The sequence below is a fragment of the Topomyia yanbarensis genome, chromosome 3, assembly GCF_030247195.1.
Source record: "Topomyia yanbarensis strain Yona2022 chromosome 3, ASM3024719v1, whole genome shotgun sequence".
Taxonomy (NCBI): domain Eukaryota; kingdom Metazoa; phylum Arthropoda; class Insecta; order Diptera; family Culicidae; genus Topomyia; species Topomyia yanbarensis.
The window spans coordinates 78,732,263-79,020,620 of NC_080672.1; the positions used below are offsets into that span (position 1 = coordinate 78,732,263).

Here is a 288,358-nt window from a genome sequence, read left to right on the forward strand (position 1 = left end):
ATTAAAACATAGTAACATCTTAAATTATAGGTTCTTAAGAATGTTCTCCCAAAGTTTTATAGATATCCGTACAGTAGAAGCAAAGTTATAGCGTTTTTCATCTTGCTCTTTTACGAGGGCGTGACTTATACTTGAAACTTTAAACGCGATTATCTCGAATCATGTTTTTCCGAAAACGTCTTTGCGCTGACTAAGATTGCCAAAAATCCTCGACTGATTTTTTTAAATTGTTCATAATTTATTTAAAGTGTCCATTTTTCTATCGAAATATTCATATCAATGTTATGAGTTTTTTAATATTTTTTTTCGGATAAAAAACAGCAATTTTGTAAAAATCGTCATGGATTGCAAAAAATTTGAATGACTCATTCAAGAACACCAAGTAACAAGTATTTGTAAAACGCGTTTTGTGAACAGAACATGAAAAAATACTAATAATTTGATAATTATTAGTATTTTTTCATGATCTCAGGCTAATTTTACGAATAAGACATTGTACTATGCAAAATGAATAACAAATATTCAATAAAAAATATGGCTACATATCTTAACAAAAATTCAAATTTTTCCCTGTTTTCCCGCACCTCATTATATATAACCCCTTAAATTCTGGACATCGTTAATAATTTTGGTATAAACAAAAAACAATTCGCTTCTAGCCACGAATTTGAAAGGTAATATTTAAAAAGTCTGGTTACATAGTTAAACGTTATTGAAATTATTTCAAAGGTCATCCTAGTGTGATTGGTTATGGAAACTGCAGAAGCTAAACATTCCTTTCATTTCACATTAGAATTCCGAATCCTTCATAACCTCTGTTGCAATCACTTAACGTCAGGGTCGTCTTGATCGTCAAAGTTCCATCCGCTTCACCCACGGCATATGAAGATCCTTTATGCAAACAGAGTAACTACCACGCATGGTAAAACACCGCTCTTCGCGATCTTTAACCAGGAACCTTCACCACCTTCTCAACACGATCGCACCACAACTTCTCTGCACGCTCTTTCTCTCTATCTCTCGTGCTCAGCTGTTCAACATCACGAGAGAAGATCATTCAGCATCAATCGTAGTAGACAGGCAAAAAACCAACCCGGTAATATTTGAACTATTTCACTATGTTCATTCGATTTATTTCCAACCTCAACCAGTCGCTGCTCTCGCGCGATGTTCACTCTCACTTTCAAAGCCACCGAAGGGATCCAAAGCAAACCAAACGCTTGAAATCTAACAGATCTTTATGCTCGAGCTTTGATCGGATTTCGACGCTGTGCCGGTACGTACAACCACCCACCGCCAACCACCCACTTCAACGATGAATGGCCTGGCCATGCTCTTGCGGCGGCAGCATCCAGCGCGCGTAGAGAGGATCCACTCCCGAGCACCCGACAACGTCTGGCGGCAGCAACCTCCAGCAGCAACAGCATCATGCTGCTGCTGCTGCTGCTGCTGGAGGACGATCTATGTGAGAGCTTTTTCGCGCAATGAGCTTCGCCTGCATGCACTGCCGAGCATGAAGAAGACGCCACCGATGCCGTTCTCCCGCAGCAGCAACAGCTTTATGCTACCTAACTTCTGCCGAGCCGGGCGCGCGGCAATGTGTATATAAATACGGCCGAGATGATTGTATCAAATCATAAACAAATTAACCATCATTCCGAGTACAAACAACCAGAGGCGCAAGCATAGAGCCGTTTTCTTCTCCAGTGAGTGTCAAAATATCCGGCAGGATAGAACACAAAGTGATGTTGCAGGATAACAAAAGTGGTGTTCTAAACGATTTGTTCTTAAGTTTTGTGCTATCGTTCCAGATCCTTGTGTGACAGCAGAGCAGAGCAGAGTTTTCCTCACCCACCAATCCAGTGTGTTCCAATTAGAGTGATAAAACCAAGTAGCAATCATGAAGGTACATATACAAAATAGTTTGGGACTTTTTAATGGACTAATAAAACTAATAGACTGTTGTAATGTTTTGTGTAACGTAACGGTCGTTGTTCAGTAAGACGCAGCAAATCTGTGATGAAACCGATTGTTTTTGGAGTACAACAACAAGAAGCAAGAAAATGGGAGTGCTAAAGTGCTACAAATAATTCGGTTTGAAAGATACAGAAAAACTCCGCAAAAACTTCCGGACTTCTTTACGTATGTTCAGTCATAAACTTTGTATGAGTAATACATATCGCTACTGAAGATGGATAAATTCATCAAAACAGGATAGTGATTTATTCTGGAATTGTATCTAAGAATATTATTGACACATTTCCAGGAGCGTTTTTTAGAACTTGTGATTCAACAAAGTACTGTATGTAAACTAAACTCTAGTACTGTATGTAAAGTAAACTCTAGATGAGGTTTCTATTTCACAGGATTACTGAGCGTAGATTTCTGACAGACCAGAAATCTACGCTCAGTAATCCATGGAATATGAAGTACTGAAAACGCTTGATAAACTCGCGAACTTTCCTTGGAATTCCCGCCATCGTCTATCGCACACTGGAATGGTCTAGCTAAGTGGCCATTTTTTCAATATGGAACGATCAGTGCAGCATGCTAAGTTGTCTTTTCAGTTTTTTCAACTACCGCTTGATATTGCTCAATACTGATATCCTTGTTGACGAAATTTACTTTAGTGTCGAGGTATTACTGTAGCTCTTCTCGTCTGTAGTGCCAGCTTATTAAATCTCGTCGAAATTACACTGAACCTTTGTAAGTCTTAATGTACACACCAAAACAAATTTTATCATTGACGTAATCCCAAACTTGACACAATTTAACAAACTGAAATTCACGCAATGACGAGATATAACCGTGCTCCAATTAAGTTTGCATTACATGATTTACGAAAGTCACCGAAATATGATTTTGAGTCCACAGCTGCCAATTTCTTGCCAGATCATTAGTTTCCGTGCAAATTCATCGGTGAAATTATTGATCTAAGAGCTGCTTGAAGTCCGTCTTCATACAGATTTTTCGTACACGAGAAAGCATTCTCTGTACTTCGTCAGAACCCGGTCGTACAACTTTCGGGAACGTGTTCTGTTCGGTTGCTTGCAGATATGAAATGGTCGGTGTTAAGTCAGACCGGACCAAGTAGCAAAACATCAAAAAATGAGTTAATGATAGCACTAGATAAAAAATTTCTTCATCTACATTCCACTTTTACCGGATTTGAAATATGAACCAATAAACAAGAATTATGGCAAAAAATATTTTCCAATTATAATGTAAAGGATGCTGCGATTCAAACTTTAAACGCGTTTTTCTCGAAATCAATGCACTGTCACTTAGTCCGGTCTGACCTAATACCGACCAAATAAACAGTAAATAGCTCACAGGCGGATAGCATGCTTCAAAGATACAACAAGTTTTTTTGTTGACACTTTTAGCAGCTGGAAGGTTACGTTTATGCACTCTTAGCAACTTTAAAGTCAAAAGGAAGGGTTTTTTGAGTATTTTTTAACAAATTTTGCTTACACACTCCAAGCGGCTTGAACGTTCAGAAGAAGTTCCGTTTTTGTGCTTTTGACAGCTATGAAATCCACAAATATCACAAATTAGTTAGTGGGAAATTCAGTAAAAGTCCTGTTTACATAATCAAAACAGCTCGAAAGTCCAGATAAAATTACGTCCATGTACTCATATTGACTTGAAAAATTACACAAGTTCTTAGCAGATTGAAAGTTTATACAAGATCCGTTTAGATACTCCAAAAAACTAGAAAATTCAGAAGAACTTTCACTCATGTACTCCTAGACACTTGAAGGTTTAGAACAACATCCATTCCGGTACTTATATTTTTTAAGAATCTACAAGCTTTATTTATGTACTTCAAGCAGCTTGAATAACAAATTCCATTTGAACACTCTTAGTAACTTGGACGTTCGCACAACTTCCGTTTATGTAATTCTAGCAACTTTTAAGTTCAAAATAAATTTCACGTGACATTTTCAGCAACTTTAAGGCATAAGTTCTGTTAACGTACTCTTTACTACTCTAAACATTTTATCATTCGTGTACTGATAGTGACTTCAAAAATCACGCAAATTCCACTTTTGTACTCTTAGAAACTTGAAATTTTAAAATTAATACTTTTTGGTGGTATCCAATATGGAAAACATAACGAAATGGTGAGATAATCGGAAGCAATTTCATGAAAATAATCACTCCAGAGGTAGGATTTGAACCTACAACCCTTGGGAGTCAACTCATTTCGAGCTGTTCTCACCGTTGGATACCAACAAAAAAGTCTAAAATAAGGTATTGGATATAACGCTAAAACGGTAAAAATGAATTAATTTCCAAAATGAATTCTGATTGTGTAATTATAGTTATTTTATTGCATATAAAAAGTTCCTTTCGTAAAAAAGTTAAGAGAAAGCTCCATTTGAGTACTCTTGCCGACTTGAAAATTTACTTTAGCCAATTCTAAAGCTACCACAAATTAGGTTCCCTTTATGTATTTCAAAACAAGTTCTGTTTGTTCACTCTTAGGAACTAGAAAGTTCACATAGATAATACACGACGGGGCTGAATGAACCTCATGAATAGCGCAAAGGTTGGAAAGAGAGAAATAATTTTGTGTACCTTTTCAAAAGCATTTTCTAAAGCCTCATAGAAAGTTAAGGTTCAACTGAAAAAGTCTCAAAAAGCGGACATTTTTGAAATCGATTTTTGTCATACCGTTGGCAAAATCTTCCTGATAATCTATCAGTAGTATTCTATCAAAGCCCCTAATATGTTAATTTATTTTCATGAAGATTCTGTAAAGGCGTTGAGCCTTAAGGGGGCGTCTGGTGTAGTGGGCAATAAAAATCGACTTCTTTTTTGTTCGTTTAATTCTTAGTATTGAACCTCTAGAAGAATCTCCAGCAATCTCGGTGTCCACGCTGAACATCTTTTGTTTGATTGCTAGTTTTACTGTTTTTGACTCCGCAAGTCTGTTTGTACTTTCTATCGCTTCCGTGAACAAACCGGGCAAATCCAGCAGTGACAGCTTGGTAAAAATTGAAAAGCTCATGATTTAAAGAAGGAAAAATACACAATTGATTTTTGCATACTTTCAGTAAACAGATGAATCGGCATTTGGCCTATTGACCAGTAACCATTTATTTGATTCATTCAGCAAAAAATGGAACGTATTAATGGCGGTATCCGAATGAGGAAAGCTTTTTAATGAACCCCATTCAAAAAAACATAGAAAATAAATGGCGACACAGCGTAGTCAGAGAAAGTGTGGCGAACCTTGCCAACTCGATCACTAAAATTGCCGTACCTCGAAAATCATCGGAATTGTTTTTTTATTACGCCTTAATAATTTTCACAAAAATATATAAAGGCAGGCAGTCAAGTTTAACTTTTTATTTCCGCCATGTCTTCCAGTTTTCAAAACTTGAAATCTGTTGACGATCAAAAGACGTGTCTAAAACGTAAAATTAAGCATGTATATTGTCAGTCCAATTTACTAAGTTCAAGTTTGAAAATACTTTAATTTGAGTTCCTCGGAATAGAATGTCGATAGGGACCGACAGGTGTCACTCCTGACTCACCGTAGCTAAACTTATTCGATCTTAACCTAAGCGATAATTAATGCAATTTATCCCAATTAGACAAATAGCGTTTATTAGATCGTCGGAATGGGTTTCAACTAGGAATACGATTTACCTCCGTTCAACGCCTACTCCATCTAATTGCCCTCAATCACAGCCTAGCTTTTGACAGCAGCTGCTATGTTGACCTACACACCTAACACATTCCGTTCAGTAGTGAAAATTGGCGGAGTTATTCAAAAATGTGGGCTAGTGACAATCACAACGTTGTTAGCCCTCCTGCCCAATGTTAATAACTATTAAATAGAATGGTGGTCGTATGTTTTTTATGAATTCCCCAATGGATGTTACCCACTTTTGAGTGGGTGCACTATTTAGTCGATTTGCTTCAAATCTCCTAAATTTAGCTAAAAGTGCACCTACTCAAAAAATTAAAGCATCCATTGAGAAAGATACACAGACGCACTTCCAATGTTTTATTAACTTGTATTCCATGTTGGGATGGTGTAGTGAATATATTTAGCCATTTTTGATTAGTTTGCGTTACTCAGAGGCTGAGTAGCGTTTGTCGAACGTGTACGCTTACAAATTTTACGGATAGCTCGACTAAATTGAATCCGTATTTGAATTGACAGCATTAATAAGTGTTGTTCATATAAATGTCCGGCAAAAGATGGAATGGCGGGAAATAATTGTAAACTTCATTTCCATAGGTGGCCGTGTCACCTGTGAGGATGAAAAAGGTTTAGACTGATCAGTCTGACCTCCTTCCTTTTCAAATAAGTGAACCGTTTTTTCGACCACTACCCGACCAGAATGAAATAACAAGATTGTAACAGAACACAATTTTTGTAACATATTGTGTTATAAATTAGGTCTCGTTAGTTGTTAAAATAACAGAAATTTATAACAAGTAACAATGCGAGATATAGTTTTGAAATATTTCTGTTATGTGTTTCTGATCGGGTACACTCGCGATGTTAGGTTGAGTGAGCACCCGCTGCATACAATGCATCATGCAATTCAGCGGTGGGAGTATAATACTACTTTGTTACACAATGTCGTCTATAATATTGAAAAGGCCCTTTCGCGCTTTTGGCAACATATCTTACAATTCATTATAGAAGCAGCACAAGGTCACCTATCAAGACCTGGGTGTACGCAATGCATAGCAACCGACACATGTACTCATCGAAAACTGAGTGTCTGCGGATGTCATCAAGATGGTGGAACATTGTTTCCGATGGTTTGTTAAGGAGCTCTATAATGTTTACCGGTATTTGCAACACGCTTTTGATTTTATGCAGCAAGCATTCTGTGTTGTTGAGCAGTGGTGTCTTCATGTTGTTCTATCAGTTAATCCAAATGAAATATCAGTGATGCTTTTCACGTAACGAAGGATTACATTGGGAGCTCGTACATTGCAGTTCTTTGAATCTAAAATTATTGTCATAGAAGAAGCTAAGTACGTTGGGGAATTCTTGGCTCACATCGATTTCAGAATCAAGAGAGACTGCAAGGAAGGCCAAGTACATTCAATGGATCCATACAACAATTGTTAGAGCAGTACAGCGAATCAAATTTGCGCCTCAGTATAGTAAGTCGTCGAGTACCGGATTGGCGGATGGTATTCTTCGGACCCGCGGGGAATCCTTCAAAAGTCATCGGACCTCGAGTCGCTCTCGCTTCAGTTTCCTTCTATGCAGGCGTAGTGGTAAGGACGATGGCGGTTACATAGTGGCACTCTGGAGCTTATCGGTTCCACAAGGCAGGAGGAAACTCTAAAAACGAGAAATAAAAGAGAGGGGCTAAATTGGGATATTTATCGTTTTTATGAAGGTATAAATAAGGGACATATAGGGGAAATCACGAGTTGCCAGCATATCTCGGACTGGTACATTGGGTGGTCTACCTCGGGCCCGAAGGGATTCCTTTAACTGAGACCTGGCGTCACAATACCCGGCGCACACCCAGACAACGTGCTCGATGTCATGATAGCCCTCGTCACAAGCGCACAGACTACTCTCCGCAAGCCCAATACGCCGCAAATGCGCATCCATGGTGTAGTGATTGGACATAAGTCGGGACATTACGCGAATAAAATCCCGACCCACATCCATCCCCCCGAACCAAGGCTTCGTTGATACCTTTGGGATAATCGAATGTAGCCATCGTCCAAGTTCCCCATTGCTCCACGAGGTTTGCCAACTGTTGAGCGTCCTCTGACGACAAATACTAAAAAATTCGTTGAAGCAGATTGGTCTTTCGTATATGTCACCATTTAATGCGCCCACCTTTGCTAATGAGTCGGCCTTTTCATTGCCCGGGATAGAACAATGAGAGGGGACCCAAACAAAGGTAATCTGATAAGATTTTTCAGATAACGTACACAAGGACTCCTGTATCTTCCCCAGAAAATACGGTAATTGCTTTTTAGGCTTCACCGCACGAAGAGCCTCGATAGAGCTGAGGCTGTCCGAAACGATGAAGTAGTGATCTGTGGGCAGAGTGTCGATGATCCCAAGGGTGTACTGAATTGCAGCTAACTCTGCGACGTAAACTGAAGCGGGATCATTGAGCTTGAATGAAGCGGTGATAGTATTGTTGAAGATACCGAAGCCAGTGGACCCATCGAGATTTGATCCGTCAGTGTAAAACATTTTGTCGCAGTCGACTTCTCGGAATTTATTATAAAATATATTGGGGATCACCTGCGGGCGTATATGGTCCGGAATTCCACGAATCTCTTCCTTCATGGATGTGTCGAAGAATACAGTAGAATCAGAAGTATCTAGGAAACGGACACGGTTGGGATTGTACGAAGAAGGATTGATGCTCTGTGCCATGTAGTCGAAGTACAAGGACATAAAACGGGTTTGAGAATTAAGCTCGACGAGCCTCTCGAAGTTTTCAATTACCAACGGGTTCAGAATGTCGCATCGGATGAGCAATCGATATGAGAGTTCCCAAAATCGATTTTTTAGCGGAAGAACGCCCGCCAGCACTTCGAGACTCATCGTATGGGTCGAGTGCATGCAACCCAAGGCAATGCGCAAGCAACGATACTGGATTCTCTCCAGTTTGATGAAGTGTATGTTCGCAGCGGAGCGGAAACAGAAACACCCGTACTCCATCACCGACAATATCGTTGTTTGGTACAACCTGATCAGGTCTCCTGGGTGAGCACCCCACCATGTTCCAGTTATTGTTCGGAGAAAATTGATCCTTTGTTGGCATTTCTGTTTCAGATACCTAATGTGACATCCCCAGGTACCTTTAGAGTCGAACCAGACCCCGAGATATTTAAATGTGAAAACCTGGTTGATCGTTGCACCCATTAATAAAAGCTGGAGTTGCGCCGGCTCACGCTTCCTAGAAAAAACAACCAACTCAGTTTTCTCCGTGGAGAACTCAATACCCAGCTGAAGAGCCCAAGCAGACAAATTGTCCAAGGTATTTTGTAATGGTCCTTGCAAGTCGGCAGCTTTGGGCCCTGTAACAGAGACCACCCCGTCGTCTGCAAGTTGCCTTAGCGTGCATGAATTGGCAAGACAATCGTCAATGTCATTCACGTAAAAATTGTAGAGCAGGGGACTTAGACATGAGCCCTGGGGAAGACCCATGTAGCTAAATCGCGATGTTGTTAAATCGCCATGCGAAAAGTGCATGTGCTTTTCAGACAACAGGTTTAGCAAAAAGTTATTTAAAATTGGCGAAAGACCATGCTGGTGCAGCTTCTCTGACAGAATGTTGATAGAAACTGAGTCAAAAGCCCCCTTAATATCCAAGAAGACTGATGCCATCTGCTCTTTGTTAGCATAGGCCATTTGGATTTCTGTAGAAAGCAACGCAAGGCAATCGTTCGTCCCTTTGCCTTTGCGGAAGCCAAATTGTGTATCTGACAGTAAACCATTTGCTTCAACCCAATTGTCGAGGCGAAACAAGATCATTTTCTCGAATAACTTCCGAATACAGGACAGCATTGCAATCGGCCGATACGAGTTGTGGTCGGAGGCTGGTTTTCCTGGTTTTTGGATGGCGATGACCTTCACTTGCCTCCATTCATAAGGGACAATGTTACCCTCAAGAAACTTGTTAAATAAATTCAACAAGCGCCTTTTTGCAGTGTCAGGCAGATTCTTCAGCAAGTTGAATTTGATTCTGTCTAACCCTGGGGCGTTATTGTTGCACGATAAGAGAGCAAGTGAGAACTCCACCATCGAAAATGGTGTTTCGTTCGCGGTATCGTGAGGAGACGCGGCGCGGCACGTTTTCTGTACCGGGACAGAGTCCGGACAGATCTTCTTGGCGAAAGCGAATATCCAACGGTTTGAATATTCCACGTTTTCGATGGTACTATTACGGTTACGCATACGTCGAGCCGTACCCCAAAGAGTGTTCATCGCTGTTTCTCTCGTTAACCCGTCGACGAACCGGCGCCAATAACTGCGTTTTTTGGCTTTCATTAGACTCTTCATTCGCCTTTCTAACGACGCGTACTGTTGATAGCTAGCGGGTAACCCGTCTTCCCGGAAGGCCTTATATGCAGTGGACTTTTCCGCGTACAGCTCTGAGCACTCTTTATCCCACCACAGGGTGGGAGACCGTCCCTGGGTATTCGCGCTGGGTACTGGTTTAGTCTGAGCTTGACTCGCACTGTCGAGAATCAAGCCAGCCAAAAACCTGTACTCTTCCTCCGGAGGGAGTTCTTGAGTGGATTCGATTTTAACGGATATCGCGGTCGCGTAACTCTTCCAATCAATGTTCCGTGTGAGGTCATACGAGACATTGACTGTTTCCGATGGTCTTGAACCGTTAGCAATTGAAATCACGATAGGCAAATGATCGCTACCGTGGGGATCAGGGATCACCTTCCACATGCAATCTAACTGTAGCGATGTCGAGCAAAGCGATAAATCCAACGCGCTTGCGCGTGCTGGTGGTGTAGGAATCCGCGTCATTTCTCCCGTGTTTAAAATGGTCATGTTGAAATTATCGCAAAGATCTTGGATTAATGTTGATCTATTATCATCATGAAGACAGCCCCATACCGTACCGTGCGAGTTAAAGTCTCCCAGAACTAGCCGCGGTGCCGGTAAGGATTCCGTGATATTACAAAGCGTTCGGTGCCCTACCGAGGCTCTAGGAGGAATGTAGATGGAAGCAATGCAAAGGTCTTTACCTTTGATTAAAACTTGACAAGCGACAATTTCAATGCCTGGTGTCGAAGGGAGGTTAATTCGGTTGAAAGAATAGCACTTTTTGATCCCCAAAAGTACTCCTCCATAGGGGTTTTCTCGATCCAGACGAATTATATTAAAGTCGTGGAAGTTGAGATTTATATCGGAAGTTAACCAAGTTTCACATAATGCGAAAGCATCACATTTTAAACTATTTAGTAAAAATTTAAAGGAATCGATTTTCGGGAGGATACTTCTGCTGTTCCACTGTAGAACAGTGATCGAATCGGTGACCTCGTTCGATGACTTAGCCATCGAAGGATACGATCGCTGCAAGGAGGGGCCATTTAGTAGTCAACTGCTTCAAAAATGTTTGCACTATAGGGAGAAAACGTATCAGAAGGCTTTTAAGAGGATCAGTAACATTGAAAGCTGTGAAAATTAAGTCCACTATGTCAGAAAATTTCATTAGTCCGCTACTGGACTGAGTATCTGTTTGAAAAAAGGGGACACTTGGGGTTTTGGATGTCCCTGGAAGTGGTGGGTACTCCTTGTTAGAATTAATATTTCCAAGTCCTGGAGCAAATTGCTTCGGCTTTTGTGCATCACTTCCGTTGGATTTATTGGTTGTAGATGGCGCACTCTGAGTGGACGACACCTTGGCACCCTTACGAGGCAATGTAGGGGAGGCTGGATTTCTCCTCTTCCTGGATTCCCCTGGGTTAACCAAAGATGTTCCCTCTCGTGGGTCGTCAGATTCTTGCTCAACGTTAGCCAAACCAGCATAGGGATTTTCGGACAGGACAGATGGCGAAGCATTCTTTAGCATTTCTGCATAAGAACGCCTTGAGCGTTCCTTAAGGGAGCGCTTAATTTTATCCCCGCGCTGCTTGTACGCAGGACATGATTTAAGAGCATGTGAAGGGCCCCCGCAGCAAATACACTTTTCAGTTTCTTTGTCGCAAGAGTCATCCTCATGCTCTCCTTCGCATTTGCCGCATCGTTTCTTATTTCCACAATATGTGGCTGTGTGGCCCAACTGCTTGCAATTGCTGCAGCTCATGACCCGCGGTACAAACAGGCGAACTGGTAGGCGAACCCTGTCAAGGAGGATGTAGTTGGGAAGAGAGGACCCGGCGAATGTCACCCGAAGCGAGCCTGATAGAGAGTAGGTAGTCTTACCTCCCTCGGTGTTTGCGGTATACAATTCTTTGCATTCTAAGATCTTAATCTGTTCAAGAGAGGGGTCCTTAAAGCAGCCAACCCCGTGCTCCAACAGTTCTTCGCATTTCAGGCCCGGTTCGGACACTACCCCATCGATTTCACAGGCCACACAAGGCACGTATGCTTTAAATTCCCGCGTAAAGCGCTCACAGCAAGCAATCGCGTTTGCCTGGCCGAGATCATTCACTAGAACACGTATCTTGTTTGCCCGAACACGTGTTATCTGAGCTACTGCCGGGTAATTAGCTGTCAGATCTCGAGAAAGTTTTAATATATTAACCGGTTTCTCTCCGGTCCGAAAATATACCACCCATGGCCCAGAGGAACCTTCTGGGTACTGCTTTATACGGGGAGCAATGCGAGTATTAGGGGGATCAGGGACTTCCATGATTACATCAGATGGTATTTCGCCCTCGGCCATTTAAGCACGAGGGCAGAGCGTTATATAAACGGGAATGTGTCTTATTATTTGATTACAAGGTAGAGTAAAAGTAGGGAAAAGGAAAGAAAGCAAACGAGGAAAAAAAATAAAGCAAAACTTATCTGCAAACGACGTCGATTGTTCCGCACCAGCGAAAACAATGTACTGGATTTACTGCCGGCACCAGCAGAATGTCAGCTAATGAACGAACAAAGGATGACCTTGAATCACTGAAATTTACACACCGAACACCACTGTGAAATATAACGATCCGTTCCGTTCAAAGGTTGGGAGACGTATCAAGAATATGTTATTGTCCCTAATCCAGTCTGCTAAATAGGCTTTATCAGTAGACTAAATTATTCCTCCATGGACGGAGAATCCAGGCTATTTACTGTGTTGTATTGTGATTCTATTGTGTTGTCATTTTTCATTCCTCTACCTTTTTGTTTCGGAATCAGGAAAATAATGATATGGCATGGCAAGGCACAAATCTCCTAATGACATGGGAAACGTGCCAATCGAACCAATATATTCTGATTCCTGTTTCCAGTGACAAATGTGTTGATCTTTTAAGCTAGGAATAGTCTGATCGCTCCAGCTCCTAACAGTTCTTTTCTTTATTTTGCCTAGCACCTCGCTATCAATTTTAAAGCCGTTAAATTCACGTCAATTTTAAAAAGCAATAAATTTCCAAAATTCAATTGGTAGATTGGTATTAGTCTTTTTAGCGAATTGATTTTCATGGATGTTTCGAATAGAACACCAAAACTCTAGTGTAGTTTTGATTGTGAATTTAACACGCCTTCGCCTCACGTCATCTATTAAAACTTGTAGCTGGTTTACGAGGCTTTTTGGAGACTTTCTTCACGATCGCCCGGGAACGTCCGATAGGTCGAAACTAAGGAGATTTGTAGATTGATGTCTCTCTTGATGAAATCTATACCCTTTTTCGTGAGTCATTTCTTTTTGTAAAAAATGGTAGACTTCAATCCACAGGAACATGTCGCTTGCCATACCAGCACTTTTCGACCTAGTATCACCACTTGAATCGACTTGTCCGCAAAGCTTACATACCCTCCTACGACGGCAATTTAATAGTTTTTAGTCCTCTTTCACATAGGTTTCGCAGTCCATCAAAATACATGTATCCGGTCGCTTTAAAAATCGCGAATACAATTTGCGGATCATATATGCATCACGTTGCTTTTGGTGTGAACTTTATACGTGTTCAGGTTGTTCCAAAATATGGTTCCATGCTGCATCATTCCGACGCACGTTTCTGTTTTATTGGCCAAATCACATATCGACACTGATTTGAGCTTCCTAATTACAGATACCACTTTCTGATCCAGTTTCTGGTTGAAGATCTTAGTAACAGCCAATTGAAAGTGTTGTAATTGTTTCATGTTCTCCATTTGTTATCGATCCCAGCAACGCTTTAGTATAGCAAACGTGCTATGAAAAATCAAATTTTACACGACTTTTAAACAACGAATCGGATATGGGCGATGCTTACACAATAGTTTTGTCGACAGACGTCCGTTCAGAGCATTTAATTTGTGTAAAACCTAACATTCTATTCAAAAATAATTGGGTTAATACCACCAGCTTCACTACTCACATTGACTGAATTGAGAGCTGATCACATAGAGATTTCAAAATGACCGATTTGATTAATCTCTCGTTGGGATATAGTACCCAGGTAACCACCAAGCATTAGTGTATGCAGTAAAATAGCGTATAATTTGCATTTCAGATGCTTCTTGCAGTATATAAGCATTCCTAATGCAGAACTGTTGTTAATCGGTATTCAAAAAAACTGTTTAAAAACTTCTTGCCAGTAAGCAGCATTCTAAATGCACGACAGCAGTAAAATAACATTTTTACGGCACAGCAGTAATGTAGCCGTATGTTTTGCCAAACGCGACTTTTAAATAGCATTAAAAATTACTTAAATGCTTATCAGGTACCTGTTAAGACTCATTTATTTGTTACCGGGGTAGTAGGACGACGCTAGTGTTTTAACGGATATTCAAGGTTGAAACCAGCATTTTAGTTTTTTATTATTTGTTTATTTGACAAGTCCCATTGCGGCAACTTAACAGAGCCGTGTCGTTTTAAATATATTTACAATATAAAAAAATAAAAAAAATATTATGGTTTGGGATTGATTAATTTTTATCCTGTCCTTCACGTCAATGTCATCATCGTTAATGCTGTCTTGGTGATTTCGATCAGATGTTCTTCCATGCATTTTGCACTTACGGGTCACCAGCGCAAAGCCGACGCTATTTGTATGAAATTCCTCGCCGTTGGTGCCGGCCGTTGATTTTGAGATACTGGACGCTGCTTTTGTGGTTGTTATCACGATCTGAACAGCTCTCACAATTTTGGCAAACATTTATGGTTTAGATGATGGTATTGAAACATCATGCAACCTTACCTCGAATGATACTGCACATTGGCGACTTCTGTAAGCCTAAGCTCCATGTTCGTCGTCAGAAAAGATTCCACCTCACGAAGATTTGGTTGAATGAGAGTTAACGACCACGCAGTTGAGTTGGAGGATTGCTTTTTCATCAACTTCATTCATGACTGCAAGAATAAATACAATATTTTCTTAGTCATTAATACAATACATACTAGATCCAGAGGCTGCTAATAGTCGTACAGTTTACTCGTTTGTAGCTCTAACTCAGGCAAAAGTATACGCTTATTCTCGGTTACTGATTACAGAAAAGACTTAAAAATGAGTAAAATTTGTTTATCAGATCAATTTGAGGTCATTGCTACTATATCATTCCTAATTACCAGACATCCTTTTATCCGTTTTTAAAAAGATACGATTTTTGTAAAAAATCAGAAAATCCATTTATTTAAGACCAAACCGTGCCTACACAAAAAGGAGAAAAAGTACGAGAAACAATTGGGAATGATGTAGAATCGGATGAAAATAGCTCGCTACGATCAAGCATCATATTGAGTTACATAACAAATTTTACTAATTTTTTGAGTAAAAATGCTCTTTGTGGCAATGAATAGCTGAGATTAAGCGTATAAAAATTAGATTGTAGTATTATACATGTATTTATTCGAATATCTATTCCCTGTGTCTACACCATCAGTTCTGCTAGGGAATACCAACAATTCATGACGTGGATCTAAAATCTCAGTCATTAAGAATGTAATAAAATGACGATGGAGTCATATCATCGTTTGGGCTTCAGAAATATTGATTTTGATTATTCCTTTGTTAGCATAATCAACAAAGAGCCTAAAGGCATCATTTGAGCTTTGGTAGTGATGTCAGGACGCAACTATTACAGACAGGAAAAACGCTCACTTATCGTCGAAAATAAGCAATATTACGTATGTAAATGATATAGAGCACAGGGCTCAGCTGACTTCCTTGCGACACTCCTGGTGGAACAGAAAAGAAACATGAAAGCGCAACCTGTTTACCGATTTTCGAAACAAACTTTTTGAAGGAGAACATCACCGCTGATTTTGACGGATATAAGGAGGAGTTGAAGTTACAAATCTAGTGAATAAGCCGACATTGTAGACCACTTTTTCAACGTCAAACAATACCATAGCGGTGAACTTGGGTACATCTTTACTGCCCATTATCGCATATTTGTATCATTTTCTATAGAATTTCCTATTTTTATGGGACTGGTTTGGCATCATAGGCAGTTTAGTCCTTCCTTCTAATGTTGATTATTATCCATATTAGTTTGTTTAACGACAAACCTGATCAACCAATTGAGAATAAATTTCTCAATCGATTTCCTCGGCACAGAAAAAATGGCAACCAATCAGTGTCGGTTGAAAGTAATGTCGGATACATTTTGGGTTTAGAGATGATATTTTTCAACTATCATATCTAAGAAAAAACCATAAATAATGGTTCTAAACTCTTGCCAATGTTTATGCTTCAATCCATCGTCATTATGAAATTGACTTTACATATGACGAACACTAAATATAACTTCCAGCAATGAAAATTGGATTCGAATCGCACTGCTCACCTAACATTCTTCTATTAAATTCTTCTCATATACTGGTTAGTTCGACTGGCCTGTCTCAGAGATTATGCTTATAGCGATGCGCGAAGGCTAAAATCAAAAGTTCCAATCGAACCCAAAACAACGGTTCCAAACGAGCAATGTAAACAAATATGGCGAATTTAGGAAGTAATGGACTATTGAGATTGAAGTAAAAAGATATTCATATTGTTATAATAACATACGAAAGGTGTAAACATTATATGTATACATACTAAATAAATTTTATGATGCAAATAAAATACGAGATTTTTTAAATACATTAAAATTACAAATCCATTGATCGACTGTCTATTCCCTCATTTTATATAGCTGGTAGATGCAAAGTCTGGCATCAGTAAAGTAGCCAATATTACTATTACTGCGGCAATATTACTATTACTCATCAACTGCATCATTGATATATTCTCTCTAGTACAACGAAGAACATGTAGACAGGCTTAGTAACGTAAATCAATGCGTTTACGAGTTGCATGATATTTAAAACATCGTCTTTGGCCTGTCTATAAGCATGCCATCTCTACACGGAAAAATAAAACAACCCAAAGAATAAGTTCTTTTATCTAACTTTTGAGTTGTGCGTCGCTTTCCCACTTATTAGCGTTGTCGAAAACAAAACGAGAGATTCGACTCAGTCGATGTTTCCGTGGATTAAGGTTGTTTGAATATACATAACATTGGGTAAATTCAACTTACATTTAAGTACATTTAACTCAAGGTTGACTATAAAAAACCTATCAATGAGTTGTGATTTTTGCCGTGGTTAAAGGTAAACAACCTTCAAAACGGTTTACCTAATTTTAACTTATTTCACGATACCCCGAGATTAAAGCAAAAGAACTCAATTTTGGGTAGTTTTTCGTATGCGTGTATCACTTGAAATGCATGAAATGTCCTCAGCTTTCAGTAGCGGTTTGATTACTCGAACTTTGAAAGCACGGAGCCCAGATTAGTGCAAGGAAAACCAGTAGGTAATATAAAATCTGTGCAACCTATTTTCTCCAACGAAAAACAAAAGGGAGAGAGAAGCCGTTTCTACCCAAAAATGAGGAAAGATTCCCCAAAGCCGAATAAATTTCGGTTAAAAAATCATTCCCTCTCCTTTATTTTCGGGCAGCGAAATAAGGACAATAGATTAAAATTACCTACTGATAGGTAATGGGATTTAAGTGTGTGGAAAGTGCGCAATAGCAGCAAAACTCGTCTTGTTGTTTCGCACGCACTTTGCCTGTCACCCGATTCTCGGAGCTGACGTATTGTGCATGAGTAAGCTGACCAACTCTGCCGAAAAAATTCGTGCATCATGCGGACTGTGTGGCTGACCGTGGTGAACGATCGCGCTTCGTTGCAGAATGGTGTACGGATTTTTTCGACAAAGTTGGTCAGCTTATGCATGAGTTACACGTGTGGACAGTTTTAATGAACGATTAGACAATTGTATTATGCTGTTGCAGTTTCAATATCACGTTCCGCATTTGAGACTGGCAGGAAAATCCACATCAATATTTCATCCAGTTAGAAAATCGAAGAAATCAGTCACCCTTTTCCGTCTGTTTACGTTCGATATTGACTTCATGAATAATAATCACTATAGGAACATTTGTTGAGTGTATACTTTTAATAATTTAAAATTAGTACCACTCACGTGTAAACAAATTACGTTTCGAGAGGCAACAGTGTTTGAAAGCTTGTACCGCCGATGCTGAAAAGAAGAAAAAAAAACAATGTATCTTCCCACCGAAAGAAAAGCTATTTCTCTTCCCTACCTGTTGTACTGCAAAAAAAACCATTCTACAGCTTTTAATTTAGTGCTATTATCACTACAGCCAGCACCGTAAAATGAGTTGCATTCTATAGGTGATGCAATGCGATTGCTCTCTCACTTCTTTTCTATTAATTTAAGTCGTAATAAATTGATATTTCCTTATATTTGCTACGACTTTTCCGTTTTAATTGCATTCAAATATGACCTTCTTCTTTGTTAAATATATCTCATTGAGCTCCGCAGCATAACAAAATTTATTTTTGTTCTAAATGTATTTTATTTTCCCAACAATTAAAAGTTCAAAACATTATTATCTTCACAAACTTATGATTATGGCGAATGAGCCCACTGTCAAAATGCTCTTCGAGGAGAAATTCCAGACAAACCATTATTGGCCGAACACCGTTCATAGTTCAAGCCAACAAAAGAGAATTTTTTTAGATTTTTACTATCAACAGTACTGTGATTAACGAGTGACGGTTTATCTGAGGTTTTCCCGCAAAGAAAATTGTGACAGTTTGTCGACTTTTATTTATTTTTTTATAGCCACACTAGTCAGTTTTCAGCCACAGGGGTAAGCAGTTTTGGCGGTTTAAGCACTATTTACACCTATCCGATCCGTTTCAGTGTCGGTTGAACCGTCACAGAATAGGGTCGGAAAGGTGTAAATTTGGCTTTACTCAGCAAAAGGGATTGTGGCCAAGATGATTGAAGGAAAGGTGTAACACTTTCAATTCAATTTATTTAAAAAAAAATATTTGTAATTTTACGTATAAACAGATACAATAAAATTTGACTTCGAATCTTAAGCTTCAGTAGATAAACCAGTTCTCATTTCGTCCTCAAAAGGAAAACGGGGATTTCCTCAGCTTGTGCAATTTACCTCTGCCAATCTAATCATTTTGGCACGAAAAGCCGTCCCATGCGAGAAATTGAGTGAACTTCGTTTTGATTGGACTACTAACCAACTGAATCTTTGCTGGGTAAATGTCAAATTCACTTGTTCACTCAAACAGAAAATAGTTGAAGATGTGACCAATTGCTTTCTACACTACTACCATTCCTTTCGGACACTTGGATTGGATTAGTTATATTATATTGGTTATAATTTTCATTCAATTTCGCTAGAATTTCTAGTAGCTTTTTCAAGAAATTTATATTTGTTCCTTACTCAAGGCGCACTTTCCACCGAAAGTCTGCAAAGTTGGTGAACCAACTCGAGTCAAACATTGTCCAAAAGTATCCAATTTATATTATTAAAGAAACTACTTTCTTCAGAGTTCTTAAATCGAATAAGCGAAATCCAGTGTTTGTACTGTACTACAACACAATTAACAGGTTCCAATCAACAATGAAGTGTACCACTGTTTTATAATTGAAATTCCAAAAAGACTGTTTCCAATTTCATGCGGACAAAATTTAATAAAATACCCATATTTTTGTTTGAGATTTTAACGAACAACATTCCGTGAACAATCGCTATTTTCGGCAATTCAAAATCTAGCGCGTCATTCTTCTCTACAACGCATCAGAACCGGTTTGTGATTGTTCACATCCACTTCCAAGCAGGGCTCAATTCTACAGTCTCGTTTTCCATTCCAATTCTACACTCCAAAACTCCACCCCCCACAACGCTTCAACCATGCTTGACTGGTAATCGTTCAGGTGGAAGTGTTTAGAAACAGAAACAAAAACAACACCATGATACGAACAGCCCAATGACGCATTCCATGACGACTACCTCACGGAAAGGTGACTTATTTGTCTTCAGTGTTGTTCTTCGTGTCCAAGCAATTGCACGTGCGGAAAGTTTTTAGCTGTTCTACTATATAAATCGTCCTTTGATTGTGATATACATCTGAACGCATTCCGAGTTCAAGTTCAAAATACAGATCGTAATTCACGCTTTTGTGTGTTATTTTTCCGCGTAACAGATCTTCGCCGCCGTTGCCGTGATCTCGCTGGCCGTTCTTGCGGCAGCCGAACCACCAGCCCCTCGCAGCAACTATCTTCCACCGAACCAGCAGCAGGCCGGCAATTTCAATGGGGCTAACGGTTACAACTATAACACAAACAATAACGGCTACAACTATCCCTCCACGGCCCCTTCCGCGCAGTATGGCGCACCATCCGGCTCAGGAACAAGCGGATCTGAAGGATACAACTATGCCGATGCCAATGCCGAGCCGGCCAAATATTCTTTCGAGTACAACGTCCAGGACTCGTACTCCGGTAATGACTTTGGGCACATGGAATCACGCGACGGAGACCGCACCGTTGGACGCTACTATGTCCTGCTTCCCGATGGTCGCAAGCAAGTAAGTCATCCGGCCCCATCATTCTATGTCAATCGTATCAATTCTCGCTATATCACACGTTTCATTTTTATACTAATACCACCTTCTTAGATTGTGAACTACGAAGCCGACCAGAACGGATACCGCCCAACCATCACCTACGAAGATACCGGCGCTGGAAGCAACGGATCCGGTGGATACCCAAACAGCCAGGGTGGATTCCAGGGATACCAGTAAGATGGGATCTGACCATCAACCATCAGCGCAACGACTCAAAACTTGTTAGGAACGAATTTTAGCTCTATAGGTTATTGTTCTAGTGAATTTAATTACAGCCCTTTGTTCTCATACTCATACTCATACTCATACCGAACACCAGTGGCTGGCGGGGAACCTGATTCCAACCGTCTTGATGGCCAGTATTGAAGCAGGAATCAGTTTTCGTGCGAGGCACCGCGAGTATCGGCTACCGTTCACCAATTTGACAACACACAAGCTACAAGGTCATCTGACCTCTTGAAGCAGAACCAATTGGCCTGCGTTAAGCCAAACCGAGCTAAGCGCCATAATTTTTTTCGTGTATTTTTCGTACCAAAATTCATTTCTCGATAACGTACCATTTACGTAGAAAGTCAAAGAACACTTGCTTGCTTTCGTTTGCTATTTGAGCTCCCAATACATAATAGATATTAGAGTTCCTGGTGTTACATTGGATGTTAAAGCGATTTTAGATAAAGTACCTCAAAATGGCGCTTGGTCCTCTTTGGCTTAACACAGGCCAATTTAAATTCGCCTAAAATTTATATCAAATCAGAAGAAAACAAAATCACTTACCAAAAAGACCAACGGCTTCGAACACTGGAAAATGATTTCAACTTTTTGAAGAAACGAAAAAAAAACTAATTAAAGTCAAGTCAAAAATTATGCTTTTATAAACCAATGCTTCAAAAAATTCTAGGAACATAGTTTCTGAAACAAGAATTTTCAAAAAATTTAGTTAATCAAGTTTGATTGATTGGCGACAAAAAAATACCATTATTATTATTATCATCATAAGTTACCATTCTGCAAGCAAATGAAAAAATGTGAGGAAAACGATGATAACTGCCATAAATGTTTAAGTGAACAACGAATCAAGTAGAAGACGAGACAAGCAAAACCGGTGCCGCCCGCAACACGATCGAACAGGACGGCACTGACACGCAAATGCATGATGCTCCCTGGGAAGAAAACCTCTGTAAATAGGTAAATGTTATTTGTACAAAATGTTCTTTCTTTCTTTTTTTATTTGCAATAATGTTACAGATATGTACAATTTTGTAATGTTAACGAAACAATGTTTAAAGAATAATAAAGCCCGAAGAGGACACGATCGGCACTCCCAGCTCGGGGGCGTAGCTTAAACGGAGCCAGTTCCGAGAGCTCGGGAGTGGTTGATTGTTTGCTTTGGAAAACGAATGCTTTTGCGGTCGGAATTAGTGCCAGTTGATAGTATCACAGTCCGTAGAATGTTGTGATTCAGCTTAGCTAGTATGATCTTCCCATATTCGATAAAAAAAAAGTAAATGAAATTTCAATTCGAAACAAACATTAATTGGTCAACTCCAATTATCAATAAAAAGTCATATTTCTATCAAATGACTTCCAAAATGTAGTCCTATCCGCAGCGCAAATATGCCTCTCTTTCTCGCTACTCAGTGATACACGAAGTAGTCGACAATCATATTTCCATTTTAGGCCTCCTCCACTGCTCTGTGATCGACACCATGAACTCTGAAATTAGTCCTAATTAAAATCTGTATGTAAGATTTCGCGATGGTGATGGTTCTTTTGCACAATAGTTCTATAATGCAAAGTTGGTGTGTCGTTTCAAATTAGTTTGCTGTTTCGGAAAACCATGTGCAAGCATTGTCTGTTACAATTCGTTGCGTTTCATTGAATCGTACGCTGCATTGAAATCCACAAACAATCATTCATTGATTGATTGCAATCATCGAAAGCCACTTGCAAAAAGATGCAAAATAGTCGTAAATAGTCGTAATAGTGGTTGGTTAAAAAATACCTTTCGAAATAAATTAACTAGGCATTAGTGTTCATATCAATAAAGCATGTCTGTCTTTAGATACTCACGTTTAGTATTCCCCTGTGCTAACTAGCTATCCGCTACGTTTCATGTGGAGGTACTGCAAAATTGTTTAGGTTAGGTTTATATCAATTTCAATCCTTGCTAATTATTACCTGTCACGGCTCAGCGTTAGATATAAATTATATAGATATAATTCAAACTATCCTCACACTTCTATTAATTGTACTTTTTTTCTTCATTTAGCATGTAAGTTCAAATTGTTCATCAAATTTTAGCTTAGATTTAAGATATAGTATTATTTTTAGTAAGTATATAGTACCACCTTTTTACCGGAAACTTTCTTCTGACATCTACTGATCGAGAGCTCAGGCCACATAGATCTAACATCTACTGACCAAGACATCGCGCTGCATGGGATCAACGACAAGGTTGCCAAATAAACGGAGGCACGTCACGCAGGGGTGTGACATTCCACCCCAGTACGCCCAGGGAACTACTCAGGCGTACTCCAGCTGCAGCCGACGTCCAATATAGCGATTTTGACCGCGAGTTTCTCCAACAGTCCTGTCGCCGTTTGTAAAGTTGCTCGACGGATTTGTCCATCTTTAGATGGTGCCACCACAATAACACGTCCCAATGGCCAGCAATTCCGTGGAAGGTTGTTGTCTACGATGAGTGCGACGTCACCGATCTCAATCGGTTTCACAGGTTGAAACCATTTCGTCCGACGTGTGAGTGTTGGCATGGATTCGGAGACCCATCTTTTCCAGCATTGATCAGCGTACGCCTGGGACATCTTCGACGAGTTTCGTACGATCACAGGTCTGTCATTGAACGCAATGGGGGGTTTACTACCGTTTGATGTCCCCAAAAGAAAGTGGTTAGGTGTTAAGGGGGGTGCCGTTTCTTCATTGACCGGTATGTGCGTTAGTGGTCTTGAGTTGATCATCATTTCGATACTCCTCAGAACTTCATCCGTTGGCAGCCGTTTAGGTTTCACTTGATCTAGGACTCTTCTGACCGACTGAATCAGTCGTTCCCAGCAACCTCCAAAGTGAGGCGAGGTGGGTGGATTAAATGTCCTAACACAAGGGCTGACGAACTCCTGCATCATTCTGTCCTGGTCGACTTCCGACAAGGCTTCACGTAACACGTGGCTTGCGCCGATGAAATTGGTGCCACGGTCGCTTACAATCTCTCTTGGTGATCCACGTCTAGCAATAAAGTTACATATGGCGATAATGTACGAATCAGTTGTAATAGAGTGAGAAATTTCTAAATGTATGGCGCGAACAGTCAAGCAGGTGAAAAGAACTCCCCAGTGTTTTTCTACCCGTCGACCCACGGTTACCTGCATTGGTCCGAAGTAGTCAATCCCTTTATAAGAAAATGGGCGACTGAACGCAGCGAGTCGGGCTACCAGAAGGTCCCCCATGATCGGCGGCTGAGGCCGTGCACGAAGGATTTTGCAACGTTGACAATTGCGGCGAACCTGGTTGTAGACAGTGCGAAGCCGTCGTATGTAAAATTTTTGACGAATCTCGTTTAAAACTGTTTCATGGTTGATGTGCCGGTACATCTCGTGGATGTCTGCAATCACTAGATTCGTTACGTGATGCCGTTTCGGGAGTAGGATCGGGCATTTGACAGCATCCTCTACAAACTGACAATTGCTCAGTCGCCCTTGCATACGTAGCATCCCATGCTCATCTGCTACTGGACATAACTTGTATAGAGAGCTGCGTTTCGGTAATAGGCATGGTCGTGTCTTAACTGTCACGTTATCTTCCCTAAGCAACTTAACTTCTTCCGGATAGCTCTGCTGCTGTGTTAGACAGTAAATCAATTCCTCAGCGGCCTGCAGCTCTTCAGCTGCGAGTGGTCCGGCTTCTATCGGTTCTCCGGCTATTTTCCTACTTATATTTAATGGAAAACGTCGTGTAAAGGCTGTTATACGCACTACGCGCTTCCACTTGGACTAGTCTTCGAAGCGAAATAGTGGATCTGGAATTGAATGATGTAGCACAGTGGCACGCAATTCTTCCGAGGTTGATCCAGGGTCTTTTCTATCCAATGGGCATTAGACTGCCCAGAAAAATAATGATTTTTTGAAAACTCAATCGGCCCACCCCTGATTCGATTCCTAGTCCCACCAGGAGCTCTTGCACCAAATTTTAAACAAATCGGACAAGTCTAGCTACCGGACCAACGTGCCTGAAGTTTGTATGAGATTTTTCGACAATTTACATGGAGAAAACCCACTAACTCGCATTTGTGCCGCTGGGTGGCACTGTATGCATCGTATTATCACTGTAAGTGAAAATAAGAAAGATAATTTAATTGTCTACAACTTTGTCGAAGACTGCTAGTCAATCCGGCTTTGTTAAAAGAAGTTATTAAATTTTTAACGAAGTGATGTCTGAGTCAGTTTTCCATGGGGCCTAGCCGTGCAAGGTTGTGTATCAGTACTCGATTCCCACGAACTAATCATTTTTGTGATATAACAGTTAGGTTTAGCTCAATAGTATGTTCAGAAGAATTATACCACATAATACGAGTTATGTTTTGGTTGGAAAATTTTAGTTCCAACTGTGACCGCATAGAGGGCGCCAACACTAACTTTTCATAGAAGTGAGATAGTATATCGAGATGTTCGGGAGAATTATTGCAAAATGCCTGTTCTACAACTTTGTGGAAGACACCTAATTTCTATCTCTCTCAGTTGAAAAATTAGTGTTGGCGCCCTCTATGCGGTACAATGTGGAACTAAAATTTTCTAACCAAAACATGACTCCTATTATTTACTACAATTCTTCTGAACATACTATTGAGCTAAATCTAACGCTTATTTCACAAAAATGATTAGTTCGTGCGAATCGAGTACTGATGCACAACCATGCACTGATAGGCCCTATGGAAAACTGACTCAGACATCACTTCGCTAAAAGTTTAATAACTTCTTTTAACAAAGCCGGATTCACTAGCAGTCTTCGACAAAGTTGTAGACAATTAAATTATCTTTCTTATTTTCACTTACAGTGATAATACGATGTGAACAGTGCCACCTAGCGGCGAAAATGTGAGCTAGTGGCTTTTCTCCATGTAAAATGTTGAAAAATCTCATACAAACTTCAGGCACGTTGGTCCGGTAGCTAGACTTCTCCGATTTGCTTCAAATTTGGTACAAGTACTCCTGGTGGGACTAGAAATCGACTCAGGGGTGAGCCGATAGGGGTCATTTTTTTCTGTCACTCTAAATGGTCATTCACGTATCATGTTCCACAAAAATTCCGGGCCACGGAACCATCGACATGATGGCAATAGATTGGGAAGTTTCTGCTATTTGGTGCCCTCATCAGCAACGTTTAATTTCGTCGAAAGCCAGTTCCACTCACTCAGGTCCGTCGTTTCGAGAATTTCTCCAACTCTGGATGCCACAAATTGACTGTAGCGTCGATGATCCGATCTAAGCCAACATACGACGTCTCGCGAATCAGTCCAGAAATGTCGTGCTGAAATGTTTAAGCGATGTGATTTCATGATGTTGTTTGCCAGGCGAGCCCCTACTACTGCTGCTTGCAACTCTAAACGTGGTATAGAGAGGTACCTCAAGGGAGCAACTCGCGTTTTTGATCCAACTAAGGCGCATTCGATGACACCGTTTTGCTCAAATCTAAAGTAAGCAACCGCGGCCACTCCGTTCTCGCTTGCATCAACGAATACATGTAACTGAATCACATTATTTCCTTCAACCGACGTAAGATGGCGATAGCAGCGTGGAACTCTCACCGTTTCTACTTGGGGAAGAAGTCTTAACCATAATTGCCATTTCTCAGCCAATGCTGGCGATATTTCGTCATCCCAGTGCAATACTGCGCGCCAAATTTCCTGAATTAATACTTTCAGAAACATTAGAAAGTTCGCAATTAAGCCCAGAGGATCGTATAGGGTCATAAGCATCTTTAGCACTTCACGCTTCGTTAGGCATTTACGACCGGAAAGAATATCTTGGTCGTGATTTGGAGAAAGCTTGAAAGTAAATGTATCAGTCTCAGTACACCACCACATCCCGAGGACCTTTTCCGTTGCCATTTCAGAAGAAAAATTCATATTTTTCTCCGCTAGCTGATGCCTATCCAGACCCTCGAAAACTCGCCATGAGTTAGAAAGCCAGTTGCGAATTTCGAAGCCGGCCGCTGAATGAATGTAGCGAACCTCGTTGGCTAGTCGCACTGCTTCCTGCTCGGACTCGACACTAGCCAGCATGTCATCGACATAGTGTTCCTTGATGATACATTCTACTGCTCGGGGCAACCTGTGCTGGAGTCGGACCGCATTGGCGTTCTTCACAAACTGTGCGCAGCTAGGAGAGCATGTTACTCCGAAGGTCATCACCCTTGTGACGTATACATCCGGTTCACGGCTGGAATCATCATCTCTCCACAAGAAACGTTGACTATTTTGATCATGTTCATTCATAAGCACCTGATGGAACATTTCGCGTATATCTCCGGTAATCGCAATTCGAAACTCCCGAAATCCATAGAGTACCGATGGCAGATATGTTAGCTGATCCGGACCACTTAACAGGAGTGAGTTGAGCGATATTCCACCAACTGTAGCTGCTGCATCCCAAACGATCCGTAATTTCCCTGGTTTATTTCGATTGAATACAGGGAAAATCGGCAGGTACCACGCCCGTGGATGTTTAGTTGAAGCTTCTCTCGGCGTTAACCTTCGTATGTATGCCTTCTGTTCATACTCGACTACCTTTGCGCGAAGAGTGTTAGCAAGTTCAGCATCACAACCCATTCTTCACTCTAGACATATCAACCTCTTCAGTGCCATCCCCTTACTATCTGGCAGACGTAGAGTATCATATCACCACAGGAATGCACTTTCATAGTGCCCATCCGTCAGCAGAGTCCTGGAGGTAAGTAGTTGAAGAGCTCGTTCATCATCCTTCGAAAGCAATGGCTTTGATAGCGTCGTTATCCCAAGACTCTCAATAGAAAAGAACTCTTTCATTGCGGCGTTAAGACTGGCATCAGCCTCCTTGCTACATGGACAAACGTGAACACTGTGGTATGCGGTATAGTTCGTATTTGATGTTCCGGATACACCAGCACATGGACCGTAAACCAACCATCCTAAACGAGTCCTGGCTGCTACAGGTTGATATTCGCCACCTTCTGTACACTGCAACGCGTGGCCTAGATAGCAGTTATCGATACCTATCAGAATCCTCGGAGATACCGAATTGTATGAATCTATCGGTAGATTCTTCAGGTGATTATAACGTGTTGCTAAATCCTCCGCTGAAACGGATTGGGGCGGAAGTGACAGATTCTCGACTGTGTGAACCTTCGGCAGCACATGAACCTTACTGCAATCATGCATGCCGGAAATTCTGACGGACAGCTTTACTGATTCCACTTCGTTTCTCTGTTGTCCAGCAGTCCAGTTCAGACAAAGCGGATGAGGTGTTCCTTGAAGTCCCAACTCGTCCAACAGGCTATGTTCCATGAGTGTATGGATGAGCCATCGTCAAGAAATGCATATGTGGTTATTGATTTTTCTCGACCGTGAACAGTTACGGGAATATATCTGAAGAGAATTTTCCCTGATACGTTTAAATGAGCGTTTCAGCTTTGAGTAACGGTTTCTTGCATTGAATCTGCTTGATGAACTGTAGCTGATCTGTACCGGACATCGTTATGTAATAGAGGGCTGTGCATATAAGTACAGCCGTTTCTTCCGCAAGGTGTTTTAGTTAAACAAGCCCCAAAGTGCTTTCGAAGACACTTCCGACACAATTTATGGACTCCTACTTAACACGTGATTAAAATCATGCTCATTCGAATCGCCCGGCAACAAGAAATCTTCAGCCAGAGGATGTAGGTTGTCTACAGCATCTGTGCTGACTCGACTGCGACTGCGCTCTAGAAGAGCAGTGCGCTCTTTCATATGTTTTATCTCTAGGGCTTGCATTTCAATCAACAGCTTCTGATCTTCATCGATTTGTTTATCGGGAGTGTGGTCAACACTGTTCACTCCTGCGCGGTTAATCACCGTCGAACTGGCTTTTGGATAAGCTCCAGTCGGATTACTATCGGGCCTTTTGTCCAACTGCTTCTGCGGTTGTTGATCCTTCATAAGCATGGCTAACTCAAGCTGCTATTTGAGTGCTTCTTGAAACTGTTTCTCTTTCTCTTTCAGCAGTTGATCAAATATCACTTGCTGTTCATCAAATCTCTTCTGGAGCGCTTCAAACTGCACACGAAGTTGATTCGCTAGTGGTTTTTGATTTAGCTGTGGACCTGGACCATTTCCTCCAGTGAGTGGTGTGGAAAATCCGACTGCACCTGAAGCCTTCAACGCGACACACTTCGCACAGCTCCAATCACGGTCCTGGATACTTTCATTAACACCAACGCATTCGAAATGAGACCATTGCCCACAGTCATCACAAGCCACCATTCGGCTATTATCCGGAGATTGACAAATCGCACAACTTATTTCAACCGGTGTTTCCACTGGGGGAACGGCTTTATTTATACCGCTTTGCTGTGACAATCTTGTACAAATTTACCTCCTGACCACGTAAACGTATTTTTTAACTTGTTGTATCGCAACAAGAAGGACGTTTCCGATTCCTTAACCACTTTATTTATTCCGTAAATTACAATAGTGGATGGTTAAAAAATACCTTTCGAAATAAATTAACTAGGCATTAGTGTTCATATTAATAAAGCATGTCTGTCTTTAGTTACTCACGTTCAGTATTCCCCTGTGCTAACTAGCTATCCGCTACGTTTCATGTGGAGGTACTGCAAAATTGTTTAGGTTAGGTTTATATCAATTTCAATCCTTGCTAATTATTACCTGTCACGGCTCAGCGTTAGATATAAATTATATAGATATAATTCAAACTATCCTCACACTTCTATTAATTGTACATTTTTTTTCTTCATTTAGCATGTAAGTTCAAATTGTTCATCAAATTTTAGCTTAGATTTATGATATAGTATTATTTTTAGTAAGTATATAGTGCCACCTTTTTTACCGGAAACTTTCTTCTGGCATCTACTGATCGAGAGCTCAGGCCGCATAGATCTGACATCTACTGACCAAGAAATCGCGCTGCATGGGATCAGCGACAAGGTTGCCAAATAAACATAGGCACGCCACGCAGGGGTGTGACAGCGGTTTTGATGTTTGTAGTCGTCCGAACAACCAATACTGCAATGTATATATGTAATAATACAATGCACTTCCACTTCACTAGCAAAAAGATACTAGTATTTCGATTACTACGTATAGCCTTCTTCAGTGTTCGTATCAGCCTATGAGCTGGTACGAACACTGAAGAGTAGTCGTAGTCGAATAAATAACATTGGCGTGCGCACGGGAGGGGCGGCAAGGGGGCGGCCTGGTTTTTTTTAAATATTTTATTAAGTATGATCATAATGTTGAAGACACCCAAGAAACATGTGTAATTCACTTGCTCTGTATATCTCATTTTGTTTAAGCAAACCAAAAACAGAAATTTATAATTTCTGTTGATCTGTTTTCATATCTCAGCCAGATAAAGAAACATGCGCTGGCTTTACAAATGTCATTGATATAGTGGACCGTATTTTGACAGCTTTAAATATTTCTTATCCTGTTAAAAGCATCTGGATGAGCTTTCTGTCCCCAGTAGAAACATTCATGATACAGTTGACTGAAAAAAGCGGTTGACAAATTTATTAAACATTATTGTATGCCATACGCTACCAAAATGAGTAAAGAACAATTGATGTCAACAATTATTTGTGTTATATTTCATTTTGAAAAAATGATAAAAATACCCTTTAGCTCTATTTGACCAACACTCTTGTATATCGAACTGTGTTCCCAGTTTTAGCTTTTTAAGGACAATCAATTAGCTAGAAATTACTGAGTAGGGAAAGTTATGAAAATTTAGAGCCATAGTACTCAAGTGAGAGCAAGGATGTAAACTATGCAGATCGGAAAACTAAAAGTGGCAGGGTCATTACAAACAGGCTGAAAATCTTACGGATTAATCGTTTGTCTTCTACGGGCAGGTATCGAGCTTAGGCAGCATAACTACGAATCGCTTAAGTCTACCAACATGTCGCACGGCAAATACAGACTTGTCATTCTTTACCATGAGAACCGAGTTTTAAGATTAATTAATTCTAATATAGATATTCTCAAAAACGCAAAACTGTATTACTACGCATAAAAATAGCTCTTATTTACCTCCCCTTCCTCTCCTCGTAGGCACGACTACGTACGGGGAACGTGTTATTTAAGCCAATATATTCTGATTCCTGATTCCTCGTAGGAACAAACTTTCGTTATTTTTGGCATTCTACCAGGATTTCCTGCTATATTGATCCATCTCAAATTATTCCCACGCTCTCAGTCAACAAAGAACTTCGATTTCAAGTTACTAGAACAATCCCGGCTGATTGCCGTGAGATCGATTGTCTTTGTTTTCTAATTAGCTCATGGTTCAAAACCTTCAAACTTGCCACTGCTTCTGAAATGCATACGCTCGGAAGTCGCTTTTTGTTTGTTTGTCCCAGAGTCGTGCCAAATTTAAAAGAGCCTTTCTTCGAAGCCGCCGCCGTATTTTCAACTAATGAGCATCACATGTTTTTCCGACTCAAAGTTGAACAGCTGCCCGGGGCTACCCCCAGTCAACCGAGGCTGGATCCGCGCCGATTCCGGGGAGCACGACCAACCAATCAATCAAGTCAACAGCCACCAATCAATCGATCATGGATCATACGAGCATCATAATACATCGCAATTATCACATTGTTACGTTATTACAGCGTGGAAACCGGACGAAAGCGAAATTGTGCCTCACTTGTTGAGATGTGCCGTGTCGCGAACCGAATTGTTACGGGTAACTCGTCACTCGGATCAATCTGATCCAATCGTAACCCATAATGACAACTGGTGGATTTTTACACAGTCCAATAATCAACATCTTTGGGATCTTCACCACTCGCCTGTCTGGATTCATTTCAAATTAGTACCTGCGGCAGCTAATAAAACAAATGACGCCAGCAGACGTGCCCCAGAAGAAAGATAGTTTCCCACCAATATCGTGCAGCAGCCAGCGTTGTGAAAAGTCGCGCGTTTGTTGAACAAAGAGCTCTGAATGATCGTTTAGCCTATCGCCAGACAAGATGACGATGATAGTGGAAAGAGATTGGCGAATGAATGGGATTGGGAAGAAACATAACTAAACTATGCTAGTGGGACGACGAAGCGGTAAGTAGTTGTAGCTATTAGTAAGAGTAATTGAGAATTAATAGTTTATTATGGACTGTGACATCAGATCTTAGTTCGATAAAAGTGTCATCATTTTGGCTGGCTTTGTTGTAACAAAGCAAAGGTATATTACAAAGTAAAAAGTTTCATGTTTCATCACCTAATATCATTACAGAGGATTAAAAATAACTAAGCTTTAAATAATTTATGTAAATATCGCAAATGCGATATTATGAACAATAACAAAATATAGGAGGACCCGGGACTATTAACATCATTAGAGTAATTCGGACCGCCTCGATTTCTCAGAAAATCATAAGACTTTCTGATTGTCCTACATATTCGTAGAACCGCTATTCCAAAAACATTAATTTTGACAGATGAATCTCATTCTGCAGAGGAGACAGGGTAAAGTGCCTATTTTCACCCTATTAGGGAGGGTGCCTCACTAATTCTTGAATTACTCGGCCTACAACCAATGGATTGCGTACAAATTGGCAACAACACCTTTGTTTCGTTGCTATGAACTAAGATAACAACACAAATACCCTGAAAATGATGAAATTCTCGTAATTGAGCGCAACGAAAACTCGAATTGATGCCATACCATTTGACTCAATGTGTTGAACAAAGATGGCAGACGCTGCTCTGACTAACGGCTTCAAATGAGTAGGGTGATAATAGAAGCATGGCGAAAATAGGCTCATTACCCAACAACGTGTTTCATTTTTTCGCAATCCTCAAAACAAAAATCTTCATAATGGTAAAACCGCGATTAAAGTCCCAAGTGAAAGTGAAAAAAATAACAGGGAAGTATTTTGGAAAGTTTGAGTCTCCTATTCTATGGAACGATTTTTGTTTGAGTGAAACACCTGATATTTTCAAGACGCTCACCACTTTGGTGCGAAATGAGCGTACGGAGCTATTCGGACCCCCTATTCCACCAATCACCGCTCAGCGGCTTTCGGCTACACACACGATTGCATACGCCACAGTAAAGAAAATACATGATGCGATAATCGCCAGCAGTGACTAACCAGATTAAATTTTTGTAACGCACTTTTTTTTTGCTTTTTTAAAGAGTTTCTCCAATAAATATTTCAAAAATTGGCGATCTGAATTGCTTCTATATCGTAAAAGGATGGGATAAGTAGTTTTGAAAATCGTCGCCTAGCGCTGCCATGGAGTAGTGCAAAGGAACATTTATGGTATAAAAATGTAGCTGTGGTTTCAAACTAACAATGAGGACCTTTAATCGATAATTTTATTCACGTCTACCCACCTGAAAGGGCGATTTGCTTAGGTAGGTCCGAATAGCCCAGGGCACCCCTATTTTATATTTGTCCACACAACAAAAAAATTGTCCAAAATCACGGATATTAGCGAATAATATGAAATGTAACTGTTCGTATGTTCATAATAGATTAAATGTTGATTATAATTATTCTAAGTTCGATAACCGCCATGCGTGGTTGGTATGTTTTGGTGTAAACGCCAACGCCATGTAAATCGATTTTCTAAAGATGTAATTTTCTTTCGAGTTAAGTTCTTTGTCTTTACTGTCTTCTAAAATGGAGAAAGAAATATTCGCTGACAATCCTAGCATAGAACGATTCAACAAAAACACAACATAGGGAACAATCGCTGGCGCGATAACATAGTTACACGATAAACTTCATGTATGTATGTAACCTATCCTAACACCCGAAAATTGTAGTGGATGTTTCACTCAAAATCATCGAAAAAATGCGAAAATAAAAGCGAGTAATTTTTTTTATATCTAGGATTGTAGTCAGCGGCACATATAATTATTTTTTACACATCAATTGCCGACAATGAATTTAGCGTATACGAAGCTTACTCAGCAAAAAATATACCGCCCGGCAGAGCATAAAGCTCTATACTGTCTGACTATACCGTCAGCATAAAAGCTTCAACGAACAAAGTTGAAGCTGATACATCATCCACAGAAAAAGCATCGTTTGTGGAACACGTGCGAGTAAAGCTTCGTAAAAGATTGCATGTGTGCATTTTTCCTTCGTCCGTTGTCATTGGGATCTATGAGAAAGCGAGCTAAGCTTTCACAAGTGTACTGATATTAGCATAGGCGACTCCCGCCCGCTAGGAAAGGGAGGACTCGTTTCGCCATCCTGACGAAAGATGCCTTATTCACGATTGTTTAGATTCGGAGCCACTCACTAAAAAGAAATGGTTGCACATCGGAAACTAATTTTCAGAAAATCTTTCCAAAGCGACGCGGAAACTCGAAATGTCCCAACCTGTTTGGGAAAAAAACTGTTATATTTATTTCCGATTGATCTTATTGCAATGCAGTCATCAGTCTTAAAATTTACGCAGAACAGGCTTAGATGGTTGTTAGAAACTTATGAAAAATGCGGAAAAACTCGCTTTCCAAAAGATTCGTCCGAAGCTCGCTCGCGTTTGCGGTTTGACAGTCGCTCATTTATTTAAAGGGCGAACACGAAATTATTGCGACACCGAAAATGTCATGCCAATTTTTTTTATAATGTTTAAAATCAAACCAAAATTTTAGGGTACTTTTATACATACATTTACTTCAAAAATCAAAAGAAAAGTTAATCGATGGGGTCTTGAGTGTAAAATTGAACGCATTTTCGCTTGATGCCCTCCATCAAAGTCTTTACTGTGTCATCCGGTACCAGTTTCTCAGTTTTTTTCCATTTGCTTGACATGTCCTTCTCGTCTTTGACTGTCTTCTTGCTCTTTCGAAGTTCCCGCTTCATCATTGCCCAGTACTGCTCCACCGGGCGCAGCTCCGGACAGTTTGGCGGATTCATGTCCTTTGGAACAAAATGGACAGAATTGGCTTCATACCACTCCAGGACACTTTTAGAATAGTGGCATGATGCCAAATCTGGCCAAAATAGCGGAGCTTCGTCGTGCTGCTGCAAGAACGGCAAAAGGCGCTTCTCGAGGCACTCAGATTTGTAGATCTCGCCATTTAGTGTGCCCTTTGTCACGAAAGGCTCACTCCTAAGTCCGCAAGAGCAGATGGCCTGCCAAATGAGATATTTAGAGGCGAACTTCGACATTTTCTTCTTCTTAAATTTGTCGTCCACATAGAACTTGCTCTTGCCGGTGAAAAACTCCAACCCCGGAATTTGCTTAAAATCGGCTTTTATATACGTTTCGTCGTCCATCACACAGCAGCCATATTTTGTCAGCATCTTCTCGTAGAGCTTCCGTGCCAGAGTTTTAGCCGTCTATTGTTGCCGCTCATCGCGGTTTGGGAAGTTCTGTACCTTGTATGTATGTATACCAGCTCTCTTCTTTGCATTCTGGACGTAGCTCTGCGACATGCCGATCTTTTTATAAAAATCACGGCTTGAGACGTTGGGATTTGCTAGAATCATCCGCTTCACCTTTCCCTCCGTCTTTTTGTTCTCCGGTCCCGGTTTTCTTCCAACTCCTTTGCCGTAGTCCAACGTTAACCGCTCCTGAAACCGCTTCAACACTCTGGAGACGGTTGAATGGTGAATGTTCAACATTTTTCCCAATTGCCGGTGCGACAGGTCAGGAAATTCCAAGTGTTTGGAAAGAATTTGTTCTCTCGACTCGCGTTGGTTCACCTCCATTTTCGTTGAATCGAAAAACACGACTTCGAGTTTGACAGCATGTAAACAATACACATCAATGAGAAAGTTTGCAAAATTTGGTTGATTTTTACCCAATGGTAAAAAATTTATGCCCTCGTGAATGTGTCGCAATAATTTCGTGTTCGCCCTTTAAATTCCAGTCCCAAATCCTGAACTCTAGAATCGTGAAATCGATTAACGCTAGGTGTCTAAAGACAATGGACGGAGCATTTATTCAGAAGACTGTATATTAAGACCAGTATACTGAGGAGACAATTTTAAGAGACTGTGAGCTAATTGATTACAGTGAAAATCATTAGGTTTACATTACCATTCCAAGTGCCGTTACGACAATAATTACACCATATTTTTTCAAACAAACGAGTGAAACAAAGATTTTTTATGGTATGTTGCTGCTAATGGTTTTTAAACATTCTTTTTGTCGAAAAAATCGGTAGCATTCAGTCATACTTTAGCTTTACAATCCGCTGCAATTTTTATGTCTGTATCTGTATCTCACGTAATTTCTGTCTCTTCTTGTATAGTCTTCAAATTTTCATTTTGCGTCCTGCTTGGTGAAATTGATGTCGAACAAGATTCGTAATCGGAAACTCCGTCTTTTCGTTTAAAATAAAAACAATGTACTCAATCGGGCCATATCTGCAGACTTTTTTTCATTAGGTCCTATCTGAATATGAGAGGCTCTCTTTGTTTACTTTCTTATTCGCTTATTAAGGCGTCACTAGAAATCTTCAAACTCGTCATTCAAGCATATCAAAAGATGATGGTTTCAACTTGCTTATTAAGCAAAGAATTGAAGCGCAAACGTAAAATCGACCGAGTAATTCTCAGAAGAGAAAGTAAACAAAGAGAGACCTAACAACAGATTGGACCTCTTGAAAAAAAAGCCTCATCTGATCTTTTTTCGGATCACACATAATCTGCTAAGTATTTTAAAGATTCCAACGGCACAAAAGCAGAAATATTCAGCCGTGACAGATATTTCGAAAGTTTGCCCAGATAAGCGCAGAATTAGGATCTCCTACCTAAATCAGTCAATGACGTTACTGGTGACATATACAGGGTGTTTGGTTCATGGTTAAGAACCTTTCGAGGGATGATTGATTGTCATATTTTGAGAAAAAAATCGTTCTACACATACCATCAAATCTCAACCGTTACAGAGTCATTGAACTTTTTGTTTTAAAAACTTAGTTTTCGTAAAATAGCTCTAACTCAAAAAACATACTTTGTATTTCAAATCTTTTAGTTCCATTGGATAGATGAGAAAATTTCCCATTGAATAATGTTCTCATAAGTTTCAGTTAATGAGGTTAAGTAACCTTTTCACAGTAATTTAATTAAAATTTAACAATTTTGATCGATTTTTCGTTTATTTCGCGAAAATCTTAATAGTTAACATCACCATTTTAATAATTCAGATTATTAGGCTTGAAGAGCTGCATAGTTTGCTCTTTGACATGATACACTGATCTTTTCTTGTTTTCATGTGTTTGGGTTATTGAACTTGAATATTTTTATCTCATTTTCACTTATACTAGCTCTTATTGAAAAAGTATGGCACTTATTGTACCTTTTCTTATTTTTATTCGAAAGCCAGGATAATTTTGCAGAGAAAATTGTATTAATTCCTTTCAGTCAAGTGAATTTAGTATTCTTTTAGAAGTTAATTAATTTAAAGTTAGTGTTATTATTAGCATTTTCGTTATTTTCCTAAAATAGTAAATAATAAACATCTCCATTATTATCATGGAATTAATGATTCTCGGCAAGCTCTACAACTTTTTCTTTGACTCCATTCAATTATCTCTTTTAGTTTGAAAGCAAAATCATTTTTATTGCCTAGTTTCATGCTAAAACAACGAATTCGAACCTGCTACCTTTGTGCTGCGTTGACTATTAAATTGCAGCGAAATGAGAAACGATAGGGATAAAATGTCAAATAAAAAGTTATAACAAATGTTAAGGGGCACTAAATGAACAATAGTAACGATAAATTTAGTTGATTATTAATTAGAATAATTGCAAAACTCTTAAAAACGCTAATTTTGAGTTATTTTACTACTAAAACTCTTTTAATGCACTTAACTAAAAGATATTTGTACATACATCGACAGGAAATTTTCTCAGCTTTCCAATGAAGCCTTGGAAATAACGATATAAAGCATATTTTTATATTAGCATCTTTTAAGCACTTGCAAGTCGATTACAGGGAAAGTTTAGTAATGAAATTACAGAGAAACGAGAAGAGATAGGAATATGATGCTGAAGAACAAATTATGAATCGTCCCAAAACCCAACTTTTGGATAATAGATATTGCTATAATCACAATTCATTATTTTGCGAAAATTAACAAAACCTCATATAAAACACCAACTTTTAACTACTTTACAAATAAAAGATAATTAAAACTAGTCAACTGAAGGATAAAGGAACACCATTCAATAGGAAATTTTCTCACATTTCCAATGAAACTAAAACATTTAAAATACAACGTATACTTTTTGAGTTAGAGGTATTTTAAGATAAATAAGTTTTTTACACTAAAAGTTCAATAACTCTGTAACGGTTGAGATTTCATGATATGTGTAGAACGATTTTTTTTCTCCAAATAAGACAGTCAATCACCCCTCGAGAGGTTCTTAATCATGAACCAAACACCCTGTATTTAATGAAGAACTACCGCGTCCACATGCCTACCCAAAAAGTAGAGATCGATTCGAGTTTGTTATGCGATGGATGTTGTGGATCTACTGAAGCACGGGATTGGCTGTTTCAAGGACACCTTGCATCAACGAGCAAAGATTTTGAATGGCAATCGCAGAGAACGGGACCAAAGTTCTTTCGAATTCGTATCGGCAATTTGTACCTTTCGTCATATATTTCAATAAATACAAGAAAGTGGCCTACTGTACCCTCGGTGCGACAAGTGCGCGGGAAACTATTAGAATCCTTCTGTCATGGGGGATGCTCCAGGAATCACGAATCAGAATATATCTCGACAAACATGTCAAATGGTCCTAGGTGCAAATGAGAGCCTCTTTGTTTACGTTCTGTTTCGATTATTATGGCGTCATCATAAAACTTTTCAATATTGTTTCAGAGTATATCGAAAAACTCTGATTTCGACTAGCATATTATGCCAAAAATTAAGGAACAAACGTATAAACGGCCGAGTTATTAGCGAAAGAGAAAGTAAACAAAGAGAAACTGTCATTTGCACTTAGGACCATTTGGCATGTTTGGCTAGATATTGGCTCAAATGGTACGTTCCCCTATGTAGTCTGGGATTTGTGCCGTGCCGTGTGTTTTCATTATTTACTGAGCGGAAGGAAGGGAGGAAGTAAAATTGGAAGGGTGTGGAAAATAACAGTACAAAACCAAACAGCAGGTAAGTTAAACTCACAAGTAGTTCAAATCGCCTGCTAGTAAGCCTAAAGCTCTTTTCCACATTGGATAAGAAACTTTCGCATGTCTCTGAGTTTCAGTCGTCCAAACACGCTGTCGTCTATGTAAGGACGGACAAAAACTTGAAATCGCAATTGCGCTACCGCTGGGCAGTTGCATATCAAATGATATGAAATTCCTTAGTCGGGTTTACAATGATCACATGAAAAAGACTCAGCGCGCTGAATAGTTGTGATAATTGAGTTTGCAGTGGCCTATTAAAGCCCTGGTCAGCATGCCGCAGTGGAGCTTCGAAAAATGTAGAAGATTTTTCGGAATCACTGGGCACGGTTGTTCTAGAAACGCCTTGGTTTGGCGACACGCTTGTAGATTTCTACAATAATTAGGAAGCTGGGACGAAGCCCAAGGCGTATTTTTTCTCTTACACAACTTATCAAAATTGACAGGGCGAACTCAGGACCAACCGCTGCACCTGCCCTGGTCAATTCGCAGCCCATTCATTTCCAGTAATACCGAAATGTCCGGGCACCAAGACAAGATGGATAGTTCTTCGATTTGGGTTCAGCAAGCGACCACCAACTTGGACCGTAATTTGTCTTTTGCTAAGAGACATGATTGCAGCTTGACTATCGGAGCAGAAGTTTAGAATTTTGCCAAACAACCTCTGTCGAAGGGCCGATTGTACCCCGCACATAATCGCGAAATTTTTGCTTAGAATATAGAATAATATCTCCCTAGCGAGTGGGACTGTTCCAATCTCATTTCACGACAGTAAACACTATCACCAGTACGTCCCTCCATCAGAGAACTGTCAGTGTAACAAACCCCCTGCGTTTGTTGTTATTTCTCCATAGAGCCAGACAACACCTTCTCTCGGGAAGGAATCTTGACATGGAATGTCCTGTAAGGAATACTACATGTGTGTAATACCGCTGGGAGCAAGAATATCTTCACCCCATGTAACCATTTGTGAACACAATTGCGTATGACTGGTAGAAAGATCAACATGGTTACTGCTCCAAAACCCAGTAACTTTCAGTTTGTATGCACATGATGGAGTTTCTTGTTCAAGATGTATGTGTAATGTGTGTGTGTTTGATATTTAGAAGGCCCTCAAGGGCCAGTCGAAGTTGTAAAAGCACCAGGCAATGCCATGAGCGCCATTCTTTGCAGATGGTTTAGCTTTGACTGGACCGTCGTCACCTCTCCCCTCTACCACCACACAAGGCATTCGTATGACAGTATTGGACGTACAATTGTCGTGTAAATCCAATATATGTATTTGGGTTTGAGACCTTAGGTCTTTCCAAAAGTTCGCCTGCCATGCTATACATGCTTGCTTAATTCTGAGCTCACAGGGACAAACAACGGTTGTTTTTCGCTTCTTCGTGAAAAGAACCATTGAAGTTTTGTTTGAATTAATTGATAATTTAAGTTGTCGATACCATCGTTCGACAGTTCCTCATACTTGTTGCATTTGTTCGAAGATTGCCCGATGCAAAGTTCAGTAATCAGTATTTGATAATCGGCAGCAAACCTGTAGTTTGGAAATCCATGGACATTAAGTTTCATCAATAAACCGTTGGCAACCAGGAAACGTGACCCCGAGAACAGCCGCAAATACTCAACTATCTTATCTCTGCTTGTGCCAGTGCAAAGAATGCGGTTACTAAGCATCGCGTTTATCCAACCCGGGACTGTGCGTTACTTGCAGAATAGATTGGAAGGACACATTGTCAAAACCACGCTCAATATCTAAGAATACAGCCAAGCTATAGTGCTTAAACGAGAATCTTTTCCGGGTGATTTGCTTGGAACAAAGCTGTCAACTGCCCACTTGACCGATTCAGTGGTAACCAATGTGCCACGAGTTCGTACCGCCAGGATGAGATCTATGAACATTGTTCAGCAGCGGATCGATACAATTTGGAAACTGTACGTCGAAGAGACAATTAAAGTTCAACTGAGAAAGTTTGGAAAAGCGGCTATCTTGGAAAACGGAAAAAGGAGGTTTTTTCTCACACCATTGGAAAAATCCTCATGAAAATGAATCAGTAATGCTCTAACAATGCCCCGAATACAATAATTCATTTTCATGAAGATTTTCCCAACGGTGTATCATAATCTCTAGTTTTTAAGTAGTTCATCTGAAAATATTTCGATTTTAAGAGTATTTTATGTTACTTGCTACATTAGTGTAGAGGTTTTGTCAGCCAGCCCGCTCTGCATATCTAAGGCATTTCTTATATGCACTACGAGCTAACCTGAAAGCCCTGGAATCACCAAACTGACGCCGGTCCCAACCCGATCAGAAAGAAATAACAAAATTATTACAGACTGAGTTACTTTGTTATGACAACAAGTTGTGTTATAAGTTTGGTCTCGTTAGTTGGTAAAATAACAGAAAACATAACAGAAATTCTTCTAGTATATATCAAAAATAGGACAACCTGTGATAGGCTTCTATCAGAATTATAACAAAATTTGTTAGGTTCTCCCATGGCCAATATAGCTTTTATTACCTATTGTATAGTATCAACGAGTTTAGCGTGCAGATCTAAAAATAGAATAAAATAGAAAAATATAGCATACATTAAGGCGCTTTTCGTTTGGAAGCAAAAAGCTTCATGTATCAAAAGCTTTCTATAGTTTTGTCAAATGATTGCATACATGCTGGCTGATTGTTATTATGAATATATGACATGCTGATTGTTATTTGTGGATATAGCGATTTGAACCTGGGTATTCTGAGTTTTATGAGGATGTTTCCTGCATGAACCAACGACGTTGCTTTCGACCGATGTTTAATGTTAGCATAATATTCTACGCATTCGTCAAGGGCAAAACGATTATAGATGCAGAAGATGTTTCCAGAACGCACACATTCAACTATGCCAAAGCCAAAGGACTGTTTGTTTTCCTTGTATAATACGCTTTGTTTTCATACAGTTTTACTCACTACTACAGCTGCCTATATTACGATAGACTGAATAGCTTTATAATATCTTTTCAGATTAGGAAAGTGGGGCTATTTTTAGATTCTGAATAGTGCGCTTCGGTGCTTCTCTTGTACGTTAACATGATTTACACGTTTTTAAGGAATAATGTCGATGCGATATGGTAACATTTAGCGGATAATTTGCATACATTATTTTACGGAGAATACGACAAATGTTACTTATGATTCCGAAGAGATTCAAAGAAACAAATACCAAAGTTTTCACGCTTGCATTTTGAGATTTCAAGTAAAGTCCAAAAGCGACTTTTGGTTTTGTTATTGGCATTTTTAAAATGGGGAAGATTAAGCAAACCAGTAGAATTATCTCACATCTAATAAATTTTCAGAAATACAATTTTTTACAATAGTTCAATCTATCAACTGCGAATATTATAACAGATAATCATAAAATTCGAGAAATTGTTGAGGATTCTTCGGTGTGACGAATTTTAGAATATTTCATGCTTTCTAAAATACATTTTCATTCCTAAATTTTATTTAGTTTTAAGGAGGAAATTATTCAATATTTTAAGTTTTTAGCTATTTCAAGCACTATCTAAAACACATATTTAAATTGTAACAGCAAACAATAATACCAGTTGGGATGTGTATTTATTCAGAGATTTCTAGGCCATTTTGAAATATTGATAGATTTATGCAGCATACTCACAAATATTAATCTTTCAACAATTTGAACGGGTCGCATTATTCCTTTTTTAACTTTCTACAAAATGAATGGAGTATCTTGATTATAACGAAAATTTTTTAGCTCGATGTTTTTTTTAAGACGAGCGAAGCACCATCGAATACAACGGAAACATCAGTACATATGCGCATTTAAAGTAATTGTCAGTTCATTGTAAATGTCAAACTGTCTTAGGTGGAATGAAAAGATACAACAATCTCAAACTAAAACATTTTTATGCGGGGGTTGAAATAAAAAAAAAATTACAATGCTTTGGTAATTCGGAGAACGCACAAAATCAGATACCCACAAACTGGACAAGTTTCGGTTGTTTATGAAAAACCCGCATAAATTGGAAAAATCGGATTGAAGATCCTCGAAGATCCTCAAAATTCATAACGGTATTGTGGAAATCAGTATATATCAAACAGTTTTTTATGTTCTGAAAATTCGTTTTCGCTATATGCACAATTAATTAAAAGAAAATTATTTATAAAATCATATGACTAAACCATAACAAATAGTTTAAAAATGCTTTTTTCTTTGAATCCGCGTTTCTTTATTTCATCTGGAGTGCCTGATACTTCCTGCATCTTCTTTAAAATAAGTTTTATATGAAAATTATATTCTTTAGAATAGCTTGTTGATAACTTTGCGATTCCAAAACTTTTTGAATAAAGGCTTCAACATTGAAATCATAAGCCACATATTCGAAATTGCGTGTCAGACGAGTGTCTCAGAAAACAGGTAATCTCTTAATCAAAATGCAACCAAGTAAGTTAAACACCTTATTTTCAAGTTTTCCGACCTCTTGCATCTAAAACTTATCTATTCTCAAAATCGTGGAACTTTGAATGTCCATGTACAAAACTCAAATACAAGGAAATCAATAAAAACTCATCAATCAATTTAAAAAGTTGAATAAATACGCTTAAAAAGAGGCTTGAACGTATTAGCAAATAGACGATCATTTGTGTAATATAACAATCATTCACAGTTGATCGATTGATTTGTTTATTGTTTATACCAACTGGTCATTTGCCCGCTTTACAGTTTACAGTTAGCGTTCAAAGATAATTGGGTCATTAAGCTATATATATATATATATATATATATATATATATATATATATATATATATATATATATATATATATATATATATATATATATATATATATATATATATATATATATATATATATATATATATATATATATATATATATATATATATATATATATATATATATATATATATATATATAGTTTTCCGTTCCATTCGATAAATGTTAGGTCCAATATACATAATATAACATTATTTCAAAAAAAAATTCGTTGTAATACGTAAAAACGATTTTTTTGTTTTTTAAAATAAAACTTATGTAAACTTGGCAACCATACATAGGAAAACTGCGGTTGTTTACATCTGGCCTATCAGGACAACACCCAAAATGAAAAAAAACTATATGCAATGGATGGTGTTTGTGTCAAATAAAAATAACCCTCCGGGAAAACCGAGAAAACACGCCCTAATTTTTTCTGACAGTCGTGAAATTTGTCGTGAAATTCGATATGTCAAATCCTTCCTATAGTGTCAAATCCAGACTGTCAACATATTTCCTTATTTTAAATGAGTTGGAAAAAACATTGATGCAATCACGAAAATTAGCTTTATCGATGTAAGTAATAAAAAACGACTTTTTTTCTCATTTAATGACCCAATTGTGAAACAATATGTAATATATTATAACATCATCGTTATATGCGTACATTAAAATCATATTAGAAGTTCAATGATACCACCAGAAGATATAATCTTGATATAAGTTTGCTTGCCTTGCTGATAGGGATATCACAAAAATAACACAGTGAGTAATAAATATCAACATGAGATATAAATTTGATAGCTTTCTGTTATGTCGTTCTGATCGGGAAGGTCTTCTCATATCCCTCTTCATTCTTTCCTAATGGATTTAACAGTATGAAGCGGAAAAGCTTCTTCGTAAGATGCTAAGAACAAGTTTGTCGTATCCTCGACGTCGTTCAAGTCGTCTAGCTGATAAATGTTTTCCAAAAAGACGTCTATTTAGGATTACCATATGTCACCACGTTTAGGGTGACATCAAGATGATCGAAAAAAATCCCTCCCATCAACCCGGGTCTTGACGTCTGGCTAGCCTGAGGCTCTACGTTATGTCGCTGATTTCCCGTTTGCCTGAAAGTGGTAAGTTTGGTCTTCTTTACCTGTCCCATGTCCGCCTACTCTCTTCTGTCCCTGATATAACCGCTGCAACACACTCCTGTTGGAAATAAACCAAATGTTTATTGTGTATTCCTAGTTTAAAGAGATCTGTATTTTTGTCATAAAAAATTCTTTCCCACATTGTACATCGAATTATATTCCTAGTGTTAAGATTGTTGTTAAACTTCTCATAAAACTTGTTTTCCTTCTCATATATTAAACTGAATTCTTAGTTTTAAGATAGCTGTAAAATTTTTTGTAAATGAACTTATGTTCAATCTTTTGTATAATTCCTAGTTTTAAGATAGTTGCAAAAATATTTCAAACAAACTATTGTATCCCACTGTTGTATATAGCATTGTATTTCTAGTTTTAAGATAGCTGTAAAAAAAATTTCCTCTTTAAAAAAATATTTCATCATTGTAACCCCCTAGTTTTAAGATATCCAAAATGTAAAAACAAAAGAATTTGGCACCGCCAAGTTTATTCGTGCATATCAAATAAATGAACTGAATAAAAAAGATGATCGGTGCATTTGGAACCTACCAATTTCTCAACTCATGCAAAACTCTTTCAAAGCAAAGCGTTATATCTAACACCTCCTCTCTCATTCGTTATCGAGCACTCAGTCGAGATAGAAGTCTTTTGTCATCGGTCCGTACACTCTATAGCAACAAATAGTGTTAATCCGCGTTCAAGGTTATTGGCACACTCTACGCCTAGTTGAGGTTTCATTATTTTTCCCTTCTTTTGTGTTTCTGTTTCTGAGTACCGTTAGCCGGTCAGTGAAGTGAAGCAGTGTTCTTTTTGTAAGCCGTCTGGATACCGTTACCTACACAAGCTAAGTATTAGTTTTCGTTTCCCCTTCTTGGCTGTCTTAATAACGTGCACTGGGCAATAGGCCCGTGCAAAAATGACTTCCCCTGACGGCGGTTCATCTCAAGGTGAGATGGACGTCGAAATAAAATCGGCTCCCCGGCTCAAGGTATATCCGAGCTCGGCCACCGGGCCATTTGTGATCTTCTTCCGGACCAAAGAAAAAAAGTGTTTGAATCTGTTGCAGATTTCTCGAGTTCTGACGGATCGGTATTCGGCCGTGACAGAAATATCGAAAATTCGCCCTGATAAGCTTCGGGTGGTGGTTAACAGTTCTGCTCAGGCAAACGATATTGCTGGCTACGAGCCCTTTACGAAGGAGTACAGGGTTTATATTCCAGCTAGCAGGGTTGAAGTCAGTGGGGTCGTTTCCGATTCGAGTCTGAATTGCGAGGACCTGCTAAAATATGGGACTGGCTGTTTCAAAGAGCCCATGCTTAAGCCAGTGAAGATACTGGAATGCAAACGTTTGCATTCAGCATCAGTCGCAGCTGACGGTAAGAAAATATACGTCAACTCAGACTTTTATCGGGTGACCTTCGCCGGCTCTGCCCTGCCCAATTACCTCCTCTTTGACAAGGTTCGTCTACCTGTTCGCCTCTTTGTGCCACGGGTCATGAACTGTACTAATTGCAAACAATTGGGACACACAGCCTCCCATTGTAGCAATAAAGCCCGCTGTGGGAAATGCGGTGGGAATCATGCGGATGATTCCTGTGGTAAAGATGTCGAAAAGTGTCTCTACTGTGGGGGAAACCCACATGATCTCCCTTCATGTCCCGCGTACAAACAGCGCGAGGAAAATCTTAAGCGTTCCCTTCAGGGACGCTCTAAGCGATCTTTTGCAGAAATGCTTAAGATAGCTACGCCACCTGTTTCTACGAACATCTTTACCAACTTGTCTACTGACGAAGGCGACTGTGATGAACCCCAGGAGGGAACATCTTCTGCTGTGCCTAGAAGTAGTAGAAAAAGGAAGAACATTTCCTCTTCCAAGCTTCGTCGTAAAGGCCAGAAGGTGTCTCTTCATGGTCCCCCTAAAATAACTACTCAAGGAAGTACTGTTGTAAAACCGAAGCAAGTCGCTCCCGGTCTCAGTAACCTGAGCTCAGAAAAGGAGTTCCCAGCACTTCCAGGAACATCAAAAACCCCAAGTGTTCCCATATCTCAGCCAGAGAAAGAAAACAGTGCTGGCTTAATAAATTTCTCTGACATCGTGGATCGTATTCTTACAGCGTTGAACATTTCTGACCCCCTTAAAAGTATCTTGATAAGCTTTCTCCCCGCAGTAAAAACATTCTTGATGCAGTTCACTGCGAAATGGCCCCTCCTTTCAGCGATTGTATCCTTCGATGGCTAATTCATCGAACGAGGTCAAGGATTTAATCACTGTTCTACAGTGGAATTGCAGAAGCATTATCCCGAAAATCGATTCGTTTAAAATCTTACTAAATAATTTGAAATGCGATGCATTTGCCCTATGCGAGACATGGCTCACTTCAGAAATAACCCTACACTTCCACGATTTTAATATTATTCGCTTGGATCGAGAAGACTCTTACGGAGGAGTACTTTTGGGGATCAAAAAGTGCTATTCTTTCAATCGGATCGACCTCCCCTCGACACCAGGCATTGAAGTTGTCGCTTGCCAAACCAGAATTAAAGGCAAAGACCTTTGTATTGCTTCCACCTACATCCCCCCTAGAGCCTCAGTTAGCCACCGACGGCTTTGCGATATTGCGGAACTCCTCCCCGCACCGAGGCTAGTTTTAGGTGACTTCAACTCCCACGGCACGGCATGGGGTTGCCTTCATGACGATAATCGATCTACCCTACTCCATGAGCTTTGCGACAACTTCAATATGACCATTTTGAATACGGGTGAAATGACACGGATTCCTGCCCCTCCAGCGCGACCGAGCGCCTTAGATCTGTCCCTCTGCTCGACATCGCTGCGGTTAGATTGCATGTGGAAGGTAGTCTCTGATCCCCACGGCAGCGACCATCTGCCAATCGTAATTACTATTGCTAACGGTTCAGGGCCACCGAATACAATCAATGTTTCGTATGACCTCACACGAAATATTGATTGGAAGAGCTACGCGTCCGCGATATCCGAAAAAGTAGAATCGACACAAGAGCTTCCTCCGGAGGAAGAGTACGGGTTCCTGGCTGGCTTGATTCTCGATACCGCGATTCAAGCTCAGACTAAACGCGTACCAGACGCGAACTCACGCGGGCGTCCTCCCAATCCATGGTGGGACAAAGAGTGCTCATACGTTTACGCGGAGAAGGCCGCTGCGTATAAGACCTTCCGGGACGACGGGCTGCCAGTTAGCTACCGACAGTACGCGATGGCGGAAACGCGCATGAAGAGTTTGATAAAAGTCAAAAAACGTAGCTACTGGCGCCGGTTCGTCGACGGACTAACGAGAGAAACATCGATGAGCACTCTGTGGAGTACGGCCCGGCGCTTACGAAACCGAAACAGTACCAATGAGAGCGTGGAATATTCAAACCGTTGGATATTCGATTTTGCCAAGAAGGTTTGTCCGGATTCCGCTCCGGCACAGAAGATCTACCGCGCCGCGTCCCCTCACAATAACGCGAACCAAACACCGTTTTCGATGGTGGAGTTCTCACTTGCTCTCTTATCATGTAACAATAAAGCCCCAGGGCCAGACAGAATCAAATTTAACTTGTTAAAGAATCTGCCAGACTCTGCCAAGAGACGCTTGTTGAATTTATTTAATAAGTTTCTTGAGGGTAATATTGTCCCTCATGACTGGAGGCAAGTTAAGGTCATCGCCATTCAAAAACCAGGAAAACCAGCCTCCGACCACAACTCGTATCGACCGATTGCGATGCTGTCCTGTATCCGAAAGTTGTTCGAGAAAATGATCTTGTTTCGCCTCGATAATTGGGTTGAAGCAAATGGCTTACTGTCAGATACACAATTTGGTTTCCGCAAAGGCAAAGGGACGAACGATTGTCTTGCGTTGCTCTCAACAGAAATTCAAATGGCTTATGCTAGCAAAGAGCAGATGGCATCAGTTTTCCTAGATATAAAGGGGGCTTTTGATTCAGTTTCTATCAAAATTCTTTCTGAGAAGCTGCACCAGCATGGTCTTTCACCGACTCTAAACAACTTTTTGCTAAACTTGCTGTCTGAAAAACATATGCATTTTTCGCATGGTGATTTATCGACATCACGAATTAGCTACATGGGTCTTCCCCAGGGCTCATGTCTAAGCCCCCTTCTCTATAACTTTTACGTGAATGACATTGACGAATGTCTTGTCAATTCCTGCACGCTAAGGCAGCTTGCAGATGACGGTGTGGTCTCTATTACAGGTCCCAAAGCCGTCGATCTGCAAGGACCATTGCAAGATACCTTGGACAATTTGTCTGCTTGGGCCCTTCAGCTAGGTATCGAGTTCTCCACGGAGAAAACTGAGCTAGTCGTATTTTCAAGGAAGCGTGAACCAGCGCAACTACAGCTTCAATTAATGGGTCAAACTATTGCTCAGGTTTCAACTTTCAAATATCTCGGGGTCTGGTTCGACTCTAAAGGAACCTGGGGATGTCACATTAGGTATCTGAAACAGAAGTGCCAGCAAAGGATCAACTTTCTCCGTACAATAACCGGAACATGGTGGGGTGCCCACCCAGGAGACCTGATCAGGCTGTACCAAACAACAATATTGTCGGTGATGGAGTACGGGAGTTTCTGTTTCCGCTCCGCTGCGAACATACATTTCATCAAACTAGAGCGAATCCAATATTGTTGTTTGCGTATTGCTTTGGGTTGTATGCACTCGACACATACGATGAGTTTAGAAGTGCTGGCGGGCGTCCTTCCGCTGAAAAATCGATTTTGGGAACTCTCCTATCGATTGCTCATCCGATGCGATATCTTGAACCCGTTAGTAATTGCAAATTTCGAAAGGCTTATCGAGCTCAATTCTCAAACCCGATTTATGTCCTTGTACTTCGATTACATGGCACAAAATATCAATCCTTCTTCATACTATCCCAACCGTGTCAATCTCTTTCATGCTTCTGATTCAACTGTTTTCTTTGACACATCCATGAAAGACGAGATTCGTGGAATCCCGGATCACATACGCCCGCAAGTGATCCCAAGCATCTTTCATAGTAAATTTCGAGAAGTCGACTGCAACAAGATGTTTTACACCGACGGGTCAAGCCTCGACGGCTCCACTGGCTTCGGTATATTCAATCAAAACCTCACCGCCTCATTCAAACTCAATGATCCTGCTTCAGTTTACGTCGCAGAACTTGCTGCTATTCAGTATACCCTTGGGATCATTGATACTTTGCCCACCGATCATTACTTTATTGTCTCGGATAGCCTCAGCTCAATCGAGGCTCTCCGTTCAATGAAACCTAGAAAGCACATTCCATATTTTCTGGGGAAAATCTGGGAGCGCCTGCGTGCTTTGTCTGTAAGATCGTACAAGATTACCTTAGTTTGGGTTCCCTCGCATTGCTCCATTCCAGGTAATGAAGAAGCGGACTCTTTAGCTAAGGCGGGCGCTTTACAAGGTGACATATATGAAAGACCAATTAGCTTCAGCGAATTTTTCAGTATTACTCATCAGAGAACCCTCGAAAGTTGGCAAACTTCATGGAGCAATGGTGAACTGGGAAGGTGGCTACATTCGATAATCCCTAAGGTATCGACGAAACCTTGGTTCAGGGGGATGGATGTGGGTCGGGATTTCATTCGCGTGATGTCTCGGCTCATGTCCAATCACTACACGCTGGACGCACATCTCCGGCGTATTGGGCTCGTGGATAGCGGTATCTGCGCTTGTGGCAACGGTTATCACGAAATCGAACATGTTGTCTGGGCATGCGCCGAGTACTGTTCTGCCAGATCTCAACTATTTGATTCCCTTCGGGCCCGAGGAAGATCACCCAATGTCCCGGTTCGAGATGTACTAGCAAGCCGCGATATTCTCTACATGTCCCTTATATACACGTTCCTCAAAACCATCAATATCCAAATTTAAATGCCCCTATCTTTTCTCTTATCATTCCCAGAAGTGCCCTCTTCCGCCTACCGTCCCCAACGATGGTTTGATACGACTCCAAGACGAGACAAAACATCTGGCGAATGAACCAACAACACGAGATCTACAGTACAACATCACACGCGCAGCGCGGTGTGTTCCCGATCCGTATCTGAGCCGTACTACGAAATCGTCTGGAGGAACCCCTACCGGCTCGAGGAAAACCGCCCGGCGTCCCAATACTTGATACATCCGTTCGAATCTGTAATCCTGGCCGTTGATTCCTGATGCCGGAAACTGAAAGTTTATATCCCCCCCCCGTTCAGCCTTGTCCACCCTCTCTCCCATGTCTCTGATACACAGATGTATGACTTCACCCCTTCTCCCCTTGAATATCTTCCCAAAACTTATGTGCCCCCTATCTTCTAGTTTTAGTTGATCAATCCGTTCGAATCTGTAATCCTGGCCGTTAATTCCTGATGCCGGAAACTGAGTTTACATCTCCCCCCCCCTTCAGCCTTGTCCACCCTCCCTCCCATGTCTCTGATACACAGATGTATGACTTCACCCCCTTCTCCCCTTGAATATCTTTCCACAACTTATGTGCCCCCCTATCTTCTATCTGAGTTTTAGTTGATCAATAGTTAATCTCGTTAAGAAATGCTCAACAGTACCACTACTTTAAAATAGCCCTAATTAATTCCCCCTAATCTTGAACCACTCTCTCTCTCTAGTTATTTCTAGTTAATAAGCTTGTAAAATGTTCCGCTTAGTTAATAATTAATTTCTCCTACAATCTCCCTTCTAAAAATCATAAAGTGAATTACTATAAAAAGAACACACAAAATGACCCGTCCCCCAAATTTTACGAATATTATATTATACCCTCTTTTATATGTATAAGTTAGCTGTAAATTTTTTTTTTTTAGTTTCATCATATAAAACAAAATAATATTGAAATGTGTAACCCCCTAGTTTTAAGAAATTCAAAATGTAAAACAATGAAAAAATGGCACCTTTAAGCTAACGCATACGTGCCTTATCAAATAAACAAACTGAAAAAAAAACACCTCCTCTCTCCAAGACCTCGCAAAAGTTGGTTGGTTTCCCAAATTCAGAAAATGTACATTTGTACTATTTATATACTCCATAACTTCAGAGCCTCTCATATTGCTATCTGAGCCGTCCCAAATGAGGTGACCAACATGTGCATCATTGCCCATAATAGGCAATGAACAACGCTTTTGAAATAATCTTGCTTTCGAGTGATTGTATCAAAAATCGCTTTTGAAAACATCAGAAAGTGATTACTCGTTATGCGGCGTATAAAATCACATCTACTCGGTTCAACTTTCGGACTACAAAACAATACCGTGACCGAAATATTCATGAATAGGCCAGATAACAGACACAAAACTATTGGCCAGATAAACGTAATGTATTTGGTGACATTCAACAAGCAATCAAAAATTCGCTCAGCAAACTTTTTACGGAGAAGAATCATATCTACGTGCCAGCTTGGGACGTTAAAATCGACGGTGTGGTCACCGACACATGGTTAATTTGCGAAGATCAGCCCAAGTATGAGGTTGGTTTCTTCAGGCATTGTTTGCTACATTCAGAGCAATTAGTGTTTAGCAAAAAATTGCATTCAGAAAAAATCATGGCACGTTGTGTAAATGCCAAGACAAATCGCCGAGCCTAACAATCCCAGAAAGAGAGAACTTTTTTTATTTCGTTTATAGAGGTTTTAACCTTAAGGTCATTCGCCTCTTCAGATTAGAAAAATCTCTTATGAAAAATTTCTAACCCTATGTGCGGGGTCGGGACTCGATCCCAAGTGCACTGCGTACAAGGCAATCGATTTACCAACTACGCTACGCCCATCTCCATAACATATTTTCTTACCTGAGTTTCCTGTAAGAGATCCGAGGTGTGCCTTGAGGGATTCCCAAAGATAACAACTTAAGGAAGTTCTGACGCAAAACGGAAACATGTTATTCATGATCTCAGGAAGCTTAGATCAAACAATCAGTTTCCAGCACTTCCTAGGATACCACAAATTAGAAGTGTTCCCATGTTTCAGGTAAAGAATCAACTCTCAAATCTTTGCTTGTCTATTAAAATTCTCTTACAGCGTGGACAGAATTTTCACGATGTTTAATATTTCTGATCATCTTAAAAGTTTTCTAACTTGTTCAGCTTGAAATATATTTTCGATGCTGAAAAAAATATATTAGAGCCAATATTCTGCTCATTTCAAGTAATAAACAATATCTGCTTGTTTGTTTGAATTGTGTTACATTTTTCTGCGAGTATCTTTCCAATTCACCTTGATGGTCTTGAAAAGTTTTTCACCGGTTTTTTTCTTTAGATTGATGCCACTGTACCCACTGTTACGTTACTGATAGGCATCCCAATTATTTTCTGTCCTAGTTTGTACTGTAATTACCTAGATATGACCTGTAAGTAATGCGTATTCAACTGGTATTGGAAGACCAGGCTATTGCTAGAAATGGCGATTCTGCTACAATAGACGGTAGTACCACCATGTACGTTGATTTTGAATTACTTGTAACCCATCCCAAAACTGTTGCCACCGACCAACCTGGAGACAAACAAATTATCATTATGGCTCCGATAACTATACAGTACATACATCAAAAACCACTAGGACACGCTCTAACCCCCGAAACGAACGCAATCGACAATGCTTCCCTCGTCGACAGTATCAACGATTCAATTGTGACATCAATTAGACACCTTATTTGTGAACGCCGTTTCGATCAATTCATTTTGGCAGTAGAGCCTGTTCTAACCAAAACCATCAGTGGTAGGAAAAATAGGGACAAATCAATCGTTCCAGCACGTAAACAAAACAGTATTACTCCCGTTCCCGTATGATTTCCATACACGCACTCATCCCGCCAAACACCATCAACACCGGTCGTGTGCTGTTGTGACACCTGTTCTCTCTCTGTCTCTTTGAGAAAATTGATTTGGAACGAGAGAAAATTGAAGTAACGAAATGTGAGAGAAAAAGAGTCCGAATACTATATGCCGCAGACTACCACTGCAGGTGCAGTATGGTTCGATTTTTCCCAGCAACTCAGTTTTCCACCAGAAACAGAGAAACGAACAAGTCGCGAGGATTCCTGCGTCGAACGGTGCAAGCAGGAGAAAAAGTAAAAGGAAAAGTGCCGGCCTACTTCCTGGCCACTGGTTTCTGTTCTAATGTCAATCTAACTAAATCCTCATCAGCGAATTGTTCACGAATAGGTGATAAAAAAAGTCAACTGTGATTGAACGGATCTACCGACTGCTGATCAGGTGATTGCTCTCAGAATGGATCCCTTCGGGACGTCAAAGGAAAACTGAAAAATTTACTAGTGCGGCAAAACATGGATAAAATTTCGATCCGGTGATGTGTTACGTATTGTTACTGACCGTGTTTGCTGGTGTTGGTGCTACCTTGTGCTGATTGTGCCCTGTAACGACGCATACATGCCTATTATAACAGAGTCCTTATTCTTGGCTCCCAGTACAAAACAACTGTGACGACGTCCTTGACGTAAAAAAGTTCCCACAGATTTTCCCATGGAAAATGCTGAAGCGGCTTTAAAACTGACAGGATTCGCTCTCTAATATTCTTTCTTTCTCTTCGTGTGTAGCGCGCTCTCTGTTTTGCATTGAACTTTTGAATATGTATCTATTTTAATAGTCCCATATCGTGACGTACGGTGCTATTGTTGTTTGGATAAATATAGTATCATAAAGCGGTAAAAATGTGCGAAACATGAGCACAAAAACAGAATTCATATAATGATGAATGTTGTGGCGTGGTTAAATGCCAGCATGAATAGAAGGGGGAAAGGATGTGTTTTTCTCGGCAAAAGTGAATCAAAGTGAAGTTGGCGTTTGTCATGCTAAAGATTGCGATAATGGCGCGGCAGAATGTTGGTGTTTTGATTTTGACTTGTAAATCGGGTTTTGCTTTCCTCAAATTGTTCTCGAATTTGTTCAACTGACTCGAACTAAGATAGAAAAAAATTATTTTTGTTCCTCCTCATTTTTCGTAAAAACGTACTAATTTTTAGGTTACCGAAATCGGAAATTTTAAGCCACCAAACCCGGGGTACTGGTACTTCTGAATGTGATACAGTAAAGACCCGTTTTTTATCAGCCCCATGGCGAAATCTAAGCTGATAAAATAGGGACATTGATAAAATCGGGACATGTTTTCTGTCTTTTTAATAAACCGAAGCTCTTAAAATATTCTTCTTTGTTCCTTAGATAAAGCCTTGTAAACTTTTCTGATTATTTACTTCAAGTTCCCCTTAAGGGGGCCTGACAGTGCAAAATTTAAAAAAAATAATATTTTTATTTTTGCATTTTTCGGATCTCTAAGATAAGAAATATATGCTAAAGAGAGGATTTAGTCGAATTCAACTTGGTTCGTCTGCTAGAGCCAATCAAACTACCAACTATCAATTTTCATATGAAGCTGATAAAATCGGATCAAAAAGCTGAAAAAATCGTGGGTAGATAAAATCGAGTGCTGATAGAATCGGGTCTCCACTGTATTGAGTAGGGTTCAGATGTGGGGACGTGGAGAATTTAAAATTGCGTGAGAACAACGGTTTACATATCGTTGCTGTTGTGCTATCTTATGACAAACGCCATTTTGGGGTAAACTGAGTTAGATATGCCACATTACTTGTTTGAAAAATCTCTACAAAGTGGCGTTTTCAGAATTTTGAAATTCTACTTGGTTAGTTAGATATAGCAAGAAACATGATGAGAAATTGTGAGTTTTTTGCTTCAAATCACTGCATCTAGGCATTTGCTCAAGTTATATTGAAGGTTTAGATGTTTTTATGTGTGAAAATGTCTGAGGAACACAATGGCACAATGGAAAATTACACGAGTTGTGAGAAAAACACAGTTTTAGTTTTAAACTGGAAATAAAGCATATTTGGCAAAACTGTAATCAAAAATAACATTTTTTTTCTAGGTTCCCTGACCCATTTCCTTCAAAATGCAATTCACCGATTGTTCATAGACCATATGAACGCAAAGATATGAATAAAAGTTAAAAATTGATGATTTTTTCTATGGAAAATTTTCCATACACGATTATGACACGTCCTACAAATTTTGTCATCAATACACGTCTATGACACGTGTGAGTGCGACTTTTATTTACATTCTTAGTAAAAACTCGCAACATAGTCAACCGATCTTCGTAATATTTGAGAGATTAATGCAGAATAGATAGAAGCATCAATTGTCTTCTTTAGATTGTTTATACCATTTATAAGTTTCAAAATATTTAATCTCAAACTTTAAAAATCGTTTTTCTCGAAATGTGCTACATGGCGCTTGTCATAAGATAGCACAACAGCGACGATATATGTTCGCGTTCGCGGCCACGTTTATAAATTTATCAGTGCTAAAGCGTTTCCATGTTTGCGAGACGCGGGCGTAGGTGTACGTGAATGATCGCGAACGTTTCGAGCGTTTATATGTTAACGTACTTGATCGGGTGAACGTTTGTATGTCGCGTATGGTAATGCATATGTAACTTCGCGTGTATAAATTCGCTTTTATAACCGTTTTCATATTCGAGTGGGTTCTTGAACATTTGCGATAACCGCGAGTTTGATGTTTAATTTTGAGTGCGCGGTTCAGAGTTAGTAGAGAACCACTAGGGTTCCCGGTAACTGTCACCCTGAACTTGTTGTGAAGAAATATGAGCGGATTTTTTTTTGAGAATATTCAAACTGAAAGTATCGACCTAGGCATCTCGTCGCTGTTGTGCTATCTTATGACAAGCGTCATTTAGCACATTTCGAGAAAAACGGTTTTTAATGTTTGAGATTGAATATCTTGAAACTTATAAATGGTATAAACAATTCAAAGAAGACATTTGGTGCTTCTATCTATTCTGTATCAATCTCACTAGTATTACGCAGATCAGTTCAATATGTGGCGAGTTGTTACTATAAATGTAACCAAAAGTCGCACCCACACGTGTCATAGGTGTGTATTGAGGACAAATATGTATGGCGTGTCATAATCGTGCATGGAAAATTTAAAAAAATCATCAATTCTTATCTTTTATTCATATCTTTGGTTTGATTTGACCTATAAAAAATCGGTGAAATGCATTTTGAAGGAAACGAATCAGGGAATCTAGAAAAAATAGTTATTTTTGGTTACAGTGTTGCCAAATATGCTATATTTCCAGCTTAAAACTTAAATTCATTTTTGTCACAATTCGTTTATTTTTGTTTATAAAATGATTGTTCTATTGTGTTTCTCAGATAATTTCACGCATAAAAAGACAATATGCATTAAGATAACTTGAGCCAATCCCCAGACACAGTCATTTGAAGCAAAAAATTCAAAAAATTTCAACACATTTCTCGATATATCTCAGTAATCAAGCAAAATATCAAAATTCTGAAAACGCCACTTTGTAGAGATTTTTTAGACAAGTAATGTGGCATATCTAACTCATTTTACCCCAAAATGGCGTTTGTCATAAGATAGCACAACAGCGACAATCTAGGACCGAGAGTAGGGGCTTTCAGCTTCGCGTGCTAGTGGGCATTTAAAAAATCGACTTCGAGACCACGTTTTTTTATAATTAATAAGTTTATTTAGGCCCAAATGCGGTAGCTCGACGAGGCCGATTGTTTGTTTTTTTACAATAAATAAAAAACAGCTATGTAAAATTTTTGGTCTCGTTCAGGCGCAGCTTTCTGCTGCGTGTTGAGATCCTTTTTCTAGGGGGCGAAATATTGCCAGTGTTGTCCACTGCCATTTGAGGTTCGATCCATTTGTCTTCTTTCGCGTTGTCGTTCATATCCATGTCCTCATCCGTACTACTTTCCTGCTGCTCGCGGTCAGATGTTCCAGTTTGTGTCTTACTCTTATCGGTCGTTATTGTATGTTCTTATTTTTCGGCATTCGTTTCGTTGTTGTTGTTACTGGTTGTTGGTGCTTGATCCGGAGATGTTGGTTTTGCAGCTGTTAGTGGTTTAGCGTAAGATGGTTGTGTGCTGATTTCAGTTGGATTTGAGTTTTCCTTAACAGTTTCTACGCAAGGTTTTCCGAGGTGCAGCTTCTTCGTGCAGAACTGGCACGTAGGAATTTGCCCTGGGTACGTGACTAGTGATGTCTGTTGAATGAGAGCATCGTCCCTTCCTAACACTGTAAAGCTTAAGTAAGAGGGAATTGGCTTGGTCACACGCATTCTCACCACACGAACACCGTTAGGGATGCCCGGGAAAAAATTCCCCCAAGTCTCATGTGTAACGGAGTCTACTTCTCCGTATTTTTGCAAGCATTTTTTAATCGCGCCGTCAGGGGTACGCGTAGCCAAATCATGGACACTTCTACAGCGCCGTTCTCGATGTATACGGGAATGCTATATTTAACATTGCCGCCTTCGGCGGTGTGCTGCTAGTTATTTCGCGAGGCGAATGACTCAGCTTGGTTAATGTTGTTGAACGAAATCAGCACGCAATGTTTGATATGATGCATTTGTAGGGTTTTCACTTCAGCCAGATTGAGTTTCATCTGCACTTTTAATAACTGTTCCACTTCCCGAATGGCTGGTCTTACGGGGCATTTCGAAAAATCAACAGCAACACAGTTCGGCCGTATCTGGGTTGCTTTTTGCTGGGCACCGTCACTCATCACTAAATCGCACAGTAGGTATAGGCTATTGTTATATGGACTGCTTGTGTGATAGGCACCGATTGATTTTTAGGTAGAATTGACTGTTTCACTTGCGCGGGACGATTTTTTGCTTCTGCTCAGGGTGAGATGTGAAGACAAACTGGAGACCGCGTTAATAAATTCGTAAGTGATAACAGGGTCACTTTACCGTCGACACGTTTTTTTGATTGCGAAATCCTCGGCGCATGTGTGCGCGAATGATTGCGTTTGCGACCGCGTTTTGTAATATCGCGAAAAGCGCGAGCGTTTGTATGGCATTATGCGCTTGGGAGTTTGTATGTCGCATATGTTAGCACGTTTTTAATTTCGCGTGTACTAATGCGTTTCTATAGCCGTTTGGTCGTTTTCATAAACCAATGTGCTTTTGAGTGTGCTCGAGAACGAAACAGCAAAAGAAGAAACTACATATTAATTTGACATTCTTTCAGTAAATGCTCAATGGACATACAATATGTTAGAGAAAGATCATTCGCAGAACAGCAAAAAAAAATTGAAATGGAAGCTGAGCAATGCAAAAACAGCACATGACGAATATATATTATTTTTCCGAACATCACACAAATATTACAAATACAAACTACTGCTTGAAATTTGGTTTAGGCTGGTGAGAGCTTGCAAAATCAACAACATGAACAATGAATCTTGCCGGCCTCCCTTATACCATCAAGGGGTATTACAATAAAATTCTGATTTTTCTTGATATTTACAATTAAAATTTAAAAACAAGGAATTACTGAAGATCACTTTCAGCGATTCCTTGTTTTCAAATTTTTAATTGAAAGATCATATAAATTTACACAACATATCAAAAAATAGCATGAGTGTACGAGCCGTTTCGAAAAGACTTTTGAATTGGAATAATTCTAACGTTTCAATATAGGAGCACGTTTTTATAAATTTCGGCCTGAACTATACCCGATTTTTTACCCTGTATATGTGCCATTGTACTAAATGGAAAAAATTATCTGCTAACTGATTGGATATCTTTACAACAATTTTGTATCTAATTCCGTAGTATGTACAACGAATAACGAAAATAATGGATTTTGCGAAATTAGTTATTATGTGCGCCAATTCGTTCAAGCGAGCGAGCGTTGACGACTACGACTACTCCTTTGTCAACTACTTAACGGCGTATAAACATGGATCATAAGAAAAATTCTTCAGTTTGTGTTACAGTGTCGTAACAGCCATTTAGTGTCCCAGAGAAGGAACAAACAGTTGGCCAGACACGGAAGAAAGAACCTGTGTGAATAAATAATTCATAAGATATATTCTGTATATTGCCTTTCTTATATAGAAAGGTTATGCACCATGAACATCGTTAAGCTGTGTGTCATATACCATTCGACTCAGTTCGTCGAGATCTAAAAATGTATTTGTGTGTATGTGGAAAAAAATGTCACCTCTGCTTCTCAGAGATGCCTGAACCGATTTGCACAAACTTAGTCTCAAACAGGGGCGGCGAAACACTTTACGCCCGAGTGGGTAGAAAGCATGGGGTGAGGGGTCCATTAGTAAGGATTGTTTCCCTTTTCGCAATGCACACGCTTACATTACATTCACATTAAATCACGTTCGTTTATGCAAATGGAATTGTGGTACATCGATGTTTTCAAATGTGTGTAGTGCGAGATACATGCGTTGCGCATCTAAATTTTTTGAAATGGTTCAAAATTTCGAGTGGGTAATTACCCACTCGGTTATTTTTGAGTGGGTAGTGCTATCCATACTACCCACGCTTTCCGCCGGCCCTGATCTCAAATAAAACGTACAACCTTCCCATCGGTTATTATTGATTTTTTTATCGATTGGACATCCGGTTCCGGAGTTACGGATTGAAGAGTGCGGCTACACAGCAAATTCCCATATAAACTGTTACCACTAAGATATCAAAATGATGAAAACTTATTAAAATGGGTGCAAAATTACTGTGATTTCCCAGTCTAGATCAATAATGACTAACCAAAGTCGCTTTAACCGCATTGGACAACCACGACGGTTTTTGATTCCATATAAGCAGGAACTGAAAAATGCTCAAATGCTCCTAGAAAAATCGAATTTGTATCTTTGATGCCAAATGTCTTTAAAATACATGAAACGTCGAGATTTGATGTTTTCTCGAAAAAAATATTTTTTGGCGAAAATTGACTTTTTGGAATTTGGCACATTTCTGCATTTCTCATATAAAAAGGTTGGTTGGTTGGTTGTTTATTTCGGACTTTAACCTATTTGGTCATTCGCCCGAGAACATAATAAAGTGTGTACATTTTTATTTTACATTGCATAGTAGATTTCATTGACAATATTTTAAAAGCTGCGGGATAGGTTGTTGCGTTGTGTGTCGCTGGAGTGCTTTGGATTTTATAGTCCGTGAGAATCCCTACAATTTCTCGAGCAGCTCGGCATCTCTCAAGAACGAGATAATTGTCGAGTTGTTGGCCAGAATGTCTTGGATTGAATACGGTAGTTGGGCGAGGTTTCGGAGGTTTTGAAACTCTAGACAATCGACTAAAGAAGATGTTCCACGGTGAGTCTGATTTGGCATACCTGGCAGACGGGGGGGGGGGGGTCAAGTGTATTTGTAATTTTGGCCGGTGTGTTAGTAGCTAGGTGATGAGAATTGCTACAGTGTGATACTGAGCATTTGGCGGCGACTTGGACCGGCTAGCCGCACTCGAGCGGTCGATCCTCAACTACGATGATTATGATGTCGGCGTAGACAAAGCTAAGGGCTAATATACAAAGAGGGAGTTCATGCTGACGAAGAATAAAGTGACAACGAGGACGGATCCCTGTGGGATACCGTTTTCTTCCACAGATGTTCTGAACTGTAGGCTACTGATTTCCACTCGAAAGACACGATTGTTGAAGTAGTCCTTGATGTAGTTCCCAAAGATTCCGGTGAGTCCCCAGCTAACTAGTTGTCGGAAAACCCCCTCGCTGTAGACTGTGTTGTAGACCTTGGTGATGTCCAATATTGCTATTTCGGCATGCAAATCATCCACCAAGGCCTGCCGGAGCATTTCTCCAAATCCGTTCCTTACGCAGGGAAGCAGGGTAATCGGCCGGAAGTCTTTGGCCGTACGGGGAGGGTCACCCTTCTTTGGTATGGGGATAACAAAGGCCGTTTTCCAAAAGAATTGGATAGATTGGCCAACCTCTGGGTAGCCAAGTCCCGCAGAGTTTCCGTGGACGGTAGCGAGTGTCGCCGTTAATTCTATCCCGGAAAACGCTCTGCTGAGGTCTTGTTCGGAGTCTTGTGGGAAGGGTGCCCGATCAGAATGAAATAACAATATTATAACAGAACACCATTTTTATAACACATTGAGTTATAAATTAGGTCTCGTTAGTAGTTAAAATAACAGAAATTTATAAGAAGTAACAATGCGAAATATAGTTTTGAAATATTTCTGTTATGTGCTTCTGATCGGGTATGGGCGCTCTTCCAAGTCTTCTGCATCGTGCCAAAAAGGTTGTAGGGAGAGCAGCGTCTGAGGCTAACGAGCTGAAGTGTTTGTCGAGTTCTTCAGCAAATTTCTTGGGGTTCGACTTTGTGGTTCCGTTAACTTCGAGGGAGTAGCCGGCTTGCCTTCTTTTCCCGCTGATGGCGTTCACTCTCCTCCAAAGCTCGGCGGTAGAAGCATCCGGGAGATATCCCTTGGAGAAACGCGTTCCAGCTCTTGATCTTCAAAGCCTCGATGGCCTTCCTGGCCCGGTTTCATGATCATGTGCTTAGTGGGGGTCAGGCTTGTTATTTGCTCACACAATGTGTCACAAAAAGTAAAATACGCCGATTAGAAGTAGAGCAGCACAAAAACACAGCGATGTGCAGAAGGACCGCACAAAGAGAAACTGGACAACGAAAAAGAGTAAGATCTGTGCACCAAGATCTGCACAATTTCGTTCAAAGAGTCACCTTGAAGAGCCTCTTTTTTGTGCCTCCCCTCACTGGAAAGCAAGTAGGAAGGCGAATCAAACTACAATTCAGATAAAGTTTGATCGGAAGAACGTTTTTAAAATGTTTTTTGTTGCCTTCTCTGCTTCCGTGTGCGTGGGAGCAAGATGCACACTAAAGTGCCTTTTTATTGCTACTCTTTATTGTGTGCAGCCATGGAGGAGAATGCACGTATGGGAGCAACACATATCGGAGTGAAGAGGTTTATTGTGAAAGAGAAGAGCGGTGGTTCGCATGAAAAGGGCAAAGAGCTCTTCTCTTTATTTGCTCTGAGGTGCATTACATCCCTGGTGGGGGTCTTTTTCAGCATCCGGAGTGCGTTGCATTCTTTGATGACCTCCACCAGTGCACAGTGGTTGACTCTGGGTAGAGGTTTGCCGCTGGTAAGAGGAATACTACGCCCGGCGGCTTGAAAGAGTTTAGTCATTAGTTGGTCGTGTGTGTATTCACGGCCTGGTGTGAGAAAGCCCGAGACTGCCTCCGCGTAGGCGACCCAGTCCGGCTGGTCGGACAGCCAGCGCCGACGGCGAGTATTGGCAGGCGGTATTCGGTCATACGTTATTTGAATTGGATGTTGGTCACTATTTCCGGTGTCTACGAGAACGGACTAATCCCAGGTCCCAGCGAGCTCTGTGATATGTTCATTCTTCTATAACTTCTGCAATTTCGTTGTCCCGTTGCTCGCTTCTACCAGAACGGATGATGAGCATTAAAGTCTCCCATCACCAGGAAGCGAATGTCTAGTTGCTCCAGCATGTTCTTCAGTTTTGAACGGATATTGCGCCCTCCGGCGGGAATGTAGACAGAGGACACTGTACATTCGGCTGGATTTGATATGATTCGTGCCACGACTAAAAACTTCGTGTTGAGTAGTACCGGTATTGATGAGATGTCGTTCCGGATTCCGAGGCCAATGGTCTGAAAGATGTTATCCCCGCTTCTAGCCTCCCACGAGTATTGGTTTGCCAGCCACGATCCGGTATTGGTCCCGTCCCATCAACTTCTCTTAATTTATTGAAAAAATTTCAAGTGTCTGGAAATCTATCAAGCAGTAGCGTAGCCAGAGGGAGAAGGTTACAACCCTGGGTAAGAAAGTGACCCCGTTGGCTTCGTACTACTCCGAATGAAATTTAAATAATGGCACGAAACTAGATCAGACCAGAAGATCGTAGCGCCCTCGTGTTACTTCGCAGGAGGTAGACGCTTCTGTAGGCACTCGTTAACAATTTCGGTAGTCACGAACGGCGCACTCCGTTTGCCACATGAGCATATCGCTTGCCAAATAATGCATTTATTGGCAAACTTTGAAAGTTTCTGCTTCCTTACTTCCTCCGCACTTATAGTTTCCGGGCCCGTGACTTGCGCATCGTATTTTGCCTTTCGTCATGATTTGTACGTATGCAGTCCTTCCCGATCATTGGCTCTCTGAACGAAAGACTGGGATAGATTCAACCTTTTAGCCCTGACAGAAGCATTGGCATTACACTTAAATGTTCTTGCCACACGCTTGCGACCCTGATCGCTATTCATTCTGACCACATTTCTGCTTCCGTTCGATGCTCAGAGTTTGATAGTATCGTTAGTCACACGATTCACCGTTGCCTCCACGATACAGAGTTGTTTTCCGATGTCTCGTTGAGAGAGTTGAGGATTGTCCAGGTGCTTACACAAAATCAATTTTCGAAAAACTGACAGCGATAACAATACAATGTTAACAATAAACTCTAAGCTACTTCTACTCAAATTTTCAAAAGAAAATACCTAATGAGTTTTTTTCTTGATGCAATTTTATGTGGGACACCCTTTACTGTAATCGATAAATCTTTTCTGCTGTGTATACACAATAAAATTCACATTCTATTCAAGATAGTCTCTAAACTCAAGTTTTATTTAAAAGAACTGACTTTAAGAAAATTTCTTAAATGTGATGTTGTATCTCGATATAGTGAATTTATGTAGCCTTCAGATTTTCTACAAAGTTTTTCAAAATTACATTATCAACAACTTTGCTGAAGATACCAAGCTTCTTACTATTTTTGAAGAGTTACATCTCCATAATTACTTCTATGAGATTTGGTCACCAAAATTATCAAAATATGCACTTTTTATATTGGAAAGCTTCTTCGAGATGTTTAACAATCTTCAAAGTTGATGGTTTCGAAATTATGTGATCTTGACCATTAAAAATGTTTTCGAATATTATTCCACTTTAAAAATGCACTTTGTAGTTGGATTCTTTTACTTTATTGACATATTATAAAAGAATTTGTAAAACGCATCTGTTAGACTAATTTTGTTTTATCACTAATTTATCAAACTTACATCAAATTTTGGCGCTTTCGAAAAATCAACGATTTTCATCAAAACCCAATAACCAAAATTTATGGCTACGCCACTGATATCGAATAAATTTAGCATAAATGTATAAGCTACACTGTTCGCTCATTTTCAACGCTCTCCAACGCACCGCAAGGAGGCAATCTGGGACCCTCACTATTTGTACTGTTCTTAAACAACGTCAAAATACTCGCTGGCGAATGGCAAGTTCCTTATTCAAAAAGATGACCTAAACAATTCTCGTACGATGTGAAGCTGATCATAGACAACTTCAAGAGCTTTTGGATCGTCATTTTTGTAGGTACGGCTGTAACTTCATAAAATTTAGCGCCTTCAACAGGTCCTTATTCTATAAAAAACAACCCGTTTCGTTAACACTTGACAGTCTTTGCATCTATTCAACTCTGATCAGAGCAGAATCACTATTCAGTCTTCGTATGTTACTTGTATAGTAATAAACCTGTAGTTAGAAATAGAAACGATCGAGTATTTTTGGGCTTCCAATTTTCTCACTATTACAACGAAAAAAGGCTTTTAATTGGACAGGGACTTAATAGCGCTGCTTCTTGATTTTTTGCCTTTTTGAGGGTTAACGCCTTAGAACCTAAATCAGTTTCGTTTCAACCAAAAACCACTTTAGTATCGTTGTTCCAACTCCCAAATTGTCCTGCTAAATCTGTAACAATTGAAGGTCAAGTCCCCCAACGAAACGTAGTATCATGGCTTTATCTTGTCCTATTTCAGTATTCGATAGATAGAGATACAGTCTAGAAGCAGGTTATGGAACGAATACGTTCCAACTCATCTTTTCTCTGACACCAAAAATTCGCAATATACCTCTAACCTACCCCTCTGAAACACACATAGGGTAATCAGCCTATTTTCGCCATGTTTCTATTATCACCCATTTGAAGCAACTGGTTAGAGCAGCATTGAGTCAAATGGTAGAGCAACAATAGGGATACTCGATTCGAGTTTTCGTTACTCTCAAGCACGATCATTTCACCGGAAATTTGTGTTGTTATTTTCTTGGTTCTTAACAACGAAGCAAAGCTGTTGATGCCAATTTGTACCCATTCCATCGATTGACCCCCAAGAGAATCGGTCGTTGTTACTTACGTCTTATTTTAAATTTTCTCCAGAATTACCTTCCTAATAGATTGCTGTGTTTTCGACTGTTTATGTAACGTAAAGAGGTTAGGAATCGGCGTTTCAGTCTGTTGTTTAATAAAGAACTCCTATATGTTCTCTTCTTCCGACGTTTCGGTCCTTATTGGACCTTTCTCAAGGAAAGAATCCAATAAGGACCGAAACGTCGGAAGAAGAGAACATACAGGAGTTCTTTATTGAACAACAGACTGAAACGCCGATTCCTAACCTAAAGAAACTTGCTAACAGAGTGAAAATAAGCGCTATACCGTATATCGAAATCCTATTACACACCAGCACATGCCACGATGAAATTCATTTCAATCTCAATGCACAACCGATTAGCCATTCCTTAAATCGAAAGTATCGGAAAATTTGCCTTCTTACAGCATGTTCCAAATTTTACTACAGTTCGCGCCGATACAGCGAGAGTGTTATAAAAAAGGAAAGAGAGAGCCAACGAGAGCAATGCATCGGGAGTAGATTGAAACGGTAGAGAATCCTTACTATACTACATACATACGTTCAAAGCTACTATACGTCGCGTACTAGCCGAACCGTCGACAGCAGCAAACGATGGGAAAATCCGTCGCGGTACCTCTCAGTTGTTAATTTTCCCCCATAGTGACCCACCGTGCCGTATATGTACAGTTAGATGTCAACCGAGTGTAATCAAGCGTAAAAGCCGTCACCAAGGCAGTCGGCTGATAAGTGAATATAGGGAAAATAGGGTTTTTGCACGAAAACTATCACCGATACGTGGGTTACGAGGGTTAGCTGAATGTGTTGGGTGTATGTAGTTAATTAGTTTTTTTCCCGCAGAATGCTAGCGATTAGATGAATAGTGAGTGAAGGAAGAAGTGGGTTAATAAGCTAAACAGCTGCAGTAATAATAATAATAATAATAATAATAGTATTAGATAGTCAGAGAAAAGTGCCTGGAACAAAGTGATGGATTTCCAAAGGATTAAGTCGAGAAGCCAAACGAAATATTGATCACAAACGGGCAAGTTGGAGCTGAAGCCGAAGAAGGGGGTGTAGACGAGAAAAATTGCAGTCGGTGGTGGCTTTCCGGCGAATCCGAAAAAAAGGTAATACTGCAAACATAAATGTTTCTAGCGTAGAAAAGATGTGTATATGAAATAAAACGTGAGGAAAATGGATTTTTCTTGGCAGATGAAAAACAGTGGTCTGCGAACAGTGCTTGCTAGTTCTGCAGTTAGATAATGGTACAATGCCAGAATGGTGGAGATATATGATTAAAGTTTCAAGGGGTGGTGTTGCCGCAGTCGTAATTAAATTCAAAGCGTTATTAAAACAGAAACGATGGGTCCAATTCAGTTCTGGCTTACTAAAAATAAAACATACTTCGCGAATAAAATTACTTCCCTATCGAAAAATTTCTTCATTTCAAATGTTTTAGAACTCGGAACTGTACGAGATTGTTTTGAGAGCTATAATGTTTAATTATATGCACACATAGCTTCGACAGTCATTAGCAAAGCCAAGCCAAGACTTGGTGCTACATTCCGTGGTGAAACTTGACCTTCTGTTCTGGCTTCGCTTTCGATTCTTAGTGTACCATAGAATTGCAGGGTTAGTGCTACGATCCTACTGACCCGTATGGATCCTTCCTGGCCCAGGCACGAACGTACGTCGAGTGGCTTATGAGATCAGAGCAACATCGACGTCTAAACCAACGACAACATTGATTACCGGCAGATAGCAGATATCTTGTTTTGACATGCAATGAACCTAAAAGATTATTATTTTATTCTTTAAAAAAAAATTATTAACTGTTGAAAATTATTCTTAAGAGAACAATACTGTTGATTTAAGGACTTCAGATAGAAAAAAAGTATAATAATACCTGAAAATACTGTTCATTTTATTTCTTTACCTTAAATTTTCTAATCATTACCAGTTATTTTTTAAGTAGGCCGCTGAATGTAATTGCTATGAACGACTTGCATCGAATATGGCGATCGTCATGATTGTGGAGGCTTCTGGCTTTTTCCACCGCGAGAACAACAGAACACTTATCAAATAATTACCCACTACCGTATAGCTTTTCGTCATGCTATACACATTATAGCACACCTTTTACCCATTGTAAACTATAATGGCGGTAGATCTCCAGACAGGTATTATACTTTTGCTATTAGTCATAAGGTGAAGAGTACAACCTGCGACGCATTCATAGGGCTTGCTGGAACTTACTTGTTTGAGCGATGATAAATTTATCGGCCCCACAACAACGTAACGTATCGCAAATCATTACTACCATATCAACGGGAACTTAATCTTGGATGTGACGAATTTCGCGCTAAATCGTATTCAGAGTTGGCAGCACCCCCTCAGATTTTAATGTAACTTTCTGTACATGAAGACATTGTCACAAAAAAACCACCTTGCACACTTCGTTTTTTTCCAAAAAAAGATCTAGGCTGTCTTTTCAAAAGGTCCAAACTTTTTTTACCATTTTTTTTTTCAAATGGCTATAGTCTAAAAATGACAAATCCCACCAAAAAATATTGTAGGAGTGATTTTTACAAAATTAGTAAAATTTTTGAAAAAAAATATTGAAAAAATTCTTCATCGAACCCTACACTGAAAAAAATTGATTTTAAAAATTTGAAGCCGATTTACTAAAAAACCCATCTTTGATTTGAATGAAATTATGTTCCAAGATTGGGAATTATGTTCCCCATCTACCGTCAAAAATTCAAGTTGGACACTTTCAAGGAAAAAAAGCTATTTAAAAAAACTTTTCCTTGTTCAAAGTGAGTTTTTTAGTGAATGTTTATCGAAAACTAAACCAATGAAAGTCATACTCTTCTAACAATCCAATAAAACTCAGTTTGTGATAAGATATTGTCTAATTTAGCAACTAAGTATATTTTTATTAGTCAAGAATCCCATTGAAAAGAGTTCATGTCATTAAACAAATATTCCATTATTACTTCTTTATTTTCTTATTTTGTTCTGAGAATTGATCACGTGACAAATCCGTTAACGTACAAATGCTTGAGCCCTTCGCGACCATCCACGGCACCTACACGCGCGATCTCTCCAACATGATAATATCTCGGTGATCAGGTGAACGTCTCTTACTTACCTTACCGTTCAGGCTAGAGCCTTGTTGTCTCTTGCTGTACGCAGCGCATCTGCTTGTTCCTGCAGGGTCGCACTCAAGAACCATCGACGTGTCCATTTTTGCGGTAGCGCGATGGATAGTTCTTCCAGCAGCTGATGCAACTCATGGTTCATTCGCCTGCGCCACGTTGCGTCTGCCATGGCCGTAGAGGACCACCGGTCTAATCAGCGTCTTGTAGATAATCAACTTCGTGCGGTGGCGAATTTTGTTCGACCGGAGCGTCCTCCGGAGTCCAAAGTGGGCACGATTTCCCGCCAAGATCCGTCACTGAATTTCTCTGCTGGTATCATTGTCGGCGGTTACCAGTGAGCTCAAATACACGAATTCGTCCACCATCTCGCTTTCGTCACCGTCAATCCGAACTCGGGATGGGAGGATCACATTGCCATCTCTAGAACCTCTTCCTTTCATGTATCGATGCCGCCAATGCTCTTTACACATTTTTCTCTTTAGGGATATAATAAATAGTAAGTAGCAAACTGAATGTCGTCATCACTGTCTTCAGATTTCGGAAGCAGGAGCTAATTGGAACACGACAGCCACGCTTAATGATTGGCACCAATAACGATTCGTTTACGCTTTGTGCAACTCCAAAATCGACCGCTACATTAGTCGATGTCGAACTGGAACGATTCTAACTTTCTCCACCGCGCGCGCTATAAACTCAATCTCCTGCCCATTAAATTCAAACCATGCTGTAAATCTCGGTGGTAACTTCTGAATGGAAGCCCACATCACCACTCCGAGTAATATTTCCATTCACGACCCCGTTACACTGACAGTATCCGAATTCGGTGGTGATAAAGTTTTGTTTCGCGAACAACGCGAGCATGCTGATTGCATTGCCATCAGCAGAACAGTCGGTTATGATGTTTTTGCCCACTCCTGGTTCGTGGAAGAATTATGGTGTGCTTAAACGCGAGAACCATTAAGCTTTTTCCGACTGTTGGCGGGGTAGCTTGACCAGTAAATATTTGAATGGACACATATACAGCCGTGTAGCTAGCAGTTTTTTTCTCGGTTTAGTGCAGTGATTTGTGAGTTTTATACGCAGTAATTAAAACAAATTGGTTCTATAATGGCGCTGGTGACTGAGTGGTAAGCGCGACCACTTCTCATGCCGGTGGGTCTGAGTTCAATCCCAGCCGAGATGGTTATAATTTTTGAGATGAAAAATCTGTGGGTCACGTCTTCCTTCAGAAGGAAAGTAAAGTCGTCGATCCTGGTCCACGTGTTGATGCGCCGATATCTAGGGTCGAGATAGTTGAGTCACCACTCTGGAGACAGTGACAGAAACAGACGGAAAATATAAAAAATCAATGCTCTTATGATATCCTCCTTAGTGTGCAGTGCCAAATTGTGTAATTTTATGTCAACCATACCATGTATACGAGGATCTTGGTTCTTACGTTGTTCTATATGACATCGTGTTGTATATTGTTCTTCGCAATCAAGCATTCGGTTTCAGTTGTAAACCTAAACTTTATCCATGTCACAATATACACGTGATGTAGCTGTATTTGGACCACTTCTGTAAGCTTAAGCTCCACCTCGTGCACTGTTGGTCTAATACGAGTTTTATTAAATAAACTGACAATGAAAAGTTGTTTTTGGACTAGTCCTAAAAAATCAAAATTGTGCAAATTGTTTCAAAATCTTCTGAGATTGAATGCTACTTTCTTCGGCAAAGATCCAGAGTAGACAATTTTTAACAACTTTGTTTAAAGTACCAAGTTTGTATCTCAAACCTTTCTCAGTTTAGAGTGGTTTCCATAACATAACTTAAAAGGGCTCTTTAAAAAAACAATGTTTACACTGCCTATGATCGCAAGGCAGTCCCAAAAAGATAGGAAATCCCATAGAAAACGGGACAAATATGCGATCATGGGTAGTACAGCGCAGTTTTGAAATGTGATTTTCCAGTGTTATTCTGAATATACTAAAACCTCCATTTACGTACGCTTTTTTACGCAATACTCGATTCAGGTAACTTTTCCTCCCCAAGGTTGAGGGGTTTAACCGTATTGCAATCATCGTCAAGCACATTGCGTGCATCAGTACTTCAGAACATCTGACAGACAATTGCTTTAAGATGGTTATTGCATTACGCCTCAAAAGTGGTGCATCGAGGAGACCGAGATGGCTTATGCGCCTTTTTGATATTTTAGTTTTTTATACTCTGCACCTGCACATACTAACGATCAACCACTAGTTTGTGCGCGGTGACATGGCCGACTGGCGGGTCGACGTGGATTGACTTTTGCTGTGTGCCGTGTTTGCAAATATTGTTCTACAGTTTGATGGCGGTATTCGCGGACGGGGCTCACAGTGGGGGCCATTGTGTGTCCATTTATCGGTCGACTTTGTCATCGTGCATAGGCCAATTAAATTAATTCAATAATTAAATCAATTTAATAAATAGAAGAAGAAACCTATTAGCTCTCGTTTTGTAATAATTGTAGTTTATATTACTTGAGTAATATTGTTTTGTGCTAATCGTATGGCTATTAGGTGGGACAAAAAATAGATTCCAGCTCCGAGTAGCTTTTTAGGTACCATTTGGGTCTTAGAACACTTGTGCAAATTCTTAGCTCGATCGGTGAAACTATATTTTTGCGCCCACTGTTTAAAGTTTACATGGGATTTTGTATGGGAAAGTTAACTTTTGCAAAATAATTCCTCGAGGAGTCGCCCATTACTTCCTAAAAATAAATCGTTATGTGGATTCTATAGGAAATTTAACAAAGAAAAAAAGTCTCGAAAACCACGAAACGATCTGATACTTGAGAAAAAAGTTAAGTAGAAACCGATTGATGATCTGACGATTGATAAAATATTCATTTTTTCTAGCACCACTGCTGTAGGTGATCCAATTATACGCAATTTTGTTTTAATCCTCTCTTAATGTATCTAAATTGTTTATCTATACTATTTGGCCACTTCGCAAGGTTTTGGGGGATAAATTGAGGCTTCTTTTGTACATAATAAGAGAAAATTAAATTTTTTGTATATAATAAAACCATCAGAAGCAGTGATGCTATGAAAAGTGAAATTTTCATCAATCTTCAGGGCATCAATCGGTTTTTGACTTTTAACTTTTTCCACAAGCATCAGATCGTTTCGTGGTCTTCTAGACTTTGTTTCCTTGAAATTTCCTATAAAAATCAGATATCTGCTAATTTTTAGGAGATAACGGGCGACTCTTGGAAAAATTAATTTGCAAAAGACAATTTTCCCATACGAAATCCCATGTAAACTTTAAACCGTGGGCGCAAAAATATAGTTTCACCGATCGAGCTAAAAATTTGCAGAGTTGTTCTGGAAGCTAAATGGGACCCAAAAAGTTAATCGGAGCCAAATTTTATTTTTTTCAAATAACCATGTCCCACTCTAATGCCTATCTGGGAATGTTTTTTTTTCTGAGTATTTGTGGCAGTTGGATCAGGGAATGGATGCAAAGCTGGCGTATATGATAGAATAGCAACTAATACTTCCGGCGTTCATTTTGTGCATTCGATTCTATTTATTCGGGAAGATCGGATTGGATAAATTAAGGTACAATGGATCCATTCCCGGCCAGCATACCATGATGAAAGTCTAACAAAATGCAATTGTCGTTAATGGTAAATAAACAACATTTGCTGTATTTAGACGAGTTAAAGTAGTTTGATTGCATGTTACATGTGTTTTTCTATTCTACTTCATTAGTCTGTTTCTTTTGTTTATCTATTAGTTTGCTTTTCCATTACTCATGTATACCCAAATAGTATCGGTCAATTTATACACTTCTAATCAAGCTCTTTGTATCTTTTTTCTTTATTCGGCATGTTATGATTCCTTTTATTAGTATATCTCTATTATACTCTATCTATACTCATACAGGTACAAACGTACAAACACTCGTGGCCATCGCGATAACACAAACCTGGTCACAAACGCGACCATGCAATTGCAATAATCTACACATACTTACGCCCGCGATTTCGCCAACATGAAAACACCCCGGTAGTTAAGTAAACGTATCACCTATAAACTTCCATACGCGGTCTCAAGCATTAACCTACCACTCGCGCGATCATGAGACGTTTACGTCCGGAAGTATAACCTCGGTCCTAGCAGTCTAGACTAATGCCTTCAGTTGAATTAATCAAAAAAGTGACGTTCATATTCACTAGACAACACGTTCCATGGTGACATGACCTGGAACTCTAGTGATATGGAAAAACTGACTCTCTTCTACCATCTGTACCATACACTAAAAATTAAGCATCAAATTCACGGTGTGCGCGCGATCATTTAAGAATACACGCTACATGATTATAAAATCGAAATTATACACGCAAAGTCACATACACGTGACAAACACATTAACATACAAATGCTTGAATCCTTCGCGACCATCCACGGCACCTACATACGCGATCTCGCAAACATAACATCCCGGTGATAAGATGAACGTCTCAGCGCTTATAAATTTTCAAACGCGGTCTCAAGCGTGAACCAAAAAACTTTCACGATCATGGATCGGTCACTTCCGGAAGTTTCTATCCTTGGTATCAGCAGGCTAGGTCCATACCTTCAAATGGACCAATTAAAAAAAGAAAGCTGTCATATCCACAGGACAACACGTTCCATGGCGACATGACCGGGAACTCTAGTGATATAGTGTAACTCACTCACTGTCCGAATGTGAATTGTACACCGAAAACTAAATATAAGAATGAAGGTCCGCATGACCATCCAAGAACGCACGCGAATATATGAAAGGCTGCACGGTTACAAAATCCATTTTTGTACACGCGAAGTCACATGCACGCGATTACACGTGACAAATACGTTAACATACGAACGCTTAAGCCCTTCGCGATCAACAACGCACACCTACACCCGCGATCGCCCAAACTTTGATAACACCCCGGTAATAAGGTGAACGTTTTAGCACTTACGAAGTTTCAAACGCTGTCTCAAACGCGAACCTACAAACGTCCGTGTTCGCGAGATCATGAATCGGTCATGTCAGGAAACCATTACCCTCCGTCCTAGCAACTTAGGTCCATACATTCAGTAGAACCAATTAAAAAATAAAGCTCATATCCACTAGACAACACCTTCCATGGTGACATGACCGGAAACTGTAGTGATATGGAAGATCTCACTTTCTTCTAGCATCTAAGCCGTACACCAAAAATTAAGTATAAGATTTGCGGTCCGCGCGCGATCATCCAAGAACTCACGCGAATATGCGAAAGGCACACGGTTATCAAATAAAATTTCTACACGCGAAGTTACATACACGTTAGCACACGCGACATACAAACGCACACGCGATTGAATACTTTAACGTACAAATTCTCGAGCCCTTCGCGATAATACACCCACCTATCTGAACCGTACAATGAATATCACATTCAGAATCACAGCCCGCTGCAATTGGCCTAAAGCAGTGTTTTAGTGGGCGCCATTGCCTGTTTCGTCTCCAATTGTAGTGTGTGATTGTGACGGGGAGCCCTTCCGAGAACCTAGCTCTACAGATGAATGACAGAAATTTTAATCTTAGGATCATTCGACTCTTTTTTTCGGATTAGATAAATTTTCAACCCTATGTCCGGGGTTGGGAATCGCAATCAGGTGACCTGCGTACAAGGTAATCGATTTACCAACTACTACTACAATTCATTAAGCAAAATTTTTGATTATTTCATAAACTCATTTAGGCTCAATTATGCAAATTGTTGTTCTTTTTACAATAAATAAAAAAAAAACTAAATCTTATTAGTGGACACTTGTAGGCGCAGTTTTTTACTGCGTATTAAGGTTCTTTTTGCACTTGATTTGAAGAGGTTCGATTAGTCTTGTCTTGTGTAATCGTTCACGTTCATGTCCTTAGCTGTACTATTGTGTATCCTCTTTCTTCAGCCTTCGCTTCAGTGTTGTTGCTGATTGTTGGTTTAGAGACGATCATTGTTGAGTGGATATTTGTTACTGCCTGATCCGCTGACACTAATTTTGCTACTGTGTATGGTTTAGTGTACCATGACTGTATGCTGGTTTTAATTGTATTAATCGGATTTTCCTTAACAGTTTCTGTGCGACGTTATCCGAGATTTAGCACCTTTGTGCAGGACTGGCACATAGGAATCTGCCCTGGGCGCCTAACCAGTGTTATCTGTTCATATGGGACATCTTTGTTTCTATGAACGAGAAGATTACTTATGAAGGAATTGGGTTGATCTCACACATTCTCACGACATGCACACCTTTAAGAATATCCGGGAAGAAGTTCCTCCAGGTAACGGAGTCAACTTCTTTGAATCATTGCATGTATCTTTTAATCACGCCGTCAGGACCATGCGGAGCCAAATCATGGCAGCTAACTTCCATAGAATCGTTTTCTATGTATTCGGCGAAGCTATATTTAACGTTGCCGCATTCGTCCACTACACAAATGACACTGATTGGATGATGCTCTTGAAGTCAGAATATCACTTTTATGAGAAAAAAAATCACATAAAAACTGTACTGAAAAAAATGTTTCTTAAGAAGCTCTCTAACTTATGTTATGGAAATTATTTCAAAATGAGAACGGTTTATGATACAAACTTAACATGTTCAACAAAGTTGTTCACAACTAATTTCTCTATAATATTGCATAATAAGTATAATGCTATCTCAACCAGAAATTGACATAATGCTTGGTACTTGAATTTCTCAGGACGACCCTAAAACCGCTTCAGTGAAAAGAAACAGTTTTTCATGTGGAAACCTACGACAAAAAATATCGCTAAATCCAAGGATAAAAGCCTGAACAATTATTACCTGCTAATTTCGCTTCCAGAATTATTGTACAATAGCTGGGGCGGATCCAGAATAAAATTTCGTATGGGGTCTGAAATTGCAATTTTCAAATGAAAATTGAACAATGCGTAATACGTAATATCAGCATTTAATAAAAACCAGTGGAAAAGTTGATTTGAAATGATTTTGAGTTTAGAACTAACTTAAAATTGGAACTAATTTAAAATTTACCTGGTCGAAAATTTTCTACGTGGAATCAGAATCCTTCACCTGGATCCGCCTCTGAGAAATGGTGTTTTTTGTCATAGAAGCGACATCACAGCCAACCCCACTATAAAATTATACTGCTTGTGTAGAGGATAAGCAACAAAGTGGTAGATGGAATAAATTACTTGTGTTGCTGAATGTTGTGTCTGGTCGGTTCGGTTCGCAGCTACTGCTCTGGTCAAGTACTAAAATTTTTAATTTTGAAAATTAATACATTTTAAAATAGCGATGCATAAATCTAAATTTGTTAAATTTAAGTACCAATTAGTGCTTTAAAAATTAGAAAGACATTTTAATCTAGAAGAAATATATTTTATTCTATAAATTTCAAAAGTATTTTTTTTGCTGTCAAAAATTAGAAAATTTTAAAAAGTTTAGCCTTCCTGATTTAAAAATTACAACAATTGAAATTAATGACATTAAATATCCTACTGTCGTTACATTGATTACTTATCGGTCTGACGTATTTTATGTTTTTTCATCATTAAATTGTAAAACATAGGGGAATATGGACCAATTCGGATCATTGGCGAATTCGGACCCCAGCTATTTCCTAGGCATGGAAAGAGTTAGTTTGGATACACGCGTAGAAAATGGTTGGAATTTGAACAGGAAGTTGCCCACAAAATCGTTCCGCATTATAATGGGTATCTCGTCTAAGGTGGCCATTCCTGAGAGTGTACGAAACAAGATGCTGCGGATATTCGCTAAATAATTACTTATCTGGCAAGCGATCTGCGGATGTGTCAGTTTGGCTATATCCTGGACCCGTTAATAGACTCTATCGAGACACTATTTACTAACACAATACAATTGGTATTGCTGTTCCAAATGATGATTTAAAGCCGACAAATCTAACATAGTTTGATTTAATCAACTAAATACATACAATTTCTCTAATCAACATGTCCTGTCAGTAATGTAAGTCTAGGGCCAGACGCGGCTTTCAACGGCCCTGATCTCATCTGATATCTTGCTTTGGCTGAGACTGTTTAGTTTCCTTTACAAGAGTGTATGTAAGGCGACTGACAACTGTCAAGATTAACTGTCAGAGACATTCCAAATGAACAATCGACCTTTCAAAATATGTGGATTGGTTCGTTTGAAGTGACAATGACAAATATTCAGCGCCCCATTTTTTACAGTTCTCGTCACTCTCCTTTCATACACTTTAACTTTTGATTGAGGCAAGATGTGCTCACAAAAACAAGTAAGGCTAATAAATGTGTCTATTGCCTTTCATTTGAGTACTAATAGTTACAAGGAACAGCTCTAGAACTTAAGCTATTGCAATTAGTCTGATTGGATTCCGATGGAGCAGTGCTGCCAGGGACTGTTTACGTTGACGACGGAAAATGAATTTTTCATATATCTTCGTTATGTTGCAATATTATAAAAAACTGATAAAAATTTTCAATTTAGGCTGTCTTTGGCTACGTTTTCCACACAAGTGGATTATTGTAAATATTCTAGGAGAATTGTATTGAGCATTGGAAAGTAAAAATTGAGTAGCACTGAGAGGGAATCACCTATCTTTTTTTTATTTCGATTATAGATGTTTTAACCATAAAGTCATTCGCCTCTTCGGGTTAGAAAAATCTCTGGTGAAAAATTTCTAACCCTATGTGCGGGGTCGGGACTCTAACCCAGGTGCGCTGCGTACAAGGCAATCGATTTACCAACTACGCTACACCCACCCCCAATCACCTATCTTTATGAAAAAGGTTTTTCGTGTTTCTTTACCCCACGGTTTTCAAGGAAACTAGTTTTGAAACCCTACATGCACTAGAAAAAAGTTGGGAATGAAAGGGTTAATACGTCACCTTTGTGCAATTCATTGCATCAGGTCTACTGGGTAAGCGAATGCTCGGAATCAATCCGGCAAAAAACATGTCAACACCGAACGAAATGGAAATACGACACCCAATCTAGTGCAAATCGTAAATATTTAATTATAAATAGAACTTGGAAATACAATCAAATATAACTATAACTATAATTGTCCATATAAACCACAGCAATCAACACAAACCTTGAAACAGACTGTAGTTATTTGAACACGGAAACCGGGAATGATTTAATCTGTCAGATTCAGCAAATCGCCGAGGCAACCGCATTAGTTGCGAGAAGTTATGACTGAAAAACTGTCGTGACTAACGCAGAAAATCGATCAACTACTAGAATTACGACCACAACAGAACAACAGCACCATAACCCCACCAGACTCGCCCAAACATAACGCTATTATTTCCTCGTTCCGGTTGTTTCAGTTCCATCTGATTGTGAGGGGGGTTGAGATTATACCCCGACCAGCACCAAGTCTAACGCACACGTACTACAATTTACTCGCTTTATCCGCATCCTCCTTGGGTATAAGCTTCCCACTCCCCCTTCTGGCACGCTAGGGTTTCTTGTTTGATAATTTGAAACATTTATGCCACCCACGTTTCGAGTCCACCACCCTGATTAGAGATTCAGCAAATATGTGCCGAACGCGGTGATTACTGATTGCGGAAGCAGCACAACACGATATTTTTTGGTTTTATTTTTTGGCTTTGCCAAGAAAATTTCAGGGCTTTCCAGCAAGGACCGGAACTGCGGATAATGGCAAAGGAAGTTTTGTTTTAAGTATAGTTAAAAGAGAGCGGTCCAGCAATTGACGTAAAAACGGAAACAGTCGACGTCCATTGCTATAAAAGTCCAAAATTCTCGTTCGGTCAGTAATAAAATAGGGTGTCGAGACTGCTAGGCTAGAGACTAAAGCTAGATATTCTGCCCACACAAAATGATTAAAACCAATTTTCTCCTTAAAAAGGACTATGGCATAGTTTTAAAATATTACCTGTCCCACCATGATAACAGTTGATAATGGTTCCCCTGGGATATGCTTGACAGATTGTAACTATAAGGAACGAGCGGCATCATGAAATATTATATCCTGACGTGGCAAACCCACTTAGTGCTTTCGTCCTCCGCTTGGATGCTTTTGTCGCAAAATGAAATCACTTATTTATTTAGTCCTTCATTGTGATGACCACAGCAGAAGCTTCGTTACTGTGCAAAACTGTGGAATGGGTAAAATCTAAAATTTAATTGAATATTACCAAGAATGAGTGGGATTCGCCCTCGTACTTCTCCCTTTTGTGACGTAGCTACTGCACACAAAGCGGAGCTACATCCACGTTAAAACCAACCAAGCGCCGCCCGGTCTAGGAATGTCGGTCACAGCTAACGCACACGCACAATGGGATCGATAGGGCACTCATTTTGGCCAAAATACAATATTAATGGATACGAAAGAGACTAGGAATTTTTTGTCGGATAGCATATTGAACGTTATCAGCCAGAGCTTGAAAAAATTGACATCGCTGCTTGAACTTGAAAGAAAACAAAATTCAATTCATGTCCGCCTCGATGAATGAAATTTTTGATTCGTTTCCCTCGTCATTCGTTCTCCCGACACAGCGCATTCAGGTTCGGACATGTTCGGTTTCAGAAGCAAACTGAATTTTGTTTCTATTCTACCTATGAGAAGGATTATTGAGCGAAAGTGCACCAGATAGAGATTACGCAGTTCAATTATGCTCGAAAATGTAGAATATTCCAACTTCTGCCTTCAAACTCTCCACATAATAGCAAATGAATGATTTGGTTGGTGAAGGAATTTATATTTCCTCTGCACTCAAGCATTCGATCCTGCATGAAATTTCAGTGAGTTGGAAAGTAAATGAGTGAGGGAGGCGGTGAATCTGAATGTCGGTTTCGGTAAATACAAGCAGAAATAAGTAAATGATTTTGAAATTTCGCAACACTGTTATCAGCACCATATTTCTTGTATGATGTAGTTGGAGGTGTGTTACTAACGTAAGATCAAGGAACATTTCCATCTTCAACAAATGTTTCACCTCGCCTACTGTAGGTCTTCTAGGTCTGTTTTCATCGAGTTTGCGTAAAATCGATCACGCCAGTATTTTGCCTTAGTGTGTGTGCTTTGTTTTTTGGTTCACTCATGTCTCTCGCCGTGAGGCGTTACTGCTACTGTTACTGGCGTGCAGAAGTAACGAAGTGACGCGGGTAAAATTTACTCATTTGGTTTGCGGTGAACGAGTGGTGCGTTTTAACTTCTGGCTGGTGCGAGGTCAGGAGCTAAACTGTGACGTTTTTAATGCGCTTTTAGGCGTATTAAATACTTTCTTTTCAACGGTTCAGAGGTTTTCGAGGGTTTTGGACGTTTCAGGTGTTTTTGTCGTTCTTGGATATGTCATACGTTTTCGACGTTTCTAACTGTTTTATGAAGCTTTGTCAACGTTTGACGCTTTTAGACGTTTTAGTAACCTTTTTATGTGTTTTTTGTCGTTTTCATACTTTTTAAGACGTTCATCGTTTTTAGACGATTTTGGTAACTTTGAGCGTTTTTATGTCTTTGACCATTTTAGAAATACAATAATTCATGTAAAATTATGCTAACTATACTACACATAAAGGGAACGCGACCAATAGTATAAAATTGTGCGTGTGATTAATGTTACATTGGCCACTATAAATAACTTGCGTATGTGTACGTGACCATACCGACATCGAACAAAAATCCCCGTAAAACAATACCAAGACTTGAACCGGCAATCATGTAAATTTCCAGAGGAACATACAGTTTTACATGATCATCAGGATTCATTTTATGTGCATGATAAATAGCGTAAATTTATTCATAAAACATGATTACACAAATAGTTTTTCTACTATCTTTTGCAATACGCTTAAGTTAATTTTGTTTTTTTTGCTGTGTATATACACTTTAGGGTCTACTGAAATTGTCAAGTGATAAACGTGTATTGTAGTCAAAAAGTTTTTTTTTCAGTTTAAGTATGGACGGAAACTGTGGTACGAGAGAAATTTATCTCGTTGAAAAAATATATTTTCTCGATATCAGAAGACCTTGACGTTTAATGCATTATTTAGACATTTAACATTGAAAAATTATATTCGATTTCCTAAATTCCATGTATGCACCTTTGAAAATAATTCAGTTTCGATATACGTACACGAGATTTTCATAGGTGACCACATACAGATGGAGTGCACTATTCATTTGAGTTTGTGAAACTGAGTTCAAAAAATGCTATTTACTATATCTATTGCTTTGTTGCCTATCCACTGCACAATCAGTATAGTATCGTTAACCGCGGCTGTGAAGTGAAGTGAAAACTAGAAGCTTTTACCACTGGAAAATTCTATTACGATTGACTTTAAGCACACTCATACTACAGTGCGCAATGTAGAACAATTACTAAAAAAGAAAATGAAGCTAAATGTCACACTGGGTGGAAATATACCCTTTCGTGCGTACTCTTTCCGTAGAGTGTATTGTTTACGAAAATTTATGCTCACCGCTGTTTCGATACCGTTCACTTTTTCTTGTAAATTTTTATATAGTTTCGTGTTTATGAACGGTTTTGTGCGTACAGATAGGTGTAGAAAATTTTGTTTTATGTTTGTGAATTAGTAACATAGGGTTTAGCTAGGCTACCGCTCTCCTCTTGCGAAAATACGAGTGCGCTAGTTATGTTGCTCATGGGTGACAGCTATGCGATGAGGCGGATTGTGTTTGTGATAGTCGAGTGCGGAAGGCGGCCATCGAGTTTTGACGAGGAGAAAGTGACGAACCACGGCGTATTACAGACGTCCGTAAACAGTGCTATTTTTTCGGGACAGTTTTCCGCCACTACTGCCAGTAAAGTGAAGTGCGCGCGTGTGACGGCAAGTTCAATCCGTCGAAGAGTGCCGGCCCGTGGTTCGGGCGCACAGAAAAGTGGTGTTGGTTCGCCGAAGGGGGACAGCTAACCGTAAAGGAGCATTCTCGCGTCCCCGGCTAAAACCCAAGGAACCTAACACCGACCGTTCTCGCTATAGAGGATAAGTCGAACGAGCCTAGCTCTCCTCTATAGCTAATAGCCAAGGAGAACGAATCAGGGTGGACAAAAGTTCCCCCTGGGAAGTGCACTGCGGTGACTTCCGGGATCACTTGCGGCGAGCAAGTCGATCCGGCGATAGTTCGCCATCGTCGCTAGGGAGGTTCCAACAAAGGAGCAAAGCTCACCTCTCTAGCTAAAAGTCAAGGACCGCTGCGAAGCAGCCATCGTAATCAAGAACTCGGCCGTTGCTGTCCCGGCCGGTCGGACGAGACCGCCCAGCAGTAGCAGCTCAACGGCAGCAGCAGCAGTGGAGAGTATTAGGAGGAAATAAAAGTCGGTAAATCTGTTAATTTATTTTGTTTGTTTACCTTTTTTGTGGTTACGAAAATCCGAAATTCTGTAGAGGCACCTAGGCCGCCCTAAAAAGAAGGGTTCGCCGGGCAAACAAGAACCCGAGTAGTGGGCAAACCCCTACTTACAAGCTACATAATGCTCGTAATATGTTACAGATAACGTTCAGAAATTTAGCTGTGATAGAAAGCACCATTGTTAAAAACAACATGCAACTAGGTGAAGAATACGAAAACGCTGGAGCCAAGATTAATTTCCGTATAGGTGGATGATGATAAAATAGAGATATGTCTACACGATTTGGCTCCGTGGATGAACTTGGATTTCAATAAAAAACATCATGTCGAAATACAGTGAAGCCAATTTTCATAAAAATTAGAACTTATCACTAAATCAAACCTGATAGCACTCCATGGTTTCGATGCACGAACTAATGTACAGATGAAAACCTTCCATAGTAACCAATTTACAAGTTGCAAACAAATCAAATAGATTTAGTTGTTTGTCATTGAGTTTTGTGTACACTGTTCAAACCTAAAATACCCACGAGGCAAGTCCCGAGCAACACCGTTTGTTGACTAGTAGTTTCTGCAACAAAATTCGTTGAAAAGAAGCGTACATCGACTATTATTCAACTGATTTAGCAACCAAAAAAGCGCCCCAGCAAAAGTTTATGGTTATGCAACAAATCGCGGCCATTATATGTTGCAAGTTTTGCTTAGGGTTAACGCATTAACCCGTATCCAATGAACTAAAATATGTAATAGCAGATTTTATGAGGTACCGCTGGTTTTCCTCATACAACCCAAGGAATAGGATGCACACATTACCGAATAACTGAAACCAACCTGCAGCCTGTTTATGCGATGTGTTTCATTTTGCACTATATATCAAAATTCAAAAAGATACACTCCCTGATCATACTACTACACTTAAGCTGAAAAAGTACTTTTCCGCCAAGCTATATACATTCATTACTTGACGACTATAATTAAAACAAACAAAATTTTATTGAAATCAACCAAACAAATAGTTTAATAGCTATTTGGAAGGCGACATATGACGCTAATTACTTATTCAAAAAATTGTATTTTTGTCATAAATTGGAAAAAGTACACATTTTCATCAAGAAATGTTAAAGCATCAAAGAAGAGCTTTCTTTGAATAAGTTCGAAGATAGGTTATTGTTTAATTACGATGTAGTGTGTATTTTATTCGATTTGACGTTGATGTAGAACTACACTTCTAAATATGTAGAATGTAATTCTACTTACAATTCTAAATACTTAACGCCGAAGCAACCCACACTGATTTTATATACTTTCATATATACCTAAAGGGCTTAGGAACGTGTGCGTACAGAAAGTTTACTCCAACTTAAAAGACACCATATAATTTAACCTCAACCATCCAATGAAATAGATAAAATATATTATTAAAATATGAAATAGATAAAATATATTTCGCAAATACTTCAAACAGTATTATATCGTTTGTCAATATTTGTAAATTACTGTTTTTGTTAGACATATATGAGAGATAGAAAGAATTAATTACCCATATAGTGCGCAACCGTGTATAAGAATCGCGTATCCCCCGTATTTAAGCGATTACTTTAGGGCCCAACAGAAGTAGTCGATGAAATCAGTAACCATTTGACTGAATGCGATGATCACAAGCACCATTTTAAATAACAGCTCAAATGCATAGAGCAACGACTAGCATTTTGATACGTAAAAAGCAAACAGTCTTGATTTATTTTTACTTCTTTTCAGCTGACCAAGCGAATAAATCAAATTTTCCTCACACCCAGCAAGCTAGAGTAAAGTTAGTCGCTAGAATACGTGTTGAAGTTTCAAGCTATTGCCCAAAGCTGAAAATACTCGGTTGAGATACTTTTAACATATGAGAAAAGTTGGATCCACCGATTGCCGGTGCATACTTTCCAACTAACAGACCGGCATGGAGTGCCGTTTTCAATATGTACGTACATTCGGTTGCGATATTTGGCTACATCGCGCAGCGCAATATTTATAGAGGCCATGCATAAATGGCGTAGCATTTGTGACGAAGTGTGACGAGGGGGAGGGTAGGGTCAGAAGTTGTGCGACGTAGCATTAAGTTTTAAACCCATTGTTTAGAGAAAACAATTTAATGATCCTCCATTCCCAAGAGAAATGAATTTAAATTCAAACAAGTTACTTTTGATGCGGTTTTTCATGAGGTAAATTTTACGATTCGCGGAATTAAAAGTTCGCAAAAATACGAAAAGATTTTGTATGCGGATTTAATTTGCTACATTAGTTAGCTAATGCTGCTAACTAGTAGACTTATTTTGGAAGCTGAATTAAATTTTCACTTCGGATTCAACCAAACAAAATTTAGTAGTTTAGATGAACGTATGGTTCTTAGAATCATTGGCAGCTACACGATTGTGAACTGAGAGAACGTGTCTTCATGCTTCCCTTGACATATAAAATTCAAAACAAAACTATCAACACAATATTTGTCATGAAATGGGCTTATTTTGCACGCAATTTGCTGTTATAATGAAAATGTTGATAAAAGTCGTCAAACATTTTGAAAGGACATGTATTTAAAATAATTGAAAAACATATGTAATTTTTCTCATCACCCGGGCGCTTTGCATTGAACAGGTAGGTGAATACTACGTTATTTACGAGGGGGAGATTAGAATTTTGTGACCAAATGCTACGAGGGGGTCAAAAATCACCGAAAAAAGCTACGTCATTTGTATACGTCCCCATACCTGTCTGCTGCTGCTATTGTTTCCGAACTGACGTCCGATGGGATAGTAAGCTCCCTCGAGTAATACTGTTGTTTAAATAGTCGAGGATAACGTCATTCGTAGAAGCGCAGTGTACCGGGTGCTCAAATCTGTCATTCCAGACTATTCAGGGTTTAATTTATTCAATGCCCCACTATCAAAAATCTACACACGGAATTTTTTTCCCAAAATTTTGAACAAGTGCCATGAGCTCTGGTACAATCACGTGGTTACGTTATGAAAGCAGGACCATGAATTAAAATCGCATAATTATGTTCAATTTCCCTTCAGTAACGCCCGCAACGCTTTTCTTATTAGAATCTTTGTTTTTGTTTTGTGGACTTTAGTCATGGTTACCGCCTTGTCATAACCATTTTTTTTGTACGTGAACTAGTTCACCATTTAATGAACATTATTCATAAAACCCAAGGTTGATTCATAATGTTATTCATAGATTTAGGAATATTAGTTCACAAAATCAAAACAGTCTGGATATTTCTCGTAAACTAAATAATGAAACCAAGAATTCTATTCAGAAATCCATTCCTCGTGAACTAATTCATGATTCCTACTATAGTAGTCACGATTCAATATCCGTGCTCGTGAAACAGTTCACGAAATCATAGTATACTATTCAAGTATTCGTGAACTGGTGCATGATTTCTAGTACAATAGTTATGACTCAAATAGTTCAAAAAAATCATGAAATATTCATGGACTCGTTAACGGATTCGTGATTCCTAGTACATGATTTACAATCTATCTTGTGTTTGTGATATTTACAAGATATGGGTCAGTCCACGCGAAGTGATCAAAGCACGTATAATCGACCTTCACGGATTTGAACCAAATTTGGAGGAATTGTTCATCTAGGACCAATATATAAAAACCCAAATTTTTGTAATGTTTAAAAGGTTTTCTTCCATTTAATTCCACTATGTGAAATAGTGGAATTAAATGAAAGAAAACCTTTGAAACATTACGTACATTCCACTAAGACCTCCGTTCGCGTATATATTGTGGCCAAATTTTTGTGTCAATTAAATAACCCGTCGGGCCATGGAAGCACCCCCCGTTTTAAAAAAATGTAATTAAGTTGTATAGCAAAAATATTAATTTTTGGCAACAGTGCTGCCAACTATGCGATTTTTTTTAGTTAAATGTTAAAAGTTATTTTTCTCTCAATTCTTATATTTTAATTTTGAAAATTCTAATGCCATCGTGTTTCTCAGACATTTTTGCATAAAAGCACTTATAATCTCAATACAATTTGAGCTGAGAACTGATCCTTGTAACTCTTAATACTCAAATGAAAGGCAATAGTCACATTTATTAGCCTTACTTGTTTTTGTGCGTAAATCTTGCCTCAATCAAAAAGAGGGAGTAAAGGCGCTATAACCTAGGCTTATTAGCCAGGGCAAGGTGTAAATACCTCTGTCCCATCCCAAAGGACCAAAGGAGTGACATTAACCTTCTTAGCAAAGTCACTCCCAACGATTTATTATACATATCCCCTTCAAACTGAAACAGTCGGTACGGTTGTCCTCGTTTCTTCCTCTTTTAAGATTCAAAACAATTCGTTAATTAAATTATTCATTGAATGAATAATTTTATTGCCGTCTATTTTTGAAACATCTTCAAACCCAACTCTGCACAGTAGGCCTGGCCGTTTTAATATTTGCGACATATAAAAATATGCTTCAAATATTAATATTGACAAGAAAAACACTACAGAATAACTGCAGTGTTTTCCAGGATGCTTTTCAATACTGGCTGTGTAAGGGTTAGAATAGAATAGAATAGAATAGTAAATCTTGCCTCAATCAAAAGTTATAGCTGTTTAAAAACGTTGTTGTCCACAAACAACATGGGCATGAATGGGTTAACTAAAAACATCGCATAGTTGGCAGCACTCTCGCCTAAAATTAATATTTTTTAGACTCCTTGAACAGTTTTCTTCAAAAACCATCTTGCGGTTTGATTTTAGAGTAAATAGAACCGGAGATATGATCAAAAGAAAATCAAGGGTTTTGACAATTTGTCAAAACAGGGAGTGATCCCATGGCCCGAGGTGTGGTTTGATTGGCACAAAAAATGGGTTTTTATGTATTGGTCCTAGATGAACCATTCCTCCAAATTTGGCTCAAATCCGTGAAGGTCGATTTCAAGTTTATATCTTTGTTTATCACTTCGGGTGGCATGACCCATATCCCCAATCTTTTTTCAATTTCATGCAACATGGTAATGAAATTTTCACGTGAACTATTTCTCAAAATTTGATAATTATTCGTGGAGTCATTTTTGTTCCATGCAGCGTTGCTAATTTCCAGAGTTATCTGGAATCTTCCAGATTTTTCTCGACACACTTTGACATCGGCACAAGACATTTTGCAAGAATTTTAGAACTTTGGCAGACATTCAGAATTCTTAAATTGAATCAATTCGTCTCTCTGAACATTAAAATAGTATAGGTCGATTCTGGGCTGTTGCCCCCGAATGCCGCGCGTTCTCTAAGTTAGGTTTGTCTGGAGCAAGAAAACAGTGATATCAACCTCCTAATGGACACAAGCCCTTAAGATTTCATACACACCTTTGGCATCACAGTCTAATGAGTTCTTAAATTCGTAAAAATGCACTTTAAAATGAATTTTAAAAGGCTTTGGGATTCCGGTCCGTTTTAAAGTTACAAATTTGTGAGTATTTAGAGGTGCAAATGAGTAACTCCCTAACTCTGAACCACCAGATACCGGAAAAGTTGTATCTTGCAGTATCAAAGGTATAAAAATAAAAAGTGGGTTTCGCAAATAAGGATTTAAATGGCTGTTTCTATTTTGATATCACAGGTGAGACTACTGTCTCTCGGTTCCGCCAAGTATCTCAATGATACTCCATAAACACAAAGAAATTGGAAGCATAATAGAAATTTGAAACTATTTTTTTTTTGCTTCGTCTGCCTTTTTTCCCAGACATTAATGCCAGATTTTGATTCAAAATACTTGGTTCCATAGTGCATGGAATAGTTCATGAAATTTCATATATGATCAACTGCTAGGTACCAGCAGTAGATATAAGAAAATAAAAGCTGCGCTGTGTACCAAAAATGCGTCATAGAGCCATGTTATAGATCATGGAACAAGATGCCGCTAATCAGGCATACTTTTATGATCCAGCTCATATTGTCACTCTACTCCGTGTATAAAATCCGATAATAACCAAAAAATAACAGATCACGATTAGGCGAAGAAAAATTACATACTAATATCATGATAAAACTGCTGATATCATGAACATGTACAACATCACACCACTCCACGTGTTAAATTCGAAAATAAGCTCAAGAATAAAATTTCACGATAACGTGCAAATAAATTATGAAAATGGTGACTAAGATCATGAATCCACGAACATAAATCACACAACTCGCTACACAAATATCACGATAACGTATATAGGAATTACGAAAATCGTGACTATGATCCTGAAATCATGAACATAAATCACATTACTTGTGAATAAACTATCAAAAATCGTGACTAAGATCCTGAAATCATGAAGATGAATCATGTCTTGAATATTACGATAACGTGAATGAAAATTACAAAAATAGCGAATTAGAAATAATAAACACAAATAACGCTATTCTACTAAACTCATAAATAAAATAGCACGGTAACGTGATAAGAAATTACAAAAATTCACGAATAGGCTCCTGAAATCATGAACATCGTTTAACTGGCGGCTATGTATTCCCAAATTATGTACAAGAATCAAAACTAAACATGTTCAGGGAACAACCACAGTGACCCAAACAAACATTCAAATGTAACGCCATGTATACGTTCGAGACTAACTAACACAAATAGTTTCATGAATACGAGGTTTATTATTCATAATTCAAAGAACCTGGTCACGGTTTTCGTGAATCGTTCAGTTTACGAAATCGTGATCTTTTTCCAATGAATTTGCAAACGATTTTTTTCCGTGTAGTTTTATCTTTTGGGTTCTATCATTAGGGGCATTTCTGAACGATATGTGCGTTCAACACCTAACCACTTTACGATACATTATTTTAGTTGCAAAGTGTACCTCCATATCGGTAACAAAAACGTTGTTCTACGTCAAAAGATTGCTATGCATTCATTAATTTGGAGTTATCTGCATCCAAACAGGAATGCTGCTTAGCTATGCTGATAGATTTACTAGTTGTAGAGTAAATCCCAAGACATGGAATTTTTGATGTCAAAATAATACTTTTCTTATCTCGGCAGCTGCAATTCAATGGAAACAACATTTGGCCAGTCAGCGGAACTAACATTTTTTTCCAAATTACGTTAGAACAATCACTACCGACAGGGATGAAATTATTCTAAATTTATTACACCTATTATTATATCAAAACTTGCTCCCCTATACAAGAACGAATTCCGCAACATGAAAACTGTTAAGGATCGTTAATCAACAAAAAAAATCAATCTCGCCCGCGCACTGTAAAAGTAGAAAAGTGCCAGCAAATAGGATTCTTCCGGAAGGCAAGCTTTCGCCAGTTGAGCCAACGGAAAAAATGATAAATGGCTCCATAAAAACTCAACTCGTCGTAAAAAAAAACTATACCACATATACGGTGCCCAATAGGTTTATACTAGCTGATGGCTGAAGAATGTGATTTCATGGTTCAGCTTGGGTCCGTCATAATGGGATTAGCCTTTTAGCTAGACCTTCCGGCAGACAGAATCGGTATATGTATTTAGAGAAGGGCACTGGGCGAAATGAAAGTATAAGGATCAATAATTGTAGTTCCATCGCAGTCAGCTTGATCAATCGGGCGAATTGCTTCGCAGCTAAATTCTGTCTGCACTCATAAATTTCTAGCTTTTCCGTGCTCACCTGACGTGACACGCAACTGAAGGTCTGACGGGCTGTCGATTCAATTCTTTCCATTTGTGCCACACAGTTTCAGCAATTGACGTTGATTTGACTCGGTTTAAAAAAAATGAGAAAAACATTACTTGATTGTTGTCACGTGACACGCGTAGTAGCAGCAGGTAGCTAGCTATATGTTTCACAATTGAAGTGTCTATTTTTCGAGCTTTCGTGTCATGTTAGCCTCGGCTGAGGGCAATGTGCATGAAAAGTTCATCAGTTACATTTTTTACATTCATGGTACAAACTATGCTATTGAGTAGTTACACTGCCTACTCGTACTACTACCGGCCATGATGCAGTAGGTGAATGAAAAAGCGCTACATTTTGAAAGCTCAGGACCGACAACAAAAAGAGCTCAGCCCATTGAAGAGTTACACTTTCTGTGGATCATTTCCAGCCCGCTTCACGGGTTTACCGGAGTGACACATCATTCATTGTTACTGTATGACGGATTCACTGATGGTGGGTGGTGAGGTAAAAGTTGAGCGGGTTTGACGGATGAAAAATAGAGCTTCTAGGGTTTTACTAAAACAAGGACAACACGTGGGAATGTACAGTGTAACAGACAGCCAGGACGTGTAGCATACGGATAGGAGATGTGTAGTTGTAATTTCAACCATACATCTATCCAACAGCTGCGTGATGGATGACTTTTTCTTTCGTTCATTGTTATAATGCTTTTGTAGATTTATAGAGTGTTGGTAATAAAGTGCGACACGATACATGAGGGATCATTTCCCGATCAGAAAGAAATAACAAAATTATTACAGGCTGAGTTACTTTGTTATGATAACAAGTTGTGTTATAACTTTGGTCTCGTTAGTTGGTAAAATAACAGAAAACATAACAGAAATTCTTGTAGTATATATCAAAAATGTGACAACCTGTGATAGGCTTCTATCAGAATTATAACAAATTTTGTTAGGTTCCCCCACTGCCAATATAGCTTTTATTACCTATTGTATAGTATCAACGAATTTAGCGTGCAAGTCTAAAAATAGAATAGAATAGCAAAATATAGCATACATTAAGGCGTTTTCGTTTGGCAACATATAGCAAAAGCTTTTTATAGTTTGGTCAAATGATTGCGTACATGCTGGCTGATTGTTATTACGAATATATGACACGCTGATTGTTATTAGTGGATATAGCGATTTGAACCTGGGTATTCTGAGTTTTATGTGGATGTTTCCTGCATGAACCAACGACGTTGCTTTCGACTGATGTTTAATGTTAGCATAATATTCCTCGAATCCGTCAAGGGCAAAACGATTATAGATACATCTTGTTTCCAGAACGCACACATTGAACTTTGCCAAAGCCTAAGGACTGTTTGTTTTCCTTGTGTCATACGCTTTGTTTTCATGCAGTTTTACTCACTACTACAGCTGCCTATATTACGATGGACTGGATAGCTTTATAATGTCTTTTCAGATTAGGAAAGTGGGGCTATTTTTAGATTCTGAATAGTGCGCTTCGGTGCTTCTCTTGTACGTTAACATGATTTACACGATTTTTAGAAATAATGTCGATGCGATATGGTAACATTGAGCGGATAATTTACCTACATTATTTTACGGAGAATACGACATAGATTCAAAGAAACAACTACCAAAGTTTTGATGCTTGCATTTTGAGATTTCAAGTAAAGTTGTTTTCGGGGTTTTCTTATTGGCATTTTTATATGGGGAAGATTAAGCAAACCATTACAATAATCTCATATCTAATAAATTCGCAAAAATACAATTTTTTACAATAGTTCAATCTATCAACTGCGAATATTATAACAGATAATCATAAAAGTCGAGAAATTGTTGAGGATTCTTCGGTGTGACGAATTTTGGAATATTTCATGTTTTAAAAAATGCATTTTCTTTTCTAAATTTTATTTAGTTTTAAGGAGGAAATTATTTTCAATATTTTTCATTAAAGTTTTTAGCTATTTCAAGCACTATCTAAAACACATATTTAAATTGTAACAGCAAACAATAATACCAGCTGGGATATGTATATATTCAGAGATTTCTAGGCCATTTTGGAATATTGATAGCTTTATGCAGCATACTCACAAATATTAATTTTTCAACAATTTGAACAGGTCGCATTATTCCTTTTTTCAACTTTCTACAAAATGAATCAAGTATCTTTATTATTACGAAAATTTGTTAGTTCGATGTTTTTTTTTAAACGAACGAAGCACCATAGAATACAACGGAAACATTAGTACATATGCGCATTCAAAGTAATTGTCAGTTCATTGTAAATGTCAAACTGTCTTAGGTGGAATGAAAAGATACAACAATCTCAAACTCAACTATTTTTATGCGGGAGTTTAAATAAAAAAAATACAATGCTTTGGTAACTCGAACGCACAAAATAAGATACCCACAAATTGGACAAGTTTCGGTTGTTTATGAAAAACCCGCATAAATTGGAGAAATCGGACTGAAGATCCTCGAAGATCCTCAAAATTCATAACGGTTTTGTGGAAATCTGTATATATCAAACAGTTTTTTAAGTTCTGAAAATTCGTTTTCGCAATATGCACAATTAATTAAAAGAAAATTATTTATATGATTATTTGACTAAACCATAACAAATAGTTTAAAAATGCTTTTTTATTTGAATCCGCGTTTCTTTATTTCATCTGGAGTGCTTGATGCTTCCTACATCTTCTTTAAAATAAGTTTTATATGAAAATTATAATCTTTGGAATAGCTTGTTGATAACTTTACGATTTCAAAACTTTTTGAATAAAGGCTTCAACATTGAAATCATATGCCACATATTCGAAGTTGCGCGTCAGACGAGTGTCTCAGAAAATAGGCAATCTCTTAATAAAAATGCAACCAAGTAAGTTAAACACCTTACTTTCAAGTTTTCAGATCACTTGCATCTAAAACTTATCTATTCTCAAAATAGTGGAACTTTGAATATCCATGTGGAAAACGCAAATATAAGGAAATCAATAAAAACTTCGAAAATTTGCTTTAAAAAGTTGAATATATACGCATAAAAAGAGGCTTCAGCGTATTAGCTAATAGACAGTTATTTGTATAATATAACAATCATTCACAATTGATTGATTGATTTGTTTATTGGGGCTTTAACCAACTGGTCATTTTCCTGCTTTACAGTTTACAGTTAGCATTCAAAGATAATTGTGAAAGAATATGTAATATATTATAACATCATCGTTGTATGCGTATATTAACATCATATTAGCAGTTCAATGATATCACCAGAAGATATAATATTGATATAAGTTTGCTTGCCTTGCTGATTGGGATAACACAGTGAGTAATAAATATCAACATGAGATATAAATTTGATAGTTTTCTGTTATGTCGTTCTGATCGGGTTACGGTTAAGACCCACGAATTTGGGAAGCTGCAGCGTGTCCAATCCACTTGCTGAGTTCGTGAAGTTTCTGTTCATGACTTACTTTTTTGATAAACGTTGTTAAACAAAAGCAATTTAAGCAATTTAAAACCTTGTAAAAATGAAAGAGGATATATTTTCGAACAGTATAAAGATGGATTAGGAGCAAAAACCCAGTTTTAAGTCCACCACTATATGAAGGTATCTTACGGACCTTACGTCACTGATTTTCTGAATTTGTAAAGCTTATTCAAAAAAGCTGAACTTAGTAGTTGAAAAATCTGAACTAAGTAAATATGTATCTTGTGAATCTTAGTCACATAAGTATCCATCAATATTTGCCTACATTTTCCGCTCTTAAACAACATTGTCGGGAGGAACCCAACCCAAAATTGCAACCAGTAGCAACATTTTAGGTGCTTTACATGATTGGTTGTGTACATTCAGGCGCAGTGTGCGACGAAACAGCAGAGAGACAACAGAAGGTAATCAGTCTGATTCCAACAACCAGCCAGCGATGAACAACACATATCTAGTACACATTAATACATGCCTATTCTGTGATCGTCCTACACACGAATCTTTAAGAATATCTTATGTACGACCCTTCAATATGACACACACAGTCAGGAATCAAAAACGGCCCTCTCACAGGTTGATGGTATTGATGGTATTGTAAACATCATCAAGCCACAATAGATTCAATAGAGTTATCTAAATATAAGGACCTTCGCTCTTTCTGTTTCTATTTGCACCAAGTTCTACTACTAGAGGTTAATTAGTTCACATGTTAACAATCCACCAATTATTATGACTACTCAGGTTTTGATTTATATAAAAAGGCCCGCTTCAAGATGTTGATTAAAATACGCCTTGATAGTGGTGTATCGAGGAGGCCGGGAGGCCATTCCATGGCGGCATGACTGGGAATTCTAATGATATGGAAGAACCCACTTCGGTCCACGCGCGATCATTCTAATATACATGCGAATATGGGAAAGGCACACGGCTTTAATGTAGAATGTATACACGCGAAGTTACATACACGTAAGCACACGCGCAAACAAACGCACACGCAATCCAACACGTTAACATACAAATGCTCGAGCCGTTCGCGATGATACGCGCGATCGCGAAGTCCCTACGCCTGCACACACACCTGAACCGTACAATAAGTATCACATTCAGAATCACAGCCTGCTGCAATTGGCCCAAAGCGGTGTTTTAGTGGGCGCCATTGCCTGTCTAGTCTACAATTGTAGTGTGTGATTCTGACGGGGAGCCCTTCCGAGAATCTAGCTCTACGGCTCTAGTAAAACAACAATCGAAAAAAAAAATTGAATCAAAAACGGTTGACAAATTTGTGGCTGCGGCTGAGCAAATATTGTCATCAGCAAAAACTACGCCCAGTAGCAGCTAATCAACAGCCAGCACCATTGGCGAGGAAGCTAATACCAAATACGGCAGGTTCACACTTGTAACCCGTATTTTGAACAAACAAGCACTAGTATTAACAATGCACAGTGGTCCAGATTGCAAATTTAATAGGAAGTTTAGGTTTTTACTAAAACTAAACAACTTGGCCTTATTCTGTCTTTAAAAAAATTTTCGTAGTGTTGAGCCTCTTCTTTTTGTTAAAAAACAGAGTGGTTCTAATTTTATTGACCATCCGGAAGTCGCGCTAGTGCACTGAGTGCACGCTGCTCTGAAAATCTAGCGAAATCGTCTTAGGGCACCAGCGGCTGCTCGTTCAGTGGGCCATAAGCGCGACTTCCGGAGGGTTAAGATCAGAAAACAACTTTTTAATCATACTTCCTTCGGTGAAGATATAGAACAATTTTAGAAATGTGTGTATAAGTCATTCCATTATCAAATGACAAACAATACCATGTCAGTTTTCTGTTAGCACCAGTTAACCAACAGAACATGCCCTGTTAGAAACCTCATGTTGAATCACCCTGTAGAAGCTAGATTTTCGATGTGTTAGGAGAAAATGTTCGCTTTAAAAACTCTAGAAATCAGCTAAAGGATATGTTAGTAAAAAATAAAACCTGCTAAAGTTAAGTAAAAAAAAGGATTTCCATGATCATATCCTTGAAAATATGTTTGATTTACTTTCACGGTGGACAAAATAAAAGATATCGTTACGTCCTGCGTGTGTGTTTTTTAGAGCTTGAGCTTGTGCGACCACCTCTGGCTGCTACTCCGTTATCGATCTGGTCTAGCTGAAGTTTGACAGGGAATCAGTAGATAATTATGCTTGGGAGTAGCGGAAACATCTTTTAATATGCAACTCCTGGTAATCCTAAAGTGTTTATTGATCAATACCGGTGCCGGCCAGGCCCGAACGTAGATCGCGGAAGGAAAGGGAAGGAATTGTTTGTCCGATACTTGCTTTTGCTAGAGGCCGTATATACTACTGCGCACTCCTCAAGTATCACGGGAGGAGGATATTTATTAGTAAGTATAGAAGTTGGGTTCTACTTCTTCTTTACCGACGCCAGAGAGGTGACTCCACTATCTGAACGAGATATCGATCCATCAACTCATGGACCGGGGACCAACGGCTTTACTTCCCTTCCGAAGGAAGACGTGACCACAGATTTTTTCACCTCAGAAAAATCTCAACAACCTCGGCTGGAATTGAACCCAGGCCAACTGGAATGAGTGGCGTGTGTTTTTTAGAGAGAAGAAAATCAAAAAAGCTCTGAGAAGGCAGGAAAAAAAATGTAGCAAACCCAACATCTCTGGGAACGTGTTTGGGCAGCTAAAATCACTGCTCTAGCCCAGAACCGGATTCGTCCCTGGAACTACCTTACGGCATTACTTCCGAGAGGGGTTTTTGGTTCATAGCACACACTCCAATTTAACTCCTTAGTAGTTACTTCCTTCAGTAGGCTGACAGCACCACTAGCTGTGCGTCGAGACTTAGTGCTCTTCCCCTACGAAGACGATCTGGGCGGCAAACTTCAGATTGTCTAATTTACCGAGCCCTTTGTGGTCCATTCAGCACCACTTACTCGTTGAGCTCCCGACTTGTTCGCGCACTACTCGGTCTAGTCCTCGACGATTGACCTAGCATACTCCGACGGAGAATTCCCTGGCGAAAGGTTTTCCCGAAATCGAACGGTTTCTTTCTCCCTATACCGATGCTCGTTTTCGTGAGCCATTCAACTCCACGCTTCGTCCCGATCTACTCGATCTAGTCCCCGGCGGTGGATCTACCCTACTCACGAGCTACCCGGTAGAGTGTCGAGGTCGGTCCGACAATTCCGGTAAAACCTGACGTCCGATTCACTGGCGCTCCGACGACCCGAACCCGGTGCTACGTCGCGTACTACTCAACTGGTCCCCCGGTGGACCTAGTCTACACCGTTGAAGAATTCCCCGGCGGTGAATTTCTATCGAAACCTAATTTGTGGCTTCACAGCGACTTTCTAGCCAATTGCGCTTCTTTGTTGATCCCTACTTCCTCTGGCTCGGAGAGTATACTCGTAATTACTCCGTTTACAGCGTCCCAGGTATACTCGTCGTGGCACATCTCTTCGACGATATTGTCAACTGTCACACCAGGCATACCCCCTCGAAGCTAGGGCATTCGAAGACCACTTGTTCCAGTGTCTCTTGCGCGTTCACACACTCCAGGCAAAGGGGCGATGAAGCGTGTTCAAACCAACTCAAGTGCTTCCGGAAGCATTCCTGCCCGGAAAAAAAATTACGTCAAATGGAAGTTCACCTCTCCATGCTTCCTATATACCCAAGCAGACACAGTTGGGATGAGTCAGTGGGTCCATCTTCCTTTCTCCGCGTTGTCCCACTCTTGCTGCCACTTTGTCAACAAGTCCGCTGGGACCAGTCCGCTTGCATTTCTTGCATTTCTCGGCAGGTAGCATTCCACGTCCTCAGCCAGAGTGACGCTGATAGGGATCATCCCGGGAATTATGTATACTGCCTCTGATGATATCGTTCTGTACGCACTAGCGGCCTCCGCTTTGAGTTCAGCTCAGCAGCCCAGGCCGGTACGCCATACCTCAGTATTGGAGATAAGACACCCGCAAGGAGACGTTTCGTGCTGCCTCTTGCTCCTCCGTGATTCGGCATGATCCTTGCCAATGCGTCAGTTGTCCTCGCAGCCTTCTTACATGCATAGTCGACATGGTTGTTGAAATTTTACCGATCGTCGACCATCACATCCAAGTGCTTCGGGGCACGCATTGATGGGATGGATTGTCCACCAACACGGATCTTAACACGCTGGATTTTTTAAGGTCGCTGACCAGCAGTACCTCCGGCTTGTGGTGAGCCAGCTGCAACTTTCTGTCAGCCATCCAGGTTTCCACAATGGCTATTGATTCTGCCGCCAACATATCCACCTCCTCAACGGTTTCGCCGGTTATTGTCAGGACAATGTCATCTGCAAAGCCGCATTCTGTGCAGCGCTACGGCGATCGCCCGCCGGGTTGCCACTGTTCAACCCGTTCTTCACGTCTATCGTTACCACACCTCAGTAGTGATTATCCCTTTCTTTTGCTTCGATGCTTTCTCCGCGCTCGCGATGACTGTGCGGATGGCGTCCACCGTCGATATCCCTTTCCGGAACCAGAACTACCTCTGCGATAGTTCGTTCTCACTTTCAGTGTAGCTCGTCAGCCTTTTGAGGATGACCCCTTCCAGAAGTTTACCAAGAGTATCCTGCAGGCATATAGGCCGATACGATGCTGGACCTCCTAGTGGTTTCCCTGGTTTTGGCAGCAACCCCAACTTCTGGCTTATCCATCCGGGAATTAGCCATCGTCCAGGCATTTCTGTAGGACTATCCTGAACATGTCTGGACATGCCAGAATTGGGGATACCATCCGGTCCAGGAACTTTCCTCGCTTTCAGCCATTTTTCCATTATAAGGAGCTCGTCGTCTACCGTCTGCATCGACGTACGGTGTAGGTGGCCATGCCGTTCGGTCGTCCTTCGGGAAAGGACCCTCCACGATAATCTTCAGTTCGTCCGCGCACATTTCGACTGGCATCGATAGACCTTAACCCTTGCCAACACGATACGCCAGGGGTTAGCGTCTACTTCTCTGCTCAGCTCCTTGTAGCAGGTGGAGTTACTTAGCACTATCTCGAGTTTACAAGAAGCTCTAGCCGCCTGGAATGTTACATTTTTCTCTGCTGCCTCAAATCTTGCTCTCCGAAAGCGTCTTCTGGCCTTCAAGCAGGCAGCCCGGAGGATGCTGAGCATTTCGTTCAACCGGTACGCCGGTAGTTCCTCGGCATTGTTACATCATATGCCCTAGCTACTGTTTCCGACGACTTATCGGCATTCGGAATTGGAGTGAGGCTATCAGCACGAAGTGCTTCCACGAAAGGGTCCTGGTTCGCTGTTGGTCACTATGTGTGCACTGCTCACTCACTCGCCAATTCATGTTATCCATCAGCGAAGAACTGCAGAATGTTATGTCGATGATGGATTCCCGACCATCTTTACGGAATATACTAGCAGAACCTTCGTTGCAGTCTCATATCCAGCTTCACCAGGGCTTCCAACAAGCGGAAACCTCTTGCTTTGATCAGCCCGTTACCCCACTCCACGGCTCAAGCGTTAAAGTCTCCTCCTATAACAACCGGCGTTCGTCCGACTAACGAACCGATTAGCGCGTCCGATGTTACTGCTATGGTGTCCATCTCGGGAGACCATAGCAGCTACAGATGAATACGCCGTTGATCCTGGCGATCACGAAGCCTTCGTGGGTGTTATCCACCACCTCTTGGACAGGAAAACCGCCCATTACTTGGATTGTCGCCATACCTGCACTATCCACCACCCAGTTCCGTTATCGGGAGGAACACGATAGAGCTCTGCAATAATTGCAACGTCGCACTTCGTTTATATTGTAAATTGCCACAACAGTTGCTGTGCAATGTCACAATGATTTAGATTAAGCTGGGTTATCTCCATCATCATTGGCATGCCACATAAAGGTACGCATTTGAGGCCACCCGTCATGCACTTTGGTTGCTTCGTGCAATATCTAACAACGTACCCCTTTTCTCCGCATTTTTTACACAGTGCAGACCTGTCCGGGCCCTTGCAGTTCCCAGCCAGGTGTCCGAGGTCAAAGCATCTGAAGCATCCCTTCAACTGCTTGGAAACTCGCGGAGTGACTCTCAGCGAGCACACCGACCATCCGACTTTTATCTTACCGGTCCCCGGCAGCTTGTTGGCAGCGGCCAACGGTAGTCGAATCGTCGCCGTTTGAGTTCCTCCATAAGATTTCCAAATCCGGATAGTCGCCGGTACATTCAGTTTGCATTGCCCGATAAGTGCACTCTTCAGTTCTTTAACGGTCGTTATCTCGTCTAGACCCTTGCACTCGACTGCGGCTTCCTGCGTTCGCTTTGCTGCCCAAGAATTTAGCAACGAGGTCGCGGTAGGTCAAGCTCTTGACGGAAGGATCCTTCTTCAGCTCGAAGATCATCTCGCCTTTCTGGGAGTGCCTCGTTTTAGCAACGTTCTCTCCCAACTCCTTCAGCTCTGGGTCCTCTCTCACTTTCTTGAGAAGAGCAGCGTCGAACGTCTTACTGCTCGCTTCGTTACTCAGTGCATCTCCCTTTGGTGTCTTCTGACGAGGCGAAGGTTCTCTTTTCTTCTTCTGCTTCCTTTTTCGCTCTTCCTTCTACTTGTACTGTTTCCCGCTTTTCTCCTTCCGACCTACAACGGTACTCCAGCTTTCTCCCTGTTGAGTGACGTTCCTTTAATCGGTAATGACAGCGTCCTCGAGCGTCTGCCTCTGGGGCCTACCAGATCTACTGTCTCTTGGCGAGGTCATCTTTGTAGTCACGGAAACTGGCGTGTTCTCCACTCCCATCAGCTTCTCCTTACCCAGCTTCGAAGGGACTGGGAAGATATTAGCTTTAGCCGACGCCAATTCTCGCTCAGCTACATCAGCCCTGCGCGTTGTCGTGTCATACTCCTTCAAGACAGTGGCGCCTTTCGGATTCTGAGAACCATCTCCTTAATGTCCTTATGGACAATGTTTCTCGCGTCCTCAAACTTGTGGAGCTCCTCCACCAAGTGCTTCGCTGTCACTACTTTTAGCTTCTATGTGGTGTAACCCGCTTTGCTCTGGCTGTTGTTGCTGCTGCTGTTGCTTTCCCTCCTCCTGCTCTTGTTGAATGACTGCTGGTGATTGTGGTGACCTCACCAAACCACCTCTGGCGAATGGATTCGGCACGCCTGCTCCGTATATGTAATTTCTTGTTTTCCTCCATTTTATTGGGTCCTAACTCCGAGCCGCTATCTCCACTCGTAGTACACAGTCGCCTCTCGAAATCCCATGATTATCTATGCGAGCAGTGAGGTCATGCTAGGGTTGACACTATCCTTCATGGGGAGTAATGTTCAGAGCCAGATCGGCGTAAAATCGGGAATGCTCTAACCGAACCTAGTACCACCAACTAAATAGTGACGAGTTTTGATTCGTTCCCGGAGACCTTCCACGGTTTTTTTCGAGACGGAGGCAGCAGTGCTGTTAGCCCACGCGACATTTCAAATCGGTGTCATCCTTCCTTACTCAGGGAGTAGAACATCACGCCTGTCTGCCCAAAGTCGCCGTCCAATTCGTGATCCGTGTCCTGTCCGTTGACGATCGTCACGGCCAGTATGCCATAATCAGGATGTCACTGGCGTCGATTCTGATGTGCCGGTTGGCACTCCGGTTAGACTAGAGGGCTTTTATTGCTAAGATCTTAGATTATTGGAATCTTAGGACCTTGGCAGAAGCGGCACAGACTCGCTTCGTCGGAGCTGCTTTCGAAGTTATGGCTTTTTTTAGAGGTATAGCAAAGCCCAATCCAACCTCCACAATATCCTAGCAAGACTCCACAACTCTCAGTCGGGACGTGGGGGGGGGGGTGTGGAATACAGACCGGTAATTGGAAGGTTCAGCGCCCACCAGCAGGCGAACGAGAACGGCCTAGGACTAATCGATTTCGCCACCTCCAAGAACATGGCCATAAGGAGCACCTTCTTCCAGCAACGCCTCGTGCACCGATACACCTGAAGATCACCGCAACAAACAGAGACGCAAAATGATCATGTTCTGATTGATGGACGGCACTTCTCGGACATTATCGACGTAAGAACATATTGGGGCGCTAACATCAACTCGGACCACTATCTGGTGATGGTTAAACTGCGTCCAAAACTATCCGTAGTGAGCAGTGTAAGATAAGATACCGGCGCCCGCCGCGGTATAACCTGGACCGACTGAGGGAAACCAACGTCGCGACAACGTACGCGCAGCATCTTGAAGCAGCGCTGCCACCGGAGGAGGAGCTCACCGATGCTCCCTTTGAGGACTGCTGGACCAGGACTAGGAATCAGAATATATTGGCTTAAATGGCACGTTTCCCGTATGTAGTCGGGGATTTGTGCCTTGCCGTGTCTTTTCATCATTTCCTGAGCGGAAGGACTAGGACTAACGCAGCCATAAGCAGCACTGCGGAGAGCGTCCTGGGATACGTACAGAGGAGTCGACGGAACGATTGGTTCGATGGCGAGTGTCAAGAGATATTGGACGAGAAGCATGCGTAGCGATGTTGCTTCAAGCCACTAGTCAGAACGTGGAGTAATATCGACGGAAGCGAAAACAGCAGACTCGTCTATTTCAGGACAAAAAGCGCCGCCTGGAAGAGTCTGAGAGAGAGGAGATGGAGCTGCTGTATCGCTCTCAGGAATCGCGGGCGTTCTTCAAGAAGCTGAACGACTCTCGCAACTGTTTTGTGCCGCGGGCCGAAATGTGTAGAGATCAGGAAGGTGGTATCTTGACGGACGAACGTGAGGTGGTCGAAGGGTGGAGGCAGCACTACAATGAACATCTGAATGGTGCGCAGGCGGACAATCGGGCGTTCGAGGAGGACGATTATGTCAGTGTCGCAGCCGACGGGGATGTACCGGCGCCCACTATGAATGAGGTTAACGAGGCTATTCAACAGCTCAAGAACAGCAAGGCAGCTGGTAATGATGGTCTAGGAGCGGAACTCTTCAAGGTGGGTCCGGAATAATCGAAAGAATCTGGGACAGGGAACAGCTATCGGAGGAGTGGAAGGAAGGGGTCATCACCCCGATATACAAGGAAGGCGACAAATTGGACTGTGAAAACTAAGAGCGATCACAGTGACAAATGCCGCTTACAAAGTGCTATCCCAGATTCTGTTCCGGCGCCTATCACCGCTGGTAAATGGATTTGTCGTGAGTTGTCAGGCCGGTTTCATTAACGGAAGATCAACAAACGACCAAATCTTTACTATACGGCAAATCCTCCAAAAAATGCCGTGAATACCAGGTCCCGACACATCACCTGTTCATCGATATTAAAGCCGCATATGACACGGTGGACCGTTTGGAGTTATGGAAAATGATAGACGAGAACGGCTTCCCTGGGAAGCTGACAAGACTGATTAAGGCTACGATGGATGGTATAAGGTGTTGTGTCAAAATTTCGGGCGGCCTCTCGGGTCCGTTTGAAACACGCAGGGAACTAAGACAAGGCGATGGGTTATCCTACCTGTTGTTCAATATAGCACTGGAAGGTGTAATGCGAAGAGCGGATTTCAACATGCTGGGCACGATTTTCACGAGGTCCGGACAGTTCGTGTGCTTCGCTGATGACGTGGATATCGGTAGAAACAAGGAGACGGTAGCAGATCTGTATACCCGACTGAAGCGCGAAGCAGCACGAGTAGGACTGAAGATAAATGTGTCTATGACGAAGTACATGCTGGCTGGCGGAACCGATCGCGATAGGGAAAGCTTGGGCAGTAGTATTAAAATCGACGGCGACGAGTTCGAGGTGGTTGACGAGTTCATCTATCTAGGCTCATTGGTGACTGCGGACAATAACACCAGCCGGGATATCAGAAGGCGTATTATCTCTGGAAGGCGTGCTTACTATGGGCTCCACAAAACTTTGAGATCCAGGAAGCTTCACCACCGCACGAAATGCGCCATGTACAACACACTGATTAAACCGGTTGTCCTCTACGGGCACGAAACGTGGATAATTCTCGAGGAGGATCTGCAAGCACTCGACGTCTTCGAAAGAAGGGTGCTGAGAACGATTTTCGGTGGTGTGCAGGAGGATGGCGTGTGGAGGAGAAGGATGGACCACAAACTTGCGCGACTCTATGGTGAGCCAAGTATCCGAAAAGTAGCTCAAGCAGGAAGGGTACGGTGGGCGGGGCATGTTGTGAGGATGCCGGACAACAAACCCACCAAGTTCACCTCCAAACCGGCAGGTACAAGACGGAGGGGAGCGCAGTGTTCCCGGTGGCTGGACCAAAAGGAGCAGAACCTAGCGAGTATCGGGCACCTGAGAGGTTGGAGACAAGCAGCAACTGACCGAGTCACGAATATTGTGGAACAGATTAAATCATGATAATATGGTGTAGAATCAGGAAATAATAATAATACAGTGCCACCTACCGGCGCAAATGTGAGCTAGTGTGTTTTCTCCATGTAAATTGTCATAAAAACCCCATACAAACATCAGGCACGTTGGTCCGGTAGCTAGACTTGTCCGACTTGCTTCAAATTTGGAGTAAGTACTTCTAGTGGGACTAGGAATCGACTCAGGGGTGGGCCGATAGGGGTCATTTTTCTTGTCACTCTAATGGTCAATCACAGAACGCATAATCAGGAATACAATAGTAGCACAACTGAGCTGGAAATAATTATAGTTATGTTCCGTATCATCTCTAAGCCTACGCAAAAACGGTCAGCCCTATACTATACCATAAACGAGAATAGACTTACCTAACTACTAAGCTGATTGACACAAACGCCACAGAAAAGTTTACCAATTAGATCAATCGTTCACTTATATACAAACCGGCCGCAACCAGGGACCAGAGATTTCTTTTGCCGGCCGCCCACCTGTTCGCCGATTAGACCATCATCGCCAATTTGCCAAAAGCAGCCCAAATAAACAACTTCTACGAGACGTCTCCATGGTGTATTTATAGACACTACATATGTGACCGTCCAGCCAGAAAACGATTGAGTGAACCGAAACCTATCGGGTTTGGATCGAACGGTCGAATTAGCCAGGCTTTGTTTAATTCAATGAAGAAGATCAAAAGTAACTTGAGAGAGAGTAACACGGTAAAATGTATCTACTTGGATTGAAATAAGCGGTTGTAAGCAATCAGGGGCATGAGCTGGAAATACACGGTGCACTATTTGTCTATAGAATGCGTTGCTAATTTGCTTGACCATATCTCGATAAGTAAATCAATAGTGCCAACCATTATTTTCAAGAAAAACTCAACTCGCCCAAATTTACATTTTACCTACTTTTACGATTGGTGTTTTTAAGAGGCATCTTTCCGTGTATCATCCTGGTCCGCAGCGACCTTCCTAAGCGGTTGAATAAATAATGACCAAATCTCGCTTCGAAATGCCTCGGCATATAGGGCGACCCGTTGTGCCGGTGTTACGAATGAGTGTACTGTATAAACCCGCCCTCTTAGCACTTGTATATTTTCCCATTATTATCAATGGATTACAATTGCCGGACCAACATAGCACCCCCTTCTGCTTGACACCTTGTCTGTGTGCCACAAAATTTTGAAAGGATTCAACTTGAACCGAGCTATGGAACGAGGAGCTGACGTGTTGCATTCAATAGGAATCTTCATGAATATGTTATGCCTTCGATGGTAGGCTATCAACAACAATTGAATGTTCCATGAATATGGTCGTTCGAATATTAGTTAGTGTCAACCGGTTAAACATGACTGGCTTCTCTGAACATATTACCAAGGAAGCTTAAAATTCTGTCCAGTATGATAGTCAATAAAATCAATATTCACGAATCTACTATATTAGGAAATTACATTGACCAATTAGGCAATGTGCGTTCACAACCGAGTCAGAATTATTTCGCTACTAACAATCTAAAGTTAGTTAATATACCAGAACTTTTCAAACGCTGTCATATTATTCGTAATAAATTATGCGAAAATATCAAAGCACTGAATACAACTTACTCATCATTTTCATTTGTTTACACTCTATTTGCGATTTCTAAAATATCAAAACGAACGAAAAATAAATGCCTGTGCCTGAAAAATATTTTCTCACATCAACTTTGAATAATCAACTTATCTAATAGCGACGACACGCTCGCGTCTGCTACGTATGTGTGTGGGTACTAATCGGTGGAACTGTTTTTGCTTCGGTTTCAATTAGACGACAATGCTTTCCGCAAGGATTAACCCACCATGGCATCGCCGCGTAATCGTACTCTCGGGATGAGGTTCGCCATAAGTTGCTCTTGTGCTCTGTTCGGCTGTTCCAGTTTAGATTTGTTCGTCGGTGTGGTTGTGGTACTAGCGATATAAATAGAATCAGCGATGAATTGTACGTGAATATGTGCACACAGTGTTGTCTCGATTCCGTCAACTGCATAGTACATTTCGGAAAAAACGGTTTCCCAGGGTTTTTGTTAAAAAAAAACAGAAATTTTATTCACTTGAACTTATTATTGGAAAACAAAGCAAAACCAACGATTCCGAATTTTGAAATTCCTAACTTTTAGCGTACGTTCTTGAGTAACACATGATTAGGAACTAAAAACCAACTATGAAAATATACTTTCCCTTCAAAGAGAGTTTTGACAGCTAGCTTAACGCTCTATTCATATGGAACTCCAGGATGATCCATAATATTCGCTTCCCAAAGCACTCAAAGTATCCAGTTCATTATCGTGTCTGCTATTGCGAAATTAGACTTCTAGTTGCAGCTGCAAATTCCTTGCCATATCAATACAAGAATAATTTCTTATGACTAATTGATGTTTTGGACCGGAATTACTCCTTCGCTTGAGTCATCGAACCATCAGTCTCTTAGTACCTTTTCAACTCTTTCAAACACACAATGCGCCTAATCGAATCACGAAGGATTTTCCATTTAATAATGCCAAGTAATAGGAAATGTCAGAATTAGGACATTACTGTCCGAATAAATAACAGGAAATGTCTACACTTCGCTTACGATAAACAACACTGCCGTTAGCATTCGCTAGGTGGATTCAGCCATGACAAATTAAAGGGATTGCTTTCCCGCATGCTATTTTTTCGGTTTCATTGCTTCATAATAATATATCCGATTATAGTTTATAATCCGGCCTGTTTTTGCCTCTTGTTTCCAGACTTATTGGCGTACCCAGACTTATAGGTTAAACTTTCTCTTCAACCGACTGAAAGCAAAAAATAAAATGAAACAACTTCAGAGAATATTAAACTTATTATCTTCATTGTATTCCTGTAAATTAAAAACCTATTTTAATTCACCTAGCGGTGCAATTGTGCCTTTCTCAATCATGAATCACGAGAATGTGTGCGTTGTTTATATTCATTAAAAGCTTTTAAATGCATATATTACATTTTATTATTATACATCAACTGACAACTATATACAGGAAAATAAATCATTATTCGAGTTCTAAAATTTTGAAAAAGAAAAAACAGCTACGGTAATATTGAACTGAAAAAAGGTGCGAAATCGGCAAAGTCCCAAAAAGTCGATCTTCATAAAAAAAATTCATTTCGGGATAACATAAAATCTCGACGTTTCATGCATTTTAAAGATGTTTGGCATCAAAAATACGAATTCGATTTCTGAAATTTCATGGAGTCCCCCCTTTGAAAAAAAATTTTGAGTTCCGGCTTACATGGGAATTTCATATGTGACCGGACGGTTTAGTCTATATTTCCGGACCCATATAAGCGATCCGTATGAAATTTTATAAACATCTGTGGGGATATTATAGCTATCATTTGGGACTCAGTTCGTAAAAATCGGCCCAAACCATTTCCGGGAAACTGATGTGAGTTCGTCAATTTTGAAAGATGGCCGCTTTTCCCGGGCACTTTTGGAACCGTTTATGGTGGTCAATGTAGTCAACGAAAGTTTAGTTGGCCGTCGGTGACCTAGAACAGCAAATTGAAGTTGTTTGAGAGACATTTTAGCGAATTTTTTACCTATTTTGCTTTCATCGGAGTATCGGTTTGAATCGCAATTTGCTATGTGATCGCACGCCACAACCTGTAACTCCGGAACCGGAAGTCGGATCGGGATAAAATTTAATAGCCATTTACGGGACTAAGTTTGGTTGATTCGGTCTAGCCATCTCCGAGAAACCGATGTGACTATTATTCTGAACTTGGATATTTCTGCCGGGGCTTGCGGAACCGATGATGGTGGTCAATTTGACCAAAAAGACTTTGAATGGCTGTTAGTGACCTAGTACTACAAATCGAAGCAGTTGTGGTCACATTTTGGAAAAATTTTCACCATTATACATTCATTGCAGAATTTATTAAAATCGACATTTTCTGCGTAATCGTGCTCACCACCCTGTAATTCCGGAACCGGAAGTCAGTTCCATCAGAAATTCAATAGCAGCTTATGGGAACGTTGTATCTTTCATTTGAGACTAAGTTTGTCAAAATCGGTTCAGCCATCTCTGAGAAAAATGAGTGGCATTTTTGATCACATACATACACACGCACAGACATTTGCCGAATTCGACTAACTGAATCGAATGATATATGTCACTCGGCCCTCCGGGCCTCCGTTAAAAAGTCGGTTTTCAGAGCAATTGCAATACCTTTCTATTAAGAAAGGCAAAACGTGATTGTTACAGAATGCATGGCACATTATTAACGAATTGGGGAACAATTTTTTCCGTGTGCCGCCAAATTAAATAGGAATCTTATCAAAATAATCAGCATTTAGTAGTGTAGTCCTACGTCAACAGTTCGTATGACCTACAAAGCTATTCAATATCAAAGATGGGCGCTTTTGAGGCTGTGTGAATTAAACTTTATGCTGATGCAACGATTAGATCTCAGCATCAAACATCATCATGCTTTAAAATGTATACTCATGACAATACTACGATTTGAAGTGAACCACCACGAAATCTAAACATGTTAATCATTTGATGCATAGGGTAAAATGCCTATTTTCACCATACTAAGCAGGGTACCTCACTAATTCATCAATTTCTCGGCCTACAATCAATGGAATGCGTAAAACTTGACATCAACAGCTCTGCTTCGTTGTTAAGAACCAATATAAAAACATAAATGCGCTGAAGACAGTGAAATTCTCGTGTTTGAGTGCAACGAAAACTCGAATCGAGTGCCCCTCTGTTGCGCTACCATTTGACTCAATGCGTTGAACAAAGATGGCAGACACTGCTCTAACCAACGGCTTCAAATGGGTAGGGTGATAATAGAAACATGGCGAAAATGGGCTCAACACCCTATATAAAACAAAATGTTTCGAAGGGGTTAAACCAACCAAAACAAATTAGTTATATTTATTGCAAGATTGTTTATAGCGTAAGGCTAACCTAAGAAAAGTAAAGTTTGCTTCCCTTTCACTATACAGTGCGGCTACTGATACGCGATTAATAAACAACACTACAACTGCCATCGCATATCGCTATAGCCACAGTGTCGCTTTAATTAGCAGTCACTCAACAGCAGCTGAAGCAGAGCAACTCATCTCAGTCCAGGTGGGATAATTATTGGCAGGAATTGTTGACATTTTAGCGAACTTCTGGCGCGGAAATATATGCGGGGGAGGACTTTGACAACATGTCGCTCGCTTCCGTTTCTGTGTTCGAAAAAAACATTTTTATTACCGGAAATTGTGCCGCTTTGACGACACCGAAAGGTCGTCCAGAATAAAAAAATCCACCAACGACAAACTTGCTAATGGGAACAGTGGATGTAAGCATAAGTGTACTAATCAGGTCACGTGAGAAAATATAAAATTTTAAGTAGTCAAGTGGAGCCCCGTGTTGATGTGAGTATGTCAAGAACAAGATGAAACACACGTGAGCGGGATGCCGTTTTTCATTTAGTACTGCTTATATGACCGAAAAAAGGACCCGTTCCGTTACAATGTGGTTGAACTGCATCCTGTCAGACAGAAGCGCAAATTAGTGTGGCGACCTTTGACCGTTCATACCGGGGGCAACGGAGCAAAGGGGCCATTTATTATCGATTAGTGCTTTAATAATTGAGCACAGGAATGAGTTATTGAATCTACATCTTTGTGTGTGCTTTGTAGAACACTCCCCACGGGCTGGGTTATCGATGGGGTCATCTTTCGGAAGTGAAAGCTGTAAATTATCTTAATAGTATAGTGTCACGCTGGACATTTAATTGGGTCACTCTTGTTGGTTTCAGCAGTGAGTTTTGTTGCATTTGTAGTGCAGTAGCATGACCAGGTCAGAGATAATATTTTTATCTGTGATTAGCTACGTAGTTTTCATTTAATACATATACATGCCCAATCTCAAGTCATGCAGATCGAGAGTTTAACATTTTACATCCACTTATTGTGTCATTTTAATATCTTGACATTTCCATTAGTTTTTTATGCGAATAAATAATTAAATCGGAACATTTCTTCGTCAGTTTTACAAGACTATTCAATTTCATAATTAAACATTTGTTTACCAATTGTTGTTAATCTACTTCCAGCAGAATTTTCTTCTTATCAAACAGAAAAATTACTTCGAACTATTCGTATGATGATTTCGGGTGTTTCAATAAACAGTTCATTGGATATAGAAAACAGTTTTAGAAACCAGATTAAAAAGCAGCTCTCTTGTTATTCATTTTTAATGTAGATATTGTTTCTTTTCCATCTGCTCAGTGCGATGACGGTTTCGCTGTGCAAATAGCGGTTTCGCTGTGCAAATGGGGGTTTCGCTATGCAAACGGCACTCAAACCGACATTCAGCACTTCTACTATATTTCAACCAAAAGACAAAACCAAACTTTGAACGTGTTAAAGATTTCAATGGGAATAATGGAACGCTTCTCGGCTATGATCAAAACAGCAGAGTTTCACTCGGATAGATTCAAGGTAGTGCTGACAAGCTGAAATCAAATAATTTTGCTAGCTACAAACACTTCAAGAAGGACTGCCGTGTCTACATCCCGGCTCGAGAAGTCGAGATTGACGGAGTGCTCGTCGATAAAGTTTAAAGATATACTACTGTATAGAATCAGGAATTAGAATATATTAGCTAGATTGGCACGAAACAAAAAGTTTTTGTTCAAATGCAAGTTTGCAAGCTACACCAATGGTTGACAAATTCGAATGCAACCCAAGAGCGAATCTTGTGCTTTATCCAACTTATAGATAGTGGTAGAACTGGTTCTGGACCAACGAATTCAGTCGCAGCGCCCGCTCTAGCCATTCATTTCCAGTGATACCGGAATAACCAGGAACCCATAGAAGATAGTAAAGCGTAAAGTTCTTCGATTTGAGTTCGACATGCTATTACTAATTTCGATCCCAAATCTGTCGAACTAAGTACTTTCAGGGCAGCCTGACTGTGAGTGCAAAAATAGATTCTTTCACCGAAAATTCCCTGTTGAAGTACCGAAATGTACACCACACAGAATTGCAAAGATTTTTGCTTGGCATGCGGTACAGTATCTACCAAGCAAGTAAGATTAGTTTAATCTCATTTGACGACGATAGGCAACAGGATCGGCTCGGCCCTCCAACAAAGAACCGTCAGTGTAACAAACTACGTATTCTTCAAGTTGTCACTCCATCAAGCCAGACAGCCTTTCCATGCGAGGAGTAATCCTCATATTGTAAGTGTTAAAAGGAAAACTACATATGAGTGTAAGGTGAATGGGAGCAAGTGTATATTAGTCCCAAATATTTGGGCCACCGTCTTATGTGGCTAGTTGCATGATCCATTGGGATACTGTACCAGAGCCCAGTAACGTTAAGAAACACATATATTGGTTTTATACATGACACCCGTGTGCCAGTACTGGTCTAACAATTGTTGAATAGATCCACTGAATGTACGTGGTTTTGATTCCACAAGATTTTCCAAAGGCCCGTCTACATTGGCTGAAGACCATGCAAGCTTTCTTGATTCTGAAATCTATTAACTGATAGCGCAACATCAAGGCAGCATTGCTCAACAACACATAAAGCTTGCTGCATCAAATCAAAAAGTTTGTTAATACAAATACCAGTGATCATTATACGATAATCATCGACGAAGCAATATATTGGAATCCCAAGCTCATTAAATTTCGCCAACAAGCCTTCGGCGACAAGGTCCCATAGAAATGGTGACAGCACACCACCTTGAGGGCATCCGCAGACAGTCAGTTTCCTTATATCTACTTGTTTTAATGGTGAACAAAGATGTCAGTTGCTAAGCGTGTCCCCAGTTCGTGATACATAAAGGTTCATGACCTCGTGCTGCTTCCAAAATGGATTTGAGAGACACATTGTTGTAGACAACATTGTGTAACAGGGTGGTAGTAGACGTGTTTTATTGCATGCAGCGAGTGCTTGCCCAATCTATAATCCCGAGTGTAGTGGCCGATCAAACATTCCACTGATTTGAGTAGGAAAGAGGTCAGACTGATCGATCTAAAGCTCTTTGTCTTCTCATAAGTAACACGCTCACCTTTAGGATGAATTTTACAATTATTTTATGCCACAGCAATGGAATGTATCCTGTTGCAAGGATACAAGTAAGAACTTTTTTCAAAATATGCTTGAAGTGTTCACATCCTCTTTGAAGTAGAACTGCAATGATTCCGTCTTTTCCTGGAGGGTGATACGGACCAAACTTTAAATCGTCCATTTGATCGATTTGATTGTCAAAATTCTACAAGAACTCCCTGAAAAGAACTCTGGGACAATCGTCAGGCTCCGTACAGTCTGGAAAGTATGTGTCAAAAACACAGTTGAGTACTACACCTTCGTTAGACGAGTATTCACTATCTAATCGAACTGACATGAGCCTCCCGATTTCGAAAGTAACCGATTTAATCTGCTAGTCTCGTTGAGACTTGGGATATTTGTGCAGAGGCTTTTCCAACCACTTCGCTCAGAGGATCGAAGAGCATCTCTGTATGCTTTGCGAGCCAACTTAAATGCTTCCGATCCGTCCCTGTGTCTGCGATTCGAAACTCTTCTATATAACTTTTTGAATCGACCTAGTTCGGTATTTCACCAAAAGGTTACTCTAGAAGCCCGCTTAACTCGAAGCGGATAAGCCTCTTGGTATACTGCTACAATGATAGAGTTTGTTTTATCCACTACCTCATCCAAGTCACTAGGAGATTCAATCGTCGGTAGATACCCATAAAACCTAGTCCCCAAGCCCGTAGATGTCCCAGATCGTATGTTTGGGATTACAATATGTGATGATATCTGGCGAGGCGTTTAAATTATCAAACGCTCTCAAGGCTCCTTATATACTAGCCTATTTGCCAACTAACGCGTATTACCGTCAGAGCAGCGAGGTACATCTAACAGCTCTTCTCTGCCAGCACATGCAAATGTTGGGCAATTTCCTACTTTAAGTATGTGCAGATTTGTATTTCTTAAGTATTTCATCAATTCGGTGCCGGTGTGTTGATATCTGAGCTATCCTAAATTATGTGGTGAGCATTTACATCACTGCCGATTATGAAAGGAAACCCATTTCTACCACAGTATGATGCAACCCTTTTGAAATCATCAGAAAGCGATGATTCATTATTCGGCGAATATGACAAACAGTCGACGCATTTCCTGATTATGTTATCAACACTAATATTCACTATGACAGCACAAGTATCGCGAGTTGTGAGGTCGGATATAAGACATGCGTCACTATTCGCAAGTCTACATGCACGAGGCATTTCACGTAAATTTATCAAGCCATTTTTGTTGAAAGCCACGAATACGGGGCTAAATAGCTTTCCAACTTAGAACTTTACTTTACAGAAATACAGTTCTTGAACGAAAGCTATGGAAGCTTTTCCATCCTGTCCAAGACGGGATAGATTCATAGTTGATGTACGTTTATTCTGAAGATTAATTTGAGCTACTCTAACCAATCACAGCACTACAAATATCATCATCAACACCAAACACATTGGCTTATAATCACCTATAGTGAACCCCAACGTGGGACATGGCCATCATTTGAATCCCATGATATGCGAAGAAACAAACGTCCACTGGGTCAGAGAATCACTTAACACAGCAAGACCAAGACCCACGACAATCCGTGCGCGACTGGCATATTCTAGTCCTGTCAACCATTTAGTCTTCGGCACGGAGAAACACTTTGACTTGAAGACTCCTGTTTTCAGTCGCCTCTTACGACATGGGAGCAATTCTTGATACTTCAACCCGCCGGATGCCAGACGGCCTCTAGTCTGCTTTTGTCCGGAGAAAGAGAATACTGTTATCAACCTTCTAGTGGACCACAGCCCCGAATCAAACGATATTCTGAGCTTTCAACTAGTACCTTTGCGGTCTTTTTCCAATCCAACTACTTGATTAAGATTTCAATAAAATAACGGATCGCTTCTCGGGTATGATCGAAATCGGAGAGATTCACTCGGATAGATTCAAGGTGGTCATCATAAACTGAAATCAAATGATTTTACTTGGTAAAACACTTCAAGAAGGACTCTCATGTCTACATCCCGGCTCACGAAGTCGAGATTGACGGGGTGCTCGCCGATAAGAGTTTGATGTGTGAGAATCTACTAAAGTACGGGGTAGGCTGTTTCGGGGACACTTACTCCAGTCGGTGAAAATACTGGATTACAACTGTTTGCATTCAGTTTAAATCAATCGTAGGGAATCGAATGAAGCCATATCCACAATTGTTTTCAGGTGACCTTCATTGGGTCAACTATGACTTATGCACCAGCTTTGTCTGCTTGTCCGTCTGTTTGAATCACTAAACATTAACTGCCACTACACTACTGTAGCACACGAAAAAATAGGCATTTTTAGGAAATTTTTCTAGACGCAATAATGAGGTGAATCGAGATCTTGTCAAATGGGATTTATAATACTAGTTATGAAGCACAAAAAAATATGCTTTCAAGTAATTTTATTACATGATGGCGGCCGTGCAATCTTTCCCGTGGGTGCCTTTTTTTTGGGGAAAAGTCTTGTTTTTGAAAGAACGCTAAAAATGTCATAAAAATCGATGCAAAATCTTAGATTAAAAACATTAACAAAAAAAATAAAATCCTACGTTCGTCGCTGGAAAAATCAATTTTGAATATACTGTAAAAATTTCAAAACGATCAAAAATCGTTTGTTCGAGTTATATTTCCGGCCAGCTTAAAAAATGTGGTTTCGAGAAAAACATGCTTTATATTAGGTCTTGTGTCCTTAGTCACAAAAAAATTGTCTTGTCTAAAATCTTTCCCATTTGGGAATTTTTCATAGTACCAGGCTTTTGGTTCTTATGCCAAAAGACGGTGTCGGTTCACATTCCTCGTCGGCAAACAGAACTTCTGTGTTTACTATCGAGACATCACTCGGTATAAGCCAGTTGTTTAGCGTTCACGCAAGACGTGTGAATTTTTTTGATTTTAGTGTCTAAGTAGCGCCAATTTGGTGCTGGTTTGAACTAATCTAACTAGCATTATGTTGGTTGGTGTTAGTTACTGACGAGGAGAATCTGAAACACTAAAAACTATACTCTGTGTTAGGTGCTTATGCACCAAAAAATATGTTATTGTTTTGTTCAAAATCTTTGCATGGTGGAAGCGTAAAACAGTACAAGTGTGGAATTTTCTCTCGGATACAGGAAAAGCTGTTTCTGAAGTTCTTAATCAAGTACATTTTAACAAACAAAACATGTTTCTCTTGATTTTTTTTTATTTTGTGATTTTTTGATAACAAAACGGCCGTTTCAGGATATGAAGTGAGTTTTTTTGAGATTCGCATCGAGTGGACACATGGGGGCGATTGCTTTCAAATTACTTTCATATTTGTGAAAAATGAAAAGAATTTGATCGAAAATTTCGTTTGTTATTTGTAAAATTTTTATTCTGATTGTCTATATAAAAACGCTTTTAATCCACCTAACAGTGTGATGAGACATTTCTTATAACTCTTATCACTCTCTTCGGATATTATATCGTTTGAGAACATTTAGAACTTGATGCTTCGCGATGTTTTTGATAACACATACTACATGGGATAGTGGCAGGACTCAGAGAATCGCTCAAATCAGCATAGGACAACATCAGTGCTAGAAATCTCAAACCAAATCAATGGGAAAGCGAAAAAATGGCCCATAAAATAGACATACCAACGAATTATTGTTAACGCTCTGTTAATAAAATATCTAAATTGTGGTGGGAAAACTGAATTTTCCTAAATGGGTTATATATTGTACTGAGCCAAAAAAATCGATTTTTTTTTTTAATCGATTTGAAGTTTATACTTTACTCAAATTTCCAACGCGACTGAGAACTAAGAAATCAACGCTTTTTCTTGAAAAGGGCGATACTAGCAGTGATATCATTCAAAGAAAATCAACAGTGAATATTTCCAGACTTGGTTTTATTTCATATTTAAGAACTATTGTGTTTTTACATCCTAGATTACATGATTCAGTGATCGAAACCCAAAACTTCATAAAGTATTTGAAATTATTAAATTAAAATTTGTTTTTGCTATTGAAATTGACCAAATGATAGTATCGCCCCTTTGGCGATTGTTTACTTTTTCGGTCCCACCTATCAGCATTGAAGTATCGCCCTTACGGTTTTTTACAATAACTACCGTACTACACCACCGATTTCGTCCGTGTTTTTTCAATAGCGATCATTGTTACTATTTACAGGTGGTAGCAGCTTGATAATCCTAAAAAATAACGAAAATAACAGTTTCGCCTCTAAACTGCTAGCAAAAAAAGTATCGCCCTGTTTGTTTGCATGGAGCGTGGAGGGCGAAACTTTAAATAAACAAAGAAAAATACAGTTTCGCCCGTTGTATTTTTTTGCTGTAGTTTAAGAAAGCAATATCGTAGAATCAAAATTTTTAGGTTAATTTGTTGCGTTTCAAAGCTCTCATTCGCATGTATGAAAAAAGCCATATGTTTACATTTGTAAGTACCCTTTTCACAAAAATGCGTTGAAATGAAATCGCAGCTTTTGATATCACGCTATCTCTGAAGTGCATGCGTGCATAGTTCCAAATTTTACTTTGACATCGACTTTTTCTAAAGGTGACTTCCCAGTAGTATCCTTGATTTGAATTATTATCGCTAATCCTAATGTCAACGAACAAATAAAAACCTCTCGAAAACGAACCGTTTGGGAAAATCATCATCATTACTGGAATTTTCATTTTTATGAAACTTTTCGATAACCTTCCGTCACTTGCGTTAATGCACTGGGTGCACAGTGCTCTGAAAATCTAGCGAAATCGTCTTAGGGCACCAGCGGGTCTAATTCAGAGCTGTTCTGCGCGGCGAGTTTAATCTGTAAAGAATACTAAAAATTAATTTCTATTCCATAATTTTCAGTTCAGCAATTCGAGAGATCGTGCTCACCGCAAGCCATGAAAAATAGACTACGTTGTGAAGCGATGGTCACTATTTATTAAAAAATCGCGGTTAAATAAAAAATAAAACTATTAAAAAAATTCAAATAGTTTATAATTTTCACAAACTTATTAGGAAAAATTGCTTTCGTAATATTGTGTAGGAAAAAAGCTGAAAATTTCAGTATTTTCTCTATCTGCAACATATAAACCCTCAAGTATACCAATTAATTGGTATACAAATTGGAATAGGCTCGCCAAATTTTGGAAGAAGTCGATAAAATAACCCTTTGAAAACTACCAAAAAATTGTTGTAGTTCGATGCAATAAAAAAATCCCCAAAAATGAAATGTATCTATTAATGTGAAACACAGTGAATAATACATACAATAAAGACCCATTTTTATCAATCTCATGGTGTATTTTAGGCTGACATTTAGGACATTGACTAAATCGGGCAATTTTTTTCTTTATAATAAACTGAAGCTGTTAAAATAATCTTCCCGTCCCTTGATGTAATCTGATAACTATTTCTGATTATGATGAAATTTTTATTTTTGAATATTTCCATCTTCATGATAAGGAAAACATGCTCAAGAAAGCATTTACTCGAATTCAGTCTTGTTCGTCTGCTAGAGCCCATCAAACATATGTTCATATTTGGCTGATAAAATCTGGGTTTCAATGTATTATAATAGATATTCAGCATTCGAAGAAGTTTCTTGTGAACGAGTGTAGAACGACTTTGTTTCTACTTACTTGAAGTCAGCGGCGTAGCCAGAAATTCGGTTTGGTGGGGGTTTGGTGAAAATCGATCTTACTGTCCAAACGGCATAATTCCGAAACCGTAATTTTTGAAGTTTTAAAATTATGCAGAATTATTTTTTCAGAAAATAGTGAGAGAGTTCGTGTCTTTAGGGAAATTTTTGAGACTTTATTGTAGTCATAACCTGAGAAAATTCACCATAAATACTTCTTGGACGATGTACCGTCAAAATTATTTTATCAAATGATGCGCTGTTTAACGTTTGTAAAACTAATCGAAGATACTAAACCTCCGAAATTGGCGGTTTCAAAATGATGCTATCTTGACCTTAAATTACTGTTTTTGAACATTTGACCTATACATATAATTGGTCATATAACAAAAATTAAATGCTCATCAAAATCGATCAGGAACTGCTAGAGTCGAATGGACATCGTCATTTTTCATAAATTTGTCTCTACATTCGGAAAGTGTTATCCTCGTTATTAATCATATTACGTTTTGGTTTCAACTCGACGCATTCCCAAAATAAAAACCGGTTTTAATTCACCTAGTGGTGCAATTCTGCTTGTCTCATTTGTCCAGACTACGATTCCATGGCTGGTTATGTTCAATACAATGGTGGAAATGAATATTACGGCTCTATCCCATTTGGCATAATGTCATTTGGCATAATGCCCTTTGGCATAATGCTATTTGGCATAATGACCATTTGGCATAATGACCATTTGGCATAATGACCATTTGGCATAATGTCAATTTGGCATAATAGTCATTTGGCATAAAGGTTATTTAGCATAATGGTCATTTGGCATAATGCCATTTGGCATAATAGTCATTTGGCATAATGCCATTTGGCATAAGGGTGATTTGGCATAACCAATTAGCACCCAGCATTTATAGAATGTGCGTTATGAGTGCAGGGAGAATGGTGATTGACGGTCCAGGAAAGATCAACCTGGTCTACAATACATTCGACTAGTTTATTTCGTCTGCGATTTACTATCGAGGGGAGTACTGCACCTTCCCTTTGGTGTTTGCTCCGATGACAAGCAAATCAGAATCTCTCGATAGAGCAGTATTGTCTAAGCTTATCGAAATTGCTGATGAGATCGACGTTGAATTGCATCCAGAAGTGATTTTAACAGATTTGGAAAGGCTCTTATCAATGCGTTTGCCGAAGAGTTCCCTGGTTCAAGGCATGATGGATGTTTTTTTTCATTTAAGCATGAACTGGTGGAAATATATCCAACAAAGTCGTTTGTTGCAGATTTTCTACTAAAATGAAAACTATTTTAATACATACAAAAAACCTGTTTTAACCAACCTAGCGGTTCAATTGTGCCTTTCTCATTTCTATAAACTACGGCTTGGTGGCAGGTTATTTTCAACATAATTGTGGAAATATCCATTACATTCTTAGTACACTTTGCACTTATACGCAATGGCTTGCCAGCCACGAACTTGATGAGATACGTGTCGACGGTGAAACACTTGAAACAAAAAAAATATCATACTTAATTAGCCTAATCAGCATTAATTCAATGTTATCTGCTTGCTAACTCATTTTGTCATGCGAGGGTGGGTGTGTGAGGAGGACAAAAATCCCACGAACGAACGACTCCCCAGCTTAATTTGGTATGCTTTGTGATATGGTGGTGGTTTAAAGAGGGTTGAGAGCTGGGTGGGGTGTTGGTCTGAGGGGTGATTTATGGGGATTTTAAAGGGAGGGGAGTGAACAGTAGAGGGGAGGGGGGTAACCCCTTTCCGTATACCCTCAACTACGCCCCTGTTAAAATCCAGAAACCTTATGCCAGCCAAAAAAAATTATTAGGATTAGGTTGACGGTTTTCAGAGTGATTTCATAACCTTTCTATATGAGAAAGACAAAAATGTGCCAAAATCGAAAAAAGGAAATTTCGGTCATTTTTTTTTTTGAGTTTGCATCAAATCTCGACGGCAAGTCATGCACCTTAAAGACATCTGTCATCAAAAATAAAAATTCTATTTTTAATGATATTGGACATTGGAGTCGTCTGGTGGGTCGCAGTGCTGGTCTGATGCATATCATCAAAGAACTGAAACTAGAGGAAAAATTTATCGCTTCACAAATCTTGACGCATATGTCACTAATCTCCGAGAAGAAGCGTCGTACCAAAGATCAGATAATTGATGCAAAACTGTGCAAAAATGTTACGAACTTACAAAATTTTGATACTATTGATTATCTTCAAGCAATAGCAGCAAATCTGGGCTCGCAATAAAGATGATTTTTTTAATTAAGTTTTCTAATCCCTATGACGGTTAATACGAATAAAATCATTGAATATAATTTATTTTGTTTTAATTTGCACATAAACTATTGAAAGAAACAAAACCAGAACAAATGCTTAGTTTACTGAATTTATTTTTTTTTTAGGATTTTAAAAGTAAAATTTGCTTTGAGTAAGATGTCATAAATTGTGGAAATATGAAATTAGGAATTTGCAAACTTTCGCATTAAAGAACAGCTCATAATTAAAAGAAGGATGAATTTTCAGTAAAGTATGTCATTTATCTTTCAATAATTAGTATAAGTACAGACTAGATAGTTCGGTATAAATCATTGATGATTTTCCCTTCTTTTAAACATGAGCTGTTCTTAAATAGAAAGATTGTCAAAATTTCTATTTAAAATTTACATAAGTAGAATGAAATCCTTAGATGCTAGCTTGTCGTTAATCTAATGTTCACTTTGCCAAATACAAAAATATACCAAATAGAATATGCCAAATGGCGTTATGCCAAATGGTGTTATGCCAAATGGCGTTATGCCAAATGGTCTTTATGCCAAATGGTCATTATGCCAAATTGCTATTATGCCAAGTCACCTTTATGTCAACTGACTATTATGCCAAATAACCATTATGCCAAATAACCATTATGCCATATGACATTATGCCAAATGGCATTATGCCATATCACATTATGCCAAATGGGGTAGAGCCGAATATTACATGTTCAGTACGATTTGCACATACATTCAATGGATCGACAGCCACGATCTTGAGATACTATGTGAAACTGAAACATCGCTTGAAACCAGCGGCAGATCATGGAGAAAGATCCGGGAGGTCCAGGTCCTGCCGAAATTTTTCAACTTGTTAAGACCTAAGTCTAAAAAAGTCAATTTTTGTCAAACATCTCAATGTTTCATGCATTTTAAAGTCATTTGGCATCAAAAATAAAAATTTGATTTTGAAAATTTTTCATTTCAGTTTATATGGGAATTTGCTGCGTGATTGCACTCTTCAACTCGTAACCCCGGAACCGGAAGTCCAATCAATAAAAAAATCAATTGCAGCCGATGGGAAGGTTGTACCTTTCATTTGAGACTAACTTTGTGCAAATCGGTCCAGCCATCTCTAAGAAACAGAGGTCACATTTTTTCCACATACGCACATACATACACACACAGACATTTTCCGATCTCGACGAACTCAGTCGATTGGCATACGACACTCGGCCCTCCGGGTCGGGATTAGATTGTCGAATTTTAGAGTGAATGAGAAAGGCAAAAACATTTTTAGCAAATGTTGAAAGTTATGCATTTTTCTTGGTGAGCTGTTCTATGTTTCATAGACATTAAATCAATTTTAACTTCGCTTCCTATTAAATAAAGACCCTTATTACAGTACATCTCTACAAAAACTAGCTCAATTTGAAAATAAATCTGAGGATTATGATTGATTACAGAGCTTTGGAATTTTCTATTGGAATGTTTTCAGGCAGGAATTTGATATTGATGCTATTAGACAACTGTGAAATCAAGACCAATAGATCAGTTACATATCAGGAGGACCCCATTCCGACAATTTATCAAAAGTCCTCATGATGTTTAAAACAACAGGTTATCAAACTACGGATCAGATAATTGTTATTGTAATATTGAATTAAATCAGTCTGCATCAATAAATTTTCAACTTCAATTCAATATTTTTTTGGGTGTGGGGGGGGGGCGGTGGTTGTATGGTGGTCAACCCCAAAGCCTTCTCTTGGCTACGCCGTTGCTTGGAGTTATTTATTTCGCTTCTCATTTTCCGATATGTTTCAGATCGATCCGATGGTTATAAGTTAGAAAAATTGCGGTCAGAAGGTTCGCACAAATGAACATTTTTGCACTGATAGGTTATCAAGTTCCTTCCAGACAACTTGGAAGAGTTCGGTGATTATTTCTAGTTGTAGATACAAAAATGAAATACAAAATTCGTTTTATCGAAATACTGTTTGGCTTATTTCAATGGATTATTACTATATTGAACAATAAATAGGCGACAAAGTGTAATCCACAAACAACAAGCCATAACTTTTAAAGTATTCAAAATAGATATTTGAAGTCTTCAGTAAAGTTATTCGCAAAAGTAAGAGCTACAAATTTGCTGAAGACATCATTTCGATATAATCACTTCCAAGAAAATTTGTGAAAATATCTCACTCATAGGGTGATTAATCAGCAAAAGCACAATACCAAAAGAAAGGGCATATTGCCTCCATTATATTCTCCGAAGGTACTATTGACCTAAAATAAGCCGTTTTGGCGTTAATAATAGATTACATGTTTTTGGTCATATTTCTGTCAATGGGAAATGATAAAAATCTTTCGTCCGCATTTAATGTTTAATATCTCTTTTGATAATAGTCCGATTTCAACAATCTATAGCTTGTTCGAAAGGTATTCGTAAAGCTATCTAAAAACATATAAATTGTTAATCTATATTGTCAATATTTCGGCAGATAATTTAAAAAAACTGCAAAAAACGCCATTTTTACGCATTCAAACATTCATATCTTGGAAACTAAACATCGGAATCAAAAACAAAAATAATAGCGTTCATACTGTTTTTTAGTTCTTTCATTTAAAATTGGTTTGGATAAGATCGGTTCAGCCATTGCTGAGAAACACGAATGAGAATTTGTCCGTTACATACACACACACACAGACATTGTCCCAAATCGTCGAGCTGAGTCGATTGGTATATAGGACTCGGCCCTCCGGGCCTCGGAAAAAATCTTGAAAGTTTGAGCGAATTCTATACATTTCTTTTATAAGAAATGTAAAAATGACAATATATCGAAAATGCTCTACGTGTTCCATTAGATTATACATGTATAAAGATACCGTCAAATTTTAAAACAATCGATAAAGGTTTGTAACCGCAATCGGTCCACCCAATTTGCGATATGGTGTGAAAAATGCGTATACAGCTTTCAACGGTAGGTGGTTCCGTGATTACTGGCCCCAGTTCGTCGACGGGATAACGAGAGAAATATCGAGCACTATACGGAGCTCAGCTCGATGCATGCGAAACCGAAATTTTACTAACATGGAATATTCATACCGTCGAATTGTCGATTTAGCCAACTAGCTGTGTACGGCTTCCGCTTCGACACAAAAAACCTATCAAACCTATTTTACCGCGAACGAAACACCGATGGTGGCGATCTCATTTGCTCTATTATCATGCAACGATTAAATCACAAGGTCAGACCGAATCAAATTCAACTTGTTTAAGAAGCTACCTGGCTCTGCCATGATCCACTTCATTCATGAATTTATTTAACAAGTTTTTTTTAAGTATTGTTATCCTCACCACCGAGGAAACCGGCTAACTACCTCCGATCACAACTCGTATTGACCGATTACAATACTGTTTTGTTGCCGGAAATTGTTATAGAAAATTATCCTATTACTCTTCGGTAATTAAATGGAAGCAAATGGTTTCTTAACATCTTCAGATACACAATTTGGCCTTCGCAATGATTGATTATGTTCTATCAACGACCATGCGGTAGACTTGGGTGGAAAGCCCAAGTTCTACCAGCAGAAGGCAAAAGATTCTTCCCATTTCCTTTCGATCATGTCCATATGAGCCTGCCTAGTTCTAGTTTTCCGTTCTAAGTTTATAACTGATTCGCTCTAGAATACCTATCCGTCTTTCAATTTCATTGCTTTTGTTTCTCTTAGTCTCAAAATTGCCGAAAATAGCCAATAAAATCGATACAGTAAAGAAAAGAACGTTCGATTAGGTCGAAATTTAACTTTGTTGATTGTTCTCAGGAGACCATTTTCCGTATTTTAATGAATGCACCGCATTTAACGTGGGAAAGCATAGCACTAGCATTACAGTGACAATTTAGCCGTCTATTTCAATAGCCTTTGATGTACAGTTTAATTGCTAATCTAAAGCTCCGATTATGACTATGAGAATCTTTCCTAGTTAGGGCTTCCGTTTCTCAAAATTTCTAATGAATACCCACATCAAGTTCGAACTTTTCAGATATTTTATCATTTTTTTTTATCATATAACACATCGACCATATAACCAAGCAAACAACCGATAATAATCCAATTTACTCGCTATGCTGTTCAATACCAACAGTACCGGGAATAAAACCGATAAACACTCACGCAACACAAACTCGTTCTCCCCTAATTTAATTTATTTACCTTCAAATATTTTCCCGCCGTCACAGCTCACTGCTGCCATGTTGTAATCTATTTGTTTCTTCAAACCCATTACAGGGCTTCGTGTGGTCTACTTAACCCGAACAGCTGGCCAGAACGTTCGAAAATTGATCCATCGAAAGGGACACCGCCTGCGACCGCAGTAGGACTGCATCCACCCGACCACCAGTCATGCAATTTGGCTGGGCGTACGATGGGGTCAACGCTTCCGTGCCACGGAATACCGGACCAGAGTGTGCCGAATTCCTGACACCGAGCCGAAAGCTGCTGGAAACCGCAATTCTCCTTCCACTCTGTTTTCTTGCAATAAAACTATCCATCGCTCGGTTGAAGCCGATCACGTTTCGGCGGAATACAGCCTCGGTTGGAACCCCGCAGCATCAGGGTAGTCCGCTAGGGTTTCGAAGTAGTAGCATTAGTCATCTAGCCGGTAGCAGCAATCACAATCTTCAGCATCACTATCAACGAATCGGAGGTGGTGGCGGAGTGGGGCATCACCTGGAACCGGATCATCGGGAGTTGCTGATTCAGCAGCACCATCACCGGCGGTCTTCTTCGGTGGAGTACTGTAGCTGCCACCGATGCAGCAGCACGGTTCACAATGCCGCCCTGGAGGGGGAAGCACCCAACTGGGTCAAGCAGATGCTATTGATCACAATGACACTGACGCTAGGCGTCGAACTAGGCTTTAAATTCGCAACTAGGACTGTTATCTACATTTTAAATCCTTGCCATGTAACCACGTTGATGCAGGTAGGCCAATCTTGATTGTCTTGTGCTCTATTTACACTGAAATATGCTCGTTTTTCAGATTTATCTACTAGCTTGTAACAAACCGAGGAAGAGTACAACGGGGTTGTTCCGACTGCAGATGAACTACCTGAACGGTCCGCTGTTGGCGTTCATGTTTCCGGAAACGGACAGCCGACAGTTGCCACTTGAGGCGGCTATTTACTGGATTCAGCATGCGCTGATGTGTATCATACCGATTTATCTGATGAGAACTGGAGGTAAGCGTGTGATGTGGAAATATCGTTAAAGTTGAACCTATAACTTCATTCAATATTTTTTAGGAGTTTACAACATGGAAGCCATGAGCGACTTCACCTGGAATATCATAGGTTATGCAATATGCATCATTTACCATTTTGCCTTTCTGCAAATAGTTGCCATTGTAAGTATTTTGTATTTTTCTTTTGTGAATTGTAAGCATAGCAATGTTCTTCTATGTACATGAATATTTATTGGATTGTTTGTTGCTCGAACCCACGGAACCATATATTCTGGAATGTATGCAATAGACTGCCCAGAAAAAAAAACTAATTTTCAAAAACTCAATCGGCCCACCCCTAACTCGATTCCTAATCCCACCCGAAGTGTCTACTCCAAATTAGAACCTAATTGGGTGAATCTAGCTACCGAACCATCGTGCTCAAAATGTGTATGAGAATTTTCGACAATTTGCACGGAGAAGACCCACCTGCTTGCATTTTCACCGCTAGGTGGCACTGTATACATCAGATTATGAAAATTATGAATTATGATTATGAAATTTTCATTTTACATTGCATTACATAACAATCCCCAACAACCCTTCTCTTCTGCCAACTTGAATTATTTTCATTCTTGATACTGCGCGACGTACATGTATAAAAACACATTGAAAATGTAAAAGTGTGCACCTTTTCTCCAAAAGTTACTTAGATGTGTGTGTGTTGTTTTCAAGAAACTTGTAGTTTAATTAAAATAATATCATGCGCCAACATAGGAGAGAAGAAATAACCAATCAAAGCTCTTCATGCAAAAAAGACTGAAAAAGACTGGTTCGGTTTTTTTTCTCGGCATCGTTTCATCTGCCAGCAAAGAAAAATTCTTTTTGGTCTACTTTGGCAGCCAAATGGTATGAATGTTAGCCAACACCATCCTGAGCAATGTTCACGCCGAAGAGCAATTTGTTCAGCTCTACGTCACTTCGAATGGCCAGCTGCAGCAAACGGGACAAAACTTGTTTCCAGTTAATCTTGTTTGGCTGCCTTTCCTGCCAACTCCAATATTTCGACGGCGAGATTTTCCATTACGGCTGCCAACTAGACGGATGCTCTGGCACCGACACGCTCAGCGTAGTAGCCCTTTCTCAGCCGACGGTGGATTCGGCCAACAGGAAATCGGAGACCGGTATGAAACGAACGAAATTTTGGTTTTCCCTTCAACTTTCCTCTTTTACTGCATCCAGACATAGCGAGTGTATGTGTGGTGTAGCCAGCAAGAATATAACACACGAACGATACCGAACTCGCATACGACCCCCGGTTTTGTACTCGGTTCAGTTTACGTTCGAAGCCAAATAGGATGTCCATCGATTGAAATCAGATTACTTCCATCGTCAAAAAGGTGATGCTTCGAACAAAAACTGTTCAAGATTTGCGGTTTGGTGCATGTAATTAGCTGGAACCAATCAGAAATGAGCTTCAAGAAGATGATTTAAAATCGGTGTTTCCCACGCGTGCGTGTGTGTATGTGTGTATGATAATTTCAACTCGTCGGATATATAAATAATGGTTGGCGCAGAGATTTTTTTTAAATTTAATTCTTAGTTGATGGTTTGATAAAGACTAATTTGTTTTCCAAAGACAATGTTCTCCTGGAGGAAAATTGTTGTTCCAATTGGCCCTAGTTACTAGCACGGAACACTACAAACTAATTATTACAGTCAATCTGCGAGCCAGCTGAATCCTAATAATCATCTTCTCTTCCGATGTCGTAATGTAGTCTCGGGCCATTCAATAAAATTGAGTAATAGCGATTAAAATTGAGCACTGAAAATAAAAGTCGCAAGATCAGAACCTGCTTCGTAAAACCTGTTTAAAATATATGAGAATATAAAAATTGGAAATAAACTTCAAGCGTAAAAATCGAACAAAAATCTTTCAGCATAAGAATTGCTTTAAAAATTCTCACCCGTAAAACTCGGCAAGGTTCAGTATTAAATTCGATTAAAAATAAATAAATCGCACGCAGGAGCATCCGTATATCGTGATGTTCAAGTTTAAAGGCGACTAAAAAAATACTGCGTAAGAATTGGAAATGTGTTTTTTTCGGTTTTTATACTGAAGGTTTTTTACCCGACTCTTACAAAGGAGAATCCCTGTCCGATTTTTATACTTAAAGTTTTCGGTTTTTAAATTCTAATATATTTGAAGCATATTCTGTCCTTGCGACATTTATTTTCGGTCGCTCAATTCTTTCTGTTCAACATTTGTGGCTTGGTGCACGAAATTAGCGGTAACCAATCACGAACTGGCTTCGATCGGGTGTGTTAAAATCTGGCTTTTCGTTGTGTATACTACCTTCTAACCATCAAAAATGAAAATGCTTGCCTCTGCTAATAGTAGGTAACGACACTAACTGATTCATCCACTGTACAGCTCACAAATATTTCCTTCTCGGTAATGTACTGCCCTTTGAGAAGATGCTCCGTTCGCTCTAAACAACTCAACATGAATGATGATGAAACAAAGCTATAGGAGACCTATGTTTGAAACTTTTCATCATTGAAGTGTTCGGTTGGTGCACCATATTGACGGCTCTTGCTAATATGAGCTGAAAATTTTCAGAATTTCCGATTAGTTTTCGAAAGATTCTTCAAAACAGATTTTCGTTATTAATGCATCTCATACATACTCCAAAATGTAATTCAAAATTATTGACCATATTTTCGACAAAATGACAAAGAAATTGATTTAATCCATACAGTACAGCAAAAGATATAAGCGTTCCAAACTTGACACGACTTTTCTTCTGAAATTTAGAAAATGGTCCCCTTCATTATATTCATTGGTGTCGGTCAAAAATCGATACGAAGCAATTTTTTTTGGCAGAACAGAGAGTGTTAGGTAGTCAATTTTTATGTATTTTTCCTAAAATTTCGTTGCAAAATGTTGAAAATTGGGTGAGTGACAGTGAATATTCAAAAGACACCTCGATAAAATTATAACTTAAAATCTCTTAGACCAATCGTTCTGAAATTTTATATAGTCCTTCACATCATGCCCCAGGTTACTATGGAACTTTTTCAAAATTATTACTATTAGTATTAGTACTATTTTTACAGTAACAAGTGAGATGAATTTTTTTTGCAAAAATTGGATTCAAAATGCTACTGCTGCAATAAAAATTGTGGGTATCGTTCAATTGTAGCATTAGTATATAGAACTTGATGAAAATCGATGATTTTTCAAAAATAATATGTGAATGAAGTCAATGAATGTAAATACTAAAAGCACTTTTAAAGTGGAATAAATATCCAAAAACTTTTCTAACGGTCAAGATCATATTATTTCGAAACCATCAACTTGGAAGGTTTAACAACATCGAAGAAGCTTTTCAACATAAACAACGCTTCTTTGGATATAATAATGCTGGTGATTAAAACTCCTAGAAGCAATTGTGAAGAAATAATTTTTCAAGAAAAGTAAGGGCTTAGTGTCTAGCAACGTTTTTGATGTTATTTTAAACAACTTTGTTGGATAAATGATGGCTACACAAATGCAATATATCGATATAATAACGACATTCAAGAAATAGCTACAAAGACAGCCTTGAATGGAATAGAATGTAAATTTTATTGTACACAGCAGAAGAGATTGATCAGTTACAGCAATATCAAAATAACACGTTTTAAAGGTTTTCTCTCACATATAGTGTAATATATTCTATTATTATGAATACACAGAGTATTCATGTCTTCAATAAAATTAGTTATGGGTTGTTTTCAACAAAGTTTTGTTTTCATTTTGATTACATAGGGTCTTTCGGTTCTTTTTTCACGTTAGAAAAATGTATAACCTTAAGTGCGGGTTTTGGGAATCGAACCCAGGTGAGCTGCGTACACCCTGTCGGCTTACCAATACGCTTTTCCCGCCCCATTCAACAAAGTTTTTTGAAATGGCATTTTCAAAACTTTGCTGAAACCACTAAATCTCGAGTTAAATTTATTTGAAGAATAAATACAATATATATTACTTGCAGGAGGATTAACCGCCAAAATTATTTTATTAGAAGAGATACTGCTTCACGTTGTAATATTCTTCAAAGGTAATAAACATCCAAAGTTGCCAGTTTCGAAATAATGTGATCGTGACCGAAAAAAAATGTTTTCACGAATTAATTTTACTAATCTTGGCTATGAAAGCTCACAACTCCAGAGCGAGTCCTCTTATACAAAATGTTATTACACCATTCAATTCATAACTCAAATATACATCTTTTGTAACCACTAACTTGAAATATTTTGAAATCTTTTTTATTTTCAATATCCTGCCTATCCTGGCTATTTATATAATTGATAATACAACAAAATTCAAATGCTAATAAAAATCGATCCCGGCCTGCTAGAGACAATCGGTAAACGTCATTTTTCATAATTTTTTGTTGTTAATAACAAGTTTTTGTCTCCACTTTACTCGTTGACAAAAAAAACATTTTTGTTCATCAATCTTCGCTTCCCATTCGTAACATTGTCCCTAATCCATATTTCAGAACATCTCTTAAAAAAGAGCTCATGACAATTATGGGACCTTGGCTTAGAGATCAGTTATAAGATCCAATTCCCACAATTTTCCAAAAGTCCTCATGAGGAGGGGCAACGCCATTGCAAACAAGCAAACTTGCTTACCCTTTCCATCGATTCAGATTTGTTTGTAACTTGAAAGTGGATTTCTATGGTTTTTGTCGTACACCTGTTCGTGCGTCGAAACCATGGCTAACTATCAGTTTTGATCCGGTGATGAGTGTTAGTTTTGATCAAATATCTGCTACACTGCCATGTTTTTCAAGCCAAGATCTAAAACGTCTGGTTAAGGTCGATCTGCAATCGAAGGAATCGATTTCATACGACACAGGTATTTGATGTTCGAATTCGTTTTATTATCGATATATCCCTGGGGTGGAGATAGCGTAGTTGGTAAATCGATTGCCTTGTACGCAGCTCACCTGGGTTCAATTCCCAACCCCGTACATAGGGTTAGAGATTTTTCTAAAGAGATTTCTCTAACCCGACAAAGAGGCGAATGACCCTAAGGTTAAAATCTCTCTATAATCAAAATAAAAAAATTATCGATATATCATGGAACAAAACGTTTCTCATCCATCAACATGACAAAAACCTCACTTTTCTTTCATTTCTTGTCCAACATTTTAGCTCGATGACAAACATCTAAAGATCGAGACATACCCGTATCGTTTCTATTTAGTGTGGATCGAGTTTGCGGCAAAACGAGCAGAACAATCAGAACAGTCAGTGGGGTAGATAATTTGTGTGCCCGCAGAGATGTTGGCTCATGTCAGTTCAACACAATCGGGATAAGAATGCCGTATACGTGGTTTTCATGAAAATTGGCTTCTCTGATCTCACTTTACAATTTAACAATATACATGGGGGTAGGAGTAGCGTAGTTGGTAAATCGATTGCCTTGTACGCAGCGCACCTGGGTTCGAGCCCCGACCCCACACATAGGGTTAGAAATTTTCATAAGAGATTTTTCTAACCCGAAGAGGCGAATGACCTTAAGGTTAAAACCTCTATAATCGAAATAAAAAAAGATATACAACATTACAAAAATATTTTAACTGAATCTTATAAACTAAGACAAAGTCCATTTTTCAAAATAGTTATACACACTATTGAAAACATTGCACATCGTCCTTATGGGTTCTTGCTGACCGTACTGGGTGTGCTAAAAATTTAATCATAAAAAGTTATGCGATCTAAGGTTTCTGGGGGTACATTGATATTGATTTGGGAGATAGTATCTGGGGCAACAATTTGGCCAGTCAATATTTCCCAACAAATACCCCTCTGGATGTATTTCGTGTTTTGCCAGAGTTTCCAGACTACAGCGATCGATGTAAGGTGGTAGCTCTGCTGGGTCACGCCGCGGCAAAGTAGGGGAACATGGGGAGACTTGACCAAGCGCAAAATTTTATTTTCGGCTATGGCGTCTTCTATTCGATTCTTAATTTTTTTTTCAAAAATATTTTTATACTTGTTTCGATCCCTTAAGGTAATTTTGAAAGTTTGGAGTAAAAAATCTTTTCCTTGCAGATAATATTACGTGATTAATAAATTTGCACTAAATGATGTATTTTTTTATCATACTTTGTATGGACATATCTACTCGACTACTAATTACTATTAAAGGACTAATATACCATCTTAATCCTTGTGAAGCAGTGAAATGATTTTACATAAACTGGAACATTGGAATAGTTATTACTAGAATTCGCATGAAATTGAACGCAATAACTAATGTTGGGGAGACTTGACTAAGATTTTATGGGGAGACTTGACCAAGTGGCGATCAGCTGAAGAAAGATACAAAATTCCTAATATTTATTAAGCTTTGGTATCTACTGTTAATGTTAATCACGCCATAAAAAAAAATCCCACCCCAAACATAAGTCTTTATATTTTAAAATTTGTAAGCAAAGTTAGCAATAGTAGGACTGATTTCGTGACGTGTGAACATGCAATGCAAGCAGTACAGTTAATCCTTAAAAAGATATGCATTTAAAAAAATCAAAATTTATCAAATGCAACCCTTTCATATTTTTTACTGCTACCTAAGGATCTCGACAGTAGGGAAAAAATAATTACAGTATGTTTTATGTCATTATTTTTTGTTATGATTTTTCAAAATTCACTTGGTCAAGTCTCCCCACGCCTTGGTCAAGTCTCCCCACAATGGGGAGACTTGACCAGAAAAAACGATCACAGACAAACTTTTCTAACTTTTCAAAAATTAAATTAAAAATTCTGCAAAAAATCATGAAGACGCGCAATAACTTTGTGCATTATATCTGAATGATTTTTGGAGGATTGAAGGCTTTTTTAAAGATTTATGCAGTTTTAGCTGAAAACCTGGTCAAGTCTCCCCATGTTCCCCTACTAAGAGCAAAGCGAAGGAATCTTGCTTGCGCTGCTTCAATTCTGTTAGTCCAAAGGATACCAAATAGCTGCTGAAACTTCCAGGACAGACCGAACAAGTGAACACGTTGGCGATTCTTATTATGAATACAAGATTTCTATTATAGAGAGTAATGGTTTCTGAATGTCAGTGGCGAGTAATGGAGTACACCAATGTCTCTGATAACTGACACTCTCTCTAGCAATTGCCCGGCGATGTTGTAGAATAGAATATTATCTGCGTTTAAAGGATATTATAGAGCATTTGGATACGCTGAGAGCCAACTAATTGCGATTAGGCCAGTTACAGAAAGCATATAGATGTCGCTGAAGTTCGATAGTCTTCTATGGACAGCCCAATGAGAAATAGTTTGAAATCATCATGGTATATAAGTTTGCTCCCAGGGGGTAAAATATAGCAAACGTCATTGAACAATAAAGAAAAAAGCAACAGTCCGAGATTGTTCCTTTGAGGTACGCTCGACAAGTTGATGAAGCTATATGACTCTTTATCTCCCTATTTCACATACGTGATTAAAATCAAGCCACCTTGTAAAATTTGATGATGCACCAAGTCACTCGATCTTTGGCAGAAGAAGAGAGTGGTCTACACGACCGAAAGCAACGTAAGATCTGTGCATACAGTGTCTACCTGCGATCCATCTTCGATGCTTTTAATGCAGTACGAAGTAAATTGGGCTAGATTGGTAGTTATTGATCTGCCTACAAAAAGCCATGTTGTTCCTTCGCTACGTACGCTTTGGTCTCACGAGCATGTTTTCTAAAAGGATCTCAAACATTTGTGACCCAGCGCACCAGCGAGGCAGATTATGCCTCGATAGTTGAAAATCAGTCGTAAAGGTTGAGTAGCCGATTCATTTTGAAACACACTCGAGAAGTGCTTCGCGAACAAGTTACAGATACCGCTGGACGTGTTAGACGTTTCATTTGCGAGAAACAAACTGGAAGGAAAGCCATTTTCTTTACGTTTCCCGTTCATCAAAGCCCAAAACTATTTTGGGTTTCGTTTCACGTTGGGTTGGGTTTGTGCTCTGTGTGTTGAGTAGAGAAAGCAATGTTTTCTACCTGTTACTGGCTAGAGTGAACTCCCTTTTTGTAATGTTTCGTCGCCTGGTGAAATGTCGAAGCGCAGCTGTTCGCAACCTTTTCAGTTTACTTAGCTGGCGGTTGGAACCAGATATGAACAAATCTGCGTTACAAGAAGTGGAGGATGATGTGCTTCTGAAGCAACCAACGGCTTCAGTGCTTCTGAAACGGTATAGTTCATTGAAACCTCTTTATTTATAAACAGGAGGTCCAGGATTCGTGTTAAATTTCCCTCTTATGGATCATCAACAATGTCGTCGTTAGGAGAAAAGATCTTTGGTACATGGCGTAGTTTTCTTCAGTATTCCTGCGATGGCTTTAAACACTCTTTAAGAGAACTTTTTTTTTATCCTCGCGTATTTTTTACGCGGGACATGTCGAGATATCAAGACACTTTCCAGCATTCGTACAACAAGAACCATCCTTACGATTCTCACAACACTTTCTACAGCGGGCCTTATTATTACATTGGGAGTCTATGTGGCCTAATTATTTGAAAATAGGGCAGCTCATAATCCGCGGTACAAACAGAAGGCCACGTAGCCGAACTTTATGTAAGAGGATGAAGCTCGGTAAAACGGATCCGGCTAAGAATTTGAGCAGGGATTATTTCCTTTTCATCAAATGCAAACGCTTACATTCCCGTATTTCACCAGGTGATGCAAGAGGACCTTAAAATAGCCAACCCCGTACTTCAAAAGATACTCGCAAGTCAAACTCACATCGTTAATAACGCCATCGATCTCGACCTCCCGAGCGGGTAGATAGAGACACTAGTCTTTCGTGAAGAGCTCTATCAAGCGATAAAGTTTGCCCGTTAAAAACATGCCTTCACGAGCCTGACCTTATACCTTTAATATTTCGGTTAACTACCGAGAATCGTTTTGTCAGGCCTTTAGAACTCTGCAAATAATTTAAAGATTTAGTTTTTGACTGGAAGAAAACCATAAATTGACCATGTGATGGTTTTGGGTATCGTTTCAATCGAGGACCAGCTTTGGGAGCTAATTCCGATTAACACCCCACTTAGCCTGCCTGTAGAGCTAGCTATTATTTAAAATTACACTACGCATACTACAAAATTGAAGCACAAAGCGAGATCGAAACATATGACCACACACCTAGAAAAACTAGTGTAAATTTACGTCTTCTGACCCTGACCGAGCATCAAAAATGACTGACTTTTAAGTTTGATTTTAATTTTACATGTCGTTGAATTTCGTAAATCACGTAATTTTACTCCACATATAGCGTTTGTTCTGAATGGCAGTAAGTGTAATTGTATGTCACTGCGCATGTAATGTATAGGTTTCATTTAAAATTAAACAGAGCGCGGTTATATTTCGTCATTTCGTGAATTACGGTTTGTTAAATTCTGTCATACTTGCAATTACGTCAACGATAAAATTCATATTTTTTGGTGTGCATGATGAGAGATTATCATTACTTCTTTACTATTTGAGAGCTAGTGTCTATTGTCGCACAGAGCACTGAAAGGAAAAAGAAAAACACAGAAGATGTGAGCGCTGCGGGACGAGTCAATTATAAATCAATGACATTATAATATATGTTAGTTGTTTTAGGTCTATACTGTTTACAATTACTCTCAAATATTTTTAGTAAAGAATCAAAAATTTTAATTTTCTACACTTTGTTTCTTATTTCCAGCCAACGCAAGTCAACCTCAACCACATGATCTGCCCGGCGCTCAAGGATCCCTTCGACGGTCCCAACTACCGTTCGGCAGCAGTCATCCACGAGGCAGTACTGTGCACCATACTCTGCAAGCTAGTCACCTTTCTGTTCAGTCCGCTGCCCCCGCCCATCGTCACAAATCCACCGTTCATCAAAAATGGCGGCTCGGTTTCGGAACAATCCGTCAGCACCACCTCACCACTGGTCACAGGTTCCGGCACCGTTACGCATCACTATATTTCCCGACCTTCCTCGCGACCCTCATCCCGTTCGTCGTCACCGGCTAAGTCTGTTACGATGCTGCAGGAAAACAATATTATTATCAAAACCAGCAAAATTGACTAGTGGACCGTGAACATCAGCGCCCCGGGCCGTTATCATCATCATCATCCTCATCATCACACAAACACACGAGCGGATTGTCGTGCACTATAGGGCAAACCGTCATTTTTTCCACCCTGGGGAAAGTATGCCTGAGATAGGTTCTGAGGTTGTTTTAAGTATTTCAGACCGTTTGGCGGATACTTTATCGGTTCTAATTTAAATTTCCAAAAAATGAAAATTCTCATTCGGATTAGACTGGCCTGTTGGCGATGTAGGATATCATATAGGAAACTAACATACACATTTACATCAAAAAGCTTAGAATTGACACATACAAACAGTAATATTTAACAACATAAACCATAGATTAAGTATGAATGAAGCTAAGTGGTGATTCGTTGATTACCTTTTTAACACTGAAGCAAACAAGAATTCACGTAGTACATTTCGACATTTCATACTCGTACGGCATCCTAAAATTAAAATTAAAATTAGGTTTGTGAAATCTATCGTCAACACCTCCCAGCTCTCGGTATTGGTAGAACAGGCATTTTAACTTATATTCTGTATATGTTAGTTACATTTGTCTTATTGTTTTTCAATAGCTTTCTAAAACTGCAGCTCTAACGAATACAAATTAAATACGCTTTCGAACGGTTGTAGATGCCAGTGCTGCCAGTGTTTACAATTGGTTTAACCCCCGCATTGGAACACTGTAACAATGCTATCGGTTCGGAAAAAAACAACAATCATTGCCTGTAATGCAATTTTATCATCCCTAAGAGCAGCAAGTTACTATGTGCTTAGCAATTGAAGTGTGGAAAAGTTTCCAACCAATGACAATACCTTTTCAATCCGTCACTTTCACGTTATTCTGATGGTTACTGTAGTAGAGAATCAATCGAAAATAATTAACAGAACTTTCAAGGCCAACCGGCTTGCGGAAAGTTTTCACGAAAGAGAGTGAGAGTAGGTCAGTACAGATTTTTTTAGGATAATAGTTAAAAGTACCAATGTGCTATATACTGGAAGCATTTTTATCTTTCTTGATAGAGTTGAACTCAACTGAATAAGTTAGATTAGTTAACATTTTAATGGTAATAAAGCGTGGCACGTAAAACAGTGCAATAATCAAACTAATAGGAACATATTTTTGCCGTAGGCACAGTAACCTTTTAAAAAACATTCCAAGCAAAACTTAAAGACACTGTCATTTTCATTCTTTGTACTGGTATAATTTTATTTTACACGGCATCAACTATTCCACAAACAACGACTACACTATGAGCGTAATACACTTAATTGAAATCAGTCGAATAAAAAGAACGGCAATGAAATTACGATCAATTCAGTGTGCCTTCGAATGAACCGGAGAAGCGATCTGTCGAATGCGCTAGCGATAAAAGAATTGAAAAAAAATAACCTTGAAATGGTTTAAAAATAGGCTAACTCTGCTTTTTGGTAACAAACTTTAAAGTTTGGTCAATTTCTATACACCCTTGAGTTGTGTTAAAAGCATATCTGGAAAATAATTTAGTAGGCACTCGTCAAATGTTGAACCTGAAAAATCGGCAACATAATTATGGTACTTAATTGAAAACGCTAAGAGTAAGAAGCATGATGAAACGTACTGATCAAACACAAAAGTAACATATTTGTTAAATACAAGCGAAACTAAGTCAATATGCAATAATTTAACGCCTAGAAACTTATGATAAAGCAAAAATGATACTGCTTGTGATTCACACCTTTCGAGATTTCTTCTATTAGGAAAAAAATAGTAGAACTAATCACATTCTAATTCGTTTGGAAATTGGCTGAGAACATATCTGTTACGTGAGTGAAAAATAGACTTATCATCTCGGAAAAAAATTCATTTTCACTGTTTAAAGCTAAGATTGAATTAACAGTTAAGAACTAAAACGGATAAGAATAGCAACCAGTTGAACTAGTGATAATAAAACAAACGTTACTGAGACACACAACTGTCTTTTTTATACAAAATAAGCACAAATTTATTAGAAACAATTAGAGATACGATTGAATTGTCCGGTTCCTAAAAGGTGTAAACCCAGGCATTAACGCCAAAGCGTATAGTTCATCTAATCGAATTCTCCCAGCAGCTGCAACGCACTTCATTTCGATAACGACGTCATGGAGAAAGTAAGGCACCCATTCAGGAGTTCCGTGAATTTCTAGCCGGACATCGCTAGTACCGACAGCGCCCTCCACCAAATCCACCCGAAGTCCTCCAAGCCCATTTTGTTTGCTTTCCACAATAATGTAGTTGATTGCTGCTCCCGTTGGCTGTAACGAAAATTCCGATTAACAACATTCGATGTAAGTTGTGAACAGTTCAATACATTGTGAAACATTATTATCTGTGGACTGCTTGACCAGCGAAAGATCTTCCGATGGTAACATACGGCGTCATTAGCGCGCCAGGTTCCAAACTGCACCACAGGAGCATCCACCCGTTCGAGTTGATCATATCTCGACACGCGAGACGCGAAAACGGAGCCAAATATCAGGGCGACAATAAATACCGATAATGCCATCACAATCGACTCATGTCCCATACCGCACGGTAACTGCGATGCAACCAATCCCGGGGAGCTCTTTTATAAGTGTCTCCAAAAAATGGGTCATTGACCTTATTTTGGTGGTGGTGATGAATTGCGGATTGCGTCCTGCGATATGAGCGTTAATTGGTTCTACGATGGCTTACTGCAGGAGAACCACGAGAGTTTGGGTGACATCAACATTGTTGAGCATCTCCTCAATAGTTTGAACATTGTTTTCATTCAGAGTGTATACATTGAGTTAATCTGAATCTTTCCCTATTCGAACAAAAACCTACATACTAACCGTTATACCACAGATAACAGACGTTTGGGCTCGTTCTGAATCGTGTGTAAATACTCGCTACTGAGATTCCGAATAAATCAGACGTCTGAAACACGTTTGGCAAACGTTTATAGATGGCGCAGTGTTCAATACAATGTAGTTAGAATGCAGCTGTCAAACACGTATAGCAAACAGTTGCGCAGATAGCAATAGTGAAACACGGATTTCCAACGTTTATCACTTTGAAAGTTTACATAGGTTTTTGAAGAAATTTTGTTCTAGCCTAAACGTCTGTTATCTGTGGTTATACCTATCATGACCTATTCAAAAATAATGTACTTTAAGTCGTTGAGCATTTTTTTTAAATTTATTGCGAAGTGGTGCGTGGGTGCAACAAATACGCCAGAGACAGGCAGAGCCGTAGCGTGCGGTTGGCCGGGTTGACCCACCAATGGTGCCAGCCTTAGGGGGGCGCAAAAATCTTGAGCTGTTTAATAAAATTAATGGGAATGATTTCTAAAACAAGCCAGGATAAGTGCAACATTTCAAGGTATGCACTAGACTTTCACGTAGTATCCGGACACTCTATTAATTCTATAGTATGCGTTCTAGTAGTCGGATTTGTATTTATTTGATAACGAATTATTTAGGAGAAATGGATAGAACAAAGATAAACTCAAGATAGAGTGGTACGATGTTTCCCATGTACCACCCAAATGCGACCCCTCGATAAACCCGGTTCACCGTCAGAGTGACAGCTCAATAATAAACTGTAGCGAATCTTTGCGAAAAAAGGAACAATGTCGATCTTTGCGTCATATCTATGACAATGAGTTTAAAGGGTGAACACGAAATTATTGCGACACATTCAACAGGGCATAACTTTTTTACCATTGGGTAAAAATCAACCAAATTTTGCACACTTTCTCATTGATGTGTATTGTTTACATGCTGTCAAAATCGAAGTCATGTTTTTCGATTCAACGAAAATGGAGGTGAACCAACGCGAGTCGAGAGAACAAATTCTTTCCAAACACCTGGAATTTCCTGACCTGTCGCACCGGCAGTTGGGAAAAATGTTGAACATTCACCATTCAACCGTCTCCAGAGTGTTGAAGCGGTTCCAGGAGCGGTTGACGTTGGACCACGACAAAGGAGCTGGAAGAAAACCGGGACCGGAGAACAAAAAGACGGAGGGAAAGGTGAAGCGGATGATCCCAACGTCTCAAGCCGTGATTTGGCTAAAAAGATCGGCATGTCGCAGAGCTACGTCCAGAATGCAAAGAAGAGTGCTGGACTACATACATACAAGGTACAGAACTTCCAAAACGGCGATGAGCGGCAACAATCGACGGCTAAAACTCGGGCACGGAAGCTCTACGAGAAGATGCTGACAAAATATGGCTGCAGTGTGATGGACGACGAAACGTATATAAAAGTCGATTTTAAGCAAAATCGACTTTTATATAAATCCGCCAAACTGTCCGGAGCTGCGCCCGGTGGAGCAGTACTGGGCAATGATGAAGCGGGAACTTCGGAAGAGCAAGAAGACAGTCAAAAACAAGAACGACATGTTAAGAAAATGGAAAAAAAACTGAGAAACTGGTACCTGATGACACTGTAAAGACTTTGATGGAGGACATCAAGCGAAAATGCGTTCAATTTTACACTCAAGGCTCCATCGATTAACTTTTCTTTTGATTTTTGAAGTAAACATATGTATAAAACTACCCTAAAATTTTGGTTTGATTTTAAACATTATAAGAAAATTGGCATGACATTTTCGGTGTCGCAATAATTTTGTGTTCGCCCTTTATATGAAAATAACAGCAAAATTTTCGGCAGAACAAACTACCATCTGTCAGCTACTCTGACATAGTTTTTCTCCTGCTTCTCTAGTGTTTTTAGCGTAATTTGATCATAGGAATTATATCTGGTTATTTTTGTTTTTCAAAGAAACGGTTGATTTTGTGCATTGCATTACTTAACCAAAATTATCCATATGATGAAATTACATCGTAAAATCACCAAAAATAATTCACTAGTTAGTTTAATTATTGTTTAGATAACTGTTTGTCAAGATTTTTTATTAAATTCGAACTTCTAATGCGATAACAACAATGACGCCTGCGAATTCCCATCACACTCAGAGCTGCAAATTTTCAACAGATTGTTTTGAACTTGAAGGTGGAACAAATCTCAAATCATGTCCTACTATGTTCAATTCGTAGTTTTTCTCAATCATTTTTCATTCATTTTCAATTTCATTGACTCTGTGAATATCCTGCTACTAAGGTATTGATTAGGTTTTTCAAGCAAAACTACTCTGTACATACTTCTTACTGTTCATGTAAGCTTAAAAACGCAAGACATGTCAACATTTAAGCTAAACTAGTATCTACAGAGCAGATGACATTTTTGGTTGGTGAATGAAAAAGCATCAATTTGAAATGAAGGCGTACGGTTTAGTGATGAAAATCCCGCCAACTTGAAAGTGAATGATTAAGGGAGGCTTTGAATTTGAATCATGGTTGGGGTGAATTGAACTGCAAGTTTGCATTTGAAAATGAAAATTTGCATCACTGATCACACTATACTCATAGTGCGGAGAACTCGTTGATTTCCTGAATTATTGTGATGACTGGATAACATATTTGGTCTCATGTCAGAAAGAAGCGCACCCTAGGGCGTGACACTTCCAATAAATTATAAAATATTATACAATTATAATGTTTTTGTAGAATTATAGGGCAGATTATAATTTTATAAACTTTATAAGCAAATATGCATTGCAGAATTTTCGAACTTTCTTTCGAAATTATTCTCAGTGTGCGGTGAATTTATGAGTTGTCATTTTTTATTATTTACATTGGCAAATCTGACTACGTGATAACTGAGGCTGGTTTTGGATCTGACGAGGAATGGAAAAGTTGCCGTGCGTCGGGTAAGATCCCAAATTCCCGCGACGACGGTTCGTGTATTGGTGGTGGTCCGCCGGTTATTGGCACAGCCCCATTGTGCATATCATGGAAAATGTGGAACTGGTCGAGAATGGATTACCGAATTAACTTAAGCGAACTGATTGAAGTACAGAGCTCCGGTTGTTGTAACCATCAATATCATTCTACCGACAGTAGAGCGGAGCACGATCTTATCAAGAAATTTGTAAACTAGCTGGAACTTTTGCGGCCGTTGTTTCGGATCACAGCCGTGGGAGGAGCTACTGAATTACCGCAGGTAATGATAGATGCTTGTTAGCAGCAATCTAATTTCAAACTGTTGTACAAGCTGGATCTGACAGTCGAAGAGAAAATGTTCAAGATTGCCAAGGAAATGGTACATTGCTAGAACGATTGAGCTTTTCCGCAGGGTAAAGATAGCCGTCCGATTGCATACTGATAAGGTAACATTAGCAGGTTTGATGGAATTTCTTCGTTTACGCAATTTTCTGCTCTATGGCTTATGTATATCACCAAAATTGCCATGTCATTAACCAGGAATGCTAGCGCTAAGAACGCGACGAAGGAGTTTAAGTTAGTCATCAACGATATCTACCTGTCGACCGGGGCTAAATTTATTCTACCGATATGCGGAGAGATCACCACGAGACATAGACAGCCTACCAGACCTCCGTCCGGAAATCCAAAAAATCGGGGCATCACCGAAAAACTGAAAACTTCCGCATCCAACGTGGCACTGGAGATGAGCCGTTTCAAGTCCACCCGAAATCTAACGATATCTTTGACAAGCCCAAAATTACTCAAGCACTCCGTGTGTAACGCCCGCTCGTGAGCTTGCTTCGTCGATTATCATAATCAACGAACGTGACGAGTTTTCGCAACGGTTGCAGAAAAAGGACCAACCGCGACCTTCAACGCTAGGAAAGTTGTGGAATCAACTAGCAGAAATGCTTGTCAAGAGGCAGCCGTATGACTCGAAACGGATGATCGAGACAAGTTACTAGCCGAGTTGAAAGTTTAATCACACCGCCAATATTTGTAGAAACGTAATAATGCAAGGTTGCAGAACACGAAGAAGACAATATGGATGATAAGTATCTATTTGAGGCAACGGAGAGCACTGAGCGGGAACTGCAGGATCGGGAGTATACAATAAACTTGCTACAGATTTCTAAGGAACATGGGAACGCAAGATAGTTGGAGCGAGTTTAACGATATCATATGCCGCAAGATATCAAAAAAGGTGAAAAAGAGGAAATTGTAATGGATGAGCGGGAGAAGATGTCCAACTCGGAAGTGGGAAGCGGAGCAGAACACTTGGCATCGGCTTTGTATAAATTCGGTTTAAAAAATGCGAAACAACACGAAGAGTAAGAATTACTATTGTGTGATCAGATTGATTTTGTACAAGCCTTACGTCTTGATGGCACCAAGCCCGAAGAGGGAAAATCATACACGCAAAAAAATTAAGTATATTTAAACCAAAAATATATGGTATTGAATCCAATAATTTATTTATTACTTCAACCAATTGGTCTGAAAACATTTTTTTCTTAGAACAATGAACTTTTGCTTTCAATAAAAACAGTTTTAATTTCAATAATTTCGTTCTAATTTTAATAAAATAAATATTGGAAAAGGGATCAAAAAATCCTTCTATTGAAATAATAAATAAATTTTATTGAATTCAATAAATAAATTTATTGTCTCCCGACCAATAATTTTATTTATTAAATTTAATCCATAAATTTATTGAACATACTAATCTTTTTTCTGTGTGAAAGATTGAGGGACTTTTCTAGGCTAAACACTACTTTGTTGGTTACGTAATGCTGCAAACGTCATCAGTTACAGCAAATTACGACAACGGTAAGGACTATTGATTGTTATCTCATTTTCTTGATGTTTTTTTACTGAACCCTTAAATGCATACTGTTGTCATTTGGCAACATACCGAATTCTGTGATATTAAGCCTCAACAAGAGGTAAATATCGCATCCATACCGAAAAATGAATACCAATGAAAATGAGTTTCATGCGTTTAAAGGTTAATGTTATGTGCATCGAAAATTCCATAGCACATGGAACAGTTATGCGTATAGCGATAGTACAGAACATGGGACTGACTTGCTATTATGTGCCATCTATCTTCTAACTACTAGGCTTTTTATGCTATGCTAAATATTAACGGGCTGTCGTTGTTTTCAGGGGCTTTGCGTACCACCTTTCGTGTCGGGGTTGCGTGCTGCTGAGGGGGATATACTTTGCGATATTTTCAGAGCGTGATCTGCAACTCCACCAACATTAACCATTACGCGTCGTCTCCCCGAAGGACTCATTCCTATTCCTATACGAAAGAAGAAAATGCCAAATCAGTACAGGTTGATTGATATTGAACTAGTTTGCAACATTACCTGGTTCTCGTTCAACTTAATGGTAATGGATTTCCCCGGTAGCGTGCCAGAGAATCGAAGGAAAGCGCTTTTTTCAAAAACGAGTCATACACACGCACAAATACAGAAATCCCTTCCGCCGAGTACCTTGCTGTTGTGTTTACGGTTGACCGGGTATGTTCCGTTACTGCTGTTGATCGATTTGTGGCCAATTCAATCTGAAAGTGATATGAAATTTTTGAGCACGAGATTTTTTCTCTTAAATAGTAGGATTATTACAATACAATGATCTTTTTGAAATAAAAAATAATAGTCAAAAATAACTCACCTTGTTGCGGCTGCTGCAGTGGTTCCTCCTGATTGTGATGTTTTTGCTGCTTGGGACTGTATTGTATACTGCTGTTGTACCTGAAGGTGCCGTTGCTGTATCTACTACGGAATCTGGGTGATGATAATTCTAGTTTGTGGTTGTTCCTGCGACGAATGGTCATCTGCACTTGATCCTGATTGGCTTGCATCGTTTGCACCTGTGAATTTGCACTAGTTGCGGCTGTTGAATTGGAGTCAAACCCTTTGGCAGAAGCATCGCTTCATCGTTATTGCTACCGACCAGTCGGATGATGGAAAATCCTAATTTGTGGTGCTGCTGTGAAATGTTGGTGAAAAACGCTGGAATTGTGGCTGTTTGTTTCCGTTGGGATGGCTTAATCACTATCGGTGTTAAGACAGAGCTGTTTTGAGGTAAAGAGGTAAACGTAAAACAAGACTGGGAATGGACCAAACTGCATTTTCGTGTCTGGCTACTATTTCACTTAACCAGGAGAACCACCGCAGGTGAGTCCCAGTACGTCCAGTCAGAAAATGAGCCAATAATTTTCGCTGGTTCTCGTTAGTACCCAGGTTCTAGTTAGGATCGGTTAAGTGTCTGGGGCCGGATACTAACTCAAATCAGCAAGAATTATGCAAAATATTTGGATACTTACCACTTCTTGTTGATGCAACACCATTTTTTTCATTGTTTATAATCACTCGCGGTAACTAAGGCTACTATGGTGTTCGAATTTTATTTTCGAACTTTCAACGATTCGAATACAGTTATAACTTTTATAGACAATTATAAATAAATATAGAGAGATATAAAAAATATAAAACCACGTGAAATATTTTTATAAAAGAGTGTCACGCCCTTGAGCGCACCTCATAACCGTCTCTGAACCTGCTTAGATCATATTGATCCAAGCAACATTGCAAGGATTCCAAATGACATTGCCGAATTCGATCATCGAACGCACCAACGAACAGTAAACAGTGTAAAACTTAAAGGATCATGAAATTCGCTGGAGATCATGTTGCATCTCAGTTGTCGATTGTAGCAGAAACGTGACGTGGGTAAGTAAGCTGATTATCCAAAATTTACACCAAGTAGTCATATTCGATGGCGTTTTCAGTGCAAAAAAGGTGGTCACAATGCAATTTAGAATATACAAATCCATCATATTCTGCACACACTTAAGTATCCAGGATGGTTTGTAGTGCGAAGAAGTCAGGCTTATCACGAATAACGAAATATATGTTAAGAGTGTGCTACCAGGACTAAAAATATCGGCAAAACATCGTTAACAAACAGCGAAAATAGCAGTGGTGCGAGTGTACTGCCTTGAGGAACTGCAGTGTTATTTTCGGAGAGTAATTGAATTGAGCAGTACCAATACAAGCAGAATCTTGACGATTAATGAGATACGACCGAAGTCAGTAACAGAACCTAGTCGTGCAGCCATATGGACCTTTATGAGCCCTGATGAAAGAATGTATATATTTCTCAAGACACTCCTGTTTATACAACTTCGACTCCATCGTGTTGATGGTTCTGAAAAGTTCGGTTTTGAGTCCACAGCTACTAATTTTTTGTCAGATCATTAGTTTCCTGGCGAATTTATTGGCGAAAATAAACTTGGATTTACCGGGGACATCACCTCGTGCTGCGGCCAGAAAAACGCCTGTCCGGGAATCTACAGAAAGGGCGATGTTCAACTTATCAACCAGGTCGGATTCTCGGCGTGTTATTTGTAGGATAAAATTACCTTTCTCGTCTTCTATCTACCACGACTTTTTCAATAGTGTGCCTGTCAAAACGACACTTTCTTCACTGAAATACGTTATATTCCATATCCGACCACTAGAGGCGCTGCTACAGAATAAATAAAGTGTCCAAATTCTAGTGTCGTTTTTGATTTAGGTGAAACTTAGGTTCGAACCCAAACTGCTGTCAAAATATTCGAACTTACAGTGCACAGTGGTTCAAGGCAGTGTTTTGAGGTACATAATTCATTCGAGTCAAAACTGTCCATATTAGCAATTTTAAATTTTCTACAATGTTTGTGTGCGTAAAAAGCGCCGGCAATATTATTTTTGTTTTAAATTGATCGTAGTAGTCTATATTAAATTTATCTTTTGAACCAGAAGGGATAGCGCTTTGCTGTCCTCGACGAAGTTGTAGAGGAGAGTATTTTTATAAATTTTGCAGAAGACATGTTGCCATTCCATCCAAAATCTTCATTTGGTTTATGATTTTTGAGAAAAGATGTGTGAAAGGTAAATATGCTTTAAGACCCTTTTTCAATTTTCATTTGCGATGATCATACGAGCCCCAATTATTGAAACTGCATTTCATGTTTCATGCTGAACACCTATCCATTTAAACAAAATTTGATTTTTTTTAGTTCGGGATTTCTACTTCAGATTAACCAATAAGGTTAGTTCTACAAATTCATAAAAGTAGAACAATATCTTTTTGAGGCCTTAGATATTATAGAATCTATGTGTCTTTGTAACAATATTCTCAATATAATTCAATCTTTTCTATTGTTTTAGATGGTTGAGGACTTCAGCAAAGTTGTATAATATTCATTTTCGGCCGTCGGTTGTCACGGTAAAGATAGACACGTCTACCTTTATTAGGACACATGTTAGTGAACTCGGGTGATTCGTAGTTATACTGCCTAAGCTCGACCCTCATTAACAGAAGACAAAGATTAAGCCCGTACGATGTTAAGCCTGTTCTAATGACCTTGCCACTTCTAGTTTTCCGATCTGTTTACTTCACATCCTTGCTCTCACTTGAGTACTATGGCTCTAATTTTCATAACTTTCCCTACCCAGTAAGCTCTAGCTAATTGAATGTCGTTAAAATGTAAAAAAAAAATAATTTATTCTAGGAATAGTAGAGTATCGGAATAGCCAAAGTTTGGCTGCACAAAAGTGCCCAAAAGAACAGAAATTTTTGATGAAAATAGATCAAATTTATATGAAAAATAGTTTTAGAAGCTAAAATATTGATTTTACGTTATTAGTTCCTTAAACTAAAAGTTGTATTTTAGGTATACCTGAAAGTTTGTAGAACATTATATATTAAACAGTTATGGTTTTTAGCATGGAAATTCGAAAAACTGATTTTTAGGTCATATTTACAATAAACAACAATTTTGCCCCAAAAATGAGGTCTGATGTCTGTGATATCTTAGAAGAAGTTATTCAAAACATAACATTCTACAACTTTGTTGAAGACGTCGACCCTCCAAAAAAAAATTTGAAACATTCTTTTTGCTCGGGTACTCTACTTTAGTCCAACAAAAAAATATTATATTTAAAAAGTTGCAGAATAATATTGTGAACATATCCTACGAAGAAAGGCTGGCTCTAAAATGACATCTAAGGCCTCAAGTAGGTTTTGTCCCACCTTTTTGCCTTTCTCATATAGAAAGGTTATGCAATCACTCTGAAAAACGTCAACCTAATCCCGGCCCGGAGGGCCGAGTGTCATATCCCATTCGACTCAGTTCGTCGAGATCGGAAAAAGTCTGTATGTGTGTGTGTATGTGTGTATGTATGTGTGTATGTGTGTGTGTATGTGTGTGTGTATGTGTGTGTGTGTATGTATGTGCGTATGTGTCAAATAATGTCACTCATTTTTCTCAGAGATGGCTGGACCGATTTGCCCAAACTTAGTCTCAAATGAAAGGTGCAACCTTCCCATCGGCTGCTATTAAATTTTGGATCGATCGGAATTCTGGTTCCGGAATTACGGGTTTCAGAGTGCGGCCACACAGAAATTTCGCATAAAAACTATAGGAAAAATTAAAAATAGAATTTTTATTTTTGATGCTAAATGTATTCAAGGTGCATAAAACGTCGAGATTTGATGCAAACACGAAAAAAATTTGACGAAGATTCACGTTTTTGGATTTTGCACATTTTTGCCTTTCTCATATAGAAAGGTTATGCAATCACTCTGAAAAACGTCAACCTAATCCCGGCCCGGAGGGCCGAGTGTCATATCCCATTCGACTCAGTTCGTCGAGATCGGAAAAAGTCTGTATGTGTGTGTGTATGTGTGTATGTATGTGTGTGTGTATGTGTGTGTGTGTATGTATGTGCGTATGTGTCAAATAATGTCACTCATTTTTCTCAGAGATGGCTGGACCGATTTGCCCAAACTTAGTCTCAAATGAAAGGTGCAACCTTCCCATCGGCTGCTATTGAATTTTGGATCGATCGGAATTCTGGTTCCGGAATTACGGGTTTCAGAGTGCGGCCACACAGAAATTTCGCATAAAAACTATAGGAAAAATAAAAAATAGAATTTTTATTTTTGATGCTAAATGTATTCAAGGTGCATAAAACGTCGAGATTTGATGCAAACACGAAAAAAAATTGACGAAGATTCACGTTTTTGGATTTTGCACATTTTTGCCTTTCTCATATAGAAAGGTTATGCAATCACTCTGAAAAACGTCAACCTAATCCCGGGCCGGAGGGCCAAATTTTTTTTTCAACTCGCATAAGGTTTCTGGATTTTAACAGGGGCGTAGTTGATGGTTTACGGAGAGGGGTTACCCCCCCCCCCTCTACTGTTCACTCCCCTCCTTTAAAAATCTCCTTAAATCACCGCTCAGACCACCACCTCATACCCCTCCCTTTCAACCCCATCATCTTTAAACCACCACTATATTACAAAGCATACCAATTTAAGCTGGGGAGTCGTTCATTCATGGGACTTTCGCCCTCCTCACATACCCATCCCCGCATGACAAAATGAGTTAGCAAGCAGATAACATTGATCTAATGCTGATTAGACTAATGGAGTATGATATTTTTTTGTTTCAAGTGTTTCACCGTCGACACGTAGCTCATCAAGTTCGTGACTGGCATGCCATTGTGTATAAGTGCAAAGTATACTAAGAATGTAATGGACATTTCCACGATTATGTTGAACATAAAAAGCCTCCGTGCCATAGTTTAGAGAAATGAGAAAGGCACAATTGCACCGCTAGGTGGATTAAAACAGGTTTTGGACTGGTCCCACTGTGCGCCACTGGCTAAAGGACTAGCTTCGCTCTTGGGCTGCATCCAAACATGCCAAGCATTGGCGTAGCTTGCTGTTGCCTTCAAACAAAATCTTCTCTATCTGATGTGAATCGAAAAAAGTCAAGGAATTTGTGGCTTTTTTCAAACACAATGGCTGATACTTGCAAACTCAATTATCACATACTACTACTACGGGTTTTCTTGAGTTCTATTACGGAGCTTCATATAGTTTGATATGTCACTGTCCGGCAGTAAAGCAATTGCGTATCCAGATATTTCTTCTCCATACATAGACGAACCTATGTAAAGGGAGCTAATACTCAAGCATATGTAACTGATCCTTAATTATTGTGGTATAGAGCTATAGGCTTTATCAGTAAGGTTCATTATTCCTTCCGCATCTTGCCGAATTATATTATTGAATGTGACTATATACGGATTGTCCTGCGAACGAATTATTTATTTTTAACTGATGTCCATACTGGAAATTCATCCTTGCCAACTTTTTGTGAGAGGAACTTAAAACTTAAAACATTCTTATAAGGAAAGAACGCGATCCGAAATTGCGCTTGAATTTCATATCCGATTTTTACATTCTAATAGTTTGAAATGCGTTTCACGAATCATGTTCTGTCCTCATGTTCATTACGACTGAGAGCAGTTGCTCGCATTATAAAATTTGTGTAAGCTGTAGACTGAATTAAGGCTAGGTAGAGCGGATCGTTCCATACGTTGCACAATGGTCAAGAATGCAAATTTAGCACGAATTTTGTAATTTTACTAAATCTAAACAACTTAGCCCAATTAAGTATTAGGAGAATTTTTCGTAGTTTGTGAGCTCCTTCTTTTTGTTAAAACAACAGTCAGGGTGGTTCTAATTTTACCAAGATCAAAAAGCTACTTTTCAATCATTCCAGCTAGAGCCAAACGACCTTCAGCGAAGTTGTAGAACGACAAGTTTTGGAAAAGTTTTGCTGAAGACATGTAAGCTGTCATACTTTTACAACAAATTCAAAAGCGAAGGTTAGGGTGTTTCTTAGAAAAACTGTTATATTCAAATAACTTTGATTTAAAATAGAAGTAGTCTTCAGACAACTTTAAGATTGTTTAAGGCGAAAGATTTGTTTCAAGGCACCGCATATCTAACTATTTTCGTTGAAAAGTTATGAGCACTTTTTCGCCAAAAATGGGGTTTTTTGGAATAACAATATAACTTATTGGGGCGAATAAAAGATAATTCTTTTTCAACTATAAATAAGGTAATGATTAGAGTTAAAATTAAGCAAAAAATTGCGAAAACGATATTTTTTTAAATTTCATAAAATTGAGTTAAAATAATCTATTTTAGATATATTAAGTGCTTGTATCTTTTGAACGATATAAGCTAGAGTTTTGATGTGTTAGAAGAAAATGTTGGACTTCAAAAGCTTCGAAAAACATCAGAAGGATAGGTTGAATAAAAACGAAAACTGAAAAAGTTATATTAAGAAAATGGTTTTTCATGAACTGACCCTTTATAATATTATTAAATTACTTTCACGCTGAACATTTTTAAATTTATTTTAAATAGTGGGTAAGGTTCGAGATAGTGTTTCGCTGTCTTCCAGAAAATTGAAAAAAATAAAATTTTAAAAAACTTTATCGAAGACTCTGAAACTCTATTATAAGAAATTTACAAAAAAATGTGTTTCTTAGAAAAATGGTTTTCTTTGTATAACTTTTGCAGTTTTGAATTTTCATTAAGATCACTTTATAAATACTTTCAGATATTTTAAGGGAGAACAATTTGTCTTAATATGCCGAACCTCTAGCTTCTCTTGTTAGAAAGTTTTTACTAAAATATACTATTTATTGAGTAAATATTGCAAGAAATAAAAAATATGGCATAAAATAAAGATATAAAAAAATATGGCATTTTGAGGATCTATACTATAAAGCATGCTGTTTTTTACGCGGATTTTTAATCAATGCGGTTTTTAAGCGGATTTTCTAATTAACTCGGTTTTATTTACGTGGCTTTTCCAAATAACGCGGTTTTTGCAAAAATATTCTAAGTCCTTTTGAATGCAAATGACTTGACTTTTTCCGGAAAATTTTCTAAGTCCTTTTAAATGCAAAGAACTTAGAAGAATTTTGGCAGTTTTTATTTTGCGCGGATTTCGCAATTAACGCGGTATTTGCAAAAAATCCTTTTGAATGCAAAAGACTAAGAAAATTTTCGGAAATGTGGAAGAGACGGGTCTGGAAGACTCCTTATGGCTCGCACCTCAACGATATGGGTATTTCCGGAATGGACTGGACGAGTAAGTGCCAAAAATAGATTTTTGACACCATTTTGAAATCCAAGATGGCGACTTTCGGTTTAGCTAAATTCGCTATAACCCGATCAATATGGGTATTTTCGGAATGGCCTTGACGAGTAGGAGTCAGAAATTGATTTTTGACGCCATTTTCAAATCAAAGATGGCGACTTCCGGTTAAATGAAATCGCTATAGCCCAATCAATATGGGTAATTTCGGAATGGTCTTGCCAGAAATTTCTTTTTGACGCCATTTTGAAATCCAACATGGCGACTTCCGGTTTAGCGAAATTCGCTATATCCCAATCAATATGGGTATTTTCGGAATGGTCTTGTCGAGTAGGTGCCAGAAATTGGTGATATGGGTATTTTCGGAATGGTCTTGAAGAGTAGGCGCAAGAAATTGATTTTTGACACCATTTTGAAATCCAAGATGGCGACTTCCGGTTTAGCAAAATTCGCTATAACCCAATTAATATGGGTATTTTCGGAATGGTCTTGAAGAGAAGATGCCAGAAATTGATTTGAAATCCAAGATGGCGACTTCCGGTTTAGCAAAATTTGCTATAATCCAATTAATATGGGTATTTACGGAATGGTCTTGAAGAATAGGTGCCAGAAATTGAAAGCACTATAATCAAGATGCACATAACATAAAGCATACACATATATTTATTTTGTTGTTTTCGTTTTCTACACTGTCGATAAAACGAATTTCTCTTGGTACTAATTTACCGGTAAGACGTGATTCGAGTGTACAGGGTAAGGTGGGGCAAATCCGATCCATGAGTAAACCTGACTCCCTCTGTTATCGAAAATCAGAAGCACTACGCGAACTAACATCAATGTTGTCGTGTAGAGCATCGAAACTAATCCTAATGGTGGCATGACAGCATTTTATTAGTCTACATTGAGATGCTCAAACGACAATAAGTGTGTTTTTACAATTTTTGATTTGATTTTTGTGCATCATTGACTACAGGATATTTCTGATTGTTAAAGTGATTGCATAAAAATGTAAGTGGATTTAAATTCTTTGGTTAAAGTCCTACAAAGTACATAGATGAATTCAGTCCAACTTTTTTCATATTTTTTTAATTGAATCGTAATGAAAAATGACGCGGTGGGGCTAATCCGACCTCTAAATAGTGCGGTAAATCCGACCGCTTTTTTGCTAAGAAAATGTTTATTTATCAAATGGAAATATATTATTATTATAATTATTATTTATTATTTTTTGCACAATGGTTCATAATTACAAACGAAAAACACAAAAACGTGATGAATATAGTATGCGTCGAGCAATTGCACCGATGCAAATGGTAATATCTTTACGTACTAGGGGAACTGTGGGTAAGACGGACAGGTTGGGTAAGACGGACACATGGTTATTTTTGGGATATAACATTAAAACTTCAATTGTATTGTATGTGTACCCTATCATTATGAGTAAACTTGAATTATGAAACACTTAGTAGGCCTTGAATACTGCTAAACGTGTACAATTTAAGCAAATATTGAGAATCAGTAGTGCAGTTTCGTGCTGATATAATTTTCAAGTTTCCGATTTTAAGGTTTATCGACGTAAAAATCAATTCTTTCGCGGATTTTTTCCTTTATTTCGATAAAGTAACTCTTAAGTGACATCTTCGTGGAAAATAACAGGTAAGTTGATTTATGCGTGAATAAGTACAAACGTTTAAAAAATGTGTGTACTGGTGGGGCAAGAAGGACAGTCTTGATTAATTCTATTGATTCGTCCTTATATGAATGTTTCGCGTGTCAAAACGAAATTCTAACAATCAAACGTGGAGAACCATCCAGTTAACTGAAGTCTCACATGCTGTAGACTGCAGGATATACGTTAATGTGACCGAAGCTAAGTACCGAATTCCTAGAACCTGGAAATGGTACACGATTTTGTGCAGGTCCCATACTATGGCTGCGTGTAATCGAGGAACTGATGTTTCCAATTATGCATTTAATATATAACCTTTCAGTTTCGTATAAGTGAATGTAACTGATCAGCTCTCTTATGGCAACGGCATAAACGATATTAGAAAAAGCATCATTTGCTTCAACTCTAAATCGATCCCCCAAACGTTATTTTTCACCTCGAGTTGAACGTATATATTAAAAAGAACCACAATCTATTCAAAACCTTCGCTAGAAACAGTAAATTTTAATATTTTGTATTGTGATCATCCTTTCTGCAACATGTCCGTCTTACCCCCACCATATGTCCGTTTCACCCGCAGTCTGGAAAAAGTGCAGATATTTATTCGTTTTTCAGTTCTTCAAAAAATGATAATTATTGATTTTTGTAACACAATCCCTTTGGGCATTCGAAAGCCAACATATGGATCTACAACATAGAGTATTACATGTTGACAAAAACATTCTCTTACTATGTTATATTTTAGTCTATCCTTAATATGTCCGTCTTACCCCCAGTTTCCCTACTGCTCGTGATTTTGATATTTCAAGATTGATTGAATTCCATTTTCTTCACGTTACAATTCAATATAATAACATTATTTGATTTATCATTGAAAAAACCCTAAAAGTTGGGTTATATCTGTACTAAATCAACCAGAAACATAGGCGGTCGGGTTTACCCCATCATTTTTGAAAACGATAAAACTGAACTTTTCCGTAAAACGCTTGTATCCCAAAATTTTCACAAGATTCAAATAAAATTCTATACATAGAAAGTTGCACAGAAGTATTACCTTTAATTTGGTATATAAAACGATTTGATCCGCTGTAAAATGAGAATTTTACAGCCAAAACCATTTACTAGGTCTGATTTGCCCCACCTTACCCTATGCAATATTTCTTTGACCAAACTTTATTAATTAATAGTATCGTCAAATATCACAGAAAAGGATTTACGTCCTTGGGAATCACTTTCGCTGGAATGCGTTTTTCCAACGCCGTGTGTATTCCTTGCCGCTGATGCGGTATATCTTGCTTTCCACCACGCGATTAAACACGATTTCCTTCAGAAATATAGAACCTAAAACATTGTTCCATGAACCAAAATGTTTGTAAATTAATGGTAATATATAATCAAATGCACGATTTGGTGATTTTCAACATTCAATTACTTTTTTATGCATCAAAACAAGAATACTTACTATGACAGGAATGCGGCAAACATGTGGTTGGCACTGGGTCAAAAAGATTTAAATTACATACCCACACACACTAGACTGAAGTTAGAGCTTAATAAAACTACAACCCCAAATGAGACCTGTTTTTACAACTACGCCAACTATTCCGACCTCTCGATCGGGGATATATACATGATATTCCAGCGGGAAGCGCAGATCAAAAACAATCGCGTTTACTTTTTTTCAAGTTACCGACTGCGACGAGCAATCAGCCATTTTGCGGGACTTTGATTACTGATTGTGCTTTAGGTCGGAAGCACACAAAAAATGTTCAACCGAATTGGGATAGTAAACTTGTAGACGGAAAAGTTTAAACTTAACAGTAGGAGATATCGCACTACATACCAGCTCTCTGTCGTCTATGACGTGTTCATGCGACGAAAACAAATTTCTGATGAAAGTGAAATAATATGAGACAATGGAGGTACAGCGGATGGCTGCGTGAATAAAGATAACCAAATGTCCTATACCATATATCTTTATTTGTTAATCAGAAATAGAACATTATTCTAGAATACATCGTGGTCCGTCATCTAAAAGCTAATTTCATTCCAAAACTAACCCTACAGCTAGGATTGCATAGAACTTCGCAAAACCGGAAGTCGCCATGGTGATATTTAAAAAGTTAGTTTTAACATGTTTATTATTTCTAATTATTCTAATGACTTTCTATTAAGTCTTAAATAACGAAAACTTTTATCACAAACGAATTAAATTCACGATCACTCCTATTTCGACAGATTTCGCTTATGACTCTTATCGTACAGAAAAATTCCAAAATACGGGCCTAGTGCTGACACTAAGAATTTTTTTAGGATGGAGTTGAAATATATTAAACATCTGGTTTTAACGATGAGCGCCTTACTTTCTGTACCAGGACGAAACATTCCAAATTGTACCGAAACTCGCGTGATAGACAATATTGTGTAGTACAAATCATAGATGACTAATATAATCAAACAACTCATTAAATGCTATCTCAGCTTGGCATTATCCAGGGTATGACGATCGCATCTATTTATCGTTCTACCAGGTGCGAAAATGTTAATAACTGCATCATTCATGACTGCACTCACGCATGCACCAATAAACTATTATTTTCCATCAAACTCTCGAGCATTCTGACTTAATTATCAAGCTAATTCGCGCGCACATGAGCAACGTGACTGCGTGCGGATCATTTTCGTTCGACAAAGTAGCGCGGTGATCATACCCGCACTTGTGCTCTTTTGTCGATACCACCGAAGGGCATGTCATTTACATTCCCAGCTGTAAATGATTCGTCAATTATTACATTAGACCTTAAATGGGAGGGCTAATAAAGATCTATGTGCAATTGTGTGCAATTTGTGGCATTGCTTATTATAGCGCCAGGGGATCTCCAGATCGTTCCCGAGGTCGAGTTCTGTTAGGCTTGCCATCTCTCGCTACGAGACCCCCCACCACGGCGCGGATCATAATTGATCACAGATGATCTGTATCGCCCGTTGCGTGCTAGAGACGGTTTACATAACAAAATACTTCAAATTGATGCGTACCAGTCACTTCGGATCCGCGGCTCGACAAACCGATCTCACTCGATCAGTCGTCTAACGGATCAGAACTGTCTAGACATTCCAGCATAATGGTAGCACTAAAGTTGTAAGTTCCCTCGTGAAAACGAGATCATATCCTAGAATCTAATCGTGTGTTTTCTGTCTATTTCCCAAGTTTTGTGTTGTTTCTGCTAAGTCTAGCAATGCTGGCTAAAGCGCGCAACGAGCGCTACATCTGCCAGGTGATCGAAGATGGCTGGTGTACGCTGCAGAAGATTTACATTACTTCACGCACGGATGTGCGAGGATTACGTTTCCCGGACGACCAGTACGAGAAAATTCGCATCGGTCAGCACTATGACTTTGCCAACACAGACAGCGTGGTCAGTGTATTTTCAGCCGGTTTGTTCCGACGGATGAGCCGAGTGCGATATCTGAAAATGAACGAAGTTCGAATGCAAGGACTGGACATGCCAAATACGGTTCTGGAACTGGATGTATCCAACAATTGGATTACGCGCGTCTTTATCGATGCCGATAGAAGTTACAGTTTGCGAAAGTTAAACATGAAAAACAATTTGGTTAGTAGTGTTGCCAGTTTCAAGTATCTGAATCAGCTGGAAGAACTGGACATGAGTGAAAATTTGGTGCATTTGTTAAACTTTGAACTGTTCACGTTCATGCCGTACATCCAAACGATCGATTTCGCGCATAACCGTCTGCTCGAGGCTAGACCGGGCAGTATTCAGTTGACGCTGTACTACCTGGAACGATTGGACATGGCGGACAATCAGTTGCTCGAGATAGAACTGAAGTACTGGACCTTCCCAGCACTGCGAATGTTGAATCTCACGGGAAACCCGATCCGCCGGCTAGATTACTTCGAGGTTCGACGGGCTTTCCCCATGCTACTGAGAGTAACTTTCTAACAGACCCCCACTGACGCTGACAGGATCGTTAATTTATAGTATAGCAAATAGTGAATGTGAAAATACTCGAAGTGAAATTTTTGGGGAGATGTTCGCTCAAATATAGACGAATATTTTGTAACTCTGAGATAAATATGTTGGGATTTCGTACAGTAATCCTCATTGACGACAGTTCCTTTATCCTGGCAGTTACACGTTTGATTGTTTTCATTTAGAGTGCTTCAGGAGATGGTCAACTGAATTTCCTCAAATTTGGTTTCAAATGAAAGGTATAGTATGCCTAATTTTATTCGGATCTAAGTTATGGTTCCGGAGTTACGGAGTTAAGCTGTTGGCCTTAACCTTGAATATTCAAAAAAAATCAATATCGCTATAATATCTAAATGAGTCCATTATGGTTGATTATCTCTTTGACCACTCTGGCCACCTTCGTCTGCTCCAGAACAAGCGTTACCAAATTCAATAAATAATATTACATGAGTTCAGTTTCTTACTCCGTTACCGTTAATTGATATTCAATTTCCTTTGAACCTGACTACCGATTTAAAGTGGTCTTATGTGATATTGATATATACACTCAGAATATAATTTCTTCGATACTTGAAATGTGTAAAATTGTCTTTATTTGCCTTTCCCATATAGAAATATTATGCAAACGCTTCAAACTGCGACGTTTCAACCGCGTATTATATACCACTCGACGGGTCCGACTAGACCGGAAAATACCATCTCTATAATGTCATCGCATGCTCTGTCAAACAAATCATTTTACTTATTTCACCCAATCAATACAAACACAAACATTACACACCTGAATGAATCTGAGCTGTATAGAATAGATCGCAGAATTGCGCTCGCAGAAATTATCAGAAGGCTAGCAAGTGTTAATGACTAGTTTTATATCAATCATTACATTTTCTAGAGCCGAAATTTATGTGCAGATGAAAATAAAATGAGCAATGACGCAATGAGCAATCGATTGAATAACTTGAAATAATGGATTAATACTTATTCCTGGAATTTCATTACAATATATGTTCAAGTATCTGTTTTAGTTTGGCCGCACTGGTGATTCTTTCCTGTGCGCTGGATGCAAAAATATTATGTTTATTGTGGCAGCCTATCTGAAAAATATGGCGATAATGTGTTCCACCGTATATATGAATAACATATGATAACACTAGGTCCATCCTAGCGTTTAACCAGTGCTTTTATATGAAGTGAACTAATCATAAACGTATTCTCCAGCTAAAATGAAGATACGCTTCAGTGCAATGTTTATTATATTTGTGGAGGAATAACTAAAAATGAGTAATTGTCCAATGTAGTATATTCAGATGTGGCTAAGATAGCACTATGGTATTCGTAAGATGAATCTTACGTGAGTAGTGTTAGTGATATCAGTATGAATCGACTTGCTTCCGTCATACCGTTCATTCCGCTCCCATTGAATCGTGTGAGCGCTATGACTTCGACCCGTTGCACAGTGGCTGGAGGCTGGCCAAAACCTCAAAAATTTATTTTTGAAATATTGATATTTTATATTTTTCCTCAATTTCTCATGTATTGAATTATGTATATTCAAAAAATATTATGATCATTGGATAAGAATACGATTTTTAACATGAGTTTAAACGTGGCAAAGTCCGGACTTTTTAATGATTTTTATTTCCGAAACCAACATTGCTCTGTTCACTTCAAATGCATGTTGCTCTTTTGATTTTGGTCGGATTTTTGCACAACTAGTTTCATTGTGTAGAAGAAGCTTGGTTAGCGCTAGAAGAAAGAGCTTGGTTAGCGAATAAAATGCATTCGGTAAATTTGTTTGGGACTATGACTTTTTCGTTTAAATATGTTTGAGGTGGTCAGATCAAAAATACTTTTTTCACTAATGTATTCTGTACAAATTTCGGAACCATTTCGGAACGGTCACATAGTATACATTCTATGGGATATAACATCTACTTTTCGAATATCATAGTCTCGTTCTGCGCCTAGGTGCGCAAATAGGTTTAAGGAGATTTTGAAGCTTTGTTGCTGATATGGAGGCGCATGGCGTTTTGTATAAAATAGTTAGACAATTTACAGTAAACCAACACGTTAGACAATGGATTTAAAGTAGTGTTCTTCATTTTTTATGATATTTCTGACATTGGTGAACAGTAACGGAAAATCTATCATAAAAACGGTATTATAGTTATAAGAAAGGTGCAACGACACTGTATGGAAAAATGCATTTGATATTTTACGACTTTGACATAAAAAATTGAGCTCAGCGCCTCAAAATTAGCATAAATTGTGATTTTCAGCCAAATTAGGTAACATTTGAGGATTTGTCCGACTTTTGTTTGAAGATCCGCCACTGTGCGTTGTGCTTCTGGATTGTTTACATCTTTTTGGTTTCCAACGATAGCAAAGTGTGCGATCTGGTACGACATTGGTAATTGTCCAGCGACTGGACTGTCCACTCATATCGAATAGTTTTGTCGTTGCGTCCTGTTTTGGTTCTATAGGGGAATGATAAGAATTAGCAGATATTTCAAGATGCTAAGTAAAAGTTAGATTTAGCTGATAATTCTGATTAAATATGTGCTTAACGCTCTCCCGCCCAATCCCGGCTTTTGGCGGATTACTGGAAACTCGCTATAGAATATTGAAAACACGATTGTATCACAGAGAACAGACATCCATGATCGAACAAAAATATTTAAAAAACGTGTGTAAACATTTGAATTAATATACTAAAAACACTAGCGCCGCCACACCAACCTATCCCAACTATCCGTCAAATCGATTCCGGAACCGGTTCGAAATCCTGGATGGATTCTGCATGGAACCTAGCTCAAAGAAAACAACCGATTCCGACTCTATCGGTTGACGCATTTGAGCCCGGAATTCATGCTGGAAGTCCGAATCGGTTCCGGACTAGTTTGACTGGGTAGAGGAATATCCGCTGTCAATTCTGTCGCACTCAGCCACAAAAAAACATGACGACAGTAGCGCACCTGGTTTAGATATCCAAACTACCTTCGAAACCGTTAGAGATTTTACACAAGTTGAATGCTGAAGATGGACGTCTGTTCTCTGTGATTGTATGTTGTCACCACTATGAAAACCTCTTCACAACAGTCCTATTAGTCATACAAATTCATTTTTTGCATTTTAAAATTTTTATGATGAATACAGTCAACGCTGAAAGATGAAAATTTAAGGAAAACGAGATTTGTGTATTGCAGTGTAATTCAGTTAAAAAATATTCATGGTTTTTAAATTTTTTGGAGAGAATAAAAAAATATTTTTTAAGTTTCTAGGTTGTAGTATTCCTCTAAAGCTGTGAAATTATATTGTAAACGATGCGGAAATAAAAGTTATTAGCAATAAAATCTTGACTCGTCAATTGGCCATGTTGGACATTGTTGAGGGTTAAATGAAAAATTCGAAGTTTTAGTGAGTTGGCAATATATTCTTCAGCTTTCTCATTACAAAAACAATCTACAATAGTTTTTTGAAACAAAACAAAAATTTGGGCAGCAGAGGATTAATTAATCAGAGGGTTAGAGTAAAGCTTGAACTCATTTTTGCACTTTTTTTGACCAAACAAATATTGTCATTTAGGGTTTATTTGTCACCGCAAAATTGTTATGTATTATGTATAAATTAAATTTCACCGAGAAAAATCAACAAACAGAATACATAAAATATTGTCATTATCTCATCTGCTTTGTTCGAAACTAAGAGGTGCGAAATAGATCGGAATAGGCTCTACTGCCATAATAGGCATGTTATCCTAGCAACAGATCAACATGTTTTAATAATTTTTTAGAACATGTTTTTATGAATTTGCCAATACGAGGTGTGCTTCCATGGAACGAGACACAATAGACACAACAATTTGGATTATTTTATAGATTAACAATTCCCGCAAAATTGTTCCAGGTCCGTTAAGGTCGGTATATATTTCAGTCACTTCACGCTTCATGACACGTGTTGATGATCTTACCCATACAAAAATGCAACCCACTTTAGAAGTAGGTAATGCACAGGATTCTTAACTTTTTCTATACCCTGGACACCCTAAGGTGAAGGCTATTTTTATAACTTTTTTTCAATTGCGGTTTTTTTATGACTGAGTTGCAAGAACGTAGGCTTGTACGCAGCTCACATGGGTTGGTTTGGAAAATTCGTTGGTCGAATAAAAAGTTCATGTCCCAAGGATGATTTTTATTTTTAAGATTTTCCTCGAGACAATTTTATTTATCAGGATTTTTGTTTATTTTGCCGTGACATCAGACCTCGACGTTTCATGCATTTTGAAATCATTTGGCATCAAAATGAAATGTTTGATCTCTGGAAAAGTTTATGGAACAACATTTTGTTTTTAGTGTTTTCTGTTGAAATGTAATTTTCGATTTTCAGCATTTATTGTTTTGAATACCATGCTGATAAAAGTGATTCAAATAAAATGTGGATAAAACGATAATATTGAATCTAATAGTGTTATGAGAAAAGAATATTTACAATATTTGTACAATACATTTACTTTGCGTTTTTCATTGGTATAGATTCGAAATACGATTAAACATATTGCAAACAAATTCTTACACCACTTGACTTACGCTAATTTCGTTTTTAGATCAGAGATTCTCTAGGTTCGCTCGGAGCTGTCAGTTTTGTATGGATATTAAAAACATTAGAGCGAACCTAGGACGACTCGTTTCTAAAACCGAAACAGCATTCCGTATGTGTGTATGTTTGTATGTGTGTATCAAACACTCTCACTGATTTTTCTCAAAGATGACTGAACCGATTTGCACAAACTTAGTTTCAAATGAAAAGTACAACCTTTCCATCGGGCACTATTGTTTTTTTTTTAATCCAACTTCCGGCTCCGGACTTATGGGTTGAAGAGTACGATCACATAGCAAATTTCCATAAAAACCGGTACCACTATTGCAATACATATTAAAATGTGTGCAACAGTGCTTGGATTTGTGTGTGCTTTGAGTTTGACCACATTGGCCACCTAAGATGGTTCTTGATACCCCCGGGGAACTTGGCAAGACCCTAAATTAATGTCATACCTATTTCTCAGGGAATTCTTCACAGATTTTTACAAACTTGATCTCAAACGAAAAGTACAGCATTCCCATTGGCTGCTACTGAGGGGAGAGGTGACGATCTGCTTATAGGAGACATTGGGGGTCGATAGGTCAATTAGGAAGAATTGGAGGCTGCGGCGGTCACCACGATACTGTTGGGAATATGTGATGACATCATCACAGTTCCTCGATGACGGAGTGGTTAACGCACCCAAATAGAAACTGGAAGATCGCAGGTTCGATTCCTGCTTGAGGACATATCTTTTCTCAGTGTTTCCAATAAAAAAGTGAATTTTCACCGTTTCTTAATACTCACCGTTTCAGTCATTCTTTCTTCTCTGTCTTTTTTCCAGTGGACACGTTCATAAAAATCCTTGAAAAAAAAACAAAACAAGGAGTGCTAATGATTTCCTTATTGATCCGACTTCCGGTTCTGGAATTACAGGGTGATGAGTACGAACACGCAGCAAATCCCGATTTCAACGTATTTGGCGAAGAATGTAAAAAGGTGAAAATTTTTCCAAAATGTGCTTGTATTTGTGGATTTATATCACTAACAGTCATTCAAAGTCTCTTTAGCCACATTGGCCACCATCGACGGCTCTGGAAGTCCCGCGGAAATATTCAAATTCAGAATAACAGTTACATCGATTTCTCAGTGATGACTGGACCGATTTAACCAAACTAAATCTCAAATGAAAGTATTGCGTCCCCAAAAACTGTTAGTAAATTTTATTTTGATCCGACTTCCGGTTGCGGAGTTACGGGTTGTGGAGTGTGGTCACCGAGAAAATTTCTTTTCAAACCGATACCGCGACGAATGCAAAAAGGATTTTTTGTTAAAGTAGGAAATTGGCACAAATCTCCGATCAACATGGGGAACGTGTCATTTGACGTTCGGTTCCGGAGTTACGCGTTGAAGAGTACGGTCACACAGCAAATTCTTTTATAAACTGGTATCACCATGGCGTCCGAATGATGTAATACATATTTGAATAGGTGCAAGATTATTTGGATTTGCGGGTGTAGATCACTAATGATCAATCAAAGTAGCTTTGGCTACCTTTAGAGATGGTCGGGTTCGGGTTTTTTGGACCCGAAACCCGGACCCGACCCGAACCCGACGGGTTTCGGGTTCTATAAATTTAAGCTTCTCGGGTTCGGGTCGGGTTGCGGGTTTTCAAATTTGGAAATCTCGGGTTCGGGTCGGGCCCGGGTTTTTGCAATTTTGAACTTTCGGGCTCGGGTCGGGTTCGGTTTTTTCAAATTAGAAATGATCGGGGTCGGGTCGGGTTCGGGTTTTTGAACAAAACAACCCAACCATTTCTTGATGCAGTTGGCGTCTGTACACAAAACCCAGTCTCTTTTTGTAGTAGTGTATTATACTTCGTGATACGAATGGATGACACATATAACCGTACTAAATGTTAGCACATTTGAATCGCTAGAATTCGTCGTTGTTTTCTGGTGCTCAAATATTGTATTTTTTTCATTCTTGTATAAAATTCCCTCTCTTCAGATTCGCAAGCTACTCGAATTATTTTATTTTTTAAACGAACATTCATTTTAGAGTATTCAACAATACGTTTCAAATCTAAAATCTTTTTGCAATTTATTTTTCATGATAATTAGTAACAAACCAAGTCCACAGAAATTTTGGTTCAACTTTCTATTATAAATTTCGATAGGTACTTTAAAACTGATACTTAGGCCGCGGTTAGAGTAAACGCGTGAAACTCGTATCTACAGCAAAGCGAGTGAAAATCTACGGGAAGTAGAGACAATAAAAAACTATCTATTGATCCGCTCCTGATTGGTCGTTTTGACAGTTGCGAGAAATCGAAAAGTGGGTGTCGCGAGTATACTGAATAGTAGTACTTTTTACTACATATTGAATTATAATTGTTTTAACTATGCATATTATAAATAGAAACACAAATTAAAATGATAATTAAATTTCAAGGCAGCACGATTTGTATATTCTTGGCATAGTTGCGATCCACGAGATGCTTTTCAACCATTTACTACAAAGACAAATTCCCATATATTGAACTCACAGATTGTCAGATTGTCCCCGGGCTGGGCCGTTGCATGAGCCGGATTTCTTCATGAAAATATATGAATTTCCACGCTCTTGAGGAATTAATCGCAAATCGTGTGTTCTGTTGAAGCCATTGACGGATTTTTTAAAGTTTGGAGTCGTTACGAAAGCTCCGTTAGAGATGTCGAAGCATCTCTACTGGCGCGCTTACCGTATAATCTGAAGCATAATATAATTTAGATACCCATTATAGATAGTCCTAACGCTTATGATGTGACATAAAAAACGCGTCAGAGAATCTTGATTGACACCCTTTGACACAAGTTTGACCGTACCAACCAGTAATAAATTATACAAATCTGCCTTTTCAAGAATGGTTTTTGATAAAGAATTAAAAATTTTGGTTAAGTGCGACGGGCAAGGTTGTTTGAAACTGTCACCATTAAGCTTTTTGTTTCCCCTTGAGTTAGCCACCGATTTATCCTGATTTCCGATTTAGATATCGACGATTTATAAGTTTCTCAGAACATTACAAATTCGATGTTCAATAATAGTCAGTATAAATGCGAATTCTACTCGCCAGTGATTCGTTTTGCCATAGACAGATATAACTCAATGCGTATGGTGATTCGAATGATTCAATTACTCTTAGATGAGCCTTGGGTCCAGCTCGGGTGCCTAAAATTAGAAATCTTCGAGATCTTTGGTTGATTCTCCGTACTAGCAAGTTTGGTTCGGATCGGGTTTCTCAAATTTTAAATTTTCGGGTCGGGTTCGGGTTTTCAAATTTTAAAATTCGCCGGGTCGGGTCGGGTTCGGGTTTTACAAAATTTTCATTCTCGGGTACGGGTCGGGTCCGGGTTTTTCAATTTTAAAATTTTCGGGCTCGGGACGGGTTCGGGTTTTTTAAATTTTATAATTTCGTGCTCGGGTCGGGTTCGGTTTCGGGTTTGAAAAAATTGAAACCCGACCATCTCTACGGTTTCGATGCCTCTGGGAAACTCGGGAAATTAATTGATGGTGAATCGAAGATTCTTGGAATAAATTATCCTCCATCGATAATTTCGGTAGTCCCGGATCCCGGACATATTCCAGAACTAATGCCACTTCATTGATAACTGAATCAATTTTCACTAATCTATTCTCAAATGGAAGGTATAATATGCAGTTTGGTATTGGACCCCACATCTACCCCTCCCTCTTGTTCCTCTTACCTCTTAGGGATGATCCATAAATGACGTAGCATTTTTTGAGTGATTTTTAACACCCCCCTCCCCCATCGTAGCATTTCGTCACAAAATTCTATATACCCCCCTGATAATTACGTAGCTTGACGGTAACCCTAACTCCCCTCGTTGTCCCCGCAAAATTTAAAAAAAAATTAAAATCGATATTAATTAGATGAAACGGGTAAGATTGTCGTGACATCAGCTCAACCCCTATTTCCTTTTAAAAAAGCTACGTAGCATCACATGACCCCCTACCCCCTGTCGTCACACATCATCACAAAATACAAAACTCCCCCCTCCCCCATATAATGCTACGTCATTTATGGATGGTCCCTTACATATCCCCTGCCAAAAGTCTTGAAAAATTAGAGCTCCAAGATTTTGCTCCAGGATGAGCATTCGACATCGACATTTCAACCAAGGTCCACAGAGCCGAGTCTCATATACCGTTTGACTCAGTTCGACGAGATCGAAAAATATCTGTGTGTATGTGTGTATGTGGCAAAGAATGTCACCTCTGGTTCTCAGAGATAGTTTGGCCGACTTGCAAAAAATCTAGTCTCAAAGGAAAGGTACGGCTGCTCTAAAATATTTTATTAATCGGACTTCCGGTTCCGGAGCTACAGGTTGATAAGTGCGGTCCGATAGCAAATTCCCATATAAACAGGTACCAGCGAGGTTAACAGTTTTAGCTAATCATTCCAAGTTAGGGGAGACTATCAACACTAACTTTAACGATCGCTACGAAGAAATCCGCAAACACTTGGGAGACGATCTATTTCATCCGAAGAGTGCTTATACCTAGCATCGTCAAACTGGAGAACGCCCAGGCGAATGAATTGACCTAGAGGGCGCTGCAAGCTTCATTGCAAACGAATGTATCTTTTCAATGTTCAATCTATGCTTAGCTGCATAATCTCGTGTAGAGCTGCTTTCTTTGGGTAACGAACAAACTAGCTGCGACTGAGAATAAAATATGAAACAGATGAGCGAGACAGTTCCAAATTATCAACCTATCACTTCCACATATTTCGGTATGTCTGGCCATCCATAACACTGCGCCTGTGATGAGATAGGTACTATGTGACACGCTAAATTCTTTTGTGCGAATAGGATGCGCGATAAATGAGGAGTATGGCTGGTTGTCAACACTAGCAATCCAAAATGTTTTAAACTACAAACACTTGATACACAGACTTGCGGAGACAAAACTTACTTACTAGCAACCATGAATATTACCGGGCATCACGGAAGATCCCATAAACTTTGCATGGGCTTCCCCTTTTTACTTCCCCTCTCAACACCCTCATGCTCATTTGGCTACACTTTTTGACACTTCGCTCTTATGTGTATAAAGTGTCTTTGTTTAAACTGTCTGACCACTTACTAACAAGTTCTGCAGTGCAGCCAGTTTTAGCACTATTTCATCAAAGTACACTGTAACTTTGAGAGTGTACCTTTCGGTGTACCTGGGTTATCGAGAACGTGTCCTCAGATAATTGCCAGAACATTCCGTAATAACATATTTGTATTTGATTCAGCGAAGGTAAGCCAAATCTTCTCGTTCGAATTGGAACCGGGTTTAACTTTTCCAAAGCATTGGCTTCGAGTTGAATTAGGGCCCCATCTATACTTTGATGTAGGTATTTTGCTATGCTACTGCTTCGCACACATGCTGTCGTAGTGTGGTGAGTCTACAGTTGGAAGCTACAGTAGTAGCTGCTTGAAAAAAAATGTAGGCGAACGGAGTGCCAAATTACACAGGTGTTATCAAAGTTTCCCACTTTGTTAACTTATCTGAAGATGCACTGCTTTGCAGTATGTACCATAACAAATGGGAAATTTCTATGAGTTTCTATTTGGGTAGATTAATAAATATGACTTCTATAATTTTATACTTCTTGTACTACAGCGAGAATTATTTAAGTGAAGGTTCGTTAGTTGGGGTGTTCTTTAGTTGAGTGTTCGCTAGTTGGGTCATGGATGTCATGATTTAATGTCAAATTTTTTTGTAACAGTCTATCATACAATAGATAAATATGAGAACAGTTGTACTTTACACTGCCCTTTTGGCCAGTTTTTGATATCTGTCAGCCGACCGAACTCGTTTGTTGGGTCGAGGTTGTGGTGTGGTTATGGACGACTAAGAGGTTGATAACAGTTTGTTATCTTTCTCAGGACCGAACCAGTCTAGAGGCCGAATGGCATCCGGTTAAGGTTGAACAGAGAATGCGCAAAATTCGCAAACGAAAAAAGCAGTTTTTTTCCACACCGTATGTCAGATCTTCATAAAAACAGTACTGTAACAACATTCTACATACGCTGATTGATTTTTATGAAGATCTGACATACGGTGTGGAAAAAACTGCTTTTTTCGTTTGCGAATTTTGCGCATTCTCTGTTCAACCTTAAGATATGTAAGCCAAAAATCGATCCACTGAGATTCTGCTCCCATGTAAGAGACGGTTGAAACAAGAATCCTCAAGCCCAAAGAGTGAATGGCTGGCGGGACTAAAATATGCCAGTAGCGTTTAAGGTAATCTAGCAGTATAGTGTAACCAACTGGCTTACTTACCCTACCCTGAAACAGATTAAAAAATTTAATGTAATGCGTTAGCTTTATTTTTCCGTTTGTTAATAGATGTGGAAAGACCTTCCGGTGGTCTCAACTCAAGTTAGGGAATGTCAACTAACTAAGTTCTCCGTCAATCTTGTGACTATATCACTGCTATTACGCAACTTCAGTTTTTTTGTTTTAAAGGTTTTTGAGCTTAGGATTAAAATAAAATATTTTCGGGGTTGTCTTCAATTCTAATCGACAAGTTTTTCCAATTTCCTCAATTAGAATTAAGAAAGCTCTTTTGTATTACCTTGGTTCTCTAAAATAAAAATAAACATGTTGAGAAAAGGCAATGTAATCAAAGTACACAAAGAAACACTGTCCACAATCGTATTAAAATATTCTTTTTTTCTGGGACGTACTGTAACAGGACGATAGATAAACTCAACTGTGAAAGACACAGTAAAAACAACACGCCCCTCCTAAGAAATTAGCATTTTTATTGAAGGCCACTGAACTAAACTTGTCTGCGGTAAAAGTGATTACGTTTCCTTTTCTATACATCTTTTATCACCTTATTCTCGTCCTTGAAAAGCCAAGTATGTCCGATCAAAGATTCCACGCAAACATAGATCAAACAGTTTCCAAGTTATTCTCGCATGTTCATACCGCATAGACATCGAACTCAAACGCGATTGCTTATCGTGAGGGAAATATTAATTATTCCAACAAACAAACCAATTGGATTCGGCGGGCTTCACATAACTGATATTCGTTCCTAATTTTGGCACTCTCAGCTCAGATCAAAGAAAGTGTGAAACAATAAATAATTTACAGTACCCTCACATACGGATGCTGCTAGATGTGTGGGCGAATCGGAGTCGATTTGTGGCTTCGGTGGAGACTTCCAGTCGCATTGGAGTTGATAATTGAATTTGGCCTTTGCTTACTTGTGTCGAATTAAAAGTGCTATACAACCGTACAGCAATTATTTCGACAGTTTTATCAAATGGTGTGTGTATGTGCTTATCCCTGAGTTGATTTGACGGTTACAATATCCAAACAAACGTGGATTAGGGTGACCGAAAAAATGTTTGCTTAGACGAACATAATCCATAAATGAAGGGCTCAGTGCAGGAACGGCCTAAGTCAAAAAATATAAAAAGTAGATTATTAAAATTAATATATTTTATTGAATTTTCGAAGGTTTTTTTGAATGGTAAACTAGATTTTTATTCAAATAAATAACTAGTTTTTTGATTAGAAGTCGGTATCATTGTATTCATTACATAACTACATACAATAATTTGTGATGTTTTCACTAAATTGCTCAGTTTGAAGAATTCAGAAAGACGACACAATTGTTGAAGATTTTCCATTTAGAAGAAGTGTTATCTGTATTTCCGAAGATTCGTTGACAGTCAACTGTTGTGAATCCTTGATTTGAAATGTTTTCTGACGAATAATTCGATGATTCCAGGAAAGCAGCTCCGAATATGTTTTGTTTCCCAAAACACGATTTGCCTCAATAAATCGAACTAAACCGAATCGAAGCATTTTAAGTTGAAAAGTATAAAACCGTTATTAAAATAATGAACATGTTCTGACCGCAGCCATCCTAATGCACAGATTCGAAACCAGGCGCGCGAATAATAAAATGACGACATCGTTCCCAACACGAAGAACGGAGAGCTTCGATTGATCCGCGCAGGAAACAGCGCATCGACGGCGATTAACATGGGAAAACCACATCGTTTTGACATTTCAGATATAAATGCAGCAAGTAACGCCCGGAACGGAAGTAGTCATCTGATAACCGCCAGCGGAAGTGCAACCCTTTGCCGCCGTTGGTAATAAAACAGTGATTTTTTTTTAAATTTGTTCTAAATTTGCCCTAACCGTGCAGTGAAATATGAAGCCGTTAAAAGTGTGCAGTTTATCTTTCGAGTAAACCAGTGCTCCGGAAGATTTCTCACAGAAAAACTTGGCTGGTACTGTACATAAAGTGGATTCCGGTTTCGGAAAAATGACAATAGCGGTCAACATGATAAACCGAACGATGGCAACCATTTCGATACTGTTAATTTGTAAGTCAGAAAGTGTTTGTGTTAACGTGTTTCATGCGTGCGAAGTTTCAAACAATAGTTTCACACTGTCGATTTTCAATATGCGGGTCTCAGAGTTCAGGAAAAGACAGTCTATATTCGTGTATCAATATTTTCAAATTGAGTCATTGCTAAGCTCAAAAGCGTGTTCATATTTGAGGGAAGGTCGTTGGAAACAATTTAATATTCAGAAAACTAGTAGATGTTAAATTCGGATATTTTGAATAATTTGGAGCATAAACATAGATTTCTGTAATATCCATTATTTTAGCAAGTGTTGGCTAACTTTGTAAAAGTATAAGGAGGAAGGGGGAGCGGTTTATTTTTGTTAAAAAAATTTCGTTCCCGAAAAACTTTTTTGGTGCTACCGAAAGCGTTAGTCCATTCACTCAATTTCTATACTGCAAAATATAGAAAATTGTAACTGTGAATCTTCAAGAGAAACCTCGAAAAAATGCGGATTACACAATAACTAAAAATCTCCTTGACAGGCACGTAGCCAGAGGGGGGGGGGGCTAGGCAAAAATAAATTTAAGAAGCAACATGTTTTTCGGTAACTAGTATAAAAATTGTATCTTGTTTGGTTTCAACAAATTAATGGAAGAATGGTGAGGAAGATTGCTTTTTCGAACCACCGAAGACATCGGTCACGATATCTACTCAGTATGCAGAGTCTGATAACACACTTCCTTTCATATTGTTTGACTCGTCGGAAGAACAAAAGAAACTGTTACTTTAATTCTTGCTGGGGTGATCCGTCGGATGATTGAATCGCAAAAGCAAGAAGTGGTGCTCCAGCTAAACGTGGAGGCTATTGACTTCCGGAATTTTTGCATAACCGAATTTCATGATGGGAAATATTTGCTGAAGGTGAAAATAGAGGTTATGCTTACGAACTTCGCCTTTAACGAGTTCTACCTTGTCAGGCATTCAGTACTTATGTTATTCAACAAATTATCCCAAGTTAAACCAGTCATTTTGCAACTTGTAACACGTGGTTGATTCTCATATAAATGGATGATGAGAAAATCAATGTTCGGCTACAAGATCTGATAACACTTACTTGAACCGCGGGCGAACGACCAGGAGGTTAAAGCCCCAATAAACAAACTTAACTTATTTGAACCGTGGCCATTAAAAGATTCCTCTCACATTTGGAAAAAATGGAATTTATTATAAAGGACACATCTAGGAATTAGACGGGCAGGGTCAGCTAGGATTTCGTCCTAGCTGACCCTGCACGTACAAAACGCAATGCGATAGTATCATTATACACGTTACATCTTTGCACATCCATAGTCTCCAATACGATTACCTGAAAAACAAACAATTGCCAAATTTGTGGCTGCTGTTCATATAATATTGACGGCAAAAACTGCGTCTAGTATCTCAAAATTAACAGTCAGCATCATCATTGAGGAAGTCGACACTGGTAGCCCGTAAGGGGACAAAACAAAAATGAAATAAGATATTCGCGAACATGGACATGGCAGTTACCACGATAATAATACGGAAGTGTACAAAATAGATATGAACGGCCACCAAGACGCGGTTGGTTATGAAAAATATTTCTCAGTCAGTAAACAGGTCAATCGCACGAGATCTGTTGGACAACCATTAGCGTTTTATCATTTTCATTGTTTTCATCGTGGAAATATATTAAAGACTCAAGGCTTCATTTAGCTAATGCATTGAACCGACTCAAATAAACGAATTATATAATAAAAATTTAGAAGTTTCATAGAAAACTGAGTACAAAAACTGTCCCAAAATTAACATTTATCGATAGTGATGGCATCTAACAAAACTCATTTTATGCTAGATATTGGCCTGAATAAAGAAAGTTAGTTAAATCATACGCAAATTGGATTTCTGTAGTAGATTAGCATAGATAGCACTGTACGCTCAATATAAACGTCAGGCATCTCACTCAAGCGTGCTAAACAAAAACATTTCAATTAGCTGATGACATAGTTGTAGCCGAGACGACAGTTTTTTTTTTATTTTCGCATCATTTTATTGCAATAGTATTTCTATTGACACTCAATTTCATTTTATGTGGGGAATGCGGGCCGTATTAGTCTGGAAAATCGAACAATAAGCAAGAAAAACGTGAAAAAGTAAACAAGCCAAAAAGTGGTAAACCAGCGGTTTTCCTGAGGTGTTCATCAACCCGCGTATCGTATATTACTAATTTTGTTGATATACAGAAACGTACACAGTAGCGGTAGGACTAACTGACGTGATTTTATACTTACTTTCCTTCGGATGTCAATTGATCAATTGATGCTAAACCACATATTAGTCAATCAACCATAATAAACTAAATGTTGCAACCACCAGCAGCATTTTAGTCGCTTTCGATGGTTTCTAATTAATGCCTATGTAAGTTTGAAAACGACGAGTCGATAGATTGATCAGAAATCAGTAGGTTATCACGGAGAGCGACTAAAATGTTGTAACTAGTTGAGTCTATAAGTCAATAAGGTGGAATTATTGTTTCGATTTCATGTTTTCATTATATTACAGTCTTTCGTTTTATTTTTGGTCTTTATGGAATAAGATTATAAGACATCACGGAGAAAAAAAGCAAAAAGGAATCAATAAATTGAAATCGAGGGGAAGTAAGTGCGATGTATTCCCTTCTATGTGTTGAAATTAAGAGATGCTGAAATTATTGAGCTTGTTCACATTTATAGTTTCTAGTTATGTTGTCAGCAATGAAGCATATAGTGAAATTTTACGTAAATTATATGATAGTAGTAACAGTGTTAAGTGGTTTTCATTCGATTTGTGGACAATTTTCTTGAATAGATTAAATTTCGGGCAGTTACCTTTAGTTGATTAAATCATTGAAATACATGTCATTCCACGTCAGTTTTACAACCAAAATTTCAATTCCTTCCAAAATGTTTTCTTACATTCTTTAGCTAAAAATAATTCACACGTAATTTTTGGTTTGGCTAAATATTATATTTTTTTCAAGTTATTAGCTTTTGAACTTTTGAAGTCTATAAAATTGAACATTTTTCAATCACTGATAACTCGGAAACGACTCAATATATGGAAAAAAAAATTAAATAAAAAAGTTGCGTTTTCAAATAAGCTTTCAAAAAAAATCACAATTTTTTTTGTTATATAACTTATGAAATTTGCTATTACTTTAAACAAATTGAATTTTTTAAGGTTGGACCACATTTTTTATTTATTATTTTCTTTAAGTATTAAAAATCATGTTAAAAAGATTGTGTAAAAATTTGGCAGTGGAATTCTTTGCGAGATATTACAATTATAAACATAAAACAAGGCAATTTTACACTAAACGCCCAGTGAAAGGCCTGTTATAGCTGAAATATCTCGTAAATCACATTGAGTTCCATTCTGAAATTTTCACATAATCTTCTTAATATAGTTATGTAATCAAAATAAATTTGATTTCGGGGGACTTTAAAAAAATATTTGCTTTCAACATTAGAATACCGCCAAAAAAGTCTTAAATTTGCAGAATGCGAGTCATTCCACGATTTACAACTATAATTGTAGTTCCCTCCAATTTTTTTGCATTCTTTAGCTGAAAATTGTAGACACGATTTTTTTTTTTGCTTTGGCTGAATTTGATTTTTTTTTTCAAGTTATGAGTTTTTGAACTTTATAAAATACTAGCTAATACCCATCGCGCGTTGATGCGACTTTCAACGAAATAGGAGGAAAACACAATTTGTTCCGAAGCGCCATCTTGTAGGCAGATAATCCCCACCAATAGCACACAAACACGCTCCATAACAAATTCCTACTATGCATAAATTTTTACGGCAATTGGTTAAGCCGTTTGGGAGTCCATAAATCATATACATACAAATATCGATAATATAGTGATTTTTTAAAGTTTTATAAATTTAATAGAATTGGACATTTTTCATTCCCTGATAACTGATAAACTATTAGATTTCTGGAAAAAAGCATTAAATAATAAAAGCTGCGTTTTCGGGTGATCTCGGCGGATTTTTTTGTAATATTTGTTTTTGTTAAATAATTTATGTATTATGCAAATATTAGAAACAAATATTTTTTTTCAGGGTAGAGCCAAAAACATCTTTTTAGATTTTTCAAATAATTTATAATTATATCGAGAAAATTGTGTATAAATTTCAGGAAGAAATTCGAAGTATTTTACGAGATATTTCAATTACAATAGGCCTATCACAAGACGTTTGGTGTAAAATTGCCTTGTTTTAAGTTTATAATTGTAATATCTCGCAAAGTATTCTGATATCCACTCCCAAATTTTTGCATAATCATTTTAACATGATTCTTATAATAAGTAAAAAAATTGGTTCAACTTCAAAAAATTCAATTTGTTTCAAACAATTGCAAATTTCATAAGTTATATAACAAAAAGAAATTGCAATTTTTTTCAATAAGCTCATTGAGTACACAACTTTTTTATTTTATATTTTTTTCCATATATCGAATCGTTTCCGAGTTATAAGTGATTGAAAAATGATCAATGTTATAAACTTTAAAAGTTCAAAAACTAATAACTTGAAAAAAATCATATTCAGCCAAAATAAAAAATACGTGTCAATTATTTTTAGCTAATGAATGCAAGAAAAAAAAATTGAAGGAATTCAAATTTTGGTTGTAAATCAGACGTGGAATGACCCATATATTTTGATCCTATTGATCACCAAAGATCCTCTTTCCTAACTGGGGTATGCCAAAAAATTATGTTAGCATGATGCATTTAGAACTGGTAATAGTTACAGGACGCCAGATCAAGAAAATAGAAGTTGAACCATCTACAATTCGTTTGCTAAATCAGACGATTTTGTGCAAATTTCGACATTCTCTTCGATCGAACATTTTATGGATATTTTTCTACTCATTTCGATTTAGCGTCTTCTACACCTTTTAAACGTGTAGCTTAGAACACCTTGCGTTTTCCAGCACCGTCAAGGTTTGTCATATTCGGTTAGCGCATAAATACTGAGAACTCTAGAATATCCATTGTTGCAACGAGAGTAAATTGTAACTTGTACAAAAAAAAATAAATAATAAAAATCAAATTAAACATCAATAATTCGTTGATGTACTATAGCCTTTCTTGTGACAAAGAACATAGATTGTCTTAGATTTGGCTTTGTTTTAATTAAGAACTTTTCAAAATTTCGTTTAGTTTCTAGTGACAATATGAAGTAATTAGAACTAAAAGCTTTATGCAGGGGCGGGTAAATTTTTCTAAAGAAATTTTCTAACCCAAAAAGAGGCGAATAACCATAAGGTTAAAACATCTATAATCGAAATAAAAAAAGTTTTATGCAATAATTTAAGCCCCTCCCGAAATAAACTCCTGGCTACGGGCCTGCTCCTTGAGCAATCGTTTTGAAATTTCGCACAGTTATTCTTCACATCATTGCCTAAGTAAATACAAAATTATTACTATTACCATTTTTACAACTATATGTTAACCAATTTTTATTAGTGAAAATCTGGTTTTTGTTTTGAAAGTGCCACGAAATATTAAAAATGCGAGAAAAAAATAAAAGCTCTCATCAACATTTGGGGAATGATGTGCCGAAGACCTCTTGTTCCAGTATATTTGTTTGAAAACGATTGGTTCAGTATATTTAGAGTTATGATGTATACCGCAAAACAAATTTTCGACGAGGCGCTTCCGGAGATTCACTATCACTCGCCTAATTTTCAACATTTTGCAATGAAAAATAGAGAAAATACTGCTCAATTGTGACATTATTAAATGGAAGTTGAATGAATACCCAATTAACCTAAGACCCCTCCTAATAATTGAAATCTTTACTACTACTACTGAAAGCATAACAGTGACATTGACATTTTTGTCAAAATAAGTTATCCTGTTGATTATATTGTGAATTACCATCAGATGATACAATACTAGTTCTGTACAGCAAATATCTATTATGAAACAGACCAAAACAAGGATGTCCCATAAATAGCAATTAGCAATCTAGGCTTATGATTTGTTTAATTCGAGACCGGTTGGCCCTCGTATACTAGGGTAGGGTATACTAGGGGGTTCACTGTAGAATTTAAAAAAAAAATCGAAATTGTTTTTATTAGTCTAAAATGTGCGTAAAGGTCTTGAAAATGATATACCAAAAAATCGCAGGCGGCGATAATTGCTAAATTTTCAAATTTTCAGTTCTGCCGCAGCGCCTCTAAGATGCTAAATGTTCAAATTTTCAGTTCTGCCGCAGCGCCTCATATGTATACCTAAGCTGACCAACTCTGACGAAAAAATCCGTACACCGTGCGGACTGTTTGCCTGAGCATGGTGAACGATTTCGCTTCGTTGCGGTATGGTGTACGGATTTTTTCGTCAGAGTTGGTCAGCTTATGTATACCGAAGCTTACCAACTCTGCCCAAAAAATTCGTATGAAATCTTCTACCTGACAGTGGTGAACGATTACGCTTCGTTGCTGGAAGGCTGTCCGGATTTTTTCGTCAGAGTTGGTCAGCGCATTGAAAACTTTAGCCGCATTTTCCTCGGAACCAAATTTTTTGAGCTGGCCGGAAACGTAACTCTAACAAATGATATTTTATCGTTTTGAAATTTGTACAGTAAATTCAAAATTAATTTCTTCTGTGACGTACGTAGGATTTTATATTTTCATTGGCTAATTCTTTTTAATCAATGATTTTGTGTCGATTTTTGTGACATTTACAGTGCTTCTTTTACCAAAAAGAGCGCGATTTCGCGAAAAATAAAAACATAAAAAAATCCTGCGTGTGTCGCTTGCTATTGTTATAACGAATCTAAAAAATTTTAGTTTTAAACTCTGGGTTAAAAATTACGAGGGATAGGTCTCCGGTCGTGAACCATTTCCAAAAAGACGCGTCTACGTGAAAAAGCTGCACTGACGCCATCTTGTGACAGAGTTACTCAAAATATTTTTAATGAACAAATCCCAAAACCGCATAGTACTTCTAACGAAAGAACATAACATAGCATACCGTTGGAAAGGTCATTTCTTCTTCTTCTTTTCATAACACTCAACCATAATTGAAAATTGGTTAAAAAATGACCGCATAGAATGTTGTTTTGGTGCAGAATCTTCCAAAAAAACGTTTTTTGCTATAAATCAAGATTTTAAGGATATATAAAAGTGTTCAAACATTGTTTTGTGTTGTATTTGACCAGACCAGACTCTTAGAAAAAATTAAAATTATATTTGACGTAAACAGCGCAGCGACGTATTTTTCTGTCCGACAAAAGGATTTTACATGCTATGATATTTAAAATTTAATATTGTGACTCTTTTGATGTAAAACTCAGACTGAATGACCTAGAAAAATTATTTCAAAATTTTACGATAATCGGATAAAAAATGAGTTTTTAACATGTCGTTGAAGCAAGTGATGCCGAGGATTGCAGTTCAATTCGATTCATGAGAATTGTTCGTACCTTCGAACTTCAAATGGCAATATCTCAAGAACTACATGGCTGATTGGAGTAGTATTTAGCTCTTTCGAAAGAAGAATGAATGAGGTATGGGCTTTTCGTGTAGAAATCATTTACGTTTGATATGATGTTCCGCGCAAACACAACAACCATTTTTGAAATGCTTAACGAGCATATCATCAAATAACGAAGTGAAAGATATTAATATATAGCAAAGCAGATTAAGAAAAAGTAGAATCTTGAAGATGATGATGAAGGAAAAAAGTAAGAAAAGCTGTTGTAAGAAAGTGCTCAAAAATTCAACGGAAGGGATCGCTCTTACGAAACATTTCTTCCAAGAATAAGTACTGCCTTATGACTGAACTACAATTTGGAAAACTGCGGAAAGGAGTTATTTGAATATTATATATCCGAAGTATTAGATTTGAATTCAAGACAAGAAAATATTTACATATTTCTTTAGATTACTCAAAAATTCTCAAGTGAACTAGCACCTATTTCACGAGAATTATGTATTATTTTCCTTTTTTTATATGTCTGCAGAAAAAAACTCCACCTTTCCCCACTTTTTTCTCTTCTTAGTTATAAAGTTAAAGGTCTCTACTTGTCACAAACAAAGCTTCAGCTGCCGCCATCTATCGCTTCGTGGGGTATTAAAATTTTGTGGAACCTATTTTTTTCAATATTTATGATGGAATCACCCTTCAAATGTCATGATAACATTTATCACTCTTTGAAACTATTTTTATTATTGTATATTTTCGAAGATTTAGAATCAAAAAATTTTCTTCCAGAGATTTTTTAGCCAAAAAAATGTTAAAATACAGTTTTCGCGTATTTTTTTAATGTTATCTACATACCATCTACATAGGTTATACAATATAAGTGTCTTTGATACATATGCTAAAACTATCAAAACAAACAACTTTTCCAAAGAAATTTTTTTGAGAGAACGTCACTTTCAAAAGATCGGTGTTGTCAAACATCGATCCTAAAAGATCGAATGAAAAAAAAATAATATCATAATAAACACGAATACTTTTCTAAGATAAACGAAAATGAATTCGTGCGACCAACGAAATCTTTCGTAATAAACACAAACATGTATTATAACAAATAAAATATTTTATTTCATTCACGAAAAATAATTTCGTTATCAACGATAACATTCGTGCAATGTACACCAAATATGTAAAATTTACGAACACTTTCGTTCATCTAGCGGCCATTTTTCCCGTTAATGAAATGTACAAAACCTACTATTTACAATGTATGAAAATGCTTCGTTGCAGAAAACGACGAATGAACTCGCACATTGCACGATCAATTTCATTATATTTACGAATTTATATTTTCAGTGTTCCTATAAATACACGCCCTGATTTTGCAATTTAAAAAATAAATAACTGACATTTTCAACCGATTTGGATCATAGATAGATCGTTAGATACGGATTTAAATGTTCTCTCTAAACTTCTAATAAAGCAAAGATGCTTCCTAAAAAAAATGTTGAGCAATTTTAATATTTTTAATGAACAAATCCCAAAACCGCATAGTACTTTTAACGAAATAACATAACATAGCATACCGTTGGAAAGGTCATTTCTTCTTCTTTTCATAACACTCAACCATAATTGAAAATTGGTTAAAAAATGACCGCGTAGAATTTTGTTTTGGTGCAAAGTCTTCCAAAAAATCGTTTTTTGCTATGAATCAAGATTTAAAGGATATATTAAATTGGTTTTGTGTTGTATTTGACCAGACCAGATTCATAGAAAAAATGAAAATTATATTTGACGTAAACAACGCAGCGACGTATTTTTCTGTCCGACAAAAGGATTTTACATGTTATGATATGTAAAATTGAATATTGTGACTCTTTTGATGTAAAGCTCAGACTAGAAAAATCATTTCAAAATTTTACGATAATCGGATAAAAAATGAGTTTTTTACATGTCGTTGAAGCAAGTGATGCCGAGGATTGCAGTTCAATTCGAATCATAAGAATTGTTCGTACCTTCGAACTTCAAATGGCGATATTTCAAGAACTACATGGCTAATTGGAGTATTTAGCTCTTTCGAAAGAAGAATGAATGGGCTTTTCGTGTAGAAATCATTTACGTTTGATATGATGAATATCATATCAGTAATTTATCTTTATACTTATCATTAATCTAACACAAAATTTATCGTAGTTTCAAGGTATACCGCCATTATCTTGCGCATTTCTGCGCCGCTGTTTTTATATCTATGTCTCTGAAAATACCTATATGGAGACGCCCTGTAGCTCATAAATCTTTTTACAAATTGGTTACTAAAACATCACATTACTGAAAAAATAGTGATTCTTATTAGTTTTGTCAACCATGTCTGCTATCGACCAAATTAAATATAATCCAATAAATTGGGTATGCGAGACTATACTGACAATAAGTTCAAATCAGCACACAGAAACTGGCGGGAACGCACTGTAACAATGTGAAAAACAATCATTTAGGGATATCATTGATAAAAGTGTTCGCGTATGTAAGAATGTTTTAGGGCCACACAATAAAAAATTCAAATAACTCGAAGCGTGAGGACTTTTCTACAAATAGTACCTCTATATTATTTTACACAGAACAAAAACACAGTAGTTTTTAAGATGATATTTATTACAAACGATTTATATACTGTACAATTGAAAATGATATGTTCAATTAATCTTTAAGCTTCGTGAAAACGATTCCGTTATATAATCCAAACTGTTACCACTCAACTGTGGCTTCTTTTCCGCCTGGTTCCCGAATTCCTTCAGTCGCCGTCGTTCCTCGCGGTAGAACTCCTTCTTCTCGGATGGTTTCATGAGTGTGGCTTTACGCATCACCTTGGCATTCCTGCAGTACTCCTGGGGATTGTATGCTGCCACCTTGCAATCATCCCAACATTCATCGTCATCAAGGAGCGTTTTACCGGGAACCTTGGAAGGGGCGCCACTGTGATAAATTAACTCCGGAACAGAATCCCTCGGCAGCTTCTTCTGAGCTGATTTGCCCTGATCGTGGTAGATCAGTCGAGGATTCTGTTCGCGGTACTTCGTTGTTTGGTTCGATGGCACGGTAGATACGCAGTACTTGTAGAGTTCGAACGATGCCCGATCCGGACAGGCTTTGGTGTGGAGCTTAAGCTCAGGAGATGGAATACGATGCGCAGTATTAAATGGACATTTTTCTAACTGAACTGTTGGGTGATTTTTCCGACACTTGAAGAGATGCTTCGGCAAGGCGTGTGGCCTAATTCGATGCGCACGATTGTATGGACACTCCACGAGCTCAACGATTTCCGGCATTATTACTGTTCACTTTTCTGGATGATCTAACTCACTGTTTTTCACTTGATCTTGTTAACTGATAGGAATATCGCTTCCTCATATATAGGTGTAATAGGTAGATTGTGTACTAAACCAGTTGTTTACCGAATTCATTGCATACCTCTGCGAGCAGGTATTTTCTTGCATATTTTCGGAACAGGTAAGGTAGTTCCTATACCTTTTACCTATGTTGGGATGATGTGTTTTCAATGCTATGTTTTAATTCTTTTAACCTTTCCATATTGTAACCCTATGCTGCCCAGCCCCACCTTTTGGCGGGTTACGGGAAAATCACTATATAATATTCAAAACACGATTGTATGTTGTCACCACTAAGAAAACCTCTTCACAACATTCCCATTAACCATACAAATACTTTGTTTGCATTTTTAAATGACTATGTTGAATACATTCAACGTTGAAAGTTGAAAATTTGAGGAAAACGAGAAAAAACTATTTCATGTATGGCAGTGTTAAACAATATTTATGGTTTTTGAAATTTTTGAAGAAAATAACAAAATATTTTAAAGTTGCTAGCTATATACTCCTATATAGCTTTAGCTCCTCTGTAGCTGTGAAATTATGTTGTGAACGATGCTGAAATGAAAGTTATTAGCAATAAAATCCCGACTCATAAAACGGCCATGTTGGACATTTTCGAGGGTTAAATGAAAAATCCGTAGTATTTGTGATCTGACAACATATTTTTAGGCCCCACAACCTCGTTACTATGTTGCTACGAATTGCAGTGAAGTATCAAAAAATGAGCATACTAAATAAAAAGTACACAAAAATCGAATTGACATCGAATAGTATTAGAGTAGGATAACAGCTAATTGTTGTTTAAATATTGTATTGCTGGAAATACGATTAGGGGATGTTTAGGTTCGAATTATCACGAAACAGTATTAGACTTTACTATATTATCATTCTAGTTTCCCAGCTGGTGCTAATAGGGGAGACCGGTTTGGTGATTTGGTAGTGTTTTCAGTTTTCATTTTTTACCGCTTTGATTTAGGCAGATCTTGCAAAATAGAACAAGTTGCATGACAGGGCAGACTGTTGACAACATCTCCGATATTTATGAAGATGTTTGATGCTTTGTCTTTATTTTTTGAGACAAAAATATGTACCGTAAAACGGGGTAACATAGATCAATTTCTCTACAATTTTTCGAATAACTTTCTTCAAATCAGGTAGACACAACGGTTTGCATTTTTAAAACAAGAACTGGTACCCGTAGATTGAAAACGTCCAAATTGTTTGGTAATTTATTGCGTTTTACTATAAAAATAAAATAAATTTGTTGTAAATTTTCATTCGTTGCTTTCGGAGAAACTTTGATCAGCAAAATATGCGCATCAAAATAAGAAATAACGCTCCAAATGTTATGTAAATTGCATATCTGCAGGCAATTTTATGCCCCGATATTGTGTCGTCTTGTAAGAAAACAAGATTGCCTGGAAGGATACGGCCGACTTTTATCGAACTTTTTCGAGAAAATAGTCGAAATTAAATAGTTAGCAGTAAAAATCTCGGTTTTTTTAGATAAATTATTAGACAAAAATATTTTCGGTTTCTAAAAAAGTGATTAGTTCAGTTGAAGTTGATTGATTTCATTAATATACAAGGAATTGTTTGAACAGATTGAAACGATGCGTGAAAGTTGTATCATTTTCAATTTGAATTTATGTTCATAAAAGGTACATTAAATGACAAAATAATCGTTGCCGTAGATGCTGAACATGTTTAGAATATGGTTTGTATTTTGTTTTGATGATTTTGTTAGAGGGAATCATCTTATCGCACGTTGATGAAAAAAGTCTCATTTGATCACACTTACCCCGGTGATCAAAGATACCCCGTTTTACGGTAACGCGGAAAAGCCGCCAACTTACCCCCGTCCCGGGGTAAGGTGGCGGTATGTATGGGGTAAGACGGCGGATTGCCAGAAAATCAGCAATAAAATGAAAATGGGTCAATCCGCACGAAGTGATCAAAAAATGATGAACCAAGTTTGGAGCAATTATTCATCTAGGGCCATTATAAATCTAAATTTTTGTGTCAATTGAATCACCCCTCGGTCTATTGGAGCACCCCTCTTGTTGATAAACTGCTAAAACCCTTGATTTTCTTTTGATTTATTTTGATTTGGTTTTATTTACTCTAAGCTCAAACCACAAGATGTTTTTAGAAGGAAATTGTTCAAGGAACCTAGAAAAATATTAGTTTTTAGCTATTTGCTATTTTTCCAAGGAAAAATTAAAAGTTCAATATATTATAATGACGTGAGTCTTAAAAGGTGGATGCTTATAATATATTTGTAAAAAAAGATAATGAAATAAAAATCACGCAATTCACCAGTGCGGAGTCAGATTCTTTCCCTTGCTGGCGGGGCGTATTCATCATCCCCTGATAATACCTGAGGTTTGTTTGGTCCGCCCCTTCGAATACCTTTGTCGACTAAAATATACCATCATTCCATCATTGAATGTGAAATGATCCCGAGAATGATTGGCTGAAATATTTTATAAAAGAGCTACCGAAGTTTTCAACGGGAACAATCATAGTCGGACAGATCATCCCTCATATAGTGTGAATCAAGGCCGAAGAAAAAATTGGAATCGAGACGGTTTAATAAGTTGACCCAGGGACACTCAAAAAATCCCATTCTACAAAAAATTAAATAACTTTGACAATTTGCATCCGATTTATACTAATAATAGCTTATTTTCATTGGTTATTAGCGGGCTTTAATTTCCCATAAAAATAGAATTTTTAGGATTGAATAATCTTGCTTAATCAAAATTCAAGTTATGGTAGTTGAAAATAAATTTTGGTGGGCTATGGTTTCTACAGGATTGTGTGCTTTTAAAATATCATCATATAATATTCCGGTTCGGATAACACATCGCATTGGCAATAGAGCAATGGCTAGAGGTAGATGGCCAAGTTCCCGCGGCTAGTGCCACAGCACAAAGTATACTAATTTTGCTTGTTCAGTTCGATAATCTAGAAACTGATAGCGGGGATTTTAATATGCAGAGAAAATACGTATTGTTTGGTCTGAGTAGATAACGACTTTTTCTTTTTATCAACCAATTAGTGATCTCTGATTAAATGGGGCTTTCAAAGAGTTAGGGACAGGCACAAGTGTATTTTTTTACTGCAATGGGACGAGTTGGTGCTGGACCTGTGGCCTTCGTCTGACATGATCCATTCTCGTTGGTACGGATGTGTTAATGACTGGTTGGATGGGTGGTCCTACTTACAAGTGAATTGATCACTTCGCTTGGGTAGAGATATATGTGACTCCTGCTAGCTATCGAGCTTGGGAATGTTAGCTGGTTCCAGGAAGGAGTGCAGGACTGGCACCTGCGAGAATGTTGATTGTTTCCCTCGACCAATTACTTTGGTTCTTTGAAATAACAAATCTCTTCCTCAGATCGGTGTGATATGTTCGAGTTGACTGCTCAGTAGATGAAATGCGCATTCGGTTCGGGCAGAATGAGTCGTTTGGATGATTGGTGGTCTCCGAGAGCAGATTCAAATAAGTCTCAAGTATCTAATAAAGGGAGCTTGTTTCTGTGGAACTTAAAAATATTGACACTACTTCAAACCTAGGAGACGAAAGAGAAGAATAGGAACAAGACAAAGTCGCTTTCAATTCTAAATTCGTTTAGAATAGAAACAGACGACTCAAACGCGCTGACAGGAGAACATTTTTTTAGAAGTAGACAGACAAATTAGGGGACATCACACTTTTTAAGACACATATGCACAAAATTTTGTCTTCCTCCTGATTGGTCGGCGTTTAATTGGCAAACAGTCGCTACTTCGTTCGATTTTGCAAAGTTTGTATCACGGGACAAACCGATATCCACCAAGGCATAGGCTGCAGTCTCTAAAAAAACTGGGCTGGCTAAATATAAAATAGCAAATTCCTCAACTTTTCAGGAAAGAATTTTTAATCAAAATGCAATTTTAGAAATTTTAAATGCAAAGAAGGCTTCTGTCACAATTGAAAATGGGAAATGCTGTTACTTTTCAGGAAAGAGTATTAAATTAAGTAAAAGACAATCGATAGGCCGTTAAAAATTGACAATTTCTGTTATTTCAATTGCGAAAGAGAGTCTTCGTATCAAAATGATTTTTTTTACTTTTCATGAAAGTACTTTTAATGATAATATAACCATTTACATGAGAAAATCTAAAAAAATGACAATTTTGATAGTGTTGTCCCAGAATCTAACAATATTTCTTACTAAACTGTACATGACAGAACACCATTCGAAAGGTTTAGTTGTTTTTCTTTCAAAAAAATTACAAAACCGAAAATCGACCTTTCTCTTGACCGATCGCCCCTTATTGCTTAAATGGTTATGTATTCGATGTGGTTCACGAATCTACATGCTGTTGAATCATTCAGATTCATTGCATAATACTAAATCTGAATATGAAATACCTTCCTCTGGACAAATTGGCAGTTTTCAACGTATTTCGCTACGTCAGTTAAAACTAAGAGCTTGTGGGGCAGACTTTAGGTATCATGTATGACCGATTTCATCCTGTAGCGGTTCGTTCTGCTCCCAAGCTCAGTGCGTTACAAGAATTCGGTCAAAAGTTTTTCCAACTCCAAAGACAGACTTTTTTGCAACTAGAATGTCACTAAAACAAACTAAAACACGACATCAGTCTCGACAGTTCATGCATTTTGAAATCACATGGCATTATAATAAATAATTTGATTTCCGACTTTTTTAAATAAAGCTCTTGGAACCATTTTTTTTAATTTGTTTGTAGCGGTTTTCGTTTGTTTTGACACTAGATGCTGATGTTTCATGCTATTTTTAGACATATTTCGACAAAAAAAATCAAATTTCAACGTTTCATGTATTTTGGATTTTTTCGAATATTTTGAAATCAATATTCAAACGCCGCACCCCCTTAATGATGTCCAATTGAGCCAAAAATAGTAATAGATTCCTTTTTCGATGTAATAACCCAAGTAGCACGCTTTGTTACTGTATAGCATTTGTAACTCTCTTGGTAACAACTATGTTATGGAAAAAGCGCACTTTGTTTATATGTTGTACAACATGTTCCTAATTGCAACAAAATAATGAAAACAATAACTGTGCCATTTGACGAGCACTCGGTAGTTGGACAGTTCTGTTTTAGGGTGGAATGGCAAACAAAGAGACATTAGCATTTTGTTAAACTGTTTGTGCAAGTTAGCAAAGTTTCTGATTAGTTTCACAACTGTTATTGTTGTTTGCATACTTAACACTATTGGCCAGTTCTATAGTTACATAGTTGCACAATCAAAAACCCGTGGAAATTATTTTCAAATATATCCAACAATAAAAAATATTGTGTAGCAGTTGTGCAACATTCAAAACTTTCAACAAGTTGCAATTGCTACTTTATGCGAAAATTAAAGATGACCATTTTCATCGATATCTTCTCTCTTGAACACCCAAAATTCTCCATACAAACTTTGCTTTTAACCTGCGAAGCCCCGTGCCACTTCTTTTTCGAAAACTTCTTCACCAGGGGTTTCCAGGGACCCCAAACTTTAATTATTGTTTCCGTTGTGCGCCCAAATTTTTTTTTAATTTTGTTTCGCAGTGTAACTTTGCTTATAACGTCAAGTCTCTAATTATTTTTTGAAGAGTTAATTCTCCATAATTACTTCTATAGGAGACTTATTCATCAAAATTACTGTATCAGAGAATGTGCCGTACTCTGTTGTAATTTTTTTTCGAAAATGCAAATGCAATACAACCATCATGTGCAACTAACTAAACATATTTATTAAATTTTCGTGACTTTAAACCCCGCTAATATACTAAATAATTTCAAAAAATCGTCAAATGCTCATAAAAAACCTATTTCGATGTACTAGAGACAATCGAAAAACTCAATTTTTCATCATTTTCCTTCTATTTTTCGAAAAACAAAATACGGACTAAATACACCTAAATTGCATTATTTTGTAGAACAGTGTTATTTTGACGAATGCATAAAATGTATAAAGGTTGTCTAACTACAACTTAAATAACTCATACCCAATTAGCCGTAACTATGCACTTTCTTCAGCAAAATTACGGCCCTATATTCGACTCAACTATTTGAAGAGTTTCCTATTCTTTCAAAATTTTGTAGATACCCAGTTTTGAAGAAAAACTAAAATTACACTTTTTACAAGTTTTAATGGCTCTGCCGATCTTATAATCCAAAATTCGCACCTCAATAGACATAAATTTGAAATTTTACCCAAAATCGGCCCATTTTTCAAAAAAATTAAATTCGCCACCAGTAGAGAGCCTTTTAGTAAATTCATTTCATTTAAGAAGAGAGTCCGATGACTTTTTAACATGATGTCGTTTTGGGACACCCTAGTCAACAGGTGTTGGATCGACGAAACTATTCAATGCAGTAGACATGGCGATGGGTACGCCCCCTCCACGTGATTTACGGCTGTTCACAAAACTGCGATCGTTTCTCTAAACAACATAAGTATCGCCAAAAAGCTGACGAGAATGAATCCTATCATCTAACTAAGTCTCGGTGAGAACAATTATGCCGTAATGAAAAGAAGAGATTTCTAGGCAAACTTCATCCGATTTTGTAATAAGGCCTCGGAGGTTTTGGTAATAGTTTACCATTAAAGTCTGCGTTGAGAGTCAATCCCTCAAATTCCTCCTTATCATTTAGCAGGACATATAGTGTTGCTAATGTTACCTGGCGGAGTAACGCTGGATTCTTGAAGACCAACTAGATTTGATGAAGCGACGAAGTTTTGATGTTCGAGATCGAAAAAATCGTAATAAAACAAAATAATTGTTTTGCTAAAACAAAATTTTAAATATTTCAAAAACCACTTCGATCATCAAATTTTGTCTTGGGGCCGTGTGAATTGAAATAGTAGAAGGCAACTGGAAACAGGAGCCCTCAAGTCAAGGTGTAATTCCGTGTCGAAAACTTAAAGGCTGGAGTGGCAAAAAGATGTCAGTTGCATACAGAGAATGTTATAGGTTATGCGAATCGCAGTTGTTCTGCAATATATGGTGGAGATTAAATGTACAGTTTTCTAATTAACAATTGTTAGAGTGGCATCTCGTTTTATGCAGGATGGTATAGCTTGTTACAACAACCATATTTCCACAGAAAAAACTTCTACATTAGACTGTTGCATTAACGTTCACAATAAGACAGACATGACGAATCCGCGTAAAATGCCTCTTGCGTGCATTTTTCCAAATACGGCTAACACGTGGATCGTATCGGTGTTCACAACTAGTATAACACGGAAAACTGATCATGGCATGAAAGCATTCTTGGTTATAAACTAAAATGCTACTGTTATTGATTTTCATTAGAATTCGTTTTAATAAACCATGCCATATAAAGTAGAGATTTTTCCGTAACCTTCCGGCAGTCGCGCTAGTGCACTGAGTGCACGCTGCTCTGAAAATATAGCGAAATCTTCTTAGGGCACCAGCGGCTGCTCGTTCAGTGGGCTAAAGTGCGACTTCCGGAGAGTTACACAAATTATTTTCCTACAATCGAGCTCTCTATCTAACCAAACTGATTTAAAATGCGCTAGAATTGTTCTTGGTGGGGAAAATCACAAAAAACTATCAAAACTTGTTTTACTCTTATCCTAGTTTTAAGCAGATTTTAACCTTTAAAAGAATGCATCGATAAAACTTTAAAGTTTTAAGAACTTGAAAAACACTGTTGAGAACCATCTTACATATACGCCACTTTAGGGTACTTAGCTAGGTAATCCCAAATAATTATGCTCTAACGTTATCAAAACATAAGTTCCTGTACCAATCACCGAAAACACAATACCAACGAACACGTTAGCTCCACAAAAAGTGATATTGTAACAGGAACTTTTTTCGGCCCAACGATGAATCACATCTATTAGTGCTTAATACCCGAGACATGGATTATACCGTTCTCTAGCACTGATTATAATATTCGGAAAAACCAGCACGCAGTAATCAAAGTACCTATTCTCGGTCGATAATAAATGTTTGATTGCAATCCTTTGATGTCGCCTTGCTCATTGATTCACGCTCTCGTTGACATAGGTCCACAATCGATTTCCCCTGCCAACGGCACAATTACCGCTTTATCCAGCTATCAGCCAACAACCCTTATCACAACCATCAGCATAAATCTTCCAATTATCAAACCATAAATCAGCCAAACACCCATTTTATTTGCAGATTGTGTACTCCTCTCAACGGCTCTCTCGTGTGATTCCTGCGGAAAAGAATGCACATCGGCCTGCGGCACACGTCACTTTCGCACTTGCTGTTTCAATTATCTACGAAAACGAAGCTCGTCGCCTCCACTGGCGACCGCACCGTCGCCACCACCACCACCGCCGTCACAACAGCTTTCCCCACATAAACTGAATCTGGAGATGTGGCTGGAGAAAAACCGTATCGATCAAGCCGACCGCCGAAGTCATCACCATCGACCGTTGGACGATCTGCAAGGACTCTTACTCCAGCGAATGCTTCTAACGGACACCTCTGACGGCGAGAACGATTACGAAACTACGAAAGATGACACGCTGGCAAGCCGCGATGTAGTGAAAGGCAAACGGAATCCCCTTGTCACTAGCAATCGCAGTAACCGAAACGGTGACTACCGGCATCCGCTGCTCGAAGGCGATCCTGAGGGCCGGGAATCCGATCAGCGAACAAGCGAAGAGTCTGAGCCATCTGCGGCAAGATTGCAACTACTGTACGACGCCTAAGTTCACTTTAATCAAAGAAAAACCATACGAAAAATAGTAAGACTCTGCAGCTTGCACCCTCCCGGATCGTCGCGATTCGCTCCATGGGCTGGATTGAGCCAAACGCGACGATCGGGGTTGTCCATTTCACTCAACTCATGTTCCATCAGTTAAGCGCTCATTGGTGTGCGATAAATTAAATTACCTAAGATCGTCGCAGGGAAACGGCCAGGTTTGTGGGAAAATAGCAACACAGTTCCACCGACGGGTTGCACTCACTCACGTTTTTTGAAAATTTACAATCTAGTTGTGTAACTGACCGCATTTGTTCTATATGAATATTATATACTGTAGAGAGCCATGCTGAGAAAATATATTCAGTATATTTAAACTTTATGGGTTGATGGTATAAGTTAGTCTACAATAATTAAGTTAATCAACTGATGACAGCCGGTAGATTTCAGGGACCTTAAATAAACGACTCTCTGTGTAATGTTGAGAGGTAAGTAGTTAAAATATCCATCCAATTCATTCCATTTTAGTTAATTTATTCTGATTTCTGGTAGGAGCATTCCGTAAAATGGATAGTTAGTTGGATATTAGTCCCAATACGCCTTTAATCTGATTAAAGGGTGTTTGGAAGGTTTTTGTCCTTGGGTATGATTTGCAAGCCATTGAAGGTATTCCTAAGCCATTTTCCCGTAGTGACAGGAAGTTAGGTCTGGCCTAAATAGCACGGAGCAACTAGCGTTTTTGCTAACATTTCTTAACATAAATATATTCATTGACAGTGCTCGTCGTCACAAAAAAATTTCGCTTTTCAGACCACATGTGCAAATCGCCCGCCAAAACAACTATTTTTTGGGAAACTTTAACAACTCTTTCTGCTTAAACTTATCGTGTACCATTATTTTCTGGTAACCGTGCAAGTCAGCTTCAGTGGAATGGTTAGGATATGGGATGCTGATCACTCTTCTTGCAGTTACTGCGAAATCCTGATTTCGGTTTGCTCCTGATCCTGGTTTTCACAGCAGTCGCCAGATATTCCCCGGACACTTTAATAACGTATACCACAGGTAATTTGACAACGTCCAGCAAGTTCACTAAACCCGCGAGTGTGTATTTAATATTTTTCGTATGCGATTATGAGTAATAATAAAGTATGGCATTTCATGCACCGAGTCACAAATCTGAAACGGAAAGAATTGTGAAGTTAGTCGGTTTCATCAAGTCAACAAATCTTGTCAGATTCCGAAGTCTGTATGTCAACACAGGGAGACAAGGTGATTATTAGGACTCATCTCAGTTGATAGTAACGAGGGCCGATTGGAACAAAAATCTCCCACTCAGCGAACATTTTCTTTGGAAAACTAATTAGCCCTTATCAGCCACCGTCAACCAAGAAATAAATATGAACATCTTTTCCTTCACCAACTATTATTTTTATTTTCGACGGGTTGAAATTAACATACACACACGGAAAAAAATCGAATTTAAATCATCTGACTGAAGATCATTCCTGATTGGTTCACGATGTAATTAGCACCGAACCGCAAATCTTGAACAGTTTTTGTTCGAAGCTCCTTCTCTTTGACGATGGAAGTAAACTGATTTCATTCGATGGCCAGCCCGTTTGGCTTCGAACGCTAGCTGAACCAAGTACAAAACCGGGCGTTGTATGTGTAGAGTAAATAATATGTTAGTAGAATAAAAATAAATAAATAAATGAAAAACTTTGAAATAAATTAGCACGATTCAATTTGATTGAAACTTCCCTTGCTTTCGCTGATTGGGACATTACATTGTTCTTAGTATTTGACTTCTACTTATTCACCCTCTTCCGAACTCGAAGCGAGAGCGAGCACTGCCGCTAGCCATCATCAGAATCCCCTCCCAAAATCGAAACAAGAACGAGTACTACCGCTATATAAGGCGTGCGCGACGAACAAGCGAGTCATTCGCAATTCGGACGCCTAGAAGGAAGGACGAGCAACCAGCAGCCTTCAGCAGAATCCCCTCCCAGTGACAAGTAGATGAGTAAGCGAGCCCTCTGTTCTTCGGGAACAGAGTAACTGCAAGCCCTCTGTCGAAAGTCCGTGGCAAACAAGGACGACCAGCAGCAGCCATCAGCAGAACCCCCACCCAAGCCAAGTGACAAGTAGATGAGTAAGCGAGCCCTCTGTTCTTCGGGAACAGAGTAACTGCAAGCCCTCTGTCGAAAGTCCGCGGCAAATAACGGCCAGCGATTACAATGGCAACGCACAGCAGTGCAACGGCAGCCAATGAGCTGTCTGGGCACAGCAAAACGTCCGGTTACGACAGTATGCTTATGCGTTATCATTCTTGTGATACATTCTAGATGCGGTAAAGGAGGGAAGTTGAAAACCAAAATTCCGCTCGCTTGGTGCCGGTCACCAGTTTCCTGTTGGCCGAATCCATCATCTGCTAAAAAGGGGTTGCTATGCCGGAGCATCCGTCTAGTTTGTGGCCGTAATGAAATATCCCACAGCCGAAATATTAGAGCTGACAGGAAACGCAGCCCGTGAAAATTAAATGACCAGGATTATCCCCCGTCGGTTGCAGCTGGTCATTCGAAATGGCAATGAGCTGAACAAATTGCTCTCCGGCGTGACTATTGCTGCCAAAGAAGACCGTGATTTGTTGCTACACAGTAATGTGTATGACAAAAAAGTAGTCAGATCAACTATATTTCCAATGCATGAACTTTGATTGTAATCCTCGATAATTAACTTGTGCAATACGGAGAACTCCAACGAAACGTGTACTGAATTATTCAACGCCTCTCAACTAATTGTGACTGCCTTTGAAACATTAAATGAGATTTTCTCAGCACAGAGGTAATATAGACAAGTAAAACAAATTGGGTTTCGGGAGAAATTCCGCCGCCGGGGAACTCTCCGTCGGTAGGGACTAGATACACTGGCGGGGGCCAGTAGAGTAGTACGCGACGTAACACTGCGTTCGGGTCGTCGGGGTACCAGCGAACTGAACTTCAGGCTTCACCGGAATCGCTGAACCGACCTCAACACTCCATCGGATAGCTCGTGAGTGGGCTAGAATCACTGCCGTGGATTAGACCGAGTAGACCGCGTCGAATAGAAAAACTCACTGCTAGTTGGACAGACCTCAGTACCTACTCACTGGCCCGTTGAGTAGGCTAAGTCCACCGCCAGGGACTAGACCGACTAGATCGGGACGAAGTGGAGAGTTAAATGGGGCCCATATTATTGGTTCGAATCAAAACTCGTCGAAATGACAATTGACGATAGGTTCATCCGGAGTGTTCATTTGTGTTTGCATTTTCCTAGCGTTGCCAATTTTATTTTGTTTGCACCACCCAATGTGGCTACGCCACATTGCTTTTGCGCGTGCTGGCCGACTTCGCTACTGCTCAGTCGGACTTAAACTAGGGATAACCTCCATTGTTTGAGTAAGCCGGGCAAACGAGTGGATCACAGGTTCGGTTGCTTCCGATGGTGAGTCGGTGACCACCTCACCCGGCGGATCCTCAGCGGCTTTGCGTCGATTCGGTTCCTAGGCCTCGGTTATGCGGCTAAGCCGCATCGAAATGGTACCCCTTAAACAGAGGTTCCTGAAGGGTATCGGATGGTTGCCGGAACCCAGTAAAGTTCAACCGTAAATGAGCCGGAATTCTAGCTGGTTCTAATTCGTTTTCCGACACCAGTAACACAACCGATTTTAACTAGAATCGGTTGTGTCACTGGAGCCGGAATACGAATTAGAATCAGCCAGCATTCCGGCTGAGCTTAACTGGGAAGTTTCCTAAAATTCAATCTGGGAAAAAAAAATTTCTGGCCACGCTCCAGCACCACGTTGAATTCTAACGATTTCACCACCTGGACGCCAGTTTGACGATATGAAATGAACTTTGTTTACTTTCGACAAGATTTGATTCGAGCCAACAACATCCAACCACTAAATGGCTCACGGAAACGAATATCGGGAAAAATCTACCACCGGGGAATTCACAATAGGGTAGGTTCGTCGCCTTGGACTATCCGACTAAATCGTGTCAAAAATGGGAGCTAATTGGCTCACGAAACAAACACCGGTACCCAAAGAAATTCCGCTGCCGGGAAACTCTCAGTCGGAGTAGGGTAGTTCACCGCCGGATAATATCCGAATAGATCTCGATAAAGCTGGGAGCTAAATGACTCAAGGATGCAAGTATCGGTGTCGGGAGAAAATTCTCCGTCGGGGAACTATCGGTCGGAGTAGGGTGAGTTCACCGTCGGGGACAATCCGAGTAGATCATGATAAGGCCGGGAGCTAAATGACTCACAGAAATAGGAGCTAAATCGCTCATGGAATCAGCATCCAAACGGCTCACAGGGACTAGAGCTGAAATGGTAACGTGATAGATGGAGATAAGAAGCGAAAGAGGAGTCGAGAATTAAATTAAAATTAAATTAAAAAATCGATTTTTAGAATGATTGCATAGCCTTTCTATAGGAGAAAGGCAAAAATAGCGAAAATAATTGCAAACGTTATGGCTCGAAGTCGAATCTCTGGTTGAAATGTCACATGAGATTTTTAGTATTGCACTGGAAACTCTTTGTTTGAAGTTGAATTTCTAAGACCAGGAGCTTTTACTTCCGCTTTTTGTCGGAGCTTCCTTGAGCAGTTATATTTGGCGGCCTTGTCGCCAGTAACGTCATTTTCTTGCTTTAGGGTGCTTACAAAGTGGCCGCGAGAAGCTGAGCAGGGGCTGGCACTGACATTAGAGTGCGAGATGCGAGAAACCTGCTTGCAACATATTAAATGGAGCCTGTCAGAGTGCAAGCGGGCAGTCGGCGCCGATCCGCTCGGCTTTCACTCTGACATCACCCATTTGGTTTGCAGCAAGCAAGTTTCTCGCATCTCGCATTCTAATGTCAGTTCCAGCGCCAGCTCAGCTTCTCGCGGCCACTCTGTAAGCACCTTTAGACAGAATATCACAATTCTGAGCTTATCTGAGCAAACATTCCAGATCTGTCACGGTTTCTGTGTCAGTTCTTTCAAAATCTTTAGAATACTTAGCGGATCTTCTTTCGGATCAAAGATATTTGATCCAAAAGAAGATCAGATAGCTCAATGTAGGTTTTAAACGTGAAGTCGGAGTTTTTGATAACGAATCTTCTTAGACATCCATTTTACTATCAGCTGGAACGCTTCAGGTGTTATTAATTTTTTTATACACAAGCATTGATCCCGGCGCCAACTTAAGGGGGGCCTCTTGGTTAGTAGGCAAAATAATCGACTTCTTTTTTATCCGCTTAATTGTTAGTATCAAACCTCTCAGTTAGCGCTCAACCTCCGAGCCAAGCAGACATATATTGTATCGCTAGCAATCGGAAGTCGTGCACAGGCTTTTTTACAAGCTTTTCTCTCGCTCAAGCGGCTTTCGGGCATCGCCGGCCCCTATTCGAGTGAAATCCGCGATTAGTGTCGAAATGAGACGTCGCGAAAACACGTTTCGCATTGACTATGCGCATCTACCACGAAAGCCGTCTTATGACGAGCTTCACCATTTCGTTAGCACCATTTTGGAATTACAGAAAGAGCAAGTAGTGCGAATCCAACCAAGCCGAAGTCTTGGATGTGCGTTCATCAAGGTCAGTGAACTCGCCATAGCGCAAAAGGTCGTCGAAGAACACGATAATATACACGAGACAGAGATAGATGGTAAAACCTACAAACTACGAATCACGATGGAGGACGGAGCTGCAGAAGTTAAACTCTACGACCTTTCCGAAGATGTCACGAACGAGGAGATTATACGATTTCTCGAATCGTACGGGGACGTACTCTCTATCCACGAGATTTTGTGGGACGAGAAGTATGCGTTCGGTGGCATTCCAACTGGTGTTCGGGTTGCGAAGATGCTAGTCAAAACAAATATCCCGTCGTTTGTCACTATCGATGGGGAAACTACAGCTCTCTCTTATTACGGCCAACATCAAACGTGCCGACACTGCAACGAATTCGTACATAGCGGAATTTCGTGCATACAGAACAAAAAACTCTTAGTTCAGAAACTCGCCGCAGACCAACCCAATACTTCGTACGCAAAGGTTGTTAAGCAATCGGCTCGACCGAAACCAGACCAATCAAAATTAATACAGATGAAACAATCCGCCGTCAAGCCACCAGGCCCAAGACCATCACAAACCACAAGTACACCCGCAGTACAGACGAAACAAACTGCGAATCCACTCTCTTCGCTACCACTACCGATCAACTCAGCCTCCATACAACGAAACACGCCCGACATACCTCCAGGAAGACAACTGATATCATCGGTTGAAGATATCTTCAAACTGCCGAATAAGCTGACGAGCAGCTGCGGAGAAACGACTCGTAGACCAGCGCCAGTCGATCGTAAGAACGATGGTGATGACTCCGACAGATCAACAAATTCCATGAGCAGCCGACGATCAATGCGCCGTCCACCGGGAAAGAAGCAACGACAGGACGAAGGGGACGACACCCCAGATGAAAATATTATCTTATAATGGAGCACGCCAGCTACAATATTGCAACAATTAATATTAACACGATAACAAATCAAACAAAGATCAACGCACTCCGAACCTTCGTCCGGATGATGGAGCTCGACATCATTTTCTTACAAGAGGTCGAGAATGAGCAACTTTCCATTCCCGGTTACAATTTAATCTGCAATGTGGATCACGCGAGGAGGGGAACGGCAATAGCACTGAAGGAACATATAATCTTCACACACGTCGAGAAAAGCCTCGACGGCCGTCTTATTGCATTGCGAATAGCGAACACCACACTGTGCAACGTTTATGCCCCGTCCGGCTCGGCAACAAGAGCTGAGCGAGAGAGATTCCTCAACAACTCACTCGCCTACTATCTCCGCCATCGTACAGAACACTTAATTCTAGCAGGCGATTTCAACTGCGTACTGCGACCATGCGACACAACAGGACACAACCTAAGCCCTTCACTTCGAACAACCATCCAACAGATGCAGCTCCATGACGTGTGGATTAAATTAAACCCACAGATACCAGGCCACACGTACATTACACACAACTCAACGTCCAGGCTTGATCGCATTTACGTGAGCTCGGGTCTTAGCGGTGAACTACGGAATGCGAATGTGCATGTGTGTTCCTTCACCAACCACAAAGCTGTCACAACACGAATCTGCCTTCCCCACCTCGGCAGGGAACCCGGGCGTGGATTCTGGTCCCTCCGCCCGCATCTCCTAACACCCGACATCATCGAAGATTTCAGAATCAGGTGGCAGTATTGGACACGCCAACGCCGCAATTTCGCATCGTGGATGAACTGGTGGATATCATACGCTAAACCTAAGATCAAATCCTTTTTCCGGTGGAAATCGAAACTGGTATTTGATGAATTTCATCGTGAAAATCAACGACTTTACGAACAGTTACGGCTAGCGTATGATAGCTACTATCAGGACCCAAATATGTTGACGACTGTCAACCGTATCAAGGCAGAAACGCTACTACATCAGAGAGAATTCACGCACATGTTCGTACGCATAAACGAAACTTACATCGCAGGCGAACCACTGTCTACTTTCCAACTGGGTGAAAGGAGAAGAAAAAGAACGATCATAACACAGCTAAGGAATGAACGTGATGAAAACATCAATCGGTCTGAAGAAATTGAACAACACATGCTACAATACTACACGAGACTCTACGCGGCCAACGAGACAGTTGAAGAAGGGGATGCAGATTTCATCTGTGGAAGGGTTATACCAGAGAACGACGAAACAAACGAGGCATGTATGAGCGAGATAACAACGGCCGAGATACACGCGGCAATTAAAACAAGCGCATCGAAGAAATCTCCGGGTCCCGATGGTATCCCGAAGGAGTTCTACTTGTACACATTCGACGTTATCCACCGAGAAATTAACCTCGTGATGAACGAGGCCCTAGCGTCAAACTTCCCAACCGAGTTCGTGCAGGGCGTAATAGTACTGATGAAGAAGAAAGAGTCAGGCGATACAGCTCACTCGTACAGACCAATATCGCTTCTGAACTATGACTATAAATTAATCTCGCGTATCTTGAAAGCGAGGATAGAGAACGTGATGAGAGCCCACCGTGTTCTGAGTGACGTCCAAAAATGTTCCAACACCGACAACAACATCTTCCAAGCAACTCTATCGCTGAAAGATCGCATCGCACAGCTGATCGAGCGTAAGCGAAAAGCCAAGCTGATCTCGTTCGATCTAGACCACGCGTTCGATCGGGTCAACCGAAGGTTCCTTTTCGGGAACATGTGCTCGCTCGGTTTCAATCGCGATTTGGTGGGCTTACTTTCCAGATTCGCCGAAGTATCGTCTTCTCGTTTACTCATAAACGGACACTTAACCACCGCTTTTCCAATACAACGATCGGTTCCACAAGGTAGCCCAATTTCCAGTGTTTTATTTAGCATATATATACAACCAATACTACACCAAATTCAGCGTGTGTGCGGGAATGATTTGGTTGTTGCGTATGCCGACGATATTAGTGTAATTGTTACAACAGTAGAGCAAATCGATCAAACACACGATCTGTTCTCTCGCTTCTCTCGCGTTTCGGGAGCAATTTTGAACTTGATCAAAACAACATCAATAAACATAGGACTAATTGATGATAACTCACTGGAAGTACCGTGGCTACAGACGGCAGAAACAGTAAAAATCCTGGGCATTGTCTTCGTCAACTCAATTCGCTTGATGGGGCGATTGAATTGGTATAACCTGGTGGGAAAATTCACACGACTGATCTGGCTGCACTCGACTCGCTCACTGACCCTTCTACAAAAAGTGACGTTGCTGAACACCTTCGGAACTGCGAGAATATGGTACGTTGCTTCCACTCTCGCACCGTCAACCTTCCACACCGCAAAATTGACAGCTACGATGGGGAACTTCCTTTGGAGAGGAATACCGGCTCGGGTGCCAATACAGCAGCTGGCACGCGATCGCTCGCAAGGTGGACTGAAACTACATCTACCAGCCCTTAAGTGCAAGTCTTTGCTAATCAACCGGCATATTCAAGAAATAGACTGCATCCCATACTACAAATCTTTCATCATCCAACACAACCCCAACCCAACAATCCCTCCAGTCAACTGTCCCTGTCTAAAACTTATCCATCAACAGCTACCCCTCCTTCCTCTACAAATTCAGCGAAATCCCACCACTGACCTCATCCACCGTTTCTATGTAACGGGTACTGAAGCACCTAAGGTAGAGCGAGAGAATCCGCTCATAGAGTGGCATCGAGTATGGAATAACATTCATCGAGCAAAAGGATTAACGTCACAACAGCGAAGCGATCTGTTTCTGTTTGTGAATGGAAAAACAGAACACAGAAGACTAATGAATGTAATACGACGTGTAGATGGAGAGAATTGTGTGCATTGTAACGCAGCGGTCGAAACACTGAAACACAAGTACAGCAACTGTCCGCGTGTAGTCGAAGCATGGAACATACTTCAACAGAAGATATCATCGCTTCTTCGCGGGTGGCGGAGACTGGACTTCGACAAGCTAATGATACCCACACTAAACGGAATACCACAACAGACGAAAGCGAAAATTCTTAAACTACTAGTAATTTACCTGAACTTTATCAACCATAGTTTAAACACAATTAATATCAGTGAACTACAATTTAATTTAGATAATTACTTGTAAATAATACTTTTAAGAATAAACCAAACATTTTACACAAAAAAAAAATAAATAAAAAAAAACCTCTGGAACAGTCTTACGCAATCTCGGTAGCCACGCTGAACTTCTTTTAAACAGCTATGCATTTCCTCTTGCGTATTTGATATAACACATGCAGATTTCAATCTTCTTCTTCTTCGCTTCTGTTTGGCTTGTTTGTGAAACAAAGCCCAAAATGGCACAGCATATAAAGCTATATTGCCAGTGAATCTTCGTTTATAGTCCAATGGACTTTACTTTCTGTGACTAACCGACGATAAACTCGCAGCGCCACAAAATTGGTCCACCACAGCACGAGTAATTCGCCCAATCAAGGTGAAAAAAGCAAATTATCTAGCACTCGGTGAAAACCAACATGTCGACACGTTGAAATTTTCATCGGAAGTGAGATTTCAATCCATCGACAACAATTTTTGAAAAACTGACAGCGATAAAAATACAGTGTAAACAATACACTCTGAACTACTTCTACCCAAACTTTCAGGAGAAAAACCCAATGGGTTATTTTCTACAGCGTTTTTTCCGCGATGCAATTTGATGTGGGACACCCTTAAATAGTTTTTTTTCTCGAAGCCACGAAAATGAAATCAATTCGTTGATTAGTTTTTTAGTTATCGTGTTCGCCGCGGCGCTCCTCGACGTGGAAATGGTTGGACGTCAACTCTTAGAACGCTTATATGTGTGCTCTGCGTGACTGAAAATTTTTTTTTTGTACACACCTAGAAAAAAACTACAAGGGGCAGCCCTATGGGGTTGCACGAACTGTAGACGTAGGACTATACTACTTAATGTAAAATATTTATTTTCTTAGTACTTAGTGTGTGGCAAAAAACATCCGGACCGGTGAAGAAAAATCAAATTTTAGACAATATAATCATATCTCATGTGTAGAACAAGCTTTCTAGTTGCTCTCAAACAGATCCTAAAAGTTCAAACACCCATGGATAACCCCAAGTTTGTAGATGTGTTTCGATGTCACAGGATTGTAAAATGGTTAATATTACGTCATGAAAATTCAATTCTTCCGTGACAATTTTTTTTTGCCTGCAAAATGACCTGTGTGTATGCAAAGCTCATGATTTGTTGGATATTAGCATTGATCGGAAAATGCTTTCCAACGCTGCGCATTGCATACATACAGGACATTTTGCAGGTCACCAGAAGCTGTTCATTTTAACACCGCCAGATGTTCATTTTACCCACTCGCTATAAACATGTCTCATTTTTGGACATGTTTAGAAATCAAGAATTATGTTTGGAAAAATGTGTTTATGACGAAGTATTTTTACCAGATATGTACAAAACATGTCTAACAAGAAACATAAGGTGATTGTAATATCTCATTCACTTATTAGTTAGAAAATAATGACTTTGCTTAACGTGTTCATTTTACCGCCAGTTCCCCTACCTACCAACACATTGACGCCAAACATTGAACCCAAGCGTACAATGCAAAATGAGTCAACGCTGATGATGATGGGTAGAACGAAAGAGACAACTAGTACCACCACTATTAGCGCATTTCACCAAAATTCTACGCGGCCTTTCCCGATTGAAAGGAACGGCCACGCTTAGCACATCTGTCATAATATCGTGATTTTGCATAGCGAAGGGCTGAATGATAACACATAATTTTGTTCCAAAAAACAGCCCTGCGTTATGCAACACTTTGTGCAGGTTGATTATATCAGTTGCAAGTGGGGCCAAATTCACCAAGTTCCGTAAAATTCCTTTTAAATTACAGAATTGATAAAATTGCTTAGATGAGCTAAACTAATTAATCAAATCCTGTTTTAAAAACTGTCCTTGCGTTTAAACCAAAATGGGAAGCTTATTACTACCACTACATTACTTAATTTCAAGCGCAAATAGCAAATACATGTGCTAGTTAAACCAAAAATTTACTGGCAACATTACAACGGCATTTAGGAAGCAGTTGGAGCGGTCGCCTGTTGGACGACACAGGGCAGCGTCCCTCCACAGCCAGTGTAACGGACTTCCAGCTCAGCTACACTGGTTGTAAAAAACAGAGCGCAGTGATCTGCTTCGCCAGCCGTTCAACAGGGAACTGAGCGTGTCTGGCCAAGTCCGTTCTTTAAATAGTCGATGATGACGTCATTCATAGAAGCGTTGCGCGCTAGGTATACCAATCCGTCGTACAGGGCTTGGGAAGCGCTATCTTCTGTGTGTTAATGCGCGATATTTTGACAAGATTGTATATTATTTAATTTTTTAATGCTATGATATCAAAAATCTTTGGGTTTATCCATTGGAATCTATTCTTAGAAGTATTTCGGGGCGATTTGCGCAAAAAATTTGAAAATTTATCGTGAGATGGCTGAATTATATGCGTTTAAAATTGGACCACTTTTCGTTACATACCATTTTTGTAGAATTTGCAGAGTGCACCCCCATATCGAAAACAAAGACGTAGTCCTACGTCAAAAATCGTGTAAATTTACGTCTCCTGACCCTGACATAGACGAGCATCAAAAATGACTTAGTTTTACGTTTGATTTTAGTTTTATATGATGTAGAATTTCGTAATTCACGTAATTTTACTCCACATATATTGATTGTCCTAAATGGTTGGAAGTGTAATGTTATGTCATTGCGCATGTAAAGTATAAATTTAAACGGAGCACGGTTGTTTCGTCATTTCGTGAATTACAGTTTGTTAAAACAAAATAACTTTCGTTTTGAGCACTTTACACCAGATACCCCCTTAAAGAATACGAAGGAAGAGACAGAAATTACGAGAGATATAAGTTGAAAGATGTCAGATGACAGTAATGCAAGAATATGATCACCTACCTTCACTTAATGTATAGCTGAATGCCACAGCAACTCACAGGCTCAAAACATGCTTTTGAAGAACTTAAGGGAGTCCTCTACTCTCGAGGCCAGAAATTGAGCTGTTTTAAAGGCATAAATATCTACTGAGTAGAATAAAGTATCTACTGAGTAGGTTTTTAATTTTGTTTTTATTTTGAAGCTACAGGTTTTGACTTTCAAATATTAAGACCAGACAAAAAAAGGTCTTCAAACAATATTGATTACATCGATGAATTGCAATGCCAGACTGTGCACAATAGTGTTCGAGCAAAATGTTAGGTAAAATCGTATTTGTCTGATTCATTTTATCTCTCGTTTCAAATGCTTGAGCTAACCAAAACAATTAAGACAAGCAAGAAGAATAATGGTCACGGATTTGTAACCATCACGCAATCGTACTAATTGGATCAAATGGGGCACATCGAAAGGCACAAATCAACGCTTCGTTAGAATTGAACGATGCTGTGATTCCTGTACATTCCACAACTTAATTGTTGACGTTTATTTTCGTAGTTTTGTTGCAATGGTATTTTGGCCGTCAAAATAATCGTTATCATGGACGGAGTTTTGACATTGCGTAACTTGTGTAGTTTTGGTTTGATGCTAAAGCTGGGTTAATCTCAATTCTAGAAGGTGCCAAAAATTTCCACCACTGGAAAGAAAATCAAGTTCAGTTCGAAGTTGAGGTTGACATGTAAAGTGAGAAACCTCTTTTCGCCCTACTAGGCAAATAACTTCTAATTGAACACAGTTTCCTCATTTTGACGCATGTCATGTTTTTTCCTTATTTTTCAAGGTTTTTAGAAACATGCCCAACAGAAAGAAGACAGAAAAACCTGTTTTAATCCACCTAGAGGTGCAATTGTGCCTTTCTCATTTCTCCAAACTATGATTTAATAGCTGGTTCGTACAATATAACTTTATGGAAATGTCTTTCATTCTTATTACACTTGGTAAGTATATATAAGAGCACCTTTTTGCATTCATCGCGGTATCGGTTTGAATCGGAGTTTTCTATGTGATCGACCTCCACAACCCGTAACTCCGGTGCTGGAAGTCGCATGGAGATGGAATTTAATATCAGTTTCTGGGGACGCAACACCTTTCATTTGAGACTAAGTTGAGCAAATCTAGCCATTTTCGAGAAACCAATATAACCGTTATTCTGACTTTGGATGCTTCCGGATCCGTCGATGGTGGCCAGTGTGGCCAAAGAGACTTTGAATGACTGTTGGGGACCTAGATCTACAAATTCAACAGTTGTGTTTACATTTTGGAAAAAAATCACCTTTTTACATTCATCGCAGAATTCGTTAGAATCGGGATTTGCTGCGTGATCGTACGTATCACCCTGTAATTCAGGAACCAGAACTCGGATCCACACAAAATTCAACAGCAGCTGATGGACCTTTCATTTAAAATTAAGTTTGTCAAAATCGGTTCAGAAAATTCCGAGAAACCGATTTGGAAAAATCAACAAATTTTGTTTTGTAACCATACTCTTCAACTCGTAATTCGGAACAAGATGTCGGTTGAAAATGAAATTCAATAGCACCCTATGGGAATATTATACCTTTCATTTGAATCTTAGTTTGTAAAAATCGGTTCAGCCATCTCCGAGTAACCGATGTGGACATTTTGTTAACAAATCCGCACATACACACACATACATACACACATACACATACACACATACATACATACATTCATACACACATACATACACACAGATATTTTGCGATCTCGGCGAACTGAGTCGAATGTTATATGAGACTCGGCCCTCCGGGCCTCGGTTAGAAAGTCGGTTTTTGGAGCAATTGCATAACCTTTCTATATAAGAAAGGCAAAAGAATAATATTTAATTAGCTTAATAAGCATGAGTTCAATGTTATCTTCATGTGATTATAATTTGCAAAGGTTGGTGGAATGCGTTTGAACGCGTAGGGAATGGGGGTTTAGTAGAGTGGGTGTGGAGGATGCGTCAGAAATCCTTCATCTTATTTCGGTATACGGGGTGGATGAAGGAAATCTGGGCGTGAGGGTGATCCAAGAAGAGGGGAGTGATGAAGGAGGGAGGTGTAAGGGCAAGGTGGGGAGGGGGGGAGGAAGGGGCGGCTACGCAATACTCAACTGCATATTTTGCCTTCCATTTGAGACTTGGTTTGAGAAAATCGGTTCAGTCATCACCGATGAACCGATGTGACTTTAATTGTGGAATATGCCCGGAATTCCGGACTTCCGGAATCGTCGATAGTGGACAATATATTCAAAGAATGTTTGATTGGCAATCAGTGATCTAGATCTACGATTAGAAGTAATTTGGTGACCATTTCAATAGTTTTTAGCCTCTGAGGTATTACGATTGTACCGATTTATATGGGAAATTCCAGTGTATCCTTACTAACACCCCTGTAACTCCGGAAGCAAGAGTCAGAACCGACTGAAATTCAGCAGCAGTCAATGGCATTACTGTATCTTTCATTTGAAATTAAGTTCGTAAAAATCGGTAGAGAATTCGTTGTGGAATGGGTGTGATATTAGCTTAGGAACTTGGCGGGTTCCCCGGGGGCGTCATGAACCATCATAGGTGGCCAATGTGGTCAAAGCTGCTTTGATTGATCATTAGTGATCCAGACCCGCAAACTAGAGTAATGTTACATCAATTTTAATATGTTTTACATCATTTGAACATTATGGTGGTACCAGTTTATATGGGAATTTGCTGTGTGACCGCACTCTTCAACCCGTAACTCCGGAACCGGAAGTCGGATCAACTAAAAATTCAATAGCAGCTTATGGGAGCGTTATACCTTTCAGATGAAACTAAGTTTGCGAAAATCGGTTCAGCCATCTCTGAGAAAATTGTGTGAGTTTAAATGACACACACACACACATACACACACACACATACACACACACATACATACACACACACAGACATTTGCCGATCTCGACGAACTGAATCGAATGGTGTATGATACTCGGCCCTCCGGGCCTCGGTTAAAAAGTCGATTTTTACAGTGATTGCATAGCCTTTCTTTATATGAGAAAGGCAAAAAATGTTGTGGATTAATTATATCTCTTGGCAGTCACAATTTTGAGAGCGCTTTTCGTTGGATACTGCTATAGCGGGGCTCGTTACTTCTAGGCAGGGATGTAATGCACCTCAAAGCAAATAAAGAGAAGAATTAAAATGGTCTTTGCACTTTTCATGCAAACCACCGCTCTTCTCTTTCACAATAAACCGCTTCACTCCCGTGTGTGTTGCTCTCATATGTGCATTCTACTCCATGGCTGCACACCTCAAAGAGTAGAAATAAAGAGGCTCTTTAGTGTGAATCTTGGTCCCGCACGCACGGAAGCAGAGAAAGCAACATTTTAAAAACGTTCTTCCGCAGAAAACCCCGCAATCACAAAAATGAATATTGCAATTTTTGATTTTTGTCTTGACTGTTTCAACTAAAAATTGTTGATTCAACTAACTGTCCTGTTGATTTTCGCATCATCAATTGGCTGAATAAATTAGTTGTTTTTGAAAGCTGTCAGTTTTCAGAAAATAAAGACAGCAAAAAGGAAACAAAAATTTGCAAATTTAATTTAACCATTTCTTTAGTTGAAAAGGATACGTCAGTTTTCTCGCTATGTTCATTTTGTAAAATTCTTGAGGCTAACATAAAAGAGCTTGATTTTGAAGTTTAGATTAATAAACCAGTTATAATACTTAGAAGTGCCTACCTAATTTAGTGATATATATGTGAATTTATGGAAGTATTTTTATATAATACATCAGGTAGACAACAAATTGCATGATTCGACTGATGTTCGAACGTGAGCAAATCTTCTGGAACCAGGTGTGTATGTTTCATGTGTTTTTACAAATCAGCCATCCAATTTTCTCACATGTTAACAAATGTTAGACATTAGAATAGGACATTAGTCTCCATCAGTAAATTGATCTGTATATTCTATCATTGCATAAATAATTGTTCCATGCAAATAGAGAATCTAGTGGAACATGGAACCATAATTCGTATAGAAAGTCAATGCTATATATTTTTTTATAAAATAGAATTAATGTAAACATATTGGCGCTGAACAGTGTTAATATTTATATTTCCTAGTGATGCAACGCGTTTGGATAAATCAAACCATTGATATGATAGCAATAAACTTCTTCGAAGATAATTTGGCTTTTTATTACTGGGTAACAAATCCTCCTTACAATTAACAAAATCGTTAGCTGTTACAACTGGTTGGGATATTTTTGAATAATACAATTGATTGAAACAACCATCTTGGTTTTTAGTTTCAACACGCACCAATCTTGAAATCAACAATTACATTAGTTGTTACAACTGGTTGGGAATTATTCCAATATTACAATTGACTGAAACAACCATCTCGGTTTTCAGTTTCAACACGCACCAATCTTGAAATCGACAATTATATTAGTTGTTACAGCTATTTGATGAGCTGATTCGGATGGTGTGTGTCTTTGCTAACTGACAGCATCGCATTTTCAACTAGATGGTTTAGTTGTTTCAGCAACTGCTTTGTTCATTCAAAAACAAAAATGAAAGTTTAGAAAAATCAACAATCGTTTAGCTGTACCAAATTTTAACCAATCGATTTCAGAAATTCGACTAATATATTAGTTGCTATGCGATCGGGAGCGTTTCCGTGCGATCAATCGTTATCTGAATTCTAGTTTGATTCACTTGCCTATCTGCTTGCCCGTGAGGGGAGGCAAAAAAAGTGGCTATAATAATTTTGCAGTTCTTGGTGCACAGATCTTGCTCTTTTTCGTTTTCAAGTTTCTATTTTGGGATTTTCGATTGATTGACACCGGTGTAGTGGATTGCACTGGTTTTGCACTTTCTAGCAGAAGTGTCAATGGAACATACCCAGTTTTCTGCACTTCTGCAAGAAAGTGCAAAAACGGAGCAGTTTCAGTGCACTCCACTACACCGGTGTCAATCAATCGAAAACCCCATTTGTGTGGTCGTTCTGCACATCGCAGTGTTTTTGTGCTGCTCTATTTTTCATCGGTGTATTTCGCTCTTTGTGCACCTTGTGTGAGCAAATAACAAGCCTGCTTCTAGGAACTAACGAGCGGATCACCGGAATACTTGTGACTTCTACGACGTTCAAACGTAAACTGGAGAATTTTTGCTATAGACAGCTGATATTACCTGTCTCAAAGGTACTGCATCGTCAAATCAGAGGCGCAAACAATCAAATAAAATTTATGCTCGCTGGTTGAATAATAAACCACCAATCAAATTACACCTTATGGCTGCTTTTTACAAAATAATTTCGAAGAATTTGGAGAATTCAGTTAATCAATTTTATTGACAAATATATAAACATCAGTCAATAAGAGCTCGTTAAATTTCTGCCGATAAAAGTTTACCGAATGCTGACTAGTTCAGTTATTCGAAAATTTAATTTGGCGAATTACCAGTAAAAGTAGCATGTTTTAGTCAGAATTTTTTAGGGTTGCACAGAAAACTTTCACACAAAACAATCGTCCTTCGCAGGCATTGTAATTCTCTCTCACTACCGCGAGAAGAAGTTTATCCGATGTCCAACTTTTCCGAGATAAGATGAGTCGCAAAATTCTCCGTCTCCACAAATAGCGTGAGAATGATTTTCCGGATAAAATTTATTTGACTTTTTCCTTCTCACCGGAGAAGGTGATAAAATTTTAATTTCGTGGAAATCAATAAAAACTTCAAAAAATACACTTAATTACAAAGAGAAGCAGCAAAGAAATATGATAGATTTGTTTTTTCGTGTTTTGGAATAACGACAGGAAAGCAGCGAGCGAAAAAAGGATATCGTGATAAACTCATTCACTCATTCTCCGGCTGTTTTATTTATCCGGAAAAACAACACATTGTATTTATCCGGAGAAGTTGTGTGAGTACCAATAACTTTTCGTGTGAAAATGTGAGTTTTTATTGTCGCAGTAGCAAACTATCCGGGCGCATTTACTCATATGAGCGATAAATGCAATGCCTGGTCCTTCGTCAACACCGCGGCAATATTCCGGCCTTCCGGGCATTATCTACCCCTAGTTTTTTTCATAATTTGAAGCATCGCTGTCAAGTGTTAGTTGATTTCATACAAATTATTGTCACCTTCGTACACATGAGGAAACAGAGCGCATGAACGCGGTTAGTGTTTTCATATCTTAGGTTGTGGTTTCAAAATCTAAACCGCACACGCTGTGTACCGGTTAGTTTTCTGGTGTACCTCTGCTGCTAATCATCGGCTATCAAAACTATTTCATCAGAAACAAAGAATCTCTAGTAAACAAAATTTGAGTGCATTTTTCATTTTCATTTTGCAGCATTCGGTGAGGCAATGGGAGCGCAAATCAGTCCAAGGCCGACGATAGGAGGGGTAATGGTTGAATGGTTCATGCAAACCACGAAAACGCCATGGGAGAGGATCAGGATGTGGATTTGGGGTAGGTGTAATGAATTCATGTATGCTTCACGAATAATTGCGCTGCAGAATGCGATGAAAATGTGCATCGAACAGTACTACTTCAGAAATAAATATAATATGTTCATCCAAAAGGTTTGATATCAAATATATGTATTTTGTGATCAAATGATGTCAATTAATAATATCGAGAAAGCTCATTTTATTCCGTGGTGTTATCAATTCTACGATATGGCAAGCGTGGATGCGAGATGTGCGTGGTTGTTCGCGAAAGACTCAAGCGTTTGTATGTTCAAGTGTTTGTCGCGTGTGCTAGCACGTATGTGACTTCGCGTGTATAAATTTGAATATGATACCACAGATAACAGACGTTTAGGCTCGATTTGAATCGTGTGTAAATACTCGCTACTGAAATTCTGAATAAACCAGACGTCTGAAACACGTTTGGCAAACGTTTATAGATGGCGCAGTGATCGATACAATGCAATTAGAGTGCAGCTGTCAAACACGTGTAGCAAAGAATTTGAATCTTTACACAGGTTTTTGAAGAAATTTTGTACTAGCCTAAACGTCTGTTATCTGTGATGATATTAAATTTACCGTTTGTGGTTCAGATGCTACAATAGAGTGAATTCCAACGTATCATTAGAGTTCTTGGTCATGTCGCTATGGAATGTTTTGTCTAGTGGAGATTAGCGTTATTTATTTTTTGATTTGTGCAACTGAATGCATGGACCTATGCTACTAGGGCAGAGGGTGAGGAACTTTCGGTCGTGACCGCTTCATGATCGCGCGAGCAATGGGATAATGCTTCAGACCGCATGTTACGATATGTTAAGATTTGCCTGTAATGTACACCCTAAGCGAAAAACTGTAACTGTTATATTTCCAGTAAATCGTCGAATCAAAACATCCAGCTCAACCGTCGATTCAAAATATTACATCGAAGTCAAAAGGCCTGTCGTAACCCACTTTCTGCTGAGGCATGATGGCTAATGAAATTTTGATTTCGTCCGCCATATGGCTAGTAAACGGCGGACGAACATCGTAATAGCGCAGCCCGCTTTTGGGACTTGTATTTTTTTCATCGACGGCTGACACTTAGCCGTTTTCGCGATTTTTTCGGGACTTGTGTTTTTTCGGGACATAGTTTTTTTCGATTTTTTTGTTATGGGACTTTACGGTATTTCACTGGAGATGTACAGCAGTGAATTTCGGTGGTGTTTCCTCCCGTTCTCGGGGGAGCGGATTATACTGATTTACGGATCGAGCCGAATCTCCGCAATCAAAAGTGTTTTCAATAAGAAAAGTTGCTGTTGTGCAAAATAGTGATATTCGATCATAGATGTTGATGTCGTTGTCAAATTCTTCTGCATGAAAATACTTGTTTCTTCCAAAGGTGAGCGAAGTATTATATTGATAGTAAAGTAGCCAGTAGAGCCAAGATTATTCAGATGTTGATTCGGCGAAGAAATTTCATTGTGGATTGCGTGTTGGAAAAAAGCAGTCGGTAACCACTTGCTAGTACGCGGCGTGTTGCAAACTAAATTGTATCCACTGATTATTGCATTCGTTTGTCATATGCTTTGCTCTCAAATATTCACCTTGAGGATTTGTGATCTAGTACCCGGAGGGTGGACTGTTCCACCGCGCTGCTTCGTACATCAGCAACCCTGGCTGGAGGTGTTGAACGATGTATTGTGGAAATTTCTCGTTTCACGCCTTTTTGTCCGGTGAGTAATATTACGTAGAAAGTGCTAGGTTTGTTCCAATGCCCAGAGAAACTTGAAGTACTCCGGAGGAAACAATGAGAAAATCGTTCCTGTAGTCTCTTCTTTCTCTTGATAATTATCTAGTTTAGAAAGTGAAAGATGTCCAATTTTAATGAGGTTTTTTGCCAAAAGAATGTATTTCAATCTAAATAAACCGAATCCGAGAGCGTAAATGTGAAATTTTCAACCGTAGTTAAATAAACTGAAGAAATAAGTTGTGCTTAATAACAGTCTTAACAATAGCAGTTCTTTAACAAGTGAGCTTACACAACGGAGCTAGTGTGATGCGGCCTTGCCGCATACCTGAGGCGAAGGATCCGAAGCGGCGCAAAGCCGCTGAGGATCCGCCGAACGAGAAATTGATTAACCTGTTGCTGGAATTTGCAAGCAAACCTGTGATCATCTCGTTTGTCCGGTTTACTTAAACGTAAGGGTTATAGGTAGTTTAAAGCCGACTGAGCGGCAGCGAAGTCTGACAATACACCAGAATACGATGTGGGGTAGCCACATTAGTCAACCGAATACTGACTAATGTGGCTATGCCACATCACTTTCTGGTGTACGAGCTTTCAACTAACTATAGCCCCTATGTTTGAGTAAACCTGTCAAACGAGAGGATCACAGGTTTGCTTGCAATTCCAGCAACGGGTTAATCAATTTCTCGTCCGGCGGATTCTCAGTGGCTTTGCGCCTCTTCGGATCCTTCGCCTCGGGTATGCGACCAAGCCACATCACACTAGCTCCACTGTATAAGCACTGAGAACTGACATACAAGTAAAGTTTTCAACTTGTGTAAGAAATTAAACTGTCGCTTTGAAATGACAACAGCAAGTAGCAACTTGCCACTGGTCGGCGCTTCGATCTACCAGCAATCGCTATACGGGAATTGTATGCAAACTTGGATACAATGGTGACTCAAGCATGCAAACCTGTATGCGATGTATTTCAACGTATTTTAATTTAAATTTTTACACAGGTTTTTCGGAAAAGTTTGTTCTAGCTTATATGTCTGTTCTCTGTGGTATAAGCTCACTTGTTTAAGCACTGTTATTGTTATGAGTGTTATTAATCACAACTTATTTTTTCAGTTTATTGAACATTGGTTAAAAATTTCACATTTCCGCTCTCGGATTCGGTTTATTCAGACTAAAATACAACCTATTGGCAAAAAAAACCTCATTGAAAATGGACCTCTATCACTATAGGCACTAAACTAGACAATTACTTTTCTCTTTTTTCTTCTTCTGCTAGCAAACCGGAGTAAAAAGGAGTAAGTATGTTTTGCTCCGGAGCAACTTTCGTGTACAAACCTAATATTTTCTTTGTCCTAGTCAATGTGAAGGGTTTCATGTACAATTGTAAAATAGTTTATCAGAATTGTCAGGAGGAAAAGCTTCCTAATATTGCATAGTACTCTCCGCTTCAAGGCAAATCAAACGATAAGATTTGTCACACATGTGATGAAGTATTTGTAAGTGTTAAGTAGCATCACATAATTAAGGAGAATCCAAACCTAATACATACTCATTGCCAGGTACTTATGCAAATGACTATCAGAACCAATCCCAATTATAGCGACTTCCTTAAATTCCATACTCACGTATTCTACTCAAATGCGTACATAGAAACTCGGCAAAAAAATTTAAGAATCTAAAAATTTGGAAATTTTAAAATCAATAAATTTAAAAATTTGGAAATATTAAGTTTCATAAATTTAAAAATATGTGAATCTAAAAATTCACCGATCCAAAAATTTTGAGATTTGAAAATTTATTAATTTGAAAACTTAAAAATTTAGAGATGCGAAAATTTGAGGATTGGAAAAATTTACAGGTTTAGAAATTTAAAAACTTAGGAATTCAAAAATTTTAAAATCTTGGAATGTAAAAATTTAACTATTCAAACTTTTGAAATTTATTTTTTTTTTAATTTAAAAGTTTAGAAATTTAAAGATTTTAATGTTTAAAATTTCGAAACTTAAATTCTTTGAAATTTTTGAATTTAAAGGTAATTCTAAAAACAAAGATTTAAAAGTTAGGAAAAATCAAAATTGAAAAGAATTTGAGGATCAAAAAATAAAAAATTTACGAATTTAAAAATTTTCAAGTTTAAATATTAAAAAATTGAAAAGTAAAAAAATACAAAAAAATTGAATTTAAAAAGTTTAAGGATACTAAAAATTTAAAAATTCAAGAATCTAAAAATTTATATATTCGAGAATTTAAAAATTTTAAGATTTAAAGATTGAGAAACCTAAAAATTTTAAAAATTTAATAGTTTAAACATCTAAAAATTTAAAAATTTAAATATTTAATAATTAAAAGATTTCAATATTAAGGAATGCAAAAATGTATATTTAAAAACAAAAATTTAAGAAATTTGAATATCAAAATATTTTGAAATTTAAAGATTTCAATATTAAAAAAATTTCAAATTAGAATTTAAAAATTTAAGAATTAAAAGTTTAAAACATTAAAAATTCATAAATTTCAATATTTAAAAATTTATTAATTTAAGAAATTTTAAATTTAAAAATTCAAAAATTTTAAAATGCGAACATTTAAAAAAAAATTTCAAAAATTTTAAAACTTAATAGTTTAATAATTTAAAAATTTAAACGCTTCGAATCTTGAAAATTTAAGAATTTAAAAATTTAAAAATTTGTGAACATTTTATCAGGAATTTAAAAATTTAAGAAAAAATATTTAAAAGTTTAAAAATTCAAGAATTTGAAAATATAATAATGTAAGGAATTTTTGAATCCATCATTTTAAATTTTTTTAAGTATTAAAATTTTTAAAAGCTTCAATTTCTGATATTTCGAGCTGTTAAATTTTGGAAATTTTCAATTTATTTGCGTATTTTTGAATATTTGTATTCAGAGTTTTTGAATTTTTAAGCTCTTTGATTTTAAATTTTTGAATTTTTGGTTTTTTTTGAAAATTTTGCTTTTTCTAAATTTTTATCTCTTGAATTTTTGTACTTTTTATCAATTTGTATTTTTGTATTTCTAAATTTTTTGTTTTCTTGGTCTTTTGCATTTTCGTATCTTTTATATTTTTGTAATTAATAACACATAATTGTGTTTTTGTATTTGTGTACTTTACCATTTTGTATTATGGTATTCTCGCATTTTTGTAATTTTGTATTTTTGTATTTCTACATTTTTGTATGTTTGTGTTTTCGTATTTTTGCATTTTTGTATTTTGGTATTTTTGTATATTAGTATATTTGTATTTTTGTATTCTTGCATTTTTATATTTTTCTATTTTTGCATTTTTGTATTTTCAAATTTTCGTATTGTTGTATTTTTGCATTATTGAATTTTTGTATTGCTGTATTTTTGTATTTGTATATTTTTGTATTTAGAATTTTTGTATTTTTGCGTTCAAGTATTTTTGGATTTCTGTATTTTTGTATTTATGTATTTTTACATTTTTGCATTTTGCATTTTTATTTCGAAGGGGGGACCCCATGAAATTTCAGAAATTTAATTCGTATTTCCTTTAATGTCCTTAAAATTCATGAAACAAGTAAGAAGAAAGAAGCCATAGTAGAGGCATAGTAGGAAGGAGAAAATAAAGAGAAAGGAACAAGAAGAGGAAAAGTGAAGATGGGAATAATAGATGTTTATTGATTTAAGTAACACACGTTCTTATGATTTGAGTTGGTGAATTCTGTCCCTAGTGTTTGCGTTTGGATTCGCTTTTGGTAGTTCTGCTCTACCCGCAGCAGGGAACTCGCAACAGGCGTTTGTAAATAAATAGGTGCTAAAACGTTCACTTAATTACCGAAGTATTTCAATGTCTGCCAGATCACGGGCGCAAGTAGGTGTGGATGATTGCAATTACATGTTCGCATTTGTGACCAAGTTTGTGTTATCGCAAAAGTCACGAGCGTTTGTATATTGTAATAGGAGAGATTGTGAGTGTACATGAGGGAATATGCAATTGATTGTGTTAGTGAGTGTTAGTATGAATCTAATTCAAGATATAGCAATAGAGGAAATATAACATGTCGAATAAAGAAAAAAGATGCAACGAGATTAATTAGAAATGTATAAATTGACCGATATTGTTTTTGATATACATGAGTAGTGGTAAAAAACTAATAGAAGTACATCAAAAACAGACTACTGAAGTTGAAAAAAAGAAAACATTTAACATGCAATCTAACTACTCTAAACTCGTCTAAACCGAGGAAATGCTGTTTATTTACCATTAACGACAATTGCATTCTGTTAAAATTTTATCATACTCTGCTGACCGGAAATGGATAATTCACGTGCGTCGGTAGACTAATTGTACCTTAATTTATCCAATTCGGTCTTCCCGAATGAATCGAGTCGAATGCACAAATTGAACACCGGAAGGATTACCTACTATTCTATCATATACGCCATTTCTCTAGTCGGTCGCGCCAGCACATACAGCCTTGTTGGTCGTTGATTCGGACTGCTGCAGAATATGAAAAAACACCAAAGTGCACTCACAGTCACCTCGATGCACCACTATCGAAGAGTAATGCAATAACCACTTTAAAGCAATTGTCTGTTAGAGGTTCTTTAGTACTGATGCACGAAATATGCTTGATGACGTTTGCAAAAGCGTAAAACCCATAAACCTAGGGAAGGGAACAAAATTTTGAGTGCATTTTGAGCTCTAAAGGTAAAGACAAGAAAATTTCGGACATTTGAACCACCTTGAACGAAGAAAACATGTTTATTTGTTAATAAAATCAAACCAGCAATACGTATCCCAGATTCAGGGGAAACGTCGCCACGGTTTTTTTTTCGCGCTTATATTTCATTGACTTTTCTTGATTGGATTTTCTGTCAGTTCACAATTGGAGTAATTCTTTCTCGTTTTCCATAGCATATTTTGTTTCGCTTCCCGCATTCGAAGCTAACAGTGTGACTATTGCTGTGTCTATCTCCGTGTGTCTGTGTATATATAGTAACTTGTCTTCGGTTAGATACATCAGCCAATAATATTTATCTATAAATGCAAATGGCGTTCTTTGGTTTACTAGTAACATAAATGGTCTTTTTTCCTTAGGGTAATGTAAAATAAATAAGAAATAAATAATAAAGCCTCAAAATCCTACCTAAGACTAACGAAATAAATTAAATTTAAAAATACTATGCACAACCTAGGAATCAATACATGGAATGGTCAATGCTAATACTCATATGGCGATCAACAAAAAAATTAACAAACATAATCTTGCCGTTTCTCTTATCCGTTACACATCAAAAAGTGTGATATAAACCTTCTTTCTACTAGCAGAAGATTGTGTTTTTCAGTTGTTGGTTTTTTTTAACCAATCTGCAGTGGCAGAAAAGCACCGGAGATATATAGAGAGAGTGTGTGATTTATGTAGAGTAGCGGCACGTGGTGGACGCTAAACATTTACTATTCGCTACAGTCGAATCGCGCTGAATCGAAAGGCGGGTAAGTCCTGCCATACCCGGGGTATATCCTACCAATAAGTGTATCTAGCCATCAAGCGGAGGGCCAAGATAAACCATCGAAATCTCCGTATTTCCGTACACTGCTGCAACCGTCGGATAAAACACCTTGTCCGGTAGGTCTGAAAGGTAGAAATTTATAACTAGTGTGTTGAACTTATCGGCCGACTGTGAGTTGTTTGATATCCCTGTTAAGCAATATACAAATTCGTTTTCGCTGCAAAGTTGGGAAATGCATTTTTTTAATATTTCCACAACTTTTTTCAAGTCTTTTACTTCAAATTATCAGAATGCGGTTCCCAAACAAAAATCATCAGTAGATGCTGAACAGCGTTTTATCGTATACACTGATGCGTAAATTACCCTTTTCCCACCCACCTACCTGTAAAGGCTACTCCTAAAAACTCGTAATTCTTCTCGAAAGATAGCGTATTATCGTCGCAGTCCAGAATCACACGAATTCTCTCGCCAACCTTATATTTGGGGGCATTGTTGAGCAGCGGATAGATCCCGTGCGCATCACCGTTGTGCAACAACAGATTGTCTACCAAATTCCAGCCCCAACTTTGATCGTCGGCCCCTAAAATATGCCATCAAGCAAAAATTAAACCAGCTGAAAAATCACAACAGCAGACCCTTACCCAGTAAAGCATAATATCCATGGCATTGTATTGCAGCATCCTTGGTAGCAATCCCAACGACAGCTACCGTACCCAGCGGACCCTCCCATCTGACCTCCCACGCATGCCTTCCATGCTGGAAACCGATTTTCCCACGAGAACCGTCCGTACTCTGTGCTACTGGATTTCTGAAAGTATAAACAGTTAAATAATCTAGCAACATTCATTTCACAAATCATCCAACCTGTGCAGCGTGAAGCCATTCGGTTTGATGTAAACATGTCGACTGCAATCGTACGGATTCCAGGCGTGATAGAAAGCCCTTAGCTTTGATTTGTAGCTCGGCACGACCGACAGTAGATCGGTCTTGAAAGCATCCGGCGACAGTTTCTGCATGCATTGCGCTCGCCACACCTCATTGTTCTCGTCGTTTAGGAATCGATTCCAGCTCTTGCACACCAGCGAACAGTTTCGCAAATCCTGCAGCTTCAGGTAGGAGAAAATCAGCTCCAGCACATTATCCGGGATGTCCGGTGCGTACTCGGTGAGATCGTCATCCATTTATAGCGGAAGCGGCGGTATATGGTCCAGCTTCGGGCAGCAGGCTAGCCGAGGGTCTAAATTATTCAGTTGTCACTGCGTTTTTCTTTTTCTCTCCCGTATCTGCAGCACTAAACACAAAAAGTTTTCAGCTAAACATTTGCATTGAACTTTTTTCACCTTTCTGTTTTGACAGCTGTTTCAGACTGGTTTTCGAAATGTCAAGCTGTTCAGGGGCGAAATCGGGGCCGAAATTCGAAAACATATGATTCGTGTTTTTTTGGTGCTGCATGGGACAAATGCGGCATCGTCGTCGTTTGCATGCACACAAAATTTGAAATATTTTAGAGGCCATTTTGACACTTTTCAATTACATTTTTATTTGGGAAAACGAGACGGTGGAATACGTAAATCAACGCATCATGGAAAGATTGCATACTTAAAACATTACCATATTTGAAAAATAAAATTGTTGGGTGGGAGCAGGGTTATGGAGACATTATGTTTATTTGTTGCATTCAACAAATGTTGAATTAATGTACACTGAAAAAAATCCAAACGTTAATTCTATTTGCTTCAAACCGCTTAAAATTCATATGAAGAAGAAATGCTATTGTTATCACGCGCACACTTACCTTCTATGTGTCAACTGTATAAACTATGTATGCACATACATAAGTTATATATGCATAATGTTATAGAATGGGGTTTTATGTGCCTAATAGTTATGAAATGTAAATGTAAGATTAATATTTCTTGTAAATACACACATTAGGTTTATGTTCCAGCAAATAGTGTCTATATGCCTCCGTTAATTGCAAAAATCTATGTGTAAAATCAATAGGCATAACGTTTACTTTTTTTTGAGTGTATGTGCCAATACAAAATGTTATCGTTCCTATTTTCAATGCATTGAATCTTAACATGTTTTTATTGAAATTAAAAGTTTATTGCTGTTATAATAAAAAAAATCCAACTTGTCACTTGAAACAATAAACAGTAAATGATCGAACATAATTGGCGATTCTACGTTGAAACCGCTCACAGATAGCGCTGGAAGCAAAGTGTTGCTGATTTGATTCTGTTCTGTTATAGCACAGACTAACAGACATAACACTATGAGGGAATTCCCTCAAAAAACATCGATCCGACAATTTTCCCAGAACACTAGCTCCACCTTTTATTAACAGTCCCACACACTTATTTACTGCTTGGTTACCCCTCAGGTTTGGGAACAATTTTTCACTAGTGGTCTATCCCCCATATGCTTGTTCATATGTCAGTGGCGCCATAATTTCAAATGTGGCCACAGTCCCAACTACAAATTTATTTAAAATGACCGTTAAAGCGGGTGAAGCTTTGTTTTTGAGTATTATGTCTGTTAGTCTGTGGTTATAGTGCATATATTTTCTGTAAACATTGGCAAACAAAACTTTTAAACACCACATCACCGATCAATTTGTTGATAATTGTTCATGAAAATAAAGGAAAACCATCATTTTATAAGATGATGAGTAAACATCTTGCGAAAAGGGCGTAAAACAGTGGTTTCTTATATTATTCGCAGAGCTCAATGTGTGCTGTTCCGAAATGTAATTTGTTGAGCACCGTAGCCGCCGCAACATCATTTCCCGTTCCTTCTAAGTTAAGCTAAATATTCATGAGATGGTGTACATTTATGAAACTCTCCAGATCACACGAGGAAAAAATATATCCGGCTAAGAGGAAAGTGTCAGCTTTGTAGTATACACAGCCGATCCTTCTCTCTGACAGTCTTCACTGAATTTCCTACGTAGTCCAAAATATGAAGGAGTTTGACATTGGTACTGATTGGGTCTCGGTTTCGAGTTGGAACTTCATTGATGGAACGATTTTTTATAACAACAATAATACCCCGATAACATTTCGAAGAAATGTATGAGCCAAATAGTTGCAAATGGCTGTAATCTCAGAATAATTGCAAATAAAACTAATTTTCTTACTTGTTTCATTCATATTTTGGCAGTGGCAGTGGCGACTCATTTGCTGGTGAAAAAAAGCAAACTGTATCACTTTGCCAGTTCATGAGCTGAATCATAGGTGTCGCAAGACTAATTTTGGTTTTACCGCAAATCGCCAATAGAACATTAATATTAATTTAAATATTCTCATCTTTTTCTGATGGTCATAGAAGAAACAGGGTGACCATAAATGTAGGTACCCGGAGTACATAAATACATTCAACATAAAATTAAGAAGAACAAGAAGAACAAGAAACGAGCAAGACGCCATAACGGCTTCTTTTCGAATGTACATGTTTTACCACAGTTAACATACGACGCCGGTCATGATTAATAACCCGGACCAGAATAACCTGAGAATATGTTGACAGATTGTACGGGAGCGGCTGCCAGATGGAAGAACCACTTTGAGTTTCTGCTGAATTAATAAACGAGTAGAGAATGCACAAGCAGAATGAGAATTGACGAAAGATAAACTCAAGATAGAGTAGTCAAAGCTTTGCCATGTACAATCTAAAAGCGGCCCCTCGATGCACTCGGTTCACCGTCAGAGTGACGGATCAATACAAAATTGAAACGAAACTTTTTGAAAAAAAATACAATGTTGATCTTTGCGTTGTACAACCAGTTATTACGAAAATAACGATACATTTTCCAGCAGAAAAAAAAATAAACAAACTGAGCAACGAAGCACCAAGCCTTATTCTCAATTGGGTCAATAAATGAAAAAAAAACTTTTTTTTATTACATACACCGATAAAGCTGATGATTACAACAATGTTTTTTTTTTCCACATTAGGAAACGTGAAAATTTAAATTTAAAATAAAGAAATATGTACATCGTTAATCCGGAACTTTCCACTGCAACTTCTTGCCGGTTTCGTACAGGTTCGACAGATGTAGTGTGTCTCGGATTGGATCTTTATCCCGAGGAATTGCCATGCCAAGAAGTGAAGCGACACCATGCGATAATGGGGAGATGAAACAGCTAAACCGTGTCAACGATTTGCTCCGGGGGAACAATTGTATTGATCACGTTCGTTCTTGAGTCTATATCCGACGAAGATGACACCACACACTAACCCAGCCCAAACTTGTTCAGTAATTTCTTTTGATGACTTGCTCAGTAAAGTGATATTTTTAAGGAGCTATCAGCAAATTGTTTAAAAATTTGCGGAATAGTTTGCATTTTTTAGCGATTTTCAGTAATTTTTCGAATAATTTACTGAAACCTGCAATATTTTTAACTGAATTTTTTAGCTCTTCTGTTTTTTCGGTACATAAACATTATCCAGTTAAAATCCTGACTGGTTGTTCGGCAAAATTATACCAACGTTACCGAACCTCGTCAAAAACTTACAAAACGGGTACAGTAAATCATCTATCAAGTCGCCATTTTCAGAGGAAACTGCTGACTGGCTAGTGTTTTTTGACGTTTGGATAGAACGGATTGCGGAGAGTTCGGTACCAAATTGTTTTACTGAATTGATTACCGAACGGTTTGCTGTTCAAAACCCCAGCAAAAACTTACTGTACCCAGTAATGTAAATTAAGTGTGCACTGTCCACCAGACTTTTTCAGCGTGGTCAGTTTCTTGGTGCTAAAGTTAGCATCCAGATCGCCTGGTTTAATTCCAGAGAATTTTGTCAGATGATCGACAACCTGCTCTTGAGTGGAGATGTAATCATCGACAAAAGGAATTTCTTCATCTTTACCTTGCCCGCAGATACTCGTGATCCTAACCACACTAATGTGACGAGGTTTTACCACAGACTAACAGACATAACACTATGAGGGAATTCCCTCAAAAAACATCGATCCGACAATTTTCCCAGAACACTAGCTCTACCTTTTATTCACAGTCCCAAACACTCGTTTACTGGTGGGTTACCCCTCAGGTTATGCTTGTTCATATGTCAGTGTCGCCATAATTTCAAATGTGACCACAGTCCCATCTACAAATATATTTAAAATGACCGTTAAAGCGGGCGAAGCTTTGTTTTTGAGTATTATGTCTGTTAGTCTGTGGTTTTACGGTGGACATTTTACCATCGAACGGGATTTCACTTTCCTCCCGATTCAAAGTAACAAATTTAGCATCCATTTTCACCAAGTCACCCGACTGAAAGATCTAATTTTTACTCAACAGTTTAAAATGTTTGTCAACTCAGATTTTACCGGAGTTTGGTTCGGTAACAGATCATTTGCGAATGGATTTACGTACTGAGTCAAACATTCCTTGTTCGTTCCTGAGTGCGGTACTGGTGTAAAACAGCACGCATGGAACCTTCCAATCCAGTGAAAACCAAACCGCTTCCTGCACGGACACCAGGGAAATACTAAAAACATTGAATATGTAACAGTCTCCTTCACTTCGATCCGTTTTGATGATAGCTCTTTGGTACGTGCACCAAAACTACCACATTGCGCTGAGTCCTGTCATTAATGTAGCAAACAGCCGCCGTTTTCAAATTGCTGCTACATTCGTTAGCATCAGAACCTTCATAGCAGCTGGAAGCAGTTTTCAACGATCCAATTTCCACATTCTCCTTCTCATCCAACGTCATTCGGAAGCCTAGCGGGAACCATGATTTCTGCTGACCTTGATCAGACGCATTCGAGTTTAACGACGGTGGGGGTAATCTGTAACAGCGTAAAATACTATAGGAGTTGTGGGAACAATATTCCGGTTCAAGCAACCCACCTCGGATGGAAAAAGTGACAATCTACCCGAGAGCAGTGCATCCCGTAACGACACATTTTCCCATTACCTACGTTTGCACCATTCCGCGAATCCCCATCGCTAGACACTTGCGCAGAGGGTCGCGGCATTTGTTTCTTTGGATACTCAAGTTCTTTGTGTGTCTCCAGACCGCAGTTAACCGATAGAATTTTTGGCAGATCAGCCGCACGACTCTTTTGATTAGTGTAAATGAACTTGTTGCATTTCTCACACCAGGCCGGTGTAGTTTTTTTTTTTAAAATGGACATGCTTCCGGAACGAGCGTAGAAAATTGGTGGCTTGGCACGGTTCATTTGAGGTTGTCAAATGTCAATAAAAAATAAATTTAACAACGGTATCATCTGATCGGATTTATCAAAATGTATTGCCATTTCTTATTTACTTTCAGAGTTTGTTAGTTGTCAAGCAAAATCCATGCATAGGGCACATTAAATCTAGTTTTCGGAGAGCCAAAAAATGATTACCCTTTTGTATGGGACCTTGGCGTATTTAATTTGTATTTGGTGTTATGCTACAATACAAAAACAATCAACTTTATCGTTTTTACAGTAAATTTCAATGTAAAATAGACTTTTACAGTAAAAAGGGGGTGGTTATGTATCTTAACATTATTATTTTTGAGCATTAGGCTGTTCGCAATGCTATGATGTAAATTTGTTTCGAAATGACCGTCGGATAATTTTGGATCTGTCAAAATAATCTAGAACACGATGTTCCCAATGCGATGATTTAACCACCTGTTCTAAATGTTGTTTATTCAATTTTGTTATTGTTTGTCACTTATTTGACACATATTGTTTTTTTCTGCTATCAGTCGTCACACATACTAATGTAAATATTTGGAACAGTGTTCTATTCGTGTTTCAAATTGTGGAAAAAATAGAACTACATCTCAGCATTGCGATCGATCTGTTTTAGTCGGTGATGTACAATAGAACAGCTCATATGGAATACATCAGCGTTGCGAACAGCCTTAGGCATATTAAACGGACCCTACGCGAGCAAAAATATTGACAATATGCCGATTATTAATCAATATATTGATCGTGTAAGGGCATTTTCAAAATCTTGATTCTGTAGAATTTAAATGGGATTGACGAATTGAACGTATTACCACAGACTAACAGGCATAACACTATGAGGGAATTCGCTAAAAAACATCGATCTGGAGATTATCCCAGAACACTAGCTCCACCTTTTATTCACAGTCCCAAACACTCATTTGCTGGTGGATAACCCCTCAGGTTTGGGAACAATTTTTCACTAGTGGTCTATCCCCCATATGCTTGTTCATATGTCAGTGTCGGCATAATTGCAAATGTGGCCATAGTCCCAACTACAAATGTATTTAAAATGACCGTTAAAGCGGGCGAAGCATTGTTTTCGAGTGTTATAGCTGTTAGTCTGTGGTATTACTTTTGTCTCCCGTAGAGGGTCCGCTTTAGTTTGTAGTAAACGAGCCAAAAACAGGCAAGGATAGCAAAGTTTTTTGCTATTATTTTAGTAGTACGAATAGCAAGAAAGCTCCTGATTGGTTGATTCTGACTTTTTGTACCGTACACAATGTTACTGCAGGGATAGCGAAATGATATTTGGCAGTGTTGCTATATTTATAGGAAAATATTGTCATCGGTAAAAGAGTACAAATAATTAAATTGGACAAAAATTGTGCGGCAAAGTAGAACAAGTATCTACCACACATTTGCCGTATACGTGATTGATTAACTGTAACAAAAATGAGACAGCAACCAAACTATAATCCAAAATTTTTCAGAAAATGGCTTCAATAAACCTTACTAAACACCCATGACATAGAAAAACGAGGCCCTTCATCAAAAAAGTGGATTCAAGATGCAAAATATTGCACGTACCAAATATATTAACAAAAAAAAGAATGTCGAAGGAAAAATAAGAAGCCGATTGTCACGTCTTTTCTTAGATATACATGAGTACATATGGTGACTTATACCGCAATTTCGTTTGATTGTGTTCATATCTTTTTTTTGCAAAAAAAAATCTCATAGTTTGTCCTACGTCGTTGGTTTGCCTGTTTTCTGCACTATTATTGCTGAAATACTTTTATTTGACATGGACTACACGTAACATTTTCAAATGTATCAACTAATTTCTCATTGGTTGACGACGTGACTAATGTTGTCGTCCTCATAAATAATTAATTTGAATTTTTGCCATCAAACCAACGTTGACCCATCGAAGCTTAACCCTATTTTGCTGCAAGGTTCAATTACGCGTCAAAAAAGTGCGCTTGGCGCTTCGCTAGGACGCGCGCCGCTTCAACGTCACATCGCACCGCATCGAAACAACCAATATCGAAAACATCAGCCAGCCCACTTCGGGGTTCGCGAACTGTCAACAAAAGTTATGCTGCCGCGCCTCCCTCCGATGTGTACCGTGTTCGAATATGATGTCGAATATGCACCCGCAGCTAGCGAATGAATGGACTACGGAAGAGTGAACGAGAAGGGTGCGGAGCAGGGGCGAGTGTTCTCTTCAACACACATCGCATCGCGAAGCAGCAGCCATCGGCAGCAGCAAGTTTATTCGAGCGCCGCGAGAAAAGACCCGCCGAACTGGACTCAAGTTGCAGCTCTGGCATCGTTTGACGGACATTTTTGCACTGAAAGTACAATCTTTGCCGTGGATTTGTGCGACCGTACGTGATCCGATTGGAACAATAAAAGTGCCTGGTGAAAGTGCGAAATTTTCGCTACAAGTGAACGTTGAAATATTGAAAATCGGTCCCGATTCACCGGGACTAGAACGTCTCGGAATTTTCGTCTTGCGGGGTGCGCTTTTTGCGGATCGCCATTTTGAACATTCGGTTTTGTGTGTTCTTGCTTTTGGATTTCTGTGGTGTGGTTCAGGAAAATTGTGAACTAAATCGGAAATATTTTTACCGAGGAAAAATTGCTCCTGTTTTTCGTTAGGGGTAGGTCACTTGCGGAGGGTCCATCAGAATGGCCCACCAGAACAAACCGGTCAGCATCGTGATACAGGATCCGAATGGTAAGTGTGCTTAAAAAAGGCTCCCGCTAAATCCGGGAGGTAGTTCTGATGGTTATCATCTCAATTAACCCGTATTGGGTCGGATTCTTTTTGTATAGTTTTCTGTTCAAATTTTTGGGATTTTTGCCTATACGGAATAGCCACTGAACTGGGTAATTTGTTCGAACTGAAATGGCCTTGACCGTGCCTTCGACGTTGTTAACCAAATGACGTTTTTAGCAGAGGGTGGTCTTAGACCAAAAAATATTTAACTGCGGTACAAAAATTACGGTTTCGTAACTCGTTTTTTGTTTTTTTGTGCATTCCGTTCTGGGGCTTGATTCACGATTTGCCACGATACGATATCACAGGGGAGCTGAGCTGATAAGCAAGGCGAAAGATGCAATTTATAGATGATGAACAATGTCGGCAAGAGAAAATCCAATGAAAATTAAACGAACGTGGTGCGCTTGGGAGATTAACATTAAGTATCATTTTTGGAATTTTAATCGGTGAAAATTTCCGGAATTCTTTGATATACTGGTACAGATTTTCCCCCTCGGATTTTTGATTCGAATTCTTCAAAAAGTTTGTGAAGCCACGTTTCCCGATAATTTTGTTTGCTCTAATGTGGGTTTTTGGAAACATTCAATTCGGAATTTTACAAATGCAAATATTTTTTTGATGAGAAGATTTATTTGTGTATATGTGTCGCTTTATCTAATTTCTATATTTTTGAACACTTGATAAATTCTTGAAGGCATTAGTTTGGTGCTTGAAAAAGCTGATTATTCCGTCACCGTCGACTTCTGATTTCTACATCTGTTAGCCAACATTGTGTTATAGAGTAACGGAGGATCCCTGCAAAGAAGAATCAATTGCAGGTTCCAGGACGTTTGTAATCGACCCCTTTGGCTGTTACGTATCTGTTCTAGCAACATTTTTCACTTCGTTCGCAAGCAAGGTGTCACACTACTGACTCTGAAAACGGTAGTTTGTATCATTTTACTTCAATACCGAAGCTATCTCGTAGTTTCTAAATTAAGTAGGAATTCTTTTAGAACATCGTCATCATCATCGTGGCTGAACAACCCCGGAGCTCCGAATTATAGCCCGAATGTATTATAGAACAACGGGTTACTCGATCTTGGGCCACCAGTCTCCTTTGAAGTGCATGTTCCTCGATTGCACACAGCCAACGAGGGCGTGGTCTGTCCAGAAGTTGATGATCTTTTCTAGTTTCTCTGCTGAGCATAAATTTAACTGATCTCTCCTCCGGCATTCGCGCTACATTTTCAGCTCACCGTAGTCTACCGTGATTTTGTTTCGTTATCCTTGTCGTTGCATAGCGCGTAAGCTCGTCGGTTCGATATCGTACTTTTTTTCTGACTCCTGACGTCGTATTTCCTACAGTGAAGGATTACATGGCGGACGTCAATGGTGACCCCGCAGCAGTCGCATACTGGTGGAGATGTCTTCTGCAGCAGGAACTCGTGCGTTCATCGGGTATGCTCCATTCGCCGCCTGGTAAGCATCCGTTGATCAGCCGAGCAGACGCGATCAGTCCCTTTTTGCCGTCTCATATTTAATTTCTCGGAGTTTAACTTCAGTGGACGAGGACCACCGAATGGACCATTGGTTTCGGATAGTTTGATTGATTTGGTTGACAGCGTCTGCTCCCGGGACGGCGATTTATAGTGGAGTATTGCCCCTGGCGGCGCAGTCTGCTTCTTCACTGCCACAGATGCCAGCGTGGAATCCAGCAAAGATTTATTTGACGACCTCGCAACAGGTTTTCAATCTGCTGAATCCACGATGTGCCAGCTTCTAATGCCGATAAACAGCTAGCCGAATCGAACATTATCACCCCATTGGTGGTGACCACGTTATGTGTTGCTAGCGCTGTTTTGATTGCGAACGCTTCTGTCGGGAAGACGCTGCATTGCGATAGAAGACCAACCCACTGTTGAAAGTATTGCACTGCCGTCTTACGAGCCATCCGTGTAGACGACTATTGAAACGATCTGCAAGAAGCTCCTGAAAAGCAAATCGAACAACTTCCGAGGGATCTCCAGCTTTTACACGTTTTTTCATGTCCCACACGATCTGCGGCTTAGACTCGTACCACTTTCGTCCAGTTAAACGCATACGAGCGCAAATGTTTGGAAGAGACACTAAGACCACCTCTGTCAGACGTCCGGAGATCAGCATTATCCCAGCCTTTTTCCAGCATGTGGATCGCCAACCGGGCTATACTTTGAAGAACGAATAGATCGAATGGTAGGGTTCCTGCTACTGCCATAATTGGTAGAATTGGACTCGTGACGTATGCACCGGACGCAAACCTTATCATCCTATTGTATGTAGGCGCGAGCGTTTGGACGACGGCATCTCCTCTGCTTACAAGTCCCATGCCGTAGAGGAGTCGGGAGGTAACAATTGCGGACCCGACCACGGGGTAGCTTGGCACCTGAGTTCGCAGGCCTTCTTCGTCAACTAACAATGTGTTCTAAAGTTAAGCGGTCGGTGGAGAATAACACCAAGGGATCTTAGATCTTTATCACCTGCATGGGTTCACGGCGTACGCTAGGCCTGCAATAGAAAATGCTGGATTTCGTTGCAGATATCGGAAACTCGGAAACACTTCTAGACCATCGATGGCTTTTACTGCGGACTGAAGTTTACGGTGGAGCGACTGGTTTTTCTTCCCCCACACTAGAAGCAGGATACTGTCGGCGTACAGCAAGACTTGTACTGAATTCAGAACCCCGCGGAAGATGGGTTCGACTCTAGTTCGGTGGTCAAACGTCGGTTGACTATTCGCTCAAAAACCATCGCCATACAGCTCAGTGGATTGGGCGGAATGCAGCTGGGCTCGCGTCACTCGAGTTTGGCTTTGGAATTGGCACAGTAGCGTATTCCCACCCTGTTTGCCAACAGTGTGGAAATACGCCACTGCGCCTTATTCTGTTGAAGAGTTCCAACATGGCAGCTTTCACCGACAATGGCAGTCGCTGAAGCATTGGATAAGTCGAAGTGGTAAATACCATCGGTATCTGGCGAGCAGTTTTTGCAGTTTCGTTCGGCCTTTTCCTTCTCGCTCTGGAATGATGACGAATAGCTGGAGGTTGCTGTGGCGTTGTGCCAGTTCTTCAGCCATTTCTTCTGGCTTATCCGAGTAACCACTGAACCGTTTGATGACATTTGTTCAATGCTGGCGTTTTCATCGCAACGTGTTCACTGTCTGCTACATCTCCGACGTAGTTGAACTTGGAGATATCTTCGCGACAAAGTCTTCTCATGATCTTTGCTTGGCGATATGGATAGACTTTCTAGCTGCTGCTTTTTGGTGCATCCGCTATCCGTGGGTCCTCTGCTGGCATACGCTTCAGTACTTTAAGAGCTTTTCTCAGTTTTTTAATGGCTCTCACCTCCGGACATCGCTTTTGGACCGACTCTGCCAATAGTACGCACTAATTCACCGGTCAACGAAACAGTCGATTGATATTTCGACGCCCGGTCGAATAACGTTGGCGGTCAATCGCTCGTACGTTGTCCAATCTGCTTGGTCGTAAATCCATTTCTGCCTTTTCGTTGGAATAGTGATACCTGTTGTGAGCGTCCGCCAAACAAATTCCGAAGCCACCAACTTAGAGTAGATCTAGATGTCAATAGCTGAAGTGACACCGGCAGCTGTATCAATCCGGGTGTGCCGTCCGTCGTTGAGGATGAGTAGTTTTTCCGATAGCGTTTTCTTAGCGATGAAGTGATCTAGTGCAGTAGATTTCGTGGAACCCCAGCAAATATGGTGCACCTTGAAGTCGCCTATTATAAGCACCGGACGTGGAAGCTGTTCCAGGAAATCATCCAGCTGTTGTTGGCACTGTTGAGTACTGGGAGGGACGTAGACTGACACCAAGGTCATTTGCAGTGGCAATTCTATCCGCACTGCGATTGCCTGCATACTGTCGTCATCAATTCGTTCAAAAGGAACTTCATTCCGAATGGAAAGACTTACTCTTTCTTGTTGCCAGTATCGATAACTTTCAGTCTTCAGCAACAAGGTGTAGTTGTAGATGAAATTTGCTGGAACGACTCGGTTGTCCACTTTTGTTTCCTGTTGCGCTCTCTGGCTTGGTCCGTACACACAGATCAGATACTTAAGCTCGCTGATGTTGGTTCGCAGGCCCCGGATGTTCCATTGAAGTGCGAAGCATCTGCTGTCTCGATTGACGAAAGTCGCTGACGAAGACAATGTTGATGGCGGATGCGATTGCCTGCGAGTCCTGGTTGGCTTGTTCCGTTTGTACCAGAACGTGGTTGCACTGATCTCAACCGGGATATCGGTGCTCCGATGATTCTGCTGTTGTTGCAGTGTATCTTCGGTGGCGGAAAGGCAGGAGGAGAATTGGGAGGACTTTATATCCGGGAGGTAGGGACAGTCAAGGGACCCCCGTTGATTTTTTCATGATGAAGTGGGGAAGCTACTTTCTTCTATTCTTCCTCAAACCGATCACTCGTGAAATCCAATCTGGTGGCATCTACGACAGATAAGGCCGCAACAGTGTCCGTTATACAATGCGCTAATGTGGGAGAGCCCCACAGTGCCAGCTGCTGTCGAAGCTACTACACGATCACTTCCAGAACAACCGACAGCAACCGACACTCGGAAAAGACTTTGTTTAGTTCTCGTTTTTTGTTGTTTCATAGCTGGAGTTGTGGTGGTGGTTGTACCTTGTCGATACGGCTCTCTCGGTGGACCTTATCCGGGCGAGAGCAGACGTTGGTGCCAGGGATACGTCGATTGCGATTGTTTGCCTATACTTGCAGGACAATCTTGCTGGTTCGTGATTTGTTCTGCGAAATCGGTGCTCCGGTACTGCTGTTGTTGTTGCAAAGTGTTTTCGCCAGAGAAAAGCCAGGAGGAGAATTGCGAAGACTGTATATCCAGGAGATAGGGACAGTGCTCTTCCCCCGGTTGATCACTTCATTGTGAAGTCTTCTCTTCTTCCCCAAACCGGTTTCTCGTGGGCTTCAAAGTGGACTCGTAAGGATGGTTTTCGTATTCACCTTAGAACGCTATGTTGTACAATAGATAAGGTAGTGCAGTGCCCTGCTTCGATCAATCTAACTTCACAAACGAGTTCGATGATTCTCCGCCTATTTGGACGCGTAATTTAGCATCATACGAATCTGTTTTATGATTTTGAACGGAACTCAATGGTCAAGCATTATCTGTCAGTTTCGAACAGCTGTTTACATTTCATCTGGCGTGGCTGGATCCACAGCTTATCTATCTTAATTCTACCTGACAACCCCCTTGTACTATCTGTCAACAGATTCTCCTCCCCGTCGTTATTCATGACCCGTGACATTCGGCTTCTGGTCGAGTTTTTTCTCGTTCGTTGCTCTTTGGTATTTGGTATTCAGCTTATATCAGTGTGGTACTCAATACTACTGTGGTTTGATGGCCGATATTTGATTCGTTCGTCATGCTACTTGAACGAGGTATCCAACTCATCTTTCGCCTCTCTCGAGTGTGCACGGCAGCTGTCACACATTCCTACAGGTTACTGACGTTCAAGTGCCAAGTTTCCAATCGGTGTCTCTTGAACATTGTCGCGTCCGTTGCCGATTGTCCCGTCCTGCATCTTTCTTTATAGTTTTCGAGGTTGCTTGGCCTTAACAGGACTGCGTCACCTAACCTCGTTATGTAGCTACCATCTTTAATGTGAATCCATTGTTAACATTTCATTTTGCGATAAACCTGAGCTAAAATTCAACCTATTCGTACAATCTGTAGTTGAGTTGTGTGTCCGTTTTCAGTTATGAGTTATGAGCTGCGCTGCGCTCGATATCACCAGACTTCGCGTCTTTCTGAGTCGGCGCAGGTTTGAGGTGATTTTTAAATTTCTGTATTCAACAAAGAAAACGAATTTTAACAATTGATGCGTCTACTATAAATTCAAGCACTGTACATGAATTTAAATTGAGTACTTTAAAGTAATCTGCACATTTCCTGGCTCAATGGTTTTAAATTTTCTTGAAAATAAAAGTGCTATAATTCATTTGACAATAATTTATTTAAGAAATGGCCATAGTTAATGCAAACAGTGAGAACAATGGTCCGCCAAAAACGTTATCAATTGATATTTAAAAAAATCTAAATTGTATATACCTAGAAAATTGGTAGTGGCGTAGTACCCATAAAATTGGTACAAATTACCTGCGAATAGGTTCCAATTTGATTTGATAACGAATTACCAAATTTTAGGCGGATTCAAGTTACCTACTGCTGAGTATGTGCAGTTTTGTGGAATTTAGGTACAACCCAAGTAGCAATTAAAACATGTGAACAAATTAAAATTAGCGAAAGATGTTTTGTAGAGGGCTTATATGCGGTTTCTATGTTTAACAAGTTCGAATTGTTTCAGTTAAATAAGATACAACATGTATTTGTCCTACTGCGGTATTTGTCAAGGAATCTGAAACAAATCAATATTATGTTCCAGAGTGATACCACAATAACCTTTAAAAAATAAGTTGCGCTGGTACCATTTTTTTTTTTCATTTGATTCATAAGTTTTCATATGAATTTATTTTACTGCTTGTAGAACATCCCTCTCGCAGGTTGATGGGATTGACGGTATTGTAAACATCATCAAGCCACAATATATTCAATAGAGTTATCTAAATATAAGGACCTTCGCTCTTTTTAGTTTTTATTTGCACCAAGTTCTACTACTAGAGGTTAATTAGTTCTCATGTTAATATTCCACCAAACATTATGACTACTGAGGATTTGATTTATATAAGAAGCCCGCTTCAAGATGTTGATTACAATACGCCTCGATAGTGGTGTATCGGGGAGGCCGGGAGGGCTGATATGAGCCTTTTGTCTGTTCTATACCTTTCCTCTATTCACCAGCTCATAACCAACAATCAACCAGTAACAAATAGATAATTGAGAAAGGATGTGCTATGTGTGGTGATTGGCTATTCAAGTATTAGTAGTGTTTGAAGTACTAATGTATGTCTCATGTGATGATCATAACTTCAGCTGTATCTTGTACCTATCTAATCTATTACGTCTCTCATATATTGTCTTTTATTTCTTCTTTTCGAGTCCTATACTGCCATTCTACACCCGCCTTCAGCTGGGTCAACAAAGATGGTGATAGTGAACATCTTAACACTCACACATTCTCAAACGCGGTCTCAGCGGGAACCTACAAAAATGCCATCGTGCACGCGATTACGAATCGGTCATGTCCGAAAGTCTATCCTTGATCCTAGAAGCCTAGGTCCATGCCTTCAGCTGGACCATTTAAGAAAATACGCCCATACCTATTAGACAACACGTCTCATGGCGACATGACCGGGAACCCTATCGATATAAACGATCCCACTCTCTGCCAGAATTCAAACCGCGCACTGAAAATTTAATATCAGACTCATGGTTCGCGCAACCATTCAAGCACATACGTTACAAAATCACGTCAGCGCACAAACGTTAGAGCCCCTCGCGATTTTCCAAGCAACATACGAACTCGCAAACATGATTACACCCCGGTGATAAGGTGAAAATCTCAGCACTCATAAACTTACCAACACGATCTCAAGTGTCAACCTACAAACTCCCGCGCTCGCGCCATCATGAATCGGGATCGTCCGGAAGTATCTATCCTCGGTACAAACAATCTAGGTCCTTGTTAATTATTAAAAAAATAATAAAATTGAAAAATAACTACCATATCCACTAGACAAAACGTTCCATGGCGACATGACCGGAAACTCTAGTGATATGGGGTAACTCTCTCCCTGTCAGAATGTGATCCGTACACCGAAAACTAAAGATCAGAATGACGGTCCGCGGATATATGAATCGCCGCAGGGTTTCAAAATCGAATTTATACATGCGAAGTTACATACACGCGACAAACACGTCAACATACGAACGCTTAAGCCCTTCGTGATCATCTACGCACACCTATGCCCGCCATCGCGTAAACTTGATAACACTGCGGCAATTGTGTGAACGTTTTAGTACTTACGAAGTTACAAACGCGATCTCAAACGCCAACCCGCAAATGCGCGATCATGAATCGGTCACGTCCGGAAATCTTTAGCCTTCATTCTAGCAATTTAGGTCTATACATTCAGTTGGACCAATCAAAAAAAAAAAAAAATAAAGCTCATATCCACTAGACCACGCGTTCTACGACGACATGATTGGGAACTCTAATGATATGGAAGAACCCACTTCCTTCTGGAATCTGAACCGTACACAAAAAATTAAGTATCAGATTCACGGTCCGCGCGCGATTATTCTAGAACACACGCGAATATGCGAAAGGCACACGGTTATGAAATAGAATTTATGCACGCGAAGTTACACGTTAGCACACGCGACATACAAACGCACACGCGATCGAGCACATTAACGTACAAATGTTCGAGCCCTTCGCGATGATACACGCGATTCCCTACGCCCGCACATGCCTGAACCGTACAATGAATATCACATTCAGAATCACGGCCCGCTACAATTGGCCTATTGCAGTGTTTTATTGGGCGACATTGCCTGTCTCGTCTGCAAATTGTAGTATGTGATTCTGACGGGGAGCCCTTCCGAGAACCTAGCTCTACAGCTCCAGTAGGACAACTCTCGAAAAAAAAAAAAAAAAAAATTTATTTTACTGCTTGTAGAACATACGGATCAAGTGATTTTCAACGATACTAAATAAGAACATATTAAACACATATTACAGCCAAGTAATCTGTAACTTGTGATTGAAAACTGTTGCGCTTGATTCGAGATCTCATTTCATATGCGAGTATTTTACATTTTAGATCAATTTTATTAATTTCATTGCCATTTATTGCATTGGTAATCGACTGGAGGCTAGGGATGCCAGGTGCACAGATTTTCAATATGCTGCACAGATTTCTAAAACTTCAGAGACTTCTATAGTTTTCTGATTTAATGCACAAATTTCAAGTTCTCTGTTAAAATTCATAGGCATTTCTCAATTTTTACCTCGTGCGAAAACTAAAAAAATCGCCATTTCTTGTTTTAAGACAAAATTCTGCGCTTTCCTTAACACATATGTTTACATAGGCGGTGCCAGATTTTACAAAATATTACCTGGCATCCCTGCTGGAGGCCGAGCAGTAAACAAAATAGAGTATCGTTCTTTCAAGTTCCTACGATGTTCTACTGCGATATCAGAATACTCTTACTTCTGCCTAGGAACAAATTGAACACCATAAGAACAACTACCTACATGTTCTATCTAAGAAATCAAAAACTTGTGTATCAAAACTAGAACGCTCGATTCGAAACATTGATTCGCCTAAATACGAGTATTTTTCGTATGTCGCCCTAGTTTTATTTTTGTATTGCTTCACAAAGATGTAGCAAATCTTTTGATACCAATTAACATACTGGTAAGTAATTGTATGGTAAGTAATAAACAAAATAATATAGTGCATCGCTTTTGTAAGTCTCTACAACAGTCTACAGCAATATTACAATTAGGCTGTTCACGAGACGGTTGTTTGACATTTAACAGAGGGGTTTGACAACCCATTTGTTTTACTCTACTGTTTTCCCCGTGATTGTTGTTGGATTACGCAAACAGAAAAATCTATCCCACGAATGTAGTTCGTTGGTCTTATTCATTTGATGTTGGGCCGATATCATAATTTTGCCTGACGCCGAGCTGGAACAAATCCCACTGAGAAACGCAAAAGAGATAAACAAAAAATCTGCTAATCAGAAACATTTCATGGAATTCCTAATAAGAACATATTGAACAACATAAGAACCACTTATATTCTACATACGTAATCTAAAACTTGTGTATGAAAACAACATCGCTCGATTCGAAATTTCGATTTGCCCAATCGCGCATATTTTTTCGTTTTCATCCGAGTTTAATTATGGGAATGTATCACAAGGATTTAGCAAAACTTTTGATATCAATTGATGCACTGATAATTATCTATATATTGTGTAATAAACAAAATAGTGAGTCAAGTTGCTACGATGTTCTACAGTGATACATACACAACAAGTGCCATTTTCTCAGATGCCTCCACGGCCATGTCTAACAATTTGATAAAAAGCTATCAAAGCATTTTTGATTATTTTCAATTCAGAAGTATATTCTATTTTCTTTATGAATTTTTGCTGTATGTTTTAAGAATAATAATTTAATCACGTTTTTTACATTTTCATGCATGCACGGATGCGTTGTTAAATTGGAATTCTTGGATTAAATTTTTCACTCATGCAAAAAACAGCTATTTGCAGAAGCGCGTTAAAATACTGGAAGTAAATTACTATGTTTTACAGTAAATATACACTTCGTTTAGTATTTTCTCTCTACTGAAACCATGCTGATTGCATAATATGAAATATATTTTCTTGAGTTTATATATTCAATATGGATTCCTTGTGGGATCAATATTTTTTTAATTCGACAATCATTTGGAAATAAACTTAGCTAGAACATGTTTCCATGAAATCGTGTTCAATTTGTTTTTGCAGTAAACATTCTAGTATTGCTGTGTTAACATATTCTATTGAGCAACTTTTGGATTGTAAATAATACTGCTTGTCAAACATCCTGGACAAGTGTTTAATCGAGTACTATATTACTGCATGAGAACATATTGAAAAGAAAACTTGTTCTATATCGCATCTCAACGTGCGCTTTTTGGGTCGTACAGTAGGTAGTGATTTAGGTATTCAAAATAAAATTCGTTGTTCCACATCCAGATAAGAATACTGCATACCAACAAAGTGTGCTACTTGGGAATTTACTTAGCCATCCAGAAAAGTGCACGAACTTAGAAATTCACTCTACCTAAATTAGGTAATTACAAATCAATTATGACTATATTATACTTGGAAAAGAATACATAGTATAGATTTCCATCTATTAGTTGGTAAATCATACCTTCTGTTTGGGTACAGCGCTAGTACCAATTCTCTAGGTACATTCAGTTTACTGTGTTTGTAATGGCGTTTATATGTTGACTTTTTTTTATTTCCACGTAAATTCAAAGTTATCTCCTTCTTCGGTGAGAACAGAGATTATCAGTTAAATTTTATCGGAAAAATGCTCACTCTGCACAAGAAAACGTAAAACTTTGTGACTCATCTTATCCTGAAAAAAATGGATATAGGATAAACTCCTTCTCGCGTGGGTGAGTAGGAATTGCTTGGTAAGGTTTGTTCAAGTCGAATGCCCAGCCAATTCAAATGGGAATTCGTTCCGAGCAGATTTGGATCTTTCGGAGAATTGGTCATCTCGAAAAGTAGAATATCTTCTATATCCAGAATACTTTAGTTGTCCTCGTGATCAAGCTAGGAAAGGAAAGGAAAGAAAAGATATATTATTGGACAAGCTATTTCTGCATGCAAAATCACCCAGCATCTTAAAAAAGTACATTAACCCTTTCATTTTTTTCTTAAGGGGGTCCTCTACTCGCGAGGCCTAAAATTGAGCATTTTTTGGCAATAAATTGTAAAGCATCTACTCAATGTATTTTAACTTTTTTTTTACTTTGAAGATACATGTTTTGAATTTTCAATTTTACATTTGAAGACGAAAAGAAAAATCTCTAGTGACCTTGAAAATTCTTCGATGACATTGATGTTGAAACTGCATGAGTCCCGCTTAAGTAAAGTTTTGGCAAACTGGGTAATCTGTAATCAGAAAACTCATATTTTTTATAATCATCGTCACGTTGGCTATTTTTAGACGAGAGAGATTTCTTTTATTTTATAATTTGTAAAGATTATGTAACGATTTGTAAAAAATTTTAATATTTGCGTTATTTTTTGGCCTATTAAGGGCCATAAAAATGGAACAAATTGACATTTTGCAAATCGTTCTCGACCAAACATAGCGGTACATTTTCTGAACAGTTGGAGAAAAAAAAAATTGAAATTGGACCAGTACTTCTATGAAAAATCCTACTCGACCGCTTAAAAAACACTAATTTCGGGAAAACGCGTTTAAAGATAGAATACGGTGTATACCTCGATTGTAGTACCTTACTAGATAATCTATTATACCGGGTCCGCGGAGCTCACCTTCCGCATCATGAAAATGTTCTTGGCTTTGCACATTTTCCTCTCTCTGTTGAATTCAGGCCTGTTTTGCCGCGACACCCACTTTGGTTTAAAACGAGTTACACGTTCACTGTCGAGTCGAGTAGAACATCTTTCAGCTTCAATCCCCAAGGTAATTCCCATCACCTCCATAGCTTGTAAGTTTGATGAAAATCCTTGGTTGAAGATGATGACTGCCAAATAAGTCACAACATTGACCACCTGCCTACCTAAATTTGTGCATGTGTTTTGGCGCTAAGGAACAGATTTCACTATTCAGAGACTCATTAATGTTTTGGGTGTGAGCGCCTAAGCATCTTGCTAATAAATCTTTGGATGATAGACTTTCGTAGATCCTGACATGTTCGAAAGTTTCTAAAGTTCCTTTTACTTCAGCGTGACGCCACTTGCACCAACTGTCCTCGCCGGGTAAACATTTTGAGTGTTGAGGATTTTCGTTCGATGACGAGCAGTGTTCGAGGGAAGCCCAGATTGCATTTCGCGAATGTTCTAAAGAATTTGAGTTTCTCCGAATCCCATAAAATTTTGTTAGCTGGCCGATTGATTTGTCCCTCAACTTTCTCTTTCCTTTCCCACAGATAACTTTGTTTTCTTTCTCCAGTTCTCGTTCCCATACGCTTCTCAACATGTCCGACGCATTCTTTTTTCCGTACGATAATCTCGTCTCAATAAAAGCAAGAAACCATTCACAGACGCTCACATATACATAAACCGTAAAGAATGGACCGGTGAATTCTTTAAAAAATTATTTTCCATAGACAAGCGCCTTCGTGGTGCCGCCGCACTTAGTATCTCAGAAACGGCCGGAGATGGGTACCTTTCGGTTCACAGAAATATGCCAAGGAATATGATTTTCGCCAGATCCTTTCTGTGGCCTATTCTCATATACATATAGATTGAAATTAAACAAAGAAAAAAATCGATTTTTTGAAACCATGAGAGTAGAGCTTAAAGCCATTGAACCCAACAAATACGAAAAACTTTTTAAGTTCACGATAGTTGCTTTTCTTACGATGATCAATACAATTCTTCTAGAATTTTTACAGTAGTTGAATTGCTTGGAAGAGGTAGTTCAAAACAGTTGAAATGTATAGGTTTTATCAATTTTCTATTATACGAAGATATATCAAAATTTCATTTTTCACCGTTAACTTAAACTATCCCTAACATCACTGCATCAGAGGAATCCAATCACAATAATTGTAATAACTTCAGTGGTACGGATAATATGTACAGCTGTTGGTGTTCAAATGAAAGGTAATACCCACAGTTACTAGTCTTACTTGTTTTTGTGAACAAATCTTGTCCAAATTAAAAGTTATACTTTTTATTTATAGAAGCAGGGAAAAACCCTCTTGAGATGAGACAACATAAGCACTCTTTCTCAAATGGGCGCAAAACCTCCTCGTCTTTTCGTACCCACAGATATAACATAATCCAAATGATACATAATCACTTATAGCTATATAAATTACATCCTAAAATAACACATCTTATCTAATATTATAATAACAATAAGCGTTACGAACTATAAATTCCCTCCCCAAGGTTTAGGGGTTTGACGCTATTGCAAACATCATTAAGCATCAATTGCTTTCAGATGGGTATTGCATTGCGCCTCGATAGTGGTGCATCGAGGAGACCGAGAGGGCTTATACGCCTTTTTTATGTTATATGTCTTTTCATACTCTGCACCAGCGCATACCAACGCTAAACCACTGGTATATGCGCGGTGGCGTGGCCGACTGGCGGATCGACATAGATTGACTTTTGCTGTGTGCCATGTTTGCAAATATTGTTCTATTGGTGGTATTCGTGGACGGGGCTCACGGAGGGAGTCATTGTGTGTCCATTTATCGGTCGGTCGGTCATCGTGCATATACTAATTAAATTAATCTAATAAAGTAAAATTAGTAGAAATCTATTAGTTGTAGCTTTGTGATAATCGTAGTTTTCGTATTAGTGTACAACTGTTATGTGCTAGTCGCATGTGTATCTATGTATGTATTCGTCTGAGTATTTGTGACAGTTGGGTCAGGGAATGGATGCAGAACTGATGTATATGATAGAATAGTGGCTAATACTTCTTTTAATCAATTTGAGCATTTGGTTCTATTCATTATGGAAAGTCGGGCTGGATAAATTAGGGTAAAATAAATTTACCAACGCACGTGAGTCATCCATTCCCGGCCAGCATAGCACGATGAAAGTCTAACAGCATGCAATTGTCGTTAATGATAAATATACAACATTTGCTGCATTTAGACGAGTTTGATTGCATGTTACATGTGTTTTTCTATTCTACTTCACTGGTCTGTTTCTTTTGTGCATCTATTAGTTTGCTTTTCCATTATTTATGTATACCAAAATAGTATTGTTCAATTTATACACTTCTAGTCAAGCTCTTTGCATCTTTTTTTCTTTATTCGGTATGTTATGATTCTTTTTATTAGTATATCTCTACTATACGCTATATATACTCATATAGGTACAAACGCTCGTGCCTTCGCGATAACACAGGTCTGGCCACGGGCGCGACCATGCAGTTGCAGTAATCCACATATACTTACGCCCGCGATTTCGCCTTCATGAAAACACCCCGGCAGTTAAGTAAACGTGGCATCTTCAAACTTCCAAACGCGGTCTCAAACATTAACCCACCACTCGCGCGATCATGAAACGGTCACGTCCGAAAGTTTTACCAGTGTGGACTAATGCCTTCAGTTGAACCAATTAAAAAAAAGACGCTCATGTTCACTAAACATGGTGACATGATCTGGAACCCATAGGGAAACGGACTACCATCTGTACCATACACTAAAAATTAAGCATCAGATTCACGGTCCGCGCGCGATCAAACAAGAATACACGCTACATCATTATAAAATCAAAATTATACACGCAATGTCACACACACGTGACAATCACGTTAATATACAAATGCTTGAACCCTTCGCGACCATCCCCGGCACCTACACCCGCGATCTCGTGAACATGATAACATCTTGGTGATAAAGTGTATGTCTCAGCTCCTATAAATTTTCAAACGCGGTCTGAAGCGTGAACCTAAAAACTCCCGCACTCGCACGATCATGAATCGGTCACTTCCGGATGTTTCTATCCTTGATATCAGCAGACCAGGTGCATGCCTTTAATTGGATCAATTAAAAAAAAGAAAGCTCTCATATCCACTGGACGTTACATGGCGACATGACCGAGGACTCTAGTGATATGGGGTAACTTACTCCCTGTCAGAATGTGAATTGTACACCAAAAACTAACTAACAGAATGAAGGTCCGCGTGACCATCCAAGAACGCACGCGTATATAGGAAATGCCACACGGTTACAAAATCCAGTCTTGTACACGCGAAGTCACATGAACGCGACCACACGTGACAAACACGTTAGCATACGAACGCTTAAGCCCGTCGCGATTAACAACGCACACCAACGTTCGCGAAGGCGCAAACTTAGTAACATCCCGGTAATAAGGAGAACGTTTTAGCACTCACGAAGTTTCAAACGCTGTCTCAAACACGAACCTACAAACGTCCGTTTTCGCGCGCTCATGAATCTATCACGTCCTGAAACCATTACTCTCTGTCCTAAAAACCTAGGTCCATACATTCAGTAGGACCAATCAAAAAATAAAGCAAATATCCACTAGACAACGCGTTTCATGGCGATGTCACCAGGCACTCTAGTGATATGGAGGATCTCTCACTCTTTTAGCATCTTAGCAGTACACCAAAAAATAAAGTATTAGATTCACGGTCCGCGCGCGATTATCCAAGACCACACGCGAATATGCGAAAGGCACACGGTTATAGAATCGAATTCATACATGCGAAGTTACATACACGTTAGCACACGCGACATACAAACGCACACGCGATCGAACACGTTAACGTAAAAAAATGAATATCACATTCAGAATCACGGCCCGCTACAATTGGCCTAATGCAGTGTTTTAGTGGGCGACATTGCCTGTCTCGTCTGCAAATTGTAGTATGTGATTCTGACAGGGAGCCCTTCCGAGAACCTAGCTCTACAGCTATAGTAGGACAACTCTCGAAAAAAATAAGCGTTACGAACTATAAATTAAACTACGGGTGATGTTTTAAAAAAAAACACTGTATAGACGTCTAAGGGAAACACGGGAAAAAGTTAAAGTCAAAGGACGTGTAACATTGGATGAAAATTTTGCACATGCTTCCCATCGGTTCGTTGAACCCATAATTTGTTCTAGCAATGGGTGTAATGACAAAAGAGTAGGACCGGAGCGTCCTGCGTCTAATGTTAATGTTGAGTTGGCTAAGGAGGCTGGGACAGTCTATATTGTCCAAAAGTAAGTCGGTTATGAACATTGCTTTTGAGATATTGCGCCGATCGCTAAGTGTTTCAAGACTAATCAGGTTGCAACAGTGCTCATAACTCGGGAGATTTATTGGATCTCTCCAAGGCAACTGACGCAGAGCGAAGCGAACAAATTTACGTCGTACTGCCTCAATGCGCTGCACTCCATCGTGGTAAAAGGCGACCAAACGACAGCCGAATACTCCAGTAACGAGCGAACTAGGGCGACATACAACGCCTTCAAGCAATGGATGTTTTTGAATGATTTAGTCATCCGGAATATAAAGCCGAGCTGTTTGGATGCCTTGGACACGATGTATGATATGTGATCACAGAACGACAGTTTACTATCTACCATGACCCCGAGATCTTTGATGCAGGTCTCCCGTTTTAAGTTAGATCCGAGCAGCGAATAATGATATATGATAGGGTTGCGTTTACGAGTGAAAGTGATAGTAGAGCACTTTGATGCGTTCAATTAATATATTGTCTTTGAATTAATAAATTTTCGTACAGATTGAGATACTATACTAACTTAAACCTATTTTCACTTTGAACATTTCTCTACTTAAGTTAAAGTCAAAATGATAAAAAACGCTATTGAAGAGCTCACAACAAACATCTACCGGGTTATTCTGGCCGTACTGCGTGCGATGAGTAGAGCGCCGAAAGAAGTCCATTCTCCGCAGAGACCTACCAGGAACGTTGAAGTCCAGCTTAGCGAGAAGCAGAGGGCAGTCAATGTTGTCAGCGAGAAGATCGAACACAAAAAGTCGCTGCAGAAAAACTCTCCTGTTTCGTAGCGTAGGCAGGTTGATAAGAGCACAACGATGCTCATACGGTGGTAGTTCAAATCGATTTCGCCAGGGAAGCCGTCGAAGGGCATACCGGACGAAGCTCTTTTGCACCCGTTCTATGCGATTAATGTGTACGGTGTGATACGGGGCCCAAACGATAACTCCATACTCTAGAATGCTGCGTACCAGACTGATGTACAGTGCCTTCAGGCAGTAGACGTCGTTGAAATCTTGGGTGTTTCGTTTGATGAGTCCTAGTACTGCAAAGGCTTTAGCAGTAACTGCATTGAAGTGTTCGATGAAACGTAGCTTACGGTCAAGTATAACACCAAGGTCCTTGATTGATGGAACTCGTTTTACTGGGGCTTTGATGCGTTCAGGACCATTTTGTGGAATTGACACCAATTGGCGATGATATCGAACTACTGTTGCAGAAACTGGGCATCATTTAGATTACAAATTTTTAGGTATAATTTAAAAATCATCGGCGTTGGAAAGCTTTAAGCATTTCAAAGAGAGATTGACGTCATTGATGTAAATTATAAATAGGAGAGGTTCAAGGTGACTTCCTTGTGGTACACCAGAGGTAACGGGAATTGTTTCAGAGATACTATCTCCTATTTTCACTGACATTTCGCGACCAACAAGATACGAGTTTAGCCAGTCGAGGAATATTCCGTGGAAACCGAGACGCTTGAGTTTCGCTATGGCGATTTCGTGATTAATTTTATCAAATGCAGCGGAAAGATCGATGTAAATTGCATCCGTTTGATGTCCTTTCTCTATCTCTTGGATGATGTAGGAAATATAGCAAACTAGATTGGTGTTTGTTGAACGTTTGGGAAAGAACCCGTGTTGGTCAGCGGATTTGTAGTGTGAGCAGCAGCGTGACATGAAATCAACTGGGGTGAAGTGCCTATTTTCACCATACTAAGGAGGGCGCCTCACTGATTCATTAAGTACTCGGCCTACAAACAATGGAATGCGTACAAATTGTCATCAACAGCTTTGCTTCGTTATTAAGTACCAATATAATAACGTACAAGCGTTGAAAACAGTGAAATTCTTGTGTTTGAGCGCAACGAAAACACGAATCGAGTGCCCCTATTGTTGCGCTACCATTTGACTCAATGCGTTAAACAAAGATGGCAGACACTGCTCTAACCAACGGCTTCAAATGGGTAGCGTGATAATAGAAACATAGCGATAATGGGCTAATCACCCTATTATCAACTCGAACAGCTTAGACGATGCACATAAAGCTGCAATTCCGCGATAGTTCGAGATGATGCGCTTGTCTCCTTTTTTGTGCACTGGGAAAAGAAACGACTTTTTCCAGATTTCTTCGAATGTTTCTGTAGATAGCGAACGGTTGAATATAGCTGCCAATGGAAACGCGACACAATTTTTCAAAACTATCGATGGAATGCCATGAGGGCCGGGATTGGATGAGTTTTTTTAAGAGTAAGAACGCTTCTAGAACCACTGCATTAGAGACGAGTGAAGGAAATCCAAGGGATGGAAAGCACGGAACATTATTTACCGCGTTTAAGATGGAATTGCTGTCAAGGTTTTCATTGCTGAATACACTACTAATGTGATCGCGGAAAAGGCTGCAAATACCTTCAGTTGAGGATGCGTCATCATCACCATTAACCATGGTACTTGGAAGTCCGCTTTCTTTCCTCTGACCATTGACGTTTCTTTCCTCTGATCATTGACGTACTTTCTTTTTTAAACGTTGTTGTTTATAAACATCACCGGTGCACGAAGGAGCTAATATCGTACAAGTTTGGTCAACACTTGCCCGTCTTATTATTCTAAAGACATAAATAGACCCCTATATCAGCGGTTCTCAACGTTTTTCGTGCAATGAACCTCTTAGAATACACCCTGGGTTGCTGCGGACCCCCATCGATAAACATCGATTTTGTATGCTATCAACATGTTATTTTCAGTTTTTTAGTAAACAAGGCTAGAAATTTCAACCCCCAGCAATGACAACGGCCCCTGGGGTCCGCGGACCCCAGGTTGAGAATCACTGCCCTATATCAATAGGAAATTGGAATAATATTTTTTAGCCAAAATATGAGACATTTCAAGCACTCAAGTTCCTCTGAATGCACCGTTCAACTAAACTCAACTACTTGGCAAATAAAACAAGTGCGTGGAAATTGATTTACAAATGACTAACTCACATAGACATAACTTCGTCAAAATCTTAAAAAAAAAATTCTGGATGATTTCAGAACGATTTCCAGTTGTTAACAACGTTGTACCCCAATAAAAAGTATTATACACGAACATTAACCCATATAGTCCAACGATTCCACATATTGTTTGGATGATACCCTGAATAGGTCGTTAGGCTCTTGAATGGTAAGATGTTTATTAGGGTAAACAATGAAATTATCTTTCAGATTCTCACATTTAGTGTTGTTCAAATGTCTTAAACACCGTCTAGGGACAGAAATGTGATCTAGTTTGAATATAAAACCTATGCTAAAAAAGTCCATTCGTTCATATATCCCAATGTTTTTGAAATACTGATTTTTTGCATAGTTTTTTTTCGAAACCAGGTGGAACAATTATAGTTATGTCAGTCCTGGTACGGTCAGGTGGACAGTTTGGGTAATGGATGAGCTGGACCTTGCGGACGACATGCACTCCATTGGAAAAAAATGGGCAGGGGAGGGTTTGAAAGGTGTCATCTAGTATGTCAATCTGTCCGTATGGTAATGTGTTTGTCACTGGTACTAACGCTTGTATAAATGGCATAAATTCGATTCTGTAACCGTGTGGCCATTTGCATTTTTTAGCATAAATTTGTTGAAAAAAGACACCGTGGCCGTGTCTAAAACAAAAACTTTTTATTAACTGCAGAAATAAAAATATTTATACCCATGAAATTTCTCGTTTTTCTAGTATAAGTCATGGATCTAGAAAATATCGTAACATTAGAAGATTTCCAACTTACCACTTTTCTGGAACAGTTCAAAGCGAGGGCAAACACCAAAACATCGGCAACTTAACAATTCTTTCATCAAATCGAACGAAGCAAGCGCTCGTCGTTGCTTCTGCTTTTACAACAAGCTTCTAATCGGAACGTTTGTTTTTCCATTTGCTCCCCTGCCCTCTTTGCCCCGGTGGACAGCTCACACACAAAACAGTAACCCGTATGTTTTGCTCTTTTCCGTTGTTATTTTTTTCTAGGTCAGCAGCAAATCCTACAGGTAAGGCAAACGGCTTCGACCACCGGCCGGCCGTTGACGTCGGCCAGCGTGAAATCGATCGTGAAGGAGGTGACCGGTCAGGAAACGAGTACAATTATAGCAGGACAGGTTAGTTTTGGCGTTTCTAACTACCGTAGGTACTCACAGCCTTAAAGGAAACATATTTTCTGGTGCAGAATGAATTCATCCGGCCGTGAGAATTTTTTTTGCTGATTTAAAGGGGTAACAAGTTTGGAGACACGCTTGCCTCAGAACCCTTACCCTAATCAGTGCTGGTACAAAATCCACCGCAAATTATTGCAGTCATGAGAAATTAATTTATTCCCCTCTTTCAACTCGAAGGCATTCCCGAACATTTCGCATTTGTTACGTTGTAGTTTGATTAGTGTATTCATATTCAGTGGTCGCTTGAGTGATTATACCTCTTCGAAAGCCGTTCTTCACCGTTGATTGGTGAGATTATAAACATGAATGACAAAACTGGGAAAACAAGTATAAACAGAATCACGAAGCTGTTTGGTACATGATGACGTCGAACAGCCGACCGGCGCGAGTGCCGATCGACACGTTTCACGTTTCCATATTCGAAAGGAGAGCGGGCGAGTGAGCTTCGACTGATGCAGTATAACTTAGAGCCGGCGTTTGTGTAATGGCAGGTCAATAGGATGGCTATAGATACCCACTATAGTACGTGGAAAACTTGAAAGCTCAAATAATAGGAAAGCTTAATTGCAGAGCAGGCTGCAGTGTAATTGTATTGTTTGAAGTTAAAGATTAGTGAATGAACAATGAAAATGAATGAATAGCTTTTTTGTGAGGTCATGTGACTCTCCGGATGCCTAGAGTGTTGAGCTGTATTAACTGACAACAGTTTGCGTAGTTCACCAAGGAAGATGTCGGAGTGCTAAGCTTATGAAGCAGCGCTGACCAGCCTCGATTCTTTCATCCAAGTTCTGGCAGTACGGATTCCAAACAACAGTACAGTATTCTAGTGTTGAACGAACCAACGTGCAATAAAGCGATTTTAGACAGCATACGTAAAATTTTTCGCTGCTCGGAAGATCAACCCCATCTGTCTTGATGCCTTATCCACAATGTACGAAATATGTGGTTTTAACGTTAGTGTCAAATCCATAATGACTCCGAGACCCTTGAAGTAAAAATGCCTTGGAATGCTCGAGTGGAACAAATGGTAATTAAACTGAATCAGATGGAATTTTCGCGCGAATGTAACGATTGTGCATTTACTCGAGTTTAAAACCATTCTGTTTAGATCACACCACACACTGAAGCTGTGCAGCGAGCTCTGAAGAAACTCTGCATCGGTTCTATCCAGTATTTATCGAAAAATATTCATTCCTTGTAATTTGATATTGAAGTCATTAAAGTTGAGGGAAAATATTACAGGGCCAAAGTAGCTTCCATGTGGGATGCCTGGTGTAGCAAGTAATGATGCAGGGAGACAATCCTTAATGCTGGTTTGGAGAAAAAACCTGCGCAGAAGTTGTCCATGATAATCGAGTTTGTAGAATACCGCCAGCGAATCCATCGACCACATATGTTGTAAACGAGAGGTTGGTCGTTGCCCGTCGTTTAGGCATAAAAACGTTGTTGGTTTATAGCAGGAAGGAAATAATCCAGTAATTAGTGATAGCTCGAAGACTCGCAGAAGTGGTTCAAGAATCCTGCCGGTGCACTTTTTGACAAAAATCGAGGGAACGCCATCTAGGTCCGGTGAACTAGATGCTTTTAGCTTGGAATTTACTGCAAGAATGGCAGCATTATCAACGCAAACTCGGTCCTAGAGAAGGATTGATATTGGCGGCAGCAGTGACTGGTTGTGGTAAACTGGTTTCTTCTCGCTGCTCGTTCCCATTCTTTCAGAACGGTTTGTGCTTAGATTTCAGTAGACGCTCGACGTTTCGCTGGTGTCTGAAAAAGGCGCGTCTGCCTTACTTTTGTTCGTATTCATGGTTTTGTTGAAAGCAATGATTTTGAAATACTTCGCTTCGAGAATTTTTTAACTGCAGCTCGTTTGGCAATTTTCAATCGTCAGTTGATTGTCAGCGAGAGTGTTGCGTGGTACTAACTGTTCATCTTGACACATGACGGTCGATTAGGTTCTTAGGAATATTAGAAAACGTCATCGCTGCATTGTCCGCATTATCATTGTTAAGATGTTCCTCCCAGTTTATATCCAACAGAATGCTGTCGTAAGAGCGTTTTTAAAATCGTAGACGATAGAGCTTGTGGCGTCTTAAAAGTTCACTCCTACATTACCAGTAAATACAAGATGTAGTGGCGGATCATGGCGAACACGCTAGACTAAATGAGACAAAACGAGTGAGCAGTACGAAGCGTAATCCCGGGCACTTACAAAGCAGAGGCCCAATGGACGCCCATTCTTGTTGATTACATTATTGATTTGCCGAAGAGTTGTAGCAGTCCAGAATACAACTGACATTGTTGATTAGCAGAGATTTTCCGATATCTAATCGTAGACATGCATTACTTTCCAGGCACCACGTCAAACCATGTAAGTTGAAGTAACCCAGTATAACAGTATGATCATGGTGATGAAAGAAACGAAGGAAAGATGCTCTTCGATCAGACTAGAATCACAGGTGGTGGTATGCTCATCGCCGTTCGCCATGGTTTAAGAGCCCGAGTGATCAACGATGTCTGACAGGTGAGCTCCGAGCAAGTGAGTCTTATGGCTGTTGAGGGCGTTGCGGTCACAGCGGTAGACATCGAATGTTGAATCAAATACCTGGCGAGACAGAGTACGGTTGTCGAGCCACGCCCCGCTTAAGGCGATTATATCATAATAGCAGCGCGCCACCAACATTTTGGTAGTAATCCTCGATGCTATTGGAGGACGGATCAGATTCAACAGAAAGCGAAGTCGTGTGCCGTTTTCAAAGCGTTGGAAGGTCTTGCTGTGAATCTTACGAATAGTATTGGTCGCTCGGTCGATTATGGTAGGGGATTAGAGGCATCACGAATCAACTGCGTCGTGGCCCAGATTACGAAGATTGTCTTCGGCGAGAGAAATGGTTGACATCTGGTCACATGATGTCGGACCAAAAGGCAAATTACAGGAAGGGAAGAATACATCAGCGCTTGAAGTGTTTGGAGCAGATGTGAACTTGCCATTTGTGGCGGTTTAAAAGATCCTTTCATGCACCCCACACAAAGGACCGGGACGACTGATGATCGCTGGGTGCAATTGCTCGATTGCTTCGGAGAGGGGCGGCGTAGAGGGCTTCCATAATCCCAACTGCGATGTGTCCCAATATGCACTCAGCATCGACACTCCTTCGCAATGGCGGTGTTGCTTGGCACAGCAGCATTGCCAATCGTTGCGGAGTCCTCGGCAGAGTTGTTGATGGGCCGGGTTGCATTAGCAGAATACGCATGCTTCTGAAGGCGAGGGAAAATCAGTCAGTCAGTTAAATGGGTTCTGGGTAGAGATGGGTAAACCGATCCATTTAAGTGAGCGAATCGTGTCCGATTCACTCAAAAAAAAAAGAATCGACTCTTTATCGATTCAGTGATTCATTTTGGAGAGTTATATACAAATAAGTGTGCGTATGCATTGCGTTTATTTATTTTAATGTGCTCCATGTCCACAACTAACTCACTCCATTTGCTAGCATCTTTTTGGGATCATCGTGCTTCATTAGTTATTTTGGGCTCAAATTAAATTTTAGTTTCAAACTGTATGTTGTTTCTGTGCTGGTTCTGAGTGGGATCATCGAGCAAAAATACATCAGACAAGGATTACGCAGTTCATTTATGCTCTAAAATTTAAAAGACGTCATATTCTGCCTTCATATACAACAAATGAATGCTTTTGTTTTTTAATTAATTTCTATTTCCTCTAAACTGAAGGCATTAGATTCTGTGTGAAACTTCAGTAAGCTTTGGAGTGAATAAATGAAGGAGGCGTTGAAACTGAATGCTGGCTGCGGTAAATGCACACAGAAGTAGGCAACTTACACAACAATTGTTCCTTTCGAAATGTTGTAATAATAGATTCCCCTAAGTCGCTCAACAGCGGATTTTTTAAGAATCGCAGCTAGTCTAGTCTAGTCTACACATACACAGCCAATACATGTAGGGATCCTGGAAAATTGCAAGCGTTCGCCTACAATTTTTCTTGTCAATATTAATGTTTGTGGCACATATGGAATGTGACACAATCACTAAAGCGGCCAGGCCAACTGTGCGGCGTACAAAATGGAGATGATTCAAAATTATACGGCAATCAAATTATTCATTTATTAAATAATTTAATCAACGAATCATTTTGAACCTTGAATAAGGAAGAAACGTGGACAACCGTACCAACCGTTTCAGTTCAGAGGGGATTTAATAAATCATTGGGAGTGACGTGGCTAAGAAGGTTAATGTCACTCCTTTGGTCCTTCCTGGGATGGGACAGCGGTACTTAGACCTATCCTGGCTTATGAGCCTAGGTTATAGCGCCTTTATTCGCTCTGCGGATTTTTTAAGAATCGCAGCTTTTGAAAAACGAATCGTGGATCACTCATTCTTTTTCAAGATTCAATTCTTTTAAACGATTCGCGATTCACTCGCCCATCGCTAGTGAGAACATTTTTGAAGCAATTGACTACTAAATGGCAGTGCAGTGATTGCGTCCTTCGATTCTTAATACCAAAACTATCATTAAGGAGCAGGTGCAGTTTTGAGGCTGGGAACAATTCAGTTATGACTTCTCTCAGTGTCACTTTGACAAATATAAAAGAAAGTAATTCACTGGTTATTCGCTAGTTTGTGAATACACCCAGGTTTTTTTTACGTGGTTTTTTTGCGCGGTTTTTTACGAGGTTTTTTTACGCGGATTTTCCAATCAACGCGGTTTTTTACGCGGATTTTCCAATTACGGCGTTTTTTTTTACGCGGATTTTCCAATTAACGCGGTTTTTGCCAAAAATTTCTAAGTCCTTTTAACTGCAAAGAACTTAGAAGAATTTTGGCAGTTTTTATTTTGCGCGGATTTCGCCATTAACACGGTTTTGGCAAAAAATATTCTATGTCCTTTTGAATGCAAAAGACTTAGAAGATTTTCGGAAAGATGGAAGAGACAGGTCTGGAAGATTCCTTATGGCCCGCACCCCAACGATAAGAGAGTAGGTTCCAGAAATTGATCTTTGACGCCATTTTGAAATCAAAGATGGCGACTTCCGGTTTAGCGAAATTCGCTATAACCCATTCAATATGGGTGTTTTCAGAATGGACTTGAAGAGTTGGTGCCAGAAATTGATTTTTGACGCCATTATGAAATCAAAGGTGGCGACTTCCGGTTTAGCGAAATTCGCTATAACCCAATCAATATGGGTATTTTCGGAATGGTCTTGAAGAGTAGGCACTAGAAATTGATTTTTGACGCCATTTTGAAATCAAAAAGGTTTAGCGAAATTCGCTATAACCCAATTAATATGGGTATTTTCGGAATGGTATTGATAAGTAGGTGCTAGAAATTTGTTTGACGCCATTTTGAAATCCAAGATGGCGACATCCGGTTTAGCGGAAATTCCCTACAACCCATGCAATATGGGTATTGTCGGAATGGTCTTGAAGAGTAGGTACCAGAAATTTATGTTTGGCGCCATTTTGAAATCCAAGGTGGCGACTTCCGGTTTAGCGAAATTCGCTATAACCCAATCAATATGGGTATTTTCGGAATGGTCTTGACGAGTAGTAGACAAAGATCGATGTTTAGCCACATTCACTATAACCCAGTCAATATGAGTGTTTTTGGAATGATCTTAACGAGTCGGTTCCAAAAATTGATTTTTGACGCCATTTTTAAATCCAAGCTGGCGATTTCCGATTTCGCAAAATTCGCTATAACCCGATTAATATTGGTATTTTTGGAAGTTGAAGTTGTAGTACAAATAGTTTTAATTAAACAGTTGAATTTACTTAAATTTAAGCAATATGTTTAATTTGAATAAATTCAAACCCCCAACTCACACCACATACGTCTCTTTCTTCTCTCTTCCATTCTCACCGGACTTTCCTGGATGAACACAAAAATATTTTGCATTTTGCTGGTTTATGTTTAGATCTTATATTTGAGGGTGATTAAGACGATTGCCCAAATTTTTCATGCGAGAATTTCGGTAAACCGGTAGTCGCCATCTAAAATTTTAAAATGACGGCAAACATCGACGTTTGTCTGCTACTCGTCAAAACCATTCCGAAAATACCCATATTGATTGGGTTACAGCGACATTCGCTAAACCGGAAGTCGCCATCTTGGATTGCAAAATGGCGTCAAAAATCAATTTCTGGCACCAACTCTTCAAGACCATTCCAAAAATATACATATTGATTGAATTATAGCGAATTTCGCTAAACCAGAAGTCGCCATCTTTGATTTCAAAATGGCGTCAAAGATCAATTTCTGGCACCTACTCTTCAAGACCATTCCAAAAATACCCATATTGATTGGGTTATAGCGAATTTCACTAAAACCGGAAGTCGCCATCTTTGACATCAAAATGGAGTCAAAAATCAATTTCTGGAACCTACTCTTCAAGACCATTCCGAAAATACCCATATTGTTGGGGTGCGGGCCATAAGGAATCTTCCAGACCCGTCTCTTCCATCTTTCCGAAAATCTTCTAAGTCTTTTGCATTCAAAAGGACTTTTGCAAAAACCGTGTTAATTGTGAAATCCTCGCAAAAAAACTTCCAAAAATAAATGTCTTTTGCTGAGTTTTTTTTAATAAAAATAAAAGCCTTTGCTGAGTTTTTTTTGCGCGGATTTTCGAATTAACGCGGTTTTTTTTACGCGGATTTTCCAAATAACGTGGTTTTTTACGCGGTTTTTTTTACGCGGTACGTATCCCCCGCGTAAAAAAAACCTGGGTGTAATGTTATCTCAAACGAACGGTTAGCATTTCTGTATGACATAGCACATGGAGATATCAGTATGAGAATAGCACATGGAGATATCAGAAATTCATTCTTCGTTTGCTATACGGCGGATTTTGGATAATACTGCTTCAAGATTGATTCAGCTATCTATTCCAGCTTTCAAGCAATTTTCTAAAAACCAAAGAATAGTCCTGCGTATGATCTGCAAATATGAATTAGATGGTACAACTAAAAAAATCAGTGATCTACCTGCTCTGATTCGCATGTACTTCTCACGTCTTTTGCGCCTCTACGATTTGTGGATGAAGGCAGAATTATTCGGGAGAATCTACGTCCATCGTCAACTCGTTAGTGTCGGCCATTAGCCGACAATTGTCGCAGTTCGCTCATGGTTCCAAAAATTAGCAGTGAGAATATACTAATAAAATTCAATGTACCGAATGAAAATAAGCTTTTAAGCATAAGAGATCGCCCGTGGTTGCTACTCCTTTTCTGACCAGAACCAATTGAGATTGCAAAATATTCGTAGGGACAACATGCTTGGAAATTGCATGATGAGCCACATTGTGCAATCTATGTTGATCCCTGCATGCTGATCAATACCAACGTCGGCCCCGTCCGAATGCAGATCTTCTAGGCAAGAAGGAATGTTAGTCCGACACATGTCGCAGCTAGAGACCGAGGAATCCTCTGCATCTTCGCATATATCACGGTAAGGGGAGAGTTGTTAGTAAGTGTGCCAATAGCGTTATCATGTAAAAAATGCTCTGGGCAGCCAGCTGCTGAGAATTTAGAAAATTTATCATTTGTCATATTAATACGGTTGGCCGAATAAGCAGCTTGAGCTCCGGATAGCCGACAACGAAGAGCTTTGCTTATATTTTACTAGATCGGTAACGTTCACTTTTCTACCACGCGACGAATTTTTCGTGGTTTCTATCATGTCGGTGCTGGGTTTACCCGACAATCGTTTGAATAAATTACCGAATGTAGTGGTATTTGTGTGTGTCTTAATTTTTTCTTGTGTCAGGTACTATTCTTGCAGATAACTAGAATTGCATATGTGTAATGGCTTCGTAGTAATAGGGGCTTTTAATAATAATAATCTGCAAAAATAATTTGAAAACTGGAATGGAAGCTATTTTATTTCCGTAGCATTTGTTTGTGCAGAATGCCAATTCTAAGCAAATAATAGAATGTCGACTCTTAGCAATCCCGTCCGCGCACGATTTATTTATTTATTGTTATGATCACTACGGGTTATTCCAAGTAGGCACTAAAGAAGTATAAAAACATGAAATAGTTCACAGTAGGGGAACATGGGGGGACTTGACCAAGTGCAAATTTCTGTTATTAGCTGTCACGTGATCTATTAGGTTCTTAAAAAAATTTCAAAAAATTTTTTATACTTGTTTCGACCCCTTAAGGTAATTTTAAGATTGGAATGAAAAATAACTTCTTATAGAAAATAGTGCGTAATTAATAAATTTGTGTTAAACGATGTAATTTTTTATCAAACTTTATATGGACATATCTACTAGTCTAATAATTACTTTTTAATTTCTTATATATCATCTTATTCCTTATGAAGTGTTCAAATGGTTTCATATAAATTGGAACATTGGAATAGTTATTTATAACATTTGCACGACATTTTACGCAAGAACTAATGTTGGGGAGACTTGATCAAGATTTTATGGAAGACTTAACCAAGTGGAAACAAGCTGAAGAAAGGTTTAAAAATTCTGATATCTACTATGCTGTGGTACCTACTGTTAATGTTAAACACGTCACAAAAAATTCCACCTCTAACATCAGTCTATATCTTTTAGTACTAGTAGACAAAGTTAGCATTAATATGGCTCATTTCGAGACGTGTGAACATGCAATGTAAGCAGTACAGTTAATCCTTACAAGGAAATGCATCAAATAAATCGAAATTTATAAAATGCAATACTTTTATATTTTTTACTGGTATAAAAATATGAAGAGAGCATGTTTTATGTCATAATATTTTGTTTTGATTTTACAAAATTCTCTTGGTCAAGTCTTCCCGCGGTGGGAGACTTGACCAAAAAAACTTATCTCTGAAAAACATTTAAAATTTTGGAAAAGGTAAACCAAAAATTCTGCAAAAAAACATGAATACGCATAATACTGCTGCGCATTATGTTTAAATGTGTTTTGAAGGATTGAAAACATTTTTAAACCTTTAGGGTGGACGTGCCCTTATTCATTTCATTAGTAACGATGTCACACTATTTTGCCGATAACTCGGCTTACACTGATTAGATTGCGCTTAAATAGGTATTAACATCTTTGCTTCGTTCTTAAGAAGCAGATCAATAAAAAAAATCTGGCTAGGAAAATGTAAAATACCCGCGTTATTGCGAAGCGAAAAATTGAGTACAACGCACCCTTATTCATCCTACCATTTGAGCTAATACGTTAGAGATAGCAGACACTGCTCTAACTAATGTGTTCAAATGGGTAGGATGAATAGAGGTGGCCAGATGAATTAGGGCACAGTAACCCTACGTAACTTTAACTGAAAACCTGACCAAGTCTCCTCATGTTCCCCTACTACAGTTCTGAGTGAAGATATAGGGCACATGACTATAGTCATCACTCCACTCAGACAAGACCATGCGTTCTCCCCACGCACACCTAATGGATTAATTTCCTAGTTGGCCCGACAAGCACCAAATAAACATAGAAAATAGTCTGCTCAGTTCAAAGCAATGTTAACTGGTTATTTCATTTAATTCATTTAATTTACTTAATTCATTCAATTCCCTTAACTTATCTAATCAATTCAATTAATTTAATTCAATTTATTTAATCCATGTGTTGATCCAGGTCCAGAAGGTACCGGTGAATGATACTGAATGTAGCCAGAGGCCGACGGAAAATAAACATGAAAAAATTCATTTAATTTACTTGGGCCATTTAATTCATTTGAATCATTTAATTAATTTGACACAATTTGTTTGTTTATTTAATTAAAAACATAATTTCGTTTAATTAATTTAGATCATTTCATTCATTTAATGCGTTTAATTTATTTTATTTATTATTTTAGTTAATTGATTATTCATTTAATTCATGTGATACTAATCCATCCATTCCATCCATTTAATTCACTTTGATCGTCCATTTAATTCACTTTAATTGTTTGATTAATCTTACCCATTCCATGAATTTATCTCAATTATTTAATTAGTTTGGAGAAATTATTTTTATTAAAATTATTTTTGAACTATTTTGATTAATTTCAGGAATTTATTTAATTCAGTGTATTTGATATTTGTATTGTAGAAAATTGTCTCACAGCTTTAATACGTTACGTTTAATTTTGAGATGGTTTCCGCAACGTTATTTACAACAACATTGCACATTTAAGGGTTAATTATTTTAACATTTTTTTCTATTTATATAATTTTATTCGTCTATTGCAGTTAACGCAATTTACTTATTTTATTAACTTCATCATCATCATCATTGTGAACGAATAATCCAGGTACTCATTTTTTCTGTTGTTTATTTGACACGGCTCTATGCGTTAGCATAACTGAGCCGTGAGTCTTTTAAGATTTTCACAATAGATAAAAATTAAAATTAACTTTCAACTAGGGACCTGTTGACGCAGCTTGCTGCTGCGTGTTGAGATCCTCTTACTTGGTGGTGAAACATTAGATGCATTGTCTACCGCACCTTGAGGGTCATTCGGTCCGTATTCTCTCGCGTTTTCGTTCACGTCCATGTTGTCATCCGTATTGCATTCATGATGCTCACGGTCGGTTGTTCTTGTTTGTTGCTTGTATTTCCGGATCGCTGCTGTAAATCCTTCTTCATCGGTGTTTGGTTCTTTATTGGTGGTGCTGGTTGTTGGTTTGGAGACATTTGGTGTAATCGTTGTTACTTCGATGTTGGTAATGGCAGTTGGTTTAGTGGTACTACGTCCGATCGTTGTTAAGCTGGTGTTTGTTACTGCCCGGTCCGCAGTCGTTGGTTTACCAACCGGTTGTAGTTTAGCATACGACGACTGTATACTGGTTTTGGTCGTAGCACGGGGAATTTCCTTAGCAGCCTCTGCGCAAGGTTTTCCGTGGTGTAGCGGCTGATCGCAATATTGGCACGTAGGAATCTGCTCTGGATACGTGACTAGTGTTCGTTAAGAATGTGTAATACCTTGAGGGCATTTGCCTGAGGTGCTCAAGTAAGAGGGAATAGGTTTTGTTGGCCGATTTCTCACTACACAAACGCCATTGCGAAGTCCTGGGAAGAAATTCAAGAAAGGAGTGGATAGTTCAAGAAAGGAGTGCAGGACTGGCAGCTAAGAGATAGTTAATTATTCAGGACCTGTTCTTACGATTATTTAACTCGGTCAAGCACACCGGCTCTCAGAAATGATAAGCAGCCCTTTCGGGTCGGAGTGGTCTGTTCGAGTCAAACCAAGCGTACAATCGGTTCGAGCAAACTTTCTGGGGAATAGTGGATAAATAATTCTTATGTCCTTCTATGGGCAGAGATTTTTTTTGTGAAACCCTAAAATGCCTTCACTCGTCTAGCTACTCAGGTTAATAATAATAGAAAATATGAGGGTTTGCCTGGTCTTTAATGTAATGAATACGTATATTGACTAGAACAGAGATAATCGAATTCTGTTAGATAGAGGTGATATAGCACAATTGCAGGAAAAAGTATTTGCTATTAAGGACTAATACTGCTAGTAAGTTTACCGTATCAATTAATAGTCGATTGATCCACCTCTGATCTAGGAGTTTAGCAAAAGACAGAAGCGGATTCAATTCGAAATTTGCCAATATGACGAAGACTTCAAGGCGATGCCAAGATGATTTTCCATAGGATTACACGCGGTCATAGGTGTGACCATAAAGCACTGCGCACACTGTCAAGTGCAACGGTGAGACGGTAGGTGTACAGTTAATGCACCTAGGTTGCAGAAATAGGTTGTTGAGACAGCCCGATTGCACACTTATAAATAACAATAACAATAATAATTTGGCACGGTGTCTTTGTCGAACAACTTTATTCAAAAAAATTCGGCATCTGTAAAACTTCGGGATATGAAAGAATGGACTTTTCCCTTTCATTTGAAAGTAAAATTAAAATATTCTGTTGGGGGGTCTAGAACAACTTTTTATTTTGAAGTTTTTTGATTGAAAACTTAACTTTTTTTAATGAAATTAATTCGTATTTTTGCTACTAATTGGTACTATAGACATTCAAAAAATACTAAAAATGAGAATCAAATGAAAAATCTCATTGTCTACAACTTCGTAGAAAGCTACAAATCGATGTAACATCACCCGAAAAAATTATTAAAATTTTATCAGTATTTTGGTGTGCGCGGGGCCTATGGATTAAGAAGTCGATTAACAAGGACTTACAAAAAATGTTGGGTTGAAATGAACAGTAAATTCAGATAAATTTCAATGTTTACAAACTCCCATTCTCAGCAGAAAAAATATATTTTCAGATTCTTCCGGTTCTTGGGCGACATCGACACTTGTGAACAAGGTGTGGAAAGGTGTTGTCCAAATTTATTCGATAATCTTATACCTTTTCAAGATGGTGATTAATTTAGTAACGGATTTTATCATGCCTTTTTCATTTCTTTTCGCGCTCTAGGAGATAGCTAATGTAAACTAGAATGACCCTTCTTCCGCATCCTATCTTGCCTGGTAAAATACAATTGGCTTAAATTCAAAGCTTTATATTTGATGATTTATATTTGATTTGAATTTGATAAAGTAGACAGTGCGAGTCATTGTAATAAACGACGGATTTTATTGCAACTTTGGGTTGAGAATCCTGTTTGTCCTTATCAACATTTAAAGAAAGATGATTGAAAGAGAAAAAAGCTCTTTGAATTTTGGATCCATGTTTGTTATCTTTTGGGGTAGATTCATTTCATCAAAATTTATAGATGCAGAGTTTTGCTTGTCCTTTAATTTAATTTCCAAATCGAACACACTTCACATAATCTTAGAAAAACGAACAAAAACAAGTTTCATCATTTCCTTTAAGAAAAAACTCTGGAGTCGTTACTCGTTGAACACTTGATCACAACAGAAAACGAACAAGAAAATATCAGGCTGGACCGTATATTCCGTAAATTCTCAACGTTAAACAAGTCTGTTGATTGAAGATATTTCCCTTGAAATAAGGGATAAGAGCAAAGATCACATATCAAGAAGACAGAGTTGCCAGCTCAGTTCATAACCTGGAGACATTAACAGCAGCACGTCTTTCGGGTAAAGATGATACTTTCTATATCTAGTCTTATATTGAGATCGCTATCTTCGTGCAATAGACATAACCTTTATTTCTCATTTACTATTGCGATTTCTGTTCAATGTAGGATTCCCAAAAGTTAACAAACTTGAACATAAATAACATTGAATTATTTTTCTATCCTTCATGAAACTGTCAATCAGAACTCTCAATCGAAATCAAATCAAATGACTGAATATCTATTCGAGTTTGATAAAATATAAAGTTAAAATTTAGGCCAAATATATCCCACAAGATGCTAACGAGCAAAAAGGTTGATTCAAGATTACATTAAGCATACTCCAGAATGAGTGAAGAAATAAAAAAGAAGAAACAAATATATCTGTGACAGAAAAAAACTGTTTCATTTTGCTGTATTACCCAGGCTCTTTCAAAAGAGTACTAATTTCGTTCAAATTTTATCTACTCTTCTCTATATCTCCTTGCTCCTAAAATTTCATTTGTGCGAATAAAACGGTGGAATCTGGAATTATGTTTTTTCGGCTTAAAGGTGGGACTTTGCTAGCATTCAAGTCCTTCTGAGCACACTTTTAAAATAAGGCAAGCCAATTTTTTTACAAATGAAAATGTTTTTGGAATAAAGCTTCTTAACCAATAGGCCCCGTGCGAATCTAGAAACATTGATAAAAAATTTATAGCTTTCTCTGGCGATTTTAGATCGCGATGTAGTTTTCTACAAAGTTGTACACAATGTAATTGTCCACCAAATTCTAACTGTTGGTAATATTTGAATGTCTAAAGTACTACCTATGGGCGAAAATGTGAACCAGTTTCATTGAAAAACCTAAGTTTTCAAACAAAAAAACTTTAAAATAAAAAGTTGCTCTGGAACCCCCGACAGAATATTTTAATTTTACTTTCATATGAAAGGGAAAAGCCCATTCTATCACATGCTGAAGTTTTAGCGATGCCGATTTTTTTTCGAATAAAATTGTTTTACCAAACACACCGTGTTTGATCAACTCAATGCTTATAAACTGCAAAAATTACACGCTTTGAAACACGTCACTGACTATGAAAACGAATAAGGAATGTCCTCAAGGCGGATTTCTATTGCCCTTATTGTGGTCATTAGTTGTAGACGAGCTATTGAAATCATTAACTGAAATATAATACGAGGTGATTAGATTTGCAGATGATGTTATAATCCTCGTGAGGGGAAAATGTGACGAAATTATTGCATTCTATTTGTAATCTGCACTAAACTTCACTTGAAAGTGATTTAAGAAGGAGGGTCACCAGCACAATCATAATCCCATTTACTCGTAAAAAGAAATATTACTTTTTCTCAACGGAACAGTAATTGAAATGTCCTCTGAAGTACTGGGTATTGATACCAAATAAATTAAACAGGTTATAAGCAATGCTACTAGTGCTTTTTAGGTGTGCAGTAAAACAATTGGTAAAAAATGAGGTCTCAGATCACGTATATTTCACTGGATATACTCTACAATAGTCAAACCAAAGAAAAAAACATATGCCTCGCTAGTTTGGAGGCCTAAAATAAAAAAGACATCAACTCAAAAAAGCTAAGTGAACTGCGAAGGCTTGCTTGTGGAGCGATAGCCAGTGCCATGCGAAGTACATTGAAAACCCGTTTTTGTCAGTCCCCAATTTTGTCAGCTTTTCGACCCGATTTCGTCAGCCAGTCAGGATTATGAGGCTATGTCCACGTATTTATGTTATATATTTGAACAGTTTCGGTTTAGTAGAATTTGTTTTGTCATTGTTCCAATTTTGTCAACCAAAAATACACCAAAGGGGCTGATAAAAACGGGTCTTTGCTGTACTCCATCGAAAGCATTAGATGCAATGTTGCATCTCATTCCGCTACATCAGGTGATAGGGGAACGCGGGGCAAGTCCGACACCTTAAGCGCAATAATTTTTATAAAATTCCACAAAGTTCCAAAAATTGTATAATCTGTGCATAATCCTTGTTTAGGTGGCTCTTAACAAAATATAATTTTTTCAGCGTTTCAAAAAATTGAATTCATTAAAAATTATTGGTTGCCAAAAAATGGAGAAAAATGTCATTTTAAAAACGCTGCGGGTAAGACCGACACCCCAAAGGGGCAAGAGCGACCCCCTTTTGAACTTTCTTTTTGTCCAATTTTTTCCATTAAAAATGTATTGTGTATGTGGGATAACGTGCAATTATGTGTATATGAGTAAGTGTGATGCAAACGCATACTTTCTATAGTTTCATCGCGTAGCAAGAGGAAGAGCATTCGAATGCGTGGTGTTATGAATAAATCATGTTTAACGCATGGTTTATATTATGATACAGGTTTTCTCAAGTAATTCTTTCGAGCTTTATTGCCACTTGTATAGCCATTCTAACGAGGAAGAGCTGTTCTGCAAGCAGATTATATACGCTGTCACTAGAACTTATTCACTTAGAAGTGACGCATGCTTCGTAGTAAGCTATCCGGTTCGTGTTGTGATTTTTCGGAACATTGTTGATCAACAATCCGACGGTCAATGAAATTTTTTCATCAATATCATTTCAAAATCTCATATTAGATTATACTTTTCGTTTCTTTTTGTAATATTATTATGAATCACGTTCAATTAATTTTTAATTTATTTGGTCGGCTTGAGACAATACTGATAAATAAATGCAAAAAACATAGTTTCCGTGTATTTCAATTATTAACATGACGTAATTATAGTATAATTGAACACAACAAATATACCCAGTCGTTTGTATCGAATCAAAAACGAACCCAATTATCTAAACACCGTGTCGGTCTTACCCCACCCAAAAACTGTCGGTCTTGCCCCAACAGCGCCCATTTTTGTTAAATGCTCAATTAACAGTATAGAAATACTCCAACTAATCTTCAATACATACAAATAACGATATGGAGAGTAGAATAGAATGTGTGACAAAAAAACTGTTCATTTTCAAAGCTTTTGTGTTATTAAAACCTTAAAATGTCTGAAGTAAAAATAACATCCAAAAGCGCATCAACTTTGCTTTCGCTTGTTTTGTTTATTTTGTTGACGTTTATGAACCCATATGGCATCGATATGTATCGAAATGCCAAAAATAATCGTACTAATAATATCCTGTCATTATTGTATGATTTAAAATTTGATATCTGGGAAAAGTCGTGGGGTGTCGGGCTTACCCAGGGTGTCGGGCTTCCCCCCAGTTCCCCTACGTAATTTCTAAGACTCTGAAATTTTCATTCGCATCGTTGAAGTAGAGAAGAAATATGAGCTGTATAAGGTGGCTTCATTATGAAATACTAGAGAAGAGTTGTACGCAACCACTTGGTTCACATTGGGTTGACGAGAAATAAAACTGGAAATATCGAAAGGGTGAATCGCCGAAACCAAGCTTCATTTTATTTAGGTGATGGAAAAAATCGTGACAGATTCGGTCCGAATACTGCAAATAAATAGAAAACTGTTTTCCACGCTTCCAGATTCTGGCTTGTGAAATTAGGTATCACAAATCTTCTATATATTACAGAAGTACTTATGCTTTTGTTGTATAGGGAATAATATTTTTTCGTACCCAAGATCACTGACCCTGAGAATACTGCAATACTAAATCAACCAACCAGTGCAGTAAATTGTGTTATTCTTTTAGGCAGATATTGTTATTCCTGATTCTGTTCTCCTTGCAGTGTGAGTTTTTTTTTTACGTAGGACTACGTCTTTGTTTTCGATATGGGGGTGCACTTTGCAAATTCAACAAAAATGGTATGTAACGAAAAGTGGTCCAATTTTAAACGCTTATAATTCAGCCATCTTACGGTAAATTTTCAAATTTTTTGCACAACTCGCTCAGAAATACTTCTAAGAATAGATTCCAATAGATAAACCCAAAGATTTTTGATATCATGGCATTAGAATTTTCTATAATGTTCAACATAGTCAAAATACCACGCATTTGCACACAGAAGGCTGCGCTTCCCTAGTCTGGCACGACAGATTTATGTACCTAACGCGCAACGTTTCTACGAATGACGTCATCATCGACTATTTAAAGAGAAGATTTGGTCGGGCAAGCTCAGTTGCCTCTTGGACAGCAGGCAGAGCAGAGCACTGCGCTGCATGCTCCCACAGCCAGTGTAGCAGAGGCTCTTTGGCACCACCCATCACCACCAGCGTTGACTCATTTTGCTTGGTGCGTATCTTCCATTCGTGTACGGACACGATGTACTGGCACAGCTTTTTGATTCAAGCACGGTACACCGTTCGCTTGGGTTTATTGTTTGAGGCGAATGTGTAGGTATATCCAAGTGTTGCGTGTATGATAGAAATCTGAGTTTTCGTTGCGCGAAGCGAAAGCTTTCGGTTTTTTTTGCGTTGTCGTCTCCATGACAGGCAAAGGAGACAAAAACTTTCTTAGCAACAAATTCACGCGAATGGATAGAAGAAAGTGCAACGAAGGTTTATTATTTACGTTTCATCAATTTATTGATTCCACGAGATTCATTTCCACTCAACCTATCCCACTTTGATTCTATCATTACATAGGTACTACTAAGCCTATTTATGAATGGATGCACTGTTACTCAAAAACTCGCTGCAAAAATGCATCCAAGTCCATCCATAAAACTATTTTCGATTCTTGTATATGTTTTGCTTCGATATATGATTAAGACCAGTGCATTCGCTACATTTATGTGTACTTTAGGAAAATTACAATAACGGCAAAATAAAACTATAAAGCTTGTCCTATACAAGAACTGTGACTGTATTGTCTAAAACATGATTTTAAGCATCGGTCTGGTTGTTTACCGCACACAATATAAAACTTTTTAAAATTTTAAAGCAGTTCCAGATATTAGTTCGGTTTTCCATCGCAGTTTTCTGTCTGCTTTCTTTAATCGGATTCGATCGCTCATTGTAGATAAAATGACCTGATGAGCAAGACGGTTTGATTCATGAAGTGAATTGTAGAAAGAAATGTTTGATTAATTATTAATCCAAATGTAATAAGAAATTAAATATTTCACGTATTGCAGTCCTACGTCTGCAATTCGTACAACCCCATAAGGCTGTCCCTTGTAGTTTTTTCAAATAGACAATATCATGTCGGAAATCAGCGTATAAAATATCCTGCATGTAATCACCACCAGCATTAGTTTCAGTTTGTTACTGAGTTAATTTGTAATGGCCAATACACGCCGTCATAGCTCTCGAAGGCTCGCGCGCGCCTTTGTAAAAATATTCGATTAAGTGCCATGCACCGCGTGGTGCATACGGAGTGCACTTCTCCTCTCGTGACCCAACCATTTTCCATCGTTTTTTGTCATTTGAATGCGCGCTCTTTCTCACCCTCCACTTACCGGCTCTCGACTTTACACACCGGCAACAATGCGGGAGGACGCTACATAGTTGCAAGTGACTCTGCTGCCGACTTGAATAGAGAGTCAATTACTTACGAACGATGTGTGTGTGTGCTGTTGTCAATAAGTGAGAAACTGGATACGCAGGGCACGCATCTATATCCAAATTTTAGAATTATTGTGCAGCGAAGCAATACTGTTTTAACGTACATTTCATTTTTTCGCTTCTTCCAGAATTTTGCCACCCCTGTAATGCAGAAACTGGCACCTGGTCAGAAAATAATCACAATGAACAATCCAAGTAAGTCCCATGGTTCCACCTAAACAGGCAAAGATTACGTTTAAACCAATCCCCTCTTCCTGCTTCCAGAACTGCACATTGTAAACTCATCTGCATCTAAAAGCGCCAACGGCAAACCACTGGTACGATTGTCACCTTCACAGTTGGTAGGTTTTCACATTCTAGAAACAAATCGTGACCTCACTCATCGACCTCCCCTTAACGTGCAGGGTCAACTGAAGCTCATCGCAGCTCCCGGTCAGCTCGGTGGCACACCCATCTCCGGTAGAAACCTAACCGCCATGCTAGCGCCTTCGACCTCGGTCTCCCCGTCCACATCAGCAGCTACAGTGGTAGCTCCGACAGCATCCTCATCCTATGTCAGCACAAATCAGGTGACAAGCGGTTCCATCGTGACCATGCCTGTGACCCGACTCCCACCACCACCGCCGGCACCGGCGCGTGGCTCGAAGGGATCTCAACAGGCTCATGCCAATCAGCACCACAACCAGACACAGTACAATTACGGTAAGAAGGCCGCGGCCAGTCAGATTCACACGCCGGCGTCCCGGCGGAGGAAGACGGACAAAATTGGTCGCGGACTTCGGCACTTTTCCATGAAGGTGTGTGAGAAGGTGAAGGAAAAGGGAACCACCACCTATAACGAAGTGGCAGATGAACTGGTCGCCGAGGAAACTCAGAGCCACCCGGGGGTGGACCCAGCATCCTACGATCAGAAGAACATCCGCCGGCGGGTGTACGACGCATTAAACGTCCTGATGGCGATGAACATCATTTCCAAGGAGAAGAAGGAAATCCGCTGGCACGGTCTGCCCACCAGCAGCGTCCAGGAGTGTGACGATCTAGAGAAGGAGAACGAGCAGGCCCGCAAACGGATCGAACTGAAGCAGCAACAGCTGAGAGAGCTGATCCTGCAGCATGTAGCGTTCAAGTCGCTGGTCGCACGGAACCAGGAGAACGAGGACCGGGGTCTCATACCGAACCCCAACTCCGCCATTCAGTTGCCATTCATTATTGTAAATACGGAAAAGAAGACTCACATCAACTGTAGTATTTCGAACGATAAGTAAGTTGGTTAGAATAGCTGGAATGATGACCCTTTGTGAATCGATTAATTATTTTACAGATCGGAATTTTCGTTCAAATTCGACAACACCTTTGAGATTCATGACGATCTGGAGGTATTGAAAAGAATGGGGTTATTGCTAGGTAAGGCTTCGAACTCTTCTAGGATTGGTGTACTACTTGGGAGAATAATATTTTTTCCTACAATTTAACAGGCCTCGATAAGGGAAAGTGTACCGTTGAAGATATTTCGAAGATCAAGTCGATGGTTCCGAAGTCGCTGGAGAAGTACATTGAAGGTAAGTTTTAGCAAGAAATTGGAAATTATTTATTTTCAAACAAATTTCTTATTTTATTATTACTATTATTTGTTTGTGAGGCGTTAACGTCATTCACCTGGAACTAATAGAAATCCGCGCATTGAAAATTTTATCAGCGTATAGTATTTTTTTATTAGCGTATTGCAAAGACGATAAAACTCCTCAAAAAAAATATCTATATCTTAGGAAATAAAATGTTCCTGATATATGTATACTTCAAGGAGAATCATGTCTATTTCCTTACCCTATAAAAATGAGAAACGACAGGGATCATGAATGAAGCTCAAAAGTGAATGTATATGTGTGTGCATATCGCTATGAAAAGTACCACCTTTACCCGGAAGTCTGGCAACCAGGCACAATCCAGCGAAGTAAATGACGGTGTCAGGCGACCCTGAAGCCGAGCCTGTAGGTCGTACAGAGTAATTTTGACAAAGAGCGTGGCAGGCTGAACTTTGCGCAACAAATTTATCACTATCTTAGGAATTTTAATAATATATTAATTATATTATCAGCGAATGTATCGCTTTGAATTCTGTGTTGGATCTGGCAAAAAAAGTAGCTATACGGTAAGAGAAGATAATTTATACTTCAGCTGTTCGGACATAACCCTGAAGTAATTTTCCACAGATAACGGCTGAGTAAAATCTATTTTTCCAGTGCTAACGATTAAGTTTAGGCAACCAATTTATGCTGTACCTCAAAGAATGGGAAGATTCACTTCCACGTCTTCCTGATTACTATTATCTTAATGCAAGTAAATTCTTTTAGCCTTAAGCAGTCGCTACGAACACGCGCTGTTGTAAAGATATTCCGAAATATATTCCAACATCCCCAAATCCGATGGAGATTGCAGAGTAAGGTCACGACTGCGGGTCGTGCGACCGACCGAATTCAGCCGATGTCGGGATGGTGGCTTGTGATGCGTACGGGGTTTGCATCAATACATTTGTGCTGGTCTGCCTCCCGGAGTGTCAAATCGTGCGTGGCATTGTCCTACGTGCCAGCCCTCGCCGCCTCTAGCAACCAAGAAGAATGAGTCCGGTATGCAGGAAAAAGGGAAAGGTTGTCCTCAAGGTCGGAACGAATAGATTGCAAGCTGAAACACCGAAAAGAAACGCCGCAGCTCATGCAGAGCGAATCTAGAGCTAGGAGGCACGCAGTTTGAGGCAGAGCGGATCCAGATGCAGAAAGAGCAGGCGTTGAAGAGTAAGGAACTCGCTGCCCTTGAGAAGTATCTACACCAGAAGCGCGAACTTGACGAGCAACTTTGTGAGACTGGCACTGGATCAAGCATTCGTGCTGCTCATTCCATTAGGCTCAGTCTGGAGAACCAAAAAATTGACTCTAAGCAACAGTCAAATATGTCTTTGTTTTTGTCTACTCTTTGAGAACGGATAGCAACGACCGATCGATTGGCCCTTCGTTTGTGCCTGTAGCCGGCAGAGCAAAATGGGTGGAATGGTGGGTTAAGAGTCAGCGCAATCCGGGGTCAGTTATGAAAGGTGTGCCACGGTCGATGTTGCAAGCCATCAAGGACAGCGCAAAACTTAATTCCGCCTGATGATTCGCGATATCAGCAGGTATCACATCGAAAGGTATCGAGGGACCTGAGACCACAGGATGACAAAATTTCACTGACAAGAACGTAAAATGGAAGAACAAGCCGCTCGGGCGGAGGTCAAGCTGGTAGGGTCGTATGCGAATCAGTTGGCTGCTAGACAGATCTGGCCAAAGAAATTACCGATATTTTCGGGTGTTCTAGAAGAATTTCCGTGTCTGCTAATGATGCGTGTGGTTTCACCGATGTCGAAAACCTCATTCGACTTCGTCAGTGTTTGCGAGGGCCAGCGCGAGAGGCGGTTGTAACGCAATTAATGTCCCCGCATAGCGTGCAGTCAATCCTTGAAACTCTGAACAGAGCTGCTGGTAGAAAATTTGCTAGCGAAAGTCCGGTATGTTGAAGCGCCGAACCCAGAAAGACTGGACACCTTAATTAACTTCGGCATGACGGTGCAGCAGTTATCCGACCACCTCGAAGCAACGAACCTGCAAGCACACTTGACAAATCCAACGCTATTAGAGGAGCTAGTTGGTAAGCTTCCGGTAGCGATCAAGTTGGATTGGATGCGACATAAGAGAGGTTTCTACGAACCGTCCTTGAAAGAGTTCGGTATGTTCATTGGCAGGTTGGCAATGGACGCGAGTGAAGTTACCACAATGACGCAGTCAAAGAGAAAATTTGATTAACAAGAGAAAGGGAAGTCGCGAGAAAGGGATCATGGCGGATGGAAAAGTGAAACCGTTCAACTCCCGAGTAGCCGATCGATGACCCTCCATCGATTGAAAAGCTCAGAAACCAAGTTGGTCAGAAATCCAGAGCTAAGGAATAATGTTAACCAACAGATTTCGGCATACATCCAAAAAATGGTATGCGCACAAAGCATCAAAAGCAGAGCTTGCTGACGCGAATGCATCCAGGATTTGGTATCTACCATTGAACGCGGTTCTGCATCCAAGAGAGCCGAACATTAAGCGACTCGTGTGGGATGCAGCTGCTCAGGTGAAAGGTGTGTCGCTAAATTCCCAGATTTTGAAAGGACCCGATTTCTCACTACAATGTCGTCTGTGATATGCAAGTTTGGAGAACATCGCATCGATTTCGGAGGCGATATTCGCGAGATGTTCCATCAAATCAGAATAAGACATGTGGGCAAGCATTCTAAGCGGTTTCTTTTTCGCTTCGATCCGGATCAGCCAGCAGATGACTATGTGATGGACGTAGCCACATTCGGGGCGAGATGCTCACCAGACTCCTCCCAGTACATTGGGCCCTATTCTCAAAATTTCCTTCTAGTTACCAGGTGACGTGATTGTGAGAATAGGGCCCAATGAGAAAAAAAAAAGGCGGAAGTGTCTGTGGGGCAGTATTCTGAAGCTGCGATGGCCATCATCATTAAAACCTAGATGGATGACTACTTCGACAGCGCGGAAGCATCAACTCGAGCGGTTTAAGTGAAAACTGTCCACAGCTATGCAGGGTTCGAGATGAGAAAATGAGTGAGCAGAAGTCACAAAGTTCTGGAGGTACTTGGAGAAACGGCGTTCATCAGCCCCTCTCGTTTGTTTGTAACAAAGCAGAGATGTGGAAAAGAGTTTTGAGAATGATGTGGGATCCTAACAACGACATAGTCTTGTTCTCTGTCAGCATGCGAGAAACTCCGGAACTATGTATCTTAGGAGAAAGATGAGCGACCAAACGCTGCTTAATGTGTCAATTTGACCCACTTGGACTCTTGACCCCTTACGTAATACATTGTCGTGAGCTGATCCAGAATGCTTAGTGCTCTGTTATTTTGTGTGATGAGGAAATGCTCGATCCGGAGTTTGAGATATTGAAACAATGGACCACTGTTTTCCCAGGAATAAAAGAATTACCGATTCCTCGGTATTCACCCTCACCCGTCCTTCGGAGTCTAAAGTAGACACGATATCCCGCCAAGATCCGTCTCTGAACTTCTCTGCTGGTATCATTGTCGGCGGTTACATACACGAATTCGTCGACCATCTCGATTTCGTCACCGTCAATCCGAACTCGGGATGGGAGGTTCACATTGTCGTCTCTAGAACCTCTTCCTCTCATGTATTATGTCTTCGAAACGTTGATGGCAAGTCCAATCCTGCTGGTCTCAGCTTTCAGTCTGATATACGTTTCCGACATCGCATCAAAGTTCCGTGCCATTATGTCAATGTCGTCGGCGAAGCCAAGAAGGTGGACGGACTTCCTGAAGATCGTGCCACTCGTGTCTATCCCCGCTCTGCTTATTACACCTTCTAACGCAACGTTGAACAGCAGGCACGATAGACCATCACCTTGCCGTAATCCTCTTCGAGATTCAAAGGGACTCGAGAGTGTTGTATTCTAAACCTGGCATGAAATATCCTAAAAAAAACTTGTTTACTTGTGCAAATCGGTTCTTCAATGTTGAAAAAGGATACATCCAGCTGGCGCACCCTGTAAATGAATGAATATGACAATAAAACATATATTCTTCGTGCTGATATGACTGCGGAAAATTGATAACTGCGTTTGAATTCTTCTTGCCAATAGCCGATTCTCAACCCTCATACTTCATTCAAAAGACATCATTCACTCAGACAAGACTATGCGTATTCCCCACGCGCAATGATTACCCAGTGGATTAGGTTCCTAGTTGGTCAAATAAACACTAAACAGCAAAGAAAATAGTTTGCTAAGTTTACAAAACCTTTAAAATTACATACGAAAAAATATGTACAATTTGGAATATAACGAAATGCTTAGTTATTTACCTTAACATAAGATCGGCAAAAAACTAGTCGCATAACCAAGATGGTTCATTTTGAAATATAGCACTGCAGATGAATCATATTATAAAAATAAGTTATAAGGGATGCGGACGAGAACAGCTGACCACCCACCGCCAATATTTTCCAGAAAGTACCAAATCTGAAAACTAATTTCCAGAAAACAAATTCCAGAAAATTTGTCCCCAGCAAGGAACCAAAACCCAGAAAACTTTCTGTCAAAAGGTATCAAAACTCAGTAAATTATTTGGCCGAAAATTCAATTTTTTCAACCAAGTTTATTATGTTCACTAATATTAGTGCATGGCAATGCGTAGTTAATATAAATGCGGGTATTGTTTTCATTTTTTCTCAATGTACTATTCGGAAAGTGTTTGTCTATGACTGAATAGTTTGTCGGGTTCAGGCGTTCATTTGAGCAACGTAACGTGTGAAGTAATGAACAGTTACATGAAGTATTTGTGTACCATAACGAGTCAAAATTTGGCCGAATAAATCTTGAAGCTTTTCTTTTAAGTGTACCCCTGTTACTAACACAGTAAAAGTTGACAGTTTCAGGATAGTTTGTTTCGAAGCTAAAAGGTCCGAAGTGGTAAGAAGATAAAAGCCGGAAACCGCAACGACGACAAAAAGGTTAGCAATGGTTTCAAGCGCAATACCAACCGCTTCCTCCGAGATGTCACGAACAAGCTTGGGATATCGTGGAAGCCTGTATGAAATATCTGGCTTCGCTGGCTTTCTTAACCTGTGGTTTAAAAGGCAACATTTTCACTGTAACCTGGAACGTCAAACAGGAATGTCTTCATTGACAAGGTCGTCATATGAATACTATCAATGTAACGCATCAAATAAGAAACTTTGATCCTGGTCACTGTTAAAGGGCGAACACGAAATTATTGCGACACCGAAAATGTCATGCCAATTTTCTTATAATGTTTAAAATCAAACCAAAATTTTAGGGTAGTTTTATACATATATTTACTTCAAAAATCAAAAGAAAACTTAATCGATGGAGCCTTGAGTGTAAAATTGAACGCATTTTCGCTTGATGCCCTCCATCAAAGTCTTTACAGTGTCATGCGGACCAGTTTCTCAGTTTTTTCCCTTTTCTTAACATGTCCTTCTCGTCTTTGACTGTCTTCTTGCTCTTCCGAAGTTCCCGCTTCATCATTGCCCAGTACTGCTCCACCGGGCGCAGCTCCGGACAGTTTGGCGGATTCATGTCCTTTGGAACAAAATGGACAGAATTGGCCTCATACCACTCCAGGACACTTTTGCAATACAGTCGTGATTCGCTGGTTGGACATTTTTTAACTGGACCGCTTTTTAGTTGGACCTCCGCTAGTTGGACCATTGTCCAACTAAAAAGCATCCGAACGTCAAAATCTCATGTCAAATTTACTTTGACAATCAATCTGACAGTATTTAGAGATGTGAACATATGCATTTACACTACCAACATCTCCTCTGGAGAGTTTTTGACATTTGTCAATCGGTCCAACTAGCGAATCAAATTCGTTAGTTGGACAAGGCTGTGGCCCAACCAGCGAATCACGACTGTAGTGGCATGATGCCCAATCTGGCCAAAATAGCGGAGCTTCGTCGTGCTGCTGCAAGAACGGCAAAAGGCGCTTCTCGAGGCACTCAGATTTGTAGATCTCGCCATTTACTGTGCCCTTTGTCACGAAAGGCTCGCTCCTCAGTCCGCAAGAGCAGATGGCCTGCCAAATGAGATATTTGGAGGCGAACTTCGACATTTTCTTTTTGTTCTCCGGTCCCGGTTTTCACAATTTGACACAACAGGAAAAAACAGAAATACTGCTATTGTATAATGCTGGTAACAGTACACTCTTCGATGGGAGCAAAATGGCCAATAGTCTAAATATGATCATTATTTTTTATCAAGATTTTTTACAATTAAAAAGATGGGTGGGTAATGTTTAGGACATAACCGGAGTGTCGTGACTACTCGTTTGACTTGTAATTCAAATCGAATGATACTCAATGAAATATGTGGGAAGGTTTCAAGTTATTCTTTATAATAATTATGGTGGTTCTGAAAAGAACCTTTGTTGTTGGCGTCTGCGTTGATTGGGGATGCGCTGGATTCTAAGCTCGTTGAGACATTCATTCATGAAATGAATAAATTTCATATTTTCTTGCTTTGAAATATCAATGTAAAAATCTCTCGAAACGACCATCGGAATCTTTTTCCTAGCGTACAGAAATGAACACGCTTAGCGAAAAACTAGGGGCGGGTAATGTCCGGGACATAACCACGATGATCATATTCTTAAAATTCTGCTTGTATCTCTTTCAAATGGCTAAAGTTTACGCATTAAGTTCAATTTACCGGGCTCAGCGAAATTTTCCTGGCGATCCCGTTCGTTAGTATATTCAGCAAAACAATTTTATTGCCGAGTTCTCCGCATTGAATACAGGTGGGGGGGGGGGGGAAGGGGAGGAGTTGCTTCTCTAATCTTCCGGTCATCACATCGCATGCTTTGGTATTGTTAGTATGAATAACAAACATGAAGATGTGACACAAGGCGCCAACAGCGCACTAAAATCCTGTCAATCCTATTTTTCATTGGATTGTCTGCTCTAAATATATCACCAGGGGACCAACGTAACGTAACGTAACGAGATAAAAACTAAAAATGAATTTTAGACGTATCAGAGGATCAGGGATAAAAAAAAACGAACAACATTGCTTATGAATGGCCCCCACACAAAGAATATTCCATAACGAATATCACGTAACATCGGTGACAGAGCATTGGGATCAAGGCCAAGTCCCCCCTGGGTCGTGCAAAACTGAGAAGCAACATCAATTTAGGCACAGATAGCAGACGTCCATTTATTTTCATTTTGTTTTGTTTTGTCTTTTCATTTGTTTCTCCTGCTATGATGTCTAAATCGATCGAGCGTGACGGCCAAGGAAACGGAAAGCCAGTGGCCCAAACAGACCAGGAACAGGAGGGAGGACTACGAACAAGGGAAACCGACAACAGAGGAGAAATCGTTTATTTATTTATTATAGCTACGATACTAATCACAATTGTTTTGCTTTTCTTGTTTCGTTTCAGCAAACCAAAATCTATACGGATTAGCACATACGAACAGTTAGGCTTTGTAGGTTCTCATCTTGAGAAATGACAATGACACTGTACGAGATGGCGCTGGGCCTGTGGCCTTCGACTGGCATGGTCCATTCTCATTGATTCGGAAGTCTTCTTGGCTGGTTGGTAGATATGTGCTCCTACTTGCAAGTTGATCAATTCACTTGGGTGGGGGACATGTGGATCCTACTAGTTGTCGACTCTTTTGATCGTGAGTATGAGGCTAGTTCAGGAAAGGAGTGCAGGACTGGCGCCTAGGAGATAGTTAATTATTCAGGACTTGTTCTTATGATTACTAAACTCGACCAAGCACACCGGCTCTCAGAAATGATAAGCAACCCTTTCGGGTCGGTGTGGTCTATTCGAGTCGAACCAGGCGGACATTCGGTTCTAGCAAACTTTATGGTTAATAGTGGATAAATATTTCTTATGCCTTTATTGGCAGAGATTCTTTTTGCGAAATCCTAAAATACCACTGGTATAGCTACTCAGGATAATAATAATAGAAAAATTAAGGGTTTGCCTGGTCCATAATGTAATGAATATGTATATTGACTAGGACAGGGATAATCGAGTTATGTTATAAGATAGAGAAGAAACAGCACAGTTGAAGGAAAAGTATTCGCGAGTTAGGACAAATACTGCTAGTATGTTTACCGTTTCAATTAATAGTCGATTGATCTGCTTCGGACCTAGGAGACAAAAAGGAGATTAGGAAGAGACAGAAGCGGATTCAATGCAAAATTTGCCAATATGACGTTGACCCCAAGGTGATGGTAGGATTATTTTCCATAGGGTGACAGACTAGATGACACGACGTTACACGCTCTGAACTTGCGCCAAATAGTTTGTATGTATGTATGAAATTCGCGGACATCACGGCTGACTGCGATCTCTAATTTACTTAACAGTCGATTGATCCGCTTCTGACCTAGGGGACCCATGAGGAGATCAGGAAGAAAATAGAAGCGGAATCAATGCGAAGTTTTAATTGCATCACTGACGACTTAGCACGCGTTGTTAGGAGCAGGATACATTGGACCAGACAAAACAGAGAACTTGACGTTACGTTAAGCTGCAGTCCCATCTTCCCGATAAAAAAAAAAAAAAAAACTGATCACAATTATTTTGCTTTTCTTGTCTCGTTTCAGCAAACCAAAATCTCTTTACTATCTCTTCATTTTCTGTCTCCAACTATCCTCTATGTAATGTATCTGAAACTTGTGGGACTGGTTAATAGCCGGCGCCTGCTTGTGGAAGAAACTGGTGTGCTATACGGACTAGCACATACGAACAGTTAGGCTTTGTAGGTCCTCATCTTGACAGAGTCTAGATGGGCGGATGAACGTCTGCCAGGGTGTGGGCTGAGAAATGACAATGACAATGAGTTCTCCGCATTGAATACAGGTCAATAATTTCATATAATGATTTCAACAAGCAGACAATGTACATGTATGACCGGTGGGAGTGTTCTGAAGTGTTTTAGTGGAGGTAGCAACATAAAATCGTGTATTGGACATTTTACAATGATTCTCCTTAACCCTGCAAAACCACGGGGTTGGCAGCAGAGGGTTAAGTTGTTTGGAAGAGATGACAGTTAATATATGATAACTAAAAATATAAAATTGTTCTATAAATTGCAAAGTTATTGCCACGTTGACCTTAAAATTTGTCATTTCATTCATATAGGAACAATCATTGAAATTATGTCAATTTATGCTTTGCAAGATTTGAAATAACTTCGAAGTGGTCACCCGACACAACACCCCTGTTATGTCATATACATTACCAACCCATCTTTTTCCATTTTTCATTTGTCCTAATAAGGACGGTTTGTAGATAACTATGTTGATACAAGATGAGAATCTTTTGAAACTATTCAAACCTTGCCGACGATTGTTTTTACTTCGTGTATACATACGGACTTTCCCCTTTCGCAGCTCACACCGAATGAGCACGCTTTGCATCAAGGCGTTCCTATTTATTGACTTTTCAATGCAGATGGAAGGCCATCCTTTTGTGCGATAAATGAAAATATTTTCATCATTCGTTTTGGTGTAGCTTTCGCTTAGTGGCAGAGTTGCCACATTCACTGATTTTCTTGGAAGGATTTGCAAAAACCTTCGGGTTTGTAGATCGATTTGAAAAATATTTTCTTATATAATTATTTTTAATTATACAAATTAATAAAAAGAACTTCCTAATAAAATTCTTTTTCCATTATATATTCATCCTAAGGACGTATACAACTATGACACAAATCCATCTACAATTAACCCATTCATGCCCATGTTGTTTGTGGACAACAACGTTTTTAAATAACTGTAACTTTTGATTGAGGCGCGATTTGCTCACAAAAATAAGTAAGATTCATTAATGTGATTATTACCTTTAATTTGAGCATTAACAGTTGCAAGGATCAGCTCTAGAACTAAAGTTATTGCAATTAGTCTGATTGAATTCCGATGGAGCAGTGCTGTCAGGGACAGTTTACGTTGAGGACGGAAAATGATTTTTTCATATATCTTCGTTATGGTGCAATATTATTGAAAACTGATAAAACTTATCAATTTAGACTGTCGTTGGCTACGTTTTCCACGTAATTGGACTATTGTAATTATTCTAGGAGAATTGTATTGAGCATAAGAAGGTAAAAATTCATCAGATTCTAGCACTGCCATGGAAGCACCTATCTTTTGAAAATAGGCTTTTCGTGTTTCTTGAACTAATCGTTTTCAAGGAAAAATAGTTTTGAAACCCTAGATGCATTAGAAAAAAGTTGGGCATGAAAGGGTTAACAGCGCTAACGGAAAATAAGCACCACTAATTCTTTACAAGTATTTTGTTAGTCCTGAAAAGGACTGTTGGCAACATTAGAGACGCGTGAATTTACTTATCTTGTTCGGGCAGCTTTCTTGGCAGGTTTGGCTTGTTCGCTGCAGCCTTCGATGTTTTGGTGGCATTTTTAGTGGCAGTTATTACCGCCTTTTCAGTGACTGCGTTTCTTAGCCTTTGGCTTTTTGGCCTTCTCACCGCCACCACCTCCACCAACGTTTTTCTTCTCTCTGGTGGTAGCCGATTTGATTAGTCGTCCGATGCAGCTTCTCACGACCACGCACGTCTGTTATGCACTGCGTCTTACACACGTCTGGCTTTGAGAAAAGCTGCGACACCCTTATTTATAGGTTTTATCATTAATGTTGATTCTCATTTAAAGTAGTTTTTGAACTATTTAAACAAATTTTATATAGCAAACAACGTATCGGAGGCAAGCGTTGAACGTTTTCCTTCCGATTTATGAAACAAGATTGGCAATCCGTTTAGTAGAAGAAAAGTTATTAAGGTTCAAAATGTACGTAACGCTTTCGCTAATATGCACTACTATCGCTTTCTCGCTTGTTCCCGTGGCGTGCATGAGCCTTTCCTTTCCGTCCGGCTTCTAATGGCTTAACCAAAACTAATATGCCGGCTTTCCCCCACCAACTGCTCTCGTCAAGCAACCCAATACGAATCATCATGGGAACAAACATGTAGTGGACCTATATATAAACTTTTCAATATTTTATTGTTCGGTTGCTGCACCATATTGACGGCTCTGTGCGGGATGGGCTGAAAATTTTCACTTTTCCGAGTCGTTTTCGAAAGATTTTTCAAAACACTATTTTTCCGTTGATAATGAATGTCCTACATATTCCAAAATTTAATACAACATTGGTACAAATATTTTCGACAAAATGCCGAAGAAATTGATTAAATCCATTCAGTACAACAAAAGATATAAGCGTTCAAAATCTTACATCATTTTTCTTTCGAAATTTTGAAAAGGGGCCCCTATATTGAAACGTAAGTCGTTAGTCACGACAAAAGAAATTTGGGTGCTTTCACCATCTTCTGAATAGCCGTGTGGTATCCGGCGGCCGAAATCTCTCGAAGTATTTCAGCCATGAATTGAAGTTCCCATGTCGTTAGAGGCGACAAACAACAGATGTGGCTGTGGTCCACTAGGAGGTTGATAACAGTCTATTAGTTTTCTCCTGACAATCCAGCCTAGAGGCCGTGTAGCATCCGACGGGTTGAAGTTTCTCAGCCAACAATTGATCCACTGGGTTCCAGATCTCACGTCGTAAGAGGCGGCTGGAAACAGGAGTCCTCGAGTCGAAGTATTTCTCCATGCCGAGGACTGAATGGCTGGCATGATTAAAATATGCCAGTCGTGCACGGAGTGTCGTGGGTATTATCCTTGCTGTGTTAAGCGAATCTCTTACACAGTGGACGTTTTTGGGATTCAAATGATGTTCATGTCACTATTGCCTATTTCGGGGTTCGCCATAGGCGATTATAACCCAACCGGTTTGGTATCTTCTAGTTGCTGTACAATGAAAAGGGGCAATACTCTGATCGACTATTCGAGTAACACAAATTAATCTTCAGCATAAACGTACAGCAAATAAGAATCTATCCCGTTTTTACTTTCAGAAAGAAAAAGCTTTCATAGCTTCAAGAACCGTATTTCCACGAAGGAAACTTTTAGGTTGGAAAGCTACTTAACCCCGTCTTCGTAGCATACAATAAATCATCGTGAAATGCCTCTTGCATGTAAACTAGTGAATAGTGCTATCAATCTTCTATCAGACCTCACAACTCGTAATATTTGGGCTGTCACAGTCTATTATTCGGCATATTCACCACATAATGAAACATAATCTTCTGATAACATCATCCACCATACAATTTGAGGCAGCTCAGATATCAATTGGAGAGGCACCGAATTGATGGACTATTTAAGCAGCACAAATTTGCATATATTTAATGTATAGGAAATCACCCAACATTTGCACAATCTGGCAGAGAAGAGGTGTTAGATATAACTCTCTGCTCTAACGTTATTACACATGCGTTGACAAACTGGCAACAAGCTCGAACCGTTGTTATCTGATCAGAAGTACATCGTCTTTGATTATTTAAACGACTAGATGTAGCAACCTCTTGCAGTTCTTTTGAATAAGTGGTGGAAAAAATTAGATTTAATTGTGTGGACTTTGCTAATTGTAAATTCCCACTCTTTTTAATTAAACCGTTGATGCATATAGATCCTTTTCGGATTTTCGGGGAATTAAAAATTGAGTCACTGCTGGTAGTTGCGAGAAGCGTGCTCTGGTTTTCTGGAGAACAATTCTTACTGGGGAAAACATCGGTGTTTTAGTTTCTGGGGAAAGATTTTCGGGGGAGCCGGTTGATATATATACACCCGACTGAAGGTTGAAGCAAAATGAATTAGACTGCTCGTGAATGCGTCAAAAACAAAATACACGAGAGCAAAAGGTTCGAAGAATGAAACATTATGCCCCCTACCAAAGAATATCAATTAATGCTGGCGATATCGAGGTGTTTCATGAGTTCGTATAGCTGGGCTCACTGGGCTTTTCGAAACTAATCCGATAGGTACAAGGAAGAGCGGTGTACAGCGAGCAACAGGATCGACCAAGTTGAAGAGGAACTTCGTGTCCCGCGAGACTGGCGCAAACAGCCATAGGCCAAGTAAACTGGAGACAACTTTCTGATACCAAATATCAAAAAACTTCGCAGCCTTATACTGATTAGAGAGTGAGAGAGAGAAAGAGAAGAGAGAGGGATAACGAGATGTAACTGTCAAATTTATTCCTAAAGGAGGGCTCAAGCTATGAAGAAGCCAAAAGTTTGAGGCCTATCAGCGTAAGTTCTTTTCTTCTAAAATTGACTATCCGCTGCCCAAAATGCAACATGCATATCAGCGCAGAAATTCACGATCACTCTGCTCTACCATGTTGTTTACAACAGTGGAAAGGCTCTCACACAAGCGATCAAGCTCGGCGGTATTCCTAAATACGGAGGGGTTTTGATAATGTGTCCTTTCTGTCTACACTGGAATCGACACGCGGTCATGGAGTATCTGCATGGATTAGATTACCGCGATGCTTAGTAATCACATTCTTTGCTCAACTATGTGACAGGCAGAGATAAGGCTGTCCTCATGGTGGCGTTCTTTCACTTTTGCTATGAAATCTAGTTGCCGATGACGTGCGTGCATGGCTTTCGGACAGTGCAAAAGAACTTTTGGAAAGACTTGAAACTGGCTATTCAACAGAGCCAGTCCGCAAACTTATCAACTTCTCCTCCGATACTAAGGCTGCAATCTCGAACCCCTAATCACGGTACAAATCGAAAAATTAAGCATTGTCAACACTATCTACCTTGTCTGGGTTCCCGGACATTCCGGTATTACTGGAAATGAAGGGGCTGAAGAAATGACCAGGGCCATGTGCGATTGACTTCATTGGTCCGCCCTACCAATTTCGACAAGTTAGATAAGAAAAAAAATATGGTCCTGGGCTTCGTCCGAGCACCGCAATTATTGAAGAAAGCTACAAACGTGTCGCCAAACAAGGGCGTTTCTAGAACAACCGTGTCCAGTGTTTTCAAAAAATCTCCAACATTTTTCGAAACTCCACAGCGGCATGCTAACCACGGGGCATTAACCGGCCACTGCAAACTCAATTATCACATGACAACTATTCAGCGCACTGAGTCATTTTCATGTGATCTTTGTGTATCCAACTACAGAAGCTCATGTCATCTAATATGAAACTACCCAGCAATAGTTTTGAAAATGTTTTTTAACATGTTTCAAATAAGTTTTAAAAAATATAAGACTACCTAAAGTGATTGATTTTTTTCTGAACATATTTCTGCTCTCCCCTTAGTGTACGGCCTTGGCATCGAGAACGACACGGAAGACTGGGACATGGCATCCGCTTACACAGGCCACGACTACGACGATAGCGTGCAGGACGCGGCTGATTTGATGTCCAGCGGCTATCAGGATAACACCAGCGAGCTCAACGAGGACAGTTTGATTTCCGAGGACGGACAGGATGGTTAGATTCGCGCAACACAATCCGAAATGGATGATGATGTTAGACGGGATTTCGGTTGTTATATTTTTTTTTTTAAATATTTTTGTTCGATCTGCTAAGTTCTCTAGCGCACCTGAATCCTTGCAGGAAGGACGGAAGGAATGCATCTTCTAGGTCTTAATCTAAATGTATGTAAAGGAGAAACGGTGGTTTAAGTGCACACGTTAAATAGATTTCGTGTCGCATGCCAACAGCATGCATCACTGGGAACCACAGAGGTGTGTTTAGCATAAAACTGAGAGTGCAGGGGTTAATGGTAAGACAAATAAAATAGCAGCAGAAACGCTATTTTTCAATCTTCTGCGAGGTTTTCAATCCTCATCAGCAGTAAGCAAACGTTACTCTTAAGAACGTTCAATGTGTAGCACATACACGGACACACACACAAATCGTTATTGTTAAAAATGCAAGCAACTCTTAGGAAGTATGAAAGGAGCTAATTTGATGTGCAAAAGTGAGCAGGTAACCGTAAAAACAAGAGCAGGAATGTTTTCGTTCAGAAAAAACCGAATGATTGAGGGAAGATGAAAAACTAAACCCTTCAAAAAATGACCTGGAATGAGACAAGAATGAAACAGTAACCTAGTTAATTAAAAATGCACCGGAGAGTACAGAAAACACTTTCACCTTACTTGATGCTTAAAATAGCAAAACCAATATCAGAAACCAGTCTAAGCTCCAGCGAGACTAGCAACTGGAATAGGTTCACGTTTCGTCATACAAATAACTAAGCGCTAAAGGAGCGAGGAATTAATGTTTCAGCTCCTACAAAACATCCCATTTACACAAGCAAACATCTCAGGCTTTTATTTCTGTCTACAAAACCAATTAATCAAAACTAGATTTTTGCATCATCGTTCACTACGTAGCTACTAGCTATAATAATACAAGCAAATAGTAAGTAGGAATTATATACCAAGCCATAAGTGTCATATTTTCTAGCAGCGTGTTATTTTCTACTGTTTTTTCATCTTTGTTTTTTCCAAAGCTATTTTATTATACGAGAATAAAAAAGACATTTTTCCCCTCTTCCAGTCTCATTGTCATTAACGAACCATGTAATAATTTAGCGGACTTAAGAACATTTCGTAGGAAACCATTCTGCAAAGCAAGACTCACTAGGGTATGGACTGCCCTGCATTTTTGGTTGATACCTGCTGTATTTGCTCCTAAAAAACTGCATCGATTTGAATCCATCCATTCAGTTGAATCGTGAGTTTAAGCCGCTTTCAACTGTTCAATGGGACGAAGAGTTACACGTAACAGTTATTCACAGGCCAGCCTGTCGACTGTCGTGGAATGGTTTTCAGCGAAATCCCCATCGAAGAAAGAATGGTACCATATAACTAGTTCGGGACATCCTTGCGTACTCACAAAAAATGATCATTGAGAAATCATTGCGCTTCACACACACACTTTGTTCACCATCCTAGCAGATTGATTGAACTTTTTGGAATAAACGGCAATATTTTAATCTTAAAATTATTAGCACCACAATTCTAGTGGAACCAACAAAGGGACGAACCTATTGCATGAGATTGTACATATTTATTGGGCTTAACTGTAATGGAATCTAAAATTCATAAACTGTATTATTAGGAAGATGCCACAAAGCTAGGGAGAAAGAGCCAATGCGAAAGAAATAGTATTCCGAAAGGACGCGTTTCAGGCAAAAAAAACTAATCGAAGCATTTGAATAAATGTATAAGTTTGTTTTTTTTATCGACAAATCGGTTGTTCAGAGAGAAATATAATTGAAACTCGTCTACATATAAAGACGGCTTTTTTATAGTTTCAACCCAGATTTTTGTTCTATAAGTAATGAAATAATAAAAGAGCTAAGCTAAATATCGTTTTGTTCTTGTTTATAAGCTTATATTTTTATGTCTTGAGTCTTTTATATTATCGTCACACGCAAGAGCGAAAGCATGGTACTCTCATCCATGCAATATCTTCACTCACTTTCGGAAGCGTACACCCATTACGCCAAAAATAAACGATCTTATCAAACAGCATTGAAACTGTACTACTGATATGTAATATTATTTTATTATAAGTAAAATTATGGTTTCTTTTTCAAGAGTAATGCTGGAAAGGTAACATTTATGATAAATTTTGACATTAAAATAATGAAGTAGTTTATGAAATTGTGTTTCCTTTGTCCGAAACGGGTTTAGTTCAACTAATTTACTCTAATAGTTCCAATCAATCTTATTTTGCAACACGAATAGTCGACTCTGTCATTATTTAGAATGCCTAACATTTACTTGGAAAAGCAATCAATCGTGCCGCGAGGGAATTGTGTGGATTACCCATTAAACACATAAATTGCGCAAATGGGGAGATTTTTTGAAGAAATATCCTAGACAGCAGATTCTCGGTATTGTCATCAATAAATAAACTACTGCTGACATAGTAAAGGATAACGTAGTTTATTAGATTTACTCCCATAATCTCACTTTAAACTAAATTTTCCTCATCTTCGTCGAACAGATCATCAAAATCTAGAAAAAAAGCAGAAGAAACACGTGAAATCATCGAAACAAAACTTGCCTCCCTAATTAACTGACCATTATAGAAATCTGCATGAACATCCTTTTCATTGGCAGCTAAATCCATCAGCAATCCAGTTGATCCCCCGGCCTAAGAGCAGATTTATACTGTACAAACGATTCAGATCTACCAGCACACGGACTAACTAACCTCTTCCAGGTCCATGAAAGGGCCCGGTCCTTCCGGGAACATCTCGTCCGCCACGATGGTAGGCTTCATAGCGCTGACCTGCTGCTGTTTGCCCTTGGAAGATTTTCCCGCACTCGGTTTGCCTTTGTTATTCTCAATTTTGAACCGGGTTTTGATTACACGTGCTGAACGAGAAAATTTACTATTTTTATTTTCTTCCGAAGCTACGACGAACAGTAACCATCCGATGTAAAAAGTTTGTTTTTGTCCAAGAACATACGCACTTTTGACAGCTGATGGGTCAGTCTTTTCGAACACTCGAGGATGTAAACACAACAAACGCGCATAGAATCTGTGATGCTCAAACGAAGAGAGGTGGTGCGGCATGAGGTGGCTTGCATATGTTAACCCATGCAGCAAATTATGTTCGTTTGTATTCGTAATACACACTGAGGTAAAATAAGTGAATGGCTCACGCATATAAAAAAATACATAAAGATATTGAGTTGTTTCGGCCTGAGACGGAACTTGCCGATAGATGTGTTCTATTTCTTTTTTTTTTCTGTTCATTCTATCGTTCATCTCACATAGCCCCCCTTTTTACCTCACATAGTTTAAGTGGACTGGCTATATTTGACAGTACCCCCTGGCTGCATTTGACGTTCGATTTTTTGCTATTTGCATGTCTTGTCTCCGGTTTTGGCTCAATCTCGAGGTATCGTAGAATAAGGTAAATTTGGGTAAACCGTGTTGAGGTAACCAAGGCAAAAATCACAACAAAAATAATATAATAATTGATAAGTTTTTTTATACTCAACCTTCAGTTAAGTATACTTAAATTAAAGCAAAGAAAGTGCAAGAGTTCACTGTCAAATTCCACGAACAAACCTTCAACAACATCATTTTAGTGACTCCAGAACCATCTTTCTAGTTCTCATTGAACCAGCACGACGCACTTGTACAAATTGTTTTCAGCGTGCAATTGCGCGAACACGTCAGATGCTTTCGGAAATGTGGTTCTTTTTGCACCGAAATTAGAGTAAGAAGAATGGCAAATGGAATGAAACTATCAATGGGAAAACGATAAAATCCTAGATGAAATCCATATTTTGTACTTGATCGGAGCTGAATTCGAGAAGCACCTATGAGGCTTGCATTTGTGAAAGTCGCATTCTAATCAACACTGTCTCGAATTTTATATTCATGTACTATTGAGTGCAGAAATTACAATTTCCGAATATTACTATTTTTTTTTGGAAACATATAGTACTAATGAAGCAAATTATAATGATTTTCGTTTGGAGAACTTTTGTATCATTCATGAAAACTCCGAGCACATCATTTATAGTGAACATTTCTAAAGGAAATTAACCCTAGAACGGTTTTGATAACAAAAATTTAGGCTAAAACAAAAACTAGTGTAAACTTTCAAATTCATAAACGTTGGAAATCCCTGTTTCACTATTGCCATCTATGCAACTGTTTGCTACACGAGTTTGACAACTGCACTCCAATTGCATTGCGTCGATCACTGCGCCACTTACAAACGTTTGCCACACATCTGATTTATAAGGAATTTCAGTAGCGGGTATTTGCACACGTTTCGAATTGAGCCTAAACGTCTGTTATCTGTGGTATGATAAAGCTAGCAAAGAAACTAGAAAATGTGCTTGGTTCCTATCGTAATTTTTGCTTTTGCAGATGAAAGAGGCAAAACACATTCTTGAATATGATTTGTATATAATATGCACCACGCACCACTCGATTCGTCATCTTCTTTAGTCCAGGCTTACTTTAGATGCATTGTATGCACCGACTCTACCTGCTCCTTCGACCCCTTCATGTTCTATCTCCGTTACTGCATATTACTGTATTTTTACTGTTTGTATTGGCGTTTGGTGTTCAGAAAAGTATCGGAATAAATACAGGGTGTACCATATGGATGTATCCTATTTCAACATTGAATAACTCCGCCATTTTCCAACTGATTTTGACAGATAAACACGCTTTACATTGAAAACGAACGTTCAATAGCGAAAACAAAATTTTAATGACGGACGGTGCTCACTTCACCCTTTCCGGCAGAGTAAATGAACAAAATTGTCGAATTGGATCATTAAATAAGAGAAAAAAACTTTTTTTATTACATACATCCATAAAGCTGATTTTCGTGATTACAACAATGTTTTTTCCAACTCATGAAACGTGAAAATAATATTAAAATTTAAAATAAATAAATATGTTGACAGTCTGGATTTGACACTATCAGAAGCATTTGACATATCGAATTTCACGACAAATGATGCCCTGTCAGAAAAAATTAATACATGTTTTCCCGCAAGGTTATTTTTATTTGACATAAACACCCAAGACGGATACAGGTGTGCACATTTTTTTTCTGTGTGTGAGTGCGGTTGTCATTTTTCATTGATGAAGCCGAAAAAACAAGAGGATATGAAGAAGAAAAGCACAAACAAGTGACGTACCCAAGTAACCATAAGCATTAAGCCATTGCACTATATTGGCTATACATTTGCACTAATGTTGCATTGAAACTCTATTACAGCATTAACAACGCAACAAAGCTCTATATTAACATCAATAATGCATAACTGCACAGCCGACATATAGCATCATAGCTTGCTCTATATGCGTATATAAAGCTGATATAACGCGTACATGCTTCAAGGATCTTTAAAGCTTGTAAGCTTTACAAGTGCATTTAATGCCATTATAGAGCAAATAAGAAGCTGATATAATGCCATTGTAATGCTGTGGGTTTATTTGTTATGCAACTCTTCTTGAAGATTATATTCGGCATATTTCATTTCAATCAAACATATGCAATATAGTCCAGGAAGCAAACGCAGCGCACTTACCGTGAAGGACGAGGCAAGGTACCTCAGTTCGAGACTTACTAAAGGTAATTTTCGTAAACATTCATATCATGTGAGAACGAAAACCCATTAAGGATATTCATTACAGTGCATTAGAACAGAGTCAATTACGGTTTTAAACAGAATATTTTATTTTAAAATTTTTCCTTTTTGCTCATTATACCGAAAGGAAACATAAGAAATGGTTTCAAAACCATGGCGGACAATGACAACCAACTGAAGCTTTTTAATAGCATTAATAGTGCCAATATAAGGCTTTCAAATTTGACATTTGTACGCTTTTGCTATATAATAGCATTAGTACTGCAGAAACGAGCTGTCAATCTCTGCACAGTAATAGCACTATATTTCGCCTTTTCTGGCATAATATCAGCATTATATAAGTATTTAGGGCTTCACGGCTTTATAGGACAGCTTTATATGTGGATCTAAAGCAGATATTAGGCTACGTTATAATGCTTATTGGTTACTTGGGATGTGGATCTAAAGCAGATATTAGGCTACGTTATAATGCTTATTGGTTACTTGGGTAGTGGGTCTTTCTGTTGCCATAAGTTTTCTTTCAGTTCGGTCATAGGTAATTATTTTATCGGTTTTTTTCGAGGTAAAAAGTTACCCTGTGTTCTAATCGGTAGATCCGAAGTAAAGCTCGGCCTTTTCTCACTTTTCATCGTGAGCCAAAGAATCAGGATGCTCGTTCGGATGCCGCCATGCTTAATTTTGCAAGTATAGAACTAATACACTCAAAAGTGTCAAATGTTCCCACCTTTCTCCATCTTGATAAACACCATCCAATGCCAGTAGTTTTTTGTTTCATTTTGGGTGTTGTCTTGATAGGCCAGATGTAAACAACCGCAGTTTTCCTATGAATGGTTGCCAAGTGTACATAAGATTTATTCTAAAAAACAAAAAAAATCGTTTTTACGTATTACAACGAAATTTTTTTTTTGAAATAATTTTGTATTATGTATATTGGACCTAAAATTTATCGAATGGTACGGAAAACTATATATAGCTTAATGACCGAATTTGGGGGGACACAGAACCCACACGTTGTACATCATACACCACTGCAAGACCAGAAAGTAACTGTTTGGGCCAGAGTGTGCTCCAAAACAATCATCGCTCCTTATTTTTTCAAAGAGGAAGAGACCAAAGACAGCCCATGCTACCGTTGGATTTTGGCGCACTTTGTCTGTCCACAAATGCAGAAAAAAGGTCTGAAAAACTTCTATTTTCAACAAGACGGGGCACCTTGCCACACCACAGCCGCTACAATCAAGTTCTTGCAGAGCAAATTCCCAGGATGCGTTGTTTCCAAAAATGGTGATTTGGAATGGTCTCCTCGTTCTCCGGATTTAACGGTATCAGACTTTTGGTGTGGGGTTACTTGAAAAGTAAAAAAAAAAAAATATAATAAAGGCAAAATGCCCGCAAAAAGATGCTTTTTGTGTATCAAATGGGGGTGGTCATTAATTCGACGTTGTATTCTAAACCTGATTTATAATAAATGGCATAAAATATCCTAAAAAAACTTGTTTACTGCTGAAAAATGGCGGAGTTGTTCAATGTCCAAAAAGGATACATCCAGCTGAGGCACTCTGTATAACCACAATTTTTGCAGAAGATTCTAAAACATTTCCCCGAAAACCATTCCCCAGAAAATAAAATGCCGCAGCTATTTCCCCAGAAACATATTTTCCAGAAAGTACCAAATCCCAAAAATAAATTCTAGAAGGAACCAAAACCCAAAGCGTAACTGTTCGTATGTGCTAGTCCGTATAGCACACCAGTTTCTTCCACAAGCAGGCGCCGGCTGTTAACCAGTTCCACAAGTTTCAGATACCATACATAGAGGATAGTCGGAGGCAGAAAATGAAGAGATAGTAGAGAGATTTTAGTTTGCTGAAACGAGACAAGAAAAGCAAAATAATTGTGATTAGTATCGTATTTATAATAAGTAAACGATTTCTCATCTGTTGTTTGTTTACTTGTTCGTAGTCCTCCTTCCTGTTCCTGATTTGTTTGGGCTATTGGCTTTTCGGTCCCTTGACCGTCACGTTCTCTTGCACTGAGTTACATATATTGTAGCAAGAGAAACAAATGAAAAGACAAAAAAATGAAAATCAATGCGAAATGCTCTCCTTCCAGACCCCGAACATAACCCTTAGGGACCATTCATAAATTACGTAACGCTTTTAGGGGGGAGGGGGTACGACAAGTTGTGACATAGGGGGGAGGGGGTGTTAACTAGATCGTTACGTAACATGTTTTCATCGAAGAAAACAATTTTTTTTCTTGGAATTTGTTACGTAACAGGGGAGGGTGGGATGGAAAAATTTGTGACAATTTGTTACATAGGGGGAGGGGGGAGCCAATTTTGGGCAATTTTTGCGTTACGTAATTTATGAATGGTCCCTTACTTTCCCTTTGCTTATCATTTTGGTACCATCCGGGAAGCACTTGGCCTTGTACCCACTGCTCTTCCACCATCCTCGTGGTTTTCTCCATTTATCACTAGCGTCACAAACGGTACGGAAAATGATTTCCTGAGCAGACAATTAAATGAAAGAAGATTGCCAGGTAATTAGTGCACTTTCTGCACCAGGTATCATATCGCATTTGTAGATACACGTATTAGGCAAGTGTATCTACTATACGATATGATGGCCGGAAGGATAGATAAGCAACTCAAGCTCCCCAACATTTTTTCGATTGAGTTGTTCGATACAGTACTAATACTAGTGCATTGTAGCGCGTATAATATAAATTAGGATTTTGTTTTCGCTAGTTCTCGAAGAGCGTTTGATTCGAGTGTGTATCTTTGTCGTGAGCGGTTAATTTTCATCAATTTCGGAACAGTTTACTGCCTTCCGGTTATGAAAAGTGTGAATTACGGTGCAATTCAATGATAATACAAAGTGAAGTGGCTTATAAAAGCATTTTTCGGCATATTTTCGACTGACGCGAGTGGAGACA

At 39.0% G+C, this 288,358-nt stretch overlaps 8 protein-coding genes and 1 long non-coding RNA gene across 14 annotated transcripts; 5 read left to right on the forward strand and 4 right to left on the reverse strand.

Moving 5' to 3' along the window:
* The first annotated feature begins 1,664 nt into the window (after positions 1-1,664).
* Positions 1,665-21,961, forward strand: LOC131691817 (pro-resilin-like). Its single transcript, XM_058978481.1, has 4 exons — positions 1,665-1,706; positions 1,812-1,906; positions 20,141-20,524; positions 20,615-21,961. The coding sequence occupies exons 2-4, from the start codon at positions 1,901-1,903 to the stop codon at positions 20,738-20,740; spliced, it is 516 nt and encodes a 171-aa protein (XP_058834464.1). The 5' UTR covers positions 1,665-1,706; positions 1,812-1,900; the 3' UTR covers positions 20,741-21,961.
* A 31,913-nt stretch (positions 21,962-53,874) lies between these two features.
* LOC131694329 (uncharacterized) lies at positions 53,875-135,782 on the forward strand. 4 transcript variants are annotated; one of them, XM_058982981.1, is made up of 6 exons: positions 53,875-54,102; positions 66,788-67,056; positions 124,289-124,984; positions 125,043-125,241; positions 125,305-125,405; positions 134,970-135,782. In XM_058982981.1, the coding sequence occupies exons 3-6, from the start codon at positions 124,403-124,405 to the stop codon at positions 135,339-135,341; spliced, it is 1,254 nt and encodes a 417-aa protein (XP_058838964.1). In that variant the 5' UTR covers positions 53,875-54,102; positions 66,788-67,056; positions 124,289-124,402; the 3' UTR covers positions 135,342-135,782. The 4 variants fall into 4 exon arrangements, with proteins under 4 accessions (XP_058838964.1, XP_058838965.1, XP_058838967.1 ...); XM_058982982.1 differs by having other exon boundaries at positions 53,887-54,051; XM_058982983.1 differs by having other exon boundaries at positions 53,902-53,957.
* Positions 135,783-137,348: 1,566 nt separating this feature from the next.
* LOC131687019 (uncharacterized) lies at positions 137,349-137,926 on the reverse strand. Its single transcript, XM_058971052.1, has 2 exons — positions 137,684-137,926; positions 137,349-137,627 (listed from the first exon to the last, which is right to left on the reverse strand). Exons 1-2 carry the CDS (start codon positions 137,897-137,899, stop codon positions 137,349-137,351), a joined length of 495 nt encoding a protein of 164 aa, XP_058827035.1. The 5' UTR covers positions 137,900-137,926.
* Positions 137,927-142,816: 4,890 nt separating this feature from the next.
* LOC131691296 (uncharacterized) lies at positions 142,817-144,573 on the reverse strand. The gene is made up of 4 exons (XR_009305750.1): positions 144,504-144,573; positions 143,849-144,251; positions 143,542-143,738; positions 142,817-143,468 (listed from the first exon to the last, which is right to left on the reverse strand). It is a non-coding gene; the product is annotated as an uncharacterized LOC131691296 (long non-coding RNA).
* An 11,274-nt stretch (positions 144,574-155,847) lies between these two features.
* Positions 155,848-156,957, forward strand: LOC131690370 (leucine-rich repeat-containing protein 40-like). Its single transcript, XM_058976084.1, has 2 exons — positions 155,848-156,001; positions 156,071-156,957. Exons 1-2 carry the CDS (start codon positions 155,985-155,987, stop codon positions 156,822-156,824), a joined length of 771 nt encoding a protein of 256 aa, XP_058832067.1. The 5' UTR covers positions 155,848-155,984; the 3' UTR covers positions 156,825-156,957.
* A 12,579-nt stretch (positions 156,958-169,536) lies between these two features.
* On the forward strand, positions 169,537-189,809 carry LOC131691766 (uncharacterized). The gene is made up of 2 exons (XM_058978396.1): positions 169,537-169,840; positions 188,896-189,809. Exons 1-2 carry the CDS (start codon positions 169,780-169,782, stop codon positions 189,432-189,434), a joined length of 600 nt encoding a protein of 199 aa, XP_058834379.1. The 5' UTR covers positions 169,537-169,779; the 3' UTR covers positions 189,435-189,809.
* Positions 189,810-214,995: 25,186 nt separating this feature from the next.
* LOC131692197 (F-box/SPRY domain-containing protein 1) lies at positions 214,996-217,066 on the reverse strand. Its single transcript, XM_058979108.1, has 4 exons — positions 216,568-217,066; positions 216,345-216,511; positions 216,086-216,283; positions 214,996-215,825 (listed from the first exon to the last, which is right to left on the reverse strand). Exons 1-4 carry the CDS (start codon positions 216,882-216,884, stop codon positions 215,731-215,733), a joined length of 777 nt encoding a protein of 258 aa, XP_058835091.1. The 5' UTR covers positions 216,885-217,066; the 3' UTR covers positions 214,996-215,730.
* A 6,926-nt stretch (positions 217,067-223,992) lies between these two features.
* On the forward strand, positions 223,993-280,828 carry LOC131694223 (transcription factor Dp-1). 3 transcript variants are annotated; one of them, XM_058982744.1, is made up of 8 exons: positions 223,993-224,633; positions 245,129-245,148; positions 263,927-263,993; positions 264,063-264,139; positions 264,203-265,059; positions 265,120-265,202; positions 265,274-265,357; positions 279,588-280,828. In XM_058982744.1, the coding sequence occupies exons 1-8, from the start codon at positions 224,585-224,587 to the stop codon at positions 279,764-279,766; spliced, it is 1,416 nt and encodes a 471-aa protein (XP_058838727.1). In that variant the 5' UTR covers positions 223,993-224,584; the 3' UTR covers positions 279,767-280,828. The 3 variants fall into 3 exon arrangements, with proteins under 3 accessions (XP_058838727.1, XP_058838726.1, XP_058838728.1); XM_058982743.1 differs by having other exon boundaries at positions 223,996-224,633; positions 245,129-245,256; XM_058982745.1 differs by lacking the exon at positions 245,129-245,148 and having other exon boundaries at positions 223,997-224,633.
* A 1,385-nt stretch (positions 280,829-282,213) lies between these two features.
* Positions 282,214-282,785, reverse strand: LOC131694224 (COP9 signalosome complex subunit 9). Its single transcript, XM_058982746.1, has 3 exons — positions 282,504-282,785; positions 282,371-282,443; positions 282,214-282,304 (listed from the first exon to the last, which is right to left on the reverse strand). The coding sequence occupies exons 1-3, from the start codon at positions 282,570-282,572 to the stop codon at positions 282,261-282,263; spliced, it is 186 nt and encodes a 61-aa protein (XP_058838729.1). The 5' UTR covers positions 282,573-282,785; the 3' UTR covers positions 282,214-282,260.
* Between the last annotated feature and the right edge of the window lie 5,573 nt (positions 282,786-288,358).

Excerpts from the sequence above, each read along its gene's own strand:
- LOC131694329 (XM_058982981.1), top strand. The coding sequence starts at position 124,403 with ATGCAATTTGGCTGGGCGTACGATGGGGTCAACGCTTCCGTGCCACGG. Across the intron at positions 124,985-125,042 it reads ATGTAACCACGTTGATGCAG|ATTTATCTACTAGCTTGTAA; the intron begins GTAGGCCAATCT and ends CTCGTTTTTCAG. Across the intron at positions 125,242-125,304 it reads TTATCTGATGAGAACTGGAG|GAGTTTACAACATGGAAGCC; the intron begins GTAAGCGTGTGA and ends AATATTTTTTAG.
- LOC131691817 (XM_058978481.1), top strand. Across the intron at positions 20,525-20,614 it reads TTCCCGATGGTCGCAAGCAA|ATTGTGAACTACGAAGCCGA; the intron begins GTAAGTCATCCG and ends CCACCTTCTTAG.
- LOC131694223 (XM_058982743.1), top strand. The coding sequence starts at position 224,585 with ATGGCCCACCAGAACAAACCGGTCAGCATCGTGATACAGGATCCGAAT. Across the intron at positions 245,257-263,926 it reads GTACAATTATAGCAGGACAG|AATTTTGCCACCCCTGTAAT; the intron begins GTTAGTTTTGGC and ends CGCTTCTTCCAG. Across the intron at positions 263,994-264,062 it reads AATCACAATGAACAATCCAA|AACTGCACATTGTAAACTCA; the intron begins GTAAGTCCCATG and ends TCCTGCTTCCAG.
- LOC131691766 (XM_058978396.1), top strand. The coding sequence starts at position 169,780 with ATGACAATAGCGGTCAACATGATAAACCGAACGATGGCAACCATTTCG. Across the intron at positions 169,841-188,895 it reads CATTTCGATACTGTTAATTT|ATTGTGTACTCCTCTCAACG; the intron begins GTAAGTCAGAAA and ends TTTTATTTGCAG.
- LOC131692197 (XM_058979108.1), bottom strand. The coding sequence starts at position 216,884 with ATGGATGACGATCTCACCGAGTACGCACCGGACATCCCGGATAATGTG. Across the intron at positions 216,512-216,567 it reads AATGGCTTCACGCTGCACAG|AAATCCAGTAGCACAGAGTA; the intron begins GTTGGATGATTT and ends TTATACTTTCAG. Across the intron at positions 215,826-216,085 it reads TTTAGGAGTAGCCTTTACAG|ACCTACCGGACAAGGTGTTT; the intron begins GTAGGTGGGTGG and ends TCTACCTTTCAG.
- LOC131694224 (XM_058982746.1), bottom strand. The coding sequence starts at position 282,572 with ATGAAGCCTACCATCGTGGCGGACGAGATGTTCCCGGAAGGACCGGGC. Across the intron at positions 282,444-282,503 it reads CTTTCATGGACCTGGAAGAG|GCCGGGGGATCAACTGGATT; the intron begins GTTAGTTAGTCC and ends ATCTGCTCTTAG. Across the intron at positions 282,305-282,370 it reads TCATGCAGATTTCTATAATG|ATTTTGATGATCTGTTCGAC; the intron begins GTCAGTTAATTA and ends CTTTTTTTCTAG.
- LOC131687019 (XM_058971052.1), bottom strand. The coding sequence starts at position 137,899 with ATGGGACATGAGTCGATTGTGATGGCATTATCGGTATTTATTGTCGCC. Across the intron at positions 137,628-137,683 it reads AGATAATAATGTTTCACAAT|CCAACGGGAGCAGCAATCAA; the intron begins GTATTGAACTGT and ends TTTTCGTTACAG.